Source organism: Hypanus sabinus, chromosome 1, assembly GCF_030144855.1.
Source record: "Hypanus sabinus isolate sHypSab1 chromosome 1, sHypSab1.hap1, whole genome shotgun sequence".
Lineage (NCBI taxonomy): Eukaryota > Metazoa > Chordata > Chondrichthyes > Myliobatiformes > Dasyatidae > Hypanus > Hypanus sabinus.
In genome coordinates, this window is record NC_082706.1 from 31,139,241 (window position 1) to 31,427,598 (window position 288,358).

The 288,358-nt window shown below is 41.7% G+C and overlaps 1 protein-coding gene and 3 long non-coding RNA genes across 4 annotated transcripts; 2 read left to right on the plus strand and 2 right to left on the minus strand.

Moving 5' to 3' along the window:
• Positions 1–26,384: 26,384 nt before the first annotated feature.
• LOC132392722 (uncharacterized) lies at positions 26,385–40,068 on the plus strand. The gene is made up of 4 exons (XR_009511636.1): positions 26,385–26,459; positions 37,802–37,967; positions 38,626–38,707; positions 39,630–40,068. It is a non-coding gene; the product is annotated as an uncharacterized LOC132392722 (long non-coding RNA).
• A 2,214-nt stretch (positions 40,069–42,282) lies between these two features.
• LOC132392288 (secreted frizzled-related protein 1-like) lies at positions 42,283–193,032 on the plus strand. The gene is made up of 3 exons (XM_059966114.1): positions 42,283–43,175; positions 77,000–77,077; positions 191,282–193,032. Exons 1-3 carry the CDS (start codon positions 42,647–42,649, stop codon positions 191,605–191,607), a joined length of 933 nt encoding a protein of 310 aa, XP_059822097.1. The 5' UTR covers positions 42,283–42,646; the 3' UTR covers positions 191,608–193,032.
• LOC132392298 (uncharacterized) lies at positions 78,584–98,729 on the minus strand. The gene is made up of 3 exons (XR_009511484.1): positions 98,262–98,729; positions 82,087–82,298; positions 78,584–81,600 (listed from the first exon to the last, which is right to left on the minus strand). It is a non-coding gene; the product is annotated as an uncharacterized LOC132392298 (long non-coding RNA).
• A 29,135-nt stretch (positions 193,033–222,167) lies between the features above and the next one.
• LOC132392766 (uncharacterized) lies at positions 222,168–226,887 on the minus strand. The gene is made up of 3 exons (XR_009511650.1): positions 226,773–226,887; positions 224,890–225,119; positions 222,168–222,891 (listed from the first exon to the last, which is right to left on the minus strand). It is a non-coding gene; the product is annotated as an uncharacterized LOC132392766 (long non-coding RNA).
• Between the last annotated feature and the right edge of the window lie 61,471 nt (positions 226,888–288,358).

A 288,358-nucleotide genomic window follows, 5' to 3' on the forward strand; every position in this document is an offset into this window, starting at 1 on the left:
GAACGAGGGTTCAGCACCAGCTATCAGGCTTTTGATCTCTGATGTGGTCCCTCTGCTAGCAGAGAAGGAGCCAATATGGGCTATCGCTGTGCCCAGAGGATAGGCCTCTGCGTTCGATTGGTATCTCTCTCATTCAATGATGTTGGAGGATGTAACCGAGGTTCTGCATTTATGGATTTGGACTATGAGCTACAGACTTTTTCAGTCTTATAGTTTTTATATTCTGTGTTGTTGCCCATTCTTTCTCATTTTTTTTTGTGCAGGGGAAAGCACCTGGAGACCGATATTCTCATTCTGTTTTGTATTGGGGTGGGGGATTTAGGGCGTGGTTGTTGGTCATGTTGCTGTTCTTTTTTTATATGGGGTTTGGGTTTACTATTTCTCCTTGGAAAAGTGAGATATGCCAACTAGTGGAGTGGTGCCGCAGCAACAACCTGGCACGCAACATCAGTAAGACAACATAGCTGATTATGGACTTCAGGAAGGGTAAGATGAAGGAACACAAACCAATCTTCATAGAGGGATCAGAAGTGGAGAGAGTGAGCTGCTTCAAATTCCTGGGTGTCAAAATCTCTGAGGATCTAACCTGGTCCCAACATATTGATATAGTTATAAAGAAGGCAAGACAGCAGCTATACATTATCAGGAGTTTGAAGAGATTTGGCATGTCACCAAATACATTCAAAAACTTCTATAGTTGTATCGTGGAGAGCATTCTGACAGGCTGCATCACTGTCTGGTTTGGGGAGGCTACAGCACAGGACAGAAAGAAGCTGCAGAAGATTGTAAATCTAGTCAGCTCCATCTTGGGCACCAGCCTACAAAGTATCCAGGACATCTTCAGGGAGCAGTGTCTCAGAAAGGAAGTGTCCATTATTAAGGACCTCCAGCACCCAGGGCATGTCCTTTTCTGACTGTTACCATCAGACAGGAGGTACAGAAGCCTGAAGGCACACACTCAGCGATTCAGGAACAGCTTCTTCCCTTCTGCCATCCAATTCCTAAATGGACATTGAAACTTTGGACACTACCTTGCTTTCTTTTAATATACAGTATTTCTGTTATTGTATATTTTTAATCTATTTGATGTACATATCCTGTAAGTGATTAACTTATTTATTTTTCTTAGTTTTTTTTTTTGAACTGCTAAGTTAACAAATTTCATGTCACGCACCAGCGATAATAAACCTGATTCTGATTGAACTGGCTTCCATGATTTTCTCTGTTTCATGGCTTTCTGGAGAAGAAGAATCTCAGAGTTGTATAGTGTATACATACAATAACTGAACCTTAGAACCAATGGAGCAGAGGGACTTATAAGTAAAAGTACATAGTTCATTGAAAGTGGCGTCACAAGTAGATAAGGTGGTAAAAAAGGCACTTAGCATGCAGCCTATTATCATTTATGGAATTGAATATAGCTTTGGGACATTATGTTGCAGTTGTATAAGTCATTGGTAAGGCCACACTTGGAGACTGTGTACAGTTTTGGTCACCATGTATAGAAAGATATTAAATCAGAAAGAAAGCAGAAATGATTTACCTGGATGCTGCCAAGACCAGAGGGCGTGGGTTATGAAGTAATGTTTGCCAGACTAGGGGTTTATTCATTAAAAAGCAGGGGAACGAGGGGCAACCTTAGAGGAATATTTAACAATATTTTCCTGTGGATCCAGCTGTCTAAAACTAGGGGACATATATTTCTAGTGAGAGGGAAAAGTTTTAAAAGGTACATGAGGGGCAACATATTCGTACAGTAGGTGGTGAGTATGTGGAACAAACTGCCAAAAGAAGTGGGTGAGGCAGTTACAACAGTATTGTTAAAGAAGCATGTGGATAGGCAACAGAAGGGTGGGTCTCAGAGGGATACAGGCTGAATGCAGGAAATTTGGACTGTCTGGCAGGAACGGGTCAGCATGACTCGTTGACTGAAGGGTCTGTATCTGTAAGGTATTGCTCTGTGACTTTGATTCGACGGAAATCCCTAACAGAGCCGCCTGTGTCTCACATACTCTCTCTTCTCCAAATAATTCTTTTCCTTGCAGCTGCCTCAACGTGATGGCAAAGCCATGGTCTGATATACATGGGGAAAATGAGAGTGAAAATATATACAATGGGTTCCAGTTAATTGGGGCTCATTGAGACCAGTGCATTTTGGCCAATTAAGTGGCTGCCCCAATTAGCCAAAGTTTCATGGAAATAGTTAAAAAGATATAAAAAAGACAAACCACCATTTAACTGAGTAATAAATTATGTACTGCAGTTAAATGAACTATAGAACAAATCAGAATACTACCAATACTACTACAGTACCACAAAACTGTACATTGGTGCCTAATAGTAATCAACGGATGGTTTCTCATAAACTTCATACAATGCTTTCAATGTCTGCATTCTCCAAATCTTCATTTTCATTGTAACATTCAAGATAATTATAGAAACCTTCAATTTTTTTTATAGATTCTAACTTGTTGAAGAATAGAAATCATTTCATTTTCACTCTTGGCCGTTTCTAGAACCTCCAGGCTTAAATGCTTGAAACCACAGTGAGCAAAACGGTTCTGAATTGTCCAACCGCTTATTTCTCACCAACCATCAGATTCAGATTCAGATTCAGTTTATTGTCATTTAGAAACCACAAATGCAAGGCAATCAAAAAATGAGACAATGTTCCTCCAGAATGATATCACAAAAGCATATGACAAAACAGACTACACCAGAAAATCCACATACGTTTGGCAATCCCTAATCCAGTCAGAAATCACAGACAGAAATCACTGTTTTTTGAGCACAAGCACATACAATTGATGTAATTTTAAAACTGTTCGCTCTATGCATGGTGCTGTATCTAACGGCCACACAAGTATCTGTAGCTGACGCTAGTTAAAAACTGTTTTACAACAAACTTTTGCCCCAGTTAAATGGCAAAATGTCCCAAATAAGCAACTGCTCAGGTTAGCCGATGGTCCAATTAATCAGACTCCATTGTATTTTATCGTTGTCCTCAGCAAAAAAACTATGGTGAAAATTTTACCATGGTTTATGCCATTAATTTAAAGCTCTTTTCACAGTCTTATCAATGGAATATCAATACTTAAACGGTATTGTCAATGAAATTTGGCACAAGTTGCAATTACATCTTCTTGGAAACTGACCAAACAGGCCTTTGGCTGCCTATTCCTAGTAGTTATTTACTTACAATATCAAATGACAAGTTATCACTCAATACTCGCACATTATCGTAATTAAATCTGAGAATTTGAGTCTGGAAGAAACGGATGTGTACAGTTATCATTCTCCACTCTATACTGATGATGACTGAATCATTTTTTGTTGTTTCATTTTACATTTCGCTTTTGAATTATGCAGCTGTACTCCTATTTGATCTGAAGTGAATCTGGCTTTCTACATCAAAGTTCTAATTGCAGATCCAGAGTTTTATTACACTCAAGTTATACAAACAATGTACTCCAGAAACAAGTAATTTTCATTATCAGTTCTATGTGTAAAGAGGTTAATCCATAGTTTGAAATGACATCAAGACACTTATCCTGGGAACATATTTACACAAGAGATAACTGGTGTTAAACTTAGTTCCTCAAGTGTACCTAATGCTATTTGCTAAGTGATTGTTTAATGATTCTCTTTATTCCAAAAATAAGTACAGATTACAGGAGGAAGAGGATCTGATAAGCAATTGGCAGTGTCTCTTAGGGGTATTTAGAGTGCAATTGCAGTTATTTATCTTACAAATAGATCCCGTACTTCAGTTTGGACATCACTGGTAAATGGAACTGGTGAGGAGCGAAGCACAAGCATTAGCCTCAGTGTTATTAATGTTTCTTCGTAAGTAGTCCTTCAGGATTAAGGATGACTTGCGTTCTGATTTTGAAGGTTGCAAGGTGGCTAATGAGACAATGCAGCAACGGTAAATTCTTTCACAAATAAGACATGTTTCCAATGGGGTAGGTGAATATTTGTGAGGTGCTTTTTTCCTTCCTTTGCTGCAGATTTTCTATATGGTCCCAGTGCCTGTTCTTAGACATCTTCACACGATCCTAAATGTTCCTTCTCTACTATGAGCAGTCATGGGCCAAAGATTCCCAAGACTTACTGAGGATGATGCAACTTTTCGAGAATGTTTGGCTACTGGATATCCTTGAACCTTTCCTTGTGTTTGCCTGGTATTCAGAATCATGTTTATTATTACCGGCCTGTGTTGTGAAATTTGTCCCTACCCATGATGCTGTTCAGAGCTGTGTCTGCTTTGGTACCCTTGAATGACACGGCCTTCCCAGCATCACTCAATGAGTGTAACCCGGATCCCTATTGCCAGAGAAGTTAGCCTGGGTGAAGGCACTAATGTTGGTATGCTGATCCTTCCAGTGAAAATTCACTGCAAAATTTATCTCAGTGTTCTTGGTTCATTGATGAGTGGATACTGATGGAATTCATGGATGTGGCAAAATAGGGATACCTAGCGTCTTACAGCATAAAAACAGGCCCTTTGGCCTAATTGATCCACGCTGACCAAGATGCTTATCTAAGCAAGTACAATTTACCCGGGTCTGGCCTGTATCCCTCTAAACTTTTCCAAATGCAGTTTGAATATTGTTAATACACCTGCCTCAACCATTTTCACTGGCAGTTCATTCCATATATGGACCACCTCTGGGTGAAAAAGTTACCCCTCAAGTTTCTACTAAATATCTGTCCTCTTACCCTAAATCTACACACTCTTGTTCTTGCTTCCCCATCTCTGGGAAAATAGTGCACAGTCACCTCTTCTATGTCCAATATGATTTAGTAGGGCTCTATTATATCACACCTCATTCTCCTCTGCTCTAATGAAGAAGATCTAAACGGCTCAACTACTCTACCTGACTCAGTCCTTTAAGTACTAGCAACAGCCTCCTAAATATTCTGTGTACTCTTTTCTGTTTAATGCCATCTTTCCTTTAGCAAGGTAATTGAAACTGAACACAAGATTCCAAATGTGGCATCACCAGCATCTTGTACAACCGCAACATAACACCATATAATCAATATCCTGACTGATAAGCAACATTGTGCCAAATGCCTTCTTTACCACACGACTTTGAGGGAACCATGTACTTGTACTTCTATTTCCCCCTGTTCTTCATCACTTCCCAGAGCCCTATCATTCACTGTGAAAATCCTGCTAAATTTGTTTTTTTTCAACACTTCCCACTTCCATTTACCATCCACTTACCCAGCTGATCAACACCAATCTGCAATTCCTTATAATCATCCTCACTGTCAATGGTGCCAACTATTCTAGAGTCACTTACTAATCATGCCTTGTATACTTTCATCCAAGTCATTGATATAGATGACAAACAGCATTGGGCCTAGCACTCACCTCTGAGTCACAACATCTGTTATGAGACTGGGACTGGCAAGAGAGCAGGAAAATGAATGAGGTGCAGTATCCACCGTTCAACCAAACATGCTGAATCATTCCTCATCCCCCTTTCTCTCTATCACCATATCTCTTTGCCTGCCCATCTGGTTTTCCTCACCCCTTTTCTTTCTTCCATGGTCTTCTGTCCTCTCCTATCAGACTCCCTTTTCTCCATCCCTGTATCTCTTTCACCAATCAACTTCCCAGCTCTTTACTTCATCACTCCCCCTCTCAGTTTCATCTATCATCTTGTGTTTCTTTCTTCCCTCCCCCAACTTTGAAATAGAACATGGAATATGGAACATAGAAAACCTACTGCACAATACAGGCCCTTCAGTCCAGAAAGCTGTACCAAACATGTCCTTACTGTAGAAATTACCTAGGGTTACCCATAGCCCTCTATTGCTCTGACTTCTATGTACCTGTCCAGGAGTCTCTTAAAAGATCCTATCGTATCCGCCTCCACCACCATTGCCGGCAGCCCATTCCACGCACTCACCACGCTCTGCATAAAAAACTTACTCCTGATATCTCCTCTGTACTTACTGCCATGCACCTTACAACTGTGCCCTCTTGTGCTAGCTATTTCAGCCTTGGGAAAAAGCCTCTGACTACCCACACAATCAATGCCTCTCATCATCTTATACACCTTTATCAGGTCACCTCTCATCCTCCGTCGCTCCAAGGATAAAAGGCTGAGTTCACTCAACCTATTCTCATAGGCATGCTCCCAAAGCCAGACAACATCCTTGTAAATCTCCTCTGCACACTTTCTATGGTTTCCACATCCTTTCTGTAGTGAGGCGACCAGAACTGAGCACAGTACTTCCAGTGGGTACTGAACAGGGTCCTAAATAGCTGCAACATTAACTCTCAGCTCCTAAACTCAATCCCACAATTGATGCAGGCCAATGCACTGTATGCTTTCTTAACCACAGAGTCAACCTGCACAGCAGCTTTGAGTGTCCTATGGACTATGGACCCAAGATCCCTCTGATCCTCCATACTGCCAAGAGTCTTACCATTAGTACTATGTTCTGCCATCATATTTGACCTACCAAAATTAACCACCTCACTCTTATCTGGGCTGAACTCCATCTGCCACTTCTCAGCCCAGTTTTGCATCCTATCAATGTACTGACAGCCCTCTACACTATCCACAACATCTCCAACCTTTGTGTCATCAGCAAATTTACTAACCCATCCCTCCACGTCTTCATCCAAGTCATCTAAAAAAATCACGAAGAGTGGGATCCCAGAACAGATCCCTGAGGCACACCACTGGTGACCGACCTCCATGCAGAATATGACCCGTCTACAACCACTCTTTGCCTCTGTGGGGCAAGCCATTTCTGGAACCACAAAGCAATATCCCTTTGGATCCCATGCCTCCTTACTTTCTCAATAAGCCTTTCAAGGAATGTCTTGTCAAACGCCTTGCTGAAATCGATATGCACTATATTTACTACTCTACCTTTGTCAATGTGTTTAGTCACATCCTCAAAAAATTCAATCAGGCTCATAAAGCACGACCTGCCTTTGACAAAGGCATGCTGGCTATTCCTAATCATATTAAGCCTCTCCAAATGTTCATAAATACTGCCTCTCAGCGTCTTCTTCATCAACTTACCAACCACTGAAGTAAGACTCACTGGTCTATAATTTCCTGGGCTATCTCTACTCCCTTTCTTGAATAATGGAACAACATCCACAACCCTCCAGTCCTCCAGAACCTCTCCTGTCTCCATTTAAGATGCAATGATCAATGCCAGAGGCTCAGTAATCTCCTCCCTTGCCTCCCACAGTAGCCTGGGGTACATCTCATCCAGTCCCGGTGACTTATCCAACTTGATGCTTTCCAAAAGCTCCAGCACACCCTCTTTCTTAATATTTACATGCTCAAGCTTTTCAGTCTGCTGCGTCAGCCGTAAGATCCTTTCTCATAGTGAATACTGAAACAAAGTATTTATTAAGTACCTCTGCTATCTCCTCTGTTTCCATACACACTTTTCCATTGTCACACTTGATTGCTCCTATTCTCTCACATCTTATCCTCTTGCTCTTCTCAAACTTAAATACTTAAGTATGTGAAATCTACTCCTCATCTTTTTTTCTCAAGTCCTACCAAAGGGTCTTGGTCTGAAACGTTGACTGTACATTTTCATAGTTGCTGCCTGGTCTGCTGAGTTCCACCAGCATTTTTTGTGTTCTGTTTGAATCGTTTTCTTCATGAGTTCACCACCGTTGCCAAAGCCATTCTCCAGGCAATTCACTCCATATGATTTTGCAAGAAGGTTGAGAGCACTGGATATAGAACTGGACCATTAAGATGTTCCCCAGGCTGCTGTGAGAGGCAAAAGAAAAGTTTGCCGTGCCCTTGACAGAGATATTGAAATCTTTGCTGGCCACAGGTGATAGGTCAGATGACCAGAAGACTGCAAATTTTGTACCTCTATTGAAGGAGTGATAAACCAGGTTGTTATAAGCATATGAGATGAAACTGAGTTCCCTTGACATCAACATAGAACTTGACTGAGTGTGTCCTCAAGCAACCTGATGTCAATAAGCCACAAAGGGAAACTACTCCAATGGCTGGAGTCATACATTGCACAACGGGTGATGGTTGTGGATGTGGGTGGAAATCACTGCAGGAGTTCTTTAAAACAGTGTCCTAGACCAAATCATTTTCAGCTACTTCACTAATGATCTACACTTAATGATGAGGTTAGGACTGGGCTGTTTGTTGGTAGTTGCACAGTGTTCAGTTCTGTTCTCAACTCCTCAGCAGATAAATGGAGCATATGAGCCTGTAGCAAAACCTAGACAACATTGTGAGTCTAAATCCTGGAACTTCCTCCCATACCTTCCCCAGAGGAATGGCAGTGATTCAAGAAGGTGACATATCACCATCACCTTAATGGTAATAAATAATGAGCAATAAATACCGAGGGTGGCAGAGTGCAGATACGTCTCTACAAAAGGATTGTAAGGCGTTCTTTCCTCCACTAGCCTGCAGGTCTCCCTTGGGCAAGGTGTAGCACCTACTCGTGCATATCGCATGTCCTGGTTATCCAACAACTGACCCCAGGCAGACATTCTCTGAAGAGTATTGATATTGACTGGGGTCACCTTTCTTGTAAAGCCAAGAAGAAGGCGATGGCAAATCAATTCTGCTGAAAAATTTTCCGATAACAATCGTGGTCATGATCAACTACATCAGATGACGCAGCACATAATGATGATGGTGATGAATAAATACTGACTTTCCTAGCAATGTTCAGATCCCAAATACAAGTTACACAATGATTTATCAGGTTGTTGCAAAATGACTGTGGTTTTGCTCTGAAAATCCAAAAAATTACTCTTGGATTTGGCAAGTGACAGTATGTGTTGTTCCTTTAGAAGCACAGTAATACATTCTGAAAGTTGCATCTCAACACATCAGCAACCTGACCACACAAACCAGGGTCTGATTATCTGATATGTGGCAACGGGAAGGAAAGAGAGGCAGGCATCTTAATGTTAGTTGCTTGTCTTCAGGAACAGACATAGTAATGGGAATGTGGACAGAATTTTTTTTTTTCAGTAGAGCTAAGCTGCATAAGAATACATGTTGCATTTGCAAGGCTAGTAGCAATTTAGCTCAAATGATCCACATTCTCATCTGCTGATGTATGGTCACATGGTGATGACACAATGATGCTACGTTTTAAAAGTCTCCTAGGATGGGTAGCTTGACTAAACCCGCTCTGTATAGCTGTTCATATGAATATTGGTCACAAACAAGAGTATGCTGAGCTGATTTCTCTGGGATCGCGGTAACTTGCCCTTGGCATAACAGGAAAAATAGAAAATCCTAAAATCCCAAATATCTGGCTGTGCTATTCAAACATAAAAGGGACAAACTACTTCCACTGTTAGAAAGGCCATTGACCTGATACACTAACTCTGGTATCTGTCTTCACAGACCCTGCTGACCTGATGAGTATTTACAACATGCATCATTTTTAATTAACGGTTCAGTGACCAGGGGAAAGAAATTTATACAAAGTGGCAGAAGCACAAGAAGGACAGAAGAGGAGATTTTCCTTGGCAAGTTGATACATTGGTTTATCATTGTCACATCTATTAAGGGACAATGAAAAACACTGTTTTGCACACCATCCAGAGAGATCGTTTCATCACATCAGTGCAAGGGAAAATGACAGCAGAATGCAGAATAAATTGTTACAGTGCACAAAAACGATAAGGTGAAGGTAGATTGTGAAGTACAGAGTCTAACAAATTGTCCTTGGGGATCATTTAATATTGGTATAACAGTGGGATAGAAGCTGTCCTTCAGCCTGGAGGTAGTTGCTTACGTACCTTTGTTTCTCATGCCCAAAGGCAGGTAGGAAGAGAGAGAGTGTCTGCAGAGGACGGGGCCTTTGATTATGTTAGCTGCTTTACCAATGCAGCAAAAAGTGTCGACAGAGTCCATGTTCTTGAGTGACTTAGAATCCATTGCTTAATAAACACTGGAAGTAGCTTCAAAGATAACACTTAGCATGAATTTCTCTCTGCATTTGGAATGGAAAAAGTTTGCAGGTCTGACGTGGAAAAACCAGGGAGAGCGATCCAAATTGTTCTTTCAAAGAGCTGGCAGGAGAATGATGGGCCAAAGTGCCAAAGGGCTATAGTAAATAGGAAACAGACTTTCACAACCACGGAAAGAGTGTTGATCTCGCTTGTTACTGATTCCATGCTTCATAACTTTGGTGCCATAACGTCACGATGACAGGAACTAGCACAGGCACATCCAGAATAAACTCGCAGTGTTTTTTATGATGTCATTCCAAACCCATTTTCAGTAATGATTAGACAATCTATTCTACAGTCTACTCACAGACTCCTTAATTAGTGCAACAAGCCTGTGAATAGGGTTGGCCCGGTGCTCTGTGCTCTGAAGAGGATAATAAATGATGCCATTTTCTGTGTTAATGTGGCCAGACAAGCCTGGCAAAGCAATCCGAAAGAAAAACATGTGCAGACTTGCTGAAAGGGCTCAGCGTTGACTGACAGACAATCGAAGTGACAAATTGTTTAATTGTCTTTTACCAGTAGGGCAGTATTAGCCAATTATGGCGAGAAGTGAAATGAAAGGTCAGAGGTCAGAAGACGTGTCTGACCCGCTAACTCACACTCCCCCTCTAACATCTCCCCACCCCCCAGTCCCCTCATGTTTGCTGAGAACACAGGAGAATGAGGCATAGCTGACATTCCCTAACAACCCTCTATTCACCGGAGACCTCCCCCTACTCCCTCACCCCCCCCCCCCCAACATAAGCTCCAGGGATGGAACCTTGGAACAATCACTCACCTTCTGCAGATTTGTGTGTGCAGTCTGGTCACCACATTACAGGAAGGATGTGATTGTGTTGGAGAGAGTGCAGAGGAGATTCACTCAGATGTTGTCTGCATTGGAGGACATTCATTACAGAACACAGGACATGAAAAGACCTATCAACCCACTATGTCTGTGCTTTGTTCATGCACTTGCCTGTTCATGCCTGTTCTTGCATTTGCCTAAATGCTTCTTAAATGTTGAAATCATACCTGCTTCCACCATTTTCCCTGGCAGCAGGTTCCAGGCACCGAACACTCTCTGTGTTAAAACTCCCCTCCTCTTACCTTAAAGCTAAGCCCTCTAGTTTTTGGTATTTCCACACTGGGGAAAAGACCTGTGTTATCTACCCTATACAATGTCAAAGTCAAAGTACTTTTATTGTTATCAAAGACTATAAATTATATAACCTTGAAATTTGCTTGCTCACAGGAAGCCACAAAGCAAGAAACCCAAAAGAGCCCAATTAAAGAAAGAAAAGAATAAAAATAAAAGACCAATACCCAACATGCAAAAAAAAAGAAAGACAAAAATCATGCAAACAATTTAAGCGAACAACAATATGAAAAATGGAGTCCTTAGATCCGAATCACAGAGCAGCCTAGAGTAGGCCCAAAGCCTCACTTAGCAGTTCATCATATTAGCAGGCACAGAGTGAAAATAGCCAGGGCAGTCTTCATAGCCTCGGTGTCTTGGAGAGAGAGGAATGACCATTGTGGAGACTGAGTGAAATTGCCTCCTGCCTTGGATCCCAACACTCTGCCTTTTCAGTCTATCTGGGCCAGCACTTCAATTAACCAAACAACAAAACAATGACATCTTTACTATCCATGCCGCTCATAACTTTATCTACATCTATCGGGTAGACCCTCAGCCACTGACTCTCCAGAGGAAACAATCCAAGTTTGTCCAACCTCTCTTTATAGCTGAAGTTATATGAAGAGATCAGATAGGCTGGCTTTGATGCCCTAAACAAAAAGAGGCTGAGTGGTGACCTGATGGATGATTAAGAGTGACATAAATAGAGTAAAAAGCCAAAATCTTTTTCCACGGTTAGTGAATCAAAAATGAAAGGGGATAGGTTGAAGGTGAGAGGACAAAGTTTCAAAGGGGACCTGAAGAGTAAGTAAGGATTATGGTTCTAATGTGGTCAATTGGTCATAACAGATTTCATCACCAATCTTTATGCTCATGAGCAAAGGGAGAACCACCATCAATTATTAAGGGCAGCACTGTGACATAGCCTGCAGTGCTGCTGCTGCTGCCTCACAGGTTCAGCGAGTAGTGTTTGATCCTGACCTGTGTGGAGTATGGACGCTCTCCCTGTGTGGTTACCCTGGGAGCTCAGGTTTCCTCCCACATCAAAAAGGTTCATTGCTGCCGTAAGTTGCCTCCAATGTGTAGGTGTGTGGTAGAATCCGGGAGTTGGAGAAGGAGAATAAAAGCAGATTAACGTAGGGGCATTGCACTTTATGGTTAGCCTGGACCTGATAGACTGAAGAGTTAGTTTCAATGTAACGTGAAGCGATTAGAACAATCACTGAACACCAAAGTGTTCATGCTAGCTCTTTAACCACTATCCCATTAACCCCACACCCATTCTCTTTCCCGTCTGTTCCCACAATTGGTGACTCTGCAGCCTGAACTCTTGGATTAGGATTAAGGATCGGTCATCTAGGACTGAGAGGAGAAGAAATTTTTTCACTCCAAGGGAATTTTCCATCTCAAGGGACCTACTTGTTGAGTATTTTCAAAGCTATGACAAATGGATTTTTTTGGAAGCTATGAGGTTATAGGGACTGAGAGTAATGAGTCATAATCTTACAAAAAGGTGAATGGAGCAGCCCAAGAGGCTTATTCCTTCTTTTAATGTTCTTACACAATGTTACTGACATCCCGTATTCATAGAACAGACAGACAGACATACTTTATAGATCCTGAGGGAAATTGGGAATCCCATTTTGAGTGTTATTAATGAGTCTGGGCCCACCATCCTTTCAACCACTCTGTTGTGCTGTATGTGAGCTTCGCAGGATGTCTATCATTTGCAAAGTGTGAGGCTGAACTCTGGGTCCTGGACAAGCAGAGCTATACCAGTCCTACCCATGTTCCACTGTCACATCCAGAAATGGTCTACACTGGAAATTGCGCTAAAAAAAATCAGCTGGAATTGAGCCAAATTTGCCAACAAAACACACAAAGAACTCTGCAGCTTGGCTATTGGATTAGTAAGAGGTAAAATGGACTAAAAAAATATTAAATACAATATGTTGCTTCTTCTGTCTCCAGAATACTGGCTGATGGAAGCCAAACAGGGATTTTGAGGAATTACCCAGTTTAACTATCACCATGTATCTAAACAGGATTTGGAAAGATCGCACAATGGCTGTAAACACTCCCTGAAATTACTGGGACCACAGTGTATTCCTGCTTCTCCATAGTATGGGATAAAGTGGGTGTAAACAATCTAAAATGGAAGATTATAAAATGAAAAGTCGTGTTAAGTTTGTGATGGAGCATTACTCTGACCTGGAGGACAGTAGCTTCGACATATAATTAAACCATATGAGAGTCTAATTGGGGATGGTTACCTTATTGAAACAGAATGGTTCTGAGAAAGATTAACAGGAATGACTGCTGGCAGAATGTTTCAGTGTGGGGTTGCTGAAAGAGTCTGTTTTTGTGCTGTATAACTCTATAGCTCGCTGGTGACACAACAGTAGTTGGCCAGCATGCGGCGAGGAAATGGACTGGCAATTGGACTGGTCTCAACATGGATAATTCTAAAGAGATGATTGTAGACTTCAGGAAGGTGCAGGCTGACATTCTGCATATCAACAGCTCCTCAGTGGAGAGAGTCAGATTTCTTGGAGTGCACATTATGAATCATCAACATCACCTCTTTAGTCAAGCAAGCTCAGCAATGACTCCACTTACTGAGGAGATTGAGGTGAGTGAGGCACCACCTCCTCATTCTTACCACATTTATGTTGAAGCACCACTGAGGGTGTCCTAACCAGCTGTATCACCATTTGGTACAGGAGTTGTATGGCATCTGACCACAAGAACCTTCAAACAGATTGTGAGGTCTGTCGAGAGAATCATTGGGATCTTTCTTCACCCCCAACCCATCCAGGCCAAACACCAGAAGCATGATTTTTCAGACCCCTTAGCATTGTCAAGGACCCCTTCCGTTTCTGCACAATCTCTTTGACCTCACACTGTCAGTCAGCAGGTATTAAAAAAGCAACGGTTAGACTGGGTAACAGATTATACCTCCAGGCTATGAGGCTTCTGAACCACCCAGCACACACTATTTATGACAGCGCCAGTAGCATTATACTCTTATATATAGCTATATGTCAACTTGTACATCTACAGAACATTTTTTTATTATCTGTTAACATTATTGTGTCAGTATTATTTTATGTGCTGCATGTGATATATGTACTGTGTTTTGCACCTTGGTCCCAGAGGAAGGTTGTTTTAGTTAGCTGTGTACTTATGTACAGTTGAATGACAATAAACTTGAACTTGGACTATAACTGCATGACTATTAATACAGGCTGTATTTTCAAAATAAAGTTCCATAAAACTGTTCGGCACAAACAGGCCCTTCATCCCAAAATATCCATTTGAGCTTATCTATACTAATCCTATTGCCTATGTTAGCCATATCTTTCTACGCCTTGTCTGCATTTAAGTGCCTCTCAAATATCTCTTAAATGTATCTGATTCCATCACACCCACTTACTCTGTCTTCCGAGTATCAACCACATTTCCCCTTATGTCCCCTTAAAAGCTCCATCCTCTTACCTTAAATCTATGCCTTCTTGGTTTTGGTGTCACTTTCCCTGTTGCCTTCCATATTCGCTATCCTCCAGAATTCTGGCACCTCACCTGTGGAAAATGAGGATGCAAACATCTTTGCCAGGCCTGGCTACCTTCTTCCATGATTCTCAAAGCAGTCTGGGATTGATCTCATCGGGCCTGTTGATTTATCAACTCATATGCATTCTAAGGCATCGAAGACTCTTTCTTAATACTGACTGTATTACTCTTTCTTAATACAGGGAGTGACCGCCCTGAAGTCACTCTTTGCCTTTTCCTGATGATTCTCTCAGCAGAACTCACAACCTGTTGAAGGGTCCTTTTCCTTCTCTAGATAAAAAGCGCTAAAAGGCTTTCATTTATGACTGTACCTATTTTGTCTGGCTCCACACTTAGGTTACTCCTTTGGTATTTCATGGAACACATTCTTTCCCTGGTTACCCTCTTTCTCCTGATATAGAATGTCTTGGGAATCATCTTTAATTTTACTTGCCAAAGATACTTCATGACAGATTTTTGCTGAAATTCTCTCTGACACATTCTGTATTCTTCAAGAAACACCCTTAACCAGAGTTGCCTATACTTGGCATAAGCTTTCCTTTTTTTGGCAGAACAGACCTTCAATATATTTTGTCATCCAAACCTCCCTGATCTTGTCCTCTTTGCCTTTTACCTTCACCAGAACATGCTGTCCCTGAACTCTTACAATAATTATAAGGTCTCCCACTTACCAGCAGTTATTTTTGTCTTCAAGCAGCTGCTCCAAATTTACTTTCACTAGTTCTCTCTTATGCTATTGAAATAAGTCTTCACCCATTTCAAGACCTTAACTTGTGGACTAACCTTATCCATTTCCATAACGAACTTGAAATTTACAGAACTATGGCTACGATTTTCAAAATGTTCACCCACCAAAACTTCCACCAATTTAATTCTTTAAGATAAGGTTAGGTTATGGGCCATCTCTGTGAAAACCCCACATTTTGTCTGACAAGCTTTCTTGGATACATTTAACAAATTCCACCCTTCTCTTTCCCACCTAAAATCCATTTGCAGGAGCTCGTTTCTCTTTTGACCTTTGCCAATAATACCTTTCTCGCCCTTCAGAAAGTTCTGTACCTGATCGAAGACATCACTACTACTTAAGATAGGAATCAGGAGAAGTGGCTTCTCTGATGCTCACAGATCTGTGGAATTCTATCCTCAGAGAGCTATGGTGACATGCTCATTGAATATTCAAGCTAGATATCGATGGACATTTGAATTGCAAAGAAGGATGAAAGGGAGAATATCAGTGGTGTTGAGGACCAGAGTGGATCAGTTATGATCTTGTTGAACAGTGTGCAAGATGGAGATACAGACCTCATTCAGACCATTTATTTTCAATTAAGACTCCATCTTACCCCTCACACAAACTCTTCTCCCTCCTGCCATCTGGGAAAAGGCACCAAAGCATTCGGGCTCTCACGACCAGACTATGTAACAGTTTCTTCCCCCAAGCTATCAGACTCCTCAATACCCAGAGCCTGGACTGACACCAACTTACTGCCCTATTGTCTTGTTTATTATTTATTGTAATGCCTGCACTGTTTTGTCCACTTTATGCAGTCCTGGGTATGTCTGTGGTCGAGTGTACTTTTTTTTCTGTGTTTTTTTTTTACATAGTTCAGTCTAGTTTTTGTACTGTTTCATGTAACACCATGGTCCTGAAAAACGTTGTCTTGTTTTTACTGTGTACTGTACTAGCAGTTAAGGTCAAAATGACAATAAAAAGTGATTTGACTTAAATATTCCCTCTCTCCTCCACCAGTCTTGATTCAAGTTCACCTTAATCACTTAGACAAGCAAAGGCAACAAGAACATAGCAACACCTCACCTCGTCGGTTTCCCCCAGTGCTGAGCTCAGTGGTTTACTCAGAGTGAGCTTTGTGTGCACTACAATGACCTTTCTAGTATTCTTTCAAGCACAATCTTTGTACGTTTTATATAAAATCCAGTTTTTCTCATGAATCTTGTCCGTATGATGTTACGCGATTGTGATGTTGCTGTAAGTTTTTCATTGCTCTCTGCATACGTGTATGACTAGAAGCTTGACTTTGACATAGATGAATGAAAACGAGCCAGCTTGTTTCGCAACACAGCAATGAAGTTTTCACAAACCCGTTGTTACATTTGAGAGATGAATTGAGTTACATCAGTCATCACATGGAAGGAAAGGTAGAGGAGGGCATGCAAGGGTTAGGGCGCCCCCTCCATTATAAGCACCAGTTTGATCCAATTACAAACGAGAAAATTTGCAGATGCTGGAAATCCAAACCGTGCTCACAAAACGCTGGAAGAATTCAGCAGGCCAGGCAGCATCTATGGAAAAGAGTACAGCTGATGTTTTGGGATATCAGAGTCCTGATGAAGGGTCTCGGCTCAAAACGTCAACTGTACACTTTTCTGTGGATGCTGCCCGGCCTGCTGAGTTCCTCCAGCACTCTGTGTATGTAGCTTGATTCAATTGACAGGTTGGATTTCCAAGTTTCTGGTTCAGCCTATAAAATCATATCCTGTCACTGATTCTCGCTTGCCCTCTGCGCCTGACAGTTTAATTCATATTTTATATGAAATATTAATCAATGGCAGCACCCGAAAGTACTGGGAACCTATAATTGCCCCTGGAACAAGGCAAATTAATCTCATGAGGCACAATAGGACCAGACTGGGTAAGGACAGCAGATAATTTCCTTCACTAAATCAAACAAATATGTTTCATAAAAATGCAGTAGTTTCCTGCTTATGATTGCTGAGATTAGTTTAACATCCATGAGTTATAAAATAACTTGATTTTAAATTTCCTGGAAATTTCATCTGATTCAACTTCTGAGAAGTTCAAAACTGAGTTTCTGTCCAAAACTCAAGCATTCATCACAAAGGACCCTAATCATGGGCAAGTTCTCCTCTTATGACTACCATCAGGTACAGGAGCCTGAAGGTCCACACTCAGCATTTGAGGGGCATCTTCTTCCTGTCTGCTATCAGATTTCTGACTGGTCAATGAACGCTACCTCATAATTCCTCTTCTGCTCTAATTATTTTTTTCAACTTATACTAATTTTTTTGTTTTGCATGACAGCCCTGTTGCAAAACGATAAGTTTTATGACACATGTCAATGATAATAAAACTGTCTGATTCTGATCCCAATGGAACGTTGATTGTATTGATCAACAGTGTACTGTAAATGAGAGGCACGAAATAGGAATATGTTTCTCTGTCAATGTCAACTTCTGTCGTTGATGCTAAAATTGTGTTTATTAAAATCAGACTCTGTTAAAAATGGAGGTACTTATGATGGCCTTCATTAATGAGAACAGCTTCTGATTCCTGTTAACCATTTTGTTAAAGCTGAATCAGCAGCAGTGATATTTCATGGAGCACATTTTTAAAAAAAGGATCACTGCTTATTACTGCTAACTAAAGGCGCTCACTGGTGTGGACATGAGTGACATGGGACCAAATTAGCTTTTGCAGATTAGGCTCATAGATAGATTTTCCCATCAATGAACACTTTGTTGCAAAGTCTACAGAACAGTCCTGGAGAACAAGGGAGAGGAAGGTTAGTTACAGCACCTAGAGAATCAAGGGGCTGTAAAAAAATCCAACACGTTCATTTAGTCCCACTTTCTCTGTAAGTGCTCGTAAAAATACGTTGCATATGAGGTAAGGGTTTGTTGGATAATCAAGAATCCTTCAAAGAGCTGTTGACAAGAGGTTTAGGGAAATAGCATGCTTTGAGAATTCACCTGTCGAGTGATTAGTGGGACTTCTTGGGTGTCTTTCTGTTTAGTGTGTGTGTCTGTCTGTCTGTCAGTGAATGAGTGAGGTAGAGATGAGGAGAGAGATAGGTAGATGAGACAGTTTGGTGTGTGAAAGCTATGTGAGTGATCCTGGAAATGCATTTGTTCATATTTTATTTATTCAGTTACAATGTGGACCAGGCCCTTCCATCCCAATGAGCCACTTGCTCCAGCAACCCACCAATTTAACCGTAAGCTAATCACAGGACAATTTACAATATTCAATTAATCTACAAACTGGTACGTCTTTTGAATGTGGGAAGAAACCGGAGCACTTGGGGGAAACTCAGGCATATCACAGCGAGGACATACAAACTCCTTATAGACCGCTTCAGAATTGAATTCCAAATTCAACGCCCCAAGCTGCAATAGTGTCATGTGAACCGTAACGTTACCATGGAGCCCACAATGGAAAATTCCCAATTGCAATATGTAGCAAAGAAAATAAATGATTTACAATAGCCAGACCCCTGAGTTAAAATGAGAGAAAAGAATGTCAGTTTTCAAACAAAGTTTTACAACCACTCTCATTTGTCTTTCCTATTTAGCTGTTGTGCATTCATTTATTCTCTGAACTGAGCTCTCACACAATGCCCAGTAGAGTGTATTCTACTAATCACACATCGTGCAGGAATGCATTCATAACCTATTAGAAAGAAAGGAATCCAGACAAATTTCAGCTTGCCTCAGTGGCAAGGACAATTCTACATATTATCAGCTGCCAAAACCCTAACCCATCTAAAACCAATAATACAATATCTGAACTAACATTGGAACTATTCCACAGTCTGGAAGAGAAATACAATCTTTATAATACAACTAGAAAGGTTCTTCAAATATGGTTCTGCTATAATGTCACAATTGGTCTTATTCCTGTAGTGGATTTATAATCATTATTCGCGCTATTTGTTTATATGAGCAATTACACTATATTGGTATGATTTCTATCTATGCGAAGATTGGGCCTAATGCATCACCACCCAGCACTCAGATCTACCGTGATGAGAGGCTTGGTCATGGCTAGAATTAACTTTTACCTTATCAAGGACCCAGTCCTGCTGTAATTTGCCTACTGCAAAACAGGTCTACAGGAGAAAGAAACTCATTGCTTCTCCACTTGACCTGGACTATCTGGGCAACAGCGATACCTACATTAGGCTGCTGTTTATTGATCATAGCTCAGAATTCAACACCATTATCCCCTCAGTGCTAATCCATGAGCTTCGAAACCTGACCTCTGTACTGGATCCCCGACTCGGAAATAACATCTGCTCATTACTGACAACACATTGCTCTCTTATCTCGACACTCCTAATTGCATGGCTAGGCAGAGCTCAAGTGCCAATCATAAATTTACCAATGGCAGAATTGTTGTTGCTAGAATATCAGATGGTGATGAGGGGGTGTACAGGCATGAGATAGTTCGGCTGGTTGAGTGGTGTCGCAACAGCCTTGTACTCAACATCAGTAAAATCAAGGAACTGATTGTGGACTTCAAGAAGGGGAAGTCAAGAGAACACACACCAGTCTTCATTGAAGGATCTGTAGTGGAAACGGTAGGTAGCTTCGAGTTCCTGGGTATCAATATTTCGGAGAATCTATCCTAGGCCCAATATGATGATGCATTCATGAGGGAAGCACACCAGCGATTCTACTTCATTAAGAGCTTGAGGAGATTTGGTGTGTCTTCAAAGACTCCAGTGAATTTCTACAGAGCTCTCTTTCTGGTTGCATCACCCTCAGTACAGAAGCACAATGCAGAGGATTGGGAAAAGCTGCTGAGGGTTGTAAACTCAGCCAATTCCATCATGAGCACAATCGTCCCCATCATCAAGGACTTCTTCTAATGACGGTAGTTCACGAAGGTGATATCTATCATTAAGGACCCTCACCATCATGTACATGCCCTCTTTTCATTCCAACCATCTGGGAGGGGGTACAGAAGCCTAAGAACACATACTCAATGTTTTGGGAACAGCTTCATCCCTTCTGCCATCAGATTTCTGGATGGTCCATGAACCCATGAATATTATCTACTATTTAGCTTTCCTTTTGCACTATTCATTTATTTTAAATATATATATTGTAACCAATAGAATTTTTTGATTCTTTATTATGCTGTAACACTGTCTTCTGTACACTTGAACAGAAAGGTGCATCAGTTCACATGGGCAGAATACATAAACTGTAAAGACAGACTGAATCTATGGCAGACCATGCACAGAATTATACTGGGCAGTCTATTGCAAGGGGATGCAGGATTGCAGGTTAACTTGCCCAACAACAACAAAGCAAGCCCTATGTCTGTGAATCAAAGGCCTAATGCCTACAATCTGCAGTCCAGTCCAGGGATTGTTGTACGATTGTTGAACGTATGTTATATTCCACCTATGTTCTTATAACCCCTCTGATTATGTTAGTGTATATGTTCTGCTCAGGCGCAGTGATGTATAAATACTGTGCATACGTATTTAGTCCTTACCTGGAACTATGTTGTCTCAGTATTGTTCAGGATTGCAAAAATGGTTCCTACTTCTGGTAGATGACATACGCTACCCATGGTTGGTACTATATATACTCTGACCATGTTCAGAACTGTTCAGACCTGTTGAGGCAGTAAGCAAATTGCAGTAGACCCAGGTTCTCGCTCAGGCAGTAGTTAATTCTAGCATGACCAACCCCTCAAAGTATATCATCATATAACATAAAAGTGCTTCTGGGCAATAGACATTGAGGAATCTCACCCTTTTCTTCTTGGGTGTCAGTATGATTAATGCCCTATCGAGGCAGGTGAAAACCTTTGATTGCAGTAGTAAGACATAGAAGATGTCCTTGAACAGTCCAAAATGAGACCAGGAATGACCCTTCGTTCCTTCAAATGTGTTTTGCAGAGTCTCACAGTTTCAATCAGTGGTATTCAGCTGTGACCACTTCAATGTAAAGTTTATACCTTCTCCCTTTGAGCCTGGGTGCTCCAGTTTCCTTTCATCTCATAGTAGATCATGTTGGTTGGTGGGTTAGCTGGTGACTCCAATTTACTGCTAGGTGTAGGTGATTGAGAGAACTGGAGGTGGTAATGAGCATATGTGAAAAAACTTTATTGGAAATTAAGTGGGGGAGTGGAATTTGATGTGATAGCCAGAATGTACTCAATGGCTCAATAGAGTCATAAAGAAACAATAAGATATGAAATGGACCGATTAAAATGAATACTGACAACTCACTGTATAGAGTGGTACATAAATACAAGACAGTCTCTAGTACTGAGTTTTCAGAGAGGAACATTTCAAGTAAATTCTTTGGTCTGGGTTAGTTATCGGTAATGTGATGATCCAGCTATTTAAACCAAAGGAATATCCCTTTGAGTATGATACAATTAGTTTAATCTCACACACTAAATTTGAATCACAGAAGGCTGGTCAACAGCTGTAGCAGGGCGTGAATGCTATCACATCTTACAAAACAACACCCCACAACCCCTGACAACCAGTCTCTAATGCCAAAGTGAGAGCATCAATCAGGAGGGTGAATGCACAGAAAGCGTCAGACCCAGGTGGCAAATCTGACTGACTAATGAGGACCTGTGCTAATCACCTGGCTGGAACGTTTATGAAAATCTTCAACCTCTCACTTCGGCAGTCTGAGATACGCAACTACCACCATTGCCGAAGCAGAACATTTTAGCCTGACTCACTGAATATCAGACAGTAACACTTACTGTAGATCCAATGTATTGACGTAGTTTATGAGGTTATCAACTCCTACCTGAGGAGTGACCTGGATCAGTTCCAAATTGCCTATCGTCACAATAGATAGCAGTAGATGACATTTCATTGGCCCTTCACTCACCTCTGGAACACCTGGTCAATGAAAGATGCTCTTCATTAACCACAGCTCAGCATTCAACACTATCACCCCCAAAGCCAAGACCTAGGCTTTGATAACTCTCTGCATAACTGGATCCTTGCTTTCCTCACTTACAGACCACAGTCAATCTGGAATGGTAATAACCTCTCATCCACAATCACCATCAGCACTGGTGCACTACAGGTGTGCTTAGCTCCCTGCTCTACTTGAGTTATACCTATAATCACTTGGCTAAGTACAGCTCCAATGGCGTAATTAAGTTTACTGGTGACACCACTGTTGTTGGCCGAATCAAAGGTGGTGACCAATTAAAATATAGGAGGAAGATTGAAAATTTATGAGCCAGTCTTCATTGGTGGATCGAAGTGGAGAAGGTCAGTTGCTTTAAATTTCATGGCATATGTATCAGAGGACCTGTCCTGAGAAGCATACGTACAAGGAGGAACTTTGTTGGCTAGAGGGTGGTGAACTTGCCACAGTTGTTGTGGAGGCCAAAGTCACTGTGTATGTATAAAGTGGAGGTTGATAGGTTCTTGATTAGTAAGAACATAAAATATTACAGGGAGAAGACAGGAGAAAGGAGTTGAGACGGATAATAAATCAAATCAAACAGAATGAAATGGTGGAGCACACTCATTGGGCTTAATGTTCTAATTCTGCTCCTGTACCTTATGGTCTTATGTTATGTTAAGAAGGCACAACAACACCTCTACTTTCTTCAAAGTTTGTGCAGACAAGTCAGCTAAAACTTTGACAGACTTCTATAGACACACAGTGGAGAGTATCCTAACTGGTTGCATCACAACCTGACATGGAAACACCCATGCCAAGGAATGGAAATGTCCTCAGAAAGTGGTGGATCACAGCAAAATACCTCCCCATCATTAAGCATATTTACATGGAGCACTGCCACAAGAAAGTAACATCCATCATCAAAGACCTCACCATCCAGGGAACGCTCTCTTCTCGGTACGATCACCAGGCAGGAGGTACGAGAAGATTAGGTCGTACACTACAAGATGCAAGGAACAGTTATTACCCTACCACCATCAGCCTCCTGAAACTCTATGGATATCTTCACTAACCACAACTCTGAACTGATTCTACAGACTCACTTTCAAGAACTATACAACTCGCGTTCTCAGTATTATTTTTTTATTGCACAATTTGTCTTCCTTTGCAAATTGATTGTTTATCAGAATTTGTGTATAATTTTTCACTATTTTCCTATACATGCCTACAATAAAACAAATCTCAGGGTAGCATATGGTAACATACATGTACTTCAATAATAAATTTACTTCAACTTTGACTCTGAATATACACCAGGGTGCAATGAAATTCTTTGTATTTATAAGACTTGCAGATAAACAGTATGCATAACAAAAATAAAAATAATAATAAATGCAACCAGCAATGCAAAACAGCAGAATGTGTGAAGATTGTAATACAATCTAAAGTAGTGTAAAAAATACTGAAGCGACTCTAGTGGATTAACTGAGACAGGTAGAGTTAAGATTTTGAGAATGTGGTGGCACTGTTGGAAAGTAGGCATGAGCAATGTGGTCAGTTCAGAAGTCTGATAGCAGTGGGGAAGAAGCAGTTCTTTAAATGTGGACATCTGGGCTTTCTACCTCTGGAAGGCAGAAGAGAGAAACAGCAATAGCCAGAGAAGCAAGGTACTATGAAGATGGACTGGGTGGAAGGAAGTGATGCACCTGCGATGGACTAGGCAGTGTGTGCCACTCCTTGTGGGTTCATTTGGTCAAGAGTCAAGCAGCTGTCACACCAGGAAGAAATACAACCCATCAGAAAACTTCCTACCGCACCCCTGTAGAAATTTGAGTGAATCCTCGTGGATTTTCTCAGATACCTAGGAAAGTGAATATTCCAATGCGCTTTCGTGATCACAACATCAGGGTACACAGTTCTAAGAGGAACTATATGTAATGTGTTGCCACTCTCTAACACCATTCATTTATTGTCTGCCTCAGAATGGTATCCAATCAAATGCACCTTGGTTTCATTTTCAGCGAGCGTGATAAAAGATCGAAATGTGAATATCAAAAAATTCACCGGATAAGATCAAAGTGAATTTGTTATGTTCTTTGCTCAAGTAAAGGTACTAAATTGGTACTAATATTATGCTTACATTAAGTGAGTTTTTCAGCCAACTCACATTTGAAGATTTTTCTCATATTTCAGCTATTTTAAAAAGAGAATTTCCATTCAAAATGTATAACACTGTAAGGTTACATTTCCATCACAGAGTTTCACAAAGTTAGAGGAATGATTTGGTGTGATTTTCTTTGTGTTAGAAACTTGTTGAAGTTATGTTTGAGTAAATTTTTGTTTGCCCTTGTACTACCTCAATGCACTGTACAGATGGCATGAAAACAAAGTTTTCACTGTATATTGATATGTGTAACAACAATAAACCAATTTACCAACTTACCAAGGGTAGGTAAGGGGGTGGGAGAAAAATCAATGGTGTTTCAACCCATTTTCATTACTGCTGTCTAAGATGGGCTTCCAAGAGGTGGGAATAATGAAGAGGTTAGAGAACGAGAATGGTGATTCAGCCAACAAGTGTGTTCTGGTTTTTGGCGGTCATGGATAATTTTCATTTTCCACTCCATCTGTGAGCAAGCCATTTCATTGAACTGCTGCGGCTTGTGTGCTGAAGGTACACATACAATACTGGTTGAAGGGTATTTTGACTTATTGGTGCTTAAGGGAAAATGATTTATTTTCAGGACAGAAAATAGTATCTCTTGGTGAGAAGCCTACAGATGAAGTTTCCATCATTGCCAGTGTCCTCCCAGACAGTGGAGATTGCATCTTTGTGAGGTGCCATCAAGGAGGTTTTTGCATTTCTGTAGATGCTGCACACTACAACCACATTGTGCCTGTAGTGGAGGATGTAAATGTTTATCATGGAAGAATGGGGTACCCACTAAGGTAGGCTAATAATCCTGGATGGTGCCAGGTTTCTTGAGTGTGGTTTGAACTGTTTTCAGCGTGAATATTGAAAAATATGTTCCATCATACTCATGATTGGCACCTTGAAGGTGGTGGAAGGGACTTGTGAATAAGAAGGTGAGTCACTCACTGGAGACAATCTCTGAGCAGTTCTTCTATTTATCCAGTTGAGTTTATGATCAATCCTGACCTGAAGATGTTGATAGTGGAGGGGTTAGTGACAGTATACAACATACCCATTGAATGGGTATGTTGCTGGAGTCTCCCCTGTTGGAGGTGATCACAGCCAGGTATATGTGGAGCACAAATGTTACTTGCTACTTTCCTGCCCACACCTGCCAATTGCCTGCTGATGCAAGGAAAAATTTGCCAACGATTGTGATGAAAATATTGTCAACTGGCAAGGTGGTATCAGACAACCAGACAGCGATAGTTTCCGAGATGCTCATTAATATCACTTATTATCACATGTTGCCTTGATGTCAGTCTCACTGTTTCTTGAACTTACAGCTATAATGCCTCCAATTATATTAGGATTTGAGTGACCTTGGCCTAATGTAAGCTGAGCATAGATCAGTGTTTTCTCCCGCTTATTTTTCCTGATCCACTTCTTGGAAAGTAGTGATGGAATTCAGGGGGTAGAGATGCCCATACATTTCAACCACACAGGTCTCATTCTCCGCATCCCAATTCAGTATCCGCATCTTGAATAAAAATCGGGCCATTTGTCTTTTCTGAAAGGAACAATTCATAAAAGCACACTATACTGTGATTCCATGACAAGCATGTGATAATATGCCTTTTGCATGTCAGTGATGCAGAAAATATCCAGAAAATGAACTCTTTCATAATGTTGTTGCTTTTAAATGGCTGAAAGGTGGCAGAATGTCAATGATTATGTAAGTTTCACGTAAAACTTATCGTGATTTGGCTAAAATACAGTGTCAACTCGCTGATGAATGAGGGAAGGGGGATGGCTAATGGGAGAGGAACTAATATGATTTCTCCTGCTTTTTTCTGCAGGGGATTTACAGATAATTTTACTTTTTATTCAGGTTTTACCAGCATTCCAGCTGCATTTAAGCAACTTGGCTGTTGGATGCAGCCAGTGTTCGAACAGAACAGGAGGTATGTTGTCCTATCCTGTAACCATCCCTCATATTATTTTCTATTTTTATATTATGTGGAAGTCCATTTGTCCCATTAATTCTCTGCTACCTCTCAGAATAGACCCCCCATGCTCCTGAGGGTTAATATACAGCAAAACTAATCAAATCAAATTTAATTATCACTCAAACCATACTTAGATACAGCCGAAAGAGACAGTGTTCCTCTGAGGCCAAGGTGCAAATTTAAAATTGCAAGGAAACATTCAAAAAAAGCAAGTAACATAATTCAAAATATCGAGCAAAGAAACATATTCACTTGGACAAAAAGCCAATTAACCTCCAACCAGGATATTCTTGAAAAGTGGGAGGAAAGCAGAGTGTCATCCACATGGTCAATGAGAAGACATACAGTCTTCACACAGTCAGAATTAGAACCTGAATCATTAGAGCTGGAAGCCAGCAGCATTACCTGCAGCACCGGTGTGCAACTGCATCAGATGCTCCTCAACATATAAAAAAAACACAAAACTGCAGATGCTGTAAGTCTGAAAAAGAACACAAAATGAGCACCTCACATCCACCATAACAGCCAGGAATTCCTGGTGGCCAGCTGTTTTAATTCCATTTCCCATTCCCACACCGACATGTATAGTCTGTGGCCTCTGCTACTGCCACATTGAGGCTAGATGCAGATTAAAGGAACAACACCTCCAATTCCATTTTGGTAGTCTCCAATCTGACAGCGTCATAATTAATTTCTCTATCTTTTGGTAACCACTCATCTTTACCTCCTCCATTTGTTTTTTCCTTGTCTCTCTGACCCCTTCGTCACTTTCTTTCCCCTCCCCTGTCTTCACAATCTGCCCATCACCCTCCCCTTCACTTCATTCCATAGTCTGCTATCATTTCCTATCAGATTCCTCCTTCCTGATTCTGCCTTTGCCTCTTCCACCTGTCACTTCCCAACTTCGCACATCGTTCTCATTTCCCTTCCCTCCTCCATTTTGCCCTTCATCTGGATTCACCTCTTCTGCACCAGCTTATTTTCCTCTTCGTCCTCCTGTCTGCCCTCTTTGTTTCCAGTCCTGATGAAAAGTCTCATTCAGAAATGTTAACTATCCCTCCATAGACTCTGCTGGACCTTCTGAATTTCTTTTGAATTTTGTTGCACAAAGTGCTGGAAGTGTTCATCAAGTCATTGTCCAACAATTTATTAATATTGTATGGATTGAACTGTAGGGTGTGAAGAGTGAATTGAATTGAAATGACTTTATAATTTTCTAGTTTTATATACATGAGGAGTAAAAATCTTTAAACTATGTCTCCATCTAAATGTGCAATGTGCAATTTATAGTAATTTATAATAAATGGTATGTACAACAGGGCAGTCAATATAGCATAGAAATACAATTGTATTAGCATGAATTAATCAGTCTGATGACCTGGTGGAAGAAGCTGTCCTGGAGCCTGTTGGTCCTGGCTTTTATGCTGTGGTACCATTTCCCAGATGGTAGAAGCTGGAACAGATTGTGGTTGGGGTGACTCAGGTCCCTAATGATCTTTTGAACTCTTTTTACACACCTGTCTTTGTAAATGTCCTGAACAGTGGGAAGTTCACATCTACAGATGCGTCGGGCTGTCTGTACCACTCTCTGCAGAGTCCTGCGATTGAGGGAAGTACAGTTCCCATACCAGGCAATGAGGCAGCCAGTCAGGATGCTCTCAATTGTGCCCCTATAGAAAGTTCGTAGGATTTGGGGAGGCTAACCCCTATTGACATCAACAGATCTGTGGTTGAGAAGGTGAACAGTTTTAAGTTCCTCGGCATCTACATCACCGAGGACCTCGCGTGGTCTGTGCATACTAGCTGTGTTGTGCCTTTTACAGCTAGTATGCACAGACCACGTGAGGTCCTCGGTGATGTGGATGCCGAGGAACTTAAAACTGTTCACCTTCTCATCCCCTGATCCATTGATGTCAATAGGGGTTAGCCTCTCCATTCTTCCTGTAGTCCACAACCAGCTCCTTTGTTTTTACAACATTGAGGGAGAAGTTGTTTTCTTGACACCACTGTATAGGCTGCTTCATTATTTTTGAGATAAGGCCTATCAGCAAATTTATTTAGCTTTGACAGGGCAGTTCTAGGTACAGATAAAACCTCTTCAGCCAATTACTTTTGTGTGAGCACATTGGATACGAGATACTGAGGAAGCCTCCTCATCCTATTCATTAGGAATTATCCACCACCACTCAGCAAGCCTTTACAAGAAGAGCAATCTGAGGTAGTGATTCTGTTGAGGAGTTTAATACTGAGAACTGTAAGGTATTGTATTTTAGGAAGGCAAATAAGGGTAGAACTTTCATTGGGAATGATAGGCCCCTGGATTGTGCTATAGAACAGAGGCATCTAGGATTTTAAGTTCTGATGAAGGGTTTCAGTCTGAAACATCAACTGTTTACTCTTTTCCATGGATGCTGCTTGGCCTGCTGAGTTCCACCAGCATTTTTCGTGAGTTGCTTGGATTTCCGGCATCTGCATATTTTTTCTTGTTTAGGATTACAAGTACAAGGTCCTCTGAAAGTGCTTTCATAGTGGATGGAGCGCTGAAGAAAAGGCTTTTGGTATGCTAGCCTTCATCATTCAGGGCATTGAATATAGAATGTTCCAGTTCTACAAAATGTTGATGAGACAACTTTTGCCCAGTTTTGGTCACCCTGTATAGGAACAATGCCATTGAGCTGGAAAGAGTGGAGATGAGATTTTTGGAGATGTTGCCAAGACTCGAGGGACCAAGTTATGGAGAGAGTTTGAGCAGGTGGGAACTTTTTTATTGGAGGAGATCTAATAGAAGTGTATTAAATTATATGGGTCACAGTTAGGTCGAATGTGCACATTCTCTTTCCCAGGATTGGGGAACAAAAACTATAGCACATAGGTTTAAAGTATGAGGGAAGAGATTTAATAGGAACATGAGAGGCAACACTTTGACCCAGAGATTTTTTAGTATATGGAAGGAGCTGTCAGAGGAAATGGTTGAGGCAGGCACATTAACAACATTTAAAACATACTTGGATAGGTAACTGGAAAGGGAAGATTTAAAGGGACATGGGCCTTTAAACAGTTCAGGTTTAGAATGGAATCTTGGTTGGTATGGGCTAATTGAGCTGAACAACCTGTTTCCATGCCACATGACTCTATACACAATGTTTGAATGTAACAGTTCAGTCTATTTTAGCCTCGTCAGTTCCTTCCTCCCAGTCCCTTTAAACCTTCACAATGCATTGCTTCAGGGAGGCTAACACTATTGCCAAGGATGCCTGCCACCCTGGACATTCCCTTTTCTCCCTTCTTTTACCTTCTGGGAGAAGATGCTGTAACTTGGAAATCTAGACTTCCAGACTTAAGAACAGCATCTTAAAGTCTGTCATCACTGCTGGCAGACTCCACAACTAATCACCTCTTTCACCTCCACTTTCTAATGGTGTGATTGCATTCTACCCCTTAATTCTACCACTCTCAGATAGTCTGTTGTTGTTGCTTTAGCATTACATTTACATTGCATCAGTCTGCACTACCATCTTTGCACCATTCAGCTGTATTTATGCTTGCAATTTTATTGATTCTTGACTTTATTATTACCATTATACTCTTGTTATTTGGTGAGCAAGACAATTCCTTGCAATTTAGGATACATTAGAATAAACAAATCTAAATCCGTCTCTGAATTCTACAAAGGGTTTGCATTCTGTGAGGAAGCATATCCCATTTTTGTACCTCCAAAGCAGGACGATGCCCATACAGTTTCAATCCTCTGCTTTTCATAAGCGCAAGCACATCTTAAGGCTTATATAAAACCTCTTTGCTTCTGTCATAATGGGAAGTAGATGAGTCACATCGCTCTGCTCGAACATGCCACCCGCACTTTTCTAAAGAGTCTCCTGATATCTACAGATCTCCTGATGGCATCATTCTGAAGTCAGTCTACACAATGCTGCCTCTCTCTGCTGCTTTTACAAAACCTTCACTGTTTCAGACTGAGTCAGAATTACCAATATTAATTTTCAGTGTGATAATGCTGATTGACTTGTGGAAGTGTTGATGTGAGTTGTGATTATAGGATCATGCTTAATTTTATTCACTGGATTCCAAGGACAGAGCTTTTTATTCTTTACTTATATTACTTTATTTATTTTGACATAATAATATCTGAGGCAAGGAGTCAAAAGTAGAAACTTTACTCTGCAGCAGACATTTGGCTTATTTGCTTCTCATAGCTCTTTGAAAGAGATCTCCAATTAATTCCACTCCCTTGCTCTTAATGCCATTTGTGCTGCAAATATTTGCTTTCCAAATTACTCTGACTCAAACTTCACCTCTCTTTCAGCCATTTACCTTTACTGCTGTTTTAAAAGATCCCCTTATCTTCCTCTTTGGTTCCGTGTTTGTTATCCTAAATCTCCTCTGGATTCCAATCTTCTTGTGAATAGAAATAAACTACTCTTATTTCCATTTGCAAAATCCTTCATAATTCTGAATCTCTTAATTATCTCAATCCAGTCTTTTCTGCCTTCAGGAGAACAATCTGACTTTCTCCAGTTCCCAATCCCTGGGATCAGTTAGGTAATAAAAACAAAACACTGGAAGCAGAGGAAAGGGAAACAGAGTTTACATTTCACAGCAGAGATCCTTTGTGGTTTCTGCTGTGTTTCTCTTTTACAGAGGCTGCCAGACCTGCTAAGTTTTTCCAGTCATTTTCGTTTTTGCCTCAACTTTCAAGTATCTGACACGTGGCAGCCAGGATTCTCACAATGCTCCAGCTGATGCCTAACTGCTGACTTATAAAGGTTATCATAACTTCCTTCTGTGCTCTCTGTTTCAGGTCATAGATCAACGGGACATAGACGCATACTTATAGCCTTCTCAACTTGCTCTGCCAGCTACATGTAAGAAATCTCCAAGATTCTCCTTTAGAAACATAGAAACATAGAAAACCTACAGCGCAATACAGGCCCTTCGGCCCACAAAGCTGTGCCGAATATGTCCTTACCTTAGAACTACCTAGGCTTACCCAGAGCTCTCGATTTTTCTAAGCCCCTATCGTTTCCGCTTCCACCATCATGGCCGGCAGCCCATTCCATGCACTCACCACTCTCTGCGTAAAAAACTTACCCCCGAGATCTCCTCTGGACCTGCTTCCAAGCACCTTAAAACTATGCCCTCTCGTGATAGCCATTTCAGCCCTGAGAAAAAGTCTCTGACTATCCACACGATCAATGCCTCTCATCATCTTATACACCTCTATCAGGTCACCTTTCATCTTCCATCCCTTCAAGGAGAAAAGGCCAAGTTCACTCAACCTATTCTCATAAGGCATGCTCTCCAATCCAGGCAACATAATTGTAAATCTCCTCTGCACCCTTTCTATGGTTTCCTATTGAGCACGGTACTCCAAGTGGGGTCTGACAAGGGTCCTAAACAGCTGCAACATTATCTTTCAGCTCCCCATGCAAATATCCCCTGAAAATTTGCCAAATTTCTTCCACACGTTTCCTTGAGAACATCTGCTTCCAAGTTCCTGCCTGGTAGCCTCACATTTCCCCTTACTCCGATTAAATGTTTCCCTAACTAGTCTGTTCCTATGCCTCTCCAATGCCATGCTAAAGGAGATAGAATTGTGATCACTATCTCCAAAGTGCTCTCCCACTGACAGACCTGACACCTGAGAGGTAAATTACCATCTGCATTTCTTTCCTGCATCCACAGAATCGCCTGTCTGACACTCTAACTATAGAGTCCCCTATTACTGCTGCCATCCTCATCCTTTACTTACCCTTCTGAGCTACAGGGCCAGACTCTGTGCCAGAGGCGCTACCACTGTTGCTTCCCCCCGGTAGGCTGTCTCCCTCAACAGTACTCAAACAAGCATATTTATTCTTCAGGGGATGGCCACTGGGGTCCCTAGCACTTGCTTCCTGCCCTTCCCTCTCCTGACTGTTACCACTTATTTGTCTCCCCAAGCCCCGGAGTGACTATCTGCCTATTGCTCCCCTCTATCACCTCCCCACGCTCCCTGACCAGACGAAGGTCATCGAGCTGCATCTCCAGTTCCCTAACGCGGTCCCTAAGGATCTGCAGCTCGATGAACCTGGTGCAGATGTGGCCATCCGGGAGGCTGGGATTCTCACTGGCCAGCCTCCACACGCCTGAGTAATCGTGCCCCATTCAAACCGCTGGAGAAATAATTGTCACCTTTTCAATTCTGCTTCCTTTTAAACTCTTCCCGCTGTTCTCTCTGGCCGATCTCTATGTGCTTGTGCAGTCATGCCCCGTTCAAACTGCTGAAGAAATAGCCCTTTCTTACACTGCTTTACCCTCCAGTTCATTTACCACTCCATGTCCCAAGACAATTAGTAACTTTGCAATGATCAACCAATCACACCAGCCAAACATACATCAAAGAAGTTTGTGTTATCTGTCATCTCACATTTAACATTTTTTCTGCTCACTTTATTCAAAATTAGAAGTCTATCTTCCCTACCAGCTCCATAACACAGCTGTACTTCTGTCACAGGATAGTTGGTAGAGCAGTGAAGACCATTAGCAGATGTACAGATTCTCCTGAACTTTTGCCCCTGCAAAGTTGTGCTATCATTCCTTACAGGGGGAGAATGGGTGGAATCTGTACTGTCAGGTGGACAATTGGCTTTGCTTGTAGAACAATGGCAGCAAGTTCCTTCAGTTTCCTGGATGTGCAGATTCTTCAATAGCTGGATTCATATACCGAAGTTCTGTATGTAGGAGAGGGAACAAGAATTCGGAAAATCAATTAAAATTTAAGCATATTTGATTTTCTAGTATCACTAATATTCTATTGCATATAATTGATATTTATCTTTCAAACATTCACCTTTGCTATTGAATTTCAATTTATGCAGCATTGTAAACAACTCTCCAATCCTTATGTGAAATTTCTTTTCACAAATCAGCAAAAAACAACAGCAATTTCATCTCCTCTGTATATACTGTCCCTGTTTTTCCTTTCATGAATTAAATAAGAATGGTTAATTATGAGCTGCCCTTTAAAAACCTGTAACAAATGGCCCTGATTAACACAAGTTTTTCGAAGTGATTCATAACAGCATCCCATATAATCAACTCCAGTCATTTAATATGTTGATTAAAGAAAACCTGTCTTCTTTCACCTTAAGGGTTAGTGAAGATAGCTATTTTAAATTCTTGAATCAAGTGTTCACTTTCCTAACTGCATTCCATCATACTTTGAATTCTCACTTTAGTGTTAATTTACATATGTTCTCAATAACTCCACAATTTTTAGATTTTTAATGTTTGCTGGCAGTTTGTCTGCTTGGCAGTCATGGAGTTTTGTTTTTGGAAGAAAATAACTTCACAGAAGAAACCTCTAGACTTGAAATCCCACAGTAATGAATGCAGTCTCTGCCATTTTACTGTTGACCAAGGCTTAACTATTCCCAACAGGGAGGCAAGGACAATCATCAGAAATACCCTTGTCTACTCACAAGCTCTTAAGACCAAGCAATTTGCTCATTCAATTAATCACAGGAAAGGCATAATGGGGGAGAACAGGGATTATGAACAAAGCAGAGGGAATTTACCTCCATAGGTTAAGAACACTCAGTAGCTGGTTCCTGGTAAACAACTTTAACTATGGACAATGCAGTTATACTGACAGTACACTGCAGCTAAAATCACTCATGACAACTTATCATCAACTTTTATACAAGTAGTTTTCTGTTGTACTTTGTCATTTTTATGTAAGTCTGAGTTCACACATTTCGTAAACTTGCTTCCATTACTTTTAATGACTGTTTGTTGAACTAGGCAGGATACTGTCAAGGAAATACTGTGCGTGATTAATTCTTGAGTTTGAGACGGCTGAAATTCCTCCCAACATGCTGGATCCATCAAGACTTAGACGATGGAACCACACATCTGAAAAGAGGTCACAAAGAGCCTCTGTCTCTGCTGGTTTCTTGTAGGATCCACCCAAATGGACTCATTCCTCTGTTTACTTCTCAAAAGCCAGCAAAGTATGTTGTTTTTATTCCATATCCACACTTCTTTGAAAAAGAGCACATTTTCTAGGCTATTAGGAAACCTGGGTTTCTACAACTTCCTTTCGAAAGTTGCAAGTTGTCATGGAAAGATTTAAATTTCCAGAGATAAACATCACCTATAGCTTGTCCTGGCCCAATCAGATTGATTCCATGGACAAGAAAGCACTGCATTGTATCTACTTCTTATGAGGGGTAAATAAATTTGGCATGTCCTGATGACCATTACCAATTTTTACAGATACACCTTTGAAAGCATCTGATCTTAGATTCATCAGAGGTGACCTGACAACTACTCTGACTAAGACCACAAGAGACTGCAGAGAGCTGTGGACATAGCTCAATCCATCATGAAAGGCAGCTTCCCCTCCCTGGATCGTGTTTGCATTCTTGCTATCTTGGAAAAGCAGCCAACATCATCCAATCCAGGACTTCCTCTCCATTGGTCCTTTCCAAATCGATTTGTCATGGGAGGCCTGGCTCCGAGTGCAAGTTCTGGACAATTTAAGTGCTAGCCCAAATAGTCTGGGGGCTCCTCTCTCCACAATGCTACAGCTGTAAGACTGCCCCAGGCTGCTGTGCTTTGTGACAGTGAACTTTGTAGCAACTTGCTCCATGAATATGATGAAATGAACACTTTGGGCCAACTCTGAGGATTTGGAACTAAGGACACAGTTTGGTTCGGAATGCTGTTGTCGTTGCTCACTTTTATTGTTTACATGATGTCAACCCCCAACCACTGGGCGTTGGTCTTATTTCTTCTATAATTGGGTTCTTTTGGGTTCCCTGCTTTGCTCAGCCTGTAAAACAAATCTCAAAGTTGTATGTTATCCATTTTTTGATAATAAATGCAATTTGAATATTGAATATTTGAATCCTTAGAACTCTTGATCTCATAATCTATCTTGTCATGATCCTTGCTTTTATTGTCTACCAGCACTGCCCATTCTCTGTATAACTGTAACACTCCTTTTTCATTCGCTTTGTGCTTTTCCCCTGTACTACCTCAATGTGCAAGTTTTGAAATGATCTGTACGAGCGGCATGCAAAACTACATTTTTTTTCACAAACTCAGTACATGTCAGAATCTGAATCAGATTTAATATCCATGACATACACTTGTCAAAATATTTGAGTGTAAAATATGCATAGCAACCTTTGGTTAATGCACCTAGCAATACGTTACTGCCTTATAAGGGAAAAGAAGATCCCAGATTAATCAAGTCAGTCCTTAGTGAGAGAAGCAGTAAAGGGGCACATCTGTGAGACCGTGAAGCAGAGAAAACACAGGGTTAAAATCACACCTGGGCCACTTAGTGGAGAAGTGAGGCAAACAACCTTTGTGTATGCTGTGGAAGAATATTCTCTCTCCCAAACAGAAGAAAGAAAATGCCAGCCCAGGTAATCTGAAACGAAGGTATTTTTGTTCAGTGAGGTCATTAAATGATACAGAGGCAGGGCAGGTGGATGGATTTTGGAATTAGATCAATGAATGGGAATAAGCCTAGGGATTGAATGACATTATCCTATTCCTCTGCTCATATTTTTCAGTCACACTAGGTTCTATTTACAGTTCCCTGTCAGAACACCTACTGTAGATGTTAGGCTCAGATAGACTTAACTTGGCATACTTGAGAAAATAGTATTGAGGTAAAATATAGAACAACAAGTTGTCTGAGGTAAAATAAATAAGAATAACTTGCACTTATTTGGGACAGTTCACCTAGTACAATGTTTTGAGATACCCGGCAGGTGCAATTTTAAAACAAATGTTGACATTGACCCAAATATGAAGGAATTAGCTCAGATTAGTTCAGTTGATGAACTGGAAATTAATGATGAGAGAGAAGCAGAGGGCTTCAGGGAATGAATGCCGGAGCTTACAGCCTTGCCATCTGGCATCATGGCCACTGGTAATGGAGTGAATATAATTGAGGATGCACAGAAGGCCAGCATCGGAGGCAGGCAATGACCTTGAATGCAGGCAGACTAGAAGAAAATTGCAGATATAGGACAGAGCAAAGTCATGGAGTGAATCATATCCATCCCTTCACTTATAGCAATGCGGTCATCAACTTTGATATAGAAATTTTCCAATCACACCTTCATTGGCAGGCCTGCCGAGTATCTCAAAGCATTGCACTAGGTGAGAGACTAAATGCAGTCCTCCATTACATCTGCTTAAATTCATAAATTAAATTGGTTTATTATTGTCACATGTACAGAGAGAAACTTTGTTTCACATGTCCTCCATACAGATTATTTCATTACAATACTATATTGAGGTAGAGAAGGATATTGAGGGCACACATGATGGGCCAAGTAGCCTAATTTTGTTCTCATGTCTTATGGCCTAAGACAATAACACAATCCTGAATAAAATGTTACAGTTATAGAGAATAAGGTACTATCAATAATGAGGTAGATTGTGAGGTCAGGAGTCCGAGGCAAATGAGGAAGCTCATGCAAAGGAAGTTCAATAGTCTTATAACAGCAGAATGCAAGCTGCCCTTGTGGTATGTGCTCGTAGGCTCTTGTCCAAAGAACAGACAACGTACAGGCTGGGTGAGGACTGCGATTATGTTAGCTGCTTTACAGAGGCAGGAAGACATCCAGACTGAGGCCATGGATGCGAGGCCATTTTCCATGATGTGGTAAACTGTGTCCACAGCTTTCTGTAGTTACTTGCAGTCACAGGCGGAGGAGTTTCCTTACCAAACTTGATGCATCCAAGTAGGATGGTTTCTATCGTGCATTGATAAAGATTGTAAGGGTCAAATGGAGACATGCCAATTTTTTTTTTACCCTGCCTCGGAAGAAAAGGCTTTGGTGAGCTTTGCTGGCCATGATGCCACCTGGCTGGAGTACTACAGACTATTAATGATGTTCATTCCTAGGAACTTAAAGCTTTCTGCTCTCTCAGCCTCAACACCATTGATGTAAACAGGAGTATGTGCACCAGCCCTTTCCTGAAGTTAACAGCCAGCTCTTTGCTGAGGGAGAAATTAAGACTAATTCTTGCTATTTGTGGACAATCCCTTAATAAATAACTAGGTATCAATTTCCCCTTTTTTAAAAAAATAGTGAAAGACACTTCCCACATAATCCTGAAAATTTCAGAGTGATTACCTTGAGTTTAGCTCACATTGAATATTTATGGGGTATTTCTTAATTTTATGCAATTTAGGTTGCACTTCATGGCTCTACAGAAGAAAAAACACTTTACCTCTTATCTTTTTGACTAAACAATGGAATTATCTGTTTCAGGCGCACGGTTGATCGACGGCACAACTGTCCTAACTCTGCCAACCAATAGTTGTGTGAACGTTTAACAAGAAAGAGCTTGCATTTAACAACAGTGGTGATTTCCATCCAACCTTAAAAGGAATGCAGCAGATAAGAACTTTATGAATAACAGAGTCAGATCATCAAGGTATATAAAATATTAAATGAGTCAGAAGGGATATCTTTCAAAGCTAGGGAGAAACCTTACATTAAAATGGTAAAAAAACTAATTCAAAACTGATACTGTACATTAATGAAGAATTTCTGCACTCCAAGCATAACAAAAGTTTGGAAAGATGAAAAAAAAACAAATACCTTGAAATAGCATTTAGTCCCAGGAACCTCACAAATACTCAATAGGATAGGAATATTCCAGGTAATTATACTAGATCAAATGTTCTCAACCTTGTTTTCTATTCTGCTCTGGACTTTTCCAGTGATGACTTGGAATTGTGCAACAAATCCCAATGGATGCTGCCATAATCCCTTCAGTAGGTTCAAGATTTTAGAAGAGCGCTACAGGAAAATCTACTCCTAAAGCATAGCAGTACTTAGAGACAGATCAGCACCACCTTCTCTGGTTGAAGCGAGACCTGGACAATAAGTGCTGGCCTAACCAGAGACACAGCTTTTGCAAATGACTTTTGAACTTATGGAACATACATGAACCAAAGCAGCTTATGCTAGCTCTCTAGTCATACGTTGATAATCTTCATGGTGTCCATTACCTAGAAGCATATCATGCAGCAGAGGTGAGTCAGACAATTGGCACTGATTTTTCTCCTTCTGTCTATTGTCTGTTCTAGACCAACCCATTGACGCAGGAGAGAAAACAGGACTTAACGTGAGGAAAATGCGCAAAGTGCTGGAGGAACTCAGCAAGTCAGGGTGCATCTATGGAGGGGAATAAACGATTGACGTTTCAGGCCAAAATCTGTCAGAACTGGAAAGAAAAGTGGGGAGGGCAGTATAAGAAGGTGGTGGGAGGGGGGAGTGACTTTTCCAAATTCCAAGGCAATCTGTTGGGTTCAAAGATGACTTCCACTGCAGCTCTGGGGTGGATAATAAATTCTGTACAGATTCCACAGACTCAGCAACAGATGGGGTCTGGGACTGGGTAATAGGGCTGTTTTCTAGGCTGTTTGGCAGTGCTCAGCTTTGCTTTTACTGCTTATGCTTGGCACCCGTAATCTTCCATTGTGGAACCATGAAGGTATTTAATGTCTTCCTGAATGCTCCTACATTTGAATGGCCATAGACTAAGGGTTGTTATAAGATGTTTGTTCACAGTGATCACTGTTCAGTAAACCATGCACTTTGTATCTGGATCAAGGGTTTGATCTTTGAAAACTCTTCTCTATAGCCAACCTAAAGCTATGCTGGATGTGGTGGGGAATTTCAGAATCAATACCTGCCTTTGCAGACAGGTGGTAGCCATGGTGCAGAATGGGGAACTTTGAACTGTAACAGGCCCTTTTCCCACAACGTTTTGTTGAAATAATTAAGTTCATGACACCTGATCCCTTCTGCCTGCACATGGTACATATCCATCCATTCTATCTGAGAGCCTCTTAAAAGCTTGTATATTGTGTCTGCCTCCACCACCCACCCTAGCAGCACATTCCATGCACCTACTGCTCTTTGTGTAAAAAACTTGTCCTGCACTTCTCCCTCAAAATTTCCCGTTACTTTAAATGAATGCCCTCTAGTTTTAGACATATTGACCCTGGAAAAAAAAGGATACTGACTGTCTACTCATTTTATCTCTATCATAATTTTATAATGTGATCTTGTTTTGTTTGTGTTACAGAAGTTGTTGGAGCCTGGGACGTGCAGCTTGGAACGCAATCGAATGATCCAGTGCTCTGCTGTGTCCGGAGAGCTGCCCCGTAGAGAAGATCTCAGACAGAGATTTGAAAAGGGCTGAGAACACAAGCTGACTCATGGAAGAGACTGGGAAAGGGGTGCTGGGTGGTGCTACTGTCACCGTTCTTTTCTGTGAGTGGGGCAGTGGGGGATTGTTATTGTCAGCTTTTTTTCTGCGGGGAAGGGGTTGGGGAATTTGATGCAGTTGTCGCTGCTTTTCTCTTCAGGGGAGGAGGCAGGGGATTTTGGGGTTTGAAAATTTTCTTTCTTTTTCTTTTTCATGCTGGGGTGGGGGTAAAGTTGATCTCTTTTCTTTCAGCATCACCATAGTCTTTCTGTATTTCATGGCTTTCTGGAGAAGACAAATATCAGAGTTGTATTGTACATGTATTCTTTGACAATAAAATTAACCTTTGAACCTTTGAATCTTTTAAATCCTTGCTCTAAGGGTTCCCTGAAGTTCTTTCCTCTCCTTTCCCTGATTCCAAGTTTATTCCTTTAAGTGCCAACCTGTCTTCACTTTCTCTGCCTTATCAAAGGCCCATTAGGGTCTATATGTAACTGTGTGTATCTATTTCTAAAATATAATTAGCTGGAGAACAAGTCATATTGTCTGATGACCTGTTGTCCTCGGAATCATGGATAACATTCATTAGGCTGAGTGAGTGTACAAATGCTTGTGAAGCAAAATTCTGAACATGTAGTTTCTTCAGCAGTGGGGTCTCGTTGATGCTAGGGATGGAAATACCTGTCACTCCCATTTTGGTCTCACAATCTACTTCATTATGACAAGCTGGAGGAACTCATCAGGTCAGACAGCATCCGTGGAAACGAGACCTTTCATCGGTCCCGGCCCAAAACGTTGACTGCTCGTTTCCACAGATGCTGCCCGACCTGCTGAGTTCCTTCATCCTATTGTACATGTTGCTTTGACCCCAGCATCTGCAGTGTATTTTGTGTTTACTTCATTACGATGTTGTAGGTTATTGTTTACCTGCTCAGCACTTCCTCTGTCGCTATTATAGTTTATTCTGCATTCTGTTATTGTTTAATCTCTTTTTGCCGTAATTCACTGTGTATTGACTTGATCGGAATGAACAGTATGCTGTACCTCGGTACATGTGACAAGAATAAACCAATTCCAGTCCTGTCACCACCACGCTCAGCATCAAGTCGATGGCCATCAAATTGGTAGACAATGAAATCTGGCCCAGTTAGAGATGTGGCACCACACCAAGATGTTAGCAGCCTGCTCCACTCAGTCACTGGTGTCAATGCCTCCATCTCCATGGCAACCATGACCATGTCTTTCTCCCTTCATTTTTGGCCACCTGGTGAGCCTCAGCCCACATTCCTGAAAGAGTAGAATAACTAATGGTAAGCTGTTTAATGGCTAAGATCTTGCGCACTCTGAGATGAAGCAATTGATTTCTCCATGATCTAATCATCCACCTCCTTCTAGAACCAGGCACATTTACACAGCCTCAGCAAAGAAGGAGGGGCACAAAGGTGAGGAATGTTGCCATTCATCGGAATCCTGGCAGTGGTTCGATTTAATTGTGACTATTCTTTCAACCATTTAAGATCTGAATGTGGTAGATAGTGTTTCATTCAAAACAGTGAACACATGCATTTCAAACTCTAAATCACCATTAGCAGAATGTTATTAAAAAAGTCCAAAGTCCATTAGCCTTGTACTGAGAGATTGGTTAGACTATCTATACCTTCATGCACATCCTTTATCAAGACAGTTGCGAAGGTGAAGTAAAGAGGGATTTATTTTTTCTAATTGCCTTCCTGGAATAAATATAAATCCTGGTGTGTGTGTGTGTGTGTGTGTGTGTGTGTGTGTGTGTGTGTGTGTGTGTGTGTGTGTGTGTGTGTGTGTGTGTGTGTGTGTGTATGTATGTGTGTGTGTGTGTGTGTGTGTGTGTGTGTGTGTGTGTGTGTGTGTGTGTATGTGTGTGTGTGTGTGTGTGTGTGTGTGTGCTCGCGCACGCGCGCACTCATGAACAGTGAAAGTTATGTTGAGGTTTTGCCAGCAATAAACTTATATGCTGATTCCTTATCCCTCTCTCCCAATTTCCCTGAGAGGGGTGGGCATAACAATTGCAGTTTGAAAGGATCTCACGTAAGGCCCAATAGTCTGGGGGTGGGCTGTTTCTCTTTTGTTAAATTTATGAAATTGATCTAAAGCTGACAAGTAGGTCATTGGGCAAACACAAACAGGTCTTCAGGCAAGTTAAACTAAAATTCACTGAAACAATGCTACACATTTAAGAATCACTGCTGACACACAAGAGCTTCCAGAAAGCACTTGGGTTGTGATATATATATGTTTTTACCACAATTGTTCCACACTAGCTCACTTTTCTTTTGAAGGATGAACTGAAAGCTTGGGAGCTGGGGTCGTGGACAAGAGGGGAGTGGGTGGTGAATAGTGGTGGGGTGGGGGAGGTGGGGTGCCTGTCATTTCACCTACAAAAAGCTGATTGGTAAATAAAAGCTGTAATTGACACTTCCAGAGGAGTGTAATAGGGGACGGCCACGGGCTGATTGGTTGGTCTGTGAGGCTCATAGTCTGTGCTGAAGACAGAAAGCTGCACATTGAAAGCAGTACAAGCCTGTGGCTAGAAGCTGGATGCTGACATCAGTGGAGCAAGCTTTATAAATCAGCATTCCTTATGCACATTTCAAGCACTGAAGACTGAAAGGTGAATTAAAAGTGGAAGAAAGTGCCTGGCTGGCCTGGATAATGAAAAAGCAGAGACAGGTACTGATATCTTCAAGGCTTTCCTGTTTCTAAAGCAGACGTATTAAAATCAAACAATCACTGCTGCTTTCTGTTAAAGACTGTTGCTCACAGATCAGAGATAAAGTCCAGCAGTAGTGCAAAGCAAGGAAAAGTAATATTGACACCTACGCACAGGGTTCTGCCAGTAACAAAGAAGCCAAAGGAAAATGGGCGAGAGAGGGATTTCAGGCAAAACTTGCTGGAACTTTTGCACTGTGCTTCTTACACTGAGCATGGGACTCTTTGCCTTCTGTGCTGCGATGGAGGAGGAAGAATCCAGTTGGCAAGCCGACAGCCGCGTTTACATCAAGCCACCACACTGTGTGGACATTCCTTTTGCCCTGAGACTCTGCAACAACGTAGGCTATCACAAGATGAGTTTGCCCAACCTGCTGGACCATGAGACCATGGAAGAGGTGCAGCAGCAGGCCAGCAGCTGGGTGCCACTGCTCAACAAGAACTGCCACCCCAACACACAGCTCTTCCTGTGCTCGCTCTACGCACCCATCTGCCTGGACAGACCCATCTACCCGTGCCGCTCACTCTGCACAGCAGTCCGAGATGCCTGCACACCTGTCATGGAATTCTTTGGCTTTCCGTGGCCTGATATGCTAAAGTGCGACAAGTTCCCCCTTGACAATGACTTGTGCATCGTCTTCCCAAATCCTAATTCCACCCTCTCCACAAGCTCGCAAGGTAACACTTGATCTTTTCACTGTCATCTATCTGAGGTCCCAGATGTTAGAGCAAAAATGCTTGCTCTTCACAAAATTACTTGCTTAAATCCGGTAAGGGAAGGGGTAACTTTTAAGTGGAAACACAGAAACGACAGATGGTAGAGATGCCGCCTTACAACACCAGTGACTCAGATTCAACCCTGACTTCTGGTGCTGTCTCTGTGCAGTTTGCATGTTCTTCCTTCCACCGCGTGAGTTTCCTCTGAATGCTCAGGCTTTCTGCCATGTCCCAGAGATGTGAGGGTTGGTACTTTGATTGGCGACTGCAAATTGCTCCCATTGTGGAGGTGAGTGGTAGAACTTGAGGGAAGTTGATGGGATGCAGGGAGAGTGAAAAGTGGGATGAATGCGGGATTAGAGTAAATGAGCGGAAAATGGTCAGTGTAGACTCAGTGGGCCCAAGGTTCTGCTCCCATGCTGAATCTCTATATGACTGCATGACTCTCTGATCTCTAAAGTTTCATCTGTTCCTGGTGAAGTTTGTTTAAGAAAGAACTCAGGGTGAACTTTTCTTTGCCAAGTTTTCAAGTAGCTGCTTACCAATTTTAAATTGTGGATCTAAAGTTTGCTTACAAGTACAAAAGGATATCCTGGAAGCTGTAAACCCAGGACAGACTCGCAGTCTGGTGTATGCTCCTAATTCTCTTCTCCTTCCTTAAATTCAGATGTTTTGAAACTGTGCTAATGTACGATAAATTTCAGACACTAAACAAAGTGTGAGGGAAGCTCAGCTGGAAAATTTTCCCTGCTTTTACCGAGATCAAAAGGGTTAGAGAGAGGGCTGGGGCGAGTGGTTGCCCAGATACCAGTTCTGCCCTGAAATGGTTAACAGCTTTTCTGTAACACACACACACACACACACACACAGATTATTTTTTTCTCTCTTTTCAGCCTGGTACTTTTCAAAATGTCCATTCTATTTTGCCTGTTTCATTCAAAAAATTTGCTTCAGACATCTGGCTTGTCAGGGAGGGTACATCTCTGTCAGCGAAAATCAATGTGAGGTGTTAAGCTATTACTTTTGATGGGATGTGGAAAAGTTATAATGAGAACAGAGCTGTCAAATACTGGCCCCGCATGGTTTATCCAGCCTTAGAGCTCTAAAAGAAAACATTAACCCTAGGTTTTCTTTAATAGTTTGTGCTACAAAACCTCCTCTCTCCCAACTTCCAAGTATTGCATACTTCAGCTGTGAGATGGAAATCAAGCATTGTTTTCTGGGACGTTACCAGCTCCTCCACACCTCCCCCTCCCTTCTTTCTTGACAAAACCCTAAGGAAACAAAGATGTTCGATTCCATATTGTTCTTATTCGGATTCAGAGTAACTTGTATACCTGACAGAACCTGATGAGCCCAGGCTTCAGAACGAAAGCCTGCGAACAGATGTCACACATGTTGGTCAGGAGAAAATCTGGCCACTTTCCCTGTTTGCCCTTTTTTTTCCCCCTTGGTTGCTTAATAGAAGCCACAGTCTTCAAAGTGAGACAATCCATGATACAGATGTTGCTGTCAATGCAGATTCCTCAGTGTTGCACTTCGCAGCTTTCAGTGCTAATCCCATATTTCATCAGAGGTGCTTTAAAGGTGTTATTATAATGGTATTTCAACCTAACCCAAGCAAATTAAAATTAAAAGTAATGAACTACAATTGTAGGTACTGTATTTGCAGGAATGTCAAGATAGCAATGTCATCAAAGTTTTCATATTCTGAAGCTTTTGATTACATTACTAGTGTAGGACCTCTCCATATTATTCTGCTCATTCTCTGTGAATTGCATGGCTTTTATTTCTATGTTAGAGTTATGCTTGTTCTTAATTGGCAGCTGTCCATCACAGTTTTATCAAAGCAGGATTATATTCCCACTGCTTCCTATGCAGCATCATTACTGAAGCTTTTTATTGGCCTGTCACTTGTAGTCGTTTCCCTGGAAACGTGGCACACATTAAGTAGTTCTGAAAGGAATTACATTGAGTGGATTTTATGAACTCCTTGAGACACAATGACCGAAGGTGCGATTTTCAGTTGGACTGATAGTTGGGGCACATCAGTGGGAAGGGAGAAAAACAGGCAAAGTTCTTGATCTTGACAGCAGTCACCGCTTACTGAGGAAGGAACATATCATCCTCTACACCATCTCCAGTGCCCCTCCCTCCCCAAAATCTCTGAGCACCCAAAAAGTTTAATCATGTGGTGATTTGCCAGAAAGCATCAAATTCATAGTCTCATAACAGTCCAAAGGTTTTGTTGCAGAAAGTAGAAAACTGTCAAAAGAGAAATAAACTTGAAATTATATGCAATAATGAATTTTTAATTGAAATTCATAACAACAGAAATGGCTCTGGAATTTTTGGTTGTCAGCTCAGTCCCCCTACTGGGTTGTGAAATAGTTAAACTGTTTAATATTTTTCCATTTTGTTCTAGCAATCATAAGACCCTGTTATGTCTTAAAGGGGAAATTGTTGTTTATTTTTGGTTAGCTAATATAACGAAGAGGCTGGGGTAATTTATTGGGCATTTGCAAAATACACAAATAAATGCTTGTTATTTTTGGCTTCTGAACACATACTGTCGAATAAGCACAGTTTTGTAGTTAGTATTCAATTACAAATTCAGCACCAGCTTTGTCACTAGCCCTCTCCTAAGGGCACAACCTCGTAAAGATATAGGTCCCTGGATGCTAATCATATTTTATCTGGCCAACTACCTTTAACATAAAAACTCTGAAAATAAGGAAGTCAGTTTTTCTGCCCCCCCCCCCCCATTTTCTACATCTCTCGCCATCTAAATGACCTTAAATCCAACACCTGAACACATTGGAAATATCTCATTACATGTGGCTTTAATTGATGACATTGCTAGCAGAGTTGTGAGTTGTTAAAGTTGTCATCAACTCACGACATAAACTTGCAGGTTAGCTGGTATACTGAAGAAACTATATCCGTCTCATTATCTGTTAGTGTTACAGCCCAAAGACTCGCTTTTCAAGTGGCATTGTTTAAAACTGTGAACGACTCTTTCGCTTCAGCAGCAAAACAGTGGAAAAGCTGCACTTCATCATGTGAATTAATGCCAGTCTAAACATTGCATTTAAATTTAACTAACAGGAAATCTTCTCATTTCAACAGAGGAGATTGTCTCTGGAGGTGATATGTATCATAAGTAAAGTGTCCCGACTAAGTATGCAATGGTGCAAACATACATGCAATGGGAAGAATGCTGTATGTCTTTATCAGACTGGACAGCCTGATTTCTGTAATGGTCTGTGTATATCATGTATATCTTGACCAGATTTGGAATACTGATAAATAATTATTAACAGATTCACATTTGTGTGTGTGTGAATGGTTGTAAATTAAACTATTTATTGCCATGTGCTTGGTGGAGTGAAAGAAGAGGATTGTTGGACAGAGGTTCTACTTTGGGCAAAGTCAGTCAGAAAATGTCTCCATATCTGAGCAATGCTCTGACAAGTGGATTTTCACAATTTTCCACGCTAATCATATCCAAGTTACCAAATGCAAAATATGCCATGGCCATGCAATTGGGCAGCATTTTATCAAATCATTTTTTTAAACATTTTGCACAGAAATATTTCTGTTACAGCTGAAGAGTTAACTAAGGCAAATTTGATTTCAGTGGCTGAAAATAGGTGTATAACAATAACTATTTTGAATTGAAGTGTCAATGCACTAACAGTATGCAACCAAATTTATATGAGTAACATTTACTTAAAAAAAACAGATTAATTGGAAAGAATTAGGAATTTTTCAAAGGCAAACTTTGCTGAAGACCTTCTAAAGATATTTTTGAGTGTCCTTGGATCTATAAATCCAGCCTTTGTTTATATAGCTTTCTCAATCTTTCAAAACAGAGCAATTACAGAGGAAATTCCTGGTGGCATTTTGCTCACCCCAGGTTGTTTTCGAGGGATAGATCTGCTTCTGGTAGCATGTTTGAGAAAATGGTGCAGAAGATTGCAGGAAGTCAAGGTGGGCTGAACCAAATTCAGGCTTGTAATTTTTCAGTCTTTTCTACTGGTTCTGGGTGACTTACAACAAATTTATCCCAGAGGCAGATCATATTGAATGGTGGGTCAGGTTCAAGAGGCTGAGTGGCTTACTCTTGTCCTTTTGCACTGTGTTTTGGTTAACCAGCAACAAAGATCAGTAAACCTAGCACCACATCAGGGAAGTAAATATAAAATGTATGCTGGTTATGCATGCTGGAAGAAATGAGGAGAATCTTTACATTTGTTCTTATTATTTATATATTTATTCTACAAAACTCATATATGTTGTGGCAGATTATAATTGCACAGGCCCTGGTACATTAATCTATCTCATGCCGGGGCAGTCCAATTAGACCATAAGAATTAATTTAGTATCAAAGTCACACACACACACCCCTTACCCCCCCCCACCCCTCTTACTGGCACAGATACACAAGGCACCACAGTAGCCAAGCTCATACAACTCAGGGTGTTGGAGTTCAGAGTTCAATTCTGACATCATCTGTGATGAGTCTGTCTGTCCACCCCATGGAATGTGTGGGTTTTCTCCAGCTCCTCTGGTTGAAAGATAGGATTATTGGTCATTGCAAACTGTCCTGTGTTAAATCGGGAGTATTGGGGTTTGCAGAGCGGTGTACCTCGTTGGGCTGGAAAGGCCTATTCCGTGCTCTGTCTCGAAGAAATAAATGAAATAAATGTTCACCCATTTTCACCTGGTCAGGAATAGTGTAGATTACATTTGAAATCCTCCCTGTGTATCCTAGGAGCATTGAGAGCAATGGTACTTTTTTACTGGTTTAAATTATTTAACTTAGCATAGACCAGTGATAAAACTTTGAACTACCCTGATCTGTGCAGTGCAGTTTCACACAGAACAGTTTCCATCTGAGTACTGAAGTGCAATTGATTTTCTGTCTGCAGTTGTTACAGAATAAACTTGTTTATATGGTGTAAGATCTGTTCCAGGGTATTATATTGGGTCAATGGGCTTAATGCCAGAGCAATGAATTCCACAAGCAGGCAGCGAACTCTACACCAGGGCAGTGAATTCTGTGTCTGGCTGGAGAGTGGGTTCAACTTGTAGCGAGATCCCCGCAAAGACAGTGAACTCATGTTGAGCTTTGAGTACCGTGTGAAAGCTAGGGATATGTGCCAGCAGAGTGAGCTCCTACAACAATCCCTGGTGAAAATTTACTGGGAAAGAAAAGGCAACGGACCCCAGTTTTACTGTTTCTTCATCACACTGACATTAGCCAACCTGCTCCTGATGCCAGCTGCCCTTTCCCTAACATGGGTCAGCTCTGATCCCAGTGCATACAGCCCCAGCTTGTCCAGCTTCCTGAACAAAATGAATTACAAACAATGGGGCACCCACCTCATTCAAAGCCAGTTATGGTCCTGCTCAAGTCCCGATCAATTGAGAATGTGTTCAACTGCCATGTAAAACTTTGTTAAAGTTTCCACTGGAGGGAGCCACAGAAATCCGTTTATTACTTCCTGGATGTTTATATGCAGAGATCAAAGGATTCAAAGTACATTTATTATCAAAGTATGTTTGCAGTATACAACCCTGAGACTCATCTTCTCCACAGACAGCCATAAAACCATGGAACCTGTCCAAAGAAAAGCATCAAACCCCTGCACAAAAAAAAGACAAATTGCACAAACAGCAGAAAGTGCGTCAACCCCTACACGTGCAGCAAAAGAACACAAATCCCGCAAATACAACAAGAAAGAAAGACGAAAGCACAGAAATCAAAATTCAAATCTAAAAACCCACATTCCATTCAGCTCAGAGTTCATTAGTGTAATTCACAAACCAGGGACACAGAACTTTGGTAACATCCTCTAACATCAGCGAGGGACAGAGAGAGACCATTCAAACACAGGGGTCTTCCCTTAGAATCAGTGAGTGAGAGAGAGCGAGACTGTCAAGTGCAGACACCTTCCTCTGACAGCAGCGAGCGAGTGGCTGGTAGTCAGCACTGAACACTCTTGCCTTGATGTTTCAATCTTCCTCAAAGCTTTAACTGGCGATATCAGTGAGAAGTGGAGTAAATCATGAGCTCACGCCGCATCTCTAAGCTTATTGACCTCCCAGAACCTTGTCAGAGACAGCAAAGCTCCAGATCGCTAAATCAGCCCAAAAGCACAGCATTAAACTGTAGGTTGCAGGCTCCAGCAGTTCTAGGACCACGTTTAGAAGAAAACGAAATGAAAGAAACAGTCCCCTTGTACAATCTGGAGAAAGTAGTCTCTTGTAGCATTGTTCAGTGGCACCATCTTAGTGTTGTAAGATGCTTGCTTCATTTTCCTTCAGAGATAAGAAGAACTTATTGCATTTACTGGCCTTTGAGCTTTGATACAACACACCAGCTGAAGCATGCATGTGTATGTGCCAACATGCAGGCAGACACACATGTAGACAAAATTTTCTCCTAGTACAGACATACATGATCACACACCCATATAAACACACATGCACATTTGTGTATCATGTGGACTTCTACACACATATAGAGTCACAGAATCATAGATTAATACAGCAAGTAAACAGGCCCTTTGGTTCAACCTTCATGCTAACCACAGTGCCCAGCATTTGCCTGCATTTGGCCCATATCTCGCTAAATCCATCTGACCCGTGTCTTTATCCAAATGTCTTTTGAATGTTGTTATGGTACTTGCCTCAAACATTTATTGTACTTTGCCTCAAACGTGATTGAAAAATGTGCAAATATACCACACATTCTCAGATACAATTAACAGAGATATTTATATTTAAACAGAAGACAAACACCCACATTCACAGTCAAACAAGCGCATGTACACAAACACATCTTCAATGCTTAATTTCCCTGGCATTCAAAGCTCTAAAGGAAATATTTGCTTGTTTTTGTTTTGTAATTTCTAAACGATCTATAAAATGGGTGGGAAGGGTCATTATATTTTTTTAATTAAGAAAGCAGAGCTTTACAGCAGTGTTACAGTGGTATTAGGGCTCGCTCTGTTTTTAATCACAGCACAGCGACTAACTGCTCTGTTTGTCAACTAACCTGCTTTGAGGTGCACTAAACAATCTCATTGCTCAGCGATAGACTGTAGCTTGGAATAAAACAGCTGTTGAAACGTGAAAGCCTGTAATAGAAGGAGCAACGATATAAAAATACAAAAGAATTTCTGATTGGAAGATTTTAAAAAAGATGTTGATTCGATTGTATTTGCACTGCAGTATTTTCAGCTTGTAGTCAGGGAAACTTTGGGAAAGGGACCATGCTTGATGAATAGATCGGCTACCATGTTCTACTGGCCAGCAGAAATTTGATGTCCCTCCACCAAAAGGTTGCAAACACTGAGGACAAGTGGAATTGACCAGACAAAATAGGTTGATTAATGCTTAAAGCCAAAAATATTGGGATATGTTGCAAAGGAAGGAAAATTACAGAGCAGCAGTGATTGAACTGCTGGCCTCCTCCGGTCCTGCTATTGCCGTATCTAGATGACCTTGGGAGTGACGGAGAGGTATACAAGGAAGAATGATGTAAGCTCTTCCATTGAGGATTAGGCAGACATTAGAATCTAGAAGAACCACAAAGATCAATTGCACTGAAATCTATCACTGTGATAACTAGTCTCTTTTCTAAAAGCATGTTGGACAATCACTAGTTGTGCAAGACACCGGTGAGGTCACATTTGGCTTTCACTTCTGATCACCCTGTTATAGAAACGATGCTTTTAAGCTGGAATTATTGCAGAGCAGATTTACAAGGATGTTCCGGGGACTTAACGGACAGGGATTGGACAGATTGGAATACCTTTGGATGGAATGTTGGATAATGAGGGATGATCTTATAGAGAACTCAAGGTGCATAGCCTTTTTCCCCCAGAGTTGAGGAATCAACAAATAGAGGACGCAGATTTAAGTTGCAGGAGAAATCTGTGGGGTGTTTTTTCTCAACCAGATAGTGAACGCTCTGGCAGTAAAAGTGGTTGAGACAGGTAAATAAACATAATTGAAAAGGGGTTTGGATAGGTACATGGATAGGAAATGCTTAGAGGGATATGGGCTGAAAGTAGACAAAATGGAGTAGATTAGAGAAGAATATTGGTAGGCATGAATGGAGCAGTTGAGCAGAAGGGCCTATTACTTTGTTGTAAGAGTCTATGACCAAACTTATTTCTTATGTTCTTTAATGGAGGGAGTATCACAGTGGCATGTTGGCACGTAGCCAAGTGGTTAAGGTATTCGTCTAGTGATCTGCAGGTCGCTAGTTCGAGCCTTGGCTGAGGCTGCGTGTGTGTCCTTGAACAAGGCACTTAACCACACATTGCTCTGCGATGACACCGGTGTCAAGCTCTATGGGTCCTAATTCCCGTCCCTTGGACAGCATCAGTGACGTGAAGAGGGGAGACTTGCAGCTTGGGCAACTGCTGGTCTTCCATACAACCTTGCCCAGGCTCGCGCCCTGGAAACTTTCCAAGGCGCAAATCCATGGTCTAACGAGACTAACAGAGGCCTATGTACATCACGGTGGCAGAGGCTTCATATACTGTCCATTTCCTAATTACCCTTGAGAAGGTGATAGTAAGACATGTTCTTGAACAGCTGCCATCCTTTGGGTGAAGGTGTTCCCACAGTGGTTTTGTGGATGGAGTTCCAAGGCTTGGACACAATTACAATGAAGGACTCCCTCTATATTTCTGAGTCGCTAAGTTGTGTGACTGGGAGGGGAAGGTGCAGGCAGCAGTGTTCTCCTCCCATTGATGCCCTTGCCGCTCCAGATGGATGAGATCGCAGCTTTGGAAGATGCCGTCAGATTACTCTTGGGGACTAATTTCATTGTAGGCAGCATTGCTTGCAACCACAGTATACCAGTGCTGCAGGGAATAACACTGAGAGCAGTGGATAGGCTGCTTCTTCCTGAATGTCACTGTGAGTATCCTCCCTCCTAGGGAGCACAAAAAGAGGAAGTGGTGAGAGTGCTGTAGATGGGAAGAGATTGAGAAAGGGACCTTGGAGGGATATCAGTTTGTTGAAGGAATGTTGGAGATGTTGTTGCTTTTCTCGACCACACAAGCTACAGCATTTTCAGAATTCCTTTCAAAAGGCATCAGTTGAACCAACCAGTCCTTAGGTGGCACTGACAGTCCATGGTGGAAGTCTTCGATTGCCCCTGTCTCTTGAACTGCCTGTGCTGAAGAGTCGGCACTGAAGCCACCAGGACAGAGACTTGGAAAGCTGGATGCCTTTGCCCCAATGCAATTTTCCACGTTACTTTTGCCCAATATCGATGAAATTTTAAATCAACTTTAAAATAATTTAGTTCATCTGCTATCACCTTCTGCTGATGGAAACAATGTTAGCCCTGGAAGACAACTGATTTGAATAGTCGTTGCAATTATATTCTAAAGACATCTTCAGTGGCAAATACACAGAGAGGCATTTTCTACTCTTATCCTGTTTCCAATGCTCCTCTTAATCTTCATGAAACCAGCCTGAGATTCTCTGCTAAACTTTATGCCTTGCCTTATGGTTCCTGGGAGACAACACAATAAGTTGAGTTTCAGCTTATATTTGGCAGTTTTCCACAAACTCCTGAGAAGGCCAATTAGAACAGGTTAGTGCCCACTGATATGCCAAGTCAAGACCATGTACTTAGTGTTGGAATTGGCTGGTGCAAAAGCAGCTTATAAATGAAAAAACTGCACCTCCACTGGCATCAGATCAAGTCAAGGGATGCTGACATTTGACGTCTAAATGTAAATGCTTTCAGAGACACAAGAGAATGCAGATGTTGGAATCTGGAGTAAAAAAAATAATAAAACAGTTAGAGGAACTCAATGAATCAGTCAAAATGGACTGATTGACATTTTGTGGCAAAGCTCATTGCCTGGGTGACCTGTTTAAATCAGATGCTAAATTTTAAGAAGAAATCAATGAATTTATAAAGTAGTGATGATTGCACTGCTATTGTATTAAATGTGGTACACACTTTTAAGTTCATTAGTTTCATCAATAGTCTAATTGTACCAATGATTTCTCGTCCCTCCTCCCACCACCCCCACCATAAACGCTGTCAGGAATTCGCTGCCAGGAAGTGTGGTTATTGTAGACTCAAAAGGATAAATAACTTTGCTGAAAGATTGGAAGAGTTGAAATCTTTCAATAACTCACTCAAACATCCATGCAGTGGGAGAAATAGTTTCCTTCCATATTCAGTTCCAGGACTTAAGTGGATAATGTCCTTAAATGCAGCAGCGATCATTTTCATGCATATTTGAAACACTCCATCTTGGCAACAGAACATTTTCTGACACAGAAGATCATTTCCTCAGTGGCAGGCTCAGCAAGGCTTACTGGAGCAAAGAGATCTTGCCATGAATGTTCTGTAGGGAGGACAGAATCAGAACCTGGTTTAGTATCACTGACATTCGGCAGTGATATATCATGAAATTTGTTGCTTTGTGACAGCAGTACGGTATATTAAAAATAAAAATCTTTAAATACAAAAACACATTAAAATGCCCAATGTCATTATTAAGTGCTATGTCGTATGACGTAAGCGAACATGGTCTCATGACCATGATTATTCTTGGCACATTTTTCTCCAAAAGCTGTTTGCCAATGTCTTCTGCTGGGTAGTGTCTTTACAAGATGGGTGACCCCGGCCAATATCAATACTCTTCAGAGATTGCCTGCCTGGCGCCAGTGGTCACATAACCAGGATTGTGATATGCACCAGCTGCTCATACAACCATCCCATAGCTTCCATGTGACCCTGATCGGGGCAGATAAACAGGTGCTACCCTTTGCCCAAGGGTGACCTGCAGGTTAACAGAAGGAAGGAGTGCCTTACACCTCCTTTGGTAGAGACATAGCTCCATCCATCTACCCAATACTATAAATTGTAAGGAGAAATATATTTTAAAAAATAATAAAATAAGATTTGTAAAAAGAGAGCAAAAATAGTGAGGTAGTGTTAATGTATTGGCTTATTGCCCATTTAGAAATCTGATGGTGGAGGGGAGAAACTGTTTCTAAAACAATGAGTATGTGTCTTCAGGCTCCTGTATATTCTCCCTGATTGTAGCAATGAGAAGAGAGCATGTTCTGGGTGACGGGGATCTTTAGGGATAGATGCCACCTTCTTGAAGCATCACCTTTTGAAGATGTCCTCAGTGCTGGGGAGGGTGGTGCACATGACAGAGCTGGATGAGTTTTCAACTTTACGTAGCTCTTTCTAATCCTGTGCAGTGGCCCTTCCATAGCAGACAATCATGCAACCAGATAGAACATTTTCCACGGTACATCTGTAGAAATTTTTGGCGTCTTTGTAGGCATACTAAATCTCTTCAAACTCACAATGAAATATAGCCGCTGGCGTTCTTTCTTTGTAATTACATCAATACATTTGAGTTTGAATTTCGTCATCTCCTTGCATGCCTTCTATCCGTGCTGGTTGAGAGTCAAGCTAGCAACTTGGCCTCATAAAAGACAGTCATATGCTACAGAAAAGGCAAAATTGCTGTTCAATGCGCCACAAGACGTGAAAAGGAACAACACAACACATCAGTATGTTGGACCCAGGATAGATCTTCAGAGATGTTGACATCCAGTAACTTAAAACTGCACACCTTTTGCATTGCCTGACCCCTCAGTGAGGACTGTTGTATGTTCCCTTGACTTCCCTTCCACAATAAATTCCTTGCTCTTACTGACACTGAGTGCAAGGTTGTTTTTAAGACACCACTCAACAGGTCTGTGACTCTATTCTACTTTGGAGGAAATAAGTGAAGCCAAATTAGAAGCACTTCAGGGCATGACCATTCAGACAGGAATCAGAAAAGATGTTCAAAGTGGGAAACCATTGTCGGAAGAAGCAAGTGGGTCTTCCGGAGGACACAGGTAGAGGAGGATCGGATGTCCCTGATGAAAATTAGATGTAGACACAAAAGAAATGGAAATTGTTAAAAGAAACTTAAGAGGACATCAGAAGTATTGTGGATATACAGTAGCTGGGATGAAGACTTTTAAGGAGTCGCTTATCCCCTGAATATACATTCTTCTGCCTGGCCTGCAGCCTCACTTGCATGTAGTTCTGTCCACTGGAAGCAATCAATGCAGTGAAAGTTTGTAATAAGTATCACCTTTCCTTCCTTTCTAGTATGTCCCTACAAGCTTCAGTGCTAGTCATAACTTTCCAGTAACAAATGCAACAAAGTCTTGCGGATGATGCAATGAGGTATACTTTTGGGATTATGACTATAATGAGCAGGATAAGCAAGCAAAAGAAGGACAGATCTTTGAATACCATCACAGACTCTTATCAAAAGGCGGAGAGAGTGCCAACGGTGCTTTTAAAGGAACACTCCTCTCCTACAAAGAATTAAATCAGAACATAGGTCTTTGCACATATTCACCTTAAATAATTTTTATAGCAACTATGTTGCAGCCGTTCATAATTTCTTGTGAATATCACCCAGCATTATAGCACATCCTATGTCATAAACTACCACTTTCATGGAAATAAACTCACAATGAAATTATAAGTTAGTATGTAAGATAGCTGATAGCAGAGGAGTCACATTATGCCAGCTGCACGATCTCTCATTTCAGATAATGATTATAAATTACTCTGGCTGCAAGCTTGTGGTTAGTGATGACATGTGAACAATTAAGTTGGATTAAAACCTGGTAAAAATGCATAGTTTTTAGATTTACTCTTTTTGCTTTGTCAACAGATGAAAAAAAGTTTGCATTTATGTGGTATCATTCATAACTCTGGAATGTGCCAAAGCATTTGACAGACAGTGAAAACATGATTTAGGAAAATTTCTTCTTGTTATCTACAGCTGCTTCATAAGGAACATTTTCCATGGTAACACAATACAGGTTTTTGGGTGAATCTGGATGAGGCATTTTAAGTACACCTGCCAAACTGCAAACAAATTAACTAACTAATCCAAGTGAGGCAAATGCAGATATTTACTGAACATTACATACAACAACTTTACTACACAGTTGGTGATAGGGAGAGAGAGTCAGAGAGTCAAACAGTACAGAAATAGGCCCTTCAGTCCATCGTCCATGACAACCAAGTTACTCCATTTGGTCCATATCCCTCTTGGCTTTTTCTATCCACGTACCTGTCCAAGTATCTTTAACATTGTAACTGCAGCCACATCTACTGTTTCATCTAGTAACTCTTCACATATGCTATCCATACTTTTCATGAAAAAGTTGCCCCACCGGTGTCTTAAAATCTTTCCTTTACACCCTAAAGGGTAGATCCATCAGGCAGATGGAGCTCGTCAGCTTGGGAAGGCCGTCCATCTAAGAGAGAAGAGGGAAAACTCTGATTTCAAACCTCCGCTGCCTTGCAGCCATAACCACTCAGGAGAAAGGCTTTGGGAGTAAACCCTGAGGTCAAATCTGGAGCTGGAGTCCTTAAGGCAGTCTGACGTTGCCTTCAACCTCATTTTGGCAACTCCTGTGACGACACTGGTGCCAAGCTGTATCAGCCCTTGCCCTTTCATTGGACAACATCAGTGGCGTGGAGAGGGGAGGCTTGCTGCATGGGCAACTGCCGGTCTTCCATACAACCCTGCCCAGGCCTGCGCCCTGGAGAGGACACTCCTGAAGCAAGACTTTCCAGGAGCAGATCCATGGTCTCGCGAGACTAACAGATACCACACACCATAAATCTATATCCTCTAGTTTTAGATTCAGTTACTCATGGAAAAGACTGTAACCAACCACCTTATCTATGTCCCTCATTTTTTTAAATACTCAGTAAGGTCATATCTCAGCCTCCTAAGCTCCAGATAAAATAAGACCCAGTCTATCTAACCTCTCCTTATACCTCAAACCTTCAAGTCCCGGTAACAATTTTGTGTAACTTTTCCTCGCCTTTTCCAGCTTGAAGACATATTTCCTATAGGAAGGCAACCAGAACTGCAAACAACATTCCAAGTGTGGTCTCACCAATGGCACGTATGATTATGTCCCTCCTCCTGTATGCAATGTTCTGTCTGATGAAGGCAAGCTGCCAAACATCTTCTTTCCTACCATGGCTATCTGTGTTGCACTTTCAGGGAACCATGTGCCTGTGTGCCTAGGTCAGCTGAAGAATATTCTGTGAGCACTTAGCCTATCAGTTCCCCTCAAAATGTCAAACAGAAGAAATTCTGCAGATGCTGGAAATCCATATTAAAGACCTGATCAATGGCCTTGGCCCAAAACATTGACACTTTATTCCACTCCATAGATGCTGCCAGATCTGATGAGTTCCTCCAGCATTTTGTATGTGTTGTCTCTGAGAATCTTGTATGTTTGATGAAAGTTACCTTTCATCCAAGAAATCAACTGGTGAATTTTCTCCAGTCCAAGTATACCCTTCTTAAAGAAGGCCACAACTGAAAATAGAATCCTGAATGTGGCACTGAACAGTTGTAACAAGATCTGCATTTGCCCAAGTTGTATACTGCACCGTCTGTCCAATATTCCTTTTGCCTTCCTGCTTACATGTACCAACGTGCAAAGTTGTAATGGCTCTTGTACAGCTGCATTCTGTAGTTTCTTTCCTTTAAAAAATCTGATGTTTTTATTCTTTCTGCCAAATTAGATAACCCCAGGCTTCCTCATATTAGAGTCTAACTGCCAAGTGGAACTTCATTAGTTGCAGATTAACAATCTTAAAATGACCCATTCATCCAAAAGTCCTTTTCTGTTGGCTTGTCAGCTTTCTACCCAAAAAAATACATTACGTCCAATGCCATGAACTTTTATCTGGATCGATAATGTGTTGTATCAACCACATTTTGATAGTTCAAGCACATAATCTGGTTCTCAGTTCTCCATCCAATGAAATCAAATGCAACATCCCTTTGATAGAAACATATTTACACTTCTTGATTTGTTTCATATCTTGTAATTGCTACTCCTTTACTAAAATTGGATTCCATCCTTTCGCTAATGCTAAATGCTTGATAAACTGACCAATAGTTTCCTGCATTTGACCTGACTCCCTCCTGAAAGGGAGTGTTTAATCCCTTCAGAGGCAACCGGAATCAGTACTGATATCTGTGATCTTTTGACGATCATGACTGCGGCATCTGCTTTCTGAGGCACCATGGTGGTGTAATGGTTAGCGTGATTACAGCTCGGGGCGATCGGAGTTTGGAGTTTATTTCTGGTGCCATCTGTGACAAGTTTCTACATTATTCCTGTGATCGTGTGGGTTTCCTTTAGGCACTCCATTTTCCTCCCGCGATGCAAAGAAGTCCCAGTTAGTAGGTTAAATGGTCATTGCAAATTGTCCTGTGATTAGATTAGGGTTAAGTAAGTGGGTTGTTGGGTGGTACGGTTCATTGGGCCTATTGCAAGCTTTATCGCAAAATAAATAAATAAATAAACAAATCTCTCCGTCTATTTCTTGTGGGACCTTAACTTGCAGGCTGTCAATTCAGGAGATGTCTGCTTTCAGTCCCATTTGTTTAACCTGTACCTTTCCTTGAATCATAATGATTTCTGCTTCTCTTTCCTTTAAACCCTGGATTACTGCTTACATATCATAGGAATGCTCTGAGTATCTTCTGCTGTGAAGTCAGATAGACTGCTCTCTGCTGTCCCCTCATTTCTCATTATTAACAACCCGATCTCATTCTCCAAAAAACTAACCTTCATTGTTAAAAATATTTTGATAGACTCTCTTCCTTCATTTGAAAATAAAAGGAGCACATCAAAATTTCCAAAGCATGCAGGAATAATGAGTAGTCAACACTGAAATGGAGTAAGCAGGCCAGCAGATGCATGCAAATTGCTCAGCAACAGTAACAAATTGTGAGCTAAAAGAAATATCATTATATTTATGTTCCATCTTTCACGCACCCTCAGCCACCCAGAGATGAATTATAGTTGAGTGCAGTCACAGAGTAGATGGGATGGACTTTCAGCTTGGAGTAAGATTACATTGTCAAGTTCCCTGATGACATGATAGTGGTGGGACTCATCAACAACAATGAGGAGACGGCATATAGAGAAGAGGTGGAAGAAATTGATGCCTGGTGTCAGGCAAATAACCTCTTTCTCAATGTCAATATGACAAATGAGATGGTTATTGACTTCAGGGGAACTTGCACAACACACACCCCTCTTTCAATCAGCAGATGAAACTGCGAGCAGTTTCAAACTCTTGGGAATTCAGATCCCACAAATCCTCTCATGCTCCCAGAATACATATACAGTACACAATCCAGAAAGCTTATCAATGCCTTTACTTTCTGAGGGGCCCAAAGAAGCACATCTATGCTCACATCATTTTACAAACGCGCAGTAGAGAACATTCTAACAAACTGTGTCACTGCTTGGCACGGATACTACACGGTGGTGGGCAGGAAGGCTCGACAGTGGGTAGTCAAATCTGCCCAATACATCACTGGCACCAGCTGTCCTGCTATCAAGGACATATATAGAGAAGGGTGCCAGCAAAGGGACAATAACATCATGAAGGATACCATTGACACTGTTCATGGTCTATTTGTCTCATTCCCATCTGGGAGGAGGCAATACAGCATTCACACCAGGGCCACCAGATCAAAGCAGTTACTTTGCCCAAGCAGTAAGATTGACTAACACCTCAACCCACAACCCCACCCCTCCATAACCCCAACATCCGCTACCCCACCCCTCCGTGACCCCAACCACCAATACTTTATCATTTCCTGTGTGTGCTGGAAATCACATTAAAGAATGTTGAATCTTGAACAAGCTGGAGTTCAGGTGGCACGGCTCTGAAGGTCTGGAGGAGGTCCGCTGTGTAAATCTCACTCCAGAGATTTGGCTGATACCCCACTGACATAATGAGAGAGGTGAGATCTCAAACAAGGGTTGCACAGCATGTAACAGGTATCTGCTAGATCCTATATTTGCTCTGTGGGACATTACTACATAAAATTTATAGATGTATATTTGCATGATGCATTTGTTCAGATCAGTGGTTATCTATTTGTGATAAAAAAAAACAGGCTCAGACCCCATATTCCTAACTGCTGTATCCCAGATAGTTGTAGCTGTTAAATATGATTACATTTAAGATTCATAGATTTCTTGGGAGCTAAGGATTAGACTAGACTACATAGGATGTCCATGGTATTACCAAATAGAAGAGAGACTAACTGACATCTACTCCTCACCAGAGGTGAAAAATCACTCAGCTTATTAGGGGGTGTGCAAACTGCATGCTGTGTTGGGATATACAGTAGTGTGCAAAAGTCTTAGGCACATATATAAAGCTAGGGTGCCTAAGACATTTGCACAGTACTCTATTTGTCAACATGAAGCAGAAAGTGAGTTTGTAAATCTGGGGGGAGCAAAGGAGGTTGGCAATGGTGAGGGTAGAGCACTGTGGGAGGTGTGTGGGATAAGTGGCAGTGAAGGAGTGGCATGGGTGAGGGGTGGCATGGGTACAGACTCACCTAGCCTGAGACTCCAGGCAAGGCCACTTGATTCCAAACAATTGGTTTACTGATCATTACAGAATGCCCATCTGGTGCTTCCCACTCCCTCCCCCTCCCTTTCCCTTTTCCCAACAATGATTCCCCTTTCCCTGCCCCCTTCCCACTCTCAGTCCACAAAAGACACCCAGGTTTATCGTCACTCACATATGCTATGAAATGTGTTCATATTTCTTTTTCAGCAACAGTACAGTACAATATATAAAATTACTACAGTACTGTTCCAAAGTCTTAGGAACTGTAGCTATATATACATGCCTGAGATTTATGAACAGTACTGTATATCATGCAGAGGATGGCATGATATGAGGGTGGTTTAGGCATATGGTAGAAGTGGTAAGGTTGATGTAATTAAGCTACGATCTGTAAAAGGGAAAACTGCTCCATTGCTCATTCATAACATTTCCAATTATCACTAGAAATCTCTGCATGAGCTTCCCGTAAACATCTGGTGGGGGTTTGTTGGGCCAATACATTTGTCATGATTCTTCCCATCGGGAAGAGGCTGAATATTTCCCGACCTTATGGTGGAAATGTGTGTTTCAGATTCTCTCTGATGTATCCTGCTAATTCCCAGTGCTATGGTGTTTCGTTGAGAGCAACAGTCATTTTTTTACCATCACTGTGAAGGAATAACAGGGGGCAAGAACATTCATCAATTTGCTGATACAGGTTACAGTGTAAAGTGTTGTTGCTCTATCCACTCTCATCTCAGGACTAGTACACAGTAGCTGCAGAATCTGCCACGAACATGCCTAGGCCACTCTGACAGTGCCTTCCAAGCTCATGGTCTCTACCACCAAGAAGCCAAGATGTTCATGTAGAGAGAATATTATGGATTCTCCTCCAAAACACCACCCCACCCAGTGGTAGATATATATCACCATGGCTTTGAAGGCCCTGCACCTATGTCCTGCTGCTCCCTCTCCAGCAGCAGTCAGAGGGCACCTTCACCATACAGAATGTAAGAGTTCAAGAAGGCAGTTCACCATGATCTTCTCAAGAACTGTCAGGGATGGGCAATAAATGCTGGACTTGCTAGCTATGTCCAGGTTTTGAGAAATAACTACATATATGCAGTATAAAAAAAATAACACTGCAGTTCCCCCAACCTGCATGCCGTGACTCATTTTGCAATTCTGGATATTTTTCTTCTATGAAACAAAATGATGGATCAGGCAACATAAGGAATTTAACTTCCACTCCCAGGATACTCCCAGAATTCTATTCTGCCCAGCAATACTGTAAGACCTCCCTGAATTATTTGATTCATAAAGGAAATCCAGATTTGATAAAATAGTCTCCAGCCCATTTAGGCTAGTCTACCAGGAAGTGATTTAATTCAAAGATTTCCCTTTTCTAAGTGCTTGTTTTGGTGGTCTGTCTCCTGGTTTAGGTTTGCCTTTGAATTGGATTAGAGCAGAAATCATTGGGTGGCTGATTACAAACAGGTGCAAGTATCCTCTGGTGGATCTGGGAAAGTGTGGGAAAGCATCCAAGAACATTCACTGAACTGGGAATAAGGGGCATCAGCCTATCCAATTCCTCTTAAGAATCAACAAGCTTCTAATCTAAGTTTGCCACAGGAAAGCTGCAGCTAGTGATGCATTAACATCATGCATCTCTTTCATAAGCTGTTTCTGATGGTATTGTTGTTTTCTTGAACCCTTAATATGACCTCTTCAATTGTTGACTCCTCAGCGTTTCTTTTTGCACTACCTCAGTTTGCTCTACAATAAGTTCCACTAATGCACTGCTTTTTCACTCATAGGACATCACTGCCTGTAAGGAATTTGTACGTTCTCCCCGTACATGGGCGTCCTGCGGGTAGCTAGTTTCCTCTCACAGTCCAAAGATGTACTGGGTGGTTAGTTGGTTGGTTAATTAGTTGGTGGTGAATTTGTTGCCACACTTAGCTGTGGAGGCCAGGTCGTTGGGTCTATTTAAGGCAGAGATTGATAGGCTCTTGATTGGACACAGCATCAAAGGTTACAGGGAGAAGGCTGGGAACTGGGGTTGAGGATGAGATAGAAAAAATGATCAGCCATGATTGAATGGCGGAGCAGACTCGATGGGCCAGATGGCCTAATTCTGCTCCTATGTCTTATGGTCTTATGGTCATAATTGGTCATTGTAAATTGTCCCATGAGCAGGCTAAGATTAAATTGGGGGATTGATGGACAGTGCAGCTTGAAGGGCCTGAAGAGCCTGTTCTGTGTTGTATCTCAATAAAAAGAATAAATATATAAACAAACAAATAAATATATAAATATATTGCTGTATGCTGTATACTTTGCGAGCTTCTCATGGGTAAAGAATTTCAATGCACCCTTGTGTACATGACTATGTTCTAAACTGCAATCTGAAATCTAAAATCCTGCTAAAAACAATGTTAAATAAAAACATTTTGTATGAAATGCTCACTAAAGGCTAGAGGCCTCCAGATTCAGTCCCTCCTCTCTGCTGAGTTCGTCAAGGGCCACATTGTTCCTATTTGGTCTGTCGTTGAGGGGATAGGAAGTAACTGCAGATGGTGACTTTGTCAAGAATCTTCCTTCTTTGTAGCTGCAAGAGGGGTGACATGCCTTCGAAAGAGAGACCCAATCTTCACTTCTGATGACAAGGACAGTCATAGGAAGTTAAAGATCTCCTGTCCTCCCCACCCCCCCCCCCCCCCCATGGATACAATAAATGAACTGTGCATTACCAGAAGCCGTCCGATATCTACTTCTGATGCATCTTGTTGCTTTCATGCCTATGAAATTGAAGAGATTTGCATGATACCTGCAAATGACTATCCCCACTATCCCTAGTGGGGGGAGGACACAGTTACGATTTTTGGTGGGAAGAGTTAAGCAACCGCATGGATTAACATGGAATTCACTACAATGCTATGTCTCAATAATTCCAAGAAATATCAACTGAAAGTCTCGTAGTTTTAAAAAAAAATTTGTTTAAAATCCTCTTCATTTTATGCGATTTAAAAAGGATCCTCATTCTGGGAGAAGTTTTCCAAAGCTGCTTGTAAAAGCAAGTGAAGCGAAAGGCGATATAAAAGCTGCTTGCCTTTTCCATCATTTGACAAAGGCATTGAAATCTCCCTGAGGGTAGAGTAGGGGAAAAATGCTGAAGCAGATTTTACTTTCTTCACTGTGAAATTAAGCATGACAAGTAAAACAAACAGCAGTGGGCAGCGAGAGGCTAGGGTCCACTGTATCAGCGTGTGACGTAAATAGCTCTGAGCAGTGTCTGTCAGGGAAACTGCAATCCAACACACCAGCACAATCAATCTTTCACTACTCACCAGCTGATGGAATCCTTACTACGCTTTGCATGAAACACCTGTGTATACAACTTGCTTTATTCTCCCAAACTTTGTTTTACTGCGGCACCATTTACTTAGCATGGGATGCAGGATTCTGCAGTTGGTGCTGTAAAGCAATGTAATCAAGAATCCTGCCCCGAGCTTATCAACCTGCGGAAATTCTCCTCTGCTTAACGGTTACTCTTGAAAGCAAAATGCAGCTCAAGCTGGAAATCGCAAATAAAAGAGAGAAAGGGGCAAAATCACAGCATGTCAGGCAGTATCTGGAGAGAGGATAAGTAAGATTAGTGTGCGGCATGATGCACTTTGCAGCTGCAGAGATCTGGGTGCAATTGTGACCTTAGCAATCCATGACTGCAGGCATACATCCGTTTCCTCTCACATCTCAAAGGTGTACGGATTGGTAGGTTAATTGGCCACTGTAAATTGCTTGTATTGTGTAGGTGAGTGGTTGAATCTGGGAGAGATAATGATAATATAGAGAAAATTTAAAAGAAGAGACTAATGTAGGATTGGCATTAATGTTGGTTGATGATCAATAGAAATCATTGGACTGAAGAGCCTGTTTCCAGAATGTAAATCTCATATGATCCTCTAATTCTATGGATGATTGTGCAGTTCATGCCTTTCATCATGGGCCTGAATATGTCAAAGCTCTTCTCATTGATTTTCTAGTTTCATCTCTGTAAATTTGGTCATCTGATAATCTTTTGCCCATACGCTAACTCACACTTTCCCTTCTGTCTATCACGCTTGTCCACTCTCTCCCATGGTAAGCCCTGCTGAAAAGCACCTTCATTTCAAGGTTATTATTCTTGATTTCAAACCCATCTGTGGCATAGCATCTTTTAAAGTCTGAAGCCTCCTCCAGCCCTGCGGCCCATCCAAGTGCCCGCATTGCTCCAATAATGGCCTCTGTTCATTCATCCTGCAGCTACGGAAAATCTCTCTGCCTTCCAAACTCTCTTTCCCCTTCATAAATTCATTGAAATGGACCAACTTGCCCTATCTTACTTAGTAGTTCAGTGTCATGGTTTGCTTGATAATACGCCTTGGTGATGTTCTACTATTACAGAAGTGCCACTTGTTGCCATTTTCCCAGTGTATAGAAGCTGCTCTTCGGTAGAGAGAACTCATACCTTTAAATTCGGAAGCTGAAGGGTCAATAGAATCCAGCGAGAGTGTGCTAGATTGCTGGAGATGCGAGGAACATCGAAGCCCAATTTTTCGTCACTTCTTTCATTGTTCATGGGTTTTGTTTACCCCTGATCATGCATGCTTGCTCCTGGCTTTTTGCTTCCGTTTAATTGTGAAAGAAGGCAATTAAAACCAGGCATGAAATATCGTGTGGAGTTTATCCATTCTCCCTGTGACTGTCAGGTTTTCCCCATGTGCTTAAGTTTCCTCCCACATCTTGAACACGTGCATTGGGAAGCTAATCGGCCACTGTAAATTGCTTAGTTATGTAGATGTGTGGTTGAATCTGGGCAGTAGTTTATGGGAATTTGAAACAAATAAAAGGGTTAGGGTACTAAGTATATATGGTAAAAAAGTATTTGATGATCAATTAAACTCAGTAGGTCAAGGGACTGTCTAGAAACATGGAAAATAGGTGCAGGAGTAGGCCATTTGGCCCTTCAAGCCTGCACCGCCATTCACTATGATCATGGCTGATCATCCAACTCAGAACCCTGTACCTGCTTTCTCTCCATATCCCCTGATCCCTTTAGCCACAAGGGCCATACTGTGGCGACCCATTTCCTGGCACATCCGAACCGACTCACAATTAGATAGCCTACGGGGGTTTGCGAGCACAGAGCTTTGAAGCCTCTGCGCCATGGGGGGCAGGTTGAGGGAGGCTTAAAAGTGAGGCTGAAGATTTCAAATAAAGTTTTTTCCTTCGACTGCAGTTACCGACTCCGTGTCGTAATTTTAGCGCTGCGTGTAGCACACCGCTACAATTGGAGACCCCGACGGTCCAAACGATTTTTGGACCAGAAATGACCGACGCCGCCTCTGTTCATGCGGTTTCGTTGAAACTGCCGGGTTTCTGGACACAGCGCCCGAACCTATGGTTCCAGCAAGCCGAAGCCCAATTCCACGTTCGCCAGATCACCTCAGAAGACACCCGCTACTACTACGTGGTGAGCTCCCTCGACCAGGACACAGCGGCCCAGGTCGCGGAGTTCGTACAGTCGCCCCCAGTGGACGGCAAGTACACGGAATTCAAAGCCCTGCTCCTCCGGACTTTCGGACTCTCACGGCGCGAGCGGGCTGCCCGTTTACTGCACCTGGATGGCTTGGGCGACAGACCTCCATCGGCTTTAATGAATGAGATGTTGTCTCTGGCCGACGGACACACATGCCTCATGTTTGAGCAGGCATTCCTGGAGCAGCTGCCCGAGGACATACGCCTGCTGCTGTCCGACGCGGATTTCAGTGACCCCCGGAAGGTGGCAGCCCGGGTGGACTTGCTGTGGAACGCCAAAAAGGTGAGCGGGGCGTCCATCGCACAGATCTCCCAGCCGCGCTCCCAGCAGCAAACCAGTCCAGGCCCAGCCGCAGAGCCCGCCAACCCCCGGCCCAATGAACACTGGTGCTTCTACCACCAGCGGTGGGGCGCAGAAGCCCACCGTTGTCGCCCGCCCTGCAAGTTCCCGGGAAACACCAGGGCCAGCCGCCGCTGATGGCTACGGCGGCTGGCCATCGGGATAGCCTCCTGTACGTGTGGAATAGAAGGTCGGGACGCCGGTTTTTGGTCGATACTGGGGCTGAGATCAGCGTTTTACCTCCGACGAGTTACGACACCCGCAGCAGGGCACCGGGTCCCCCCCTGAGGGCCGTGAATGGCAGCACAGTAAGGACCTATGGCACCCGTCAGGTGCAGCTACAGTTCGGCTCCAGCCAGTTCACGTGGGACTTCACACTGGCCGCTGTAGCCCAACCGCTTCTGGGTGCGGATTTTTTGCGGGCTCACAGCCTACTGGTCGACCTGCCCAGGAAGAGACTGGTACACGCCGAGACCTTTCAGACGTTCTCCCTGGGTGCAGTCCAGTTGCCAGCCCCTCACCTCGGCTCCATCACGCTGTCCGACAACGACTTCACCAGAGTCCTGGCGGATTTCCCATCGGTTCTGGCACCGCAGTTCACAGCGGCCATGCCCAGGCACGGCGTACAGCACCACATCCCGACCCAGGGACCACCCCTCCACGCCCGCGCTCGGCGGCTTCCCCCGGACAAGCTCCAACTGGCGAAGGAGGAGTTCCAGAGGATGGAGGAATTGGGGATCATCCGGCGGTCCGACAGCCCATGGGCCTCCCCCCTGCACATAGTGCCCAAAGCGACGGGGGGGGGGGCTGGAGACCGTGCGGCGACTACCGCAGGCTGAACGAGGCTACCACACCGGACCGCTACCCTGTGCCGCACATTCAGGACTTTGCAGCAAACCTGCACGGCGCACGGATCTTCTCCAAGGTAGACCTCGTCCGAGGGTACCATCAATTCCCGATGCACACTGACGACGTCCCCAAAACGGCTCTCATCACCCCGTTTGGCCTTTTCGAGTTCCTCCGCATGCCGTTCGGCCTGAAGAATGCCGCACAGACGTTCCAGCGGTTAATGGACGCGGTGGGACGGGACCTGGACTTAGCGTTCATCTATTTGGATGACATCCTCATAGCCAGCAGCAGTCATCTTTTTTTTTTATTATTACAAAATCCTTTATTACAAATTTCGGTGCTATACAATATATACAAAACAGTGGCAAACACAATTACTGAACTACAAATAGACAATAGATATTACACCAGAATGTTGCCATCCCTATCCACGATGGCATTTACACCCCGCGGAGCCCAACGGTCTCGAAACTCCTCCAAGGCCGCTGTGGACTGCGCGTGTTCCTTTTCAATAGTTACCCGGGCACGAACATACCCCCTAAACATTGCCAGGCAGTCTGCCCAGGGAGATCATCTGTCCCACCTCCGTCAACTCTGCACCCGACTGAGTGAGTACGGTCTTACAATCAACCCCGCCAAATGCCAGTTTGGACTCGATACCATTGACTTCCTGGGCCACAGGATTACTAAAGACGGGGCAACCCCTCTGCCCGCTAAGGTAGATGCGGTCCGCCTCTTTCCCCGACCCACCACGATCAAAGGCCTTCAGGAATTCGTAGGTATGGTCAATTTCTACCGCCGCTTCCTCCCTTCAGCTGCCCGGATCATGCGCCCCCTGTTCGCCCTGATGTCGGGTCCGAGCAAGGACAATACCTGGGACGAGGAGTCCGCCGCCGCTTTCGTTCAAACGAAGGAAGCTTTGGCGAACGCCGCAATGCTAGTACATCCCAGAATGGACGCCCCTACCGCCCTCACAGTGGACGCATCAAACACGGCAGTCGGTGGGGTGCTGGAGCAACTCATCGCAGGTCGCTGGCAACCCCTGGCGTTTTTCAGCAAACGCCTGCGACCACTCGAGCTCAAGTACAGTGCTTTCGACCGGGAACTGTTGGCGCTCTACCTGGCAATCCGGCATTTCAGGTACTTCCTAGAAGGTCGGCCCTTCACCGCGTTCACGAACCACAAACCGCTTACCTTTGCGTTTACGAAAGCATCCGACCCCTGGTCGTCCCGCCAGCAACGCCACCTGTCCTACATCTCTGAATACACGACGGATGTCCGGCACGTCTAGGGTAAGGACAATGTCGTGGCGGATGCGCTCTCTCGCTCTACCGTTCATGCCCTTTCCCAAGGGGTAGACTTTGAGGCACTGGCAGAGGCGCAGCAGGCGGATGAGGAGATTCCAAGTTACAGAACCGCAGTCTCCGGTTTGCAGCTCCAGGACCTCCCCGTGGGCCCGGGTGAGAGGACCCTACTCTGCGATGTCGCCACCGGCCAGCCCCGTCCCGTCGTCCCGACAGCCTGGCGGCGCTGCATTTTCGACTCCATTCATAACTTGGCGCATCCCTCCATCCGGACAACTGTCCGGATGGTTTCTACCAGGTTCGTTTGGCACGGGCTCCGCAAACAGGTCAGTGAATGGGCCAAAACGTGCATGCACTGCCAATCGGCCAAGGTGCAGCGGCACACCAAAGCCCCACCCCAGCAGTTCCATCCCACCCACCGGCGTTTCGACCACATTCATGTGGATATCGTGGGCCCCCTGACAGTGTCGCACGGAGCACGGCACCTCCTGACTATCGTGAACCGGTTCACAAGATGGCCAGAGGCGGTCCCGCTCACCGACACCACCTCCGAATCTTGCGCCCGAGCCCTGTTCGCCACCTGGATATCTCGCTTTGGTGTACCAGCCCACATTACCTCCGACAGAGGCACCCAGTTCACCTCCAGCCTGTGGTCAGCTATGGCCAGCCTTTTGGGAACGCAGCTGCACCACGCCACTGCCTACCACCCACAGTCGAACGGGCTAGTGGAGCGTTTCCACCGTCACCTGAAGTCGGCCCTCATGGCCCGCCTGCGAGGAGCCAACTGGGCGGACGAGCTTCCCTGGGTCCTACTCGGCATCCGCACAGCGCCCAAGGACGACCTGCACGCCTCGTTGGCCGAGTTGGTATACGGCGCGCCCCTGTTCGTCCCCGGGGAGTTCCTACCAGCCCCAAGGGGGTAAGAGGAAGATCCCGCAGCAGTCCTGGGCAGACTACGCGAGAAGCTCGGTAACCTGGCCCCCATACCCACTTCACAGCACGGGCGGCGCCCGACCTGCGTACTCAAAGACCTACAGAACTGTAAGTTTGTGTTTGTACGAAGGGGCGGGCATCGGCCACCGCTGCAGCGGCCATACGAGGGGCCGTTTATGGTGCTCCGGAACAACGGGTCCACGTTCGTGCTGGACGTTGGGGGGAAAGCGGAGGTTTTCACGGTGGACCGCCTCAAACCGGCCCATGTGGACCTGGCGCAACCGGCCGAGTTTCCGGCACCTCGGCGCAGAGGCCGACCTCCCAAGCAGGTTCTGGCCCAGACTGTGGACATTGGGGGTGTATCGCCAGTTCTGGGGGGGGGTTATGTGGCGACCCATTTCCTAGCGTATCCGAACCGACTCACAATTAGATAGCTTACGGGGATTTGCGAGCACAGAGCTTTGGAGCCTCTGCGCCATGGGGGGCAGGTTGAGGGAGGCTTAAAAGTGAGGCTGAAGATTTCGAATAAAGTTTTTTCCTTCGACTGCAGTTACTGACTCCGTGTCGTAATTTTAGCGCTGCGTGTAGCACACCGCTACAATACCTAACTTCCTCTTAAATATAGCCATTGAACTGGCCTCAACTGTTTCCTGTGGCAGAGAATTCCACAGATTCACCACTCTCTGTGTGAAGAAATTTTTCCTCATCTCAGTCATAAAAGGCTTCTCCTTTATCCTTAAACTGTGACCCCTCGTTCTGGACTTCCCCAACATCGGAAACAATCTTCCTGCATCTAGCCTGTCCAATCCCTTAAGAATTTTATACGTTTCAATAAGATCCCCCCTCAATCTTCTAAATTCCAGTGAGTATAAGCCTAGTAGATCCAGTCTTTCTTCATATGAAAGTCCTACCATCCCAGGAATCAATCTGGTGACCCTTCTCTGTACTCCCTCTATGGCAAGAATGTCTTTCCTCAGATTAGGGGACCAAAACTGCACACAATACTCTAGGTGCGGTCTCACCAAGGCCTTGTACAACTGCAGTAGAACCTCCTTGTTCCTGTATTCAAATCCTTTTGCTATGAATGCCAACATACCATTTGGCTTTTTCACCGCCTGCTGTACCTGCATGCCCACCTTCAATGACTGGTGTACAATGACACCCAGGTCTCATTGCATCTCCCCTTTTCCTAATCGGCCACCATTCAGATAATAATCTGTTTCCCTGTTCTTGCAACCAAAGTGGATAACCTCACATTTATCCACATTAAATTGCATCTGCCATGAATTTGCCCACTCACTTAACCTATCCAAGTCACCCTGCATCCTCTTAACATCCTCCTAACAGCTAACACCGCCGCCCAGCTTTGTGTCATCCGCAAACTTGGAGATGCTGCATTTAATTCCCTCGTCTAAATCATTAATATATATTGTAAACAACTGGGGTACCCCACTAGTCACTGCCTGCCATTCTGAAAAGGTCCCATTTACTCCCGCTCTTTGCTTCCTGTCTGCCAACCAATCCTCTATCCACATCGATACCATACCCCCAATACCGTGTGCTTTAAGTTTGCACACTAATCTCCTGTGTGGGACCTTGTCAAAAGCCTTTTGAAAATCTAAATATACCCCATCCACTGGCTCTCCCCTATCCACTCTACTAGTTACATCTTCAAAAAATTCTATTAAGATTCGTCAGACATGATTTTCCTTTCACAAATCCATGCTGACTTTGTCCGATGATTTCACCTCTTTCCAAATGTGCTGTTATCACTTCTTTGATAACGGACTCTAGCATTTTCCCCACCACCGATGTCAGACTAGCCGGTCTATAATTCCCCGGTTTCTCTCTCCCTCCTTTTTTAAAAAGTGGGGTTACATTAGCCACCTTCCAATCCTCAGGAACTAATCCAGAATCTAAGGAGTTTTGAAAAATTATCAAAAAATCCACTATAGTGCATCCACTATTTCTTGGGCTACTTCCTTAAGCACTCTGGGATGCAGACCATCTGGCCCTGGGTATTTATCTGCCTTTAATCCCTTCAATTTACCTAACACCACCTCCCTACTAACATATATTTCCCTCATTTCCTCCATCTCACTAGACCCTCGGTCCCTTACTATTTCCGGAAGATTATTTATGTCCTCCTTAGTGAAGACAGAACCAAAGTAGTTATTCAATTGGTCTGCCATGTCTTTGTTCCCTATGATCAATTCACCTGTTTCTGACTATAAAGGACCTACATTTGTCTTGACCAATCTTTTTCTTTTCACGTATCTATAAAAGCTTTTACAGTCAGTTTTTATGTTCCCTGCCAGCTTTCTCTCATAATCTTTTTTCCCTTTCCTAATTAAGCCCTTTATCCTCCTCTGCTGGTCTCTGAATTTCTCCCAGTCCTCAGGTGTGCCGCTTTTTTTTTGCTAATTTATATGTTTCTTCTTTGGAATTGATACTATCCCTAATTTCCCTTGTCAGCCACGGGTGCACTACCTTCCCTGGTTTATTCTTTTGCAAAACTGGGATGAACAATTGTTGTAGTTCATCCATGCGATCTTTAAATGCTTGTCATTGCACATCCACCATCAACCCTTTAAGTATCATTTGCCAGTCTATCTTAGCTAATTCACGTCTCATACCTTCAAAGTTACCCTTCTTTAAGTTCAGAACCTTTGTTTCTGAATTAACTATGTCACTCTCCATCTTAATGAAGAATTCCACCATATTATGGTCACTCTCACCCAAGGGGCCTCGCACGACAAGGTTGCTAACTAACCCTTCCTCATTGCTCAATACCCAATCGAGAATGACCTGCTCTCTAGTTGGTTCCTTGACTTGTTGGTTCAGAAAATCATCCCACATACATTCCAAGAAATCCTCTTCCTCAGCACCCTTACCGATTTGGTTCACCCAATCTATATGTAGATTGAAGTCACACATTATCACTACTGTTCCTTTATTGCACACATTTCTAATTTCCTGTTTAATGCCATCCCCAACCTCACTACTACTGTTAGGTGGCCTGTACACAACTCCCACCAGCGTTTTCTGCCCCTTAATGTTATGCAGCTCTACCCATATTGATTCCACATCCTCCAGGCTGATGTCCTTCCTTTCTATTGCGTTAATCTCCTCTCCAACCAGCAATGCTACCCCATCTCCTTTTCTTTCCTGTCTATCCCTCCTGAATATTGAATATCCCTGGATGTTGAGCTCCCATCCTTGGTCACCCTGGAGCCATGTCTCTGTGATCCCAACTATATCATATTCATTAATAACTATCTGCACATTCAATTCATCTACCTTGTTACAAATGCTCCTCGCATTGACACACAAAGCCTTCAGGCTTGTTTTTACAACACTCTTAACCCTTATACAATCATGTTGAAAAGTGGCTCTTTTTGCTTTTTGCCCTGGATTTGCCTGCCTGCCACTTTTACTTTTCACCTTACTACTTGTTGCTTCTACCCTCATTTTACACCCCTCTGTCACTCTGCACTTGTTCCCATCCCCCTGCCACATTAGTTTAAAGCCTCCTGAACAGCAGTAGCAAATGCTCCCCCAAGGACATTGGTTCCAGTCCAGCCCAGGTGCAGACCGTCCTGTTTATACCGGTCCCACCTCCCCCAGAACTGGTTCCAATGCCCCGGAAATTTGAATCCCTCCCCCTTGCACCATTTTTCAAGCCACGTATTCATCTGAAATATCCTCCTATTTCTACTCTGACTAGCACATGGCACTGGTAGTAATCCAGAGATTATTACCTTTGTAGTCCTACTTTTTAGTTTATCTTCTAACTCCCTAAATTCACCTTGTAGGACCTCAGCCCGATTTTTACCTATATCGTTGGTACCTATGTGCACCACGACCACTGGCTGTTCACCCTCCCTTTCCAGAATGTCCTGCAGCCACTCAGAGACATCCTTGACCCTTGCACCAGGGAGGCAACATACCAGCCTGAAGTCTCATTTGCGGCAGCAGAAACGGCTATCTATTCCCCTTACAATCGAATCCCCTGTCACTATAGCTCTCTCACTCCTTTTCCTTCCCTCCTGTGCCGCAGAGCCACCCATGGTGCAATGAACTCAGCTGCTGCTGCCTTCCCCTGATGAGACATCTCCCCCAGCAGTATCCAAAACAGTATATCGGTTTAGGAGGGAGATGACCTCAGGGGACTCCTGCACTACCTGCCTACTGCTACGCTGTCTAGTGGCCACCCCTTCCCTTTCTGCCTGTGTAGCCTTTACCTGCGGTGTGGCCAACTCACTGAACATGCTATTCACGACTTTCTCAGCATTGCGGATGCTCCAGTATGAATCCAGGCGCTCAATGCGGTCTGCCAGAAGCTGCAGTTGGACACACTTCCTGCATACATAGTCGTCAGGGACACTGGAAATGTCCCTGATTTCCCACATGCTGCAGGATGAACAAACCACGGGGCCGATCTCAGCTGCCATGACCTACCCAATACTTGCCTCAACTTTTGAAACTTTCTCCTTTGAAAGGAACTTACCCGGCCTTACCTCACATGGAGTGAAGATCATCCTCAGCCTCTTCTCGTCAAAGCCTCTTGAGTGAAAGCCTCAAATCTCCACTCCTTCACTGGCCACTTTCCACAGGCCGCTCCGTTTGAGGTAACCCTCTATTTATTTGTTTGAGCTTTTCAAACTGCTTGGTCACCTGATCCCGATTCTCCAATCAGCTGCTTTCTGCTGAGTCTGAGCTATTCAAATCTTGATTGTCTAATCAACGGCTTTCTGCTGAGCTATTCAAATCTTGATTGACTTGATTGCACAGTCCAACTGCCAGAATCTCTCGAGTCAAAGTCTCAAATCTCCACTCCTTCATTCCACTCCTTCATTGGCCCACTCACTCACTGGCCACTTTCCGTCTCCGTGCTTACCTCTGTGTGATCCTAATGTCATCATTACCATTCCTACTGATAGCAGTAACTGTGCTAATAACGTTGAACTCCAGGACCCAGGCATGGTAATGAGGCATTGACTAGGTCCTATCAGCCTCTAGACAGCATGAGCATCAATCACCTCTCCCTGAACAGGACTTAATTGCATATAACGAATCCTTGCGTTATCACCCAGTGAATTCCTTACTAATGCAACCCATGGATGACAGCCACCTGCATGAAGTAGCAATGATGTGTGATCACCACGGCATCAATTCCAGGTGGTAGTCTGCCCACTGAAACCATTGGTGTTTGCAAGAACAGGTAATTACATTTAGAAGGGAAAGCTCACTCAGAAAGAAAAAGTACCCTTAAGATGCACGAACCGTCAAAATCATTTTAAAGCATCTTTGAATCTCTGAACATTTTGAATTATTTTCTTTCAAGCACATGTTAAACCCTGAGATTGATTTTTTTTTAGGAACATATTCACCACAAGATGTAATGGAAACTGCATGGGATCACGCTAACTGGCTGCATAATTTGCGTGAGAGAGCCGAAGCATTACCACTGAGGTCACCCAGCTTTGGTGCACTCTTGCAGGAGGGTAATATTTTAATTAAAACACTGGTTTCTTCAGAGAAACTCGTCTCATTTCATGGTATCAAGGGAAACATGACAAACAAGTCTATAAGAGCAGTAATAAATGGCACGCATTACCTCAAGTCACATCGATCAATGTCACTTAATCTGCCTCGTAATCCAGCTCGAGTCTGACTCTAATTAGGCAGCACTGAAATGTTTCTGTGTAAATAGGTACTTGATGGTTGGCATGATTCTGATTGACTGAAGGTCCTGTTTCAGCAAAGCATGACTCAAAATTCATCTATTAATGCCAATGGTACTCCCACGGTGCTGCAGTTTTGATCCGCCAGTCATGAAAAATTTGGAATGAAATATATATTCCTGATCTGGAGAGCATGTGGCCTGGAGAGCATGGGTCGTCACAGATGAGTGCATTCTTCAATCTCTTCTACCTCTTCTCTTCCAGTGATGGGACAGTTTTGTTAAAGAGGCCTGGGTGAGTTGGAGCAGTCCAGCTTGTATTTGGTGTAGGTGACCTTCACTTCATGTTGGTAGAGAAATAGTGAGTGCTTAGACAAGTTGGTTAGTAGGTTAATTGCCCAGCATGTAGGTGAGTGACAGAATCCAGCAGATATTGATGAAAGTATGAGAATAGGCTACAAGAAAAACAAAAGATTGTCCTGTGACCTGACAGACATTTAATGGGATAAGATTGTTCTGTGAGATAAAGAACTACAGAGATTTCTTGATATCACATGAAGAGGTCTGTGGTATCAGAGAACACAGGAAGATGCAGAAGTGGACCCTCCATTCTGTGCTTTTGTTAAATTACATCACCCTTCAAATCCTGTGACCTGACCTCTGGATCTGCCAATCAGTGAACCTAAATTCAAGCTCCTTTCTTCCCCATTCACTACCTAATCCCAAATAAAATCACAAACATTCTGATATCATGTCATTTCCTCCGCCCCCACTGCCTCACCTCCATTCTTCAGTCTCTGTTTATTAAATATGGAACTTCAGGAAATATGGTAACTAATTTGCTCAACTTTCCCCTACTGTTTGGGTGATAGATGTTGGCCAGAAAAATGGGAATAACTCCTTCCATCTTCGTTTAAAGAATTCATGGGAAGTATTAATTGAGCAAGCTTTGGTTCAATGTCTGGACCTGGTAAAACCACATCCTGTGACACAATAAACCCTCAGATGTTCCTTCACCAAAGTTGTGATAAAGTCTTTAGAGTGGTTCTTGCTTCCACGGCATTGAGTCTCAGACCACTGATCAGTGATTACGAGCATAATCTAATGATCAATGGAAATTTTGTTAAGAATGAAGTGGTCAAACAGTCTCTGGCATGTTCTTGAGCATACATCAGCAAGGCCCAATAATGCATATGGCTACTAGAGCACAGGATCAAGGCAGATTCATCTACAAGAGTAACTGAACATTTTGGAGCTTGAGGTGAAATAGGTGTGGTTAGACTTTTGTCCAAGTGACCACTCAATGTAAGTATCGATGTTCTTATGGACTCTAAATATTTGATGTTGTTTTCATTCTGAACCTTGGGAATGTTACTGTATCTTGAAATAGAATCTTAAACAACTATAACCCTCACTCTTAGAACTTTCTCTCTCAACTTTTTTTTAACATTTAACTGTTTCACCAGCTGTAAAGAACTTATCACAACTTCAGTGAGCCATATATTGTACCTAAGTTCTGGTTATTGCTAGTGCTATTGAGCCAATTATCAGTGCAGCTTTTTACCTTCTCTGTATGTACTAGTCACGAGTTTTGTCTGTTTTTACCCCCGGCAGCATCGGAGGTGTGTCCACCGTGCGACAACGAGATGAACACAGATATTATCCTGGATCACCTCTGCGCAAGTGAATTCGGTAAGGAACGTCTGTCATTCCGATTGTTTCACTACGATTGTTTTTAGTTCCATTGACTTTATTCAAGGATACTTGTACTGTGCTGCTGTGGGGAGAAGGCCTTCATAATGATTTCTGTCTTGTCGTTGTCGGGATGGGGTTGGGCTGTGAAGAGTGGTGGTGGGATAGTTAGCTGAATTTCAATCTCCTCCACTCTGCCTTCACATCCGATTCAACAGACACTTTTGACGGTTAAGGGGAAGAAATTCCTCTCCATTTCTTTGGAATATCAGTGAACTTGCAGTCCAGAGTTCTCTGATGTAGCACCAGTGCCTGGTCAGAAGTACTGTCCCTTCTTATAGCTACCACTTGTAGCCTTCACCATGAGACCCTGCTTGACAAACTCCCACCTAGAATTACATGACAAATAATTCAGGATTTTGACCCAGCTGCATTTTATTTCTGCTTAATGGTGTTAATGGGTTATACATTCCTGTCAGAATCCAGAAGGTACATAAAGGATGTGTTGAGGAACTCAAATAACTATTCAACAAATTCAGCGATGGACATCTGGAGCACACTATCAGAGGGGGTAGTGCGATCCGAAACAATTATTAGGTTCAAGGCAGACAAATCAGCATGGCATAGAATGTGAGCAAATGGGATTAATGTAGATGGTATGTCAAATTGTCAGGTCAATGACGAGTTTTTGTTGCACCGCAGATCACAGTCTTTATTGGAGCATAGCTAACCCATGCCTGGTGGGTGGAGTGTGCTGATGCAATGGAAGTGGATGGGGAGGGGGGTGGGGAAGAGTTTTTGTTTTGCTGCTGCTCGTGCGTGGGATAAGGAAGTGGTGGGGGTTTGGGGTTCTAACGTTTTGTCACTTATTCTTTGCTGCTCTCTTCTGTTTTGGTGGATGTCTGCGAGGAAAAGGAATTCCAGGGTGTATGTTGTATACATTTCTCTGATGTTAAATGGAACTACTGAAGGAGTAGTTGGCAATTTGGTAAATTGGCTCATGTCACATGTACTGAATTGAATTGAAATGAATTGACTTTATTACTTACATCCTTCATATACACGAGAAGTAAAAATCTTTGCGCTATGTCTCCATCTAAATGAGCAATGTGCAATTTATAGTAATTTGTAATAAATAGCTTGTACAACAGGACAGTCAATATAGCATAGACTCTCCTCTTTTGGTTTCTCTGTCAGGATGGACTGCCCAGTCCTTTTTTTTCTGTTTGGAATAGTGGGGTTTATTTTTTTCTCTTTTGTTCTATATAAAAATTTCTAATAGTCCTTCCTTTCTTCATAAATTGATAACAGGAGAATTATACATTCTATATCAAATTTATACTTTGTAGATTAACAGTATGTGTGATTCTGATATTGTTTAATTTACATTCTGCATGTACTGTTATTGACATACATACCAGAGATATTCTCCTCTTGTTTGTATTCACACTTTTTTTTAATCAATAAAAACATTGAAAAAAGAAAAGAAAGAATATAGCATAGAAATACAGTAGTCTCAGCATGAATTAATCAGTCTGATAACCTGGTGGAAGGAGCTGCCCTGGAGCTTGTTGGTCCTGGCTTTCATGCTGTGATACCCTTTCCTGGATGGTAGCAGCTGGAACAGTTTGTGGTTCGGGTGACCTGGGTCCCCACTGATCCTTCTGGCCCTTTCTCTGAAAATGTCCTGAATAGTGGGAAGTTCACATCTACAGATGTGCTGGCCTGACCACACCACTCTCTGCAGAGCCCTGCGATTGAGGGAGGTACAGTTCCCATACCAGGCAGTGATACAACCTGTCAAGATGCTCTCATTTGTTCCCCCGTAGAAATTTCTTAGAATTTGGGGGCCCATACCAAATTTGTTCAACCGTATGAGGTGAAAGAGGCGCTGTTGTGCCTTTGTCACCACACAGCCAGTAGGTACAGACCACGTGAGATCATCAGTGATGTGGATGCCGAGGAACTTAAAGCTGTTCACCTTCTCAACCCCAGATCCATTAATGTCAATAGGGGTTAGCCCGTCTCCATTCCTCCCGTAGTCCACAACCAGCTTCTTTGTTTTTGCGACATTGAGGGAGAGGATGTTTTCTTGACTCTACTGTGTCAGAGTGATGACTTCTTTTCTGTAGGCTGCCTCATTATTATTTGGGATTAGGACAATTAGTGTAGTGTCAGCAAATTTAATTAGCGGATTGGAGCTGTGGATGGTGACACAGTCATGGGTATACAGAGAGTAAAGGAGAGTGGTTATTAAACAGCCCTGAAGAGTTCCTGTGTTGAGGGTCAGAGATGCAGAGTTGAGGGAGCCCACTCTTACCCCTGCCAGTGATCTGACAGGAAGTCCAGTGAAAGTCTTTGTTTTGCATACTATCAACACAAGTTATTTCATCTCATTAGTGCATTGAGGTTGTACAAAAAGAAAAACAATAACAGAGTACAGAGTATAATATTATAATTACAGAGAAAGTGCAGTGCAGGTGGACAAGTAAGTTCAAGACCATAATGAGATAGGTTGTAACATCAGAGTCCATTTTATTGTAGAGAAGATCTTCTTAATAATCCTATAACAAGCTGATAGAAGCTGTCCTTCTGCCTGTGCTTTCAGATTCTTGTAAGTTCTGGCCAACAGGAGGGCAGAGAGGCAAAAATGTCTGATGTGAGATGGTCTTTGATTATGTTAGCTGAGGCAGGGGGAAGTATAAACTGAAGCTATGTAAGCGAAGTCAGTTTTTGTGATGTGCAGAGCTGTGTCCATAACTTGTCATCTGTCATGTTCCTAGACGACATGGGCTGAGATGGGGAAAAGGGTCAGCAGGGACCTGGTGAACTGAATGGCCTCTATGACCCAATTAATTTATAACTCTAGAGGGAAATTCTCTTTTAGGTGTTGGATATCCCAAAGAAATGATCACAGAGCATGAAATATAGAAACTTACCTCACTACACTTCACAAAAACATTCCAAGGCATTTCACATAAAGCTAATTAATTTACTGTTCTGATAACAGCAAGCAACCTGCTGGAGGAATTCAGCAGCGCTCTGGGGGAAAGTACTCGGCGACGTTTCAGGTCAAAACTTTTCTTCAGTCTTGGCCTCGATTCAAAATTCTGACGGTTCTGCCCCTCCTACAGATGCTGCTCAACGTGTTGAGTTTCTCCAGCAATCTGCTTGTTTCTCTGGCTGCTTTGCTCAGTCTCACGTGTCTCCCTACTATTCTGATAATGTTTTTTGGGATATTTTCGGTGGCCATTTTACACATTTGCTTTGAAAGGAGATGGAGAGAAGAAATATGATTGGGTTCCTGGAGAACTTTCCTGTAGAGCACCATTGTATTTTTACCAGCCTCCTGAACTATTTAAGCAAATTGATGTTTATGTAGCAATTTCAATGTAGCAAAAATTTCCCTGTGAGTATTATCAGGCAAAATCTGATACTATCACATAAAATGATAATAGGGCAGATGAGCAGGAGCTTAATCACAGAGAGAGGTGGAAGGTAGGTTCATAGAGGTTGGCATGGTGGATACTGGGAGTCGGGTTGCTCTGCTTGAAACATCTAGAACTGCAGAGCATATCTTTAGGATAAAGCACAAGGAAAAAGAAGAAACTGCTGAATGAACTCAATGGACTGAGTAGCATCGTTTGGAGAAAAGAAACGGTCAAAATTCTGGGTCACAAACCTTTGTGTTCTTCCAGCAGTCTGCATTTTGCTCCAGCTTCTATCATCAGCTTTCTCTTCTATCTTCACCTCAGAATAAAGGCTGGACATCACAAGGAGTGATGATGGGAAGTTCCCTTTTGCAATGGTCTGTGCATCCTTGGAAATCCCCACCCAAAGGACTTAGGTTGTTGAATGTTTTCGCACACGAGTTTGAGGTAAATTTTAGACATGCAAAGGCTGTTCAAGCCAGGCAGGAAAGAGACTTGAATTAGTTAAATAATAGCACTGCCTGAGGGGCTGAATAACCTGCTCTTTTTCCAATTTCTTCTGAGGAAGTAGAGAGGTTTAGAGAAGAAATTCCAGAGCTTAAGGCCCTGGAAATTGACAACAAATACGAACAATGTGGGGATGAATGGACAAGGGCATTTGATTAATGTTTCTGACAATGCTGCATTCCCTAAGGGCAGGTCTGAACATAAGTGAAGAAAGCAATTAGTGAGTAAGTGGTGCGTTAACTTACACTGGGAGAGAGCACTATAGTCAGAGGAGAAAGTTTTGCCTGATAAATATTTGAAATCACAAATAAAACTAAAATTGCTGGAAATACTCAGCAGGTCATGCCACATCTGAGGGAAGAAAAAAAAAGTTAACATTTCTGATTGATGATAATTTACATTTATGAAGTCACATTGTCCAGATATTTAGTTTACTCACCTAATGAAGTGTAATCTTAACTAAAAGGGGTGAAAAAAGCTTTCGCCAGTGTGATTCTTGGGATTCCAGACTTGTCTGAGATAATCAGACAGGAAAGGGACACAGGAATAGTCATGATCTTGTTGAATGGTAACAGAAGCTGCCATCTGAGAAATATTTGAGAAAAGAGAAATGTGAAATTCATGAGAAAGAGACATGGTCTTATTGAAATCATAAACCACGTGCTTGCTGACAATTTCTCATCTCTACCTCAATTGGTACCTTATGGACCAAAATTAAACTTGGTGTAGGAATAATGAGTCCATTCCGTTCAATTGTGAAGCATGCTTGTGAGGGATTAGGGTAAATGTTTGTCAGTTCACAATTTCTTGAGTTATTGAGTTGCATTAATTGTTCCTCTGTGTTTTTAAAATGTTGTTAAATATTTTAAGATAATCATTAACTTATTAACTTGCTTCCCAGTAGTTATTGAATATTGATAGCTCTTCCAGGTTCGGCAGCGTGTTAATATTAAAAGAATGCTCTCACCAAATGTTACATTAGTACATAGAGTGTTACATTAGCAGCTGAAATGGAAGCAGGAGCTCTCTTTGCCATTTCACCATTCAGTAAGATCATTTCTGATTCCCCACCTTAGTGACATATTCCTGCACAAGCACCACACGTCCAGATGCCCCATGTATCCATCAATCTCTGAATATTTTCAGCATAAGAGGCTTCATCCCCTCTTGGACAGAATTTTGCAAAGATTCTCCACGCCCTGCATGATGCATTTTCTTCTCATCTGAGATTGGAATGGCCAAAAAAGTGAGCTGAAGGAGTTTCTCAGCAGGTCAGACAGCATCTGTGAAAGAAAGTGGGCAGTCAGAGTTTTGGGTCCATTTCCCAACACAGAAGCTGCCTTCTTAGCTGAGGTACTCCAGCATCCCATCTTTATCTCCAGATTACAACAGTTGTAGTCTCTTTTGTCTCGCTGTTTCTAGTCACTGCAGCCAAAGGAACATCAAACCCAGAATCAACTCTGTAAGTTTCAATCAGATCTCTTCTAATTCTTCTGAACCTAAGGTCTCGTCTGCATAATGCATTCTCATCCTCTATCCTGGCATAAATCTGTATACAGTCCCTCAAGCATTTGCAGATCCTTCCTTCAGTAAGGAGACTAAATGCATGCATGATATTCAGTTGTATCCTCTTTTATGTCACCTTTCTGAAAGTTTTTAAGATGTATTGATAAGGGTCCAACAAAATAGGATACCTTTACTCTTACATTTCATTACTCCTGCCATGAAGATGAGTGCACTAATTGTCTTCCTAACTGTTTGCTGTTCCTACACATTAAACTCCACAATCAATGGATGAAGTTAATACTCAACTTCTCCAGCTGCAGGATCTTCTGAACACTAAACCGCATCAATCTTTTACCATTCAAAAATATTCCACTTTCTGCTGAAGTGGATTGCCCCACATTCTTCACCATGTATTCCTTCTGCCAAATCTTTCCCTTTACACTGAGCCGGTTCTTAACTTCTCTGTATCCTTTTCACATCACACAGTGCCCCCAGCTCTGTATTATTAGTAAATCTAGACACTTGTGGTCTCCTCATTCAGGTTATCAATACTGATTTGATCTGTTGGGGCCCCAGCACTGAAATCTGTGGCAGCCACTAGTCAGATCATCCAAATCCAGTTTATTTCTACGTTCTGTTTTCTGCCTGTAACCAATCCACAAGGAATGTCAGTATTTTTACCCCAATTCCACGTTCTCCAATTTCATTGATTATCCTTATGCATGGCTCTTCATTAAAAGCTTTAAGAAAGTCTAGAAATATCACATGCACTCTTTTATTTATTTCACCATCCACAATTCTGAAATATTTGTCCAAGATGATTTTCTATTCATGAAGAGATGCAGACTGTCCTTTTATCATTGATTCTAACATTGTTTCAGCTGTATTTCCTTGCTAAAGAGTCACAGAATCATATGGCACAGAAACAGGTCCTGTTCATTGGTAACAGTTGAGGAACAATCAATATTAATCCAACTTACTGGCCCATAACCATTTTGTCGTCACTCCCAGCTATCACTGGCACCCCAATCCCCAACATCAAAATAAGAATCAGTTTTAATATTACCAGCATGTGTTGAGAAATATATTAACTTTACAAAAGCAGTACAATGATAAATATTATAAACTAATATAGAGAAAAATGAGTTACATTAAATAGTTAACTTAAAATAAGTAGTGCAAAAAAACTCAGAAATAAAAACATAGTGAAGTAGTGTTCATGGGTTCAATGTCCATTTAGAAATCAGATGGTAGAAGGGATGAAGATATTCCTGAATCACTGGGTGTGTGCCTTCAGGCTTGTGTACCTCCTGACAGTAACAGATTGAAGAGGGCAAATCCTGGGTGGTGGGGGTCCTTAACGTTGGATGTCACGTTCTTGAGGCACAGCTCCTTGAAGATGTCTTGGTTATTGTAAAGGCGAGTATCTATGATGGAGCTGACTAATATTTCAAGTTTCTGCAACTTACTTCCATCTTGTGCTGTAGCCCTCCCGACCCCCCAGCATACCAGATGGTGATGCAGCTAGTCAGAATGCTCTCCACAGTACATCTGTAGAAGTTTTTGAATGCTTTAGTTAACAAACCAAATCTCCTCAAACTCTTAATGAAATATAGGTACTATCTTGCCTTTTTTATAGCTACATCAATATGTTGCATCCAGGTTAGCTCCTCAGAGATATTGACACCCAGGAACTTGAAAACTGCTCTACTTCTGATCCCTTTATGAGGATTGGTTTGTGTTCCCTCATATTATCCTTCCTGAAGTCCACAATCAGTTCTTTGGTCTTGCTGACATTAAGTGCAAGGGTGTTGCTGTGACACCACTCAACTAAGATGTCATTCCTCCATTCTGTACAGAGCCTTCCATTCCATATAATCTTACCTTTTAGGATGGAGACAACACTTCCAAGAAGGTCAACACGTACAAACAAGCTGGACGAACTCAGCAGGTCGGGCAGCATCCACTGAAAGGAGCAGTCGACATTTCGGACCGAGACCTTTCGTCAGGACTTGGCCCGAAACGTTGACTGCTCCTTTCAAAGGATGCTGCCCGACCTGCTGAATTCATTCAGCTTGTTCGTACGTGTTGTTTTGACCACAGCATCTGCAGTGTACTTTGTGTTTACTTCCAAGAAGGTGAATACTCGCAGATACAGCAATGGTACTTAAAAACCCACCACCAAGGTGGATGTTGATTATGAGCCTCTCTGATGACAGCAAGTTCTGGCCAAATGAAGTTCATTCAGAGGTTCCCAACTTTTATGCCATGGACCAATACCATTAAGCAAGAGGTTCCCAGGGTGGAAAACCCCTTCATTGAAGCTTGACAGAACAGAAGTTGAGAGGAATTTCCCCTAGCCGCAGAGCTAGAATTGAGAATGGTAGACTTTTATGTGATGAGGAATAGCGGACTTTTCTGAACAGTGAGGCAGGAATGTTCTTTCATTTTTCCAGCATCCTGTAGAGATGTCTATATATCTGTGCAATGTGCCTGGGGAGCATTTATTTTTGCATGGCAGGAAGCATTATGTATTCTGTAAATATCAAGTGAAAGAACAAAAAGAAAAAAAGAACAAATAACACACAGAGATTGAGCCAACAAAAGTATTAACCATTATTTGTGATGGACATGAACTCAATCCAAGTGCAAAATTTTATTTTTGAGGGAAGTGGAGAGACAGTGAAGAGAAATTTATTTCTCTGAAATACACTGACGGACCAGCCTTTCAAATCTGAGTTGATAGTAAGGAAGATTCCCCAGAGGCAACATGATTCTGATGTTGCAGTGAAACTTTCTTGGCTGTGGAATTGCTATTGGAACATTTGCAAATTTGTACGAAGACTGCAGCACAGTGGACTTCATTGGGTGATAATTATACATCATTCCTCAATATAGTTTGTGTTGAAGCAACTGAATGGATGCTGTCCATTTTACGCTGTTATCCAGAGCCAGTGAAAATACTATCTTTCATCAGTCTTACTGTTTTAATTTAGTTGCAAATGACAATTGTGACATTAAAAGAAACCAAAAATACCAAATCATGAAGACTTTTCACAATTGGAAGCATTGGTATTCGGCTAAAACTATCCGCTCACTTTTAAACACCTCTTTATGTAGAACCATTGTATGATGGAGACAATGAGCTAACTTGTTAATATTTTGCTATGTTTTGCACATATCCTGTTGGATTCTCCAATCATGGTTTTTCAACCTATGTTACCAAGGCTAACAATGCAAACTTTAATATTGGCCTGATCGAAAAAGAATTTCTTTATTTTTAATTTAAACGTCTCAACAAAATTAATGGGCTGTCAAGAGATTACCAAATACCATTTCTGACATTTAAATGGACATTTAGCAGAGCTGAATGACTATGTTTATTTACAGCTATCAGATCTGTAACTTCAATTAAAATGCTTCAGCAGAAATAACATCTGTCCGACCATAAACCACTTCTGTTTGACGGCTCTCAAAGACTGAAGCTTATTAAAGTGTGATTTTAGCAGCTTGAGTGCAGAGTGTGTCAGGCATTTTGCCATTTATTTTGGCCCTGTTTTACTTTATTCATTGACTGTCAGGGAGTCTGCAGACCCTATCCATTAAACCCACACAATGTTTGCAAATCTTCACTGTCTCTGGAGTTCTACAGTTGTGATTTTCCTTTGAAAAATTCCGTCAATCTTAAAACGTCATGTCCCTTGAAGGTTGAATAACTATATAAATTTGACTGAAGACTTTGACCAGGTGAAGATAAATTGAAAGCCTGAATTCTGATTTTTACTCGTCTCTGCTTTCCCCATACTGTCTCTGAAAAAGATGGACTTCTTACTGAGATCAGGAAAACATATCCTAACTCTAGAATGCTACCTAAGAAGCTATTAATCACATAAGCTAAGAAGGTGACAGCATAGGCTTACATAATGGTTTTAGATGCTCCACAAGGATTTGCAGGGAAATAATGAAAGGAAACACAGTGGGCCATGGGGGATGGAAGAACAGAAGGTCAGAAAAGAGTTCATCAAAGAGAGTTTAGATACAGGTTGGTGGAGAGCTCCAGGGAGTAAGATCAAGATTACAGACATTTTGGAGCAGGTCATGAGGAAGGTGTATCAGAAGGCCAGTTAACATTTATTGGAATATTTGAAGGGAGGGAGATACCCATTGAGGAAAAGATTATCACTATGAAGAGACTTGACACACTTCTTTGTAACATTATGGTAGCATGATGGCATAGTGGTTAGCACAAAACTTTACAATACCAGCAACCCTGGTTTAATTCCCACCGCTGTCTGTAAGAGGTTTGTACATTCTCCCCGTGACCATGTGGGTTTCCTCTGGGTGCTCCAGTTTCCTCCCACAGTCCAAAGACGTACCAGTCAATAGGCTAATTGGTCATTGTAAGTTTTCCCATGGTTAGGCTAGGGTTAAATCAGAGGTTGTTGGGTGGAGCAGCTCAAAGTGCCGATTCCGCTCTGTAACTAAATTAAATGCTTCTTCCATTGCCCATACAAAAGACTCAGCTGACAGCCAATGTGCTGTTTGCAGTTTGAATGAGAAGGTATGTATGGTTAGGACATGTTGTTTCAAAACCTGGCTGTTTGATGAATAGTGCAGGTATGCTATTCAACAGGCCACTTACATAGAGAATGGAGACCGCTGGTGCACAGAAAGGATTCACAGTTGACAGTGCCCATCACCAGCAATCCCTTTGGTGATTGTGAGGATGAAGAACCTAATCCAGCAGGCTACCTCACGTAGCCCATGGTCAGAATGGGCCTAAAGTGAGAGCATTTGGAAAACCCCACTGTAGGTCTCCTCCCTTGAGGGCACCTATGGAGAGACCCCATTCAATCGGCCAGCCAGATGGCATTGAGTGTCCACTGCTATGTGGCACATCAGAGCTGTAAATTTCTGCTTTACAATCCACTAATTTCTAAATCACAACGTGGGAAACAAATTTAGACCAGGAAAGTTTAGGATGCCTGTAACATGGAAGACCATTCTGGGCTGGGAGTTGTTTCCAAATGGTGCAATAACAACAATATCTAGAAGGTAGAAGATAGAAAGAGCATAGGAACAGGCGCTTAGGCCCACATTGTGGTGCTGAACTGATCACATGACTAATATAATGTCCATTGAGTCTAATCCCATCTGTCAACATGGTATCTGTATCCTGCAAAATCATGTGTTTATTTAAGAGCTTCTGGAATGCCTCTATCATATTTGCCTTCATCGTGACCTCTGGCAGGACATTCCAAGCAGTCACCACAAAGAATTTTACCCCGCACATGTACTTTCAACTTACTTCTTCTCTCCTTAAATGCATGTCCTGTGTTAGCAGACATTTCAAACACAGGAAAAAGATACCGGCTATATACTCTACCTATGCCTCTCATAATTTTAAACTCCGCCACTTCAGAGAAATCAATCCAAGTTTGTCCAATGTCTCCTAATAATGCATACCTCTAATTCAGGCAACATCCTGATAAATCTCTTCTGCACCCTCTCCAAAGCTTCCACATCCTTTCTGTAATGGGGCAACAAGAACTGAATTAAATATTCCAGATGCAGCCTAACTGGGGATTCGTAATGCTGCCACAAAAGTTCTTGACTCTTGAACTCAATGAATGAGGGCAAGCATGCCATATACCTTCTCAGGGAGCTATGGGCATAGACCTCAAGATCCCTCTGTACACCAATACTATTAAGTGTCTTTCCAGTAACAATGTACTGGCCTTTTGCAAAGATGTTTAAAATGGAAGGTACATGGATAGTAAGGGTGTTAGAGGAATATGGATTATATGAAGACAAGTGGGGCGAGCTTAGATGGGCATCTACATTGGCATGGATGAGTTGGGATGAAAGACCTGTTTCCATGCTTTGTTATTCATACTAGACCTAGCATCAGCCCCATATTCCTGGAATGGAATCCAGCTTCAGTTCATACTGTGGTTTCGAGTGCAAAAGTAAAGTGATTCACTTCAGGGACGAGTTGTCTTTTGCAAGTTCACCGTGATTTCTGAAGTTGGTTTGTATCAAGTAACCAGCTGAGAGCAGATTGTAGCTGGGCTGCTACACCACCTCCCACCCCTACTCACCTCAGGTAGGCTTCATCCACAGTGAAGGGACATTGCCTACAGGAGGCAAGTGAAGCCGAGGCAAGATAGGCAGATATGAACAACCTTTGGAGCTCTTAACACCACATTTTGTTTCTTGCCATGGGGCTTGGGAAAGGGTTAAATCAGAAGTGGTTTCTGGAGTTGAAGGAAGTAATGCAACCCGAACAAGTGGGCGCACTTTTGATGAATTAGTCTGGATCAGTCCCTCAGCATTCAGCTCCTGACCACAGAAACTGTTTCAGACAGAACATGGTTGAACACTGCTCCTTCTGTTCATCTGGGTTTCAGAAAGAAAATCAGAAAAATTCAGCATGAAAACCACAGAAAGTTTTACTTAGACACTTCACATAACAGTTAAAGAACTCACTCTTATCCTTCACATCAGCATCAGCCTATATTTAGCTTGGAACAAGTGGCTCTCGACATAGTAATGGATCAGGCATCTCCTCTCTCCCCTTTACTCAAGCCTCGGGTTGTCACTTACCATTGATGGACATTTCTGTGCCATCTTCTTCCCTTGGCACACACAGGTAGTCAAGCCACCGTCACAGACAACGGTGACTGGTGCTGTCTCGCCTTGCCAAGGGGCCCTCAGTGGGTCACTTCACAGCCAGTGATCCCATCCCTTCAGATATGGTTATTTAACATGACAAAGACTGGGGAACTGACACAGAAACTCCCTTCTCCCTGCAGTTGTCTACTTTTCCACGGAACATTGCTCAAACGCACCAGTATAACTCTTGGCAAACTTTGATATTAAGAAGTATAAATCCAGCTATATAGTGTTCATTTTGTTCTGCTTGAGATGAAAATAAAAGGAAAGCAGGTGTTCAGAATTATGTGAGGTGGCAGGATTACAGGCATGAAGTCCAATCAAACATCATTTCAGGAATTCAAGCTGTATGCAAACAGTTAAAAAAGCAGCAGGAGCCATTTAACATGGCAGCTTCTGTGCATCATCAGTAATTTATCCACAACCAGTGTAAAGACGTCTTTGCAGTGCTGCACACTAAGGGATTGCACTTAAAAGGCTTTATAATCCACAAGACTTTCTTCTCCAACCCTCTTCATCTCCCTTTCTCGGAACATCCTTTCTTCTTTTCTCCCAACCTCTCTTTCCCTATTGTATTTCTATTTATCTCAACTATTCCTAGTTTTCCCTAGGTCCGCAGTCTTCTGAGGGTAAAAAACCCAAGCTCCCTGGTATACGTATGTGCTTATGTCAGTAGCTTCTCTCTTTGCTGAAGAGCTTTCGAATTCACCTATGAAAGAGAATGAGAACATTTGGCTCATTAAATCTAAATTGGCTCTCCATTCCCATTTATTTCCCACTAACCTGTTCACTCGCGCTCCTTTGTTCAAATCACAAACAAGAGAAAGTCTGCAGATACTGGAAATCCAAGCAACACACACAAAAAGCTGGAGGAACTCAGCAGGCCAGGCAGCATCTATGCAAAAAGGTACAGTTGATGTTTTGGGCTGAAACCCTTTGGGTACTTTCTTCCATAGATGCTGCCTGGCCTGCTAAGTTCCTCCAGCATTTCGTGCATGCATGTTCCTTTGTCCTTTAGTTACAACCACTTAGCAACATGAAAGGGTAGATAACAGGTGTCAGTTAACCTACCAGAACATCTTTAGCATGTGGGAGCACCAGCAAAAACCCAAAGAGTTGCAGAGAAAATATAACATCTCCAACAAGGGCCATAATTGAAACTGGGTTCCAGGACCTGTGAGACAGCAGAATACCTGCTGCTCCATTCAGCTGCTGCCATAATTAATTTTCCCCACCCACCTCCAATGATGACATTGATGCTTTTCACAATATTCCAGTGATGTTCTGTACTTGGTTTGAAGCTGGCAAACTTTCCTTGTGCTTCGTGCTAATGAACCCAATCACTCCCTTCAAGATCCTCCCTTTCATGAGCCCAGGAATGTGGTCTACGATATTAAGGAAATCATTCATTGTGACTTCACTGTCTTCATTCATTGACTGTCTCGCAGGATGGAGGAAGAGTTGTTCTCAGGATCTTTAGAGCTAGGCAATAAATACTGGGGCATTCAGGGTTCCCTGTACACCCTGAATATTTTTTTTTAAAGTGGTGAATGATGAGACATTTAAAAAAATCAGGCAAAGCAAGACAATCTCTTAGTGCTTAAGTAGGGTTCTGAGGTGATTGGTGGGACAGGACTTGCTTGGTGGAATAGAGTTAGGTAGTTTGTGCTGTGGTACTGTCCTTGCAACTATCTGAGATCAACCAGACCTCAAAATTAGGAAATTACAGTGGAACCAGATTTCCTCAATACATGTTGGTGGCTCTGCCATTTAAGGTCAAGTCAATTTTAAAGCATCATTAACGCTAACTGTGCCACAATCAGAACAAAATACTTCAGAGCAATTCTAACAATATTACAATCATATTCCTTTTCCTTCCCCTCTGATGGTGACACTTGGATGAATTTGAGTCAGACTTTGCAAAAGGTTGTAACTCTGTCTACTTGTTTAGGTGCAAAAATTTAATTTGTATTTGATAAAATTGGGCAAAGTTCCAATTAATTTTCATTTTGCCTAATTATTGTAAGGCATGTGGAAATTTTACCAACCACACATTCACCATCCTAAGCCTTTGAAATATATTGTCACCTGTACTACATCCTAGAAGTCCCTACTAATTAGGCAATGTAATTTAGCAGCAACTTCTTGTTAGCATTACGGAGAGTAAATAAATGCTGGGGACCCCAGTGTTGCCCACCTCCTATAAAAGAAGATGAAAATAGGCAAGAAATGAGGCCCAAATAAACTGGGTAAAAAAGTCAGTCCCTTCATACTTCAAACCCAATTAAGAGTTAACAGTCACACTGCAGATATGATTTGGATAGGGACCAGCTAAACTTGTCAACCATCCTCACAGATGCTAATGAAATATTTTTACAAATGAATCGCTTTACAGGTTTTCAAAAAAAAAGAAATTCTCCACTTCAAGATTTCAGTCTGCTGCTCAGTATGTTTTGAATAGTTGGTTGATAATGCCAGTAACTTTGGTAATTTAGCACCACTCCAGTCTGAAAAAGTGAAACATTGTGCAGTGAGAATGAAGGTGGCATTTGTGTGTATTTTAAAAGCGCACTCAGTTAGACCTGGGCAAGAACATAATAAAACCACTTTTGTTCCTACCACAGTCTCACTCGTGATGAGTGTTCCTGTCAGCTAGTTTATTACATGTCTAACTCTCTTTCTGTCAAACAGACCAGGAGCCTAAACATGCTGCCTTGCTCAGACCTTACCACAATGCCATTTCACCTTTTCAATTTACTGCTTGGTGCTGCCTCAGCATTTTGAAAGACACTGATTCCCTCCACCTCGAGAGAGAAAACAATTGCTGCAAATATCTTGTCCCAAGCTTAACTGCAGAATGCCACCTGGGTCCCATAGGTAGAGGGAGTAACAAATTAAATGCCCTGACAGTGAAAAATTAAAACAAAAAGAGTTGTGAAATATTTTCTGCAGTATTGGGAAAATGGTGCATTCAAGCAACACTATCAGAATAGAAGGACGTCCCTTTGGAACAGAGATGCTGCAGTATTGGAAAAATTATGCTTTTAAAGAGGACAGCCTCAGAATAGAAGGGTGTTCCTTTAGGAACAAAGGTGAAGAGGAACTTCTTTAGCCAGAAGGCACTGAATATGTGGAATTTATTGCCACAGATGCCTGTGGAAGCCCCAAGTCATTGGGTATATTTAGAATGGAGGTTGATTGGTTATTGGTTAGGAAGGGTGTCAAATGTTACAGTGAGAAGGGAGGAGAATGGGCTTGAGAGGGAAATTATGCTCCAATGCCAGACCATACTCAATGAGCTGAATGGTCTAATTCTGCTCCTATGACTTATAGTCTAAAAGCTTTAGCTCAAGACTAGATTGGGAAATGGGATCTACTGTAAATGACTTAATACACATGAATAGAATAGCAAATGAAAAGTGCCCTCATACTGACCATCTTTGAAGTGTTATCATAATTTAACTGACTGCACATTCTGCTTTCTTATCCCTCCCACTTTGTTATCTTCCTCCAGCATCTGACGAAGAAGAAAAACTTTGTTTTGAATATGGGAACTGGGAAAGAGAGAAAAGAAATTAGCTTCCAGAAGCAAAGGTGTTGGGGTGGGATGGATTGAATGGAAGGAATATCTCGGACAAATTAAAATCCAATGGTAATGCAATAGTTAGAGAAGCACCTAGAATCAGATGATACATGAGTGACTCTGCAGCTGCTGGAAATAAATAAAAACACAAAATGCTGGCAGAACTCAGCAGGCCAGACAGCATCTATGGGAGGAGGTAGTGACGACGTTTCGGGCCGAAACCCTTCATCAGGAGTGAAGTAACATGGGATGGTCGGGGGGGATAAGAAGTGGGGGGAGGGATGGAGTAGAGAGCTGGGAAGTGATAGGCTGAAGGGAAATGGGCTGGGGGGAGATTACAGTGAGGGGGGAAAGATAGAGAAAGAGAACCAGACTAAAATTATAGATAGGGATGGCATAAGGGGGGGGGGGGATCAGGGGTATCAACGGAGGTCTGTGAGTTGAATGTTCATGCCAGCAGGTAGGAGGCTACCTAGGCAGGAGATAAGGTGTTGCTCCATCGACCTGCATGTGGCCTCATCTTGACGGTAGAGGAGGCCATGGACAGACATGTCGGAGTGGAAGTGGTCTGTGGAATTGAAGCGTGTAGCCACAGGGAGATCCCGCCACTACTGGAGGACTGAGCGCTGGTGTTCGGCGAAACAGTCTCCCAGTCTGCGGCGGGTCTCCCCAATGTATAAATGGGCACATCAGGAGCACCGGATACAGTATATCACCCCAGTTGACTGCCAGGTGAAGGGGTGCCTTACCTGAAAGGACGATCTGGGGCCTAGGATGGTGCTGAGGGAAGAAGTGTGGGGATCCCCTTGTGGTCACACACTTCAATTCCACAGACCACTCCCACTCCAATATGTCTGTCCATGGCCTCCTCTACCGTCAAGATGAGGTCACACCCAGGTTGATGGAGCAATACCTTATCTCCCGCCTAGGTAGCTTCCTACCTGCCGGCATGAACAGCCAACTCACTGACCTCCGTTGATACCCCTGCCCCCCGCCCTTACCCCATCCCTATCTATAATTTTAGTCTGGTTCTCTTTCTCTTTCTCCCCCCTCACTATAATCTCCCGCCAGCCCTACCTTTCTTTCTCTTTTATTTCCCATAATTCTTCACCTTCCCCCTACCCCATTTCCCTTCAGCCTATCACTTCCCAGCTCTCTACTCCATCCCTCCCCCCACTCCTTATACCCCCTCGACCATCCCATGTTACTTCACTCCTGACGAAGAGTTTCAGCCCGAAACGTCGTCACTACCTCCTCCCATAGATGCTGTCTGGCCTGCTGAGTTCTGCCAGCATTTTGTTTTTTTAGTTAGAATCAGATGATATTTCTTTATCTACAGGCAGAAATAACAGCTCTGCTATAGACAGAAAGAGAGAATTACTCAAAATTGTAAAATTTGATATTGTGTTTTCCAGATTTTACAGTTTTATTTGATTCCCAGGGCGATACATAAATAAAATGAGTATAACAGAAAAAAAACTGCTGGACGAACTCATCTTGCTGGGTTTAAAAAACTCCTTGTTTTAACCCAGCAAGATGAGTTCTTCCAGCAGTTTTTTTTTGTGATATAGTCAGGCATCTGAACTGTTTTGTCTTTACTTTTAAGTAATTCCGTTCTGTTGGTGCAGAAGTGTTTTATAGCTGCTAAAGTGTATTCATAAACATAATGCAGCCAGCTTGCTTCCACGAAGTTGCCACTGGAACCAATGAATGATAATAATATGATATCCAAACCTCTTTGGAAGTATTCAATAATGATCAGTATTAGTCAGGTAGGCACCAGTCACCTGGACTTCCTCAAAATAATGTAATGGGTTCTTTTGTATTCACCTGAGAGAAATATCTCTTCCAAAAGCCATTTGTCTCTTAGGTACTGGAAGTAATGTCTCAATGCCTCTGTTGGTCAGGGTCGACCAGGGATATTGTGTACTAGGTATGCAAGCCAGGACAGCACAACATGGACTGTTGTTGCCCATGGAGCAAGCTCCCTTTTTCCATGCATCTGATGAACCCAAAGGAACAGCAGAAACCGATACAGTTTGGCACCAGCAGTGTCACAGGAGCTGCCAGTCAACATTGAACTCAACGTAGGACTGCTTTAGGGACTCTAGATCCAACATTTTCCCTTGGGGTTTAAACCCGAAGCCTTCCCCATGAGTGGGTATAGCCGCAAGGCAGCGGAGGTTTGAGATCGGAGATTCCTTCTCCTACGTGAGCTGCCAGTCGCAGGTGATGAGCCCTATCTGCTCAATGCAACTGGTTTTAAAACACCAGTAACCTGCCCTTGCCCCTTCTCCTGTCAACAGAAATGATTCTGCCAGGCTTAGTAGCTAAGCCATGCCTGAAAGATAAGAGCTGTACTTGGTTGACAGAGACTATTTGAGTTGTGTGCCATTAGAAGCATTTAATAGGTTGTGTGTGCTTATCCCCATTACCACTCCCAGCTATAACAGCCTTAAGGAACCAATGTAGCCAGCTCATTTTTGTGCACTCAGTCAGTCCTATGGTCCTTTTTCATTTATGCTAACCATCAAGGCCGTGGATACTGAGGCAGAAGTGGTGTTGCCCAAGAGCATATAAGGTAGAAAAAGAACAACTTCAGCTGCCATGCATGCTAAACGTTGTTTTCATATCTTCTTCATTCCTGGCCACTTACATACATTTCTGTGATTTTATCACTATTACCCCTACCTGACCACATATTCTAATATTTTCCCCCTATTATCTTTCTCACTGGAGTATGTCCTTCAGTAGTAGTCACTCCTTCTTCTGTGGTTCACTGATCAGGGCAGCTTGACTTCCTCTACACTTCTCTTCTGAGGAGGGCAGCGTTTCTGTTAAGCTAAGCCCAGGTGGGAGAAAATGACAAAGCTCGTCACCTTTTGCTTGTCTTCGTCCAAACCATATTAACAAGAGAAGAGATACGACAAGCAGCGAAGAATGTATTGTTTGTATCTTGTTCAACGGACCACTGCCAAACATTTGACTGATCATAATGCTACTTTGCTTTTTGAACAGCAGAAAATTCTCCTTTGGAAAAGATCTGTAAATTGAAGTGTGGGAGGGTTCAAAGCAGAAAGTGTAACCAACAAAAGCATTTCTCCCCCAGTATATAATCAGTAATCTTTGATGGCATAAAAAAATACACAAACTTGTCAGTAGATGAATTGCCTACATTGATGTATTTATCTTCACCCTTCTCCGACTTACAGCATCCCAGGGGACTGACTTTACAAAGACTTGCCATTCTTCTTCGTGATTGACTGCTTGGGAAACATACGACTGGTTCCACATATTTATGGAGCTGATGGCTTGACATCTGAATGTATTTGTTTCAGCTGAAATAACCCTGGGATTGTTTCTGCTTTATTTTGGGGCTGAGGGTGAACTCATTTAGAGCTATATTTATTTTTGCATGAAAACAGATATGTTTATGCTGGCTTCATTATTACTGACTTATGGAGCTTGTCTGACTTTGGTTACAAGCCAGAATTCACTTAATGCAAATAGAGGCTGGTGTCAGTTGCCACAGATAAAGTATAGATTGGTGTAAAAATGAAATATGGATACTAAACATTTGTATGGCAACCTCTGCACATACAGAACTAATGGATTAGATGCAGCCAATAAAATACTTCAGGAGTGTTATCACTGTTGGAAGACAGGAAATGAGATAGCCAAGTTGTGCACAACTAGATCCCAGATAAACAATGGGATGTTAATGGGGAGAGAATCGGTCATACCTGTGCCAAAATACCTGGGAAACTCCCTTTCTCTGCTTCAGAAGGCTGTAGTGAGATAACTTACCTTTACCTACAAGGGGCCTCCACAAGACCACACCTCTAACTTCCAGCAGTCCCTCAGTGTCGGCACCAGAAGTGTTAGCTTACAACGTGTGTTCAACGGAATGGAATTGGAGCCAAAAACTCTCAAACCAACCCCTTTGACATAATAATGTATTTTTCACACAGAGGACAGGACTCAAAGCTGTCCCGAAGAAATTTGCTCCATGCGCCTGCGTCCATGTGTGCTCCATCAGCAACCTCTTTCCCTGTCTCAGCTGAGCTGTTACTGAAAGCCCTGAGTCTGCCTTTTGTTTAACTTCTAGGTCTGATCTTCTCTCATTCAACCCCTCAAAAGTCACGAGGCCACATCTATAAATGGAATGAGCAGTCGACTTTTGGAGTTGAGACCCTTCATCTGGACTGGTCCCAGCCCAAGATGGAGACTGTTTATTTCCCACTACGGATGCTGGTCAACCCATTGTTGTCCTATGGCATGTTGTGTGTTGCTCCATGTTCCAGTGTCTGCAGTCCCTCACACCATGCCCAGTTCCCCATCAACCTCACGCATGCACTGATTCCCAACCAAATAGAAGCCTGATTTAACAATCCTTGTCTTTGCTTCCAAATTCTATAATGGTTCGTGCCTTCCCGTTTTTCAGTCCTAGAATGCTGTGAGATACATATCTCTTGTCCAATCAGTTCACAGTAAATTTATATCAAAACATGACTATGTCACTATATACTACCCTGAGATTCACTTCCTTGCAGGCATTCGCAGTAGAACAAAGAAATACAATAGAATCAGTGAAAAACTACAGACAAAAACTGAGAAGCAACCAGTGTGTAAAAGAAGACAAGCAGCGCAAATATAAAAAATAATATATATGTAATAAATAAACAACTCCGAGAACATTAGTTGTTGAATCCATAGTCTTGATGATGGATGTTGCTTTCTTGTGGCAGTGCTCCATGCGCAGGGAGGAGTTCTGCCCTTCAGACCATCTCCATGATTTCTGCCTATCCCTTTAGCTGCATAGACTCTAAGCTGGGGAGTTTCCTTGCTAAATCTGTCCTCCTCTTCCTTGAAAACTGTCTGATTAGCCAAACTTTCGTCATTGGCTTTAGTCATGAGGTTTGATTTTCGAGATTGTTTACCTTCCTCTAAAAAATTGTACAAATATAAGTGGTGTGAAATTCTTCTTCACAGTGCTGTTGTTTAACAGCTACTAGAGCCTTATTTGGTTTTACAGTGCCACAGAGATTGGAGATGCTGCCTCACAGTGCAGATCCAAATCCAATTCTGACCTTGGATGCTGTCTGGGTGGAATTTATACGTCCCCCACATCACCATGTGGGTTTCTGGTGGGTGCTCCATTTTCCTCCTACATGGCGGTTTCAAAGGTTCATTTATTATCGAAGCATAGAACTCTGGAATTCTTCTTCTCCAGATAGCCACAAAACCAAGGAAAAAAAAAGAACTGCAATATGATCATCAGCCCACAAACCTTCCCCCAACAAAAATACGAACAACACTCAGAACATGACCAGCAGCACCCAAATCCCTCTCCCCCACAATAAAATATAGGAGAAAGATCAGGCGAAAAGCACGGAATATAAAATATTCCAGAAGACTGGGGGGAAACTCTACAGTCCATAGTCCAAGTGCATATCCATATCCATAATCAAAATGCACAAACCTGGGTGACATTCTCAAGGCACAGTGACAGGCAACAGGCTTTCCTCTCTGTCGGCAGAGTGAGTCCACCAGCGATCAAAAGGCAGCCACCCCTCTCTGGCAGCAGAGCAAGCTTCCTGTGTTGTGCAGATTGCAGGGTTGATTGCCCGTCATGTATAGGTGAGTGGTAGAACCCGGGGGAAGTTGATGAGAATATGAAAAAAAATGTAGGATTAGTGTAAATAGGTGCTTAATGGTGCCATATTTTTCAGACACAGTGATCTTGTTTCTGTTATTCTACAACTGCATGAATGTGGTAGAATTTTCAGCTATTTTAACTGGGATGTAAATAATTAACTGAAGGCAGGATGAACTAATCACCAAGCATAATTTTGCCACACAATCATTAAAATGAACTCAAACCACAAGAACACTGTGACTTAAATAAATGCTGAAACAGATTCCACTACCCTGAAATTACAGTTATAAAAAGTGCAGTTTTATTAAGGAAAAAATCTTTCATCCAAACTGAGTGGAGAGGGACCGTAGGAATGGTGTCCTTTTCATTGCTATGCATGATGTTCAATAGACAGCGGTGGTGCTAATGCTGTGAGCTAGTGAAACCATGTCTTCAGCTAACCAGCAGGGAGTATCATCATCAAGGCATACACCATACTTCCATGGATTTTTTTAAGATCAACTCTTCTTCTGAGTAGGGAAGGAATTTATGTTTTTTTTCTGAGCCTGAGGTAAGTAGAACACTCCAGCAAGAACAGAATTGGGAGTAAAATAATGTGAATGAAGATTGCTTGATGCACCCATTATTAATCATAACACCTCATCCCCTCCATGTACCATGTTCCTCCTGGGGCATAGGTACACAAGGCATCTCATCCACGTCAGCACTTGAGTTCAGCAGCAGAGATGGGTGCCATACACACAAAATGCTGGAGGAATTCAGTAGGTCAGGTAGCATCTAAAGGGGGCAATGAAGAGTCGAGGTTTTGGGCTGAGATCCTACACCAGCACTGGGAAGGAAGGGGCAAGAAGCCAGAATAAGATGGGGGTGGGGGAGGGGGATGGAGTGAGAAGCTGAGAGATGATAGGCAGAAAGCTACGCCATGTGGAACAAGACTGCAGCAGAGACAAGCTCCAAGGAGCTTGGTAGTGAGACTGGGTGAGCATATGTTCAAAGAGCTGGAGGACAGCAGAAATCACAGAGGGGGAGCAGTGAGAGAAAGTCACACTGAACTCCTGTTGAAGAGAAGATTTGAAATTTTTCCGGGTACGCAGAGCAAACAAGGAACTTCTTCACTTTCCCTCATGCAACCTATACAAAATGCTTTTCTTTTACTTTATGGATATGACATAACATAGTCATACAGCAGGGAAATAGGCCCTTTATTCCCATGGTTGCTCATGCTAACCCAACTACTTGCATTTTTCCTGCAATAATCCTATGCATATTCTTAGACACCCATCAAAATCCTTCCCATCCAATCCTCCTGCCAGTTACCTACTGGCCAATGAACCCACATGTATTTGGCATGTGGGAGAAAGCAAAGCACCCTGAGTAAACCCATGCAGTCAGAGGAGGAATGTACAAACTCCACACAGACTGCAAATAAGATTTGATATTTCTGAACAGATTTCAGATTCTTGAGGTCAGGGTCGAACCCTGGTTTCTGGTACCGTGAGGCAGAGGTACTGCTAAGCCAACACCTTGTTAGATGGATGTTTGTCAGATTACATCTCAGTCCTGCAATGAAGAATTGATTTCTTTGAATAAATTTCAAGATAAATTCCTTTTACAAACTGCCATTCGAGAGTTGGGGTTTTTAATACTGGTATTTTAAAATGGGAATTTGATATTTATGGCTGGTACTCTCTCTGACTTTGAAACTCTCCAGTCTCTGCAAGGGTGGTGGAAGCAGCATTTTGAGCATCTTGAGGACAGAATTCATGATAAATCAATGGGTGAAAGGTTACCAAAAAGAAAACTTAAAGATCCATTCAGAACAGCCATGACATTAGTAAATAATGGAGCAGACTTCAAGATCCAAGTGGCTTTCTCTTCCTACTAATTCATATGTTCAGATGTAGTTCTGAGATGATTGCTGGCTTTAGCACCAGCTGCTATTGTTTTGATTAACATTATAAAAAGTATTTTCATATTATTTATGTGGGGACTGCAAGCAAAGCCAAGACATATTAATCATCTGCTATTGTTTCTGAAACATTTCAGAGGGGAATCACTAGTAAACCACATTGCTGTGTTACACAGATCAAGGAAGAACAGCAGATATTCTTCCCTGAAGAACATTAGTGACCCAGATGCATTTTAATAAGAACCACGCTCGTGTTTCTTGGTTGTAGTGGGATTCCTGCTCACATCTTCAGATCAGTCATCTACACATTATGATAATCTTCCTGTAACAACTTTGAAGCAACTGTGCTCATGGTGGCTCTGCACTCCTGCAGGCCAAAACCTCAAAACTTAAATGGAATTAGAATGGCTGAGTTTTCCTAAGCTGTTCATTTTTGTGAGTGTTCTCCATTTGATAGGAACTCCTTGTCCTGGTCAATGCAAATTTGGGCCAGGGATTTATATTGAGTGAGATGGTCGGTGAGAATTTGTTAGAGGTCCAATCAGGATATTTAATTAGTGCTTCTACTGAGTGTTCCCATATCGTCAATTTTTAAAAAATTGGATAGATATATGGACAGGAAAGAAGTGGAGGGTTATTGGCTTAGTGCAAATAGGTGGGACTAGGTGTGAGTAAGCGTTCGGCATGGACTAGAAGGGCCAAGATGGTCTGTTGCTGTGCTGTAATTGTTATATGGTGGTCACTGATCCACAGCCACTACTCATCCTCCCTCACCTGCCCCCTCCAATTAAGACCCTAAGCAACAAATTTGGAAGTTGTTTTTTTTTTAAAGTGTCTTCACATGTTACGTTCTTGATGGGTTGGCAGGAACAGGGTCACTGCTAAAACCTAAGGACTGATACCAGGGTGGGTGGATCCGTACTGAGGTGCAGTATGTCCAGTAACATAGCGTACGGTCATCATTGTTATTCAATGGACTCAGCTGAAGGGCTGACAGCAGTGGTGCATAAAGACGGTACAGAGGCACTGCTGGTAGGGCCATTTGCTGGAAGGTTACAGCTCCAGAGATCCCAGGATCAATCCCTCCTCAGGTGAGGTCTGTGCGGAGTTTGCACATGAGTTTCCTCTGGGCATTCCAGTTCCCTCCCACATCCCAACGTCATGTTTGTCAGTAAGTTAACAGTCCTGCTGAAGGGTTTTGGCCCAAAACGTCGACTGTGCTTTTCTCCATAGAGGCTGCTGAGTTCCTCCAGCATTTTGTGTGCGTTCTCGGATTTCCAGCATCTGCAGATTTTCTCTTGTTAGCCAATAGGTTCACTGGTTTCTACAAATTTTCTCTAGGGTGTAAATGAAAGATAGAATCTACATGCCAGTTCAAAAGAATGCAGAGACTGGAATTACTGTAAAATCATATAAATGGGTACATACTCAATGAGACAATGGTTCTGTTTCTAAGCTGTATTTCTCTATGACTCTATAAAAGCACCAATTTAGCATTAAACCTGTACCATGATCTTGGTGAAAGAGGAAGACCTTGGGGAGCATCTTCAAGCAGGAGAAAAGATGAGAAATTTAGGGAGAGTTCTGCAGAGACACTCAACACTACTACAAGTTCAGGCACCTGCACTAGCAAACAGGAACCGGGGCGTGGAAGGGATTGAAAAAGAGGGAGCACTGATTCCAAAAATTCTAGCTGTCTACGTCACACAGATATTCTGCTGACCTGTTAGCGGGGAATATCATAGAATTACTAGCCCTTCTGATCCATGACAGGAAAGCAAACCATTCAGTCCCTTTCACACACAAAATGCTGGAGGAATTCAGGAAGCAGTATCTATGGAAAAAAGTTAACAGTCCACATTTTGTGCCGAGATCCTTCCCCAGTCCTGATGCAGGGTCTCGGTCCAAAACGTCAACTGTTTACTCTTCTCCATAGATGCGACTTCCTCCAGCATTTTGTGTGTATTGCTTTGCATTCCCAGCAAATGCAGATTTTGTCATGTTTGTCCCTTTCTCTTGCTCTTTTCTCTGAGCACTGTGTGTTTTCCATCTCAAGAGCCTTTCTTTCTGAAAGCCCTGTTTGGTTTCATTTCCTTGCACCCTTACTAGCAGTAAGCCTTGAATATAAAGTATCTTCATTTTCTTCCTGTGACATTTTGCCATCACTTTGTATATCTTCATCTGTGTTTAGGAACATGTTACCTCTATTCATCCCTGCTCATCTTCTACATCTTTAATTTAAATTCACAAATCACACTTCAACATAATCTTATTTCATACTGAGGAGATGAGAGAATGGGAATTAAATATCTTTCTATGGTACTCTTCAGAAATTACAAGTGCTGGACTCAATGGGAAACAATAAACAAAAATATTCTTTCGGATGGCCCAGTGCCTTGGCCAGTATAGCAATTGCCTCATACTCCAAAGATACGGATTTATTCTGGACCTTGGGTGCATTCTGTATAAGGAGTTTGCATGTTCTTCCTGTGACTGCATGAGTTTCAGCTTAGTGCTCCAGTCTCATCCTCCATTCCAAAACTGTAGCAGTCGGGAGGTTAAATGTTCGTGGTGCATAGATGAATGGTTGAGAATGTTGGTATAATTATATGGGTTAAGGTAAGGTAAGTATATAAATAGGTATGTCTAGAAGGAGGTACAGAAGCCTAAGGAACACGCTCAGTGATTCATGGATAGTTTCTTCCCCTCTACCATATGATTCCTAAATGGACATTCAACCTGTGAACACTACCTCACTACATTTTTTATCTCTGCTTTGTTTTTGCACTACTTATTTTAAGTTAACCATTTAATAGACACAAATATACTTTAATTCATGTTTTCGCTATATTTATTTATCATGGCTTTCATTGCACTGCTGCCGTAACGATAATGAATTTCACGACATATGCCAGTGATATTAAACCTGACTCCAATTAGACTCAATGGGCCAAAGTGTCTGTTTCCATGCTGTATCTTCCTGTGACCCTGATATCATTTTAGTAATTCCTACTGAAATTAGTAACTGAGTCCTGGAGAAGATTCTCAGCTCAAAACATCAAATATTTTTACACTTTTCCATAGATGCCGCCTGTCTGACTGAGTTCCTCCAGCATTTTGTGTGTGTTACTGTGTAAATAAAATTGGACTTCATGTCCCAGGCATGACAATGAGAATTTGGCCCAGTCCTATCAGCCACTAAACAGCAGAAGCGTTGGTCCCTCTCCCAAACAGGACTTACTTGCATTATCACCCAGTAAACATGATATAACCAAAGAACAGGAGCTACCTGCATGAAGTATTGGTGACATGTGTGATCTCCATGGCACTGTGCCTGGGAGGGAGTCTGTCAACAAAACCAATGCTGGAGCCATGTTTGCAGCAACAAGTGATTACATTGGAAAGGAAAAGATTGTTCGAAAGGAAAGTAGATATTTTTAACATGCATGCAAGAGACCAAAATCAAACTTTAATGGATGCTACAGTCTCTCTGAACATTTTGAATTATTTCCCTTCAAGTTCATGTAAAACTGTGAGATTGAGTTTGAAAGGAACAAATTCACCTCAAGTTGGAACGGGAAGTGAGTGGCATCATACCAGCCATCACTAATATGTTGCACCTGATATTCAGCACTGCTTCAATGAACAGAATGGAAAGTTGTGATTAACAGCCAGTCTAGTACACCGTGTGACTGCCAGAGGCATATTTTCAGACGATATTGTTCACATGAAAGCTGCTCCAGATGAACAGATTGCAATCAAAGTGAATGCATGATATAAACTGGGTGCAGAATTATGTGGAACCCTGAATTTCTATGAAACGTTTGTGAAGATAGCTTGTAGATCAGTATAGTACACACTGTGGTTTTGATGTTCATGTTCATCTCGTAAGCATCTCGGAGGAACTATTCAAGGCCAAACATTTTGATGTAATCATGAAGAGGACACACCAGGGTGCACGACTTTATGTGGAGATTCTGCAGATGTACCACGGGGAGCATTCTGAGTGGCTGCATCATTGCCTGATCTGGAGGCTCCAATGCAAAGGATCAAAAGTTACAGACACATCACAGCACAACCTTCCCCACCGTCAAGGACATGTTCAAAAAGTGGTGCCTCAGGATATCAGCGTCCGTCATTAAGGACACTCACTATCCAGGACACTCCCTCTTCTCATCACTACATCAGGGAGGAGGTACCCACTCCCACAGCTTCTTCCCCTCTGTGGCTCAGGAACTCAAGAGTGCTAACTCACTATTCCTTTTTTTCACTACTTGTTTTTTTTATAACTTATAGTCATTTTTTAGTCTTGCACTGTACCGCTGCCACAAAATAACAAATTTCATGACACATGTCAGTGATAATCAGTCTGGTCCTTGTTCTGATTTTCGGTAGCCTGAATGAAGGGACATTTAAAATGGAAGACACTCTCACTTGTAAATCTTGGCCATGGGCATTACAGGGCAAAGGTCTGCTTATATCTTCATCTGATGTCGTTCTGCTTACTGTTACTGAATCCGCATGGGATAGCAGGAGGAATCTCAGTGTTACCACTGAGATCACCCAGCTTGAGTGGATGCTTCCAGGAGGGAAATATCTTAAATACAAGGCAGCCTGCTTTGGATAAATGCATCTCCTGTCACTGTATCAAGGAAGAACAGGACAAGCAAGCCCATAAAAGCAGCAACAAATAGCAGACATTATGCCACCTCAGACAGGTCAGTGGCATTTAATCTTCCTCCTCACCCATCTCAAGTCTGGCTCCAATTAGGCAGCACTTTGAAAGTTTCTGCTCAGTTATGGGTACTCCATGCTCCATAGATAACGGCCACAGTAACTGTCCAGGAGATGCACAGTACCAGATACACAGTATATAAAGCCTGCCTTCTACTCTATAATTATAAAGCCCCTCGATTTTTCCCTATGTGAGTTTTACCATTCCTAATGTCCTTGCCAGTGATCTATATGGTATTATTCATCTCCCATTTGAAACAAATATCTATTTTGTGATTGCTCACCCAGAATTATTCCTCAATTAAGTGAGGCAGAAGTCTCAATTCTATTGCTGTCTGAGTGCTCCCCAGAAAGGGCAGTGTTCTCTTTAGTTCCTGCACAGAAATACCTTAGCCGAGAAGCTTGTTACAAGTGAAGCACATTTCTTTGCATCATGATTACTGAACTTTGCAAGGCAGTTAATCTGAAACTTGTTGTTGTTGTGGAATCTATCATGATATGCAAGAATATAACTAAGTCCTGAAGCAAGGCTTCAACCCAAAACATTGACAATTCCTTTCATCTGACAGAAGCTGCCAGACTTGCTGAGTTCCTCCACCAGACTGTACATTGCTCCAGATTCCAGCATTTGCAGTCTCTGACATTTCCAGAAACTAACAAGGGAGGTCATAGAAAAATGCTTTTCTGAAGTGCATTGGAATTCTGGAATTTGGTTGGTACTATCAACTCCTTCAATTATATTGGATTTATAGACATACGTATAAACAAATACAACATGGAAAAAGATTGTTCCTGATGACCACCAACTACCATTTATGCTAATCCTACATGAAACACATTTTTTTACTCTCCCTCAATTCGCATCAACTGCTCGGGGACTCTGCCCCTCACCTCCATATTCAGGGTAGTTTCCAAGCCCCCACCCTTGCCAGACATTCCCTTTTCTCCCCCCTTCCATTGGGCAGGAGACACAAAAGCCTAAAAGTACATCCTGAGAGGCTGAAAATCAAATTCCATCCCACAGCTACCAGACTCTTAACCAAACATTTTGTATGATAAGATGGTCTCTTGGCCTCACAATCTGCCTCGTAATGCACTTTATCATTGACCCCTAGAGCATTCTTCAGTAGCTTACACATTTTATTCTGCATTGTTATTTGTTTGCCTTATTCTAGCTCAATACTCAATGATTTGATCTGCATATAGAGCATGTGAGACAAGCTTTTCACTGTATCTTGACATGTGACAAAAATAAGCAAGTCCATGAATCCTTCAGCTGTGGAAAGATTGCAGAACACTGAGAGAAAACCTAGCACAAGAGGTCAAAATTGAACCCAATTTTTGGCACCATGGGAAAGCAATTTTACAAGCTCCACCACTATTAAACATTATCGGATAATAATATATATCATTGCATTTCAGCCTAATAGTCTGATATGCCACTTTCCAATGTCAGTTGCATTGAAGGGAAATTAAATGAAGCAGGGTAGTGGATATTATTGACTTTTATGATTTAAGCCTAATGGTATGTGGTTACAAGGTCTGTAATAATAGCATGACAGTTTTAATAGATAACAAAAACATCCATTGTTTGAAAAATTCTTTATTAATATTTGGATGCAGAAATGCTGCCAGCTGGACATGTCAGAGAGTCCCAGATCTGTCAGTCAGTAGTGGTGTGTTACCGAGGAATAACAGTCAGATAGAATGACAGCATACAATAGACAAGTCTGAAATTTATTAGAAGGAGTTAATGTTTGCCTTTCAGTGCTGGGTCTTCATTCCCCTAGCTTATCCTGGTCAACAAAACTACAAGCCTAAATGTTTTCTCCACCATTCTAAGCAGAAATTTAACAGGGTTTTCGTTAGAGATGCTATTGATAATAGGACAGAGGGAGAGCAGATGCTGAGTTATTTTTGCTCTAGGACTACTGTGACCTTTTGACCACTCCCATCGCAGTCATTTGAGCTTTGCTCAACAACATGCTTCAACAAATGCTTCAGAGTCAGTTAATCCATTCCTGTTGCATGACGTTTAAGTTACTAGGGTCGTACAAGGATCTGTGGATTATTGATCCAGAGATATGCGTTTGAGTCCCACCACTCTTCACATTATATGGGCCCCACATCATGCACTGAAGGCTAGTGGTACAAGACGACAAATTAGGGACACTTAGAAGACTCTTCAATGGAAACATAGAAAAAAAATGTGGAAGGGAGGAGTTAGGTTGAACTTGGAGGGTGTTAAAATACCGGCACAACATTGTGTTCTGAAAGGTTTACATTGTACTTTATGTGTTTTATGTTCACAAGAGTTGGCATAATTAAAAAGAATCAGAATTAAAAAGTAAGTGTCAACAGTGGTGCCATGAAAGCCACTTGAATCACGAACATCCTTCAAGAAGAAGATCTGCCATCCTTTCCCTGATTAGCCAATCCATGACTCATCCCGACCAACACATTGACTTTTTACTGCTTCCCCAGGAGCAATAAAGCATGGACAATTGTCACTAGTATTGCCAGTGGTGCTCGTTTATGAAAAGAAAACAAGCACAACATTTTCTCAGTCACAATCAAAACAGTAAGTTGAATGTTAAGTGGTCATACGGTACTGTCAGGTTACAATTCCTGTATTTTTTGATTAAGATCTAAATCTTTCTGACCAAGTCGAAGAAGGAGTGTCAATGCCTCTTGATGAAAATCTAAAACGAGGGCAGATAGGCCTTGAACTGAGACTGTGCTGACCCAAAAGTTTGGAGAGGAAACAAGTGCATGGATTACTTTATTTCACACGGTGCACTGAGAAAATTGATGAAATGGCAAAAGAATGTTTGAAACATTTCATACTCTATTAACCCAATGCCACTAATGGCATTGTAAGGGCGTCATTACTTTTGTTTGGCTCAGAAACAGCTGACAGAATGAAGACGCCTCATTGTTTGCAGTTCAATAAGACATAATGAAATTTGCACTGCATTGGTATGGCAAAATCAGCAGGCATGTAAATCAAGGGCAGAATGCAGAATCATGCTAGAATGGACCTTTATCATAACAAGAAAAGTTTTGTATGTTAAATAGGGTTGGGTCACTAAAATAATGAAAGCAGTTCATGGAACAGAACCAGGCCTGCAACAAAATGTGGGGTAGCTATGTGTGGCGGATAAATATATACCCTGTTTTCCTATTGGAAAGAAGTTCCACAATGCTGGATCTTTGCAATCCCATCTGGAGAAGGGGGGGGGGCGGTTCCCCACCAGCTGTACTACTCCCTTAGTGGGCCGAATGGTCTGGTTTTGCTCCTGTGTTTTACCCTCTCACACATGTCCCCTGCAATGCCTAAAATGCATTCAGCACTATCACATTAAAAGCCACTAGCTGGCTCTAGAAGCCTAGAATTAGATACATCCCACTACTGATTGTACATCTCTTATCCTAATCATGTTAGATTTAAATACATTTTGCAATTAAGCCTTTAGTCTGAGCATTCATTAGATTCATATTCTGAGTTTGCCATTTATCTGTGTAGCAGTAAAAACCATTGGGTTTAATCCTGACCTCAGTTGTTTTGTGGTTTTCTGTGTAGAACTTGCACATTTTCCCTGTGAGTGTATGGGTTTCCCTCCGGTGCTCCAGCCCAAATACAGTCTGTTAGGCAAACTGGTCTTTGTAAATTGATCCTAGTGTTCTGTTATCTGTATAGTGATGACAAAAATTTGGGGAGAATAAAAAAATGAATTAATTTAGGATTGTTTAGGTATTAGTATTGATATCAGTTTATCGATGTAACTTGTACCAAGATACAATAAAAAGCTACTGATCGTGTGCCATCCAGCCAAATACCGTAAGAACACAGGATGCATAATGTATTGTTATTGCTGCACAGAAAGTGGGTGCAGGTAGACAAATAAACTGCAAGGGCTGTGACCAGATAGATTGGGAGGTCAAGAGTTCATCTTTTAGTGTAGGCAGTCTGTTGAAAGGTTTGATAAAGGGAACTAGGAGACGTCCTTGAGTCTGATGGTATGTACAAGTTAAACAGGTAATTGATGGTAGAGCCCTGATGGGCTGAATGGTCTATGCTATGCTACATCTGTCATTGATTATAACATGATGTCTAATTGATATCATTTAGGAATTAGACAACAAAACAAAAAAACAGTTCTTTGCCTGTATACACACCATGGGCTGTACACGACCAGAGATAACATTAGATTGCTTATACAAACTAGATTCAGAACATCAGGATCTGTCGAGGAATTTTTCTCCAATATTTGATGACGGCCCAGGGAATGGTGAGCCATAATGCTTGATATTGCTAGAGGATTCAGCTTAGGAGTTTGAACATGCCAGCAAAAGTAGTTCATCTTGGCCATTGGTAAACTTGTGCATTTAGAGTTAAATCTTCTCATTCAAAAAACATGAAGAGTTTTGACAGCATGATTAAAAATGGATTATTTGCCCTGGTAGCAATGGAAGACACCAGCTTAAGGTAATTTTCAAGAGAACCTGGCAAGACATGAAGAGAATACTTTTAAATGCATTGAGTTATGATGATCTGCAGCACACTGCTTGAAAGAACAGTAGAACCATGTTCAGTAAAAACTTTTAAAAGTGAATTGGATACATATTTAAAGGGGGATGATTTGCAGGGCTGTGCTGAAGCAGCAGTGGACGAGGTTGGATTTCAAAGACTTGGCACAGGCAGCAGGGGCTATGTTGTAGCATTCTGTAATTCTGTGAATGGAAATATTGCCCGCAGAGCGAGGCAACAGAAATGTCTAATCAAATCAATGCACACTGACAGACTGCATGTGGAAAGTGCCATGAATAGGGATAATGTCCTATTATACCGACAAGAACGTGAAGTACAAAGCTAGCTGGATTAATATAAGATGATGGTTTGGCTACGTTGGGGTACACCACTATAATTTTGGCTACATTTTACATACTTCTCATCTTTACATTTGATGACTTCAGTCAATTCCTTGCTGACTGATCTGCTGCTGGGCAGTGCACAGATTTTATTCAGTGAGACTGGGCTGAGGTTCATCCATCTTAGTTTTGTGTCCTTATAGGAAAAAGAAACAACAGAGTGGAATTTTACTGTGGTGAACATACACTCAATGGCCACTTTATTAGGTACACCTGCAGACTGCTCATTGATGCAAATATCCAAACAGTCGATCATATAGCAGCAGTTCAATGCAGACATGGTCAAGGGGACACTTGTTCTGACCAAACATCAGAACAGGGAAGAAATGTGACATAGACCATGGAATGATTGTTGACGCCAGACGGGGTGTTTTGAGATCTCAGAAACTGCTGAATTTCTGAGATTTTCACACACAACAGTCCCCAGAGCTCACAGAGAATCGTGCAAAAAAAAATCCAGTGACCAGCAGGTCTGTAGTCAAAATTGCCTTGTTAATGAGGGATATCAAAAGAGAATGGCCAGACTGGTTCATGCTGACAGGAAGGTGACAATAATCCAAATAACCATGTGTTACAACTGTGGTGTGCAGATGAGCATCCCTGAACTCACGATGTTTCAAACCTTAAGGTGGATGGGCTACAGCAGCAGAAGATCAGGAATATACTCAGTGGCAACTTTATTAGATACAGGAGGTACCTAATAAAATGGCCACTGAGTGTATATCACTGCTTGCTTCCCCTTCGCATCCATTGTCAAAGGTGATTGATGTAACCTTCCATGGAAATATGTAGGAGAGATTCAAGTGTCAGCTTCCACTTTCTTGGTAGGATAGCACTAACAAAGTAAAGTATTCCAAGGAGACTTTCAGGTAAAACTTATTTCTTCATGAGGTAACATTAGCCCGCTGCCTGGAAATGCTAGCAGGTTTGTGACTCCCATGCACAGGAACAATCATGGAATTCTGAAACTTTCAAGATTTTGATGCAGTTATGTGGCTAGTTGTGCTCTAGTTCTGAGTTCCCCGTGGAGTCCAGCCAGAGATTACCCAGGAATAGGCTCACTCAACCTGCACCTATTGATTTCTGAAAGGAATTTTGCAAAGAATTAATGCATGTTTGATATTGTTTAATTATCTGAGCATATTTAAATGTTCTAAATAGGTATTGAATGTGGTTCAACTAGCATAGTGTTTCAATTTTATTGCACATTTTCCAAGTGACTAATGAAGTTTTAATAGTTCATGGATGGATTTGAACAGTTCTAAATGTAAGAAAGATTCAGAGTTTTGAAAGCTACTTTGGCAGTTTTGTGGGCAGGGATTATTGTATTTCTTGCTGGGATGCATGAGTGGATGGCTCTGACATTGAGTGACACCTTGGTACTAAGTACTTTGCAGCAGGTTCTCAGTGTGGGTGGAGAAATGTATATTTTTTTATATGGCATTATAATGTGGAACAGACCCAACGAACTGCACTACCCAGTAACCCACCTATTTACCACTAATCTGATCACAGGACAATTTATAATGGCCACTTGATCTACTAATCATTACAGCTTTGGACTGTGGGAGGAAACTGAGCACCTGAGAGGATGACCATGACAGGAATTAAACCTGCAGTTTTCAAATAGCATTGCATCAAACACTGTCAGATGCCTCATCCATTAGACCATCTTTTTCACAAAGCTATAGATATAGACACTCTCAAAATGCTGGTAGAACACAGCAGGCCAGGCAGCATCTATAGGGAGAAGCACTGTCGACCTTTTGGGCCGAGAACCTTCATCAGGACTGACACTGTATAGATACTGTAAGTAAACAAGCTATTCAGCCCATTGAGTCTGGGCTGACCATCAACCACTCATTTACAGTAATCCTATGATCATCCAATATAGACCCCTCTATTCACAACAACTCCTGCCAGATTTGATCATTCACTCAGTTCTATGTACAATTAATCTTCCAGCCTGCATATCTTTTCAAGTCAAGTCAACTTTTATTGTAATTTTGACCATTACTGCTGGTACAGTGCATAGTAAAAATGAGACAATGTTTTTCAGGACCATGGTGTTACATGACACAGTACAAAAAACTAGACTGAACTACGTAATAAAAAAAAACAGAGAAAGCTTCACTAGACTACAGACCTACACTGGACTGCATACAGTGCACAAAAACAGTGCAGGCATTGCAATAAATAATAAACAGGACAGTAGGGCAAAGTGTCAGTCCAGGCTTTGGGTATTGAGGACTCTGATAGCTTGGGGGAAAGAAACTGTTACATAGTCTGGTTGTGAGAGCCCGAATGCTTCGGAGCCTTTTCCCAGATGGCAGGAGGGAGAAGAGATTGTATGAGGGGTGCATGGGGTCCTTCATAATACTGTTTCCTTTGTGGATGCAGTGTGTAGTGTAAATGTCCATGATGGCAGGAAGAGAGACCCCGATGATTTTCTCAGCTGACCTCACTATCCGCTGCAGGGTCTTGCGATCCAAGATGGTGTAATTTCCGAACCAGGCAGTGATGCAGTTATTCAGGATGGTCTCACTACAACCCCTGTAGAATGTGATGAGGTTGGTGGGTGGGAGATGGACTTCCCTCAGCCTTCGCAAAAAGTAGGGACGCTGCAGGGCTTTCTTTGCTATGGAGCTGGTGCTGAGGGACCAGGTGAGATTCTCCGTCAGGTGAACACCAAGAAATTTGGTGCTGTTTACGATCTCTACCGAGGAGCCGTCGATGTTCAGCGGGGAGTGGTTGCTCCGTGCCCTCCTGAAGTCAACAACCATCTCTTTTGTACATGATAGTAAATTTGAGCATACAGGGGATGAACTCTTGATGTCTCATTATGGCCTCACATCTTATTGCCTGCATGCACTGAACTTCCCCTGTATCTATTACTTCATATTCTGCATTCTGTTCTTGTTTTCCCTTTTTCTACCTCAGTGTATCGATGTGATGAGATGACATCAATGCGCTGCTGGAATCTACATAGAAAACAAAGCTTTGCACTGGACCTCAGTAATTGTGACAATAATAGACTTGTCTCCAATGACCAAGCCCACACAGTGAGAAATCATTCAATCTTCACACTGGCAACACCCAAGGTCCAGATTGAACTGGTGTAGTGAGGTGGCTGGGCGGGTGAGGGAGGCGCGGTGTCTAATAGCTGCACACCATTGCCAATATGAATCCAAAGCCAATAGGTGTTACTCTCCATATTAATTATAACTCCTTGCAGCTGATCAAAAGGTTTTAGGAAGCATCTTAAAAGAGAGGTAGGATTTAGGATGGGCACTTCTGGGATTGTGACGCTGGGGATCGGTGACATACCTGCTAATAACAAAGTGAAGATATTCCAGGATGTCCAGGAGGCCAGAAATGTTGTTGGCATTTGTTATTGTGGGGACGGAGGAAAGAGTCCCAGTACCAGGACCAGTACAAAGTACCAGGAGGATCAGAGCCATTGGAAAATTAAGACACAAACTTTAAATGATAATTGAAAGGTGATGAATTTTGGAATATCAAATCAGCATAGGACTTATTATTAGGATACTAGGAATGTAATAGAACAGAGGAACCTGGGGATACAAGCATTAATTCACATCACAGGTAGAAAGGGTGGTGAAAAAGATGTTTAACACACTGTCCTTCATCAGTCAGGGCACTGAGTACTACCTTGGGTCATTGTGTTGCAGTTGTATAAGTCTCTGCTGAGGCTGCTCTTGGACTCCTGTGTATAGTTTCGGCCGTCCTGTTATAGGAAAGATGTGGTTAAATGGGAAAGTATGCAGAAAAGCTTTATGAGTCTGTTGCCAGGATGAGAGGGCCAGGGTTACAGGGAGAGATTGGCCAGGCTCGGTCTTTACACTTCGCAATGTAGGAGAATGATGGCCAAACATATAGAAATACTTGAAATTATGGAAGGCATAGATAATGTAGATCATAAGCCTTTTCTCCAGGGTAGAGGAGTTCAAAGCTAGAGGCTTTAGATTGAGAGTGAGGGGGCAGATTTAAAAAGGGGCAATTTTTTCATAAAAAGGATGATAAGTATATGAAATGAGCGGCCAGAGGAGGTGGTTGATGCAGGTACAATAGAATCATTTAAACAGTACTGGAAGAGCAGGGCTTAGAGAGTTATGAGCCAGAAGCACAAAACTGGGACCAGTTGGGTGGGCATGGTGTTCGGCAGGGACTGGCTCAACTGAATGGCCTGGTTCCATACTATATTGCCCGATGACTTTATAACTGAGAAGGTGAAAGCCAAATAGACAGAGTTTCATTGTGTCAGTTTTCTGAAGTTTTGAAACAAAATGACAAAAGTCAGGCAGGATAAGTGATAAAAGGAAGTGGTACCATTAGATCTCTGCCCTTCATCAAAACTGGGAAAGAGAGAGAGATGCAGTAGGAAGGAAGGAACTGCAGTTCTGGTGAAGTGTCACTGACCAGAAGCATTGACTGTTTCTCTTTACACAGATGCCGTCTGAACTGCTGGATGTTTTCGTCCCCCAGCATTTTCTGGGTTTTATTTCAGATTTCCATCATCTGCAGTTGCCTTTGATTTTCAGTTTGGAGTTTTCTGCCCTAGGCAGAGTTTCCTTAATCAAATGGAATGTTTGGTTTTGTCTTTTCCCTCACTAAACTACATTTTAACAGGAGGCCAACTGTAGCTGGAGAGTAAATGAGCCTTTGATATGTGCAGGTACAGATTTTTATTAATAACATACTGGCTATCTGCCCTTGCTACTGAAGCATGTTTGACTGTATGCTGATACAGCTGGATTAGAAACTTGTTGTGCCAATAGATACAAACATTTAGGCTTAGTTACTGGTTCCCTGAAGCACAGTTTTCCAGACCTCAGTGGGATTTTCATCTTTTTAATTCTTAAGGATTTGCCGCATTGAAGGTGGAAAGTAATGGTCAAGTTGATTAAATAGCTCCAGTGCCTGCAGCATGTTTCCGTGGCCTGGCTTCTAGATCTACTGCAGACCTTCCAGAATGGGGCTGCAGTCCATGGAGAGGAAGCCAAGCTTATGACCGGGCACGATGGCTTCAGTAGCATTTCCTCAGCTTTACACAGCCAAGAAAATTTTCTCTGGCTTTTATCTCTGTGATCCAATTTAATGCAATTTTTGACTTCCTGTACATTAAACAGTCTTCATCAGGAACAGATTTTTCAAAACAAAGATAAGATGAGGGGCCTATGCTTGTGGTCATCCAGATTTTTTTTTTGGAGCAACACTGGTGGCTGCCTTGCAGAACAGCTGGATAAAAGATGGTTTAAACTAAATCAACGTTGTTTAGTTTTGGGGGCATGGAGTTTTGCTGCAAGATTAGCATTGTGACATTGTTTGCATCTATGATGAAATCCTGCAATTTCTAACATTACCATTGCTCAACAGCTTGGGTAAAACATCACACACATAATGACTGCATTAATTGCTAAAGTTTAATACAAAATTAACCTAACTTTGTAGATGGGTACAGAACAAATTTTATTCTGTCCATTGGAAAAAGAACAGCTTGATCTTCACTTCTTTCAATGTTTACCTCCTCAGTCAAAATCCTTTCAAATTTAGAATGCCCACTTAATCTCCTCTCGCCCTGCTCTGTATATTGTCCTTTTCTGTCCTCTCTGATAGTCATGATGGATGTTCAAGCTGAGATTCAACCGTTTTAAACTTTACTGAGCTCAGTTTTCCGATTATGCAGGAACACCTCACAATGTTGAGACTGGATGCAGTTTTCATTCTGTTAATTAATTTAATGAGTACAACAGGTTATTAAGAAGGAAAACAGGACATTGTCCTTCATTGCTAGAGGGATTGAATTCAAAACAAGGGGGTCATGCTGGAACTATACAGGGTACTGGTGAGGCCGCACCTGGAGTACTGTGTGCAGTTCTGGTCTCTGTACTTAAGGATATACTGGCTTTGGAGGCAGTGCAGAGGAGGTTCACCAGGTTTATTCCAGGGAAGAAGGGGTTAAACTATGAGGCGATTGAGTCACCTGGGACTATACTCTCTGGAGTTCAGAAGAATGAGAGGGGATCTTATAGAATCATACAGAATTTTGAAAGGGATATATAAGATAGAAGTTGGAAACTTGTTTCCATTGGTAGGTGAGACTAGAACTAGGGGGCATTGCCTCAAGATTCAGGGGAGAAGATTTAGGATGAAGATGAGGAGAAACTTTTTCCCAGCGTGTGGTGAATCTGTGGAATTCTCTGCCTAGGGAAGCAGTTAAGGCTTCTTCACTAAATATACTTTAGAAACAGTTAGATAGGATTTTACATAATAAGGGAATTAAGGGTTATGCAGAAAAGGCAGGTAGATGGAGCTGAGTTTAAGGATAGATCAGCCATGATCTTATTGAATGGTGGGGCAGGCTTGATGGGCTGGATGGCCTACTTTTGCTCTTATTTCTTATGCCTTATGTTCTTATGGCATCCATCAATCACTCTCTCTAAAAATATCTCCAGAAACAAGCAGCTTTTAGAGCTTACACCAAATGATTAATGCCTTGTCATCTAAATAACCTATGCATTGTACCCACTTTTCCCATTATAAATATATTTAGTGCAAGACTGCATGTGTACATTAGCATCAAAGAAGTTTGTGAAAGAAGTTATTTTGTACACCAGTTTTTCCCAATTTCACAAATATTTATATAATTTGTATTTCATAATTTTATATTACCAGGAAGATAAGAGTATTTGGGAAAAAAATCTACAGGAATGACAGAATAAAAAAAGAGATTAATTGGGTAAGTGTGTGAGGTATAATTTTTCGATAAGGATGAGCTGGTCTTGCTTAGGACACATTGGATAAAGCTTAAGGAACTATATTTTTAAACCTCAGCTGATCTCACTCAAGTCAACATTTGGGATGAATTTAGGAACAGAAGCCCCAGTCTAGGTCGTGGAAATAAAGAAAACCAACCGAAATTCTCTTTCTTTAATTGCTCTCTGGTGAGCACTCCTGGCATTCCCACTCCCCTCCTGGAACACGTGCACATTTCAGCACTTCTAACACTCTGTTGAACTGTAGTGGATTCAAATTCCTCTCAGAAACGTGTAGGTTCTGAGGGAGTACTGCATTGCCATTATACGGTCTGTAGGATAAGCCAGCTGCCCCCTCAAGGTGCTGTTCAAGATACTACAGTATTCATAAAAGAACAAATATAATGGCTGATATGCATCTTTTTGCCTGATTCCAGAGATGGGCATAGAATACAGATATATACAAATAAACTGCCTCATTTCTCTCTATTACATCTATTAGAGTACCTTATCAGTTAAATATGTTTCCAATGCTCTGAGCATGAGCTGTATAAACGCAGTCTGTTTCTTTGTGTGTAACTTCAACAGGAGATGTTAGCAGCATTGAGTTCAGGGAGCAGGTCAGGAGAGAGAAACAGACATATTTGGTCAAAGGCCCTTAACCAGCACGTTATGGCAGAGTCTTCCAACTGAGGTAGAGGTTGGACAAATTTGGCTTGTTTTCTCTGGAATGTCAGTGACTGAGGTGAATTTATAAAATTATGCAAAGCATAGATAGCAGCAGAGAGTCTGAATTTTTTTTCTCCCTCGGATAGAAATGCAATGTACCAGAGGACATGTATTTAAGGTGAAAGGAAAAGAGTTTAAAGGAGATTCATGAGGAATTTTTTTCTTATATATACACACAGAGCATAAGAGTTTTTAACATGCTGCCAGGGTAAGTGGTGGAAGCGGAGTTGATAGTGGAATTTTGGAGAGTGTTAGGGAAATAAATATGCAGGGGATGGAGTGATATGCATCATATACAGGCAGAAGAGGTTTAGCTTAATGTAACATTCTATTCAGTGCAGAGGCGAAGTACCTGACCCTGTGCTGTACTGTTCTGTGTCCTGTGTTTAAGATGGAATGCAAGCCCCAGCTCTCTCAACATACACTGCCTCACCTGCTGAGGTCTCCTATTGTTTTCTGGGTTCACTTCAGGTTTCCAGCACTTGCAGTTTTAAAAGTTTCAGCTTTTATCGTTCATCTTTGGGATGTGGGTGTTTTAGCAAGGCTGTCTGATGCACCGTCAATAACTCTCTGAGACGTGAGGCGAGATATCGGCTTTTATTGACTGGAAGAAAGAACAAGCAGCAATTGACCACCATGCTACATCCTGGAGACTGAGAGGCAGGGCTCAGGCCCCAGTCGCCTTTATACCGGGGTCTGTGAGAGGAACCACGGTCAGTGGGAGGAGCCACAGGAGCAGTCAGTGGGGGGGGGGGGGGCATGTCCAGACAGGTATATGTAGTTCACCACACCGACATTTACTGCTGATTCTATTTGCCATTGAGGAGATGGTGATGAGCCTCTCTCTCGAAATACTGACATTCCTCAGGTGAACGTGCTCCCCCAGAGCTGCTGGGATGAATTCCAGGCTTTCTTTCAATTGTTATTCATTTAAGGATTGTGGGCTCCACAAGCTGAGCCAGCACTTAATTACTTGTCCCTCGATGTCCTTGAGAAGGTGGTGATGAACTGTCTTCTTGAACGGTCGCAGCCCTTGAGGTCCGAGTCTGTCCACAATGCTGTTAGGCGGGGGTTCCAGCAACAGCGAAGAAGTGGTTCCACATTTCCAAATCAGGATGGTGTGTGGCTAACTTCCACATGATGTGGTTTGCTTGCTGTTAGCTGACAGAGGCTGCTGGTATTGAAGGCACTGACTAAGGAGCTCTTGGTGTGTTGCTGCTGTGCATCGTGCAGATGAGACAGACTGCTGCTACTGTGTGTCGGTGGTGAAGGGCATGAATTGTAGGGAATGGGATGTCAATCAAATGAGCTGCCACGTCCATAAGACACAGGTGCAGAATTATGCCAATTGGCGCATCGAGTCTGCTCCATTATTCAATCGTGGCTGATTTATTTTTTTTTCTCAACTCTTTTCTCCTGTGTTCTCCCCTGAACCTTTGACAATCTTACTAATTAAGAATCTACTAAACTCCTTGTTAAATATACCCAATTTTTTGGCCTTCACAGCTAAATGAATCCCATTGGTTCACCACCTGAAGAAATTCCTTTTCATCTCTGATCTAAAATAATGTCCTTCTATTCTGACTTTCAATTCTCTGGTCCATGACTCTCCCACCATTAAAACATTCTCTCTATGGCTATTCTATCTGCGCCTTTTAATGTTCCGTAGATTTCAATGAGATCTTCCATCATTCTTCTGAACTCCAGTGAGCGCAGGCCCAGAGACATGAAAAGGTCCTCATGCATTAACCCTTTCATTTCCAGGATCATTCACATAAACCTCCTCTAAACCCCCTCCAATACCAACACAACCTCACAATATTCCAGGTGCAGTCTGACCAATATCTTATAAAGCCTCAGCAATGCATCCTTGCTTTTATATTCTAGTCCTTTCGAAATAAACACTAATGTTGCATTTGTCTTCCCTGCCACTGATTCAACCTGCAAGTTAACTTGTACAAGGACTCCCAAGTCCCCTCACACCTCTATTTTTGAATTTTCTCCCCTTTTAGAAAAGAGTTTATACATTTATTCTTTCTACCAAAATGCATAACCATAAACTTCCTGTATGATGTCGATCTTCTTGAGTGTTGCTGAACCTGCATTCATCCAGGAAAGTGGAGAATATTTCATCACACTCCTAAACTGAGCCTGGCAGATGGTGGGCAGGCTATGGGAAGTTAGGAGTTGAGTTGCACCAATTGTCTCTGACTTGATCTTGTACTCACTTTGGGTAGTTGTCCAGTCCACGTCAGTTTCAAATTCAAAAATAATGAAGGGCTGGCGATGTACCCCTACATCTGTGTGCTGGAGTGCAATTCACAGAGGAGGTGTTCTCATGTGTCTATTGTCCTCGTTCTTGACAACAGGTTTGGTAGATGCTGCCAGAGTAACCTAGTTGGGAAAATGCAGTATAATTTCTAGAGAGTACCCACTGCAAGCACAATATGTCTAGGATAGTCAATAGGGTGTTAATCAAGTGGGCTGGTTTGCCCTAGATGGTGTTGAGTTCCATGACAGCTGCAGGTATTGTATTTTCTGGGAAAGCCACAAGCATTCTGTTATGAAACTTCCAGAGAGGCTTTGAGTTGTCTGAAAGTGAGGCAGTGAGCTGGAAGCCCAGAATGATCCTGTTACCTTTGTGTTTCTGTGGTTGGTCACAACAAAGTATTGTTGAGTGCTAATCCTCAGAATGGTGATGGTTTTGTCAAAAAGGATCTGGTGCTTTCCTAGTGTACTTGACAAATAAACTCTTCAACTTCCAGCCGGGTACAGGTATTGATTATAACCAACGTTTCGACGACAAACTGCCATCTTCATCAGGGATAATGCCTGGGCATGTCTAGACCAGTGGGATTTATATCAGAATGGACAGACTGTGGTGGTATAAATACTGGACATAGCCAGGCATCAGCCCTGATGAAAATAGAAAAGTTTGTCTTCAAAACACCAATTATAATTGAAACTTCTACCTGGCTGGAGCCCGAGAAGAGTTTATTCAGCAAGGTGTTGTTAGCTCCATTGAATTGAATTGCCTTTATTATTTACATCCTTCATATGCATGAGGAGTAAAGTTCTTTATGCTACGTACAATGTACAATTTATAGTAATTTAAAAATATCATGTACAGCAGGATAGTCAATATAACAAAGTAATACAGTTGCGTCAGCATGGATTAATCAGTCTGATGGCCTGGTGGAAGAAGCTGTCCCGGAGCCTGTTGGTCCTGGCTTTTATGCTGTGATACCGTTTCCCAGATGGTAGCAGCTGGAACAGTTTGTGGTTGGTGTGATTCGCATCCCTGATGGCCCTTGGAGCCCTTTTCACACGCCTGTCTTTGTAAATATCCTGAATAGTGGAAGTTCACATCTAAAGATTGAATGCCCAGTACACACACATTGAATGTCCAAGGCTCTCTTCCTGAGGGATGGCCATTGCCTGAGCCTGTAATGGTACAGTTGTTGCTTCCTGTTACCAACAGAGGACTAAGTGTTCTCTCAGTCTTGCCACATGCAGGCGCAGAGGGGCACTTCATTTTCTGAGTGGTTGTGACTGTGATTAGACACTTCCTGTTGCCAGCAGACCTGTCTAAGTTTGCAGAAAAATAGCACTAACTGCAGTACCTTGTAAAGGGATAGAGCAGACAAGGAAAAAGCATAAACACAAGAAAATTTGCAGGTGCTGGAAATCCAAACCAGCGTACACAAAATGGAGGAAATCAGCAGATCAGACAGCATCCATGGAATTTAATAAATGGCCAATGTTTCGGGCTGAAATCCTTCTTCAGGATGGGAAAAAAAGGGAATATGCCAGAATGAAAAGGTGAGGGGGAGGGGAAGCAGAGTAGACAGACAGATAGACATACTTTATCGATCCGGAGGGAAATTTGGTTTCGTTACAGTTGCACCAACCAAGAATAGAGTAGAAATATAGCAAAATAAAGCCAGAAATAATTAAATGATAATAAGTAAGTTATGCCAAGTGGAAGTAAGTCCAGGACCAGCCTATTGGCTCAGAGTGTAGATACTCCGAGGGAGGAGTTGTAAAGTTTGATGGCCACAGGTAGGAATGACTTCCTATGATGCTCAGTGTTGCATCTCAGTGAAGGTGAAGCCTGTGATGGGAAAGGTAATGGGCTGGAGAGGAAGTAATCCCATTGGAAAGGAGAGTGGACTGTAGGGAAAGGAGAAGGGGGAGGGCCACCAGTGGGAGTTGATAGGCATTCGAGAAGAGCTAAGAGGCCAGAGTGGGGAATAGAAGGGGAGGGAGGGAAGAATTTTTTTTACCGGAAGGAGAAATCAATATTTATGCCACTTGGAGGCTAACCAGATGGAACATAAGATGTTGCCTCTCCACCCTGAGGGGAAAAACATGATCACTTTCTGTCAAACAGTCTGTGAGAGTCGAGGTTTACCATTTGCGTAACATATGGGCAAGAACATGTAACGAAAGCATTCAATATTCTAGACATTGAAGACGACATTGGCACCAGAATAGGTGGTGTCACTTACAGGCTGCCTCCAGCATACCCTCGGGTGTATTGGTTATTTAACAAATGATGCATTTCACTGCATGTTCCAATGCACACGTGACAAATAGACTTGAAGCTTGAAACTTGATGAGCATGTCTGACTGAAGATTGCAATGACAATAACATGCCCAACATAGACTGATGCCAGAGGAATAAGAGAATTTGGTTGCAAAGTTACCTGCTCCAGTCCAAAATAAAATTGGCCTGATGATGATTCCTTAAAAAGTGCTTCATTTTTCTCAGAGGGGACAAAGTCAAGCGAAATAAAATTGTTTTGGTAAATGGATGGAGGTAATTATTTCTGTGTATTGACATCATGGTCCACATAAAGGGCAGTTGTGATTTAATCAGCAGAGAGACAGAGGCTTTTCTTTTGCTTCATACCATGTCCTTGACATGGAAAAATAAGCACAGTACTCAAGTACAGAGAGGTCGAACACTGCTCCCCTATCCTGTCAGCAGAAGAAAAAGAGACAGACTCAGTGAAGTGGGTACGCAGTCTTTAGTCAGTGCTACCAGGACTGTTGAGGTATTCCTGCACAACAAACAGAAACGTGATACTTATACTGTGTTAAAACACATTTCTGAAAGGAAAGTGTGTCTGGAAATGAATAACATGCACAAAAAGTGACCAGGGTTAGAGCCAGTGTAGCCAAATACAAGGCGAAACATTGAACAAAGGTAAAATCTGCAGAATATTTTTACAGGTTATAATTAATGGGTTGAAAATTCTGCATGGTTAAGTGACCGGGCAGCCTTGTATCAGCTTAATCATGCCCACTGTTGCAGCATTGCCTCTGCGGTACCACCTGCATCTTCCCCAAATTACTTGCATCTGAAAATTGCACTCTTTTTACAGGAATATCCTACTCATCTAATTACCTTTGTCTCCTTTACCGGTGAGGTACTGACTTGTTTGCTTGGTCAATGATATGAAGAATGGACAATGGATTCCAACACTGTCTATGTACTTTGCTGAACATCCAGCTCACTGCAGCATGCATTTTGCATCAATGTCCTTCTTAGCCAGCAAAAATGATGGTTAAGACTACTTTTAAATACAAACTATTTCTGAGGTCACATCGAGCACCCTGCACCTCATGTTTATTTAATTTTTGCAACTCCTGGACCTGTAATTAGAGACCAAGGGAGGTGGTGACTGGTGATTAATAGCTTGCCAGATTTTAATTTTGAATTGTGAAAGGACTAATTAACATCCCTGTAGGCATCGCCACTGGGTTCAACCTGTCGACGACCGAGTTCAGCTCAGTCACACCTTGGCAGAGGTCTCTGGGCAGTAATCAGGAGGGGAATCCTGGAGACATGTTCCTTTCTTTGACCCAGTGAGATTGAGATTAATTAAAGCTGCTGAGCCTGCTGGGACCAGCTACCACGTCACATGCCGTACTGTAGTGGCTCCAGCCCTCCAGCAAGATGTTCATCAGCAGGAGAAGGAGCCTCACTACGCTGAGCAGCCAGGATATAGGCAATACACAAGATGACTGAAAGCTTGCCTTAACCATGCCTCTTGTACAGGCATGCCAAGGAGATCTGCTTTCCACTGGAGAATAAAGAATATGCATACATACTTAACAAAAATCACAAATGAATGGAACTCAGGAAACACTCAATTATCCAGATAAAGATAAGAACAAGGGCAAACTATAAGAATTAGGAGCTGAAGACATCTGGCCCTTGGAGCCTGCTCTGCTGTTTATTAACGCCTTATCTGATCTGCAGAGAGTCTGCAGAAGGACTTGGGCATATAAGGAGAAGGAACAAAGAAGTGGCAGATGGAATACACTGTAGGGAAGTGTATGATTATGCACTTTGGTAGAAGAAAAAGGTGTCGACTATTTTCTAAACTGGGAACAAATTCCAAAATCTGGAGCGCAGGAATCCCTAAAATTTAATTTACTGGCCAAGTCAGTAGTAAGGAAAGTAAACACTATGTTAGCATTTGTTTTGAGAGGAATAGAATATAAAAGCAAGTATGTAATGCTGAGGCTTTTAAAGTCATTGGTCAGACTGCAATTGGAGTATTGCGACCAGTTTTGGCCACATGTAAAAAAGAATGTGCTTGCATTGGAGAGGGTCTGGAGGAGATCCATGGGGATGATCCCGGGAATGAAAGTGTTAATGCAATAAGGAGTGTTTGATGGCTCTGGGTCTGTACTCACTGGAGTTTACAAGAATGAGGAAGGATATTGAAACCTATTGAATATTGAAAGGCTCAGATAGAGTGGACATGGAGAATGTGTTTCCTATAGGTAGGGAGTCTGGAACCAGAGGCCACAATGCCAGAATATAAGGATGTCCATTTAGAACAAATGAAGAGGAACTTCTTTAGCCAGAAGATGGTGGATCTCTGGAATTCATTGCCACAGATGATTGTGGAGATCAAATGATTGGGTATATTTAAAGAGGAGGTTTAAAGTTTTTGATTAGTAAGGATGTTAAAGGATAAGGGAAGATGGCAGGAGAACGAGGATGAGAAGGATGGGATATTAGCCTTGATGCAATGGTGGAGCAGACTCAGTGAGTCAAATGAACTAATTCTACACCTATATCTTATGGTCTTTTAGGAGAGAGTTAGGCCATTTGGCTTATCGAGTCTGCTCCACCATTTCATCATGGCTGGTCCAATTTTCCTCTCAAGCCCACTTTCTTGGCTTCTCCCCACATCTTTTCATGCCCTGACTCATCAAGAATCTATCAACCAATTATGGTCTTATCTTCTTCCACAGGTCCATTTTCCTACATCGTCCTTGAAACTTTAGATAACCCAAAATCAGTCACGATAATCCTAATAAACCAAAGTCAGTCATGCTCTGTTGTGAATGAACTGAGTAACTGAGACTTCACAGTCTGCCAGGACAAGGAATTCCAAAGTACCATCCCTTCACTTTTATCTCATTTAAGTCCTAAGTGACCCACCCCTTGTTCAGAGATTCTGAGCCTTGGTGTCAGACTCCCCAGACAAGTTTCACATCCTTCCTGCATTCAGCTTATAAAGCCCAACGTGTACTCTGTAAGCTTAATTAATATCAGCTGTCCATCTTCCTCTAACTGTGACTCATTCTCCTCTCATAGAGCAAACCTGTCATACCAGGAACCAGACTCATGCATCCTTGTTGTATTCCTTCTATGGTAACTAAATCGTATTCTTAGGTCTGCAGATTATAATAGCACACAATACTCTAGCTGTGGCCTCTCCAAGGTCCAACATAACTGCAGCAAGATACCTTCTTGTAATAAAGGCCCACAAATAATTTAACCTTTCATTAATTTGGGTATACAGTTATCCAGGTCCTTTTGAACATCAGCATTCCCGTCTTTCACCATTTAAAATTTACCGTGATTTCCTGTTTTGTCCTCCAAAGTGGATGACCTCTCATTTTTGCATGTTAAGAATCAGGGCATGAAAGGATGGGGGCAGAAGGCAGTAGAGTGGACTTGAGAGGAAAACGGGACCAGCCATGATGAAATGGTGGAGCAGACTTGATGGGCCAAATGGCCTAATTCTGCTCCAAAAAGACCATAAGACATGGGTGCAGAATTAGTTCACTTGAGTCACTGAGGCTGCTCCACCATTCCATCAAGGCTGATATACTATCCTTCTCATTCCCATTCTCCTGTCATCTTCCCTTACCTTTTAACATCTTTACTAATCAAAAACCTTAAAACCTCCTCTCCAAATATACCCATTGACTCAGTCTCCACAGCCACCTGCAGCAATGAATTCCAGAGATTCACCACTGGCTAAAGAAGTTCCTCCTCATTTGTTCTAAAGGGATGTCCTTGTACTTGTTGCTGTGGCCTCTGGTTCTGTACTCCCTCCTATAGGAAACACATTCTCCATGTCCACTCTATCCAAGTAGAACTTGAGTCAAATATTAGCTTCCAGACATCCCATGTAGGCTTTCTAGAGAATGTTGCCTGTAACCAACAGTTTGCCCCCATCCAAGGTCAGTTCCAAGTCAAGATGAAGCAATTAAATCACTCAAAAATTTCCCAGTCGTGATGATGAGAACGGAGAGTTTGGTCTGACTGGGGTGCACCATGTAGGTGACAAGGAACTATGAGAAGATAATGGCCAGAAACCAGAGAAAAACAACAATCAACCACAGTTTGACAGCTTCAATACACTGAAAGGCACCCTGCACCACAAGCAAGGTCAATTCAAGTATTAATTCTGTTTCCCTTTCAAAAGTCTTTACAGCCAAACAGCAGTAAAATCCAGATCCTAACCCCTCACTGGGTAAATAATGTTTCCCCATAGATTAGTTTAGCTTCTTTTGTCAACCAAAGTTCAGAGTTCAAAGTATGCTTATTATCAATGTATGTATGCTGTATACAATTTTGAGATTTGTCTGCTTGCAGGCAGCCACAAAACAAAGAAATGCAATAGAACCCATTTTAAAAACAGACAAAGACCGTCCAAAGTGTGGGGGAAAAAACAGAACAAAGATTCAAAGATTCAAAATTGAAAGTACATTGATTATCAAAGTGTGTGTGCAGAATACGACACTGAGATTCGTACTCCAGCAGGCAGCCACGAAACAAATACACACTATGGAACCCATTCAAGAAAACATTAAACACCCAAAGTGTGAAATGAAAGAACAAATTGTGGAAACAGCAAAAAACGAGCACACCAGACAGAGAAAATCACACATCAAACCAGGAGTCCAGTAGTGTTCAGTTTAATTCACTTTCGCGCCACACCACTATCCAACGTAGGCTGCAAGGACATTCTTTGCCGCATCAATCACCCTGATCAAGTCGCTCAAAAACATCAAAAAAGAGAGGAACCAGAATCCAGGAATATGTTCAACGTGAACCTTAAATCCCCCAAAGCAGTCCACAGCCTTGCTGATCAATCCTGGCAACATGAATCCCAAGACTCCCGCACTTTCCTGCAACAGCAGCTCGCGAGAGGGAGAAGAAGTCAAACGCAGGCAGGTGGTGCTGAGCACCTGTCGTCCTCCACTCTCATCCTCGGTGACTTCAACCTTGCTCTACGCCTCAATCGGAGGGAAGCAAAGGCGTCAATCATGGGTTCACACCCTTGATGCCTCAATCAGAAGGAGTCAATCATGGGTTCGTGCCCTGTCTCAAGGCTTCCTGGCCTTCAGGCCACATACTCCACACCAAACCTCATCAAACTCCCTCGGGGACAGCAAAGCACGAGATCAATCAGCCCCAAAGTACTCCATCACAATGTAAATCCCAGGTTCCAATCACACACAGCTTAGTAGTAGAATCATATTTGAAAGAAGTAGAAGTTAAATAAGTAGTTTCAAGAACAATCGCACAAACAATAAAAAAACGCACTGAATATTAATCGCGGAGTCCCCGTCTTTAGTCCAGAGCCACAAAGCTACTTCAACACTAAGCCGAGTGCTGATGGTGGCATCTGCAGAATCAGTTCAGTGCTGAAAAGACTTGATCAAATTGTGTAACTAGTAAAAAATCTAACAAAAATAAATGGAGCATGAACTGCAGTGTCCCCAATAGTGAGTCCACAGCTGCGGAACCCGTTCAGCACCAAAGTGAGTGAAGTCAGTTCAGAAGTCAAATAACTGCAGGGCAACAACTGCTCCCAAACTTGGCAGCATGGTGTGACGGTAGTAGCAAAAAGAGAGGGAGATTTTCCCCTCTCATCTTCAACGATTTTAACCTTGCTCAACTTTGTAAATCTACACAGAGTAATGCTGCAGACTATGGGCTTGATTTCCTCCGTCAGGTGTCGACATAACGTGCACCCCAGCAATAGCCACACTCTTGAGAATCCAGTTTGCAGAATCCCTCAGGAGAATGCAAAAAGGCCATCTAATCAGCTCAAAAGTACATCTTTAAAGGGGAAATTCCAGGCTGCACTCAATCGTAGTTCAGAGGGAGTATATCAAGAAGAAAAGTATCTTGTAGTTTATGAGGTGTCTGGAGCATGTTGCCATTAGACGTTGGTGTCATCTTTACTCTATGCTCTTGGTTATTGTCTCCAGCCTGTTGAGGAAGCCTTCTCTTCATCTACTCTTGAGTAGACTTGTCCTGATTTTAATTACCCCTATCAGATCATCTCCGTCCAAAGGAAAACTAAAGGAGCCAAAGTCCTTCAACCTTGAAATATGTGTAATAAAAATTTTCACCACAAAGGGGGAAGAATTGCCCACCACAGTAAAATCTGGAGAAGTCATTTTTTTTTAATTATGAAAACATGTATAAGGGTACATATAGAAGAGAAGATTCCATCTCCTTCTGTGGGTGTCAGGTTCTGTAAAATATAGTTGTAAGATAGGCACCATGACCTAAAATGCAATAGAAAGTGTAGAGTAATCTCAAAACTGCGATAAAGATGTGGAAAGAAGAAACTAAGAAATGAACAGGAGCAGGTTAAGTCAGTCTTCAATTGGATAGCAATTGAACTGTGGCCTAACCTTAATTTGATACTTTTCCACCAAAAGCTCTGCCTAACAGAAACTTTCACCTGGTCTTACTGTAGACTTAGATTGAACTGCTTGTTTGAGAGAGAGGGGGAGAAAAACAGAGAGAAAAAAAGAGGGAACTAGACATATAGACAAAGAGAAATAGATTCAGATTGGCATCTTCAGTTAGATCAATATCCTATACATAAGTTTGATCTGTGCAGCAAACCCTCATAATTTAACCCTTTCAATCCCATTATCATTTCTGCTCATTGCAACAGTGTTGAAAGTAAGATCATTTCATTTCTCAATCAAAAGAAATTCAAAGATCAATTTTTCAGCAGCAACACAGAGTAGAAATGAAGTTTTTTTTTAATCCAGGCAAAGTTTATAGAAACAATTCAATTTGTAAACACTCTAGGCATTTTTCAAGTAACAACATACATTGCTAACACACTAACATCTTGTATTTCCATTGTGCCTTTGATGTAGTAAAATGTCCCAAGGCGCTTCATAGCATCATAAGTTGGAACTGAGCCGATGAGATGGACTTTTTGGAACAGAAAAATAGGCAGAGGGGTTTGCGGAACCGGGAAGTGGAGATTATGGTGAAGGAGAACTCCTGTGCTTAGGTACAAGACAGTAATAAGGACGACAGTTATGGTGTTATGTGCAAGAGCCCATAATGAGAGGACTACAAATACTGCAGATGATTGTGGTGTTGAAGCAGGTCACAGAGACACAAAGGGCTTTGAAAGCAAGGACGAGAATTTTAAAACCGAGGCATGACTTGGAACTGGCCTAAATCAGGGTGATAGATAAGCAGTATTTGATGTTAATTAAGAGCTGGGCTGCACATTTTGGGTGACCTCAATCTCATGGGCACCAGCATTCCTCCTTCAATCAGCACCAACAAAGCAACAGATCATCAATCACTCTTCTCCTGTATATTAGCACTGGCACAGAATAGCTTGTTCCTTTATCTGCATAATGGCAGTAACTGACCCTGGACTGATTATATAGCATATTTCAGATATTGAAACGTCGGAAAGTAAGCACAGGATCTGGCCTCATACTTGGCTGATCCGAATAATTATTTGCCTTCATAACTGTTACTGACCCTATGAGCAGAAGAAATGAGAACAGCATTAAACTAGTCAGCCCCTTCAACCTACTATGGTGTTCAACAAGGTAGTGGACGATCTGTCTCAGCACTGTTTTGCTCTCCTAATCCCCCTACCACTTGATTAATCTGATATCTAGAAATCTCTTTTGAATGCATTCTGTGACTGAACCTCCACAGCCTCCTTGGGGGCAGAATTTCAAAGATTCGCCACCCTCTGAAGGAAGAAATTCCTGCTCATTTCACTCTGAAATCATCTTCTTATTTTGGGACTGCAGGCTCTTTCGGCAAGGGAAACATCCTCACCTATTACAGCACTGAAAGAAACCATGCAGTCCGCTGGCTCCATGCTGACTCCCATCAGTCCCATTCCTCTTCCCTTCTCTGCGGCTTATTCTCATTCACTTGCTTATCACATTTTACATTTACCCGGGCAGACCTCCTAAGGATGTTGCCTGTTTAATGAGATACATGTGTTATTATCTGGAGATTCCTTGCCTGTTAGTAGCTCCAAACACTCCATGCATTTGCAAATCTGCATCGCACTCCACGACTGAAGTTTGATTCCTTTAATATGAAAATAATTTGGTATGCAGAGCAGTATATGCAGTCAATGCTATCTCCCAGCTAGACTTTCCAGGCAAGCACCAGTTAAATTGTATACCCTCATCCTCCCCCTCAGCTCTGCTCATGTTGTCATTCCCAGCCTTACTAGGGATATTAGAGCTCTATACTCAGGGACAGCTGGCAATATAAGAAAGAGTATGACTTTTACAACTGTTTTAATATATATTGTTCTCTCCAATCTGCCAATCCTAACAGGCCTTGGTTCATTTCAGAGGATGCCTCAGTACAGAAATGGGTGTTGTATCCTCAACCACTAATGAGTTGTTTTACTTAAGGTGACCAATAAAAATTAAAAGCAAATCTCAAATATATCCCTAACTCATACACTTTAGTGCTTAACAGGGACAGGTAACCAATAGCAAGAGAGCTGGGCTTCTAAATGTTAGATAGGTTTAACCCTGTCCAGACAGGTTTCTGAGATGTCGGGCAATGCTGGAGAAGTAAGAACAGAATCGGGGGGGGGGGGAAGTTAAATGCCTGTTCATTGCTGTGTGGAACAGGAATTGTGAGACAGCTTCTCTGCAGTCCTGCCCAGTCACTGGGTCTTACCCACCAATGTCTCCCCTCCCAAGTCATCCTCATCCACTTTCAAATCTACCTTGAAGCTTACAGAATTATAATCATTATCCCTCAGATGCTCCTCAGTGACATTTCCACCACTTACCTAGCCCCATTGCCCAAGATTTGGCCCAGTACAGTCCTGTGCCACCCATTTTAATTCCATTTCCCACTCCCATTCCAACACGTCAGTCCATGGCTTCCTCTTATGTCGCGACGAGGCCACACTCAAGTTGGACGAGCAACATCTGATATTCCATCTGGGAAGCCACCTACTTGATGGCACGAACATCAATTTCTCTAACTTCTGGTAATGTAACCCCACCTCCCTCTCCTTTACCATTTTCCGTTTCCATTTCACCCTCTTACCTTACCTGCTAATCACCTGCCTCTGGTGCTCCTCCCCCTTTACTTTCTTCCATGGCCTTCTGTCCTCTCCTATTCAATTCCCTCTTCTACAGCCCTGTACCTTTTTCACCTTCCCAACTCTTCAATTCACTCCTCCGCACCTCCCGGTTTCACCTATCACCTTGTGGTTCTTTCACCCCCCCCCCCCCCAAATTTCTTACTCTAACTTCTCATCTTTTTTTCCAGTCCTGGTGAAGAGTCTCAGACTGGTTGTTGACTGTACTCTTTTCCACAGATGCTGCCTGGCCTGCTGAGTTCTTCCAGCATTTTGTGTGTGTTGCTTTAGATTTCCAGCATTTGTAGGTTTTCTCCCGTTTGTAATAATTCGGCACATACTAGACAGGCTGAAAGCCCATTTCTGTGCTGTAGTATTCTATGACTCCATGACTCTAAGACTTCATTCTGGGCTGTTTCAATTTAGTTTAAAAGTCCTGGTACAAATATTTATTTCAAGATCAAACACCAGTGGTATGATGACAAGCTCAGGGAAAATGTGCCACAATTGCACTTTCTATCCCGCAACCTTCCTCCTATTGTTCAAATCACCTTTTCAGAGACCACAACTGTTTATATCTGGTCTCCTCTGTGAGCAGTAATTTTCACTGGAAAGAGGGAATTGATGCAAATACTACTCAGTGTGTAAAATTTGCTGAATTTTATTCTTCATTATCACCTCCAAAGCCAATGCGTATTACCACAAGATGAAACAGGATTACTAGTTTTAGTAATCTGTTTCAAAATAGAAAGTGATTACTAGAACTATCAGAAATATATGAACATTATTTTGAATTTTGGAATATGCTTCTACCTTTCTTCTAATGAAAAACAAAAAAAAATTGCTTATCTTCCTAAGATGAAGCAGTCAAGCAAAATTTCTTCATTTTGGGGAAAAAAATTAACTTGTGAGCCACAACAATAATGAAGAAAGTAAGTACCTTCATTGACAATTTAAGTATTGAGATCACTCAGCATAATTTTGCAAACCCACTGCCTGTTAAAGGTGGCACATTGGCACAACAGGTAGAGCTTCTTCCTTACACCGCTAATGGCCCAGGTTTGATCCTGACATCAGCTGCTGTGACTATGAGGGTTTTCCTAGGTTTTCCAGTTCTCTCTCACATCCCAAAGTGTTCAGGTCGGTAGGGTAATTAGTAAACAATATGGCTCTGGTGTACGTAGGTGATAAGAGAATCCAGAGAAAGTTAATTGAAATGTGAAAGGGAATGGGTTACCAGGAAAATAACCGAGGGAATGGATTGGTAGGATTATTCTGAATGCTGGACCAAATGGCCTTATCCCAAGGAAACATGAGGTTATTCAAGTGCAAGAATGGTCTCAGGTTCCACACACTCTTCACCAATGCAGGGAACATAGACGGCAAAGAAAGTGGAGAATGACAGCCCAGTGCTGCATTTCAATGAAGGTTCAAAGACTTGATGTTAAGACATCAGCTTACGGCAATCAGGGGGAACGCTCTTTCAGCGCAGGAACTGACAGCAAAATAACCTGAGCATTGTTGCGTGTCTTCAGAGGAGTCTCCTGGGGACAATTACTTAATCGTACTAAATAATGATATTGTAAGGAAGAACACTGGTGAATGGATATTACTGTAAAGGGATACTGCAGCATCAAGTGAAGGTGAGACTTGCAAGGCAAGTGAGTTTTTTTATATGCTGAAGTTTTAAAATATTTATTAGCATTCATTACATATTGCAAAAATTGCATTGTATCTCGTTAATATTACAACATCAGTTAGTCCCTATTTGCATGAAATAAGTGATGCAATGCTCTGAAGATTAGTTCTTGGAATATTCTTGTTCTTCTGTGGAATGTAAACAATTTATCCTGTTGCTTCCAAACTGAGGAACCAGCTGAGTGTGTTCACTGTCAGAACACAGCAAACACTTCAGCTCATCTTTTTTCAGAGCTATCTCCTCTAATCAGCAGAAATGGCTGAAAAAGCAATGGGTTGGTCTTCTGATGCATTCCATCCTGACCTCGGGCGTTTTCTGTGTAGCGCTTGCGTGTTCTCACTCTTTCTGTGCATGCAGGAGTTCACTCTGGATTTATCCTGCTTCCCAAAGGTGTGCAGGTTGATAGGTTAACTGGCCACTGTAAATTGCCTCCCAGCATGTGAGTGAGTGGGAAATCCTGCAGGAAGGTGAGGAAATTGGATTGTGTAGATGAATCACTGGTGTGGACTCAGTGGGCTGAATGAGCTGGTTATCTGTGCTGTATCTCTCTATTACTGTTATTATAATTATTAGTGGTGAAAGGACATTCAGCATGCTGGCCTTCATCAGCCAGGACATGTCTGGGAGCTCAGACAATATATTGCAGTTGTATATGTTATTGGAGAGGTCACAACTGGAGGACTATGTACAGTTTTGTTCACTCTGGTAATAGGAAAGATGTGGTTAAACTGGAAAGAGAGTAGAAAAGATTTATGAGGATGTTGCTTGTGACCAGCAGGCCTGAGTTCGAGGGAGAGATAAACTTACTCCTTGGAGAAAGCAGAATGAAGGCAACCTTATGGAGATGTTTAGAATTATGAGAGAAATAGATAAGGGAGATGGTAAGATTTTTTCCCCAGGGAAGGGAGTTCTAACACTATGTGCTAATATGAGATGGGAGGGGAAAGTTTTAGAAAAGACCTGAGGAACAACTCTTTCACAGAGGTTGGTGAGTATATGGAACAAATTGTCAGAGGAGGTGGTCAAGACAGGTACAATATCTTTTAAGTAGTACATGGAGGGGTGGGTCTTAGAGCAAAACAAAGCAGAAAATTGGGACTAGATGATTTGGCATAGATAAGTTGGGTTGAGGGTCAGTGTCAATGCTGTAACTCTGCACTGTGTAGAGAGAAGCAGAGAAATATCTAATGAAGTCTCATTGACCTGAAACGTTAACTCTTCTTCATTCTCCTTAGCTGCTGCCTGACCTGCTGAGTGTTTCCGATTTCCAGCTAGTGAAGTATTTTGAGTTCCACTTCCTAAAAACAGCAATGGCTGGATAATATGGGCTCTTTTTCCACCGACGACTGAGAAGCTCGGCCGGCAGCTATGAAAATTGAAAAAAAAAAGAACAAGAAGGGGTTGAAGGATTAGGTAGAAAATATTGTCCAAGAGAAGATACATACTTTCCTGTGATTGTTCAGGATTGCAAGGAAGATTTATTCTTTATATTTCAGAATTCCTTCTGACATAACAGGACCACTCAATCTATTATATCTATGCCAGTCCTCAGCAATCCCATTTCCAGACTATTTCAATATAACTTACTCTGTTGCAGGCCTCCACACCCCTAATTCTATTACCCACATATATATGAGGGGTCATTAATCCACCAGCACATACATCCTTGGAACGTGGAAGGAAACCAGGTCAGCTGAAGGAACTCCAGGGCAGTCACGGGGAGAACGTGCACACTCCACATAGACAGCACCAGTGATCAGGATGCTAAAAAGAAAGGCAAATTCAATGTCAGCACTCATTTCTAGAGGACTAGCCAGGAGGTAATGTTGAAGCTTTATAAGTTATTGGTCAGATGGGATTTGGTGTACTGTGAGCAGTTTTGGACTCCTTATCTAAGAAGGGATGTACCATCATTGGAGGGGATCCACAGTTATGATCCCAGGAATGAAAGGGTTAATACACGAGTAGCAATTGATGCCTCTGGGCCTATACTCACTGGAGTTTTGGAGAATAAGGGGGGGGATCTCACTGAAATCTACCAAATATATAAAGGTATGGATTGAGTGGATGTGGAGAGAATGTTTCCAGTAGTGGGAGAGTCTAGGACCAGAAGCTACAGCCCCAGAATAGAATGATGTTGCTTTAGAACAGAGATGAGGAATTTCTTTAGCCAGAGGGTAGTGAGTCTGTGGAATTCATTGCCACAGACAGCTACAGAAGCCAAGTTATTCAGTATATTTAAAGCATGGATGGGTAGGTTCTTGATTAGTAAGGGCATCAAAGGATTCTGAGGGGAAGGCTTGAGAATGGGGTTGAGTGCCCTGATGGAATGGCAGAGCAGACTCAAGGTGACATGGTCTAATTCTGCTCCTGTGTCTTATCGAACCCAGGTTCCAGGAGAGCTGCTCCTACATACCGTACCACTGTGGTCTGAGTGGTTTATGGTCGATACAGAGACAATCTGTGTGTATACTACACTAGCTTTATCAAAAGCAATGGAAAAGGAGGCAGCTGACATGCATTATAAGATAAATTATAGCATCAGAAATATGATTAGTGCTTATAGGTGCAGAGCTACTTTCAAGGGATTTTGATCTGTAACAATGTGCATGATTGCTTTACATGATTGTGTGAAGTTATCTGTCAGCTTGCATTTATCAGCAATTTCAACAATTTTTCTCTTTTCCCTTTGTTTTAATGTAACGAATGAGGAGTGACGAGCAAACCTAGGCAGCATGAGCTTGATGGAGGAACAAAGCAATGTGTGTGGGACTGAATGAGGAGCAGAGGTATCAGCTACTAACCTGCACCAGTATTTCATTTCAACTGTGCATGCAAATTCAGCTCCTCTGGCTTATCACTCACAACAGCTGGAACAGGACCAGGAAGAAAGGGCAAATATTTAGTTTATCCAGCTGTGGAGCATGTGAAGCTTCAACAACAGTCTCAACAATGATTTTGCAATCTCATTTTACACACGTCTTGGTACATAGAAATATGTGATGGTCTCCATGCATAACTCTGTCCTGGCAGCTTGATACTGACTGATGCTGATCTCTTCTGACCCAAGTCCCAGTGTCTACACTCACACACCAAGGGACTGAATTTAACGGGTTGAAGTAGTGTAGATTTAAACACAATGCCAGGATGAGTATGAGCAATATTCTGTACACAGTCAATTAAAGAAACTTACAGCTGACAAGTCAGGACTTTTGCTTCTGTTAAGATAGATGTACACTGGACACATTGTAGTGAGTTTACGCAGACAACTTAAATAGCTGTGTACGTGTGTGGTCCTGCAAAGTTTGGCCATGTGGCATCATGTTTGAGGAATTCATTATGCATTCTTAATGTGGCAACCCAATCTAAATATTCATCTTTTGAATTCCCTAACACTAATTCCTTAAATACCATTTTGAAACAATTCTCTATAGTACTGTACCATGCCTAAAATAAAACCAAGTACAAAACATGATAAAAATAAATGATTTATAGCATTATGAGAAGCTTAGATAGGGAGAACAGCAGTCCTGCAAAAGCTTCTTGGCCCAAAACATCAAATGCACTCTTTTCCATTGCCGCTGCCTGGCCCATTGAGTTCCTCTAGCATTTTGTGCATTTCCTGTCATAATGGGGGCAGTGGGAGCGGACCCAAATGCAAGACAGACACTGAAGTACTGGGAACAGGACTAGGAATGAGAAGGAAGCAAGGAACATGGGGAAGAAAGGACACTGGACATGACACCAGCCCCGGACAAGACAAGAACTTGGCTAGGACCTGATTAGAATAGAGAACCAGGACATGGAACTGGGTACTAGGCACCTGGGCTTGGACTCCAAGCCAGAGACTGGACAAGGACCCAGAACCTGGGTCTTGACTCAGGCTCGGACTCCAGAACCCAGCAAGGAAAAGATGTGGCAACAGGACGAGGAGAGGCACAGGGCTGGATGTGAGACTCCTGGATAAGGGAATCCCAGCACCAGGCTGGGCAAGGTACTCCTGTGCTGGGTGAGGTACTTGGACATGACAAGGAAACAGACCCTACAGAGAGACAGGGACATGGAACACCAAGCTAGGACCCCTCCTTGGGTACAGGACATAGGGCCAGGACTTAGTACACAGAACACCAAACACAACAAGACAGTTCCCAACACTACATAGCAGCAAAACAGCCAGACCTACCTAGCCAAGGCACAGACATGAAGAGGCAGTTCCCAACACTAGGTAGCAGCAAAACAGCTGGACCTACCTAGCAAAGGTGTGGACATGGGCAGACAGTTCCAAATAGGGCAAGGGTCCAGGCAGGGAGGTGAAAGGAAGGGATACAGACAGGAGGGTTTAGACAGGAACAATCCAGCAGCCAGAGGCTCAATCCTGAAGTTCTTTATGAAGCCAGCCCAAACAAGAATCAGGTGCCTCAATAGAAATTGGGGAAACCCGGTAAACCTGGAATAAGGAATATGGACCAGGCTGTGAACCAGAATGTGGATTTCGCGGACTGGACCATGATATTTCCAGCATCTACAGATTTTCTTGTGTAGGGTAGACAGCCAGTATCTTTTTCTCAGGGTGAAAATGTCTGAGACTAGAGGACATACATTTAAGGTGGGGGAGGTGAAGTTCGGAGGAATTGAGCAGGGCACATTTTTTACACAGAGAATGGTACTTACTGCTCGTTACACCATTTAGGGCAGCAGTAGAGATCCTCCATCTCTGTCTGTACATAAGGATTCTTCATTGCTGCTTCCATAACAATTGTCTTTTGACCAGTCAGGGTTATTAACCTGGAGGACTGGTGGACCACTCTTAGTTTGGCCTCCACCCTTTGACCTGTTTGGCTTGGGTGATCCTACCAAGAGCCAAAGTACAAGCCCTGATTCCGGCCAGCATAACTCTGTTGGTCATTGAGGCACACAAGCCTCCAAACCCTACAACAAAGTTGTGGTCCTCCTGGAAGGCAGAGAACAGAGGGAGCCTGGAATGTACTGCCACAGGTTGTGGTAGAGGCGGAGATGAGAGAGGTATTCAAGAAGCTCAAGAGGCTCTTAGATAAGTACATGAATACGCAAGGTATGTTAAGACATTTCAGCTGTATCAGAATCAGGTTTATTTTCACTAGCATGTGAGGTGAAATTTGTTAACTTAGCAGCAGCAGTTCAATGCAATACATAATCTAGCAGAGAAAGAAAAAAATAATAAATAAAATAAAACCTAATAATAATTAAGCAAGTAAATCAATTACATATATTGAATACCAACTTTCTATTCATTAGACAAATTACCAGCTCTTATAGTTAGAGATCGCTGGGTGGATTGGGTATTGTACTACACCACGAAGCTGTTCAGCTTTACCATATGCACCAAGCCACATTGTACATGTAATACAGTTGGAAAACATCTTGCCTTCATCACAGAGATGAATCATGTCGCACATTGCTCTACCCTTTGAGGATTTTCTTCTTCCAAGGAGATAGTTGCAGATTTAATTTTTTACTTCATGGCTCAGTTGTAGTTTTAAAAAGACTGCATGCACTGCCAATGTAGGCAGAACAGAAATGACTTATTCTCTTGTCAGTCATGCTTGCAGTTCACACTGATATAGGTGATTAACAGTGATTGTACTTTTTTTTGTTGACAATTTGTGTATAACAGTATCTACAGATTTTCTGGAGAAATTATCCCGTGTTGACTGAGAAAGGTTGCTGCAATTTCTGTTTCCTCTCATCTTTCCCCTGAATAAATTGATTTAGATATACAATAGACTGTTACCTTTATGTCATCATCTATGCCTCTCCTTCAATGTATTTTCTGACACAGTATTGACAAGCCAAGTAAATTTTTTTATAAAGTAACTTGTAGAAGTTGAAATAGAAGGGCAGAGATTATTTTTCTACAAGTAAGAGCTAAAGGACTAGAATTAATTGCTCAGGTATTGTAGAACTACAGGAGACTATAGATGCTGGACGTTTCCAACATCACTTGTAAGGAATTTGTCCTTCCTGTGGAATGCTTGGGTTTTCTTCAGATGCTCCAGTCTCCTCCCACAATCCAAAGACACATCAGTCAGTAAGTTAATTGGTAATTGTAAATTGTCCTGTGATTAGGCTAGGGTTAAATCAGGGGTTACTGGGCAGTGTGGCTTGAATGGCCAGAAGGGCCTATTTCTGCCCTGTATCCCAATAAATAAATAAACAGACATATAAAATCTGCTGGAGAAACTCACTGGGTTGTGCAGTATTTGTGGAGAGAAAGGAATTTAAGTAGGTTGTTGGTTGGGCGAAGTTTTTTGCTTGGAGATTCACTTGTCTAGAGGAAAGAGTATCATCTGAAGAATTCCTAATGATGAAGGCTAATAGGATATACTAACTGAGATGATGCAGAATGGATTTCTTCCAGAGATCTCACCATCTATCTCCTATTGAACTAGATGGTGAGATCTCCATCTGCAATCTCCTATTGCAGATGGAGCTTGTCAGAGACTGTGAAGGATCCTGGCTATTTTGATTTGGAAGATTGAGAAGAAGTGATGGGTTTTGTGGGGTAGAGATTGAAAAGTGATGGGGTTTCCTAATGGAACTGTCTGTGCTGAGTTAGGTAGCTTAAAAAAAGAAATCAGTTTGTGTTGTTTCTCTTTTCACAATGGGAAATTTAAGAGTGTTGGTCTCATAGAACTGATAACAAACCAATAATACCAATTGCAAGACCTTGAACGCAAGATATTTATAGCACCAGACATTGTGGAGATGCAACTAAGCAAAGGCCTGGAGGTGATTTTGAACCTAAATACCGTAAAATGTGGTCACCATCCAAGGAAGGAGGAATACTTCAAGGGGAAAAGAGATGAAATAAGAAGAGAACACATCAAAAGTTAAAAAGAGATTGAGTTAAAAATTGGAATAGACACAAACTTCTGGATTTCTTCCCATTTCCTTGCATAAAAATTTGGAGCTGAAGAGGTTTCCAAATTGCTCACTAAAACTGGAGTGGCAGACAAGCGTAAGGAAGAGCTAACACCAGGAAGAGTTCTTTATACAGTCAATGGGTGGGATCTGGAATGCACAGCCAAGGATTGTAGTGAAGACCAATTCAATGGTGGAGTTCAAAAGAATCTCTGAAAGGAAAAAACTTGATACACAATGGGGAAAGGGAGAAGGAGTAGGACTAGTTGGACTCCTTTGTATATTTGCTGAAATATCCAAGCCGTGCCTGTAGTGCCAAGTTTTTGGGAGCAAGGAGCAGATCCTCAATGGATAATTCTGTGGGTTGGAAAGTTTAAAAAACAAGAGGCTGTCAATCACTGCAGATTGCATGTGGACTGCATTCCTTACTGAGAAGAAAGGAAACTTGATGTTTCCAGAATCTGGAATGTTGTAACTTGCTGGTTCAAAAGACAACGGTCTGAAAGAGGTAGTGATCACACATTTGTGGTGAGGTAGCATAGAGAAAGAGTGAGACACAGCCTCTGGAGTGATAGCTCCATTTTTCAACAACAATAGCCAAAGCTTATGATTAGCCATAAAAATGCAAAACTTAAGTCACAACTTAAGTTGCCCCTCCAAACTGTTGGGGACTTAATTTCTTAGCATTTGTATCAAACAAATTTATCTTTCCATTTATAAATTTTAGACAAATAATAAAAAAAAACTTTAATTCAATTTTGAATCCCAATTTATTCAGTTAATATCATCCAAAGTTACTTTTTATAACTTAAAAGCTCAAAATTCAAAGTAAATTTATTATCAAAGAATATACAGTATATGTCACCATATTCAACTCTGAGATTTGTTTTCCTGCAGACATACTCAGTAAATTCAAGAACCATATAGAATCAATGAAAAGCCACACACAGCAGGGCAGACAAACAACCAATGTGCAAAAGACAGCAAACCCTGCAAATAAAAATGAGAAATAAATTAAGCAATAAATATCAAGAAAGTGAGATGAAGAGTCCTTGAGGGTGAGGCCATAGGTTGTGGGAACAGTTTAGTGATGGTTCAAGTAAAGTTGACTGAAGTTATCCCTATCCGCCCAAAAGCCTAATGGTTAAGGGACTTTCAGGGATTTCAAGTTTTCACGTAAACTTCAATGGAATGTGAATAAGCATAAAAATAATCCTTTGTAATTATATTTAAATTCCATCAAGGCTAATTTTTGTATAGAGAATGTACACAGGTGTAACTTGTTTTCTTTATCACCCCAAGCATTTGGAAAATAGGCCAGTATACTGGATTTTACAGTATCTCCAATAATTGTCCTGCAGTCTCTGAAGTGACACAGATGCAAAGTGAGATCTTTTCAGAGTAGCTGAAAGGTAATTCTAGGTTCCACTTGAGATGAAAGGATCAATAAAGACCTTTAATAGAACAGCTTGCTGTCACAGAGAGGAAACAATTGCAAGAAGTTATGATTATCTCCTTTCAGTCATGTTTTAGAAGTCAGGCTGCATAAGTGTTTGGCAAATTACTCCCTACCTTGTTCGCTTTGTGGACACACTTCCGTTGGTCTGCTTCAGTGAATTCTGATCATTTGACTATTGGCAGTGTATTATTGACACAGATGCAAGTTCCTGCACCTGCCATTACTCAGAGAGGTTGATGCCTTTGATCAGAGTGAGAGCAGAGACGTTTCCCTCTAGGCCTTACAATCTGTGTGACAAATTCCTCCAATGTGCTCAGTGACCTTGCAAAAGCAAATGCTCTCAGACAATGCGACCAAAAAAGGTATCAAGGTGGTCTCAGTGCCCAGGACTAAAAGTGGGCAGGGTTGGGGTGTGTGTGTGTGTTAGAAAATGAAATATGGCCACAGAACCAAACCTAAGCATTCCTAACTGCTTATGGGACTGGATGAAAAGCAATGAGGTGATGAATGGTACAACATCATGGGCTGAAGAGTCCATATTGTGCTATAGTATCCTATATTCAATTTTAGTTAAATCCAAATTTATTGTATATTTCTCATTGCCCTAAAGGGTTGAGTCAAGGTTAACCAGATCTGATTTTCTGACAATCCCGTAGTTTCAGAATCAGAATCGGGTTTATTATCACTGATATATGTCATGGAAAATGTTGTTTTGTGCAGCAGCACAGCGTAAGACATAAAAATTACTCTTAAGTTGCAAAAAAAAGTGCAAAATAAAAGGTGCAAAAGAGGAATATCGAGGTAGTGCTTATAGGTTCTTGGACCGTCCAGAAACCTGCTGGCGGAGGGGAAGAAACTGTTCCTGAAACACTGAGTGTAGATCATCTGCCTCCTGCACCTTCCCCCTGCTGGTAGTAATGCGAAGAAGGCATATCCTACAGACAATGGTGATGGTCCACAGTGATGGATGCTGCATTTTTGAGGAACCACCATTTGAAGGTGTCTTTAGTGGTAGGGAGGGTTCTGCCCTTGATAGAGCTGACTGAGTCTACAACCCTCTGCAGACACTGTCAATCGTGTACCTAGGAGAATGGAGACTCAGTCACTGTGCTCTCCACTGTACATCTGTGGAAATTTGCTAAAGTCCTTGGTGACATACACATGTTTTCAATCTCCTAATGAAGTACAGGTGTGCTTTCTTCATGATTGCATCATGCTCATTTTACTGAGGCTAAGTTTTTATTCTAAGTGCAACCAGATAGGTTTTACAATAGTCTAGTGTTTTCATTGTTAGCATTGCTGAGCTCAGATTTTTAAGATCCAGATTAATTCCTTTTATTTTCAGTTAAACTTATCCATTTGCATGATGTGATTGAAACTCACCTCCGTATCCAGATATCTGGATACAAAACCGTTAACTCAACTCTTCTGCTGATGATTATTTCTGCCAGTTACAGTAGGTTCTGCATTTATTACAGGGCTGCTCCATCAGTCAGAATATTCAACTGTGATTATACATGAATTTGGTGTCACAAATGACTGCCAACTTCTAAACATCCAAACTCAAGGCTTCAACATAATCTTTGGGCAATTTAAATCAATTTTGTTGCACAGCGCTGCATGCCTTCGGGGAGAGGAGAAGAACAAAACTGCAAAACAGTATACTGCTAACTGCCAAAATAATATAGAGTATTGAAAGTTCTTGTAAAAAATCATGATGCTTGCAATCTAAAATGGTTGCACATCACATTGACATGGCCATATCTCAAAGGGTCATAACTCCTCAGTAATTCTGCCAGTTTACAGTACTTTTATGTACTTACACATATACTGCAGTCTGTATGGTCTTGACTATTTTTCATGTCACTGGTTGTCCTCTGCTGCTATATTATTTTACTGACATGTTATGAACAAAACATGACTTAGAAATTTTAGCACAGGATGAAATTTCATCAAACGATGGATTTGTGGAAACTTATCCTGAGCTTACAAGGCACTTCATTTGCTTTAACTAAGCATTAGTTAGGTAGCGTCAGGCCACAGGCAACCATTGCCTCCCTGGTAGGTCCAACCTTGCATGTACTTATTCCTGGTAACATCTTTGGAAATCGGTCTGATTCTTTGGATTTGATTCCCAGTCAGATAAGCAGCTTGTAGGATAGACAGGAGGGCGTGAATTGTAAGGGGTGCGAAGCTTGGGTTTGCTAAGTTTCTGTTCTGGAACACAAGGGACTGAAGGAGAATGAATCTTCTTTGGAAGAGAGAATTGTAATATCCAGTCTTTGACTGTCAAGGTAGTCCCATCCAACAGCGTTGACTCTTCAGTGATGGCTGTAGGAGGGTGTGATATTGGAGACAGGTTACATGAGTAAATGGGAGTCAAGTCCTGGAAAATTATTAGCAGTCCACCCCAATTCTCTGTTAACCCCAGAGATTGGTCTGTTAGCACCAGATTTGTGAAATAATTAATTTCTGGTTCTTACCCAACCTTAAGTCATCTGTTTGTTGGGGATTAAAAAATGAAAATTCTCCAAAAATTAGTTGATACTTTTCATGATGTGTTAGTGAACTGAGAGCACCATACCATGAAACCCTCAGCCCTCATTAGATACACTATCATTTTAGACCTGGAAGGTTGCTCTTTTTTTCCAGAGTTCATATTTAAAAGTATTCCAGATTACCAAGCGGATCAAAGTCACCGAGTGTATCGAAGCTTAAGCTCATGTTTTAGGAGAATAGGTTGAGCAAGCTAGGACTTTTCTCTCTGGAGTGAAGATGAATGAGAAGGGTAACTTGATAGAGGCGTACAAGATGATTGGAGACATAGTTTGAATGAATAGCTAGAGACTTTTTCCCAATGTGGAAATGGCTAATATGAGGATATGGATTTTAAGGTGATTGGAGGAAGGTATAGGGAGCATGTCAGAGTAAGTTTTTTATTCTGAGAGTAGTGAATGTGTGGAATACCCTGCTGGGGGTGGTGGTACAGGTAGATGCGCTAGGGGCATTTAAGAAGCTCTTAGGTCGTTTCATGAATGACAGTAAAATGGAGGGCTATGTAGAAGGGAAAGGTTGAAATAGTTTTTGAGTAAGTTAAAAAGTCAGCAAACCATGGTGGGAAAAAAAGGTTTGTACTCTAATATAATGTTCCACGTTGATACAGTTTGTAACTATGGTCTGAGTCCAAACCTTACCCACTCAACCAATGTTTGCTTTCCCACCCAGTTGAAGATTTGGATATACCGATAATCCAAGACCTGTATAAGTAGTTGTAAAATGAAGTTGAGAGCTTCATCTTCCTGAATGGTGGATCAGCCCTGAGGTGACAATTGGTTTCCACCTGCTGCCATATCTCTTCTCATCATACAAAATGACTGAGTTCAACTTCAGCATAACGTGAACTTGGCTTCTTGTTTCCCTGAAAGCTCGGGGAAGCTGGAAGCCTGCAGTAAGAGCAGAGTTTGGTGGAGTTATCCAGGAACATCTGTGGAGAGAAATATGCAGTTTAACATTTGAGATGATAATAGAACACAGTGAGGTCTTCTTCTGTTAATCAGGTTCATCTTTACCGACACGACAAAATGGTCATCTCACCTCTTATCAAACTGATTCACTGCCTTTAATGTCCCAGGAACCTGGATCCAAAGTCCCACTACTTTTCCATAATCTAGTATATATCATTTTATAAATGTCTAGAGTTGTAGAGAACAGAAACTGGCTCTTTGGCCCACAACCTGCATACTAACCTTTTCTTCCATCTACACTAATTCCATTTTCCTACATCACGCACAAAATGCTGGAGGAACTCGGTAGGCCCAAAATGTCGACTGTACTTTTTTCCATCGATGCTGCCTGGCCTGTTGAGTTCCTCCAGCATTTAGTGTGTGTTGCTTGGATTTCCAGTATCTGCAGATTTTCCCTTGGTCCAGTTTAAGATTGTATTTCTCTATGCATAAAAACAGGGTCCTATCCTGGGCTTTTCTGTTTTTCCTGATGTATGGACTCCAGGTTGTCAATCCCATCCTGAAAGCTTTTTTCCTCTTTGAACGGTCATGGCTCAGGGATTCCCAGGAATTTATGGGGATGATGCACTCTTCTCAAGAAGACATTGAACTAACCTTGAATCGCTTCCTTTCCCCATGTACAAAATTCAGAATATAATGGTTCAGTGGGTCCAAAAGTGATTGCAGATGCTGGAATCTGGGGCAATCTGCTGGAGGAACTCAGCACATCAGGTAACATCTGTGTGGGGTTGGGGTGAGGGTGAAGGATTGTCAATATTTTGTGTCAAATACCTGCATTAGGACTGAGGGCAGAGAGGGATGATGACTGGTTAGAAAGGAGAGGGGGATGTGGTGAGAAAGGGGCTGGAAGGGGATCGGTGGACTGAGGAGGGGTGAAAGATGATGGGCAGGTTGCAATAGGTGGGGAAGGGAGGAATGATATTGGGTGATAGTGAAAGGTGGACAATAGATTGAGGCAGACAAAGAGAAGAAAAAAGTGAAAGGCAGGTGGACTGAAGTGGAGAAAGGGGGCATGAAGTTTAGAGCCAGCCACTGGAAGGTGATAAGCAAGAGCATAAAGGGCCACCAGAGCTGGAATCGGTGAAATCAGTGAAATATCAATGGATGATTGATCTCAAGCTGATGTCTGTATAGCATAACCAGCTTAGGGACGCAATGTGATGGATATTCATCAGGAAAGGGGCACTGCTGATGCCTTGCTTATCCTTCCAGTCAATTTGGAGGCTATTATAGAGACAACTTTGGTGGTATCTTTCCAGTGCCTTAATCAGATTCCAGCTATGTGATTTTTGATAAGTCAGCTCAATTATGATGCTTAATCTTGATCTTATACCCCTTCTACATGATGACATTTATTTGGCAAATCATTGGAGATATGGCTTTATCTCTTGTTGACTTGGGCCTGCTTAGAAACCACACCAGTCTCCCATAGCAACCAAGTAATGATTGATCTAAGTTAAGAAGGCTCCACCAGCAGTCATGCTGCATGGCAAAGATTCCGGCAATTGTGAAAGAGGGCTTAAATGTTTGACTATATTTGTTTTATCTTCCTTTTATTGAGTTAGGTCAGAGCTTTATTTGCAAAATGACAAACAGATGTGTAATTCTGCTGTTTAAATATATAGAGGAGACGGCTACTCAAAGGGAGATTATATAAAATTTCTTCTGCTTGCAAAATGGCTGCAACAATTGACTGTGCACAGGATAATGTATGGTTGGCAGAGACTAAAGACAATGAGCTCATTCAGGAGTTCTGCTGAGGTAGCAATCTAAGATACGATTTTAACTCTGCCAAGTGAAAGCAGGCTCCTTCACCTTGGTGCTGGCTGGTACGGAAATGCTAAACCAGACTGTAATAGATATGCAGAATTAGGAAGGAATCTGTTTTCTCAGTCAACATAACAATTGCCATGTGATGGAGTGGGGTTTCACATACTCAGGCGTATTTGATTTCCAAACCAGAAGCCCTTAGAAAGCAGAGACACAAAAGACTGCAGATGCTAGAAACTGGAGCAAAACAATAGAGTGCTGGGGGAGCTCAGCAGGTCAAGAAACATCTGTGGAGGTCGAGGAATAATAATCCCTTTGCCTCCACAGATGCTGCCTGACCCATTGAGTTCTTTACAGCAGTTTATTCTCATTAGCCTTCACACAGCATTGAAGACTTGAATTTGTCAATCAAAGCAGGAGAAAGTAATTTTCCTGCAATTCCCCTTCACCAGCAATTATGAAGCTGCTTTCGTAATTGAGTGACCAGGGAGGAGAAAGCATTTGAGAACAGCCATTCCATCCATTCAGCCCTGAGCAGAACAAATCAGGATCCAAAAATGAGCAGATTTCAGGAAGTTAGATCCTTAGCCTGTTTCCTGAAATAAAGCAGCTGTCAAATCCGGGCTATGCCCAAAACCAGATCACCACTTACTGTTGCCCACACTGCAACAGGATATGTGCAGCTTCTACAGACATCTGAGGACCCACCATAGACAAGTCCTTAGGAGAACATCATACTCAACTCGAGTGATTGCACACCCACTACTGCTACGCCCATTTAAAAAGTTGGAATGGTGCACTACAGAGCTGCAGCTAGTCAAGATGCTGCCTCACCATGCTAGCAATGCAGGTTCAATCCCGACCTCAGGCGTTGCACGCTCTCCCTGTGACCATTTGGGTTTCTGCCATGTCCTTCCATATTCCAAAGGTGTGTGGGTTGGTAGATTAGTTGGCTGCTGTAAATTATACCAAGAGCATGACAGAGAATCTGGAAAGAGATGATGGGAATGTGGGAGAATAAAGTGGGATTAGTGTAAATGAGAGGCTGACATTCAGCACAAAGTGAGTAGGCACTGTTTTTTGCACTGTTTCTTCCTTGACTCTGTATCTCAATGGACAGGAGCAAGAGCAAAGTGCCTATGAGTTCATTTAGCCAACTTACAAGGTGTTTCAATTTTTTCTTACCTTTTAAAATTGTTGATTTTTTAAAAATAGTCTTTCATCAAGTTTTGGAATTGGAATTCTGGTGCTTGATGGGTTTGACACATGTCTAAGCCTGCCTGCTTCTGTTTTATTGGTAGAGCAATTCATCTAACAGTGCCATCTCTCTGCTGGCAGCAAGTCCAGACCCTGTGACTGTTGCAAAGAATGCTCAAACATAGAAAGAATTTCTCTTAAAGCTTTCTATTCTATAAATTGAATTTCTGATTCATTGATTCCATGTAAATTTCCTTTCTGCTTGAGCGTTGGGGATGTACAAATCATGGCTGGTTTAAATAGGGTAAATAGAGGGGAAAGATAAGTTTACTAAAGATTAGCTTTATTTGTTACATGTACATCGGAACGTACAGTGAAATGCGTTGCTTTGCTTTACACAGTCCAGGGATGTGCTGTGGCAGCCCACAAACGTCACCATGTTTCCAGCACCAGTATAGCAAGCCCAACCTGTATGTCTTTTGGAATTCGGAGGGAAAGCAAAGTCCCCAGTGGAAAGTCACAGTCATGGGGAAAACGTACAAACTCCTTACACACAGCAGCAGGAACTGAGCACCGATCTTCTGTACAGTTGTACGTAAAGCACAAAGCTAACCACTATGCTAATGCATTAAGAAGCTGATATAATTGGCAGATCAATCAATAACAAGGAAACATAAGTTTATAATTTCAGCAAGGTATATGGGCTGGAAGGGGAGTTATTATGCAGAGAGTGGACATGTTTGGAGATCACCACCTGTGTATAAGGTTCGACGTGTGTCGGTCAGAAATTCAAAATGGTATTGGATTCCACTTGCGGGAGAATTACTTGCAGAGCTCTGGTGGAGAAAGCAGAGTTATGGTGGGATTGTTCTGCTGGGATCCTGCTTACTGGTAGAGTAATCCATCAGTCATATTCCCCTGCTTCCCATTCTCCCTTCAGTGCAGATCCAAGTCTGCTCCAAGAGTACTGTTTGAGTCTGTTTCCACCACCAAACTTGCTGAGAGTGAAACCCATATCCTAACCTCTCTCCAATCAGGAGATGTTCATCTTCCTCTAAACTTTGTTCCCCTCAATCCATGAACCTTCATCCGGGAGCAGCTTCCTCTGACCCATCAGGCTCAAACTCTACCCATTGTAATCTTGCTCACCTCTATCAAGACTCTCAAAGTTCAAAGTTCAGAGTAAACTTATTATCAAGTACTTATAAGTCACCATATGCTGCCCTGGGATTCTATTTCTTGTGGGCATTCACAGAAGATGCAAAAAAGCACAATAGAGCCAATGCAAAAGACAAAGACAGATAAACAACCTAAGTGCAAAGACAGTAAACTGTGCAAATAAAAAGAAGAAAAAATTTAAATAAGCAATAATTAAATAGTTGTAGAGTCTTTAAAGCTGAATCCATAGATTGTAGAATTAGTTCATTGTTGGGGTGAATGAAGTAATCCGCTATGTTTAAAGAGTCTTATGCTTGAGGGGTAATACTGTTCCTGAACCTGGTTCAGGAACTTGCGGGACTTGAGGCTCCTGTACCTCCTTCCTTCATTGCCATCTGGCCACAACGGTTCAATGATTCTTAAAGGTTCATCATTCACACAGGCCAAGGTCAGGGAAATCTATCCTTCAGCATCGTATCAAGAAGGAGCAAAGTTATCTGAACAGTTGCATTCTGTTTTGCTTTCGATCCACCAGTTTGCATTTGCTAATAAGATAAGGCAAGTTGTAACTCATACCAGACAATAATACGACTCATTCAGCACAGTCAATGTGCAACTGATTAATTAATATGATGAAAATAAGCTTCCTCTTGTTGGAGGCTTGTTTTGATTTACAACAGGCCAATCAGTTCTGGCTGCAACAATGCTTCATTGGTAAGAAATCTGATCTTTGTTTAAGCTGCTCCCCAGAGTTTAAACGCAAGAGGATTTTGACAACGTGCCACACTATTTTATTTTAACTGTGTGCTGAGAGATTATTTTTTGTTCTAGGATCAGTCCTTGACTAGTTGAAACATGCACAATTTGTTTTTAATTCTGTTATAGTGAAATGAAATGTTAGATTGATAAAAGCTGTGCCTAGAGCTAACCTCTTTATCTAAGTTTATCAAAAAGCAAGAAGTTGAACCTTGCACTGGGGATTAATTCCCTCAATGGCATTTGCACACAATAAGTAATCCACTATTGATCTTTTAATTGTGTTTCCAAAAGCAGATGTCTGCTCTCTTTGGCATCACCAGAATATGAAGCACCATCTAATTACTCAACTATCTCGCTCTGAGATTGGGCACATATCTGAAAAAGCAAGATTAAAGAAAAATTCAAAGGCTTTGCAAAATTAAAATGCATGAGGAAAAACTGAAACACTGTTTGAAATCAACTTAAGTGACCTGAATGTTTTATTTGGGAAAAAGACTTAATCCCCTCACAATTTTTCTCAGCTGCTATGAAGTTAAACCAGTGAAGCTAAGGTTGTCTTCCTTGGAGCAAGAAAGTCTGAAGGGAATATTGATGGAGATAAAGAAGATTGTGATGGGTTTGGATTGGGTAGATAAAGGAAAATCACTAGAAATTGCTGTCTGTAAGGCTGGTGAAAACAGAGTCATTCCATGCTCTCGGAAAGAAATTGGGTCAGCACTGAAAGAGAATATCTTGCAGAGCTTCAGAGATGCAGGGGAATGGAACTAATAGGATTACATTATAAGGAGCCAGCATAGAAGCAATGGGGTGAATGACTGCCCTTTATTCTGTAGCAATTCAGTTATCCCATGTCTTACCAGAAGAAATTTCAAGGTTCAGTTGCAAATTAGCAGCCAAATGGCAATGGCAAAGTTAGTAGAGTGGTTTTGGGGACTTTTGGCAATATATAGCCATGTATCATCACAAGTCACAAATTTCATTTCTGGGGAGCTGGACTTAAGGGAGGATGTTCTAATTATCAAGGTGAGCACAGAGCAGGAACTGAGTTCATTCTGTAATCTCAGAAGATTGCCTTCTAGCTTGTCTTTCACCAAGACATGCCCTTGAACAGAATATGTCGGATACAGCCCAGTCCATCACAAGAAATTGAGGACATCCACAAGGAGCATTGCCACAATAAAGTAGCATCATTCATCAAGGACACCCACCATCCAAGCCATGCTCTCTTCTTGCTGTTGCCACCAGGCATGAGCAATAGAAGCCATAAGGTCCAAACCAACAAGTTTGGGAATAGAAATGACCCTTCAACCATCAGGCTCCAGAACCAGTGCGGATAACTTCCCTGAAGTCCATGCTGGACTGATTCCACGACCCACAGTCTCACTTTCAAAGACTCTACAATGCATGTTCTCAATATTATTTATTAACTTCTTATTTTGAAAAGTTTATCATTTTTTATCAATGTTTTCATTGATCCTGTTGTATTTCTTTGCTCTACTGTGTATGGTCTGCCTGCAAGAAAATTTTATTCATTATAATTGAGCTACACCACCCAGCAACCCCCCAAAACCCTGATTTAACCCTAATCTATTTGTGGGACAATTTACAATGACCAACTAACCTACCCAGTGAGTCTTTGGACTGTGGGAGGAAATCTGGAAGACCTAGAGAAAACCCATGCATCCTAGGGTGATGACATTCTGAAATTCCTGACAGAGGACACCAGGATTGAATTTCGAACTCCAAAGCCCCAAGCTGTAGTAGCATCACCCTAACTGCTACACTATCATTGCACCCCAAATGAATCTCAGGCTAGTCTACGGTGACATATATGCTCTTTGAATTTTTACTTTTAATTTTAAACTCTGAACCATGGCCAGGTAGTTGTACACAGAACAATTGCTGGTCCTGTTCTCCACAAATGGTTTAATATCATCTCTGCAGCCCAGAGTAATGAATGCACTGGTGGTCAAAATGCCAGCACACCTGACCTCCTGCTCTGAATGCCAAGGGGTAACCCTGGAATAGACCCAGGTGAAGGGCCAAGTAAACTTCACATTTGAATCTTCATCCTTATACCAACAATGTCTAACGTCTTAGCCCTAAGCCCAATCATTTGAATGGGATTGTTGACCTTCATTAAGAATTTAAGTTTAGTGAAGTTTACCTATCTCCATCTTCCAGGCAGAAATCGGAATACTCTTCAAATCTCAATCCCTTGTTGTACAGAATTCAGAATCTAAATATTCAAATCACGACAACAGTGCTTTTCTCAGGCCTGAGTTTTGTTCTATTTTCTTCAAGAGGTAATTTTTAACATCTTCCCTTCTGCCCACCCTGCCACCTGATTCCACAAACATTCCAGGATATATTAGAACACGAACCAGAATAATCACTGTCTTATATGATGTGAAATTGGAAATTTGTTGTTTAGCAACAGCCGTACAGTGCAGTGATATTAAAATTACTACAAATTACAAAATAAATTAAAAAAGTGCAAAAAAAAAGGAATATTGGGATAATATTAGTGAGCCGCTTGACCTCACCACAAGTGGTGTCACTTTTGCCTCAACCACTTCACGCAAGGTTGGCAGATGGAAAGTTACAGCAGAGGCTAATGCTAATTTGATCCACATTCTGCCTGAAGTCAATTATAGGTCCTTAACGCTTCAACCATCTGTCACCTTCATTCACTCCACAGTGTTCTGACTGAGGGCATTCCTTGGCAGTTAAGAAGCCCAAGGACATGCAGAGCAAAGTAGCTAGGCACATAATCCACTACCCGAAGCATGACCTCTGTTTGTACCATCAACTAGTAGCATGTGCAACATTACATCCTCTACCACCAACTTACCCAGGGCAATATGCACATGGGAGCATTATCGCTTTCAAGTTCCTCTGCAACTTGCTTGTCACCCAGACAGGAACAAGCCCTCTGGCCCAATGAGCCCTTCAGGCCCAAATTACACCCATGTGACCAATTAACCTACTAACTTATTTGTCTTTGGGATGTGAGAGAAACCATAGCACTCGGAGATGGGGAGATGGGGATGGGGCTGAATTGAACCTGGGTCGCTGGCTCTGATAAACATTACGTTGCTGTGCTGCCCATATAAGGTTTATTTTGTCATTGGGCCTAAATCTTGGAACTCCCTGCTAATATGATTGGAAATTCCTTCACCAGGATGGCAGTGGAAGTTCAAGAATGCAGCTCACCACTACCTTCGCAATGGCAAATAGGAATGAACAGTAAATAGTTTGTCAGCAACACACACCTCTCATGAGCAAATGTGACAAAAAAAAGCCTCAGAGTACTTCCAAATAATCTAGGAAGTACTCGGCAGGTCAGGCAGCATCCGTGGAAAGAGAAACCGATTTACAGTCACAGATCAAAGACACTTCGGCAGTCAAATCGTTTACCTAAAATGTTAGCACTCTTTCCACAGATGCTGCCTGACACACTGAATGTTTTCACCATCTTTTCTCTTTTTATTTAAATTTCCGATTTCCGGCATCTACAGTAATTTTCATTTTCCTGGCTATTCAGAATGGTCTTATGATCAAAGCTTGAATTTTCTATGTCTGCTACAGCTTTGACCAGCTGTGCTTCTACAAATATATTTTATCAGAATTATTATTATTACTGATCTCAGTCATTCAGGTCAAAGTCAGAATATTCCCCACATTTCAGTCCCTTATTTTACAGAGTTCAAAAGGATAATTCTTCTTCGTTTCTCTGCCATGCTCTCATGGATCCAGTGGGGATTTGATAGTCTGTTTGATGAGTGCAGCGATCTTCCGAAAGGCAAACACAATGATGAAATGTGTAATGAATACGATATGTTTATCACTGCTGCTTGCAGCCATAGTGATGGTTTGCTTGTTTTACACAGGTGAACTAGACCTTATTTATCAGCAACACAAAAACTCAGCCTTCCCTTCCTACATTCTGATCAGGCGCTGCTGTGTCAACTGGGGACTGAGTTAGGGAACTTCAACGCACGACTTCCATGGTCAGGCTGTAGCCTTGCTCATTAGATAGACAGGAGAGTAGGAATTTTCTCCCTGATGTAGAAAGCAAATGTGTAAGAGCCCTTTTAATGCAGAAGTCCAATAATCTAGTATTCTGTTCTATAAAAAGCCTGATGGTTCAGTGTTTGGCTTACCTATATGTCTGCAGTGGACAAAATGGGTCTATACTGAGACTGCTTGGTGTGTGGCCAAGGCTGGGCTCGAGGTGCAGAACATCACAGGTCAGAAATGTGGGTCGGTTTGTAGCTGGAGCCAAGGGCTTGAGCTATTCTATATCTCCTGCTCCCTTTAATTTGACTGGGTTTGTCAGAGATTTTATTACACTCGTGTAGAAAAAGTGAAACGAATGTACTTGGTTACTAATACAATCAACATTCAAAAGTGCAGAAGATCTATTAGTTCAGCACCACCAAAATCCCAAGGGTGCTGGATTATCTGAAGACCAAATCACCAGAAGGATGCTTAGATTACCGAGCATGTTTTATGAGGATAGTCTGCGCCAGCTGGGCTTTTCTCTTTGATTTTGTAGAGGTGCACGAGATGATAAGAGGCACAGATCAAGTAGAGAGCCAGAAACTGTTACCCAGCGTGGAAATGGCGAACATTAAAGTTTTGGAAGGAAAGACTTGGGGGGGGGGGGGGGGGGGTGGTATGTTAGAGTGTAGGTTTGTGGATCTAGTTGATTTTGTTTTCAGGGGTGGTGGCAGAGGCAGACACATTTGGGACCTTTAAGAGTCTCTTAGATAGGCCATAAGACCATAAGGCATAGGAGAAGAATTAGGCCATTCAGCCCATTGAGTCTGCTCCACCATTCCATCATGGCTGATCCCAGAGCCCACTCAACCCCACACACCTGCTTTCTTGCCATATCCTTTGAGGTTCTGACCGATCAGGAAACTATCAACGTCTGCCTTACATATACCCACAGAAGACAGCAGAGCATTTCACAGAGTTGCTTCTCTCTGGCTAAAAAATAATCCTCCTAATCTCTGTTCTAAAAGGTTGCTCCTTAATTTTGATGCTGTGCCCTCTAGTGCTAGATAACCTCACCACAGGAAACATCCTCCTTACATCTACCCTATCTTGTCCTTTCAACATTTGATAGGTTTCAATGAGATTCCCCCACATTCTTCTAAATTCCAGTGAGTACAGGCCCAAAGCTGCCAAACACTCTTCATAAGATAACACCTTTATTCCCAGAAGCACCCTTGTGAATGTCCTCCAATTACAATGCATCTTTTCTGAGATATGGAGCCCAAGACTGTTGACAATATTCCAAGTGTGGCTGATTAGTGTCTTATAAAGCCTCAACAGCCTTTATATTTTAATAATCTTAATTGAAATAAATGCCAACATTGTATCTGCCTTCATTACCGCAGACTCAGCCTGTAAATTAACATTCTGGCATAAGACCCTCTGCATCTCTGATGTTTGAACCTTCTCCCCATTTAGATAATAGTCCACACTATTGTTCCTTTTACCAAAATGCATTATCATACCTTTCCCAACACTGTATTCCATCTACCTCTTTTTTGCCCATTCTTCCAATTTGCCTAAGCCCTGTTGCAGTTGCATTGCTTCCTCAGCACTACCTACCCCCTCCACCTATCTTCGTATCATCCACAAATGTTGCCACAAATCCATCAATTCCATTATCCAAATCATTGACAAACTATGTGAAAAGTAGCAGTCCCAATACTGACCCCTGAGGGACACCACTAGTCACTGGCAGCCAACCAAAAGAGACCCCCTTTATTCCTACTCTCTGCTTCCTGCTTGTCAGCTATTCCCCTATCCATGCCAGTATATTTCCTGTAACACCATAGGATTTATCTTGTTAAGCAGCCTCATGTGTGGCACCTTATCAAATGCCTTCTGAAAATCCAAGTAAATTACATGCACTGCCTCTCCTTCGTCCACCCTGCTTGTTACTTCCTCAAAGAACTCTAACGGATTTGTCAGACAAAATTTCCCTTTACAGAAACCATGCTGATTTTAACTTATTTTATCATTAGTCTCTAAGTAGCTCGAAACCTCATTTGTTATAATAGACTCCAACACTTTCCCACCACCGTGGTTAGTCTAACTGGCCTATGATTTCCTTTCTTTTGCCTTCCTCCCTTTTTGAAGCATGGAGTGACATTTGCAATCTTCTAGTCCTCCGGATCCATGCCAGAATCAAGTGATTCTTGAAGAATCATGACCAACGCATCCATTATCTCTTCAGCACCTCTCTCAGGACTGTGGGACGTAGTCCATCTGGTTCAGGTGCCTTACCTTTGAGTTTGCGTGTCACTTTTTGTTTCGTAATAGCAATGGCACTCATTCCTGCTACCTGATGCTCACAGACATCTGACAAAAAACTAGTGTCTTCCACTGTAGAGATTGATGCAAAGTACCTATTAAGTTCATCTGCCGTTTCTTTGTCCAACTATTACTACCGCACCAGCATCATGTTTCAGTGGTCCAATATCAACTCTCACCTCCCTTTTACTCCTTATATAACTGAAAAAACTTTTAGAGTCCTGCTTTGTATTATTGGCTAGTTTGCCCTTTTCCCTTCTTATACCCTTTTTACTTGCCTCTTGATGAATTTTAAAAACTTCCCAATCATCCAACTTTCCACTCACTTTTGCTATGTTATATGCCCTTTTCTTGGTTTTGATGCAGTTGTTAACTTCTGTTGCCAGACTAGCTCTGGCATTTGAGAACAACTTCTTCAGTGGGACATATCTATCCTGTGCCTTGTGAACTATTCCCAGAAACTTCAGCCATCTCTGCTGTGCCGTCAACCCCACCAATATCCTTCTCCAATCCACCTGGGCAAGCTCCTCTCTTATCCCTCTGTAATTCCCTTTATTCCATTTCAATACTGGTACATGTGACTCATGCTTCTCTCTCTAAAACTGCAGTATGAATTTAATTATATCATGATCACAGGGTTATTACACAATATCCCATCTAAGATAGCCTTTCCCTGAGTAGGCTAAAGGGTTTTTCTTACCCTTACAGTTTCTGAGCTCCACCCACAAAGATTTGACATTCTCTGATCCTATATCACCTCTTTCTAAAGATGTAATTCCATCTCTTACCAACAGAGCCACACCATCACCTATACCTTCCTACCTGTCCTTTCAATAGTACAAAGTATATCCTTTGATGTTAAGCTAACAACTATGGTCTTCTTTTAGCCATGACTCAGTGATGCCCACAATGTCATACTGACCAATCTCTAATTGTGCCACAAATTCATCCACCTTATTCCAAATGCTACACACATTTAAATACAGCACCTTCACTCCTGCATTCTTTGCCCTTTTGAATTTTGCCTCTGTGGAACAATTTAACTCTTTGCTCTGCCTGCATTTAGACAATAGACAATAGACAATAGGTGCAGAAGTAGACCATTCGGCCCTTCGAGCCTGCACCGCCATTTTGAGATCATGGCCGATCAATTACTGTCAATACCCCGTTCCTGCCTTGTCCCCATATCCCTTGATTCCCTTATCTATAAGATACCTATCTAGCTCCTTCTTGAAAGCATCCAGAGAATTGGCCTCCACTGCCTTCCGAGGCAGTGCATTCCAGACCCCCACAACTCTCTGGGAGAAGTTTTTCCTTAATTCTGTCCTAAATGACCTACCCCTTATTCTCAAACCATGCCCTCTGGTACTGGACTCTCCCAGCATCTGGAACATATTTCCTGCCTCTATCTTGTCCAATCCCTTAATAATCTTATATGTTTCAATCAGATCCCCTCTCAATCTCCTTAATTCCAGCGTGTACAAGCCCAGTCTCTCTAACCTCGCTATGTAAGACAGTCCAGACGTCCCAGGAATTAACCTCGTGAATCTACGCTGCTCTTCCTCTACAGTCAGGATGTCCTTCCTTAACCCTGGAGACCAAAACTGTACACAATACTCCAGGTGTGGTCTCACCAGGGCTCTGTACAAATGCAAGAGGATTTCCTTATTCTTGTACTCAATTCCCTTTGTAATAAAGGCCAACATTCCATTAGCCTTCTTCACTGCCTGCTGCACTTGCTCATTCACCTTCAGTGACTGATGAAAAAGGACTCCGAGATCTCTTTGTATTTTTCCTTTACCCAACTCTACACCGTTCAGATAATAATCTGCCTTCCTGTTCTTACTCCCAAAGTGGATAACCTCACAGTTATTCACATTAAATGCCATCTGCCAAGTATCTGCCCACTCACCCAGCCTATTCAAGTCACCCTGAATTCTCCCAATATCCTCATCACATGTCACACTGCCACCCAGCTTAGTATCATCAGCAAATTTGCTGATGTTATATTTTATGCCTTCATCCAAATCGTTAACGCAAATGGTAAACAGCTGTGGTCCCAATACCGAGCCCTGCGGCACCCCACTAGTCACCACCTGCCATTCCGAGAAACACCCATTCACCGCTATCCTTTGCTTTCTATCTGCCAACCAGTTTTCTATCCATGTCAATGCCTTCCCCCCAATGCCCTAAGCTTTGATTTTACCCACCAATCTTCTATGTGAGACCTTATCAAATGCCTTCTGAAAATCGAGGTACACTACATCCACTGGATCTCCCCCATCTAACTTCTTGGTTACATCCTCAAAAAACTCCAACAGATTAGTCAAGCATGATTTACCCTTGGTAAATCCATGCTGGCTCAGCCCAATCCTATCACTGCTATCTAGATATGCCACTATTTCATCCTTAATAATGTACTCTAGCATCTTTTTCACCACCGATGTCAGGCTGACAGGTCGATAGTTCTCTGTTTTCTCCCTCCCTCCTTTTTTAAAAAGTGGTATAACATTAGCCATTCTCCAATCCTCAGGAACTGATCCTGAATCTAAGGAACATTGGAAAATGATTACCAATGCATCCGCAATTTCCAGGGCCACCTCCTTTAGTACCCTGGGGTGCAGACCATCTGGACCTGGGGATCTGTCAGCCTTCAGTCCCATCAGTCTTCTCATCACTGTTTCCTTCCGAATGTCAATCTGTTTCATTTCCTCTGTTACCCTATGTCCTTGGCCCATCCATACATCTGGGAGATTGCTTGTGTCTTCCTTAGTGAAAACAGATCTAAAGTACTCATTAAATTCTTCTGCCATTTCTCTGTTTCCCATAATAATTTCACCCAATTCATTCTTCAAGGGCCCAACATTGTTCTTAACTATCTTCTTTCTCTTCACATACCTAAAAAAAACTTTTGCTATCTTCCTTTATATTCCTGGCTAGCTTGCATTCGTACCTCATTTTTTTCTCCCCGTATTGTCTTTTTAGTTAAGTTCTGTTGTTCCTCAAAAACTTCCCAATCACCTGTCCTCCCACTCACCTTAGCTCTATCATATTTCCTTTTTTTTTAATGTTATGCAATCTCTGACTTCCTTTGTCAACCAGTGTGGCCCCTTTCCCCCCTTTGAATCCTTCCTTCTCTGGGAACTGATTTTGCACCTTGTGCATTATTCCCAAGAATATTGTACCCAGTCATTGGTTTGTCCTTCCTTACATTTATGTTACACCCAACATCTAATTGTAAACCTGCTGGCTCATCCTCAGCTCTATATTCCAGTTTCCTATCCCCCTGCCATATTAGATTAAACCGCTCTAGTTGGGAGTGTCCGCAAGAATATTGGTTCCCCTTGCTCCCCTCAGATTCAAGTGCAACCTGTCCCTTTTGTACAGGTCACACCTGCCCCAGAAGAGGTCCCAATTACCCAGCAATCTGAATCTCCGCCCCCTGCTCCAACTCTTCAGCCACGCATTTACCTGCCACCTCATTCTATTCCTATCCTTACTATTGTGTGGCATGGGCAGCATTCCTGAGAATACTACCATTGAGGTCCTGCTTCTCAGCTTCCTTCCTAACTCCCTGTATTTTTTTTCAGGACCCCCTCCCTTTTACTACCTATGTCATTGGTACCAATATTTACCATGACTTCTGGCTGCTCACCCTCCCTTTTCAAGATATTGTGGGCCTGGCCCCACCCCACCACAACAGTACTGAAAATGGGGTACTTATTGTTGAGGGGGACAGCCAGAGGGGAGCTCGCCCCTATCTGATTTTCTCCCTTCCCTCTCCTGACAGTCACCCATTCACCTGTCTCTTGTAGTCTTCGGGTGACTACCTCCCCGTAGCTCCGGTCCATCACCTCTTCACTTTCCCTAACAAAAGCTGAAGGTCATTGATGGGCACATGGAAGAAAGAAAAATGGAGGCCTATGTGGGATGGAAGGGTTAGATTGATCTTGGAGAATGTTAAAAGGTTGGCACAACATCATGAGCCGAAGGTCCTGGATTGTGTTGTACAGTTCTGTGATCTATAGTCTAACTGTAAACTGAATTATTTTGTAATAAGAAATCGCATCCACTCTAAATGCCCAAATACTGAAAAAGGACAAAAACAGATCACTGCTTGCCAGATCCGGACTGACTACTAGACCAAGCAGTTCTGCCTCACCTCTGTTATCAGCATTCAGTATATCTCGATAATGATCAAGAACTCATTCAGGAAAATATATCTAAGAGGTGGTGGGGTGTGGGGCAGTGGGATGGGATACAGTCAATCTCGAACCGATGAGACAATGTTGACATGAACCCTGCACTCACACTAAGAAACAGACTTGGGTCCCTCTGTAGAGTCGTGGAATCCACTGAAAACTTTCCAGAAGAAGGGTTAAGGCCCCTTTAGTTAACACAAGAAATTAAATCGGAATTGGCCATTTGGCCCCTCACACCTGCTTCACCATCCAATGAGGTTATGGTACTTGCTTGCTTTAACCTGATATGATGGGAAAAGAGAGAGCCCGTGCAGAAAGCGATGTGACAGAAAGAAAGTTACCAACTCAAATGGCATAGATTATTTAAACTTGTAATGTTAACAAAATGATTGTATTGGTAACTTTAAACCCTCCTTCTATCCACTTTATCGATTAATCTCTATTATGAATGAACTCACTGACGATATGACCAGAAGACATCAGAGCAGAATTGAATCTTCTGTCATTCAATCATGGCTGTGTATTCTCAACTCCTTTCTTCTGCCTTCTCCCGGAAACTTTCAACCCCCTCACCATTTAAGAACCGATCAGTCTCTTCCTTAACTGACCCAGTGACTTGGCCTTCAGAGCTGTCGCTGGCAATGAATACTGCAGATTCACCACTGTCTGGCTGAAGAAATCCCTCTGCATCTCAGTTCTACAGGGAGTTCCCTTTACTCTGAGGCTGTGCCTTGAGATCCCTGTCTCTCTGACTAATGGAAACACCCTTTCCAAGCCCATTCAATCCAGATCTTTCAGTTACGTCCACAGAAATAATAACTTCTATTTCACTACAGTACAGTGCTGAATATTTTTATTGGTCTATCTTTGAAGTCATCAGTTAGCCTTGTCTCTGATCACATTTAGCTATGCATGCTATGGTCTCTATAGTGACCAACAAATAAAAAATTTGCAAAATTGCTCCATTGTAATAATTAGAAGAAAACCAGAAATAATTTATTTTTTCCATTCAAGCTGGAAGTACTTCAGAAGCAATTTTAGAAGTCATCTCTTTATAACACATCTCTATACAGACTGTAGCTTCTGTGATTTATACCTGAAGCTGCGCTGGGATGTGGTTTCACAGCTGCAATTTTCCACATGGCAAGTTTCTCGTCCAAATTTTTCTCTCAGAAGCGAGAGATTGCATTGCTATTGGCTCTTCCACCTCAAAGCAGCAATTAGCTTAAGCTTGACAATGTCATACACCATTTTATTTTTAAATGCCTGTAAGGAACACCTCAGCCTTGAAATTACATTCTGGGAGTAATAATCCATAAATGCTTAACTTGTTGACCGTTCTCCTTAATGGGGACTTAAGATTGAGATTGTCTTCATTCATGTTCAGGGGCAAATCACCCATTGACATGTTTAGTCCATCACACAGAGCATCATGTATGGCTGTACCTATTAACAACTTTATAATTATTATTAACCTTTAACTTCTGTTTGCATCTTTTGTGATAAAGATGCATTTATTTAGCAGCTCTCACCATTCCCAGAACAATGTAACTAGATACGGTTACGTTTACGGATCTCACAAACTACCTGGGTCATAGGGGTGCTGCATAGATGAGTGCTACACCAGGTGCCTCCATCTCTCATGGCTGCTGAGTGTGACAAAGCTCTCTCCGGTCCACTTTGCAATCTTATCTGTCCATTCCTTCCTCTGTCTGCCCCTTTTTCTTTCCCCTGCTCCGTTATCCAAAGAGAGGTCTCTGAGAGTCCGTTTGATCTTATTATGTAGCCATACAATCTCAGTTTCCTTTTCTTTACTGTGGATAGTAGATCTTCATTGCATCTCATGTGCTGGGTGATGTTTCTTTATACCTCAACATTTGAAACATAGTCTTTATAGGAGATGTTGAGGAGCCTTCTCATTTCTACTGCCTGGATCACCTTTTGCAGTTCTAAGTCCATGACTCACATGCATACAAATAGATGGAGAGCATGCATGAATTTCAACTTGGATCTGAGAGCGATGTTATTATCTCTCCAGTTTGGTTTTAGTTTACCCAGTGTTGCTGTTGTTTGGGCTGTTCGTGCAAAGACTTCAAGCTTTGATCTTTTTTGGTCGATGATGACACCAAGATACTCGAACCATTTGACAGTCTCTAGCTCTTGACCACTGTGATTTTTGTTGTGATTGGCTCCTCCCTGTTTCTCATCAGCTTGGTTTTCTCTGTGCTGATCTCCATGCCATATATATGCCATGTAGATATATCATCTAGACGGTTCACAAGGCAGGCCAATTCATTCTCACCTCCTCCCAGCCCATCAGCGTCATCGGTGAACCTGAGGTTGATTATGATCTGTCCCCCAAGGCTGACTCTGCCTATATGGTCTTCCAGGGCATTTGTCATTATTTGCCCTGGAAAATGTTAAGCAGTATGGGTGAAAGGAGACAGCCTTGTTGGTCTCCAACTGATGTGTAGAACCACTCTCCAGTGCCATGAACAAGTATCACCTGCTAACTTTGGTGTAGAGCAGCTTGAATCACCTTCTGGCACATGTTGTAATCTTCACTGTGGCCTAGAGTGCATCATTCCATGTCCTATCGAATACCTTCTTGAACACGTGGAAGATGCAAGAAATACATCCTACATCAACAAGGCATCTTCTATCTCTGTACACTGTCTCTCAATCACTGATTCTTCCTTGGACTTGATCATGTTTTTCCTGATCTTGCTGCTGATACCTCTGTATGCTACAGCTCCTGGTGTTTTGTTCGTAGTTTTCTTTAGGTCTCTGCTAGTGTCACACATTTACAGGATCTTCTCCATTCCCAAGGTTGGGTTTTCCGGCTGTTTTCCAAGTATCTCATTGGCTCTTTCTGTCATCACTTCATTGAACATAGCTGTCAATGCTTCAACATCTTCAGCAAGCAATAGAAGTGGTGGAAATTTTCCACCAACTGTACTGTTGAAGGATTCAGCAATGGAGGGGTCCTTCAGTCTGTCCAAGCTGAATTTCATTCTGATGTTCTTGCGCTTCCTGGTTTTCTTTAGACTGATTCTGAAGTTCCTTATCACCAGGTCATGGTCACTTCCAATATCATCACTTAGGAATGTCCTTGCTGTGGCTTTCCTGATCCCAGACCGAAACCGGTTCTGAACCATTATGTAATCGACCTGGCTACGATATATTCCATTGGGCGCATGCCAGGTCCAGCGCCGTGATGGCCTGTGCTCTCCAAGAGTGTTCACCAGCACCATGTTGTTGAGGCTGGCAAATTTAAGTAGGTGTAATCTTCGCTCATTGGTTACAGATTTACAGGAGGGGTCATAGAGTTCCTTCTAGTCTTTTGGTGCATCTGCACCCACCTTGGCATTCCAGTCCCCTGGATGATTAAAATGTCCTTTTTGTCCACCTCTAAACCCTTGTGTTGAGCGTAGAGTTCCTCTACATGGTCATCTTCATGGCCAGTTGTGGGTGTGTAGGCCTGCATTTCTGTGACGTTGAAAGGTGCTGCTCTAAGGCGGATGGAAATAAGCTGAATACTGGATGGCACCGGAGTACTGAGTTCTTGATGCTCTTGTTGACAACAAATCCTACACCATTGGCATGTTTTTCACCTGACTTCACAGAGTCTTATTTACCAGGTATACCTATCTAACTCATTTGTGAGCTCCAGCAGTTTCCCAATTTGGTTATGTGTTCTCATGCTCCATGTGGCTAATGAGATACGGTCTCTCCCACAGGTTTTCTGTGGTGAGGTTTACCAAAAAAACACATTAAAGTGTATGCAAAAGGTGCTGGTGCATTTACATATGAACATAAAAATAAGCAGAAGGAAAAGCCTGTAATTCAGTAAAGCTATCGACGATGCGATTGAAACCTCAATCCATTACTCCTGCTACCCTGTAACCTTTCACCTCCTTGACCGCCATATATCTTTGAGGATGGGAGGCTCACAACCATGTGAGAGAGAAAAAAAATCAATCTTTAGCTCACTGGTGTCTTAAATGGATTAAATGCTATTTTTCAAAAGTTTGTACAAAGTAGGTTGACTATATAAACTGTTTGGTAAGAGATACTAGCCAGCACTTGAACTCTTTGGTTCTTTGATTCCGATTCTGTGCGGGTATCCCATGTTCTCGTAAAGGCACTACTAACATGGCTGCACTCCTCCAATGTGTTAGACGCCTCTGGAGTGAGTCCCGGAGCTGAGAGCGCTACCAAAGCAAACCTCACTTACATCCTCTGTTTATCCTGAGTGAAATAATCACTTATATTGTTATTACATGAATCAGGATGCAAGGGATTAAGACACTAGCTCCTAAAACTGAGAGGCACTTTGCAACTGCATTTCTGCAATGGAGCCAATTAATAAAAATAAATTAATATGACATTTCCATCAGGCTCTAAATTGATGATGCTTAATGTTGACAATTTCTATCAAATAAGAGGCATCTATGTGTTGAGGTTGGTGCACTTAATAGAGACAAAGCAGTCTACGCAATTTACCATGGACATTTTTCACTTCCATCTGAAAGTAACTTGGAATTGTGTGCTGACACAAGATGGAAACCAGGCTAACACATAACTCAGATGTGTATCTTTGGAAATAAGTGCATGTGACGCCTCAGAGTACAATTCTGATTGATTGAAAGCAGAATCTTTTTTTTATATTCACTAACTAGGCACCAAACCCGTAAATGCACAACCATTTTTCATTTGTATGTTTATGTCACTGTTTTCCTTTTGCACTCCGGAGTCTGTTTTACATCTTTAAAACGATTTCTAAGTTAACTAAAAACAACAATTTACCAAACAGATGGAAAAACAAAATGTAATTTAAAACCAGTTTATAACACGCAGCACTCTAATACCTGTCACCTTGTTAAAGTTAGTTCTTTTATGGATGACGATCATTCAGTGTGCTTTCTTATAAGGATTTTACTATTCCTGTTGTGGGGATAGACAACATGTTGGAAATTATTTTCCATCAATTTTCTTCCATTTTGTAGGAAACACAAAAGAGTCCTGTTTTCTGAGCAATTGCCAAGGCTGTGCAGCTGTTGTACATTTGAAGATATATTAACTGAGTCCCCACACATATTCTCTCTTTGCTGCATTTTTGGAGTTCGGACTCAGGAATACATTTAGTCTGTGACCGTATTGATTTAGTACTAGTGTAAGAAAGTGCTGAACCTTTTTGTGCAAATTCTGCTGTTTGATGAAGATCTTTTTAAACTGTCTTCAAAAAAGTTGTCTGATCTTTGCCAGTTAACTTTAAGATATGTTGTGATAGTGTATTCTTCAATTAATAGAATCAGAACTATTCGCAATGCCAGACAGCATTTAAGAAATGCTGACCCCGTTTATTCTGTATTCATAATTACTCAAGCATGTACCTCCTGGTGTTTGCACACTGCACTTTCTTCACTTGAATGGAGAGGTCCAACTGAACTGTGCCTCTGTGCTTGGTAACTCCTCTGTAAAGAAAAGCCAGTCACAAGACTAGACTTCATTTGGCCGATCCTGACGTTTTGCTCGGAGTATCCTGATGGCCTTTTGAAGCTCACATGATGAAACAAAATATCTTAAAGCAGTTTTGTTTAATTTTTCTTATAATTGGATTTGATTAAAACAACTAAAATCCTATGTGAAGTGAAACATGGTAAATGTAAATATCTGTCTTGTTGCAACCTCCTGGTGACTCCACTCTTACTTATTGGCATAAATCTGAGGGGCCAGGTGTGAAGTGTGCCTTCAGATGCGAAGTGACTAGCGCAGTGGTTAGCCAAACACTATTACACCATTAATGACACGGGTCCACTTCCAACATTGTCTGTAAGGATTTTCTATGTTTCCAGGTGACTGAGAAGGTTTCCTCTACATTCTGAAGATGTACGGGTTAGTACATTAATTCATCATTGGGTGTCATTGAGTGACGTGGGTTCATTAGGCCAGAAGGGCTGTATCTCTAAATAAAATAAAATCAATCCCCTCAGCTGAGCTCACCTGTGCCCTTCCCTGACTTTGCTTTTGCATACTCCTGATCACTTACTGCTCAAAAAAAGAAAAATTGAGATCATGATGATAACAAGTGCTTGCGTTATGGCTTTCTCCCTCCTCATCTGCCTTGTCTTCTGACATCGCCGCCTGTGGAGGTCATGTGGTGAAGCTCCTGAAAGGACGCTTGACTCAGGCTGGTTCCCTGCAATGCTCTTGGTAGAAGAGGATGCAACTTAGGAGGCACTTAGTCAGGGAAATGAACAGGCAGGGAATCGGGGGGTACAGATTCTGTGGATGGATTCCCTTTATGATTGGGGCAGACTTGGTGGGACAAAGGGCCTGTTCTGTGCTGTGCCATTCTACGTTCCATGGCCTATCTTCAATGAAATACTACAGTCAGAATCTTGCAGCACCTGTCGGGAATTGTACGGGTCCTGCTTTAGTGCACAAGTCTGAATCATAACCACCATATTTTTGATCATTTTCAAGAATGTGTACACAGAATTCAACTATGCATTTCCATTAATCACATACCCATTACAACTAAAGTTGGAAGAATCATTTATGCATGATTATTTAAAGCAGGGCACATATGTATTGTTTCACTTTGACTGAAGAAACATATTCATATGTTGTTCAGCCTCAATTATCCTTGGTCTAATTAAACTTCCGAGAAATTAATTACACCTGAATGGGATTGTGTCATTTTGAATATATGTTGTGATGCAAGAAGTAAGTTTAAGACTGTGAGTGTTGATTTTTTCAATGTTCTAGGACTAATATATTGTGTTTTTATAGAACAATTACTGGAGCAGTGAAAAAGTGACTAAAGCAACACAATTTGTACTTTTCTTAGAATTTTCACATCTGCAGGATACCCAAGAACATTCTGTGAGTTCAGTTGGCATTAATTTTGGCAATCAATATGCCCGAATCAAAGTGCCACAAACAAAAAGTAAACAACAGTTTTCATCAGGTTTTCAAAAAGTCATGGAGGAACCATTCAGCCCATTGAGACCATGCCAATTTCTAATCACACAAAACAACACACAAAGTGCTGAGGGATCTCAGCCCATCATGTAACATCCATGGAGAGAAATAGTCAAAGTTTTCTGTCGAGCCTTCAGTTAGACTGAAACATTGACTGTTTATTCACTTCCATAGATGCCGCCTGACCTGCTGGACTCCCCCAGTGTTCTGTGCGTTTCTCCAGATTCCAGAATCTCATGAATTTCTATTTTGCTACTCCACTGCAAAGTCTCTCCAAGTGATGTCACGTTTGAAAATGTTCCTCATCTTGATGACGGCAGTTTCTGTGACACCCGTTCTCATTGTTACCCCTCTGTGATCGCTGTTGCTCTCCTGCTCTTTAACCACGCTTTACATGTTTTGTAACGCCAAAACAAAACTAATTGAAAGGAAAACAAGGAAGCCAGGAATGTGGGTATACCTTAATTTTTTACTTTAGGCAAGGCGCGCAAGTATATGACGTAGTGGCTTGATGACGTATGCCATTTACATACCTTGATATATAATCCGTACTGAATTACTTGAACAAGCAAATGATACTTAATCAAAGAATATTACTCAATTATTACTGAAATATTAAATACACAACAACACTCACAGCCATACTTGTAACCACAGCCATCAGTACTTCATAGTACTTGCCTCCACTTCCATACCTACCAACATACCTCCCAGCTCCATTTCCTGAGTCCAGATGAAGGGTCTTAACCGGAAACATCCTTTTCCTTCCTTCCTTTTCCTTCCTCAAGTGCTGCCTGCCTGTTGAAATCCTCCAGCATTTTGTGTGTTACGTCTAATATTGCAATATTGTCATTTCTGTTCCTCCACTATGCCCCCAATTGCCTGTCAATGAAAGTTGTTTCAATCCACGGAAGAACTCCTTGACCTTCTTCAAGCATGTCTTTTGGCCCTTCAAATTTGTTCAGTATGATCATGGTTAATTCCTAATCCAATTCTATATTCCTGTTCCTTTCATATCCTCAGTACCTTTTATGCACTGAACATTGAACACTGTCTATCTTCTCCTATAATATATTCAGCAGCTGGCTTCTGTGCCTTCTTTGTTCGAGGATTCCACAGGTTCTGGGCGAAGGCATTTCTCTTCAGCTTATCCTAAATGTGTCCTACCCTGACTCCTGAGATTACAATTTTTGGTTCAAGACCCTCCCCCTGCCCACAGGTGAAAGAATTTACCCACATCAGTCTATCCAACCTTTGCAGAATGTTTCAAAGAAATCTCCTCCCATTCTACTGAAAGCAGGCCTAATTCCTTCTTAGTGCCAGTTTTACAATCTTGAAAGCAGCACAGTATTAGAGTCTCAGTGACTAGAATTCAGTCCTGATCTCAGGTGAATGGTGTGAGGAGTGTGTTGGAAAAAGAGAGAGAGATTCCGCTTCTACCTCTTCCAACGATTCTGAGTGAGGCACAGAGAGATCTGTATTTACTGACAATTACCTTTATTGTTCAAACTAATAAATATGTGAATTCATACACTAAGTACCTTGTGTGCACACCTGCTAAGTATCCCTGACTCTCCTGGATAGTCAAAGAATAGCAAAGGTATTACCCGGGCGGAGGAACTTCCGCTGGCCAGGCGCTCCGTGTTCCTCGTGGTCCTGATTCACTCTCCACATGCTTCACGCAGGGTTCTTCTCGCTTGTATCTGCGATGGATATTCTTCAAAGTTACCGCCCCTGGCACACACAAAGCATCCACTTTTATATCCATTGCTTATCAATACAAATGTCGCATTCCCGTGTCATTGGCCACAGGTCATGTGTCTGGCCTTTAACACCTGGTCATTGGCTCTGGTCCAAGCCAGCATCCGTCTATTGTCCTCTTCCCATCAAGGGACAGTTGCTGACTCATGGCTCTTTGTTCTCAGTCAGCAATGAGCTTGAATCGCCTCAGGCATTCACAATCCTGCATGTTATAGCCAACCAAAGAACACCTCACAAACAACTCCTTATTTGGAAATGACCTCCAGTCCAGCAGACCACCTGAAGAGTCTTTGTGCCTTCTTCAAAACACTAATCAAGTCCAGCATGTCAAGCTCACAAAATGGAGAATCGAGTGTCTTCACAAAATGGCAGCCTCCATCCCCCAAGCACACGACAAGAACAAAGACTGCTTCCACTGTCCTTGATTCATTTGAATTCACTGATTTGAAGATTGTCATTCTTTCTGGCCAACAAGTGTACACATCCATTCTATGGCTGCATGCATTTTTTTTCCTAGGTGATCTGGCTTCCTCCAACATTCCAAAGTTGCACAAGTTGGCAGGTTAATTGGTGGCTGCAAATGATTCCCAGTGTGCAAGTAAGTAATAGAATCTGGGGTGAGTTTGGTGGCATAAATAGATGGTTGATGATCAGCATAGACTCGATGAGTCCACTGCTTTTGTGCCGCACCTCCCTGTGACTGAATGAGTCATTGTGGCTCGTTCTCTCTGTGGCAGGTATATGATTTCTTAGTATGGAAACCAAACCTGCACACAATACATACATAAATTAAAGGCAGCATAATGGTTAGTGTGACGCTATTACAGCTCGGGGAGCTCAGAGTTCAGAGTTTACTTCCTGCGCCATCTATTTGTATGTTCTCTGTATGACGGCGTGGATTTCCTTCGATGCCTCAGTCTCCTCCAAGGATGTACTAGTTAGCAGGTTAATAGCTCATTGTAAATTTTTCAGTTACTAGGCTAATGGTAAATAGGTAGGTTGTTGGCCTGGTCAATCAATGCTGTATTTCTTAATAAACAGGTAAATAGGTTATCACTCAGTATTCTTATCCGATATCCTGTATGGATTGAATAGAACAGCACTGCACAGTATTGAATATTAGCACTGCACTTTGCTAGAATGAGATACATACCCACAATCTTAGAATGAACAGTACCAGTACTTAGCTATTCTTAATACTCCCCTATAAAACTCTGAAGCCAACATCATTCTTCAGAATATTAAAAGAAAAAAAATGCAAGAAGACTGTCCCAGGCTATTAATTGCACTGCATGCGTTTCATATCCGATCACTCCCATAAAATATTCTGTGTGTTCCATTTTATAAAGCCCTACTTATGAAATACTTTCCTTGTCAGCCCATGGGCCACCCATCTGCACAAGGATCACTGAATGAAAGTTACACATTAGGATTCAAAAGATACATGTCCGGCAACTGTGATGCCTCAACAGCAGACTCAGTCTATGTAGCAAGTTAGTGGGCAAAGAAGTTAGTCGTTGAAATTGAGATAGCAAATACTATCACAATGAGAGTGACTACAACAGAAGAAGTGACATGAAAGATGGAAAGAAGATTTATTGCATTCAAGGTTTCTCGAAGGCAAGTTTACAATATACAAGCCATCCCCTGGTTCAACACCAATTTACAGGCAATACTATATTCAGTTGAGCTCCTATGATATTATTAAATTCAAAAGTTTAACATACTCTATATTCATTTCTACAAGCAATAGAAATAATTTTCTTTCCTTTCCATCAACCTTAAGTGTTTTGATGCCCTTGACTGCAAAACTGTGCTGCTATGATTGCCATATTAAAACATTTTGTGTATTTTGTGACTGATGGCCAAAATTGACTTATGGACATCTGTAAAAATGGAACATGTTCATTACCCAGAGACAGCCAACAAAAAAGCAACAGGGTTCTAAAACCTTTAAATGTTGTGGAGTTAAAATAATCTTGTCTGCTTTCCAAGCATAACAATCGCCTTACTTTTAAAGCACCCCAAGTCCCATTATGTTTAAATCAATCCAATCTTCATCTTAACATCATACATCGGGTGAAGGAAATTGCTAGTGCCACTAACGGGGAAAGCAGAAAAATATATGAAGGAGCATAAGGATATATTGCAGGGGAAGATGACATATTAGTGAAGTGAAGCTTATGCGGAGCACAGATATTGGCAGAGATGGAATGCTCTGTAATGCAAGTTCTGAAGGCAAGTGTGTTGGAAATCTGAAATAAGACAGAAAATGACAGAAAACTCAGCAGATCCAGCAGCATGTGTTGGATCTTAAAACTTCCAAGTGATGTGCTACGATGGGATTAGGTTTCATCTTGTGTTATGGTTGATTCCACTGAGCATTTCCATTTGGCTTCATAAAGCAAAGTTGTTGAATGAGCCCAAATTGTCTGAATCAAAGTACATTTCATAAAGAAAGCTGCAGTAGATGGAGTGGGATGAAGCACTTTAATGTTCTTGTTTCCTTTATCCTCTTTACCACTCATTTTTCTGGAGAGCTGCTTTTTGAGTTTTACTGCATCAATCAAATACCAATCACATCTGTCAGGGGCAGAGGCTTCTGAGACACTTCGGGGGCAACACCTGAAACCTCACAGTTTTCTCCTTCCAGATGCTGATCTGTTGCAGTCGGGAGAGCCTTATTCTGTACCGTCAATCACATCGCTGAATAAATAAACAGGGTCCCCAGCGCTTCTCTCTTCTGTTGGATGTTGTTTTGTTTGAATGTCTGTTCCTTGTATTTATTTAGTTCCTCTGACCCAAAGGCCATGTGTGAATCTCCTTAACTTGTTGGTGGTGGATGTAAAGATCTAAGCATCATTGAGTTTACCACATACCAGTAATATTAGGCAGGGGAGGGATGCTTAGAAACAGCAGGAGCTTCATCTCGTTTCCTTTATCTAACCCAATGATGTCCACATTTCTTTATCACGGAGTTAACGGGGATTTACTTATTCAAAGTGATCTGGGAATTCAATACAATGAAACCAATTCCACCGTCTGGAGTAATTCCTTAAAAATCTTTTCCTTGAAGATGTAGTTTAAAACACAGCAATATCAGGCGAGAAGTCCCAGTGAAGTGCAATTAGTTTGTCTGACAGAAAGATTTAATTAACATTTTGTACAACAGTGAATGCTCGGTAGTTTACCACGCTTTACAGTACCAGTGACCTGAGTTCAATTCCCACCGTTGCCTTTAAGGAGTTTGTATGTTCTCCCCGTGACAGCGTGGGTTTTCTCCCATTACTCTGGTTTCCTCCCACAGTCCAAAGACATACCAGTTGGTAGTTTAATTGTAAATTATCCCATGATTAGGCTGGGGTTAAATCAAGGGTTGCTGGGCACTGCAGTTTGAAGGGCTAGAAGGGGCCTAATCCATACTGTCTCTCAATAAATAAATATATTTATTATTCTTCTTCACTTTTCAAATGGCTTGCAGTCACAGAGACCACAGTGGCTCTCTGGCATGATTAGTGAATTGGTGAAAATTCCTATACGCAAACTGTTCTCACTGATAGCATTAGGAGGCTGCAGGTCAACAAAATAGATGCTTATAACATTATGAGAGGTATAGATCAATAAAGTCTTTTTGCCAGAGCGGAAATGTCTGATGCTAAAAACACACAGTAGACTTATGTTGAGGGGAGGAAAGTTTAAAAGGGGTGTGCAGGACAACTATATTTTTAAACAGGTAAATAGTAGGTGCTAGTTAAGTGCTGAAAGCAGATACAACAGCAATGTTCAAAAGGCATTTAGAAGGTACATGAATGAAGAAAGAAAATGAAGGGAAATTGGCATGCACAGGCAGATGGAATTAGTTTAAATTGGCATCATGGTTGGCAAAGCTTTCATGGGCTGAAGGGCCAGTTCTTATGCTATACAGTTCTAAGTTCTGTATTCTAGGATCTGGATATATTAACTTTTATTACAGTTAAGATTTTCATGAGATTCCAAACTACCCGACCGCTGTGCTGCATGTCCACTATCAGGAGAACTTTGGGCCAACTCTGGCTTGCTCCGGGGTTTGGATCAGAGGACTCCGCTTTGGTTAGGAATGCTGTTGTTTGCATGATTTTGGTGTTTTTCTTCTCTTACGTATCAAGTGTTGTTCTTCCATTGTGCAGACTGTTTTCTAAACAGGGAGAAAATCCAAAAATCTGAGATGCAAAGGAGCTTGGGAGTCCTTGTGCAGAACACCCTAAAGGTTAACTTGCAGGTTGAGGCTGTGGTGAGGAAGGCAAATGCAATGTCAGCTTTCATTTCAAGAGGTCTTCAATACAAGAGCAGAGATATGATACTGAGGCTTTATAAGGCACTGGTGAGGCCTCAACTTGAGTATTGTGTACAGTTTTGGGCTCCTTCTCTAAGAAAAGACATGCTGGCATTGGGGAGAGTCTAGAGGGGTTCACAAGGATGAATCCGGGAATGAAAGTTTTCTCATACGAGGAACTTTTGATGGCTCTGGATCTGTACTTGCTGGAATTTAGGACGGGGGTGGGGGGGGTGTTCTCATTGAAATCTTTTCAATGTTGAAAGGCCTAGACAAAGCTGATGTGGAAAGGATGGGGGAGTCTAGGACAAGAGGGCACAGCCTCAGAATAGAGCAGCATTCATTGAAACAGAGATGAGGAGAAATTTTTTGAGCCAGAGGGTGGTGAATTTGTGGAATTTGTTACCACAGGCAGTTGTGGAGGCCACGTTGTTGGGTAAGGCAGAGATTGATAGATTCTGGACTGGACATGCAATCAAAGGTTACGGAGGGAAGGCCGGGGAATGGATTGAGGAGGGGAGAAAACGATCAGCCATGATTGAATAGCTGAGCAGACTAGATGGGCCAAATATCAGAATTCTGCTCCAATGTCTTACCGTTTATTTTTATTTTTATTATGGTCTATTTTTATTTTTTATTTTTTTTTAAATTGAGTTCTTTCATGTTTCTTGCTTTGTGGCTGCCTCTGAGCAAGCAAGTCAAGGTTGCATAATTTATACTTTTTTTGATAATAAATGAATCTTGAATTTTGAAACTCGATAATAAATTTACTTTGAACTTTGAGACTTAAAGTTCTATTTTTTAGATATTTAAATTTTTATCTCGTTCTTCACCCACTTTCATCATACGTATGCGATCAAAATTTGATTTCAGTCTCTGTGAAACACTTCATAATTTAGTTAAAAATTGTGCTTATGGCTTCCCAGTTTGTTGCCCATGGGGATTCTAAAGTGTGATTGGCTACCAGTCATCCTGATGACCTCACAGTCGCTGGGGTATGAAGATCCTGATGAACCAAAATTTGAGAGCAGTGGGCATTTCACAGGAAATTCTGCAAAACATCTTACAAGGTTAGAGAAAAATGCTATTTTCTCATTGTTGATTCCAAGTGTTGTGGTACCTTGCTTCTCATTGGAAGTAAAGTAACTCAATATTCGTAATTAATTCCCAGTTCCGAAGGTAACACTTCTACTTGAGACACTGAAAATTAAGGAATGTGATTGTGCTCGCAAAACAATTTGCGAAACTACTTTACCTTTGGATCTGCGCAAGAGTTCTGTGTTACACACACAAGCTGCATGTTACATCAGTGTTGCTCAATTGCAAACAAATGATGTTGCCAAATAGCTGTAAAATAATTGGCACTGCAAAAAACGCTTTGTTTCCTTTCCTCTCTTGAATTCAGTAAACCCTCAATGTAAACACAAATTCTTCTTCTACAGATATATTTTAAACTACTTGGAGATTTTGAAATTTGTGTTGAGGAGTACAGCTGTGTTTTATTATAAAAGGCAGACAAGAGACATTGTAAGTGGTTGCAGACAGAGGGTCAAGAGGTTTTTACGTTCCTGCACAGCAAATGTTAGCACATGCTTACATGAACATAGGTGGTATAGAGTGCACATCAAAACAGGCCTTTAGAATGCAGAGTGCAGACAAGTACAATGCACACCAGTGCCTAAACCGCTCTGCCTCTCCTGTATGAAACTTTTGTCTTTTGACTAACTGTTGCTCATTGTTGAAATAGTGCCTTCTCTGGCTTACCGCCAATATACTTTAGTCTGAATGTACATCTGCAAAATGCCTGGGGTATTTTAATATATTAAAGTTGCTACATAAATACAAGTCAGTGTTGTTATTTTCCTGTGCAAGGGTGAAATTGCTTTGTATCGGAAATTGCAGTATCCTTTGGGCAGTGTTCTGCCAAGTCAACAATCCACATGATGAAACAATAATCTCTGGGCACTTGGGCTGTCATACATGATCAACGTAATAAAATACACAGATCTTCCATCATCAAGTTGGGTGGCATGTGTTCCAGTGTTCAGTCATTTCTGTGGATATGAAGTAAATGCAAGGAGCATTGGCCCAGGATGGAAAAACCTACACAAAAGCATTCATGATCAGGAGTGCTGTTCGAAGCACAGTTTGGATCATCGCACATGCTTCCACAGCAAAAAGTTTCACATCAATGTTGTTGGCCCCAAAGTGCAGTTATTGGGGTTCAAATGATTACATAAATTCCTTGTCCCCTTTGATATAAAATTCATGTATACTTCAGTGTAACACTACTCTGCTTCCCCATTACAAATATGTTTGTAGAAGTAGATGAGGGGAGACAGGGTGAAGTTCAAATGGACCATAAGTGCCAGTATGGACTAATTGGGCAGAATGGCCTATTCATATTTCAAGTGAGATTGGGAACCTGATGTCAGTCTAAACACTCTGGTTGGGGCTTGGTTCAGTGCCTTGGGCTTACACTGTTCACATCGCCTGTTCTTCACAGGCATAGAGAAGGTGGTGGCGGATCACCTTCCTGTACAGTTGTGGCCCTTCCAGTGAAGGTGTTCTCACAATGCTTTGGGGTCCAGGATTTAGACCAGCAATAAATTTCGAAGCTGCAACTTGGCAGAGACCTGTGGTGGTAGGTGCATTCATCCATCAGCAATCTTAGTGGTGTAGGATGTAGGTATATAAAGTACCATCAGTGTAGCTCAAGTGAGTGCACTACATTTCTAGAAAGCACACTCCACAGCCACAGATGGAAGGGGAGGATGTTTAGGATGGTGATTTAGGCTGCTTTGTATGGAACTTCTTGAGTGGCGCTCTTTTGAAAGATATCAGTTCAGTTCAGTTTCAGTTCATTGTCATTTAGAATGCAATGCAGTTAAAAAGTGAGACAACGTTCTCCAGAATGATATCACAAAAGCACACGGCAAAACAGACTACACCGGAACATCCACATAACGTTTGGTAATCCCCAAATCCAGAGTCCGGAGAGGCTGCTGCATATTAATATCATGCTACCATCTTAGCGCGTTCCCCGGCTTGTGTTGGATAGTGGTGGATCTAATTGCCCTTTCCCAGCAGTTGCTGCCTTGTAGGGGAAATACACTTACAGAACACAGCATAATTGTGGCAAGTTATTTTAAGAGGTGGAACAGTTAAGGTTTATAAAGATGTTCCAGGACACAGGGAATTTGGTTATATGGCAAGGTTGAGCCTTGGAGTGCAGGAGGGTGAAAGGTAACCTTACAGAGGTGCGCATAATTGTGAGGAGCACACATAGTGTGAATGTACATAGTCTATGTTCAGGGTTAGGAATCAAGAACTAGAGGGCGTAGATTAAGTTGAGGGGGGAAATATTCAACAGAAACATGAGGGCAAAATTTTTAACCAGACTGTGGTCCATACATGGAATGAGCCACCAGAGGAAGTGGTTAAGGCATATATATATACTCCATTATAAAGGGATTTGGATGGCCCTATGGATAGTGAAGGTTTGGAGAGATATGGGTAGATGGGATTAGCTCAGATGGTCACTTGATCAGCATGGAACGGCGGGACGAAAGGGGCTGTTAAACTATATGAATCTATATACCATTCTATTAGTATGAGAAAATGCATGCAGAATTTTATCTGAATTGTATTGACATTTGTAAACACTCCAAAGGCTACTGAATCCTGCAGAAGAGTGATGAGTTTGCCACTTAGTTTGCAAGATGCTCTTTGCCCAGCCTGAAGTAATAGCCGGTAATCAAAGATTATTTTCATCGTCATGCATTTCAGTAAAACTTCAGAACTCAGGTTTGACTGGAATTATGACTGAGACCGGAAAGAAAATGGCTGGGTTTATCAAATCAGTTCACTTCTGGACTGAATTTATCTCAAGGGTATGCCACTCCACTGCTAAGTAAGCTCATTCATGTAGTGAGAAAAATTAATGGTTACAATGGATCCCCTATATTTCTCAAAAGCAGGGAGTTAGGAATGAATGTGAACTAGGATTTCAGTTCAGATGGAGAGCCGCAATAGAGGAGGCAGTTGGAACACATGCGTGTGAAGACTGGGTGGTGAGTTCTGCGTGGGGTCAGCTGCGGGTGATTTGATAACTAGCTATGCTACATGCTGACCACAGAATGAGCTACTTGTAGACAGCAATTTGTGTGCACAGCACCATGACATTTTCCAGATGTGATTGGATTGGGCTGACCACACAATAATAGCACATGGTCAACCCAGACCAATCAGCAACAAGCGCATCCCCAAGCCCAATCTCTACAGAACAGCAGATGCATAATAATATGTTCTTATGACAGCAGGAGCATCCGAACTGTCCAATGATTTAAAGTACATTTAGTATCAAAGTATGTATGCAGGATACCACCCTGAGATTTTAGTTAGCCGTCAAGTCCCGTTAAGATCTTTCCCCTCTCACCCAAAACCCATGCCCCCTACCCTAGGGAAAAGGCTGTTGGCATCCACCTTAGTTATGCCACTCATCATTTTAAACAGTACTATAAGTCCATCGTTTGCAAGTTCTACAAGTTTGTCTTCTAAGTAGTCTACAATGTGCTGCACTCTCTCATTCTGTTTAGTCCCTATATAGCTTTTCTTGATGATGTGCATTGCACTGGCCCAAAAGACACCAGAAAGCTGAAAGTTGGTGTTATTTTTAAATGCTGAAAGTTTCTGAGCCGGTGGACTTTAGCGAGCCATTGGTATCCTTGTACTCAATTTACTGAAAGTTAACACCAATGTACAGCAAGCAATTGGGAGTGGAATTATTCATTAGCCTTTATTGCAAGAGGATTTGAGGGCAGTAGATGCCTTGTTCCAGCTTTATTGGGCCCTGGTGAGACTACATCTGGAGTATTGTGCATGGCCTGGTCTGGCTAACAAGGAAAAAGTATACTTGCAACGTAAAGCATGCAATGAAGTTTAACTCCAGGGATAGGAAGTTTTTTGGGTAAGGAGAAGTTAAGCAGCCTGACCCTATACTCTCTTAGTTTTAGGAAACTGAGAGGGGTCTTACCAAAATGTTCAAAACTCAAATGGGATTCAGCACAGTAGATGCGGAGTTGACGCTTCCCCCTGGCCAGCGTCAGGGTCACATACAGCCACTCGGGATGGAGATGAAATGAAGTTTCTTCAAGCAGAGATTGGTGAATATTTGGAATTCTGGGCCCAAGAGAGTTGCAGATATTCTGTCATTCAAGAGCAGATTGTTTAATACCGAAGGAATTGGGGAATTGGGATTTGAGCAGCAAAGTAGTACTGAGGTTAAAGAGCAGATCTGAACTTGTAAGTAGGGTGGACATGGTGGCCTGAATGGTCTACACCTGTCTTTGCTTCTTTTGTTGCATTCTGGAAGCACTACTACACTATTGTATAGTCAAATGTTACACTGGTCAATGTCTGCATCTCATTCATTTCTTTAGTTGTTCTTTCATCAGATGCCTCCAGAGACATTGCAAGTACATTTTGCTTTGCAATTAAGAAGCAAAGAAAGCCCAGAAAGAGAAAAAATATATAATAATGAGACTTTGTAGTGGCTTTCCAGTATCTGCCAAACATAATTTTGTTTCTTTTCTCTAGTGTGCAGTCTGAAAAGTGTGTTGTACAAAAACCAACTGTAGATTTGATTTGCCACTGTAACGTCATGTATTTTAAGAGTTAGACCTGACAGCAGATGCCCTTGACTTAATTAAGTTACATTTAGAACATTTAATCAGTCAATCCTGAAGAGAACATGCTTAATGAGGAGGGAAAGGACAGGTTGTCATTGATGTAGTGCCTTTCCTAATGCTGAGATGTCCCAAAGAGCTTCACAGCCAATGAAGAATTTTTGATGTGTGTTCAAGTTTTATTATGTTGGAAACATATCAGCCAATTTATCAATATCTCCAAACAGCATTTAATTAAATCTTCAAAAGTTCTATAAAAATGTTTTCCTAGGTATAAAATTAAAAGCCACATCTGATTACAACCAATCGACATTGAACACAAGGTCTTCCAGGTTATTCTGTGGCTGATCTGATGGGAAGGCATTTGCAGAAAACTGGAACAAAAGACATGCTATGCTTCATGCATGTCATCACTGATGAAGAAAGAGGAAACATGTAGTAAATCGTACTGACCTGGAGGAACTACTAAGCTGTTCTGTCAGAGTGGAGCAAATTCTACCAAAGAGCACCAGCCTGTCTGAACATCTAGGCATCCCATCTGATCATATTTCCACCCTGTATTGAACCTGACCACCGAGCCAGGTCCTCTCAGGATCATGGACTGCATTGAAGAGTTAGCATGGACTATATACTCACAGTTTTGAAGAAAAAATTGAAGAAAGCAACCCCAATATTTCAGGGGAACATTACACCCTGTGGACATGAATAAAGTTTGCAATAACCTACATAGTTGGCAACTGCAGTTGTGCAGAGTTACCTCGGTGGTACAAGCTATCAGGCTTTTGTATCTTCTGCTCAATGGAAGAAGGGAAGAGAGCGTGCTCACAATGGGTATAGTTTTTGATTATGCTGGCTGGTTTACTGATGCAGTGCTACTAGCAGCCTGCAGCTCCATTAATGTGGGTACTGCTGCCATTCTTCCTGCTGTGGTTAATATTCAGAGGGTCTTTGTACTCAAGATGTCAAAGACCAACATTCATGCAGCAAGAATTTAAAAATTTATTACAAGAGGGTATGATTACAGGTGTAAGGAGGTCTTATTCTGCAATTGTATGTGGCTGTTCCTTTTAGTCTTCACCTCCAAGCTTGGGTGGAAACTCAGAAGGACATCCCTTTGGAACAGAAAGTAAGATAAATTTCTTGAGCCAGCACGTGGTGAATGTGTGGAATTCATTATTGCAGTCAGTTGTCGAGGCCAAGTAATTGGTTATAGGTAAACAGAGATTGGTAGCTTCCTGATTAGTAGTGGCTTCAAAGGCTATGTGGAGAATGCAGGAGAATGGGGTTGAGAGGGGAAATGAACCAGTCACACTGCAATGGTCAAGCAGACTCAATGGGCTGAACGGCCAATTTCTGCTCCGATGTCGTAAGGTCTTATGGTCTCCTTACCAAAGAATGGATGCACTGTCACAGAAGGCTGGTAGGCAAAGGACTGATTCCAGAGATGGTTGAAGTCCTAGAGTTTGGAAAAAAGTTCAGAGGAGGCCTCTCTAAAACTTGCAAAGTTGTTAAGGAGCTTGATGAATTGAGTGAAAGGCAAAGGTTTCCCAATGCTAAGGCATTCAATTACTTATTTATTGAGATACAGCAGGAGGAGCAGGAGGGCCTTTCTGGACCCTCAAGCTGTACCATCCAGCAATCCCAGTCTAATATCAATTAATCTACCAGCTGATACATCTTTGGACTGTGGGAGGAAACCGTAGCCCAAACATTCATGGGGAGAACGTGCACTTTACAGGCAGCAACAGGAGTTGAAACTGGGTCTCTGGTACTGTAAAGTGTTCTGCTAACCACTGTGCTACCGTGTCACCCCATCTATGACCAGGGAACACAGGCTGAAAATAAGAAATTGATTATTTAGGACTGAGATGAGTAGAAATCACTTACTTCAGTTAATAGTGAATCTTTGGAATTCCTTATCCTGGTGGGCTTGGAAGCTCAGTCATGGAGCTCATTTAAATTTAAGATTTCTGGGCATTAAGAGAATCAAGGACTATGGGGACAGTGCTGGAAAAAGGTGCTGAAAATTAGTAGTGATAGAGTAGACTTAAAGGAACAATTGCTTCTTATGCTACTGTTCCTACCGTGTGAAATTTGTTTGTCTTCTTCTTCAATGGACTAATTGTTACTGCAAAGAGAAAGAGATGGCAAGGATAATAATTGTAAGGCCACACAACATGGTGTAAAGTGCTCAGCCCATCCATTCCCCCTTCTTCCACTTTTTCCTATCAAACATTTATCAAATATCGTTTTGCTGCTGTGTCACAGCCCCAGAAAGTCAGCTTAGATCCCGATTTCATCTGGCACTGGTGCTGAGTTTGCAAATTTTCCCTGTTGCCACAAGGTCTTGCTCCTATTATTTCCCTTGTTACATGTTTGGGGCAAAATGGGCAGATGGGAGTTGAAGGACATGTGAGTGAGAAAGGCTACAGAGAAGTAAGCAGAGGAATGGGACTGCTGTAGATATACTGAGAGCCGGTGCCATCACTGATAATAAAATTAAATTAGTAACTGGACCCTGAACACACACACTCTTATGACTAGGCCACACTTTATTTTACTTACACACATGGAGAACACCATGGCCCCTGTCACCACACTGTTCTGAAAATAAAAATGCCATGTTTATATAGAATTGTCTTAACAATTATGGACATTGACCACATGGGTAGATTGTGTATGTTTACGTATGTAAGCTATCCTTACTTGCAAGATCAATCACGTTAGAGGTGTTAAAAGTCAATAGAAACTACAAAGTGACAGCCGATGTTACTTTGAAGTTAGTAAAGGAACTAGCCCTTAGCTGTTGGATGTGTTTCGCATCTTTCTATACATTTTTATCTCATCTGCCTCCGTATCCCCCTCCCCCACTGTGTAAAGGGAAACTATGTACTTCAAAGATATTTCCAGAAAGAGTCTCACTTCAGGGGCTCCACTCACAGAGTTTGAATTTACACAGTCACAGTCATCCTCGCCTACCTTGTCTATAGTAAGCAAGGGTAGATCCAGCAGTCTCACATCAAAGATCTCCCTTGTCTCGGTTGACTATACACTGCCACAGTCATCCTTGGCTAGATATTGTTTTTAACCCTTGCCTTACCACAGCTCCCACACCAGCATAAACTCAAAAGGTCAAATGGCATCCGTAGACTTATGGAGCCATAAAAGAGAGAAGCAGGTCTTCTGGCTTAATATGTCCGTGCCATGTGCTCTTAATATGTCCTGTTCTTGTGCTGAAGCGTTCTATCACTTTGTGTCAGCCACCAGCTACCAGTGTATCCATCTTTTGCAAACCCTTTAGTAGTTGCATAGACACCTGAAGGGTAGACTATCTGTTGGATGGAAGCGACCAACAAATCTGATAGAGGCAGTTGCCAAGTTTTTAAGCTCACCAGTGGGAGGTGGTCCTTTAGCACTGCTGGCCCAACACCTTGAGGGAGTCTTGATCATAAGCGGGCCAATACCCCCGAAGACAGGTAACAGAACAACTGATGATCCCACTAGTGATAGCACAGGACAGTTAACATCTTAGTCCAAGTGTATTTTTAATTCAATTCAGCCACCAGCTACCTACCTTTATTATTCCCACTTGCCAGCTCTTGCAACATTGCCTCATGTATCGTTGGTTTCAAGCTCACCATTAATTACAGAGATGTAAAGTTAATGAATGCAATCATTGTTTTGTTTAATTCCATGTCTTCCATTCCACACAATAGCAGCCTTATTTCAGACCTTACCTTACCTTATTACTGAAATTGGTATTGGTTTATCACGATCACATGTACTGAGATACAGTGATAATCTTGCCTTGCATTCACTTCAAACAGATCACCCAGTACTTTGAGGTAAAACAACATAAAACAATAACAGAATGTGGAATAAGGTAGAACAGCCATGGAAAAAGTTCAGTGCAGGTAAACAGTAAAATCATAATGATATGAGTCCATCTTATTGTCCAAGTCACAAGAAAATAGGAGAAATATGAGTAACTTTCGACCATGCTTTCTGCCAGTGAATTGCAGGCTAAAGCAACACAATAAAAAAAAAACTATAGTCTTCTCACATCATTTTTTTTTGCCAAAATCTTCATTCTAGCCTTCACGTCATGGAAGGCAGTGCCCCTAACCTCAGCCAAGCAAAGCACTTCATGCCTCTGAGTAACCTGTCCTGACATTCAGAGGGACAATAAATCAGCCATTATAGACTGGCAGAATAGACATAAGACCATAAGATTTAAGAGCAGAAGTAGGCCATTCAGCCCATTGAGTCTGCTCCACCATTCAATCATGGGCTGATCCACTTCATCCAGTCATCCCCACTCCCCTGCTTTCTCCCCATACCCTTTGATGCCCTGGCTAATCAAGAGCCTATCTATCTCTGCCTTAAATACACCCAATGACTTGGCCTCCACAGCCGCTCGTGACAACAAATTCCACAGATTTACCACCCTCTGACTAAAGTACGTAATTTCTCTGCATCTCAGTTCTAAAAGGACGTCCTTCAATCCTGAAGTTGTGCCCTCTTGTCTTAGAATCCCCTTCCATGGGAAATAACTTTACCATATCTAATCTGTTCAGGCCTTTTAACATTTGGAATGATTCTATGAGATCCAGGGAATACAGCCCAAGAGCTGCCAGCAGTTCCTCGCACAGCAACCCTTTCATTCCTGGAATCATTCTCATGAATCTTCTCTGAATTCTCTCCAATGTCAGTATGTCCTTTCTAAAATAAGGAGCTCAAAATTGCACACAGTACTCCAAGTGTGGTCTCAAAAGTGCCTTATGGAGCCTCAACATGATGAGCTGGATGTCCCAATTCTCTTCCTATGTCGTATGGTCACCCTCTTAGTCCCAATATACCCAGTCATTACTGACATCCATGGTCTGCTCCTGTTCAATCTCCTGCAACCTCTCAAAAGCCTTGGCTTCTTTCAAAAGCGTGATATCATGAACTGAACTGCAGCTGGCTACCTCATTGGCTGGTGGTGGCAATGGTATAGTCTTCTTCCTTGCCATTCATCAGACAATTATACCAAGTCCTAATTTTAGTGAGTTCCACTCCTCTTGCACAATATAAAGACAGTGTTGATATCATTTTTGATGGTCAAGTGATGGGGAGGAGGAAGCTTTGGCCATCACGTGGTACACTAAATGGGATTAATTCTGGGGTGGGAGTTGAGAAGAATGTGGTAAGAACAGAAAAAATGGAATCAATGTAGAAGGAGTGTAAAAGGATGGTTGATGTTCAGCATCGACTCAGTAGACTGAAGGGCCTGTTTCATGGATGTACCTCTTTAAGACATAACTCAGCACTTTAGGACCTAACCCCTCTGCTTCCCTTTTTTAACAGTGCCCAGCAAAAAAAAACTTATAAATCTAAAGTTTTTGGATTTATTTTAGCAGTGCTATAATGCAAATAACCTCAGTATTCCTCAAAAACTGTCCTGAAGCAAACCTTTTAGAAATAAGCTACTAATTTTTATAAGCCTGAAAATCTGGTTTTATGGAATTGTGTTCCTGGTAGGGAGTCTTCTTTGCCAACAACAGCACACTCTATACACTGAAAAACCTTCCTTCCTTTTGTGCGTTTAAGTTTTTCCAGATATGGACTCCCTGCACGAGAGTCTCTCTCCCAGGAGGACGATTTCACAAAATCAGCTGCAGATAACGACACCACTTAATTAGTGCACAGTAGTAATTGAAATCCACTAACATGTAACAACTGCACTGAGGTTTTGGTTGTGTGGGGTGGAACACAAGGAATTGAACAAAAAACAACAGGATCAATTAAGGAGGGTCTGTCCTGCATTTGCAACCCACCTTCTCATGCTCTAATGGCTCTACTGTGCTGCAAACCATTAATTACTTCCATACAAGGGCTGGTACTCTGTGGGCAGCGACAGTCTTCCTACTGTCAGGCCCCAAGGTTAGCAACCCTATTTGTTTGATTGAAGGAAGCTAAGAGCACAAGTTCTTGGGCCTAGAATCCGGAACCTTGAACAATTGTTGCAGAAACTTGAGTTCAAATCCTAACACTGCCACTGATGAATTTAAACTCAGTTAGTCATTCACACTAGGAATATAAACTTTACTTTACACATAGGATCAGCATTCAATTCCTCCACCTACTCAGTTCAATAATTAACAGGTTAACATGCCAATAATAGGAGAAAGCAAAGGAATAATATGGAACCAACATGTATGAAATTTAAACCCACTCTAGCCATTATTTTTGCATGGCATCATGAATGAAATTATTTGTACTGAGAGGAAATATGGTCCCTCAGGACAACAGTGTGAAAGTGATCAGCTTATGATCAAGAAATTTGGGTCACTGTTCATTTTAGTGTCTCACACGGGAAAGGGCATTTAAGCCATAGTGAAATGAGCTAACCACTGTTATTGAGTTCTTACCTCTAAATCCAAATATTAGACTTGGAGTTTTGTGATGTATAGAATCATGATGGATCTAGATAGGATGAATGCACAGACTTTAGTCCCAAAGGAAGGGAACTAAAAGCCAGAGGGGATAGGTCTAAGGTGAGAGGTGAAAGATTTGGAAGTGACCTGAGGGGCAAATTCACATCGAGCATGGTGCACATATGGAGTGACACACTGCAGGAAGTGGTTGAGGCAGGTACAATAACAGTATTTAAAAGATCAAGTAAGATGTTTGGAAGAGCTTAGAGGGGTATGGACCAAATGCGGGCAAATGGGATTTGCTCGGTGGGCACCATATGAGTTGGGTTTCTATGATTCTAAGTCCTTTGAGCATCTCTGCAAGGGTTTCACAATCAGACATCCACCAAGAAATATCAATCCTCAATGCAGGGGAAATTAGTCTATATTATGTGTTGACAAGCTCAATTTCTCTTTCGTAGTACAGCACCAGATGGGACCATAAGAAGGTCTTTCCTAGTGCCCCTCCATTGATACCATCACTCTCCCTCCACCCACTGCTCATTCTCAGACCCAGATGGTCCAAGATGTTATCCCATGACTGATCAAAATGCCCATTTCCACAAACTTGGCCCCACTCCCATTCTCACCCTCACCCACACCCCACTGCCACCAGCTATCATCAGAGCATTGCAAGCAGAAGGGCAAGGTAGGTTCAGTTGTACAAGAGATAGAACGTAGTACACTAGAGAACAGAACAGGCCCTTCAGCCCACAATGTTGTACCATCCTTTAAGATCAATCTAACCCTTTCCTCAGATTCCTATTATCCATGTGCCTGTCTCAAAGTTTCTTAACTGTCTCTACCACCACCTCCAGCAGGCCGTATCACATGCACACAACTCACTGTGTTTAAACTTACCTCTGACATTCCCCTACACCTTCCTCCAGTTATCTTAAATTATGCCCACTGTTAACAGTTTCCATCCTGGGAAAAGTCTCTGGCTGTCCACTTGATCTATGCCTCATATCATCTTGTTCTTCTCTATCAGGTCACATCTCATTCTTCTTCACTCCAAAGAGAAATGCCCTCACTCATTCAACCTATCCTCCAGGACATGCTCTCCAATCTAGGCAGAATTCTGGTAAATCTCCTCTGCACCCTCCCTAAAGCTTTTACATTCTTTCTGTAATGAGATAAGCCGAACTGAACACATTATTCCAAGTCAGTTTAACAAAAGTTACAAAGAGTTACATTACCTTGTGACTCTGGAACTCAATCCCCCAATGAATGATGGCCAGCACACCATACGCCACACCCTTTCAATTTGCATTGTAACATTGAGGAATCTATGGATCTATCTCAAGATCCCTCTGTCTCCACACTGCTAGGAATCCTGCCATTAACGCTGTATTCTGCCTTCAAATTCAACTTTCCAAAGTGAATCACTTCACACTTTTCTGGGTTGAACTCCAGCAATACAACAAACAAGTTTGGAATTAGTTTTCATTGTCTAGCAGGAGATGCTGCTTCATTGCTCTAGCAACCAAGATTTTATCCTGAACCCAACTGCAGTCTTGGATTTTATAGTTTCTCCTGTGACCAGAAGAGTTTCCAATGGTGTTCATGTCCTCCCACTTCTTGATGACATGTAAAGGTAAATTACCCCCTAGTGTAAGGAAATTGGGACAAGAATCAAAGGGAAGCTGATAGGTGAAAGATGGATAAGGTGTAATACACCAGGGAAATATGGGATTTATGGGATTACTCTCTCGGGAGTTGGCATGGGTTCAGTGGGCCAATTGGCCTCCTTGTCTTTAACAAATTGAAGTCAGCACATCATCTATTACATTCACTGCAGCTTCCAGAAAAGCTTGTAATGGTGGCATTGATTGAAAAATATCACTAAGAACAAATCTTTCCACTTGTCCTAACATTAGTGGGATCCTGTCTGAGCACACTCCACCTGAAAAGTAGTGCATCACACCCTCAGTACACTGCCGTGACTCTTTGATGGTGCTTGTACCAGTCTTTCTTGTGGCACTCCAAAACTACACTTTACCCTTCTCCTTCAGAAATGTTACAATATTATAATGTGCTGGTATATAAGTATCATTAATTTGGTTTGTTAATAATTAGAAAACTTAAATAGGGAACACAGAGACCAGAACAACCAAAACTATACTTGAATACTCCATAAAATTCAGGAAGTAGGAAATATATTAATGGAAAGAACCCCTACTGCCATTTTGGCACAAGTGGTAAGGAATCAAAATGTTATCCAGCAATGTAACTATAAGCTTTCCAATACTTTGAAGACAAAGTATATTTTGCAAAGAGATTGTTGAGCTCACTGCTATTGATTGTTGTAATGGCATTGCTCATTGGAAACTACAAGAATCCTCAATTCTTAACGTTGTCCAATGTTTCCATCTCCTTAAATGTCACATTGAGGTTTACTGCCCACGTCATAGCTTAAGCCTGATGTTGATCATTGGGTGTTTGTTATACAGGATCATGGAGACATACAGCTTAAAGGCAAGACCTTCAGACAGCTTGGTCCACACTGACCATCAGTGACACACACAAAATGCTGGAGGGACTTTCTCCTGCCCATCAAAGACCTAATTCTACATGAATCCCACCTTCTATTCTTCCAATATTGCTATCAACTCCCCACCCAGATTCTACCACTCGCTTCTACACTGTGGGCAATTTACAGTGGCCAATTGACTTACCAATCTGCATGCAATTGGAATGTGCGAGGAAACCACAACACCCAGGGGAACCCATGTGGTCACAGGGAGAAGATGGAAACCCTTCATGGACTGCATCGGAGTTCAGGATTAACCTGGGTCTTCCAGTGCTCCACTAGCAATGCCATTGAGTCTATTGTTATCTCTTTACATGGCCTCATCTTCCTAGATCCCCCTAGCATTATAACACTCACACTCCTCGGGCATAACCTTCCACCGCCAATTCTAATTGCTCCTCCATTGCAGTTATGCCTTGAAGCACAACATGTGTCCCTCTAATTTTTTTATATAGCTGTGTGGACCAACTGAGAAGGAAATTTTTATAAAGGCTGAAAACTGTGCAGAGTTTATTTTTTTTAATATACATTGTATGAATATTGACTAGACAGAATCAGCATTCAGCAGGGCAGGCAATTTATTAACAATGAGCTATTGACTTCCATTCTGTGTATATTCTTACAATTTCTAACCTGAAACATTAAAAATGTAAATACATTGAAGACCTAAAATGCTTCAAAGTAAAGACTGTGGTACATTAATTACTTAGAAAATTTATGAATTATATTCATTAACGTGATTAATTACAGGGCACTTCACAATTATGTTAGCATAGATTTCATAATCATTTTAGCATAATTTCCAAATTATATCATGTTTTATAAAATAAAATTCCAGCTGCATGGAAGCAAAGGCTACGTGCATGGGAGCGTTTCAGCTACCGTGTGGCCACACACTCGTGCAGCTTAAAGGGAACAGTATCCAGGCAGCAAATCCCAAATTCTGCTTTCCCATCTCTGAATTAGAATTGGAGTAAGGCTCGTTATCACAATTGCATATGAAGTGAAGTTGTTATTTTGCAGCAGCAGTACAGTGTAAAGGCATAAAATCACAATAAACTACAAAATAAATAGAGTGCAAAACAAGGAATTATAGGTTGTGTTCATGGACTTATGTCTAAGTGTGTCTAAGCTCCTATACCTCCTCCCTGATAGTCGTAACAAGAAGAAGGCATTTTTTCTAATATAAAACCTTCTAACTTGGCTTGGAATTAAATTTTAATTAATATGATCCCATGTATGCCAATCTGTTATTGTTACAGCAGACATGTATCTGGTCCCTGTCACATATGGTATGGAACAAAAATCCAGCCTCAGTTTTAAGCGCATTGTGCAGGAAGACATCTATTTATCCAACTTGTTTGTCTTATTTACTTAATAGAAACCATTTTCCATGTGGTTTTGTAGACTGTGGTTTTATTCTATTCTTAATTAAAACCTTTCAATCCATCTTCTTTATTCCCAGTTTCTGCATTTCATAATCGCGGTGTCATTATCAGCAGATGATGAAGATCAAAAACTGCAGATGACAAAAATCTAAAATGAAAACAGAATTCAACAATTTTTTCTTCTGTTTGCATGAGTACTCACCATTTGTGTTGAAGTTTATGTATCCGTAATACTCAGTTTTTCTCTCTCCAGAGTCCGACTGACCAGCCTTCTCCTTTCACTTTCAATTTCCAGCAACATTTTGACCAACTTTTTTCACCTTTCAAGTGGCCCTTTGTTTTCTGCACTTACTCACTATGTCTTCCTTTTCTTTCTTTATGTCTCCATCTTTATGTCTTTTTCTCTGACTCCTTCCTCTCTCTCACTCCTTCCTTTCATTTTCCCAGTCTCCTTATCTCTCTTGTCTCTGCTGCCTCACTTTCGCTATCTCACTCTCTCTCCCTTCTTTCTTTCTCTCTCCCTGTCTTTATACACCCTTTCTTTATCTTTTTCTGTCTGACTCTCTCTCTCCCTCTCTCTCTCCCTCCCCCCCCCCCTCTCTGTAACTGCTCTCATCAATCTATCAACCAACTGGCTCTTTAACAAGCAGAATAACCATAGGCACTTCTCTCCTCAGAGATATTTCCATTGTTCTATCTATTTCTACCCATCACAGCACCTTGCAGCAATTTAAAGCTATCTTGCTTTCCCATTTTCCCAATTTTGACCTGAAACACTAACATTACAGGATAGCAACTGTATGCTGCAGTACGTCTGGAGTTTCCAAGAAATGAATTTTAGAGACCGAGTACAATGCACTGACACTACTATCAGGCCTGATTGGAGGTGTCGAAGATGGATGAAGATAAAGCTCTTTGTAGACTTTGCTTTTAAATTTCTTCAAAACCGGCCTGAGTCCATCCTCTTAAAATAAATTATTTTGAAACTCTAGCTGAATAGAATAATTAGCCTAAGATCCAAAGTGTCTCTATTATAGTTAATAGCCAAACTGGAATCTCACAAGAAGTCCTCAGAAACTGATTAAATATTCAATTAATTCATCAGAGTGTGGCTACTAGAGCAGTGGAGACAGTGCAGATGAGAATCACAAAGACTTTGCCAGTCCTGGAGACTTTTACATAAATGGGATGTGATTTGGTGTTGCTTTCTGTGAATCAGTGGAGGCTGAGGCAAGATTAAACAATGGGATACAAAAAGGAAGGACATATTTTCCTTAGCAGAGAGGTCAATAACTCAGTGGTGGAGGCTTGGGAAATTGGGAAGAAGGAGTAAAGAGAAATCAAGGAAGAGGTTTTCTACCAATGTTGAACTGATTGCCCAAAAGAGCAAAGGAGGCAAAAATGTTCAGCGCATTTATATGGACAGGTCCTTCTTAGCTTAGGAAGTCCTGATTTACGTATAAAGCCCATGCAAATGACCCTGTATTTGGAAGACCAGAGGGATGGGTTTACTGGTCTTTGGGAGGCTGCAGATATCTTCGTCGTGCAAGAGCTAAGATCGCAGCCGCAGTTTTGACTTGTGGTTTGTTCCAGTTGCAGTAACAGAAAAGAACCATATCCTAGGGAGGATCTCTAACAACTGACGTGCCATACCTGTAAACTACAGTCCAATATGGAAAAGCTGGAATAACCTATTTTCCCGGCGTGGACAGGATGTTCCAAATAGCCACCTATGATTTATATTCCCATTGTATGTGAATTGAGAAGACACTTTGAGGTGAACTCTATCGAATCCTCCATTGAAAGATCAATAAAAAAATCTTCACCATTTCTATTCTATTCTTTTACCAATCCTTCTCTCCTTCTACCCCAGTTAATAATTGTACTATACAGATGTTATTCGACTCACTCTCTCCCAGAAAGACTGCTTGTAGCTAATAATTGTGACGCTCTTTTACAGCTCTTAAAATGAAAATCAAGGAAGTTAAGAAGGAGAACGGTGATCGAAAGATCATACCGCAGAAGAAGAAAAAGCCTCTGAAGCTGGGGCCACTGAAGAAAAAAGACCTGAAGAAGCTTATCTTGTACATTAAGAATGGCGCAGACTGCCCTTGCCACCAGCTGGATAACCTGAACAGTAACTTCCTCATCATGGGCCGCAAGGTGAACAAACAGAACCTCCTGACGGTTATTCATAGGTGGGATAAAAAGAGTAAGGAGGTGAGAAAAGCTGTGAAGAAAATGAAGACTCATGTGTGTCCCACATTCCAAGGGGTCTTCAAATGATTATCTGCCTGTTCTTTAAATCAAACATCTGAACTTGCACATGCTTTCATTAAAAAAACAAATTAAACTTCTTTTTCCTCAATAAAATAGGATGTTTTTTTCTTTGAACTATGATTCTTCCCTCCTCTTTTTAGATTTGCTGTGTATAATAAACATGATTCTTTGTATGTTTCTTTCTGTTGATAAGTATGATAGCATAGACTAATACGCCAGCAAGGAGGGGCAAGCTGAGACGAAAAGGTACCATGATGAATTCTGAGGCTTTTAACCAAGTTTGAGGCTGTCCAAAAAAAATAGGGGGAGGGTGTCAGAACTAACATCTGCCAGAAGAACAGTTGGAAAAAATAGATAATGTTTGGAATATCACAAGAGCTGTTGCAGTTTCTCCCCCATCAACATATCACCACCCAGTTCTTTGGGCAACCCCCTGAGAATCACAAAAAGCAAACAAGAACAGGCTTGGAAACTTTATTGAGTTATACAGTCCGGCCTGGACCGTGAGCAGTCAGCCAAGATTACAGTGTGCTGCAATCCCCCCTGGAGATGTCAGACTTGCTCAGGGACTCTGGGTATGCACAGGGTAGTCAGGAAAACCACTTGGCACCTTGCCAAAATTCCAAACTGCAAATGCTCACTGTTGCCGTTTGGACTTAATAACTAATCATCACTTTCTTCCTCTGCACAATGGCAAAATATTTTTAAAGTTAAAATATTCGTCAAAATTCATGTGCTGTGGAAGTTGGAAAGCATCCAAAGACTCCTGTGTTCATTTATTATGGCTGACAGCTTTGAACCTCTTGAATGTTCACCTAGTATTTACGAGTAATTTGGGGAATGAATCCTGTGTAATGAACAAACTAAGAACCTTAGGAGAAGCTTCAGTTAGAAATTACTTTTGTTAATGTAGCTTTGAAGACACAACAATAAGCAAAACATTTTGACATTGAGCTTCACTGCTGTTGGTGCTTCTCAAGAAATCTTTTACATACTGAAAATGAAGCCTTGTAAATTTTAATTAGCTATCAGCAGCTTCTTTTTTTGTGTTTTGTTTCTGTTTTTTTTTGCTTTATAATCATTTATTTTCTTCCAGATTTATGTTTTCTCAGCAAAGCAATGGTATGCAGTGTTTCAATATCACACTGAATTCTTTTAATTTTGGTTCAATTTGTTATTAGCTCATTTACTCAAAGTTATAAGAATTAAGGTCATAGACACATAGCTAAATATGTACATGCGTTGCATTCTTGATCTAAGTGCACTGTGAATGTATATCAATCTGCCATGAAAAGGAATCTGGATAACTATTGCTTTCAACTGGTCTTATGTCACACAGTTTTGGATAATTGTTCAGTTAAAGAGCTGCTTCATTTGTAGTTCCTTGTAAGTAGACCTGCTTTTTAAAAATAAATTGGTTTGAAAATAGAATTTTGTTTCCTAATCTTTGCTGCTTGTGAGGATGCACCTTGGTTCTTACAAACTATTCCACATACCCAACAGTCCCTAACTTTCAGTTATCTAGCTCCTTGGTCTCATAGGCAGAACCAACAAAAAATTGGTAGGTATTTATTTAGATCACTTTGAGAATGGCTTCTGATATTTTGTTGTAGCATAAATTGAACAGTGCAACAGGTAGTGCCATTGACTCAGGTCTCGTGCGATGAGGGTTCAGTCTTGACCTTGAATTCCATTTTGACTGTGTTGGATTCCACCCCCCCCCCCCCCCCGTAAACAGATTAAACAGTTTGCTGTACTCCTATAGGTGAGGGTAGCCAGCAGCTTCATACTCTGTTGAGATAGGGACGTCCGTGCTCTAGCATGTAATATCTGCTCTGGCAAACTGGGCAGATGAGATCTACAATGAGATTCAATGAACAGGAAAGCGGTACTGCAATGCTCCATGGAGAGCGAACAGCATGACAAGGCGCAGAAGATGTCATGGTCATCCTCTGCAACCAAGGAAGACCCCAGTTTGCGACATTTGTTCGTAACACTGGGCCTGGACATCAAGAGAGTGGAACTGCCCCAGTGCAACAGCTCTTCCACTTTAAGAACTTTCCCACACAGGTTCCCTGTCATCGTCGGGCACAATGGACAACCATCAATATTACTCCTAGTGTATGTGAGTAGGGGGAGAAAAAATAGCAGAGAAAAGGTTACTGGACAATAAGTGAGAGCTGGCATGGACCTGGTGGGCCAAATATCCTCTTTCTGTGTCAAAAAGAAATAGGAGACAGGGGAAGGGTAGGGGTCGCCAAATGACGTTAGGCTCTTTGTTGACATGAGGGGCAATCCAGTAAAGAGGAATCAAGTACAAGGGAGTGAAAACTCACACATCAATGTAATGGGTCAGTTGGTATCTTACAGAAAGATTTGGTGCTAAGGTATAACTTGGAAAGTACACATGTACTTAACCACAGCTGAATAAAAAGGAGATTCCATGCATCAATAGGCCTACATTTTGAGCTCATGTCCATGTGCCAATCACTACAAGCTTACAAGACCAGGAGAGAACTTTCAAGGAGAAAGCAGGGATTATCTTTATAAAATACCACTTCAGGGAGAAAGTTACAAACAGAGAGTTTATCATTCCATTAAGAAAAGAGGAAAGCAAAATTCAAAGATGAAACCAAGTAATTTTACAACTGCAGCCTCACGACTGAAAGCCAGTCTTCATACAGATGGAAGCAGTTGCTGTATCGAGTGATATTGAACTAAAGTGGATCCATATTTTAAAGCCCAACTAGTTTTCCAGGTAATTCTATAATAATTAATGGCATATGTATTGAACAAAAATGTTAAGAGTTGTTTAATCCTCTGTCTGACATTTGAAGGAAAGGACATATTCATTTTAGTCTGTTCAATTCAACACAGCTGAGGAGGAAACAAAAATACGTGCAACATAAAATAGGAGATAAGAGCGACGCTGGCTGCACCCCAACACAGGTGGGCAGTTTTATACTCATCTCACCTGTGCCCAAAGAGGAAATTCACTTCAGAATTGTTTGTACAGAGTTGCATTGCCAGGCTCTGATGAGCTGCAAAAAAGATAGGGAAATTAGCTGCACATTTACACCAATCCATTGGCAAGCACTGGGTAAAATTCCTTGCACACTCTGTTTTCCACAGATGCTGCCTCAACTGCTAAGTATTTCCAGCTTTCTATGTTTTTATCTTAGATTTTCAGCATCTGCCGATATTTTATGATTCTTACTGGATAATATTTGACAGCATCGCCGTCACAGTTATTATATGCTGTGTTGTATGACGTGGGCGACCATAATTGTTCTTGGTACATTCTACAGAAGTGGTTTGCCATCGCCTTCTTCTGGGCAGTGTCGTTATGAAATGGCTGTCCCCAGAAGTTAACAATACCCTTCAGGGATTGTCCACCAGGCGATGGTGGTTGTGTAACCATGACTTGTGACATGCACCAGCTGGTCATACAACCATCCACCACCTGCTCCCATGGCTTTATATGACTGATCGGGGGTGGGAGGGGGCAGGGGCTAAGCAGGTGCCATACCTTGCCCAAGGCTGACCCGCAGGCTAGTGGAGGAAAGGAGCACATTGCACCTCCTTTGGTAGAGACTTAACTCCATCCCACCACTGAACTTCACACTGTATCTCTCTTTAAAGAAAATAAACCTGCTTTTAGGCTGAAAGTATCAGGCTCAATGTATGAATATCTTCAACAATCCATGCACTGTGACTGTGCTGATGCAATATTATGCAGCACTTTTCCCTGAAATTGGAATCACAAGTAGAGAGGATGGTGAAAAGTGCTTATGCCGCACTGACCTTCATCAGTCAAGGCAGTGAGTATGGAAGTTGGCATGTTCTGCTGCAGTTATATTAGTCATTGCTGCGGCCGCACTTGGTTATTATTATTAGTTTTGGTCAGCCTCCTGTAAGAAAGAGGTCATTAAACTAGAAAGAGTGCAGAAAGGATTTATAAGGATATTGCCAGCTTTTGAGGGATTGGGGTATAGGAGAGAGTGTAGACAGGCTAGGACTTTATTCCTCAGAGTGCAGAAAACTGAGGAATGATTTTATAACCATTGGGGTATAGATAAGGTGAACACAACATTTTCCCCAGTTTTGCAAGATCAGATAGAAGAAAGTATAGGTTTAAGAAATGTAATAGGAACCTGAAGGGCAACATTTTCACACTAGAGGTGCAAATGTAGGAAAAGCATTCAGAGAAGTGAAATAACATTTTAAAAAAAACATTTGGATGGGTACGTCTATAGGAAATTGATAAGAACATGAGCTAAACAGGGATAGCTTAAATAGGCATCTTGGTTGGAATGGACCAGTTGGACTGAAGGGCCAGCGTTCATGCTGTCCAACTCTATTACTCCATCTACAGTAAGGATCATTGAGAACATCATATGGCTTAGTCATGATAATATAATAATGGCACAGAAAGAGGCCATTTAAGCCATCATCTATACCAGCACTTCACAGAGGAATTTATTCATTCTCAGTCCTCAGCTCTTCCTAACTGGAATTGATTTCCTTCACTACTTCCATCAATCCATTTTGAAAGGCCCATTGACTCTTTAGCTTTCCAAGCAGAGTGTCCAGATCAATGCAACTCTCTGCAGGGAAAGCTGTTTCCTCACAGCATCAACATATCTTTCACTCTTTCCATATCCCAACAAAGTATGTCAAAGCACAGCTGCTGGATAGACCCACTGCTTCAGTTAGCATCCATGGAGGGAAAGGGACAGTTGACATTTCTGGTCAAGTCTCTCAACCATGAATTCACCTGAAAGGTCTCAACCCAAAATGTCAACTGTACATTTCCCTCTCGATGCTGAAGGACTCATTGAGTTCCTCCAGTCGTTGTTTTTGTTGCTCCAGATTACATTATCTGCAGACCCTGTGAGATGGTAGCCTAAGTGGTTGTGATCATCAGCTATGATCTTAATGAATGGTAAAGCAAGCTTGAAGGGCCAGATAGCCCATGTCTTCTCCAAATTCTTACATCAGTATGTTCTGATAGTTCTACTCATAGCTCCAGAAGCCAAGGTTCCAATGTGACCACAGATGTTACATTCTGGAGGTAATGTATTCTCTCTGTGATCACCTGGGTTTCCCCAGATGCTCTAATTCCTTACCACGTACCGGGTTGGTAGGATAATTAGCCTCTGTATATGCCATTGGTTTCAGTGGGTGACAGGAGAGTCAGGATATCTGAGGGCATGTGAGAGAGAATATGTTACAGAGAAACAAATGGGGAGATGAGTAATGGAAATGCTACAAGAATGCTGGCTCCCTTGATTGAATGGTCTTTTCTCTCAGAAGAAAAGTTGAGAAATTCATTATTCTGAACTTCATATTTGGCAGAATGTATCACATTCACAGACCCTGAAAACTCCAGGGAATAAAATTTAAGATCAGACTTTCAGTTCTTCATGCTCTTTTGGTTCAGCTCGAGATCCGCTCCAGTTAACTGACCCTGCTCATCTCACGAGTAGCTCTGACTATAATGTATTCTGCATTGCAAAAGACAATAATCATGACAACAAGGTAGGTATATATGCTCAGCAAAAAGCAGTGGGGAAAATTTGCCACCAAAGTCAGAGTGATATCCAACACTGCAATTAATGGTTGAATCAAGAAATGCATTGCAGGGTGTGTTTGCAAGGTCAAGTCAACACCAGGTAGCAGTACCTATCCAGGATTACAATGAACCAAGCTGGAAGTGTTCAGAATTGGTACAGCGTAACATGAAAGCTGCAACCTTCAGTGATTCTAGCAAGGTAGAATAACCTAGCAACTCAAGATAAGGCAGGTGTTTTAGACATAGCCACATATCCACCATCAACGTTTCTACTCAGCCCTGAGATGCTGCAAAAGAACCATAATGTTCTGTGTAAGAGCACTGCATCAGCAGATAACTGGCTCAGTGGAGCACACAATCAAACTAGAATATAACACACACTTATTTGAAGAGCTAGAAAGTTTAAGTATCTTTAAAGATCTTTAAATATTCTCGTGGCATGGAAACATTGTGCTGGAGTTGGACTGCATAGCCTGAATCTTGATGTGCTGACAGACGTCCATTGTAGTGGATATTCGGTGGATTTGGGTCAGGCCCAGCTCTGAACTATCCCGATCAGAATGATTTTCTGAGCAGAACCCTGTGCCTTTTTGCTCTTGATCGGTAGCAAGGCATGAGTTTTTCAGCTAATGTTTACAGATTGTTTATGGACAGGGCATGAAAAAAAAAGTTATGAATTTTCATGTTCGGGTCACCTTTGGATTGACCAGGATTTGGTTATTGGTCGAGGATGGACTGGGATCAGATTGGATTTTGCCAGTTCTGTTGAAGGGTCTCGGATCAGAAACACTGGCCTGCTGTGTGTTTCCAGTATTTTCTGTTAGTTTTATAAACTCTGCAGCTGGCCAATAGGGAACCCGTCTCCTCTCCCTGCAAAGACAACCCAATATTCCAGCTATATTTTTGCTTCCCTTCTCCTCTCCCTCTCTCTTTCAAGTCCTGATGAAGGGTCTTGGCCCAATAGGTTGACTGTTTACTCTTTTTCATAAATGCTGCCTAGCCTGATGAGTTCCTCCAACATTTTGTGTGTGTTGCTTGCATTTCAAGTATTTGTAGATTTTCTCTTGTTTGTCTCTCCCTTTCAATGCTGGACAAAGAAACAGCCCACAAGCACCCTCCTGAATCTCGTGAACCATAGTTGGGAATAAGCAAAGGAAGGTAAGTGACAGATACTCTATCAGCTGTTATAATCAGAGGACCTAGCTACAAAAGACACAATCACAGCATAGTAGAGACTAAGAAACCAAAAACATTTGGGCAATTAATGCTTCAGGTTGACACTTCATCTGCTCTGGATGGTCAACATTTCAAGAAGGGCCTTTTCATGTGCAACTTCCCTCTCCGAATGCTGCCTGACCCGTTGAGTTTGTCTAATAATTAGCATCATAGAGTCATACATCACAAACTGGTCAACTGGTCCATGCAGTTTAAAATGCCTTTCCAAGCTAGTCCCATTTGGCCCATATTGGTTTAGGAGATTCTGGACCAAACTCAGTTTTTGAGGCAAGACCCTTCATGAAAGGTTGACTATCCAGACCACATAAAAGGTCTCAGCCTGAAACATCAACTGCCCATATCCCTCATCAGATGCTGTTTGCCCTGCTGGGTTCTTCCAGCAGTTTGTTTTTCACTCCAGACATTATCTTCTGTATATATCTTCTGCAGTCTCTTGCATCTTCACACTGGGACCCTTTAATTGGAGTTGCAATGATCTTGACCTTCAACCGTTCTCTCCACAATTGGCACTGAAAATTTGGATCATCACTGACACAGCAATTAAAACTCAGCGGCATATTGTTGAAGATTTTATTGAGAATTTTTTTTAAGTTAAAACTGCAGCAGGCACACTTCAAATATAAATGCTGACTGCCAGCATACTGTGGTTATTTAAAGTGTCAGACAGCACAGCAGGTTTGCATTAGCAGTGGGGGGGGGGGGGGTGATCAAAATCTGCAAGAAAATTCTTCCAACTGCACAATGTGATATTGAACACAATCGCACTTTTCCTCTAAAGCAAGCATTGACAAAAAATGTGAATTCCCTGTTGCCTACCAATTTTCTAAGCTGTTTTTCTGAGCAAATTAACTGCATTGGACCATCACCAACATTCTCATCTACCCTGATACAATTATGATATCTCCAAGTTAATGATTGTACACAGAGCAGAAATGAATCTAATAACGGAATAATTGACTATTTCCAGAATTTTCTGTTTTGCTTTCAGATTTCCAGCATCTGCACTTCCCACATGATCAGAGGTTTCCATGCATTCTGGGGAGATGATGTAAATTTTACATTTAACCTAATTGTAGTCACATGCAGCCAATGGTTCTGTGTGGAACTTGTTGCTTGCTCTTCTGATTTCCAGACCTACAGATTGAAACATGGAAAGTCACTGATAACTGAGAGATCAGATAACTAAATTCTGAAGCAAGCCTGATGGAATTTACAAAAAGTGACAGACTATACCCCATGGATGTGGCAGTGGGTTAATGTGTTTTATTGGCTGGGTGGAAAGGTGATGCAACTGGCATATATGCAGTCCTGACCTTGTTTGCTCTCTGTGCGAATTTACACTTTCTCCCTGTCACCATGACAGTTTCTCTGGGTGGTATTCTCCTATATTCCTCCAAGAAGAATGGGCTAGTGGGTTAAACGGCTACTGCAAATTGCAAACACAAGGGATTCTGCAGATGCAGTGTCTTGGCCTGAAAAATCAACTGTTTAACTCTGCTCCATAGCTGCTGCCAGATTTCCTGAGGTCCTACACTACTTTGCGTTTGTTGCGATTGTAAATTGCGTCTAGTGTGTTTGTGAGTGATGGAATCTAGGAGAAATAGAGCTGAATGTGGGAACATTAACGTAGAGTGAGTGTACAGTTCATCCCCGGGTAATGAACAAGTTCCTTTTCTCCAGGCGTCCATCAGTTGATTTTGTTCATAATGAAGACAGTCACTCACTCTGGTGACCATGCCTCCATGACATTGTAATAAATGGCATCAAAAGCACAGAAAACTGTCAAGAAAGTAGAGGGAGAGAGAAGAACTAGTTTTGCTGTCCATATGAATTTAATAATAAACTCTAGAGATTCCACACATGCTGGAAATCTTGAGCAACACACACAATATACTGGAGAAACTCTGAAAGTCAGGCAGCCTCTATGGAGGGGAATATGCAGTTGGCGTGTCTAGCTGAGACCCATGATCTGGTCTTGGAAAGAAGAGGACAGAAGCCATAATAAGAAAGTAGGGAGAGGGAAAGAAGTACAAGCTGGCAGATGATAGGTGAGACTGGGTTAGAGTGAAGGTAGTGTGTGGGGGAGGGACGGATGAGATGAGAAGCTGATAGGTGATAGGAGGAAGAAGGAATCTAATTGGAGAGGACAGTGGACTGTAGAAAAAAATAAATGAAGAGAGAAACCAGAAGGAAGTGAAGGATTGGTGAGAAGAGAAAAGAAGGGGTGAGAGGGGAACCAGAATGGGGAATAGAAAAAAAGAGAGGGAGGACAAATTACCAGAAGATAGGACAATCGACACTCAATCCATTAGGCTAGAGGCTCCTATAATAATGTTATGGGAGCTTGCTCATATGCAGTGGTGAACATAAGCTGAGTGTTTGTAACCAGGGGAACAGCCTGCAATCAGATGTTTGACTGTGATTGGCTGAAAGGCATACCTTCTTTCTGTACAACTTGAAGAATTGGCTACTGTCAATTTGTACAACTTTGTGTAAGTAAGTAGCAAAAAGGGAGCTAATAGGCACAGAAAAGAGAATAAGCTGGAAGAATGCAGGGAAATATGGAGAGGAATGGCAACAATAGGATAGCCCAGCTGGTAGCCTGTATGGGCAAAGTTAACCAAAAGAAGAAAATAAGCAAACTCATATCCAGGGATCAGTTGTCCAGATCTCAGGGTAGTATTGCAGTGAAATATTTCCAAAACTGATAGTTACAAGCTAGAAGGAGGTGCAAGTAACTCATAACCTCGCTGGGCTCTCTGAAAACACACAACGCACAAGGTGTGACATAAAAGCTTGCACTACACAACTTATGGGAGGAAATCTCTAGGTTAAATGAAGGGAATGCAAACCATCCCAAGAGCATCCTGTGCTGAAGAGCATTGGCCCCTGTGCTCCATGGTAGGGAGTGTTAAAGAATCTATTCATTTCAAGAGTTTGTTGCCCCTGAGTACACAGATGAGACTGGATAAGTATCTCACTTATTTTACTTCATCAGAATGTGTTAATTAATTTCAATCGTGTTCTTAGTTTTTTTTACATTTCTAGTAGTATTATTTTACTTATGTAAATTTACTCAGACATCTTTTTCTAAAGAGTCTTATTATCAAAAACTTGAAAAGATTTTCAGAAGAATTTGATGGGACAAGCTGGCCGAAAGGTCATCAAGAAAGTTGAGGTGATGGGGTTTGAAGATCTAACATCTGAAGCCATCTACACCACTCTGCGGAAGTAGAGTTAGCTTGACTGGTCCTTCCTTTCCAAACAGGTTGTTGTGGATGTACAGGCAAGTACTCGAGGAGTGAATTTGAATGTTAGATCAAATCCCAAACATTCCAACACTGTGGTAATAGAAGTTGAATCATGCAAGGTGGTTAGCAAATGTAAAGCCAAAGGCACCGTATCGAAATGGCAACTGAGAATTGGGTCATTTATTGCCAAATCTCCCTCACTGGCACATGGAGTACCTTGTAGTTAGATAACCAGTGATTAGACCAGGATAGGCTGGATTTCTGACCTGTTAACAATGGAGAGGAACATAACTGTCCCAACTGGTCGAAGGTTATCCTCAAAGGGAATGAAACCTTCCAGTCACACAAGTCTAGGATCAAAGAGCAGAAGATCATTCAGCTCACTGAATCCATTCCAGCTTGGTAGAGGAGTACTGTCAGACCAGTTTAACCATTAATGATGAGAAATAGTCCCTAAATTCATTGAAACTCATTGAGGGAGGACAATGCGTGGTCGTCAGCTGCCCATGTTTGAACAGACTTCAAGTGACCCAAAATCATGTTCACCTCCTCTGGTGTTCATGTTTATAGACTGTTGAATGTTGTCAGAAAGGTTTGCATCTGTTGAAAATGGTAATTACACAAAGGACAAATCTCTCAATCTAGGTAAGTCCTTAGCTGTCGTGAAATGGAGTATTTAGAGCCTTTGATGACAATAGATAGTTCTATAATAATTTATTCTTATTGCTCTTGCAGTGAAACTTCAATAAAATTCATTGGCAATGTAAACCATTATAGATGATTATTGGGGACAACAAAATTCCATCCCCAAAGGGCATTCATGAAGCACAGATATTTTTTAACAAACCAAAGACAGCACAACAACCATGATGGATGTGTAATTTGTTATTTCAAATTGATTCGCTTAATTTAAGCTTTGTAGCCCTGAGGTGAGGTCTGTGCATGTCGGCAGATCATAAGTTTCGGCGGAGGCAAAAACGAGCTGCGATGATGGAATGTGATAGGAGAGGAGGGTGAAGCATGGAGTACAACAGAGTAGGTGAGGTGGCCAGTTAGGGAATGGGACAGTGGGAGGAGGATCTGGGTGTTGGGCAGAGGGAGAGGGTGGAGGAGGGGAAAGAATGGGAAAGCAGCCTGGTGATGGAAGGCTCAGGGAGGGAGTGGAGTTCAAATAAAGTGGGAAAACCAGAGGGAAAGAGAAGGGATGGAGGGGATTAGATTACCTGAAATTGGAGAATTCAGTGTCCATGCCCTCGGCTTACAGACTGCCCAGTGGGGATTTGAGATGCTGGTCCTTTAGGTTCTAACCTAACCTCGTCCAGAAAATGGAGGTGGCCAATGACAGATAAGTCAGTGTGGGAATGGGAAGATCATTAAAATGGATACCAACCAAGACATCAAGGAGGCTATGATTGACAGGGTGGAGTTACACAGCAAGGTGGCTGTGTAAGCCGCTTCTGGTCTCATGGATTTAGAAGATCCCAGGAGAGAAGAATCCCTCCATGCGACTGGATCCTAGACATCGTCATCAGGAGACCCCCGTCAATGTAGACAGGAAATAACAACTCCACCTTGCTGACAATCAGCACAGGCGCACCTCCAGAATGCATTCTTAGCCCACAGTTCTACAGTCCCCACATTCATAACTGTAAGTACAAAATAAAACTAAAGTTTAAAGGTCAAAAATTGCAAAGTAAATTTATTATCAAAGTACATATATGTCACCATATACAACCCCGAGATTCATTTATTTGCAGGGATTCACAGTAAGTAGAAATAAACAATAGAATCAAGAAAAACTGCACAAATAAAGATGGACAAACAACCAACATGCATAAGACAACAAACTGTGCAAATACAAAAAGAAAAAGCCAAAAAACATAGTAATTATAAGTAAGTTAGCAATAAATATGAGACAAAGAGTTCTTGAATATGAGTCCATGGGATGTGGCAACAGTTCAGTGTTGAGGTGAGTGAAGTATAGTGATATTATACTCTCTGGTTCAAGATCCCATTGCTTCAGAAGTAATAGCTGATCCTGAACCTAGTGGTCCTGAGGTTGTTATATCTCCTTCCTGATGGCATTAGCAGGAAGAGAGCATGGCCTGGGTGGTGGAAGAACCTTGATGGTGCATTCTGCTTTTCTGCAACATGGTTCCTTGTAGATGAGCTTCATAGCAGGAAGGGCTTTACGTGTGATGGACTTGGCTATATCTGCTACTTTTTGTAGGTTTTTCTGTTCAAGGGCATCGATGTTTCCATACCAGGTCATGATGCAGTCAGTATTTGCTCAACTGCGCATCTATAGTGGTTTGTTTTACCTCCTCCAGCCATATTACAGGTGCCCAACACCTTGCTCCCAGTCTACACATAAACATACTGGACTGAATTATCACAGTCCCATTGATGCAGTTAATGGGAATGTCAAAGCAGCATTGACTCCCTTGGGGTCTAACGCCTTTTGTGTTGCTTTTGATAATATAGGGTGAGAGACAAATATATGATAGACACTTCTGTTTTTAATGAAATTTTCATCAGCAAAACATCTTTTATGCCACAGATTGCTCCATACTAAGTCTGCATGGCAGATTTCTCACATTTTAGTAATTATTAAACATAAAGAGCTCATTAAACATGGTGATTTTAGTTGGAATTATTCACTGGAAAGAATTTTCTTACCTTTAGTTCATGAACTGTGGTAACTAGCTTGATCAATTTTGTTATGCAACCCGAAAGCAAAAAAAAATAAATGCTGGTAACTGCAGATTTGAGAAGTCTTAAAATAACTGTTCTGAACTGAGTGAACACTGGTCACAATATGAACTGGTGAGACATGCATTCCGTTCCTTAAGTAAAATCAATGGGAAATGATGAATGATATTAAATAAATGCATTGTGCTCTATTCACCAGCTGAGGCTGTTCCAAAGTCATCATTGTAAACAGGGAGGAAGGTCTTTCTGTGCACAACAAGCTCTCACAGACGGTACTACAACAATGATAAGATGATCTAGTTTAAGTATTGGATGAGGGACATATGGTATATTGACTTGGGCACTAGGAAGAAATGCCCTGTTCTTCTTCAAACTCATGACTCTTGGATCTTCTGCTTCCACTGGAGAGGACAGAATGTGTCTTGGCTGAGTATTTTTTCAAAGGAAACCAATTCCGACATCACAGCACTCCACCATTCCATCACAAAAGTATCAGCCTGAATTAAATGCTGCAGTATCTGAGTGGAGCCTTCAACCTACACCTTATGACTTGGTGAGATTGTTTCCGACAGGGCATGTGTGATACTAATTGTACAAGTTTGCATTTCCCTGTGATGACACAGGTTGGGGTGACCATTCAGTATTCACAGAAAAACTTACAATTTGTATAAGACAATTGAGAAGCAACACACACTCCACATAATGAATAAGAGCAGTCAACATATTAATAAAGAATAAAGCCAATGCAGCCTATCAAGGAAAATGTGTATCTATGGACCTCTCAAGTTCAACTGAATTATATTCTAAGATATAAAGTTTTCTAGCTCAACTTTTCAACTGTCAAGTTGGAGTTCTAGTGGGTCTTATGATGACAGACACCTGAAATGGATCTAGTTCCTGGACAGGATCCCAAAATGCCTTCTACCCAATGGAAGTGAGAGCAGAAATCCTCAACCTGGCTCTTCTGTTTCTAGATTAGTCCCATCCTCTTATGCAGTTCTGGAGTTTTGGAACAGGAAAGGTGTGAAATACGAGCTACCAATGCCACCATTAGGTGTCACTGGTAGGCTACCTGCCCCGTGATTTGGTCCTATTAAGACTTTAGTTGTGAATATTCTGCTGAGGGTAATTTGCTGCATATCACCATTGTTATACAGTATTACATGCTTATGGCAGCAGAAGGAATAAACTTTTGTCTTTGCACCTTGACTCCATAGTAACGCTGTCTGGTCTGGCTGTATTCATGAGTATTCATGTGTGGTTAAATGACAATTACACTTGAATTAAATTAAAATGACTGAGGAAATTCGTGACATTAAATTTCACATAGACATTACCCATGTCAGGATCTAACTGAAGTCACTGGAGCTGTGAGACAAGACCCCCTTGTTGCCTCCAAAAGATTTTCTAAAAATACTTAAAAAAGGAAACAAATATCAAAATTGTTATGGAAGAAGATAACTTTATTAGCCAAAAGCAATTAAAAATGATCAAATTGTATTTTTCCACATGCACCATAGAGAGCATCCTATCTGATGGATCAACTCTTGGGAAGGCAAATGCTCTGCCCATGACCGCAAGATTCTTCAGATTTATGAACACAGTCCAGTACATCACGTAAACTAGTCTCACCCCCATTGACTCTGTCTACACTTCTTGATGTCTTGGAAAGACAGCCAAAGTAATCAAAGACCTGATCCACCCCGTGTGTTTTTACTTTCCTTACCATCCCCTGCAAGCAGCCAGAAGATACAAAACTTGAAAATGCATAAAACATGTCTCAAGGACGGTTTCAATTCCACTGTTATCCAACTCTACAGCAAACTTCTTATACACTAAATATGGACTCTTACTCTCTCAATCTACCTCAACATGGCCTTTGAACTTCATTTGTCCATCTGCAGTGCACTTACTCCATAATTGTATTCTGATTTCTTTCTGTATCTTTGGTACTCCTACATTTTACTCATGTATGGAATGATCCAACAACAGGGTAAGCAAATAAAAGCTTTCACAGTATCTTGGTACATGTGACAATAATAAAACTACTGGTATGGAAACACTCATGACCCTAACCGGTAAATCCTACCAAGAGCAGTTGATACAGCCCACTCCATCGTGGATAAAACCCTCCCTGCCAATGAGAATATCTACATGGAACATTATAGCAGGAAATCAACATCCATCGTCCGGGACGCCCACCACCCAAGTCATGCTTCCTTCTCACTGCTGCCATTGGAAAGAAGGTACAGAAGCCTCGGGACTCACACCACCAGGTTCAGGAACAGTCACTACCCCTCAACCATCAAGCTCTTGAACCAAAGGGGATAACAGTAGCACGACATTGATAAGCAGCAGCCTCTCCGGACTCTGGACTGGGGATTACCAAATGTTATGTGTTTTTTCTTGTGTAGTCTGTTTTGTGCTTTTTGGTGATATCATTCCGGAGAACGTTGTCTCATTTTTTAACTGCATTGTATTTGTGGTTTATAAATGACAATAAACTGAATCTGAATCCGAATCTGAACTTCACTTGCCCCATCGTTGAAATGTTCCCACAACCTATGGATTGCCTTTCAAGGATTCTGCATCTCATGTTCTCAATATTTATTATTTAATTACTATCATTATTTCTTTCTCTTTATATTTGAATTGTTCATTGTCTTTTGCACACTGGTTGAATGCCCAAGTTGGTGCACTGGTTGGTGGTTCTATTATAGTTATTATTCTACTATGAATTCCTAAAATGAATCTCAGTGTTGAATATGGTGATGTATGTGTGCTTTGATAATAAATTTACTTTGAATTTTGAACTTTTAGCCAATTACCTTAGCCCTCACAAAACCAGATGCATTTGACATTAATGAAACACCGTTGTGTAGCCTGGAGTATGTTGTTCAGGCAAATCCCCCATTTAAGTGCTGTGGAGTTACTGCAGTTTTGACTGCCTATGCTGTAAGATGTAAGATATCAGCAAGTATTGGGCTTACACTTATGCAGACGTTTGAAATGAACTTACAAACAATTATGTAGGAGGACAGGTAAAGTGCGGGCATTAGTCTGCAAAATCTTTCAGAATAATGTCAAATCAGGATCCTATGCATCTCCAGCCAGGAACTTTTTCACACTTCCATCGATATTCACCAAGGAGAAGGATGTGAAGTCAGGAGAGTTCAGGAGAACTCTGGACCATGTCAGAAAGGAAGAAGAGTTAGAAATATTGTTGAAAACTCTTGCGGGTAAATCAAACCTAGGTGCAAAAGGAAACATGGGGAGAGATTGCTAGAGCTCTGGTGGAGATTTTTATATTTTTGATAATCATGAGTGAGGTATCAGGGAAAGGAGAATAGCTAATACTGTTCCTTTCTTCATAAAGGATGGTAGAAGTAAGGCCAGAAATGATGGGCCAGTGAGTCTTACATCAGTGAGAGGGAAGCTGTTGGAGAAGATTCTAGGGATCAGGGACTGATTAAAAGGAGTCAGCATGGTTTTGTGCTAGGGTGATCATGTATCACAAGTTGGATCAAGGTTTTTGAAGAAGGGCCTTGGAATATTTATGAAGGCAGAGTGGTAGGTGTGGTATACGAGGGCTTTCATAATGTTTTTGAAAAGATTCCACATGGTGGGCTAGTCCAGGGGGTTAAGGCACAAGAGATCCAAGGTAGCAGGTAAACTGGATCCATGAGGATAGAGGGAAGAGGGACGGATATTCGTCTGGCTGGAAGGTAGGAACAAATGGTGCCGGGACTGGTGTTGGGACTTTGTTGTGTGTAGTATACAAGTGAAGTGAATGAAAATGCAGGTCAGGTGGTCTGATTAGTAAGATTGTAGAATACACTTTCTTTAAGGTTGTCATAGCTGGGGATGGTAGTGGGGACAGGTTCCCACTACCTGTTAAATGCTTCCAATGCATGCATCTCAAATGGCCTCTGCCAACAAAGTCCAGCTCCTGGCCTTCACATGTGGCTTAGCTATGAAGACCTGCAAAGCCGTTTCTACTAACAGGAAGGAGGCAAGAACGCCTTAAAACTAGCCGCTTTTAGCTGATGGGGCTCATCAGCCATGGTTGGCAGCTCATCTCAGAGGAGGATAAATCTGATCTCAAACCTCTGCTGCCTTGCGGCTCTACCCATGGGGAAGGTTTCGGGAATAAACCCTGAAGAAAAATCTGGAGCTGGAGTTTGTACAGTAGTCCTGCACTGAGTTCAATGCTAACACTGACTGGCAACTCTTCCGATGCTGCTGGTGCCAAACTTTATCGGTCTCTGCTGTTTCTTTGTATTCATCAGCTGCACAGAGGGAGGGACCTTGCTGCATGGGCAACAGCCTGTTCTCCATATTGTACTGCCCTGGCTCGTATATCACATAGGCAGCTAGGCCACAATATTCATGGTCGATCCCGACCAATGGAGGTCGTCAGATAACATGAAAATTGGTGGAGTCATAGATAGCAAATAAGACCATAAGATATAGGAGCAGATTAGGCCATTTGGCCCATCAAATCTGCTCTGCCATTTTATCATGGCTGATCCAATTCTCCTCTCAGCCCCAGTCTCCTGCCTTCCTGTATCCCTTCATGCCTTGACTAATCAAGAACCTAAAGATAATCTGAGAACACAGATTAATGAGAAAGTGGGATGGACCAGTGGCAGATGGAATTTAATCTGGACAAGTGTGAGGAAATGCACTTTGTGAAGTCCAATGTTAGTAACACACATAGAGTAAACAGCAGGGATCTTTGGAGCATTCATGTGGAGGGAGAGATTGGGGTGCAAGTCTAAAGTTTGCTGGAAGTGGAAAACCAAATGGAAAGGCATTTTGCATCCTTGCTTTCATTGGATTAGGCATTGAGGATAGGAGTTGACATATTGAAGCTGTACAACGCATTAGTTATGCCACTCTTGGAGTTTTTTGTACAGTTCTAGTCACTGCATTATAGCAAGAATGTTGTAGCAATAATGAGAAGAGAACTGTCTGTATGCCACCTGGAATGGAGCCACATTAAGAGTAGACTGGCTGGGTTTATACTCCCTGGGATACAAGAGGCTGAGGGGTAACTTAATAGAGTTTTACAAAATTGTGAGAAACACGGACAGGATAACTAGTGGGAATCTTATTTTCCAGGGCTGGGGAGTTTAGAAGGGGAGGACACAGGTTTTAGATGAGAAGGGAGAAATTTAAAAGAGATCTGAGGGGTACATTTTTTAACAAAGGTGGGCAGGGGGGTTGGTTATCTGGAAAAAGCTGCCAGAAGACTTAGTAGTGAGAGGATACAATTACATTAAAAAGTATTTGGATAGGTACTTAGAGAGAAAGGTGTGGAGAGATATGTGCTTAATTCAGATAGGTCTTATGGTTGGCTTGGAAGAGATGGGCTGATAGGGCCTATTTCTGTGCTGTACCATTCTATGCAGAGTTACTCTGACAGTGAAAGAAAAGTTATATTTCATTCTTTCCTTTTCAATTACTGGACCCCCTCTAGGTACTCTGACAGTCATAAACTCCCAGAATTTCTGTTTCCGATTTCAGATTTTGTTGCTTTTCTCAATAACCCAGGCAGGTGTCATATCATAAACACAAGAGATTTAGCAGGTGCTGGAAATCCACAGTAACATGCACAAAATGCTGGACGAACTCAGCAGGCCAGGCACCATCTATGCAGAGAAATAAGCATTCAAAGTTCCATGCCGAGACCATTCATCAGGACTCATGAAAGGATTTGGCCCAAAACATTGACTGCTTATTCGTCCCCATAGATGCTGTCTGACCTGCTGAGTTTCTCCTGCATTTTTACGCGTATTAGTGAATTTTCCTGACTGTTCAAGCCAGCAGTTACCCTATCTTTTTCTGTACAAATCACTCTTTTATGTATTGCATGACTTAAGTTTTCCACACTTCTATGTGTTTTTATTTTGCGTGGCTGTTTCTTCTTTTGCTCGCTATTTTGATTCATGTGCTGTGTATGTTTTGCACCTTGGCCTGAAAAGAACACTGTTTCGTTTGACTGTATTCATGTATGGTTGAATGATAATTAAATTTGAATCTGAATTTGATTTGAACAACAGAGCCTCTGCTTCACCATTCCAGAGAGCCAGGCTTGATCCTGACCTCAGGTGCTGACTGTCTGTAGTTTGCACATTCTCCCTATGACCATGAGGGTTTCGTCCAGGAAATCTGGTTTCCTCCTGCATCGCAAAGACATGAGGTTGGTTAAGTGGTCACTTGCTTGGTTAATTAATCATTGAACAGATGGTTCCATTACTCCTGTTCCTGCGAGTGGTGTAGGGATCAGAAAAAAATGATTAATTTTGTTCGGACAAAATTTTCTGCACAAAGGCCCTTTTCAGGTTACTCACCTCCCACATGCACATTCTTTGTGACCTCCCTCAGCTCTAGAATCCTAACTGTGTTCTTTTCATCCCCCCTCCATACTTCTTTTATTCCCCCCCCCCACACACTTCTTTTATCCCATCTTAAAGGATGGCACTAGTTACCCAAATCCTAATCTCTGGAATTCTTTTCCCTGAATCTCTTTGTTCTCCATTTCTGTCACCCCCCTTTCAAGCTTTGTCAAATACAACTCTTCGATTTAGCATTTAGAAAAAATGCTCTCGTGGGTTCTGCTTAACTAGTGCAATCCTTGATTTCATAATTTCATGAGCAGTGTAGCAGATACCACCAGTTATTGTAGGGAGGAGCGCGCTATAAAACTGTCTTGGAATTCTCTGTCTATGTGCATATAAGGAAAGATTGTACCATCGCAGAGTAGAAAACAAGATTCCGTTTTGCTCCTATTGGCTCCACAGAATATCAATAATGACGTAATTAATATTAATTCTGCCCCCCCCCATTTTGAGATGGGTTAGTGTTGGCACCGCACTATAATCAATGGGTAATACAGTGGTGCAGCTAGTAGAGGGGCTACCTCTCAGTGCTGGAACCATTGCTTCAACCCTGACCTCTGCTACCATCTGTGTCATGTGAGCACACTCTCCCTGTGGCCACTTGACATTCCCATGGCTGTGCTAGCTTTATTGAGCAGTAATTAACCCATGCTTATACGGATATTGAATGGTCCTCTACTACAATAAAATGGACTCCTGACCTCATAATCTACCTTGTCATGACCTTGCATCTTATTGTCTACCTGCTTTCACTATAACTGAAACACTTTATTCAACTTTATTACTTCTCCTCTGCACACCAGCATATTTTAGTTTATCCCCTCTTCTTTTTGTAGTATCCGTGCCTCCAATTTACCCCCATTCGCCTAGGGTGAACCGCTGTCACCCAGCTAACAGTGCAATATTTCGGTGTAAATATGGTGTAATGCCCCCCCCACCAGTACACGCTCGCAACACAAATACCAGACAATACACCAAAGACAAGTAAATAATTGCAACTTTATAGTTATTTCTTAGTGATGGGTTAGTAGAAACAGATAACCTAAAGGCACCAAATCAGTAAGTTTATCAGTTTGTGCACATAATATTTTAATATGTTGGAGCTCACACCTCCGGATCCATCCATAACGAACTTCCGAGCCTTCAGCCACTGTCCGAACCACCAACTTACAGTATCAGCTGCCCTGGAACCGCTGTCCACACCTCACACATCCGTCCTCCTCGCTCGTCTCCCATAAAAGACTGCGAACTCCCGCTCAGCTCACAGATACAAGATAGCGTAACAATTTCTCCATGGTTAGTTTCCCCCTTATCTACAGTTATAACCTAAACATTCCAGGTACAGAAACCTATTACAGCATTAAGTAACATTACAGAGAAGCCATTTTGTTAGCCTGAACAGTTCACACCACAGTCATTGGTACTGAGAGCCCTACATTTTCTCGTTCTGATGAAGGACCTCAGCCTGAAACATCAACTGTTTATTCTTTTCCACAGATGCTGTCTGACCTGTTGGGTTCCTCCAGCATTTCGTGTCTGTTGCCCTTGATTTCCAGCATCTGCAGACTCTCTGCATTTTGTTTCTGGTTTCCATCATACTACCCCAATGCACTGCTGTAATGAAACAATCTGTATGGAAAGCATGCAAGACAAGTTTTTCACTGTACCTCAGTGTATGTGACAATAATAAATCAATTTACTAGGTGGTAGGTACATTAAGCACAGTAAATTGCTTTTAATGTGTAGTTAAGTGGCAGAATCTGTGTGGGAGTTGACAGGAATGTGACACAATATAAAGTGGGATTAATTCAAGGCTGGAACAAATGGGTGATTGATGGTCACTGCAGACTAAGTGAGTTGAAGGATCGGTGACTGGTTTTCATACTCTATCTCTCTCTGACTTTACGGGATGATCACCTCATGGTTAACATTGTCTGAAAATGCCTAAAATCAAGAAAGTCAAAAAGATCTTCACAGATCCAGTGCTATAATGTAATGGTTGGACAAATTTGGGCTATTTTCGCTGGAACAATGGAGGCTGAGGGAAGATCGGATAGAAGATTATGACAAGCCTAGATAGAGAAGACAGACAGCATCGTTTATCTCACCAGGGTCGAAGTGTCTAATACAAGAGGGTGTGCATTTAAGGTGTGAGGAAATAATTTCAAAAGGAGATGTGAGGGCCAAGCTTTTTGAATCTGAGCGGTGGATGCCTGGAATGCATTGCTTGGGGTTGTGGTAGAGGCAGATACATTAGGGACATTTAGACAGGCACGTGAATGTGAGGAAATGGAAGGATATGGACATCTATAGGCAGGAGGGATAAGTTGGCCATTTGAGGATTAATTTATTTGGTTCTGCGTAACATTGTGGGCCTAAGGGACCGCTCCTGGGGTGTACTGTTCTATGTTCTATCTCCAGAAGAGCAAGTTTAGTCAGTCACTCCAAAGCTCAGTCTGTTCCTATTTGCTCACATCTTGCTCACATTAAGGATATTGGCATCGCTGGTAGTGTTCCTTACTTCTATTTAGCTGGCCAGCAGCAGTGGAGTGAGGTATGGAAGGTGCATTTAGGGTAACTTCAGCAAAAAGTGCAATGTATTTTATAGATGGAACCACTGTGTGCTGCTGGTAGAGAGAATAAATACTTAGGGCAATGGATGTGGTGCCAATCAACTGGCTGTTTTGTCCTGAATGGTGCCAAGTTTCTGAATATTTGCTGGAGTTTCACACATCTAGGAAATTGGCAAGTATTCCATGCCGTGTGCCTCTTAGGGAATGGAAAGAGTTTGAGGTATCAAGTTCAAAGTACATTTATTATCAAAATATGTACACTATATACAACCTTGAGTTTCATCTTCTTACAGGCAGCCACAGACTGTGGTGGAGGCCAGGTCTGTGGATATATTTAAAGTGAAAGCTGATAGTTTCCTGATCGGTCAGGGCATCAAAGGATAAGGCGAGAAGGGAAGTGTATGGGGGTGAGTGGGATCCGGGATCAGCCATGATGGAGTGGCAGAGCAGACTTGATGGGCTGAATGGCCTAATTCTGCTCCTATGTCATAAACAAATAAAATGCAATAGAACCCATTTTTTAAAAAACCCATACACCAAAGGCCATCAACCAACCAACGTGTGAAAAAAAAGAACAATTCATGCAAACAATAAAAACTAACCAAAAATAACACTCAGAACATGAACAGCAAATTCCAAGAGAGTGAGCAGACAGTCACAGGGCCAGCTCAGCTCTGCAGCCATTCCAGGAGCCCAATGGCCGTGGTCCACAGCTATGGGGACAGTTCAGCGCTGAGACGAGTGAATCTGGTCCAAGAGCCCAATGACTACAGCCACAGACACTGAGCTGGTTCAGTACTGAGGTGAGTGCAGATGGCTGCAGACCTCAGCCTCAGAGTCAACTCAACACAGAGAGGAATAAACCTCATGGAGCAGCGAGCTGAAAATTCCCGACACCCCAACATTTTCGACCTAGCCAATCATTCCAATCGGTTAAACATCAGCTCCTTCCTCACCCTCGGGCCCAGGCCCTGAGTCCACTCTAGCAATGGCTACTTGCACCCCTGAAACACCTTAATCCGCTGAATCCCCGAGGACACCGCAAAAAAGCCAGGTCGTACAGATAGTTCAGAAGCACAGCACTTGAATGTTGATTGCAGTGATCGTAGTCCAGAAAAAGTGTAATTTATAGAATCGTCAGTAGATTGGCTTGTGGTCGGTAAAGCATCACTGAGTCTCGCCAGTGCCATCTTCTCCACACGGCCCAAGGGATGAGTCATTTATCACAGGGTACTCAACCTCTTACAATCCTGTCACCAAGGTACATGACAAATCCATCTGAGTTTCTGGTCAGTGGTGATACCCAGGATATATTCAGGACAACAGGAAATATTCAGTGCCAGGTAATATTACTTGTGTTCAGGAAGATGAGGGGCAGTATTACACACCATCTAAGAGCTTACTCCTGCATCTTATCGACATCCTCATTCAGGTGTGGCTGCTTTATCTGCTGAGGGATTGTGAATGGAATTGGACATTGTGCAATCTTTAGTGAACATCCTCCCTCCTGAATCTCTGCTAGTCATCAGCAGGAGAAGATGATGGAGCCACAAACAACCAAAAATTAATTCCCAGCTGACAGTTTTGTCATCAGTAGTTTATCAATCCAACTGTAAAGATTGATCCAGATCACCGTGGTACCAGCCTACCGGTTGGTCTTGCCCGTGGCTCCCATTTTATCTCCAGATGGGAAGGGCTGGTGAGATAACCCATGCATCCTATGATTCAAAGTGAGCTGTGAACATCATTTAGGTCTCATACATCTCATTCTGAGCTTCCATTTTGGAATAGCCTACGTAGCTCACCAGCTCGTAGAATTGTAGCATCTTACAGTATGGAAATTGTCTCTTGTTCTCCATCGTCCATGCCAAACAAGATTCCCCTCTAGGCTAGTCCCATTTACCCGTGTTTCGCCTATATCCCTCTAAGGCTTTCCTATCCACGTAACTGTCCAAGTACCTGTTAATGTACCTGCCTCAGCCTCTCCCTCTACCTGCTCATATACTGAGTACTCTCTAGGTGAAAAAATTGTCCCTCAAATTAAACCAATGCCATCTAGTGCCCAACCCTGGTAAAAAGACTATGTTCATGGTCACCATCTATGTCTCTTGCTGTTATACACCTGTATAACATCATCTTTAATTCCTTGCCTGCTCAACCTCTCCAGACCTCAGAGTCTCAGCTTGTGGCAATATCCATGTAAATTTTCTCTGACCTCTTTACAGCCTACTGGCATCTCTCCCACAGCAGCATGATCAACACTGAACACAATATTCCAAATGCGGCCTCACCAACGTCCCACACGAGAAAAGGCACTTCCAGCTGATGACTGGAAATTTTTTTAAACCATTATAGCAATTTTAAATAAAAGAAACTTAGGAAGCCTGAAAGAATTAAAAACTATTATAATGTTAGAAATAACTTAAACAAATGCTAAGCAATATAAAATAAAGCAATTACCTAAATTGACCTTTCCACACAAGGTCATGACCCCATTCCTTGAGAAGACTTATTCAAAGCTTGATCCTTTCTGGTTTCTTAGTCCAATCTCTATTGTGCCACTGGGCTTCATGGTGAGTCTGCGACAGTATGGACAGTCAGATATACACAGGGAGGTCGGAGACCGATGGAGCGACAGCAGCTGTCTAGTGATTCCTTGTAGATCAGGCAGCTATCAGTCAGCACTATCCAACTATTAACGAGGCATTGTGAAATCAGCACATGCTTCAATATTGAAATGAGATATGATTCATGTTTATGATTAAAAGCTCACAGGAGGTCACGGCAGAACCATCGCTGTAAATATAATTCATGTGTGTCATGAAGACAATGCAGTTTGCCAATTAAATACAAAAGGACAGGATGGTTTCCTGGAGGCAAGAATAATCCAAGCTGTAAACTATTAATGTCAATCCTGTTTATGTTTGATTATAGTGCAACATTCAAAGTAATTGAAGCAAATTGGGAAAATGTCAAAGAGAAGGATGATTCTTCAGTCTTCCACCAGCACATTTATGTATCCAAAGGAAATAAGTAAAATGTTCAGATCACCTTTAGAATTCTTGAATATTGGAGCATTTTTTAAGCCTGGAGATGTTAAGTTGTGGAACTGGTTTGAGATAGAATGAAGCGTAGGCCATTCCGCTCCTCATATCTCTGCTGCTATTCAGTAAGATCCTTGGCATTTCCTTCCTGTACTAACGATTAATTCCCTCATATCCAAAACAACCCTTTGAGATTCTGTCTTGTCTCCATGGCCCTCTTGGATTGAGACTTCCAAGCAATCATTTGCCCTTTGGATGATAAATGTACTTCTCATCTTAATTCGGAATAACCACCCCCTTATCCAGAGGCTGTGACCTGTGATTCTAACACCTCAGGAAGGGGAAACATCATCCCTATGTCTGCCTTTCCAGTTCAATATGTATGAAATTTAGTGTCAGCTGCTTGGCTAAGCACTAGTGCTTTCACTGGGAATTTCACCAATCTTCCTTCAGTGCGCTCATAACTACATGTATTTTCTGGTCTTTATTCCCTTGATAAATACATCATCATGTTTCCATGAACTGCGGAGGTGGTGGGGGTGGGGGGGGGGTAGGGGGCAGTAACTGGTTCCTGGATAAAAGAAGTACTTTTCCATTGTGATGTTTTGAGAAAGATTTTGCAAGACTTAACCCAAAAACATCTTGTTCATTCTGAAAGAGAATGCCTACACACTTGCAATCATTTATGGGATTTGCTGACAAGAATTATATTTAAACAGCACAAGACTAAAAAAGAGACCAGAGTGACGAAGGTCACTATGAAGACTAAATATCAAATGTAGAATATATTTCCTACACAGTTTGCAATTGGTGTGTTTCAAGGTGAGTCTGATCCAAGCAAACATTGACTATTGAAAAGCACAAATCACTTTCAGTAATTGCCTTGTAACCAGAGATGCCTTTCATGCCAGGGCTTGAGCAGTAATTGGCTGCATCTCAATAGGTAGAAGCTTCACTCAACTGCCCGAGGCACACTGCCGAAACCAGAGGTCAAACTGGAAACTTCAGAGCATCTCTGAGGGAATGCAGCACTGCCAGAGGAGCTGTTTCTTGACTGTTTAAAGCAAAACCACATTTTTGATCAGCTCTGTTTTTCATTTACCTACTGTGCACTTTGAGCAATTTCTGTTTTCATTCAGTTTTCTTCCTACTGAAGTCCCACTCCTCTATTCCAAGAACAACGGGGATGGGGGTGTACCTTATTGCCCAATAATAATTGCCGATCCAATACCCAGGAAGAAGATTATCATTTAATTTAATGGATCTTACTGTTTGCAAATTTCTTGCCACATTTCCTAACTGAAATGTGACTGTTAGGAAGTTTATATGCAGTAAGAGACACTGAATTGAATGATAATCTTCAGGGTATTCCAAATCGCTTTATAGCCAATTTAAATGAAACGTGACTGTTAAATTGGCTATAAAACAATTTAGGATGTCTTAAAGTTATGAAAAGTGCTATATAAATTCAGTGCTGTCTTCATTCAACAGAAGAGTAATCACTGATAAAGTTTCAAAAGCAAACTACTGTATTGGCTCTCTTCCTGTTTACCCTGTATAACTCGGACTTTAGATACAACACCGAGTCATGTCATCTGCAGAAACTCTCTGATGACTCAGCAATAGCTGGATGCATAAAGGGAGAACGGGATGATGAATACAAGACCCTGCTGGAGGACTTTGTCAAATGGTGCAGGCTGAATCATCTGCAGCTCGACATCAGTAAGACAAAGGAGATGGTGATGGACTTTAGCAAGACTAAGCCTGCACTGTTCCCTGTTACTATTGATGAATAGGATGGAGAGAGGACCAACAAGTACCTGGGCTTGCACCTGGATGACAGACTTGAGTGGAGCACCAATGCAGAGACTGGGTAGAACAAGGGCCAGAGTCGCCTCTACTTCCTGAAGAAACTGAGGCCCTTTGGAGCATGCAAGCCTCTCCATCACATATTCTACCAATCTTCTATGCAGTGGTGTGCTGGGGCAATGGTGTCAACACGGATGATGCCAACAGGCTCAATAAACTGATTAGAAGGTCTGGCTCTGTATGGGAGTCAAACTGGACACACTGGAAGTTGTGGTAGAACAAAGGACCCTATGGAAAATCTTGGCAATCTGGACAATGTTTATCACCATCTGCATGCCACCTTGGCTGAAAATAGAGGAGCACTTTTAATAACAGACAGACAGCAGCGCTGCTCCAAAGAGGTAATTCTTACCCTTGGCCATAGGCACTATAACGAGTCAACCTATAGCTGGGGAAGTGATGACCCCTCTTGTTAGACTGCTTGAGGTAACTTTTTTTTTATTCTTTCTACTTCTCTTCTAATATTGATATCTGAGCACTTGTAATGCTGCTGTGACACTGTAATTTCCTTTGGAATCAATAAAGTATTTATCTATATCTGAAGCTCAAAATCCTCATTAAATCAGGGAGTAACACACACCAAATGCTGGAGGAACTCAGCAGGCCAGGCAGATTCTATGGAAAAGGTCACAGTCGACGTTTCTGGCCAAGACTCTTTTTCAGGTCTGAAGGAAAAAAAGAGATGAGGAGTCATAGCTACAAGGTGGAGGGAGGGGAGGGAGAAACACAAGGTGATAGGTGAAACCGGGAGGGGGAGGGGTGAAATAAAGAGCTGGGAAGCTGATTGATGAAAGAGATATAGGGCTGGAGAAGGGGAATCTAATAGGAGAGGACAAAGACCATGGAAGAAAGAAAAGGGGGAAGAGCACCAGAGGTAAGGAGAAAAGTCAGGGAGCATCTGTGGACAGGGTTTGATGACCTTTCTTCAGTATAGGTTTGTCAATTTGTAAAATATTGATGCAATACTTAGGAAAAGGAAAAGGCATTTTCCCCCTCAAGCACCCTCTACTGATCAATAAGATTGTGACTGATCCAACTTCCCTCGTCCACCTCAAAGGTCCAAAGTATGCTTATTATCAAATACATACATATCACCATATATGACACTAAGATTTGTTATCTTGCAGGCACGCACAGTAAATCTGAGGACACAACAGAATCAGTGAAAGACCACACCCAATAGGACAGACAAATAATCGTTGTGCAAAAGACTATAGACTGTGTAAATATGAAAGAGAAAAGAAAAACAAATAACAATAAATATTGAGAACATGAGATGAAGAGTCCTTGAAAGTGAGTCCATTGGTTGAGGGAACAGTTCAATGATGGGGGTGAGAGACATTGAGTGAAGTAATCCCCTCTGGTTCAAGAATTTGAAGGTTGAGGGGAAATAATTGTTCCTGAACATAAGTGGTGTGGGTTCTAAGGCTCCTGTACCTTCTTCCTGATGGCAGCAGCAAGATGTCATGGATTGTGCAGGTCCTTGATGACGGGTGCTGCTTTGCTACCACAAACAAGAGAAAATCTGCAGATGATGGAAATCCAAGCAACGCACAAAAATGCTGGAGGAACTCAGAAGGCCAGGCAGCATCAATGGAAAATAATGACAGTAAATGTTCTGGGCTGAGACCCTTCAGCAGGACTGGAGGGAAAAGCTGAGGAGTAGATTTAAAAGGTGGGAATATCTGAAGATTTTCTTATGTTTGTGTTTCCAGCATCTGCAGATATTCTCTTGTTTGTGCCTCACCCAACCTTATAAATCTACTTGTCATCTTTTTTTCCCTTCAGTGTTGCCAAAGGCTCTTGCCTGAAACGTCAACTGTACTCTTTTCCATAGATGCTGCCTGCCTTACTGCATTCCTCCAGCACTTTGTGCGTATTGCTGCTTTCCTACAACAGCAGTCCATGTAGATGTGCTCAATTGCGGAAGGTCTTTACCCATGATGGACTGGGCCATATCCAATAATTTCTGTAGAAATTTCAGTTCAAGGACATTGGTGTTTCCATACCAGGCAGCGATGCAACCAATTAAACCCTCCACCACACACCTATAGAAGTTTGTCAAAGTTTTAGATACCATGACAAATCTTTGCAAACTTCTAAGGAGGCAGAAGCACTGCCAAGTTTTCTTCATAATTGCACTTACCTGTTGGTCCCTGGACAGATCCTCTGAAATAATAACACCAAGGAATTTAAAGTTGCACACCCTCTCTTCCTTTAAACTCCTGATAAGGGCTGGCTCATGGACCTCTGATTTCCTCCTCTCGAAGTCAAGTAATTTCTCCTCCTGAAGTCAATAATCAGCTCCTCGGTCTTGCTGACATTAAGTGTGGTTGTAGAACCACTTAGCCAGATTTTCAATCTCCTTCCTATATGCTGATTCATCACCACCTTTGATTCACACAGCAACAACGCTGTTGACGTAGCAGCTGTGATTCATCTCACATTCATAAGTATAAAGTGAATAGAGCAGGGCACACAGCCTTGTGGTGGGCCCGTGCTGATGCAGATTATAGAATAAGAACCAGCATCCATTAACCTCAGTTATCAGCTTTCTGGAACTCTCCTCACAAGCCCGTAGGCATTTCATTTTGCAGCTTTCTGTATTCTTTCGCATTTAAACGATAATTAGTTTCATCAGATCAAGCTGCCCACATATCAGATCACATTATTTTTTAGAATGATTACAACACAAATATACTGTATCTGTCTTTCTGAGTCTATCAATTATCATATTACTTTGTCATTGCTAAAAGACCCATTTTCATCTTCTCTTGCCACCAGGGGCGGAGGAAAATCAGGAGAAGTACTGATTTCTTTTCCCCATTTCATCCTTACGAGCAAAATTAGAGTGAGCTACCAGGTGCCTGTCTCCCAGTTGTTATTGGAATTGTTATTGATATAGATTTTTGAGACAAATCTCCTCTTGTTTATACTTTTTATATACTTTTTTTTATTTAACTAATAAAAAGATTGATAAAGAAAAGAAAGGATTCCAGTCAATACTTGGGCAATGGGTATACATGGGGAAACACTGGGAGTGGGAGTGTTTGCTAACCAGAAGCAGTCACGTTCCTGACCCGATGAGGAAGATAGTTAAAGACCAATGTTCCAGAGTAATGGAACTCACTGAAGGTTGCTTAGAAACCTGATTAAATTTGATGAAAAGCAGATCAAAATTGATGCTCTATATCAAATCTGAAAGGTAAAGAAAGCATTTCACTGTGGTAGGTGAAATGATCCACAACAAGAGCTAACCGGTTAACAAAATTGGCTCCAAGTCAGCCAAGTGTTGGCTCCAGCCTCAGATATGCAGTCATGTCATGTCTAATCAACAAAGGTATTCTTTAGGATTTTCTGCCAGTATCGCCTATGTTCCCTGCCCCCATTCCAGATCTTGGTTTAATGTTTCATCTAAAAGGTAGCACCACCTTCAACATTGCACTTACAGAATCATAGCAAGCATAAACACAAAAAGGCTACTGTTGTGTTATGTCTGTGCTGGTTTCTAATTGAGCCAGCCAGCCTAATCTCACCCAACACTCGATCTGTATTCCTCCAGGTCACAGCTTTTCATTTGCAGATCCATGTGGTGTAGGTTACTCTCTCTAATTTCCCCCGTCCAAACCCCTCCATATCTTTTGTCTGTGTCCTTGCTCCATTCATAACAGGCAGGAATTATCAATAGCCAACCATTTTAATTCAACTCCCCATTCCAATTCTGACATCTCAGTCCATGGACTCCTCCGATGCCATGATGAGGCCACTCTCAGGTTGGAGAGTTCATATTCAGACTGTGCAGCCTCCAGTCTGATGGAATGAACTCTGAGTTCTCTAATTCTTCTCCTTACAGTTCAATCCAGTCTTCCTGAAAAATTTCCACTCACCTATAATAGGGGCAATTTACAGTGGGCATCTTATCTAGTAACCTGCGTGATTCTCTTAGAAATTGGTAGCTCCAGGAGAAACCCTCAGGGTGACATCACGAATGGGCAAATTCCAAAGAGACAGAACCAGGGGTCACTGCGATGGTGGAGCAGATTTAGGGGGCCAGATGTGCCATGAGAGAATAGGAAGATGATTCTTTCTCTCTAATTTTCTGACATCCCACTTATCATCGTTGCAACCTTGGCATCTTCTTGAGCTACTGATCAGCCAGTTGCCGAGCAAACTGGTCAAATATTGGAACAGTAAGCGGTGCCCTTGATACAGTACAACATCTACTTGGTATAAAATCACTCCTCTAGAAAACACCAGGTCTACTTCTTCTTCTTGAACAGTCTGTTGATGTTGAGGGTCACTTGCTTCCACTCCAGACTGTGCTGGGTGATGAGACAGTCATGAAACCTCTAGAGTGTATGGTGGACACCTGTTGTTAGAAAAGGGGGCTCTCCATCACTCACTTACTGGACTTCTGAATGCTCCCAAAGAGACACAAGGTTTTCAATCCCAACCCAGTTGCACCTTACTGATTCTGATTGCTCATATGGCAAAGTTGCCCAGGAGGCAATTGCTCAGTAGTTCAATTGTTCCAATAGTTTCATTTAATATCAGAGAATGTATACAATATACAGTATACCTGGAATTCTTGTTCTTCAAAGACATCCATTAAAACAGGAGAGTTCCCTAAAAAATGGACAACAGGAGAAACATTAGAGCCCTAAAGCCCTCCTGCTCCCCCCACAAGCAAGCAGCAGCAAAGCAATGACCCTCCCTCTGCCCCCAATTTAGATCAGCACCCTCCGCTGCAAAGCCCTCAAGACCATGATATGCAGAACAACAAAAACTAATCATTCACCTGGCGATTTCACATACCAAAGCCTCGCTCTCTCCCTAGCAAAGAGACAGAGAAGTTTCACTCAGTGAGAGGGAAGACATAAACAAAACAACTCACCGATTTATGGTGTTAAAGTCTGCTGTGTCACTTTTTCTCTAGAGTTCTCCAACGCAAGAGTTGGCAACAAACTGTCCCTCATCATCGAGAGAAAGAGACAGAGAAATTCACTGTATAGAGCCCTCTGACAGCCAATCCACTGTTCACGCTATTCCGTTTTCTCCCACAAAACTTCAGAGAGAGGCACCCACATAGAATCAGCTCATTGCCTGGGCCACAAGCTTCAGAACCTCGAAGGCACCTGTCTTGTAAGCTGCATGCTTAGAACATCAAAAAAATAACAGCCAGCAAGCCAGGAGGAGGTCCCATTGCAGCAAAGAACCAAAGTTTGAGGTTAGTTCTAGGTCAGGGTCTTGGACAGAACCCAATCCACCTTGAAAAGGGAAAAGAGAAACATTAAAGGTAGAAATTGTATCTGCAGATGAGTTCGGAGAAATTGCTGTCTAGTGATGGTGAGAATTATGTTTTTTGGAGGAGGCTATGAAGTGGGCCTCTATCCTATTGAGTCTATGCTGAACATTAAGTACCCACCTTTACACAAAGCCTACCAACAAACCATTTTATTTTCCCCACTCTTCCCAAAATTCTACTGTTGCCCCAGCCTTCCAATAATTACAAAGCAGGGAGCAGAGTGTCTGTTTTAGGGATTGATGTCAGGCACACTGAGAACATGACCATAGGACATTGGAGCAGAATTAGGCCACTCAGCCCATTGAGTCTGCTCCACCATTCCACCATGACTGGTTTATTGTCCCTCTCAACTCCATTCTTGTCTTCTCCCCGTAACCTTTGATGCTCTGACTAATCAAGAATCTATCAACCTCCACTTAAAATATACCCACAGCAGAATGCATTTATTTATCTATTTATCTATCTATTTATTTATTTGTTTGCTTGTTTATCTGGCTATTTATTTATCTATTTATTTATTTATTTATTTATCTACTTATCTAGCTATTTATTTATTTATTTGCTTGCTTGTTTGCTTATTTATTTATTTATTTATTGATACAGCACAGAGCAGCCCTTTCTAGCTTAACAAGCCAGCCACCCTGAAACCTATGTTTTTAACTATAGCCTAATCACAGGAAAATGTACAATGACTAATTAAGCTACTGACCAGTACATCTTTGGACTGTGGGAGAAAACCAGACCAGCCGGAGGAAGTCCAGCCAGTCACGGAGAGAACCTACAAACTCCTTACAGACTGCTAAACCTGCACAGTCATGTACCTCCCAGTCTCCACTCAGCTAAAATGGGTCACCTGCTACTCACCACCTGCAGCCTATTTAAACCCAGCTCTCACTCACAACCCTTGTTCACTCATTGACCAGCCAGCCTCAACCAGTTGCTCCTAGATTTTAGTTAAATTTTTGTCTTTTTCTATTACATATCCATTCTCTATTGTTTGGTGACCCCCCCACTGAAGCTTCTTAAGTTGCAGTTTGTTGTTAAAGTTATTGCTTACTGCTAAGTTGTCTCCACAGCTCTGAATTTAGGTCAGGCCTCTTCTACATCTCGTGACAGGATGGCTGAAACAACAACTGACCTGAATTTTCTGCAATGCGAGTTCTAGTGGCCCACCATTATTACAGATGTCTGTCAGTTTGTTGCTGCCTCCCTCAAATTGTCTAATCCAATTACTTCAACCAGTGGCCCTCTGGGCTCTTGCAGTCCCTGCCGGTCCCTCGGCGCCTGTCAGCCAATGTTGCCAAAGTGGATTTACTCACACCTTCAGATGGGTCCACACTGAGCATGATAGTTTGGACCAGTTCTCCAAGATGGCCCACTTCATTTCTCTCCCCAGACTTCTGTCAGCTGCTGGCATGGCGCACCTGGCTCTCCAACATGTAGTTTGCTTCCATGGCTTCTCCCAGTACCTTGGGTTGGATTGGAGCCCACAATTCATCTCCTGCATCTTGGAAGCCTTCTGCTCCGTCTTCCACACCTTAGCTACCATCTACAGACCAATCAACAGTCAGAAAGAGCCAATTAGCAAGTGAAGAAGTCCTGCAATGCTTTGCGACCATGACCCCTTCCACATGGTAGAAGTATCTTCTCTGGGCTCTTCTCCCACAATCTTCACACTTCCACTGCCATGGGTATTATGGCTACCAACCCCGTTGATCCCCACAGAAGAGACAAAAGTGGAGGTCCCATCACCAGAGCCCTGTTTTGCAGATGCCAGAATGCCTGGAAGAGGATATGGAGGGCGATCCTAGCTGCTAATAGAGCTCGCTGCTGCCAGGCTAACAATCATGGGCGCCCAACCAGACCACACTGGCCTGGGGACCATGTCTGGCTTTCCTCTTGAGATCTGCCCAGCAAGCTCTCACCCTGGTTCATCGGTACCTTTAAGATTACCCATTGCATCAACCCAGTCACCTGCCATCTCTAGCTGCCTCCATCCCCTAGGGTCTGGCCTCAAGCTTTTTATCCAAGGACCACTCAAACCACCTGAGAATGCACCTGCAGAACCTGAAACGTTCACTGAAGAGTTCCACCAAAGCCATCCAGATGATCCTGAGTTATCGGGTGCCATAATGTGGTTCCTGCCAGTTCTGCACAGGAACTGCCACGTTTCCAACTTATGATCTGCAGCCTATTTAAACCCTGCTCCTACCACTGCCTTGTTCACTCATCAAACTAGCCAGGCTCAACCAGTTGCTCCTAGCTTTCAGTTACCTTGATGCTTTGTCACGTTAGATATCCATTCTCTATTGCTTTGTGGCCCCTTGTGGTTCATTATCCTGCAGTCTATTATTGAAATGATCACTCACTACTAAATCATCTCTGCTGTTCAGCGTTTGGGTCAAGCCTCCTCTATATTCCCTGACACTGACAGTGCTGGAAATAAACTCTGAACTCTAACACCCCAATTTGTAATGGTGTCTCACTGACCACTGCACTACTGTAGCACCCAATTCCCCAATTCCATAGACTCACCTCACTTTGGCTAAGGAAATTCCTCCTCATCTCTGTCCAAACGGACATCTCTCTATTCTGAGGCTGTGCACTGTTGGAACTGGCAACTGAGTTGTTTATCCTACAAGTGGGGATTAGAAGCCCCCCCCCCCTCACTAGCAAGGAATCTAAATGAACCTGCAAAGCAAATATGTGAGCAGCAGAGAACAGACGGGGTCCAATAACAAAAGGGTTTCTTTGGCATTTGAGCAACAGATCCTTGATTTTAGTGACACTTTCCTTAATGGCTGGAATTTCGCATCAACAGGGTCATTTTGCTGGGAGTGATGATGCTGTGGGACAATCAGGAACTGTAACCCACTTCTGAACTTCCAACTTGGCCTCCAGAGAACAGAAATAAATGACTATAAAACTGTCTGAAGCCATATGATTGGATGGGATAATCATTACCATCTTTAACCTTATGTTCTTATGAAACCTTTCTATCTCTGAAAGAAAATGATGTTTCAAGGATCATCTGTCCTTATTACAAGGCAACAGTGAATAATTGTATAATTGATGTTTAAGCTACATGCTAATGATTTAATGCAAGTTTCAGTCATCAGATATATTTGGCCTGAAGACCTTTGAGATCATATTTAGTTATTGCAAATGGATATAATCATTTGTCATTTAAATTTGCTCCTACCTTCTCTCCCCACCTCCTGGTGTCCATTCCATTCAGGTCACAGGCCAGCCAGTATTAAGTTGCCAAGAATAATACATGGCTTTGTTTGTCTGGGCTGAAGAATGCAGTAGAAAATCTAGTGCGTTGGTGTTGCAACGCTGCTGCTTAGTAGCACAGGGGTCATATATGCCTCAGGAGAGAATCAAAGCAGGGATCACGGAAACCATGGCAACGTAGAGGTTAGCGTGATGCTATTACAGCTTGTGGCATTCCAGAGTTCAGAGTTCAATTCCGGCACTGTTCTGGAGAAGTCTCCGCATGTTCCGGCGTTGTTTTGTAAGGAATCTCTGCGTGGGTGTTCTCCAGGTGCCGCAATTTCCTCCCACAGTCCAAAGGTGTACCGAGTAGGTTAATTAGTCATTGTAAATTGTCCCATGATTGGGGTTGCAGGGACGCCGGGGTGCAATGGCTCGGAGGGTGGAAGGACCTACTTCATGCTGTATCACTTCATAAGTAAAATAAAAATCAGAGGTTAATTTTAGAAAATTCCAGAATGTTTAACACAAATTTACTATTATTTCACAAAAGTTGAAGTCTGGCATGTTACTGAAAACAGATATTTTTCATTTAGCACAAGAGGAAATATTACTTACCCAATTTTCTTGCATCCAAAGTATGTATACCAAAATTTTGTAAGGAAACGTAGAAAACCTACAGCACAATACAGGCCCTTTGGCCTACAAGGTTGTGCTGAATATGTTCCTACCCTATAGCCCTCTGTTTTTCTAAGCTCCATGTATCTATACAGAAGTCTCTTAAAAAACCCTATTGTATCCACCTCCACCCCCTTTGCCGGCAGTCCATTCCACGCATTCACCACTCTCTGAGTAAAAAAAACTTATCCCTGACATCTCCTCTGTACCTACTCCCCAGCACCTTAAACCCTGTGTCCTCTTGTGACAACCATATCAGCCCTGGGATAAAGCCTCTGACTATCCACATGATCAATGCCTCTCATGTAATGCTATCACATAAGGAATAGTATTCACTCCAGGGTAACACAACTTGGAAACCATCAGGCCTACTTGTCCATGCTGACCACGGAGCCCGCCAAGCAAACTGCATTTGCCTGAGTTTGGTGCCTATATCTCTAAACCTTTTTTTTATCTATCTATTTATCCAATGTCTTTTGATTGTTGTGATTGTATCTGTTTCATCCACTTTCTCTCTCAGTTAGTTCCAGATGTTGACTGAGGGCAGCTTTTTCAAGTGCACCAGCAAAACAGCTGTAATTTCTTCTCTTTAATGTCTCTTTTTCCCTTTTCAAGGTGGATGGGACTCTGTCAGAGTCCATGATCTGCGGCTACACTCAAACTGCAGTTCTTTCCCGTGGCGATTCCCGCACCCAGAGCACACCAACTGGCCATTTTTCTATATCCCAAAGATGAGACCTGGAAGACACATGCCTTCAGGGGAGGCCCTGAGGACGGCACATTCAATGCTGGTGTCACCGACTGAGGCATCATAGGAAAATGGAGCATTGTGAACAGCGGGTCATCTGTTGGAGGCCTCTGTCCTCTGACAATCTTTCTCTCCCTTTCTCACGATGCTGGGGGAGAATTTGCTGCTGATTCACGAGTCAGAGAAACTCAGAATAAAAGCAATGTGACAGACAGTAACATCGTTTCTGTGACTGCTTTGTTTGTCTCCCCCGTCGCTGTGGTGACACCTCTCTGTCCCTTCTTAGTGAGAGAGAGAGCCTTTGGCAAATCAAAAGAACAATAACCTTTGTAGGACTGCAGATCATGGTATCTGTCTGAGGTCTTGTTGTTACTTGCTGGGTGGGTGCTGGTAACTGACGCTTCCTGCTGAAACAAATGAGAGAGGAGGAGGTGGGAAGGTGAGGTGCTTTGGTGCTGCCTGTCCTTGGGAGGGGTGAAAGGGGGTTTGGGGTTCAAACATTTTTCTCTCATACATTCTTTGGGGTTCTCTTCTGTTTTTGTGGATGTATGCAAAGAATAACAATTTCAAGTTGTATACTGTATACATTCTCTCATATTAAATAGAATCATTGATCTACCATCTTCCAATTGAGGAGGTTGCCGCTCAGTTCCTTCTGAATCTTTCACCCCTTACGGTAGACCTCCACCCTCCAGTTGTACAAAAACAAAATGCCTTAAACCTACCTACGTATCTTGGGGTCTTAACATTTATTTATCATGTGCCATGTCATATGATTGTTCTTGGCAAATTTTTCTACAGAAGTGGTTTGCCATTGCCTTTTTCTGGGCAGTGACTTTACAAGATGGGTGACCCCAGCCATTATCAATACTCTTCAGATGTCTGCCTGGCATCAGTGGTCACGTAACCAGGACTTGAGATGTGGACCAGCTGCTCATATGACCATTCATTACCTGTTCCCATGGCTTCACAGGACTCTGATCGTGTGGCTAAGCAGGTGCTACACCTTGCACAAGGGTGAACTTTAGGCTAGCAGTGTGAAGGAGCAACTTACACCTCATTTTGTAGAGATGAATCTCCACCCTGCCACCCAATTGAATCATGACTTTATGAACCTTGATAAGGTCATGCTTCATTCTCTTATGTTCTGCGGAATGAAGTCCTAACCTGTCCAAACTCCCCACATGACTGATGCCTTTGAATCCTGGCAGAATTCTCTGCACTCTAACCAGTTTAATAATGCCTTCACTATAACAGAGTAACCACAACTAGACACAATTCTCCAAGTGAAATCTCAACAATACCTTGTACGACTGCAAGGTAATGTCTCAACACCTGTATTTGGTACCCTTGCTGATGGAATTAGACTGATGTGAAACCAAATGTCTTCTTTACCACTCTGGCTACCTGTGATGTTGCAATCAGCAAACTATTTATTTGTACTCCTAGATTTCTCTGCTCCACGAGATGCACTGCAAAGCAGCCATAATTTCTTCTCTTTAATGTATCTTTTTTTTCCTTTTCAAGGTGGATGGGACTCTGTGATCTCCAGATGCACTCAAACTGCGGTTTATTGCGGTGGTCCCACTCCCAGAGTGAATCAATTTCATGCATTTTCTACCATAGCTTGACTGAGCTAGTTTGCTGGTGGTACTGCCTTAAAGAAAAGCCTGCAGATAACCCAATTATAATCAGTGCATATTTTATAGATGTTTAAATCCACAATTATGACTAGTTGCTGGCTGCCGCCTTGTGATAATCATCTTTCTAAAATCTGGACTATTTATACTATTTAATAATATCCTGTAATATTTTTGAGGGAAGAATACCTCAGGATAAAATGTTTGGCACCAAATGTTTCCTCTAAACCCCTGGAGGTACATACTGAATTTACTTGCATCGAGGAGTAAATGTGATGCTTATCCATTAGATTCTGCTGTAGTTTTATTGGGGAAGTTTTCACAGTTGTGCACACAGTGGCTTGATAGATCTGAACCTAAACATCCAAAGTTTCATTTATTATCAAAGTACACAACTTTGAAATCCTTCTTCAGGTAGACATGAAACAAAGAAAGAAAAGAAAGGCAGCACCAACATCCTCCCCCAAGTCTCCCCTCCCCACACAAGAAATCTAACAGGCGCATTGACCCCCAAATCTCCCTACCTGCACAAATTAAGCAAGAAAGATTGGCCAAAACACAGAATATAAAGAAGTATAAGGCTGAGAAAGGTCTATAATCCAAGTCTACAACCAAACGCAGAAAACCTGGGTTCTCCCCCTCCTGTAGCAGAACAATCAAAAAGACAGGCAGCTGGTGCTCAGCCTCCACATTTGCCTCAAAGCTTCAATCTCCCAAATTGATGCTATAATTTCATAGAAGAAGAACTCATGGGAAAAAAACATCTCTGGGTCGTTCTCTATCACTCTGGAACTGCAACTTAGTGGGAGTCAACCCTCACTTGAATTCCACATCAGGTACAAATGGAATGATCAATGTAAGTGATAGGACTTCGTAAAATCATGTGTTTGCCAATTAAAAGACAGTTTCAATTATGATTAAACTGTCCTAAACAAAAATATTGCTTTATTGTGACTTTGTGAACTTGCACCTTATTATCTACCTGCACTGCACTTTTCCCATACTATAAAACTTTATCCTGCACTCTGTTATTGTTTTACCTTACATGACCTCAGTGCAAGGTAGGAATATGTGGTCAGAATGCAAAGGAAGTTTTCACTGTACCTCAGTACATGTGACAATAATAAACAAATTTACCAATTAACGTGCACCCTCGTTATATTCCATCAGAATCACTTAGCATGCAAATTAATAGACAGAAAGAGAACTGACTGGCAAGGCAAGGCTGCTGGAAGGGCTGGACATTGAAGGTTGAGTGTTGACTGGTGAAGTGAAGGACAAGGAGTTCTACTGTTTTATGCTGGGAAGGAGGGAACAAGTTGCAAGAAAGAGAAATGTGCATGCTTACGAGGAATTCTCTTTTTTGGATGATAAAAACATCTACAAAAAGGTAGCATGGCCAGATAAACTTGGAATAGAATGAAGATGCCATGGCAGTGGGAAGGAGAAAATGACTTTGAACAAGTTGTGGTAGCCTGTCGGCTTATTGCTACGTTATCCCCCTCAACCTTCAGGCTCCTGAACAAATAGGGATAACTACACTGCTTCTGTTTCTGATGTTCCTACAACCGATGTTTAAGGATTCTTTATCTTGTTATTTCATGCTCTCATTATTTATTGTGATTTATTTACATTTGCAGTTGCAACCGTTTGTTGTTCATTGTTCCTGTTCACAATTATATAGATTTGCTAAGTATGTGCACAGGAAAAAGAACCTCAGGGTTGTGTGTGGTGATGTGTATGTACTCCGATAATAGATTGTGCAGTCTGGAAATAAAAGTAAAGGGTTAGAGATGAATTGTATGAAACTGAGAGAAGGGTGGAAATTGGCAGCAAAGAGATAGATCTTCCAGTGGAAGTGAAAAGCAGGAAGCAACACCCATCCAGACCTTAGTGTGTCCAATAAGGAAGATGACTAGAGGGGTACGCAACTCTCCCTGAAATGGGAGCCATTACACCAGATCATTTATTATTTGAGTAAGTCAGTGAGGTCAAAGTCACGTAAATGAAAGGTCAGGGAGAGGACAATGGTGATGAAGATACATTCAAGGACGAAAGTTCTTACTGAAGTTGATTATTTAGAATGATTGAGCATTTATTGTTAAGTTGAAATGTCTAACAAAAAGAAACTGAAACTGCTAAAGTGACAAAGAGACTTGGATCAGGTGGCACCAAATACAAGAGATTCTGCAGTTGCTGAGAATTCAGAGCAACACATACTGAATGCTGGAGGAATTCAGCAGGTCAGGCTGTAACAGCGGAAAGAAATACACAGTTGGACTTTTGGGCCAAGACCCTTTACCAGTCCTGATGAAGGGTCTTAGCCCAAAACATCTTTTTATTCCTTTCCATGGATGTTGTATGACCTGCTGAGATCCTCCAGCACTTTATATGTGCTGCTTAAGTGGGATTAGACATGATAAAGGTGAAAAGTGTTGAGAGAGTCAGAAATAACTCCTTTAGGGCAAGAATAGATAGAAATATTGTGAGGTTATGCTTGTAGATCTAGGTAGGAAGTAAATACTTGTAGTAGTTTGCGGAATGATAGGAGAACTGGCTAGATTCAAGTTAGAGTGAAATCAATGGGCTGAATGGCACCTCTATGTCATGGAATAGAGGAGGCAGAACAGGCGGGTTCTATTACTGTGTTTAAAAGATATTTAGGCAGATTCAGGGATAGGAAAGGCTTAGAAGGATATGTGTCAAATGGAAGCAAATGGGAATAGCTGAGGAATGCGGTTTTGACAGCTGGGATGAGTCGGGTTGAAGGACCTGTTTCCATGTAGTATAATAGCATGACTGCATGAATATGGGAAACAAAGGCTTAATGTTAGCATCATGGCTAGAAGGTAATGTTAGATAGTTGCTGTCCAGCCTCAGCATGGTAGAAATTGGTTGGCCAAGCAACAACTGTGTCATTGGATGAATGGAAGGAGCTGAGTGGAGAAAGTACAAGATGAGTAGTGTTGTGGGAAGGTTACTTTTAGGAACTAGGTGAACACCTTAAGTGCATTGGATTAGAGGCCAGGCGAATAGTCCAAATGGATCATGGCCCTCTTGTAGAAGAATCTGGAACACAGGATCATTGTTTCAAAAAAGCCCCCCCCCCCCTCACTTCCCTTTAAGACAGAGGTAAGTCAATTCACTTTTGCTTAGAGGGTTGTGATTTTTCAAATATTTTTCTTTTTTAGATAGATGCTTGAAGAGCAAGTGGGTAAAATGTTAGCTGGGAATTAGAGTTGAGGTTACATTCAGATCTTATTAGATGACAGAGCAAAGCTGTATTCCACAGCTATTCCCATTTGCATCCATTTGACACATATCCCTCCAAGCCTTTCCTATCCCTGAATCTTCCTAAATATCTTTTAAGCAGGCTTGAAGGGCCTAGTAGTCTACTGAATTACAGAATGATGCAGTACAATTGGGCCTGTCAAAAACCTGTCCAGATAGTTCAACTTGTACTTTCTCTGAATAATCCTTACAGATATTTCCATCTTGGTATTTCTCCAATTCACATTCAAAAGTTATTTCTCCCACTGCCCTCTCAAGCAACACATTCCAAATTATTTCATATTTCTGTGTGAAAGACTATCACTTCATCTGAACCCTGCGTCTTTTGCCAATTATCTTAAATTTCTTTCCTCTGGTTACAGACCTTTCTTTCACAGGAAACACTTTCTACTAAAGTCTATCAAAAACAGCATTTTGAATGCCAAAAAAAATCATCTTTAGTTTCTGCAGCTCATAGGAAAACAATCCGAACTCTCTTTGCCTTTGCACACAACCAAGATTTAATTTCCTAGTACCATCTTGGTAATCACCTCTGTTCCCTCTTGATAATTGCAGTATTATTCCATGCGATTGGCTCATCTTTCCATCTGGTTTTTGTACAATAACCTCCTGGAGAGGCATTGCATGAAAACAGGACCTTTATCCCATTGAGCCAGCACTAATCATCAACGAACCATTAGGAAGGAACAATGGTACTTTAAAAAGGTGGAAGCTATACACCTTCTGAAGAAGGGTCTTCAATTTGAAACATTATCTCATTTTCTCTTCCCAGAGATGCAGGCCAGGTGTCTCCTATAGTCTCTATTTCTCTTTTAGGTATAAGCTGACATTCCCTAGACAATATCTCTGTTTATCAATTAACTGACTTTAGGTAGATAATTTCAAAGTTTGCAGAGCTTACAAGTTTTACAAGCATAGGAAGCAGTGAGGACAATAGTATCAAAATTCAGGAGCACCCAGAATAAATTAGGGCTAACGTTTCAGTTAGAATAAAAACGGGCTAATGTAGGATCATTGTAGGGCAGTTGGCATAAAATCATTGGTTCGAAAGGACTGATTTGACTCTATGACTCCACTAATGAAATGTGCTTCCTTGTGTTCACTATGCATACAATGCCATTGCATTTAAATTTTATTCAATTATTTAATATTCACTAAATAGCTGTAGGAGTCCAAACACAAAGTCAATCACACTAGCCTCATCGTCAGCCTCCAGTAATTCACAAATTTCCTTTAACATAGCCGTGCTGTTTCATATTTATCGATCCTTATTTTTCCAAGATACAATTAGCATCATCAAACCTATTCAGGTCAATTTTATTGTCATGTGAACAAGTACAGTGAGGTACAAGTTCACTAAACAATATGTTTGCAGCAGCATCACAGATACATGGGTAAAGTCAACTGTCCCAGGTTACTACATCTGATATATCTTCACTGAGGACACTAGTTTTTTTGGCTGCAGCCTTACCACTTTCTTGAAACAGGATGTAACATTTACAATTTTCTGGCAGCTCTCCCATACTCAAAGAGCATTGAATCTGAGACTTCTCAGTTCATATTTCCTTTGTATCTGAGCTGGGATCCATCTAGCTTAAACATTCCCAACCTTTCAATTTATACTCTTTATCATAAACTAATCATTTAACCATTAGCTTTCTTTTTAGCTGCACCTGTAAATCTGTAGGTTCCTGGAGTTGTCATGAAATAGAAATTGTGGTTTAACTGATGTGCCATAAATGTTTAGATGTAAATGAATAATTATTATAGCATTGCATCCTCTTGCTTGATGCAATCCAGTGCTGAGAGGGATTGCAATCTAACCAACAGTTAATAATTAAATGACGAGTCGTTAGCTTCTGTAGTAGTCCACAAGGTTCAAAGCCTGAACTAATTATTCACTTTATTATTCTATATACTGTCAAGGAGTCTCTGTGCAGTTGGACCCCTGGATCCCTGTTGGAATCATCACTGAAATATTCAAACTGCTTCACATGGTGGTAAAAATGATAATGGACAGCAGGCACAGACAATCTCATTGCAAAATGTGCACTACTGTGGGCACTGTTTTCTATTTTGAAAAAAATACTGTTTTTTTTTAAACAGAATGCTGTTTAAATGGCCCTTAACTTGGTACAATTAGTGGCTTTCAAAAGTTCACTCATTTGAGCATAGAACTGTACAGCCCAGAAACAGGCTGTCGGTTATGAAGTGTCAACCATGATACCCATCCAAACTAATCCCACCTGCATTCATGTGGTCCATGTCCCTCCATCCTTGCCTGTTCAGGTCCCTATTTAAAATGTTACTGTGGAGTTTGCTTCCATCACTTCTCCTGACAGAGGGTTCCAGTCACCTGCTGCTCACTGTGCAAAAAAAACTTGCCTCATAAATATTCTTTAAATATTACCCCTCTCACCTTAATACTATGTCCTCTAGTACTTGACATTTACACACAGGGTAAAAGGCATTGACCTTGAGAAAGCTTTTCAACATGATATGCACTATAAATCCTGGGATATGAGGATAATGTATCTCCAGCCTATGGGGAGTAAATTTCTTACTGGGTTAGATACCGAGAGGTTGTTTTCACTTTGGAGATATTAAATTGATGGCTGATTGTCTGAGGGTGAGGAATGAACTAAACTGAGGAGGGATGTGTTACAAAAGGATATAAGTTGTAAGCTGTCAGGCACTTTGAGTGTGCTCCACCATTCACTAAGACAACTGCGGATCCCCTACTTCATAGCTGTTTCCCCGCATAATCCCCAAGTACCAACTTTGTGTGGTTTATGAACCTTGCAATCTTAGCTCAGATTGAGCAGATGCACAACATGACATCACAGAAACCAGTCTCCTCTCTTCGTACTCTGTCTACATTTGTTACAGTCTCCCTAAAGCAGCCAACATATCAAGGATATCATTAACCCACCCTGGACATTCTCTCTCCTCCCCTCTCCAATTAGGTACAAGGTACAAAAGCCTGAAAGCACGAACTACCAGACTCAAGGACATCTCCTACCCTGCTGTAATAAACTATTGAAAAGTTCCCTAGTACTAACTCGTCATGTCTTTGTACTTCAGATGTCCTTGCGCTGCATTCTCCCTGTCACTGAAACACTTTAAACTGTATCACAAAGAAGAGAAAAGCTGAAGATGCTGGTAATCCAAGCAACACACACAAAATACTCAGCAGGCCAGCCCACATCTCTGGAGAAGAATAAAGAGTCGACATTTCGGGCCAGGTCCTTTCATCAGAACATTTTGCGTTATTCTGCATTATGTTTTCCCTTGTATTACCTTTGCATTGTTAAACATAGCAAAGGCTTTTATATTTTCCCCTTTGTACCACCTCAATGCATTGATGTGATAAAATGATTTCTCTGGATGGCATGCAAAACAAAGTGTGTCAATTTACCCCATTACATGTGACATTAATAAGCCAATTCCAATTCAAATTCCAACCATGATTTATGTCATGGATTCATCTATGTGGCTTGTCCCTGCTCCTGTATTACCACATATTGGGATGGCCTGGCCATATTGTAGGTGTCCTGCAACAAACAGCGTGATAGTTAGCAGGCATTCTGTATCTGAAACCATTGATACCAAAATGATAAATACACCTTGGGCATCTTCTCCTTCTCTGTGAACTAAAGGGTCCTTGTTCTGATACTTTAATGGAAATAGTGGAGAGCATTCCTTCGGTACCACAGTGGTGTAACACCTTGGATCTTAGCAATGGAATAGAGAACACAGAACCACCAGTTTCAATGCTCTGAATATGCTGAACAATGAACTGGATTCAGCAATGGGAAGGTGTAAACCTTTTTTGAGATAGCAAGCAAAGGGGCAGAAGCACTGTTAGTGCTTCAGTGAGTTTAAGGTTCGGACAAATTCGAACATTAATATCGATAGGTCAGCTGCTGAAGGCAGTTCTCCTCATGGATGTGGCTTCACTTCTTTAATCCACGTAAAAATTCTGATGCAGCTGTAATTCTGTTTTTAATGAAAGGGATGCAATAATAAAACAGGGACCAATATATTTTAATAACTTTCATAGTACCAAATGAATAAGTCACAAGGTCCAGCAGAGATGGAATTTAAAATCAGAATATTATGGCTGTAAGGTGGCTGCTACACAAAGCGATATTTTCCTTCCAATCCCCAGTTGGAGATTATTTTGGTGTTATCTTTCACTATCTAAAATACTTGCTTAAACAAAATACTCTGCTTGCAGATAAGTATCATAGGAGCTGCCAGAAAATTTCCAGACCTCTAGGATGTTTTTTCTCTCAATAATTGTCTTGCATGGTTAGAATTTGCCTTTCTGTTTTTCTTGTAAATCCTTTCCTACACATTTTCCAATGTAAACTACAAGCGGTAACCAGTTATGAAGCCACACAGCATTATAGACTATTCCATATGTCTCAGTCTTCAAGAAATATCCAATTTGTCCCATTCCACACTCTTGTTCCTCAGCTTTGGAATTCTTTTCTCCTCATGTATTCTTTCCATTTCCCTTTTCCATCCCACTGCTGAATAATCTCTGTTCACTGCCCCTGTCATCAGTATATTCCAGGTCACAGCAACTCGCTTCATAGAAAAACATTCTCCCCGTCTCTCCTCTTGTTCCTTTCCTTATTATTTAAAATCCCTCCCCCTTATGACCCAGCATCTTCAAATATCATTTTTTACTTAGCTGCCTTACCAAAAACCATTGTTAGTTCAAGCCCCTCTATTAAACCACAGTCTACGTTTCCATAATGCATATCCTCCACGATCAAGAAAGCTGCTTTCTGAAGAGAGCTTGTCTATGCAAAGCAATACTCATGACCTTCAGCAGAGAGCATCATTGTGTGATACAGTGCCTGCACTGTGCTGGCGGACATGAGGTTATACAGCTGGTGGTTAAAATTGTGCAGCACATCACCAGCGCCAGCTCACCCACCAACAAGGACATATGTAGTAAAGGATGATAAAAGAAGGCCAGAAATGTCATGAGGTTCCAAAAATTTTACAAATGGTTAATTCCTCCTCTATTTGTGCTAAACATGCTTTAATACAATTTAAAATTGTACATAGAGCTTATATGTCTAAAGATAAGCTTGCCCGATTTTATTCGCATATTAATCCTCAATGTGACAGATGTCACTTAGAAGTGGCTTCATTGACTCACATGTTTTGGACATGTCCCACTTTACATAACTATTGGAAGGACATTTTTGATGTCATTTCCTCAGTATGGAATATCGATTTACAACCCCATTTTATTACTGCAATTTTCGGTATACCAAATGAAGATGGCAATCAGCTTTCCCCTTCAATCAGACGAATGATTGCCTTTGTAACATTAATTGCCAGAAGGTCTATATTACAAAACTGGAAAGAAGTAAATCCTCCTACTACATTTCAGTGGTTCTCCCAAACTATTTCTTATTTGAGTTTGGAAAAAATCAGAAGCACTATCTTTGATTCTTCAATTAAATTTGAAGAAACCTGGGGACCATTTATTCGACACTTTCATATGAATTAATTTGGCCTATTTCAGATCCTTTTCTCTACTTATACTTGTTCAGGGATGGAGTTCCGGAGTTCTTTTCTTGACACCTTTATATATTTATAAAGTGCTATTATTGCCCATGTTAGTTTTAGTTTAGTATTTTTTTTCAATATATATTTTTTCTCATATATAATTTCAATTTTTTTTTTCTTCTTTTTTCGACGATTATTTTTGTTTTTTTTTCATACATATTTATATAGACTTGATTGATTTATGTACCTTTTGTTGATGGATGTTTTAATAGGATATTATTATCCTATTACTAATGTAATCTCAAGTTTATTGAATCTGTAATCTATTCATTATTATGTGCTGTTTTTTTTTATATATGAAATTTAATAAAAAGATTGGAAAAAAAAAAAAAAAAGAAATGTCATGAGGTTCCCACCCACCCTGCTTACCAACTGTTTGACTTACACCCATCAGGAAAGAGGCTACACAACATCCATGCCACTCATGTTCTGAGTGTAATAAGGCCAATCTTGAATCTTGAATCTCGATTCTTGGTTAAAGTGAAGGTTGATTGATTCTTAATTAGTAAAAGCATCTAAGGCTGTGGGGAGAAGACAGGAGAATAGGCTTGATAGGGATAATAAATCAGTCATGATGGAATGATGGAACAGACTCGATGGGCTGAATGGCCTAATTGTGCTCCTATGTCATATGGTTTTATGATCATGAATCTTGAATCTTGAATCTGATAAGCAGAATAATCCGAGCCTCTGGTTAATCTTTGCAATAAGTGCTTCTCAACCCTAGCTATGAATAAATCCCTGAACCTTTCTGAGGCCTTGACATTTTCTGCAAAGTGTGATGTATGGAATTGTGCCTGAATCTAGTAATTTAATAGAACATTTTAGTCAATATAATCTCCTGACAAATCTCACTTATTAATAAAAATTGCTTTTATATGGTTATGACTTATGTCTCACTGAAAGATATTAGAGCATTCAGCACAAAACATATTGTTCTGAAGTACAGTAGCTGCCATGGCAAAATTTGCACATAGTCAGATCTCAATATCAAGAGTCAAACTAATGGTGAGCATTTAGCTGTGTTGACGCAAGGGAAAAATGGGTGCTCTCCTCGCAGACTTTTGCCCCAAGCCATTGTCACACATGGATCCTGCAGGTAAATTCTCAGCTTAGTCCATCACCAGAATGATAGCACATTGACCATGTGGTGTTCCCTCAGGAGGCTGTTTCACATCAAGATTTCCATAACCTAGTTAAAGAATTCAAGCTTACTCATAAAAATAAACACTGTTCCCTGGGTAAAAATGGTTTTGAGACCTGCCACAACCTTTGCAATCACAACTTTGAGCTAAATAATGTAAACAACAGATCTACAGACGCAGCCATTTAAAGTATTTGACAGAAAACTATGGTATCCTAACTGGCTAACAAGTTTTTAATGAACCTTTGAACGCATTTGACCTGCATGTCCAATTTACAACACCATTCCAAATTCTGGCTAAATTATACATTCAAGCATCAAGTGATAATGAACATCAGACTGTCTGATCTGTTCTAACATGACTGAACTGTAATTGCACCAAGATAATCCAAAGAAAGTAAATAGGTCCTGTAGTTTACCTGCTACCAGATCCTACATTTTTTGTAGGGTTTGTGCCTTAGCATTCAATTGAGTGATAAGATCCATTTGTATGGACCATGAAACATTAAATAACTTGTGGTCTGGTTAAGTGCCAAGATTTCTGGTTGGATTATTTAAACATATCATGTCAGACATGCAGCAAGAGAACACTTTGTTCAAATCTTACAACCTTCTTTCTAATTTTTTTTTTGGACTGTTGCCTGCAAACCAAATGGCTAGGGCCAAGGTTTATTAAAAAAAAACAGAAGTACTTTGTTCTGTCTTTCATTGGAATTTTTTTTCCTTTCAACAAGATTTAACTGCATTTATGGATATTTTTAACTCCTGATGAATAGATTGGCAGGTTTCTGAATGGACTTGCCATGATCTAAACGTCTTTTTTTCTAGCATTGGTATACATTAGCTAGCCAGTGGAACTGACTCAGCCTAATTGGAACAGTTGAGGAGACCAGAGACAAAGAGGTCAGCGTGAAATTGCAATGGACAGTGAAAGAGACAGAAAATTGGAAGTTCAGCATCATGCTTAGGTACTGAATGGAGATGTTCTGCAAAGCAGAAACTAAATTTGGTTTGTCCTATGTAGAGGAGACTACCATTTGAGAGGAGACCAATTGTAGTGTGTGAAATTGAAAGAAAGTTCTGCCTCATCGAGAGGGAAGAAATAGCTCAGAATGCAAGAAATTGCATGTTTCCCTGTATGGGATCTATGTCTGCAGGAATGATCCTCCTATTGGTACTGATCTTATTAAATTGAACTGCACATGAATATCTCAGTAAGTAAAGGCAGTGATTAATAGGGGAATGTGGGAGCCATAATAAAAGGGATAAATTTCACATGTTTCTGAGACCTGCTTTAAAAGACTTCCAATGTATGGATTTATATCTTTTAGTGCAATGACCTCCCCTTAGCACTAATTATTGAGTGATAGCTTACACATGCACATTGGTTTCTGCAAAGCGAATATACCAGTTAACTTCTCCTCTGAGTGCGTGGCTTTCTTTATTTGATATGCAGTTGTACAGACACAACAAATTGGCGACGAGTACAAACCAGTATCACCAGTTGCACTGAAAATTACGAGACAGCAGAATTCGGAGGAAGTGAAAGAAGCAGTGAAAGGAAAGACTGAACTGAACCAGTACAGGGAAGGCAGTCGTGGATGTTAGAAAAGAGCTTGTGAGTAAAAGTGCACAGTACACAATGAGAGATGCACAGCTAGCAAAGCTAAAGTAAAAGTAATGTGATGATGACCTTGGTCGAGAGAATCGATGAACTTCATAGTGCTAATGAGGACTGGGAAAAATAAATCAAGTGGGCTGAACGTATTGTAATTCTAACAACGTGGATGAGGAAAAGAAAGTCTCTGCACTTCTTAGCTTAATGCGTGCTAAAACATAGAGTCTCTTACACAACTTAGTAGCTCCTGAAAAGCCAGCAAGCAAGATATTCAATGAAATTCTTGCAATCTTACAAAATTACTTGAGCTCAAAACTGCTAGTAATAGCTGAGAGTTTAGCTGAGAGGTTCATTTCACAAATGGAACCAGTCAAAGGATGAAAGCATTTCTGAATATATTACAGATCTGCACAAACTTTCCCAATGTTGTGACTTTAGAGATGGACTTTCTAATGCATTAAGAGACAGACTTGTGTGTGGCATGCATAGTTAAAGCACTCAAAAGAGGCTACTGTCAGAAAGAGCCCTAACCTTAGAACGGGCATTGGCCATTGCAATATTGTTAGAGACTGCAGCAAAGGATGCATCATAACTACTGAGAAAAATTAAAATGTGAAAAGCCCAAAATGCCCCTGAATGATGCAAAATGCCAAAAATATTATCAGTGAGGCAAATCCTTCATGATGCAAATTACTGTTGTTTCAAAAAACAGTTTGCAGAAACTGGCACACAAAAGGCCACAAATCAGACAAAAAGGACAACCAAAGAGATAAACCACACAGAGTGAATAGTTTCAAACACAAAACTAAACAAACACATAAAGTGACTGAATGCGAAAGTGAATCAGATAACACAGAGTCTAACAAAGGTGAGCTGTCATGCCTAGAACTGTATAGCGTTACTGAAGCAGATCACAAAATCATATGGATCACAACAGATGTGTCTGGTGGAAAACTGAAAATGGAGCTGGATCCAGGGTCAGCCTTGTCTGTAATTTCAGAGGCTGACTACAACAGACAGTTTTCTAAGCTACCTTTAGAAAAGACCTTGACAATGCTAAAGACCGACAGAGTTGGAAAAAGTATCCCGAATGGCAAACTGAAACTGAATTTTTGTATTGATTTATGTATTTATGTATTGATAAGTGGAGGGCCAGCACTTCTTGGATGTGAATAGTTGAGAAAAAGCCAACTAGACTGGCACACAATCAAAGCTCTCAATGTGTCATCAATGGCCAACTGCAGTCCAAATGGCAGCTCTAACCACAGACTGTGACTGTTGCTTAATGCTAATGAGAAGGTGTTTGAGAAGGGAATTGGTAAATTCAAAGGCATGAAGGCCAGAATTGAATGGGATGAAGCAGCAATACTAAGATTCTATAAAGTACGTCCAATGCCTTATGTACTGCGTCCTAAAATGGATGCTGAACTTCAGAGCTTGGAGGCATCTGGCATTCTCTCCAAGGCTGAATGGAGTGATTGGGCTGTGCCTGTTGCCCCAGTGACCAAGAAAGGGAAGGTTGGAGCTGTTCGTATGTGCAGTGACTTTAAGAGTGCATCAACCCTATGCTCCATTGTGTGCAGTATCCCCTGCAGTGAATAGAAGACATTTTTGCATTTTTGGTCGTCAGGGAGAGATTTTCAAAGATTAACCTGTCACAAGCCTATCTGCAAATGGAGATTGAAGCGTCAAGCAGGAAGTTCCTCACAATCAACACTCACAAGAGACTATGCCAGTATAATTGTCTCATCTTTTGCATCGGATCAGCTCCAGCAACTGGGCAAAGAGCAATGGACCAAATGTTCCACAATATCTTACCTTGATGACATCATTGAGACAGGCAAGAATGATGAAGAGCACCTCCAGAACCTTGGTAACAGGCTGAGTGACTATGGGCTGTGCGTAAAAATAGACAAATGTGAATCTTTCAAGAATGAAATCTCATATTGTGGACATGTCATTGACAAGGATGGCTTTCATAAGTCACAAGAGAAGATTGAAACTGTGCTGCTGTCACCCAAACTGGAAAATGTGTCAAATCAGGTCATACTTGGGTCTTGTAAACTACTACCATAGGTTTCTCCCAAATCTTTCAGGACTGCCATACACATCAAATGCATGGTTGCAGACAGAAGCAAAATGTGAATGGTCAGGAAGATGTGAAAAAGCATTCAAGGAGCCAAAGAGACTAATAGGGCATCAAATGAACTGCTCACTTGTTATGATCCATCTCTGTCTAGTGCGTCCCATTATGATACTTTTTGTCACATGCTTATGAAAGATGGAGTTCCACTATTACCTCTACGGATAAATGTTTACTCTAATGGCAGACCAACAGCCCCTTATGACCATTTTCATGACTGCTACCCAGTTGCAAGGTTGGGCACTTTTCCTAGGAGCCTGCTCTTTTGACGTAGAGTTCAAAGGTAGGAAACAACAGAGCAGCACTGATGGCTTGTCATGTCTTCCACTGTTGACAACTGAAGAAAAATCTTCATTCTGTAATCCAGCAGAAGTGTTTCACACAGCACTGGACAAACAAGGAATGACCCAACATTGCCTATGACATCACCATACAAGGATGGCTAGCTTATGGTAATCCTGCGTTTCCAGATTTCTCAGTTAGACAAGATCAACAGTCTATGTCTCAAAGAACCCTGATGTGTGGATCTCATGTTGTGGTTTCCTCTAAACTGCACACCAGAGTGTTAGAGAATCTGCATGAAGGACACCGGGGTACTGTCAAGATGAAGAGTCTCGCCTGGAGCTATGAGTGGTGGCCAGGAATAGACAGGCAAATTGAAAACTTGACCAAACACTGTTCAGGATGCCATAAACTTCAAAATGCACCCCCACAGGCATCATTACACCTGTGAGAGTGGCTGGCTTCACCATGGCAAAGTGTGCATATTGTCCTTGCTGGGCCATTCATGAACCCCACGTTTTAGATTGCTGTGGATGCTCATTCGAAGTGGCCTGACATCATACCAATGATCAGTCTGTTTCCACTCTGAGGACTATCTTGCCCAGAAATGGCTTACTAGAACAAACTGAGAGTGACAACAGACCACAATACACGTCAGCAGAGTTCAGACTATTCATGAAGAAAAATGGCATCAAACATTTCAATCCAGCTCCTCACCACCCAGCAACAAAGAGAGTAACTGAAGGGCTTGTCCAAACTTTCAAGAAATCCATTAAAGTGACGGACAATGAGGACATTTCTCTACAGCACAAGGTCAATAACTTATTTTTTGCGTATCGGAACCCTGTTCATGTGATAACAAATCAAACACCTGCAATGTCATTCCTGAGCAGAAATCTCAGATATTACATAGACCAACTGAAGCCAAATCCATGGAGAAAAGTTCAGAATAAACAATTAATCCAGTTGCCAAGTAAATCAGCAAGGAAATTTGAGGTTGGACAGGACGTCCTACCACATGATTACCGAGAAAGCAATTGGACACTCGATACGATTACAACAAGAACTGGACCATTGATGTACACAGTGGATGCCAGAGATCAGATATGGAGACATCATGTGAATCAGATACTGGATGGACAGTGGAAGAACACACCTGAGTTGACTGTATCCAACAAGACGGACACATTACAGCCACTGGAATTACCTCTCAGTGATGATAATGTCACTACGGCAATGTGATACCTTTGACAAGACACCTGCTAAACCTGACGACACTCCACAGGTCCAAAGGCACTATCCTGAAAGAAGAAGAGCGCCACCCAAAAGACTGATCTTTAGTGTAGTGAAGTTAGTTATGGACTGTTATTGTGAAAGTACGTTCATTTGAATATGGTTTGTTAAAGGGAAATTGAATGTTTATTTACATATAAAGTTTTATGCCACATTACTCTAATGGAGAAGAAGTGTAATGTAGGTATCTATTTACTTTAGCACAACGACTCCCCTTAGCACTAATTATTGACTGATAATTTACACATGCACATTGATTTGTTGCTCTCTCTGCGAAGTGAATATACCAGTTAACTACTCTAAGGGTGTGCCTTTACTTATTTGATGTAGTTGTACAGACACAAGACTGATAAGTCCTTTAGAATGTCCAACGGATACGCTTTGGCTCAATCACAATTTCTCGCAGCATTTTTACTTGAAAACGGTGAATTTAAGAGCTCCACCCAAACAAACGGCACACAGATAAATATTGTTGTAAATGTGTGTAAGTCTGTCAAAGGTCTATCGAGCAGTTCCCTTATAGGATCAATACTTTACACATGAAGTACAGAAGAAGGCCCCAAATGAAACTGTCACTTTTGCTGCACATTGCCCCATTTTATACAAAGCTATGATTGCATTGGAGAAGGAACAAAGGAGATTCACTAAGTTGTTGGCTGCACGGAAGGACTTAGTTAAAGTGGGGGGACATATTTTCCCCAGTGCCTTCCCTATTCTTCCATTCCTTCCTAACTCTTCCCTTCTCCTCACCTGCCTATCACCTTCCCCTGGTGGTCCTCCTCTTTCTCCCATAGTCCACTGTACTCTCCTATCAAATTCCTTCTTCTTCAGTCCTTTACCATTCACCCCTCAGCTTCTTTCTTCATCCCCCCCCCCCACCCATCTACCTTTACCCTCACTTAGCTTCACACCCTTACCCTCCTCCACCCCCTCACCTTCATACTTTGGCTTCTTCACCTTTCCTTTCCAGTCCTGAAGAAAGGTCTCAGCTTGAAATGTTAACAGTTTATTTCTCTGCATAGATGCTGCCTGACGTGCTGAGTTTTTCTAGCATTTTGTGTGTCTTATTTTGATAGACTGAGCTTGTTTTCTCTAGATCAACAGAGGCTGACCGTAGTTCTGATGGAAGTCTATAAAATTATAAGAGGTATAGATGTGTTAGATGGGGCAAATTGCCAAAGTCTTCTTTCCATGAGAGGGGATTAAAAAAAATAAGAGGGAGGAGTTTTAAAGGGGATTTGAGGGGGATTTTACAAAGATTGTGGTTGAATATGTGGAAATTACATCATGAGAAAGTGGTGGAGCACTACGTTTAAGATACATTTTAAACAGGCAGTGGAATAGACAAGTTCTAGAAGGGATTACTGTAGATGGGCAAAATGGTTGATGTGGGCACGATAGTCTGAAGGATCTATTTCGATACAGTACAACTCTATTCTCACATTATTCTCCACACATTTCCATTAACTCTCTCCTGATTTTACCATTCATCTACTCACTGGGGGCAATCTACAGCATCAAGTGAACTAGATAACCGATGCATCAATGCAACGTGGCAGAAAAGTGGAGCACTCAGTAGAAACACCATATGGTCATAGGAAGAACAAGTAATTTCGGCACAGAGAGCATCAGAGGTCAAGTACAAATGTGACAAGAAAGATACTTCAAACTTCAAAAATCAAACCATTTATAAATGGAAGTCCTCAAAAAAAGTCCTCTTCAACCTGTAGTCCAGAAGACTAAGCGAGAGCTGAAATCCCACTTGGATGTCGAATACGTGGTGATATTTCAGTCTAAGATTGATGGGAACCCTATTATTCAAGATAATCTGTGTGGGTCGAAACATTCAATTAAATCAAAAAACAGTGTATCTTTGAATTTGTTGCTTAATATACTTTTCTGTTTCTCTTTGACTCTACTCAACCTAGCAAGACCAAAGAACTGGATGTGGACTTAAGAAAGGGAAGGTCAGAAGAACACACACCAGACCTTATTAAGGGGTTAGCATTTGAAAAGAAAGGTCAGCATCTTTCATGGGCGTCAGCAAATCTGAGGATCTGCCCTGGGCCCAACATATTAACACAACCATGAAGAAGGCACACCAGTTGCTCAATTTTGTTAGGAGTTTGAGCAGATTTGGTAAGTCACCAAGGACTCATGCAAAATTGTTCAGATCTATGGTGACTACTTGCATCACTGCCCGGTACGAAAGCTCCAATGCATAGGATTTTAAGAGGCTGCAGAAGACTGTAGATTGAACCAGCTCCATTGCAGGCACAACACTCACCACCATCGAGGTCTTCTATAAGAGGTGGTGCCTCAAGAAATTGGCATCCATCATGAAGGACCCTCACTATCTGGACAATGCCCTTTCCTCTTTAATTCTGTTAGGAAAAAAGGTACAGGAGCCTAAAGGCCAACACTCAATGATTCAGGATGATCTTCTTCCCTTCCATTATCAGGTTCTTGAACTCTCCATGAACTTAAGTACACTACCTCATTATTCCTCTTTAGTTTGACTAGTTATTTATTTTGTAAATTATTTCTTTGCACTGTATTGCTGCCAGCAAATTTCATGTTATATAAAACAGAGATAATAGACCTGATACTGATTCAGATTCTGGATGGTCCAACCAGAGTTTTAGTGTTGTGCTGTCAGCTGGGCAATGAATATTGAGGGGATTATCAAATCAACAATCAGAATTGGGATTGTTGATACAGAACTCCCATTCCAGATGCTTTAACCAATGTCTCATACTCCAGACAATAAGAAGGTTGTCCTGCATGTCAATTTTTATCTTTGGTTTCATCTTTGACAAACATTAGGCTGCTTTTCCACAAACCAACCACTGTCACATCTGAAGTGTGACACCAAGTTTAACCTGCGTGCAAGATGCAAAAACAAGGGGAAATATAAACACCAATTTTCAACCCCTCTTGAGGTTGGAAGCTATGCATGAATGTGATTAAACATCTGGCAAATCACATTATACCACTTGCTACTACATTGTGCCCCATTTCCAACTGTGGCATGGACTGGTATAGGAATACAAAAGCATAAATTAAAAATAGGAGCAGGAGTAGACCATCTGGTCCTTCAATCCCACTCCACCATTTAACACAGTCATAGCTGATCTAATCCATTCCCATGATTTTCCTCTATATCTTGAAGTTTTTGGAAATATGAAATATATCCATTTCCTTTGTGAATATAATTAATTACTTGGCCTCAGCTGCCTTCAGTGGTATTGAAGTCTGCAGTTTCACCATCTTCTAAATAAAGAGATACCTCTCGATCTCAGTTCTAAAATTCTGATCCCATGGGTTTCCAGTATTGGTAAAATTGCTATCCTCAGTCTGTCTAGAATATAATGACATTCCTTCTCATTCTTCTAAATTATAGTAAATATAGGCCTAACACAGCATCTCATCATACATCTGCCCTGCAATCACAGGCATGACTGAATGGCTTCCTCATGTGCCATTAAGACTCCATGACTCTAGATGTGATTATTGACAGGTACAGAGGATGAATAACTGTGGAATAATGGACAGGGAGTTGTGAATTTCTGCCAGGTACCTCTGGTCTCAATGCCAATTGAGTTCTGTAATGTTGATTGGTTCCCATACAGTATTGTCACATTCTCTGCTTTTTGACAGTGAGAGGCACAGCTTGCATTAATTAAATAGGTCCAGCATCTAAGAAGGTGGCAGCATCCGTCATTAAAGACCTCCATCATCTGGGACATGCCCTTTACTCATTACCACCATTTGCAAGAAGGAAAAGGACCCTGACGAACCATACTTGAACCCATGAATCCATGAACCCAACCTCATTATTTATTTACTTTCTTTGTAACTTATAATAATTTTTATGTCTTGCACTGCCACAAAGCAAAAATGTTCATGCCATACAAGACAGTGATATTAAACCTGATTCTGATTGGACAATTCTCATGATTTGGACAATTTGCAATTACAAGCTGCTCCTGATTTGGAGAAAGATGTTCTAAAGGGGATTTGAGGAGTAAGATTTTCACAGAGAATAGCTTAATAGGGTCAGTGTAAATAACAAATGCTGTCATGGACATCATATGCCAACGATCCCATTTCTGTGCTGTACTCCTGACTCTATGACTCTGTTACTCTAACTTGCTAATTCTCGTCGGAGTGTACCTGGGTGTAATTCAATGGTACTGGACTGAATGATTGAAGATATGAATGAAAGTCTGGTCCTGCTTTTTGATAGAACATGAGTGAACCAATCATACATTTAATGCCAGTTCTGACAACTTTATGATCCCTCATCCTCATAATAGCCTTTAGTTTAATTTCCTGACTTGGATGTTGGAACTTGGATGTTCCTGACTTGGATAATTTAGAGATTATGTTCCTGGTATTGCTTGTCCCATTATAATACTGTTGCAGGTTCGCATGCAATCAAAGTTTGTTCACAGTCATGTAAATTCGTTGGAGGAACCATCATCACGTAACGTATACTGACAGCATCAACAACAGTGAGAGCTCTCGGCTGAAAGAGTTTAAATGCAGTTCCTTTGTTCAAAGTTCCTGTAGAGGTTATCATGAGTAGCAACCACCATATCTCCAGCACAATTTACTCACCACTCAATATCAAACTGACCCCTAGATCTGATTATCAAAATAACTGCGGATTCTGGAAATCAGAGATCATTTCAAAATAAGAGTTCAGTCATGTTTTGGTTCTGAGACCCAGTTCTGATGAAGTGTCTTCAATCAGAAACATTAAGCGGGTTTCCATCCCCACTGATGCTACCTAACCTGCTGAATTTTGCCAGGATTTTCTTCTTTTTAATTCCAATAATGACCCCAATTCTTAAAAAGAAACACCAGTTATTAAAAGATAGAATGCAAAATAAGGTCTATAGAGCTACAGCTTAATGTGTTTGGACAATCTACACATTCTGGGGTCTGGCTGATCAATTGCCAATAGACAGAGGGGACTTCAGAATTTCCTAATGGCTTATTAGCGTCCAGAAACTGAATGTCCAAACCACAACACTTCCCCACTGCAAATCTCTGAGCTCCAATCAAACCAGTATTTGTCTGTATGTTGTTGGGAATGTGCCCGGTGTGTAGTATGACGTGCACTGCTGCTGTTTTAATGAACTGCCACCCAGTCTCTAACTTACCAGCAAAATTTGTGGTCAGGGATAAAAGTCATTGGTTCACCTGCCACTTTCAATTAGCAGGCTAGCTTCACATATGTAAGCAGGTCAGTGGAATAAACAAATGAATTCAGATGCTTACAATTAACCAGATTTACCATCAATTTATCAAGGGAGGGGTATGAGATGCACTGACATATGAAAAGACCTAAGGTGTCACTAAGCTAATGCAGTTGCAGTGGTCACTGAGTTCATTTACTTTGTTAATTGTTGTTTTATTTTTTTATCTATACGGTTTTATTGCCATTTCTTAATTTACAAAGTTGCATCAATTTTGCGAAATGCAAAAATCAGCAATTGCTGAAAATTATGGAGTAAAAACTGAAAATGGTGGAAATACTCAGCAAGTGAGGCAGTATCTGTGCAGAGAGAAAAACAACATTGAACTTCCAGGCTGATGGTCTTTCATAAAGGTTTTAAATGCCCATCCTCCTGACTTCTGTCTGAAACACAGACAGAGACCATTAGAACTAGGATAGATTCTAAGCAAGTAATCCCAGCAGCCCCATGCCTGTGCCCTGTTTTCCTATACCCTGCAACTTAATCACGCTTTCCCATTGCATTTAACTCCCTTCATGATTTGCCTTGCTGTCAGACTCCATTAAAGAGTAAGTTACTGAAGTCAGTTGGGAAAATGAACGCAATGGAAATAGGGAGAGCACACAACAGTCTTCACAGAGGACTATGGAAAGGATGAGCAGCTTCTAGGTCCTTGGCATCAACAGCTCAAAGGATCAATTCTGGGTCCAACATACTGACGAAATCATAATCGTCAATGATTTAGATGAAGGCATTGAGAATAACATCAGCAAATTTGCTGATGATACTAAGCTGGGTGGTAGTGTGACATGTGATGAGGATGTTAGGAGAATTCAGGGTGACTTGAATAGGCTGGGTGAGTGGGCAGATACTTGGCAGATGACTTTTAATGTGAATAAGAGTGAGATTATCCACCTTGGGAGTAAGAACAGGAAGGCAGATTATTATCTGAATGGTGTAGAGTTAGGTAAGGGAGAAATACAAAGAGATCTAGGAGTCCTTGTTCATCAGTCACTGAAGGTGAATGAGCAAGTGCAGCAGGCAGTGAAGAAGGCTAATGGAATGTTGGCCTTTATTACAAAGGGAATTGAGGACAAGAGCAAGAAAATCCTCTTGCATTTGTACAGAGCCCTGGTGAAACAACATCTGGAGTATTGTGTACAGTTTTGGTCTCCAGGGTTAAGGAAGGACATCCTGGCTGTAGAGGAAGTGCAGCGTAGATTCACGAGGTTAATTCCTGGGATGTCTGGACTGTCTTATACAGAGAGGTTAGAGAGACTGGGCTTGTACATGCTGGAATTAAGGAGATTGAGAGGGGATCTGATTGAAACATATAAGATTATTAAGGGATTGGACAAGATAGAGGCAGGAAATATGTTCCAGATGCTGGGAGAATCCAGTACCAGAGGGCATGGTTTGAGAATAAGGGGTAGGTCATTTAGGACAGAGTTAAGGAAAAACTTCTTCTCCCAGAGAGTTGTGGGGGTGTGGAATGCACTGCCTCGGAAGGTAGTGGAGGCCAATTCTCGGGATGCTTTCAAGAAGGAGCTAGATAGGTATCTTATGGATAGGGGAATCAAGGGATATGGGGACAAGGCAGGAACCGGGTATTGATAGTAGATGATCAGCCATGAACTCAAACTGGCGGTGCAGGCTCGAAGGGCTGAATGGTCTACTTCTGCACCTATTGTCTATTGTCTATTGTCTATAAAGAAAGCATGCTAGCAGGTATACTTCATTGGGAGTTTGAGAGATTTGGTATTTCACCAAAGACTCTTGCAAATTTCTACAGATATACAATTGAGAGCATTCTGACTGTTTGCATAACCATTTAATGTGAAGACACCAGAGTCACAAGATAGTTTTATCACAAGCACAACCCTCCCAACCATCAAGAACATCTTCAGGAGCCAGTACTTCTAGAATGTGATATCCATCACTAAGGACCCCCACTTTCCAGGACACACTCTTCTCTTAGTATTACCATTCGTACTCAGTGTTTTTGCAAGAGTGGCATCCCCTCCACCATCAAATTCCTGAATGATCCATGAACCCATGAACACTACCTCATTATTCCTTTTTCGCACTTTTATTTATTTTTGTAACATGGTACATTTTAAGTTCTAGTTTAAGATGGCACTACTGAAGATGGATGACAACTTACTGGTGATTTTCAAAGCAAGAAATTCGACTGTACTCTATTAATAACACTTCTTATATAGAAAATTGTGGTAAATGATCATTGCAAACAAGGAAAAGCTGAACGAAGGCAAAGCTGATCCGAAGGTTGAGGTGTGCTGATGTGAGATAGAGATAGAGCAAGGTCCAGGCATGTTCTAGGAAAAGTTGTAGTCAAAATCAGATTTGAAGATGAAGTTGGAGCCAACAGAGTGGAGAAAAGTTGAAGCAGAGTTGTTTCAGACTCTATCCACCTGATCTGGATGCGAGGTTGAATCCATCTAAGCACTGGGCTGATATGGAAAGATTGAGTGCAGACCAGAAGCGGTGCAGAGCATATCGCTGTGATGGGGCCCATACCCTAGTATGAGGGATGACCCAGGACTTGGAAATCAGTATGAGTTGAGCCGATTCAGTTCAGCAATGTTTCATACTGATTTCCTCGGTGCTGAGGGTGAGGTCGTGTCATGTTCCGGCTGCTCTGGCTTAAGAGTCTGTGAGCTGCACAGTGTTTTTCCCTCTGTGTGATGAAAGTAACTGAGATATGGGCATGGTCTGGCTGCTCTGGGCTTCGGGTTTATGGACTCAATTTTGTTCTGAATGCTGATATTTGCACTAATGTTTTCACGATTTGTTTTTTTCTCTTTCTGTACATTGGGGGTTTGTCTGTTTTTTAAAAATTGAGTCCTTTCAGGTTTCTTGTTTTGTGGCTATTTATAAGCAGACAAATCTCAATGTTGTACAATATGTACATCCTTTGATAATAAATGTACTTTGAAATTTTAATGTTTTGCTCTGCATTGGTACCACAAACAAAATATTTCATGTTATTGGTCAATTGTAATAAACGATTGTGATTCTCTTCCAATTTTACCTTAAATGGTTTTATTACCTCTACAGACCTTCATTTTATGTTCTTAACTGAGACCTGGTTAAAGCCAATTGAATACAGCCAGTCATCTGAATTGTATTCCCCTGACTATGACAGTTTCAGCATACTAAGACCTAGTGGAGGAGATAGCAGGCTTGTCATCAGGTTCAAAATGCATTTTAGCTACAATCTACTGTCTGTCTATAATTTTTCTCGGTTTGAGGTACATACATTTAAAATTTATGGTACAGATCCTCTCCTCTGCGTTATCATTTATAGCCCTCCTAAATCCAATGGCTGCTTTCTCTCAGAATTCTCATAATTCTAATCTTCTATTATATTGAACAGGATTGTCATCGCTGGTAATTTCAACATCATGTTAATAATCTCTCAAGTGCCAACTCCATGGCAGTTGAATTCATGAGTTTACAAGACAGCCTAGATCCTACCCAGAATGTTACTAAGTCCACCCACTCAAATTGGAAATACTTAGGAATACTTAGGACTTAGGAATAACAAAAGGGTTAAATATCATTAATATTGCTCTATTCATTTTTTTCTGTACCTTTTGATACTTTTCTGGCTGTACCCAAGACAACAAAATAAATTACTTTAAAAAAAAACATTTTCTTGATATTGCAATGAAACTTAAATTCTTTGTGCTGGCTAGTTTATCTGACCAGTGTGATCTAAACTGCTCAATAAATTAAATGGTGGTTCCTTTCAGAAATATCTTGACAAATATATTAAATGCAGAAGCCTCACTTAGGGTTAAAAATAAATCACTTTATGAATCACATGGTTAAACAATTTTCTCTGCAATTTCAAGAGATCAGGCAGAGTAGATGAGAAAAAATAGAGGAAAACTGGACAAGCATTCAAACATAGTATTTTCTAGGAAAATCTAGGCTCTTTTAATGCTGCTATATGTTCTGCGAGAAAATGATTTTTTCCAAGCTTGTTACAAAGAATAGCAGTGATTCAAGAATATTGTTCTGAACTATGAAAGACTGTTGAACCCTGCCCCAACCTGTAATGTCTTAAGCCAAGAAACTGGCACAAAATGTGAGGATTTTGCAATATTTTTATCAACAATATACTGTATCTACAGATGCTGGTAACCTCTATAGCCAACCTTGTAAAAAGACAGCAACCAAGTCAAAATTTACAAGTATAACAGATTTTGGTTAATCAGGGAAGTCTCTTATATGGGACAAATCTTAAAGAATAACAGCTTATTGAGATAATAGCAATATGCTGCTTAATTGGGACAGGAGACTATTGCCAAACAGTTTCCAACTAGGGGCATTCACATGCACTTGTGCAGCCATTTGACACTACACCATGCTTAGAGTGAGCAGCTTTTAAATAGCATCAATTGCGTGTGCTTGTGTGGAAAAAGCAGTGACTTTTCTCACTGGTAGCTCATGAGAAATAAGAAGTAAAACTGTGGTTTCAATCACTCAGGCTTGGAGATGCCCGAAACAGCTGAGCTTGTAAATGAAACAATTTCACTACCTTAGCAAGTTAGTAACTAAGAACAATTTGAAGGTATTGACACTTACCTTGAATGTTGCAATGCAAATGAAGATTTGGAGAATGCAATTAGCAAAAGCATCATAGGAAAGCAGTCCACTAGTTGCACTAGGTGTCTGCACTCATTTTATTCTTTTACAGTCAATCGAAAGAACACAGCCGAGTACACTGTATGAATTCCTCTGTCAATAACTGTTAGGAACTAATACACAGTTTAATAGTACTGTAGCAGTACTAATACAATTTGTTATGTATTTCAATTAAATGCACAATTTCTTACTCAGTTTGTCTTTCTAATATCTTTTTAACTATTTCCATGAACCTTAAGCTAACTGAGTTAGCTGCTTAATTGGGACAAAATATATTGATCCCAATGTGTCCCAGCTAAACAGAGTCTTTCTGAATATTTCTGATTCAGAATTCTATCAGACTGTAACAAAACGTAAAACATCTACTTGCTGAATAAACTTTTCTTGAGCCTCCAGCTGGGTGCAGGTATCAATTTTAACTGATGTTTCAATGATAACTAATCTTTTTCAGTGATCTTTTGCTAGATTGGATTACTGCAATGCACTTTTTACTGGCATTCCAAATTAACCTATTGACAAACATCCTCCCATTCAGGATGCCATTGCTAGACTTTTCCACAAAACCACGATGAGGGAATGTATCACTCCTGTACTAGCTGCTCTGTATTGGCTTGTCATTGAGCAGGACTCCCTAAAGGTTAACTTGCAGAGTGGTAAGGAAGGCAAATGCAATGTTAGCATTCATTTCAAGAGGGATGAAAGGCCTAGATAGAGTGGAGGTGAAAATAGAAATAGGCCTTTTGGCCCATTCTGTCCATACTAACAATTAGTTACTTACCAACACTAATCCCATTAGATCCCCAAGCCATGGTAGTTCAAGTGCCTGTCTAGTTATTTCTCAGACATTATGAGCATCTCTGCCTCTCCCATCCTCCCAGTCAGAGTGATCTGCAATCCAACTATAGTGATGTGCCTTTTGAACATCACTAACATTAGTGCTTCCAATACCAGCCTTGGCGGTCTGTTCCAGGCTCCTACCACTCTTGGCATAAAATCTTTGCCCCTGCAGGTACTCTTTACACTTCCCATCCTCTCACATTAAAGAAATGCCATTTAATATTTGACAATTCTATCCTGAGAAAATGATTCTAACTGTCTCAACTTTATCGGCTTCTCATAATTTTAGTAACTTTATCATGCCTCCCCTCAGTCCCTGACACCCCAGAGAAAACAATCCAAGTTTATCCACCCTTTCATTACAGATAAAGCCGTCTTATTGAAGTAACATCCTGGCAAAACATTTCCACACCTGCCCAATGATTCCATGTTTTTCCTGTAATGCAATGATCAGAACTGTATATAATACTCAAAGTGTGGTCTAACCAAAGTTTTATACAAATGTATCATGGTGTCCTGACTCTTATACCCTATGACCTGAGTGATGAAGACAAGAATGTCATTACTCAGGTAACGATAATTCTTTGTTTTATCTTATCTGGAAAAAAAATTGAATTTGCAGCTTTAAATATTACACTTAAAGGAACAGATTAATAGATGCTGTCAACGAGAAAATGCCACATTCCTACTGATTCTAGGGTATCTCTCCCTAGCAGATCTCCATCTGGAGCAGGAATGTCAAAGATGGTGGCTTCTAGAGAGCATGACTTATTCTGGTCAAAAGCCAATTCCATCATGCTGATTGGTTCATTTCTGTGGTGTTCTTTTCCCATTGGTTGGTTTAAGCACCACGGAGCCCGTTTCCAGTTCTGGACACCTTAGGGGTATAAAAGTTAGCACGTGCAGAGAGTTCACTCTCTTTCTTCCCTGCCACCGACAGGGCCAGACTTCAGGCTGATTTTGCGATGAGTCCTGAAGGACCACTGAGAAAGAGCATGGCGGACATGGATAGGCCCCATGCAGTTTGCTTTGTTACGTATCCGTTTTTAGCATGCTTTCTTCTTGGGTTTTATATATCGAGGAGGTTTAGCAGAGTATCTATTCATTTAAAGGGTAACTGAATGTACAGTGTAGTGGTTTTGAGTAGCTTGGACGAATACGTGTTTAGCTAGATGCACAATTTACTGTTCATTTCTCAACTAAGTACTGAATGTGCCCATTTTAAACCTGTGTCTCCTGTTTTACACATTGGATGCTCAAACCTGCTCTCCCACGTTACAGATGAGATTCAAGAACAGTGAACACATACGTTGGGTTCACACAGAAGCCCTGTGTAAGTGACAGAAGAATCGAACTTGTTCCATCAGTCACCTCCTGCCCAATCAGTAAAGGAGTCTGCAGTTCCCTATTTGACATCATGAGTCCTAGAAACATAGAGACACAGAAACCCTACAGCACAATACAGGGCCTTCAGCCCACAAAGTTGTGCCGAACATGTCCCTCACATAGAAATTACTAGGGTTACCTGTAGCCCTCTATTTTCCTAAGCTTCATGTACCTATCCAAAAGTCTCTCAAAAGGCCCTATTGTATCCACCTCCACCACCGTTGCTGGCAGCCCATTCCACACACTCACCACTCTCTGCGTAAGAAACTGACCCCTGACATCTCCTCTGTACCTGCTCCCAAGCACCTTAAACCTGTGCCCTCTTGTGGCAGCCATTTCAGCCCTGGGAAAAAGCCTCTGACTATCCACATGATCAATGCCCTTCATCATCTTATACACTTCTATCAGGTCACCGCTTATCCTCCATTGCTCCAAGGTGAAAAGGCCAGTTCACTCAACTCGTTTTCATAAGGCGTATTCCCCAATCCATGCAACATCCTTGTAAATCTCCTCTGCACCCTTTCTATGGTTTCCACATCCTTCTTGTAGTGAGGCGACCAGAAATGAGCACAGTACTCTAAGTAGGGTCTGACCAGGGTCCTATATAGCTGCAAAATTAGCTCTCGGCTCCTAAGTTCAATTCTGCGATTGATGAAGGTCATTACACAGTATGCCTTCTTAACCACAGAGTCAACCTGCGCAGCTACTTTGAGTGTCCTATGGATTTGGACCCCAAGATCCCTCTGATCCTCCACCCTGCCAAGAGTCTTAGCCTGGGGAAGTCGAGGACCGATGTCTGCGAGTCTGTGAGCCGGTGAGTCTACTGGAGGATGGAGGCCCTGAGGCGGGCTGTCCTGGGGTTGGAGGTCTTTCTGTTTACATGAGGGGTGGGCGAACCAGTCAGAGGGAGGGAGGAAAGTTGCTTTGCTGTGTTTGTGTTGTTTTTGCTGTTGACTGTGTTGCTCTGCTGAACATTACAAGCATGCTACGTTGGCACCAGAATGTGTGGAGGAACTTGCAGCCTACCCTCATCCTCAGGTATGCTGGTTGTTAACGTAAATGGAGCACTTCACTGTGTGTTTCAATGCGCAGAACAGGTAGTAACTAAAAGAATTTGAAATCTGAAATCATTGGATTCAGTCACTGCTTATATAAAATGCAGTAAGACAAAGATTTTTGGATTGCAAGAGAATCAAGAAATTAGTGTTAGAAAGTGGTGAAAAGGTAAAATACTAGCCATGATATCATGAAAAAGCATAACAGACCTGAGAGGCCATTCTATTTCTTTATGTTCCTTTTTCATTGATGTGATGTGCAATATTCTGGTTATTAAAGTACCATGGGCCCTTTCTCACTGTGTCAGAGATTCTGAATACATGCAGGTTTTCACATTGGGCTTATGTCTCATTTTCTTTATATATCTGTGTAGACAGGGATGTGTGACAAGACAGCAGCAGTGACTGGAGTCTGGGCCGTCAAGTAGTCATACATTGCAAGGTCTCACTGGCTTTGATTAGTGTGGGCCTGATGTGATGCATCCCAGGGTACTGAAAGAAATGGTGGAAATTACAGTAGACAAGTTGTGATAATTTAACAAAATTCTCTAGACTCTTGTCTGCAGGTCCCAGCAGACTGGAAAGTCATGCACTTTTTAAAAAAAGGATATAGGCAAAAGACACATAACTATCAGCCAATATAGCTTAACGCCTGCAGTCATGAAAATGCTTAATGCTATCATTAAGGAAGAAGTATCAAGACATTTGGAAAGAAGTGGTTCCAACAGGCAGACACTGCATGGATTCATGCAGGGCAACTTCTGGCTCAGAACCATACTAGAGTTGAGGATATAATAAGCACAGTGGATAGAGGGGAACAGAGGATGTTGTATACTTCAATTTCCAGAAGGTGTTTGATAAGTTGTCACATAAGAGACACCCATAAGGTAAGGATAGGTTAATTAATACAAGGCATGGATGTTTCTCTGGTTGGCAGTCACTGGTGGGTGGAGTACCTCAAGGGATGGTGCTGGGCCCTCAAATGGTCATGATATATATTTTTCAGATTTGAGGAGGAGACTGATTGAAGCATATCTAAGTTTGCTGATGCTGCTAAATTGAGTGCAAAAAAAATCGTGCAGAGGATGCAGAGAGATAGTTGAAGTCTGTGGGCAAGGCTCTGGCCGTTGGAATTCAATGTTGGCATATGTGTGGCCATCCACTTTGGAAGGAAATATAGAGGATGAAATTTTTATTTAAATGGTAAATGATTGCTGCATGCTGTTGTGCAGAGGGACTTGGGAGTGATTGTGCATGAATTTGGTTTGCAGGTGCAACAGATTATCGAGAAAGTACAAACATTTGTAGATGGAAAATTGGCCTTCATTGCTGAAGAGATTGAATTTAAGAGTAGGAGGTCACGCTCCATCTGTACAGGTATTGGAGAGGCTGCTCCTTGTATACTACATGCAATCTAATCTCCTTTCTTGAGGAAAAACGTATCAGCTTTGGAGGCAGTGCAGAGGAGGTTCACCAGATCAGCAGTTAGCCTATCAGGAGAGATGGTGTCATTTGGTTCTCTCCTTGCTGGAATTCAGAAGAATGAAAGGGGAATTTATAGAAACATTTAAAATTATGAAAGGGAAAAATAAGACAGAGGTCAGAAAGATGTTTCCACTGATAAGTGAGACTAGAACTAGTGGACATAGCCTGGAGATTTGGAATAATAGACTTAGGACAGAGATGAGAAGAAACTGCTTTTTCCAAAGAGTAGTAATTCTGTGCCCAGGGAAGCAGTAGAGGTTATCTCACTAAATATATTTAAGACACAGTTAGATAGACTGGTGCATAGCAGGGAAATTAAAGGTTATGAAGGAAGAAGCAGGTAGGTGGAGCTGAGCCTACGACAAGAGCAGCAGTGATGTTATTGAATGGTGAAGTAGGCTCAATGGGCCAGATAGCAGACTCTTCCTCTTAGTTCTTACGTTCTTATGTTCACATATATGCTGGTTACAGCCATATCGAATAATGTCACCAAAGTCGGAGACGATGGAGCCATACACTTATATTCTGTCATTTTTATTTTCGATCATACAGGTGATTTCAGTTGCACTCAGGAAATGTGTGATTGAAAGAGAAACTGGAATCTGGGGACATGTATAGAAATTAGGTAGCATAGAAAATATACTGCATGCATCTGCTTCTTAAACAAAACCATGTATAAAATGCATCTTGTGCATGTATTGACGAGCTTTCCCCCAGCACTAGTGTCATTTCTCCACCCAACCTTAATGGAAAATGGCATCATTAACATGCCCCTGACCACAGCACGAGAAAAGTGGTTGGATGTCCAGCTGAAGAAAGGCTTTTCTCCTAGGATGTGGAAAATATCAAACGATCTAGATATCTAATGAAAGAATGAACGCAATGGAAGAATGTCCATAATTTACTTGCAGATGTTCATCAAAACTCAGAGGATGATTTACAAACATTACATTGCAAAGGCATTTGGTTGCATCCATGTGTTCCCATGGGATGAATATTGTGACTTCAACTAATAGGTTGAAACTAAGAGCCATAGTGGGAGCAAGAGAAGAGGTTTAATAAGCTGAATTTACATTCCAAGTGAACAAAGAGGCGTTGCCCTCAACTGAGCTGCTTTGGAAATGGTTCTGGAGCCATTTTGAACATAGATAGAGGGAAGTTGTAATCTGTAGGCACAGGTTCAGGACAGCACAATAATACAAGAGGTGGCCAGGAATCATTTTTCATGGGTTCTCACCTTTCTCCCAAACATCCAGATACTGATGTACCTGCACGTTGCTTCACGTACTGACTGAACACAGACCATGCAACATGGCACTGTTGAGCACAGTATAGGTCCCTCAGGCCACAATATTGGTCCAACTTAGTCCACAATCAGTCTAACCTTTGATCGCACTCCAATTTTTCTTTCATCCGTGTGCCTATTGAAGAGTCTCTAAATTACCCTATTGTCTCAGCCTTTACTACCTTCCTTGGCAGTGCATTCCAGGCACCAGCTACTCCCTGTGAAAAATACTATCTACATGTAACTCACGTCCTCTTGCACTTACCACTGCAACCTTGGGAAAGAACGTGTCCACTCTATCTAAGATTCTCATAATGCTGTAGACCTCTGTCAGATTGCCTCTTCTTCTCCTTTGCTCCAAGAAGAAAAGCCTTAGTCCACTCAATCTTTCCATAAGACTAACTTGGCAATTTGCAGGTCATAGTCTTCACATAAACAGACCCACTTCATGAGAAGGATGGTTACTTTATCCTCTTAACGGACTCAATACTAATCCTATTTGGAGTCTTACTATACAGGTGTCACCAGTTCAAACCATCCTCCTGGAGTGCAAATTGGCAGAATGACTGAAAGAGCCAAAGGCTTCTTTTTATTCAAAAATAAAGTTTATTTATAAAAGATAACTACAAGAAATGCAAAAACGGTGCATGGCCTACTTTACTTTCAGAATACTGTCTAGTCTATACATTTAGAGCACTATTGGTAAGTGCCATGGCAATGGTGGCACATTCTTTATACAGTATATTATTGCCACTCATGAGGCCTCCTTGAGTGATACATGCAGTAATTCAAGTATTTGGAAGGCTTTTTACAGAGGGCATAGCCCCTCAGTGTCTAGTGGCAGGAGGACCTCAACTTGTAGTCCTTCCCCAGAAAACCTTTACATTGATACACCGAGCTTCAGTGCAACCCTCAGCATATACTCCTACAGCCCAGAATGTGCCAGGCATTGGTGTTCCCTTATGGACATCTCACTGTACTTGAAGATCAGCAAGCGTTGGGCAGATCAAAGTGTGTCTTTCACCAAGTTGATGAAGAACCAACAACTGATGCTTGTCTCAGTCTGCGTCCCTGGGGAAAGCCCCTCAGCTGCAGAATCCTCTGAAGACACAGTGCTATAGTACTGGTTAACCATAAAACTGCAATGCTTGGCCCATGACTCAATTAATATAGAGCTGGGAGCTGACTTCTCTACCACAGTCTGGAAGATGAAAGTTTGCTTGATAAGAGGAGGCTGATTAGAAGAAAAGAAAAAAAAAAGTTCATTAGTTTAAAACTGCGCCTACTTTAATAATATATAAGAAAATTAAAAGTCATTATTCATCTTAAGTTACAGTGAACTGTGATATGTGCATGAAAGGGAGGTGACATTTAATGTTTAATCTATGATTTGAATTATAGCTCAGTAGCTCCACCAAATGACATAATTAGTACTTAAAACAAAGATAATAAACGATAGTCAAGCACCAGCAGATCTCCACAGCCTCTGGCTATATTGATGCCCATTAAAGTCCTAACTAACCAACCAGAACGAATATAAAATCATCATTACTCTGTTAAATTGATGTAAAATGTGAAACGTCATTTATTCTGTCTGCTTGTACTTCCTGTTACCAAATATCCCAATTTGAATGTGGAATTTTTAAACTAACACTTGGAGTTATTTTAAAGGCAAACACGAGGAAATTTGCAGATGCTGGAAAACAAACAACACACACAAAATGCTGGTGGAACACATCAGGTCAGGCGGCATCTACAGGGAGAAGTACAGCTGATGTTTTGGGCTGAGACCCTTCGTCAGGACTAACTGAAAGGAAAGATAGTAAGAAATTTGAAAGTAGGAGGGGGAGGGGAAAATGCGAAATGATAGGAGAAGACCAGAGGGGGTGGGATGAAGCTGAGAGCCAGAAGGGTGATCGGCAAAAGGGATACAGACCTAAAGAAGGGAAATGATCATGGGAAGGGAGGCCTAGGGAGAAAGAAAGGGGGAGGGGAGCACCAGAGGGAGATGGAGAGCAGGCAGAGTGATGGGCAGAAAGAGAGAGAAAAAAGGAGGAGGCAAAAGAAGCTAATTATATCAGGGATGGGGTAAGAAGGGGAGGAGGGGCATTAACAGAAGTCAGAGAAGTCAATGTTCATGCCATCAGGTTGGAGTCTACCCAGTCGGTATATAAGCTGTTGTTCCTCCAACCTGAGTGTAGCTTCATCTTGACAGTAGAGGAGGTGCAGAAGACCAGAGCGGGGTGTCCATGAAGAGGAGGAGGGTTGAAGGGAGAAGGAGGGAGAAGGGCTCATCGGTGGAGGTAGGTGCGTCCCTGCCAAAGAAGTAAGCTCGGAGACGGAGCTGGCGGAAGAAGAGTTCAGCATCATGGCGTACGCGGAACTCGTTGAGGTGTGGGGGAAGGGGGACAAAGGTGAGGCCCTTACTGAGGACAGAGCACTCTGCCTCAGAGAGTTGAAGGTCGGAGGGAATGGTAAAGACCCGGCACGGATGAGAGATGAGATCGGGGGAGGGAGGGAGGCTGGTGGTGTCGGTGGAGAGTGGAGGGTTGGGCTGAAAGGAAGATGGAGCCTCTGAGGGCCCAGGAGCTGACGATGGGATCTGAGGGAGAGGGGATTGCAGTAAAGATGAAGCCACACTCAAGTTGGAGGAACAACACCTTATATACCGGCTGGGTAGCCTCCAACCTGATGGCATGAACATTGACTTCTCTAACTTCCGTTAATGCCCCTCCTCCCCTTCTTACCACATCCCTGATATATTTACTTTTTTTTCCCCCTCCTCCTTTTTTTCTCTCTCTCTGCCCATCACTCTGCCTGTTCTCCATCTCCCTCTGGTGATCCTCTCCCCCTTTCTTTCTCCCTAGGCCTCCCGTCCCGTGATCCTTTCCCTTCTCCAGCTCTGTATCCCTTTTGCCAATCATCTTTCTGGCTCTCAGCTTCATCCCACCCCCTCTGGTCTTCTTCTATCATTTCTCATTTCCCCCTCCCCCTCCTACTTTCAAATCTCTTACTATCTTTCCTTTCAGTTAGTCCTGACAATGGGTCTCGGCCCAAAATGTCGACAGCGCTTCTTATAGATGCTGCCTGGCCTGCTGCGTTCCATCAGCATTTTGTGTGTGTTACTTGGAGTTATTCTTTGCCCATTATTCCATCTGAGGCCAAGTTAACATCAATATAGCCATTGCTTCCCAATTCAATCCACATTTTCCAGCTACATTTCTGCATGTGTCACTGTCTGTTACAGTCAGCACTTGCTTTTCTTAACCTGCTATCGCCTCCCCAAGGTTATCTGAAATTCTTTAACAGGCATAGCTGCCATCTGAGAGTTTCGTGCTTGCTGAGTCCGGATTGATGTGTGAGCAAGCGGTATGTATGTAGGGAAACACTTGAACCTGAAGGGTGATTGATTACTAACAGCAATGCTTTTGATACTTGATTCGCATTGGCATTCCTGGCCAAATAAGTGCTTTTCCTTCATGTAATAGAGCTATAGAAAGATAGGAATTAGGCCTTTCGGCTGCTTGAGACCTTGCCAAACATCAGCCCCCTGTTTACACTAATCCCATACTATTCACATTTTGTTCTCTCCACATCTCAGACTCCACCACTCATTACATACTAGAGGCAATTAACCTACTAACCACTATATTCTTGGGATGTGAGAGGAACCAACAGCAGCCGATGAAAGCTTACTGGGTTTCCGCTTATTGATAAAGAGACCGTGCAAACTCTGCACAGACAGCAGCTGAGGTCAAGATTAAACACGGATATCAGGTTCTACAGTGGAGGTTACCTCAGTAAATATATTTAAGACAAGGCTGGATAGATCTTGGCATTGTAGGGGAATTAAGGGTCATGGGGAAAAGGCAGGTAGGTGGATATGTCCATGGTCAGACATGATCTTACTGAATGGCGGAGCAGGCTCGACAGGCCAGATGGCCTACTCCTGTTTCTATTTCTTATGTTCTTATGTAAAAGCTGTGCCACTGCACCATCCCACTGTGATCAGTGTGTAATCAGGAATCTGATTCAATGGTTCACCATAAATGCAGTGAAGTATGGACAGGCCCTGTACTGATGCATCAGGGAGGAACTCGGAATCTCAATGGAAGATTTTCCAAGATACTTCACCTGTAATGTAACAGCATTCACTCTAAAAATGTCTCTGTACTCAAAAAGAACATCAGCTTTAATGGGCAACTTATACACAACAAATCAAACTGCTTGGTCCTTAGCACATTGTTGGAAGGATCCATATTTTGGATGAGAAATAGGTGGAAGGTGAAACAGTGGAAAAATTCCAAAGGGTAACAGGGAAACCTTTATCCCCTGCAGAGTGGGGTCACTCTTGGACCTTCCCTAATAAAAGCTCCACTGTCCCCAATAAAAAATAAAGACTGCCCATCATATCACTGAGCCACCTTTTCCAGCCTGTCATCCCGACTCCTCCACACTCTCAGAGAAACAGATTTCAAAGCTCAGTATAGGCTTTCACAAACCATGGATCAACTCAGCATTTTCCAAACCAGTGAATGGTGCATTCAAACTATGGAAACTAACTATCATCAGAAATCTGCACCAGATCCAGATTTTCCAACAGCGCTCTCTGCAGTGAGCACATTTAACATGTGTTGAAGAGAACAACCCAGTTGGTGTTCACCTTACAACCTGGGATTTTGGATCCAGACTAATAAAATGTATAACTTTCACATTTTCTTCCAGTTAAATATTAAGAACTGAAGTGAGCCACATAACCTGAAGTCTTGTCTACTATTCTATCAAATGCACTACACGGCTGTGAAGCCCAAGACATTGGGTATATTTAAAGCAGAGGATGATAAGTTCTTTATTAGTAAGGGCATCAAAGTTTACAGGGAGAAGGCAGGAGAATGGGGTTCAGAGGGATAATAAATCAGCCAAGATGAAATGGTGGAGCAGGGTCAAATGACTGAATGGCCTAATTCTGCTCCAATGTCTTATGGACTTATTAGACTGAACACCCCTTTCCAAAATATTCTGCTGATTGAAAACTCATTTGAGATTCAAGTGTCCTTGCTTAAGCAGTTTTGTGAATGATCATTCTGTGTGGCACACCAGAGTACTGCTTAGCTTGGGGTAAGATATGGCTTAACTTGGGATAGTCAACATTTGTTAACCATTCAAAAGAAGAAGAAAAAAAGCTGAAGTGTTTCCAATTGCTCCAAGATTTACAGGCTCTTATAAGAGCGTGTAAGGGTTAATTATAAACCTGTGTCACTGAGGAGTTGATAGAGGAATGTGATACAAGTCCATAACAAGAAGATCACCCCCCGGAATCAGCATAATGTGCAAGTTAATAAAGTACCGTGAGATTCTGTTCCAGTCATCGTTATTGAAGGAGACTGTTCACCCATTAAGGCCACACCAGCTGTTCCAGAGAGTACAAGTTAGATCTATTCATAAAGCCCTGTAATATTACAACATGAAAATGGGCCCTTCAGTCCATCTCATCCAAGCCAGCCAAGCTGCCTCTAAGTTGGTTTGACTTGACTGCATGTGGCCCAAATATCCCTATATCTTATTTATCCATGTACATGCCCAAGTATTTTAAATGTTATCATTCCTCCACTGTTTTTCCCATATCCTGGAACTCTTAAAGGTTTTAATTACACTTTGGATTGCACTTTGAATGATAAAGGAATCTCTTTGTAATGGTCAAAGGTTGAGCCATTTCTGATGCTCCAGTAAGTAAAATGTGATTAGTAGACTTTAGTAATTATTTGCCTGGAACTGCACCATCCACCAAACATGCATTGTATAATGGTTTGAATGCAACGTACTCTCACTTTGAAATTTATTTCTGTTGTCTTCAAAGAAATTAATATCAGGAGGAAATGTGAGAACTGATGCCATTACACAGAGTGTTACCAACAGGGGAAGATATTCCAGGAAAACGTGTTGACTGTTTTGAAACTAACCTGGAACAAACCCTCAGCAAGGGGCGACCCAGACAACCTGTGATATCTGTAGGAAGCAGAGCTGATGATTGAACAAACAAATCTCAACTGCGTGTTCACTTTGTTGTTCTACCCTTTTCACTAAGAGAGAACGACTCATTCCCAAAGATTCTGCTAGACCAAATCTCATCCTAGGTTCAAGTATTCATGTGAACTGCAGTCTTTCTGTTTAACACAAACCAGAGTACTGCTTCCAAGATAAGCAACAGTTGCTAACCATTCGAAAGAAAATGAAGGCCGAAGAATTCAGTTCCAAGAGGATAATGAGGATTAAGTAACTCACAAAGCATTAGATTACAATAAAGATAAAATTCCCTTGTTTATTCAATTGTATAGTTAAGTTTTAGGTTTTATTTTCAAAGTTCATTGTTAATTATAGCATTTGCCAGCCTGAAATACCAAAATCTATAAAGTGTTGGCAGAAACAATTCCCGTGAAAGTTTGTTTCTCTTAATGTATTAAAGCATCACAAACCTAAAGAGAAACCAAAAAGGCCCAGTGCCAAATGTGAACTTGCTGAAGAGTCATTTCTCAACAGAGGATTGTGCTGTAGGACTCCTGCCAATATTTTTCATCTCACTGAAGAGTGAACTATCTGTCCATTGCTCTGAGGCAGAGGTTGGAGAGGAGCAAAACTGGTGTTCCTCATAATCCACAGCATCAGCTGATCTCTTTATATCTGTTACTCTGTGCAGAAAATTAGAATTGTAGGCTGAAATCTGGGATGCATTTGAAAGTTGTGGGTGGCACCAGTTCAGATTATGGAAACTACCTGAAAAGCAAGATCTGTAACTTAAATTAATAACAGTGAGTGAAAGTATGGAGCAGCTACCTCTGTCAAAACACACCACACAAAAAAGGGGTATGAGAAAGATTTTCAAACTGCAGAAGTTTGGGAGACAACAGTTCTGCAATAGTATGTCTCTAACTTCAAAGCTCCGTGTCGTTCTTGACTTCAAACCATATATATTCCTTTCTTAGAAATTATCTTGTTCAACAGCTGCAATGAGAAACTTAGAAGGAAAACTTTGTCTTACCTGCAGCTGGATTAAGAATCCAGGATGGAATCCACAGCTCATAGATCCAGAGATCTCTGTTTTAAATGGCAAACTTGCATTGCCTAGGATTTATATGTGGTTGCATTCTATCTGATTGCTGTAAGGTGCTTAATGTGTTGGCAAGTAGAAAAAAGGGTTTCCTGTTACGGAGTTACACAGCACAGATACAGGCCCTTCAGCCCAATCATCCATGCTGGCCAAGGTGCCTTCCCGGCAAGTACCATTTGCCTGTGTGTGAACCATAATCTGCTAAACTCATTCTAGCTGACAACCTGCCTTTTGTATGTTGCTGTTGTACCTACCTCTTCCATTTCCTCTGGCAACTCACTCCACATACCCACCAGACTGTGTGAAAAATCTGCCTCTCATTTAAATCTTTCCCCCTATATCTTTAGTCCTTGACTCTCTAGTTTTAGACTCCCCTAACTTGGGTAAAAACGATTATGACAATCCATATAATCTACACCCCTCACAAATTTATATACCTTATAAGGTCAGCCCTCAGCGTCTTAAGCTCCAGGGAAATCAATCCCAGTCTATCCAGTCTCTCTTTATAACTCAAACCCTCCAGTGTTGGCAAAATACTAGTAAATCTTTTCTGCACACTCTTCAGTTTAAATTGGTTTATTATTGTCACATATACTGACGTACAGTGAAAAGCTTGTCTTGCAAATCATCCATACGGATCAATTAATTACAGCGGTGCATTGAGGCAGCAGAAGGTAAAACCTTAACAGGACGCAGAATAACTTTTCATTTCAAGTAGCCAGTAAGTTCCAAGGTCACAAAAAGGTAGACTGTGGGCCGAGAGTCCATCTTATCGTACTATGGAACAGTTCAATAGTCTTATAACAGTGAGATAAAAGCTGTCCGTGAAGCTGGTGATGTGCTTGCAGGTTTTTGCTTCTTCTGCCTGATTGGCGGGGGTGGTGGGGTTGGGAGAAGACAGAAGGTCTAGGGTGGGTGACAGCTTTACCAAGGGTACAAGAGGTGTAGATGGAGTCCACGGAGGGGAGGCGAGTCCAATATGTATGGCAACCAGAACACACACAATACTCCAAGTGTGGACTCACCAACGTCTTCTACATAGGAAAGCCTGGACATTCACTGTGCTGTCTGACAACATGCAGCACAAATGTGGACACCCCCTCCAGGAAATGTAATAACTTACATATGGGTTACCTTTGTAGAAACCAGCCTTTGCATGAACACTTAACACAATCTTTAGGCTGAGGCTTTTTAAGTTAACTAGCTTACTCCTTAGTACAGATTGCCCTGGAAACTCTCAATACTGACCAACTTTCCCACCACATAGGGCACCTCCCAGCCATTCCTGATGACCAGAAATCCAATTCCACACCAGCCCTTGATTCTCACTCACCTGAATCTGTACCCCACCAACCTCATTGCTCCAACTTTCCAACTCCCACATCTTCAACTGATGGGCAAAGTGAGAGAGAGGCAAGCAAGCTTGTTAAACATGTATGGCTGCTTACTGCATGCAATTCCTCTGGTATTGCACATGACCGAATTTTGTAGCAATAAAACCCTCACATAATGCATGCAGTACATCAGCAGCTTAACATACCATTCTTGGCTCCTTTAGGTAGCATTAACACAAGACTTCCTTCAACTGACATATGATTGTACCAGTAGAACAGTAAAACAACGTTGAACGAGACTTCTAACTCATTTCTAAGAAGGTGAGTTGGAGGGTGGAAAGGGAAGTAATTGGACAGGGGAAGGTAGTGGAAAGGATGGAAAGCACTGGTAAATTATTGAATCCTTGTGGCTCTCCCAACATCTAGAAATGATTGTATCTTTTCTATGGTTAACCAGGAGAGTCCCTACTTGATCTTTCTATTGGAAACAGATTTTTGGAGACTGCGATGTTTATACTTGGAAAAAATAGTAACACGTTTTAAATCTATTAAAATCAAAAAGCTGCGTATAATTTTTACAAATGCGCAAAGCAAATATTTGGCACTGCAGACTTTTCTGTACAACCTCTGGAGCAACTTGTACCAGAAACAAAGTCTGCTCTTTGAGCCTCCCTAATAATCCCTTTTGAAAATTGATGGATTTGTGAACAAGTCCTAATAATGCATTACAAAATAGTCAGTGCAAGATTATACCCATTATTTGCTGATACTGTAGGGACCAGAACTGGGGAAGACAACAAACATGATTCATTGATTTCAGCCCAAAACTATTCACATCTATCCTTCTGTTTATTATCTAGCAAGATATCTGACTCTTTAATTACCCTCAAACCATTTTTGGAACAAGTTTGATCTGTTTTCTAGCAGTGAATCCAATCAAAGCTAGGTAAAAATTTCACTTACAACATCCAATTTACTAGCAATGCAATGGTAAAATAGCTTCATCACCTCAAATTTAATGCAATTTCAAAAAAATTACTTTCTGCTTGGAACCCTCCGTTGGTCGGGGTCAGCCATACATGTTGTGTTTTAGTCGTTTATGTGATATGCAAGCCAGGGCAGTATGATTATAAAGAGCAAGCTGTTGCCCATGTAGCATGCTCCCTCTCACCATGCACCTGATAGAAATGAATGGCAGAGACCGATACAGTTTGGCACCAGCAGCGTTGCTGGAATCACCAGTGTTGAACTCAATGTAGGATTAGAGGCTGCAGCTATGGAATTTCCTTCAGGGTTTATTCTGAAATCAGTGAAGTTTTAAGATTGGAGTTTTCCTTCTCATAAATGAGCAATAGAAACTGTTCCACCAGGCATCATAGGTAAGACACATGAAGGCCTTGAACTACTTCTAGATGTCAGAGGCTATTTGAGATGCACTGCATTGAGAATATTTATTAGTTAGTAGGAGCATCTCCCCACTACCCCACACCCAGCTATAACAACCTTAAGGAACCTATCTTTTGCTTAATCCAGATTAATCTTACAGACCAAGAAAAAAAGACATGAATTGTTGCCTCACTTTTCCTGTCAGGTTTCACGTGCATTAACATAGATCAGTAACATGTAGATCTTGAAATGAATGGCTTCAAATTCTAAAGTTACAAACATTGTTTCAAGTCATCTTGATAGTAAAAACCAATTTTGACTATGCAATGGAGATATTAGAGCCTGAGATAAGTTTTCTCATGGGCATACTCAATAACTCCAAGAAACATATTAGAATCAATGAAAGATCACCGCCAACAGGATGGGCAAACAACCAATTTGCAAAAGACATCAAACTGTGCAAATCCAAAAGAAAAAAAAGAAATAAGTAAGTAATAAATATGAGATGAGATGAAGATTCCTTCAAAGTTCAAAGTAAGTTTATTATCAAAAAACCATATCCAACTCTGAGATTCATTTTCTTGCAGGCATACACAAAAAATAAATCCATAATAGAATAATAACCAGAATAAGATCAATGAAAGACCGCACCAAATTGTGCATTCAATCTGGGTGAAAAAGACAATAAACTTCAAAAATACTAAAAGAAAGAAATAATAATAATAAAAAAAATCAATAACTATAGAGACCATAAGATGAAGAATCCTTGGAAGTGAGTCCATAAGCCCTGGGATCATTTCAATGATGGGACAAGTGAAATTGAGAGAAGTTATCCCCTCTGACTCAGGAGCCTGATAGTTGATGAGTAATAATTGTTCCTGAACTTAGTGGTGTGAATCCTGAGGCTCCTTTACCTTCTTCCTGATGACAGTAGAGAGAAGAGAGCATGTCATTTGTGGTGGGGGGTCCCTGATGATTGATCCTCCTTTCCTGAGACCATGCTTCATGTAGACATGTTCAATGGTGGGGTGGGCTTTACCTATGATGGACTAATTTTTATAGGATTTCTTGTTCAAGGGCATTAGTGTTTCCATACCAGACTTTGACGCAGCCAGTCAATATACTCTCTACTGCACATCTTTAGAAGTTGGTTATAGTTTTAGATATCATGTTAAATCTTTGCAGTCTCCTAAATAAGTTTGGTGGTGCCATACTTTCTTCGTAATTGCACTTACATGCTGAATCCAGGACTTGTCCTCCAAAATAATAACACCAAGGAATTTAATGTGCTGACCCTCTCCACCTCTGATCCCCCACTGAGGAATGGCTCATAGATCCCTGGCTTGCTCCTCATGAAATCAATAATCAACTCCTTGGTCTCATTGACATTGAGTAAAATGTTATTATGTACCACTCAGCCAGATTTTTATTTTCCCTCCTAGATGCTGACTCATCACTATATTTGATTCGGCTTACAACACTGGTGTTGTCAGCAAACACAAATAGGGCATTGGACCTGTGCTTAGCCTCACAGTCATAAGTATAAAGTGAGTAGAGCAGTGGGTTATGAACACAAACTTGTGGTGCATTTGTGCTGATGGCAATCAAGAGTGAGATATTGTTAACAATAAGAACTTACTGGTGTCTGCAGGTGAGGAAATCGAGGATCTAATTGCACAAGAAAGTGTTGAGTCTAAGGTCTTGAAATTTACTGATCAGTTTTGAGGAAACGATGATATAGAATGCAAAGCTGTAGTTGATAAAGAACATCCCAAGGTATGCATCTTTGCTGTCCAGATGTTCCAGGGTTGAGGAAAAAGCCAATGAGATGGCATCTGCCGCAGACTTGTTGCTCCATTAGGCAAATTGGAACTATGTTCTTCATAGGCACCAACATAATTAAAGCTTACTTGAAGTATGTGGGTACCTCAGGCTGCAAACATGAGAGGTTAAAGATCTCAGTGAACACTCCAGCTGGTAGATGAACACAGGTCTTTTGTACTTGGCCAGAAACCCAATCTGGGCCGAATGCTTTTCATGGGTTTACCGTCCTGAAGTCTGCTCACACATCAGGTTCAGAGACTGAAATCACAGGAAAATCGGAGGCTGTGAGATTTGCTGATGGTTCCCTCATGTTTTGACAGTCAAAGTGAGCACAGAAAGCACTGAGTTCATCTGAAAGCAAAGCTCTGCTGTCTCCCGTGTCATTTGATTTAACTTTGCAAGAGGTGGTTTTGTAACTTTCTTGGTCACCAAACTTGAATATCTCTGACCTGGACCTCAGGAGATTGTGGATCTCATAGTCCATCCAGTGCTTCAGGTTGGCATGATTTTGTAGGGAACCACTTGTCTACAGCTGTTTTAAAAAATCCATAACACCATGGTGTACTCATTCAGATTCACAAATGAGTCCTTAAACACGGCTCAGTCTACTGACTCAAAGCAATCCTGTCGCCACTCTTTGCCTTCCACAACCACTTCTTTTTTGGCCTAATTTATGCCTCTGCCTGTATTCTTTAGCTTCTGTCTGTATTCAGGTAGGAAAAGGACAGCCAAGTGATCGCATTTACCAAAATGCTGTCTGAGCATGGAACAGTAGGCATTCCTTATCTTAGAATTATAGTGGTCTAGTGTGTTGGAACCTTTGGTGCTCAAGGTTATATGCTAATGCTAATTGGGCAGGCTTTTCTTCAAACAAGGCTGGTTGAAGTCCCTGATTATGATTTGACATGCGCTGGGATGGACTGTTTCTTGTTTGGGATGGCATCATGCAGTATCTCAAGCACTTGATCATAGCTGGTCACTAGTGATATGTAAACTGCAGACAGGATTATGGAGGAGGGCTTTTTAGGTAAAAAGAATGGACACCTAGGTGATCAAGGTCAGGTGAACATGAGTTCAACAAAAGCGCTACATCAGAGCACCACAGGGAGTTTACACAATACAGTGTAACACACACCTCCTCCTTTTGCCTTTTCCGAGTCAGCAGTTTGGTCCATCTGTGAATCAAGAAGCCTTCGGGTTTGATCGCTGTATCAGGGAATGAGCCACATTTCAAACAAACAGAGAACACAACAATCTCTCATTTCCCGCCAATACAGCTATCTTGCCCTCGGGTTGTCAATTTTGCTCTCCAGTGACAGCACATTTGCTAACAAGATCCTTAAAAGTTGATTGGAAGGGACCACTAGTCCGGACGACTCTAAAGCAGCAATGACAGGAATTTTTGAGAGTAATTCAATTCATCAGTTCATCCCAAAGAAGGAAAAGCATTCGAAAGGAAGGATGAGGCAAATGTAGCTGACAAGGGAAGTCAAACACAGTATAAAAGCAAAAAAGAGAAAATACAATACAGCAAGAGTTATTGGAAAGCTGGAAGATTGGGAAGCTAATAAAAATTAACAGAAGGCAAGATAAAAAGCAATAAGGAAACAAAAGATGAAATATAAAGGTAAGGCAGCCAATAATATAAAATAGGCTTTTTTTCTGATCTATCAAGAGCGGATATCGGGCTACTGGAATATGATGCTGGGGAGATAGTAATGGTAACAAACTGAGTAAGTATTTTTAAATCAGCAGTAACATGCTAGATATTTATAAGCCTACAGACTCTCACAGCTACCTGGACTATTCCTCTTCCCACCCTGTCTCTTGCAAAAAGGCTATCCCCTTCTCACAATTCCTCCATCTCTGCCGCATCTGCTCTCAGGATGAGGCTTTTCTTTCCAGGATGAAGGAGATGTCTTCCTTTTTTAAACAAAGGGGCTTCCCTTCGTCCACCATCAACTTTGCTCTCAAACGCATCTCTTCCATTTCTCACACATCTGCCCTCACCCCATCCACCCACCACCCCACTCGGGATAGGGTTCCCGTTGTCCTTACCTGCCACCCCACCAGCCTTCAGGTCCAATATATAATTCTCCATAACTTCCGCCACCTCCAACGGGATCCCACTACCAAACACATTTTTCCCTCCCCTCCTTTCTGCTTTTCGCAGGGATCGCTCCCTATGCGACTCCCTTGTCCACTCATCCCCCCCCCCCCCATCCCTTCCCACCGATCTCCCTCCTGGCACTTATCCTTGTAAACGGAACAAGTGCTACACCTGCCCTTACACTTCCTCCCTCACCACCACTCAGGGCCCCAGACAATCCTTCCAGGTGAGGCGACACTTCACCTGTGAGTCGGCTGGTGTGGTATACTGCATCCGGTGCTCCTGGTGAGGCCTTTTATATGTTGGTGAGACCCGACGCAGACTGGGAGACTGTTTCATGGAACACCTGCACTCAGTCCACCAGAAAAAGCAGGATCTCCCAGTGGCCACACGTTTTAATTCCACGTCCCATTCCCATTCTGATATGTCTATCCATTGCCTCCTCTATTGTCAAAATGAATCCAAACTCAGGTTGGAGGAACAACACCTTATATACCGGCTGGGTAGCCTCCAACCTGATGGCATGAACATTGACTTCTCTAACTTCCGTTAATGCCCCTCCTCCCCTTCTTACCCCATCCCTGACATATTTAGTTGTTTGCCTGTTCTCCATCTCCCTCTGGTGCTCCCCCACCCCCACCTCCTTTCTTTCTCCTGAGGCCTCCCATCCCATGATCCTTTCCCTTCTCCAGCTCTGTATCACTTTCGCCAATCACCTTTCCGGCTCTTAGCTTCATCCCACCCCCTCCGGTCTTCTCCTATCATTTCGCATTTCCCCCTCCCCCTCCTACTTTCAAATCTCTTACTATCTTTCCTATCGGTTAGTCCTGACGAAGGGTCTCGGCCCGAAACGTCGACAGCGCTTCTCCCTATAGATGCTGCCTAGCCTGCTGTGCTCTACCAGCATTTTGTGTGTGTTGTTGTTTGAATTTCCAGCATCTGCAGATTTCCTTGTGTTTGCAGATATTTGCGTGTTTGAGTGTAGTTGCTATTATTAAGGAACGCTGAAAAGCTGAAAGGTAGGTAACTCACCTGGACAATAATCCACTGTAACCAGCATACTGAAAGGGATAGCTGAATAGATTGTGGAGGCATTAGTAGTTATCATTCCAGAATTACTAGATTCTAGGCTGTTTCCAGATGACTGGAAAAATCCCAAATGTCACTGCACTCTTTCAGATGGAAAGGAGGCAAAAGATAGGAAATCATAGGCCAGTTAGCCTAACTTCAGTGGTTGGGAAGATTTTGGAGTTTCATTATTTTGGATGAGGTTTCGGGATAGATACTTGGAGGCACACAATGAAATAGACCAAAGTCAACATGGATTCCTTATGAGGGACATCTTGCCTGACAAATCTTTTGAAATTCTTTTAAGAAATAACAGACAGGATAGACCTAGTCAGTTGATATTGTTTACTTGGCTTTCCAGAAGGGCGTTGACAAGTTGTTGCACATGAGGAGGCTTAACAAGATAACAGCCCATGGTGGCACAGGAAATATACTAGCATGGACACCACTTTTCACATTATATGTTAATGATCTGGTTGAAAGAATTCATGGGTTTCTGGCCAGGTTAGCAAATGATAGAAAGATCGGTGAAGGAGCAGATAACGTTGAAGAAGCAGGGAGTCTGCAGAAGCATTGAACAAATTAGGAGAATGGGCAATGAAATGGCAGAAAGGATACAGTTTGGGGAAGTGTAGGGCCATGCACTTTGTAGAAGCAATATAGGCATAGACTTTTTTTCCAAGCAGGGCGTTAATTCAGAAAAGCGATTTGGAAGTCCTTGTGCTGGATTTCCTAAAGGTTAATTTTGAGTCAGTAGTAAGGGAGGAAGATGCAATGTTATCATTCATTTTGAGAGGACTAGAATATAAAGCAAATATTGCAATACTGAGCCTTCAAAAGTCATTGGTCAGCCCAGATTTGGTGCATTGTAAGCAGTTTTGGGCTCTGTATCTAAGAAATGACATGCTAGCATTGGAGGGGATCCAGAGGTTTACACGAGGGATCCCAGAAAGGCAAGGATTAATACATTAGGAGTGTTTCATGGCTCTGGGCCTGTACATATTGGCGATCAGAAGAATGAAGATGGATCACATTGAAAGATACCAAATTTTGAAGGCCCAGATAAAGTGGATGGAGTAGATATTTCCAATAGTGGGAAAATCTAGGACAAGAGGGAACAGCCTAAGAATAGAAGATACCCCTTTACAGCAGAGAAGAAGAATTTTTTCAACCAGATGGTGGTAAATCTGTGGAATTCATTACCACAGATGGCTATGGAGTCCAAATTATTGGGTACATTTAAGACAGAGGTTATCAGTGTTGTGTCTGTGCACAACATCATATCTTTTAAATAAAAGCACACACATGGGAGATGGTTTTAACCGGTGTATTCCCATTGCAGCAAGAGAGAGCGAGCAATGCATATGCGTAGATAGCAGTGCATGTGCAGACTACAGATCAATACATAGTGCTGAGATAGTTCACAGAGCAGAGACAGTCTTTGCTGAGGTTGTTGCCTTCATCAGTACAACATCCAGCCACTTTGAAGGAGTATCCACAGCAACCAGAAACATGGAGTCCATGAATGGACCAGCAAAGTCAATATGTACTCTTTGACATGGTGACAACAGCCATTCCCACAGGTGTAATGGTGCCTGTGAAGGTGTATTTTGAACTTTTTGATATCCCGAACAGCTTTTGGCCAAGTTATCAATCTCTTCATCTATTCCTGGCAAGCACAAGTAGCTCCAGGTGAAACTCTTCATCTTAACTGTACCCAGGTGTCCTTCATGCAGATTTCTAAAACTCTGATGTGCCATTTAGAGGGAATGACAACATGAGATCCACACATCAACCTTCCTTGACATAGTGGCAGTTGGTCTTGTCTCACTGAGAACTCTGGAAACAGGGTTTCCATAAGCTGGCCATCTTTGCATGGTGTCTTTTGACAATGTCGGGTCATTTCTTGTTTCCCTTGGTATTTCAGAATTTGTTTCCGGCAACTGGTCCACCAATGTGGTGTGGAACTCTTCTGCTGAGTTACAGTATGAATTTTTCTTCTTCAGTTGCCAGTTGTGAAAGACGTGACAAGCCATCAGCTTTGCTGTGTTGTTTGGGACCCTTGCACTCTATGTAGTAAGAGTGTGCTCCTTAGGAATAGTTCCCAATGTAGCAGAAATTAATGGAATACCCTTCCAGGGATTGAAAATGGACACAAGGAGCTGGTGATCTGTCACTAGCATAAACTTTTGTCAGTAGAGGAAGCGGTGGAACTTCTTTATTCCCCATTCTAGACTAAGGGCCTCTCAGATGATTTGTACATAGTTACATTCTGTGCTCGGCAGTGATTTTGGAGCAAATGCAATCGGCCATTCAGATTCACCTTTCATAATGTGTGACAAAACGGCTCCAATGCCACAGGGGGTGAGCAGTTCATTAGAGATGTTATTAGTCTCTTTGTTTCCTTGAATTCTTTCTGACCCATCCCACTTTGGTCCTGTCTGTAACAGTGCATTCAATGGATGCAGTACTCTGGCAATGTTTGGCAGAAACCAGTTTACAAGGCTCAAGTATGATGTGAGTTGTGACACATTTTCTGGTTTGGGAGCCTGCAGCTTCAATCTTCTCTTGTGACTTACGAAAACCATGTTTGTAAATGACCTGTCCACAATATGAGATTTCATATTTGAAAAACTCACATTTACCTCTCTTTGCACGCAGACCATACTCACTCAACCTGGTAAGTACTTTACCAAGGATCTACAGGTGCTCTTCATCACTTTTGCCAGTCACAACGATGTCATCAAGGTTACACTGTGTTCCTGGGATATCTTGGTCAACTGCTCTTTGCCAAATTGCTTAAGCAGATGTGGAGTCGAAGACAAGATGATTGCACTGGAACAGTACTTTGTGAATGTTGATTATGAGGAACTTCCTGTTTGACTGTTCAAACTCCATTTGCAGATAGGCTTATGACAAGTCAATCTTTGAAAACCTCTCCCCACCTATTGGAGGTGCAAAAATGTCTTCTATTCATGGCAAGGATACTGCACATTATGCAGCACCAGGTTGATGCTCACCTTAAAATCCCCACATATGCGCATAGCTCCAGCCTTCCCTTTCTTGATCATCAGGACAATGGGCATAACCAATCACTCCACTCAACCTTGGAGAGAATTCGAGATGCCTCCAAGCTCTGCAGTTCAGCATCCTCTTTAGGACATAGTGTGTAAGGCACTGGACTCGGTTTATGGAATCTTGGTGTCACTGTTTCATCCAGTTCAATTCTGGCCTTCATGCCTTTGAGTTTACCATTCCCCTTCTCAAACACCTTCTCATTAGCATTAAGCATCTCTGTCAGTCTCTGGTTATTGCTGCCATTTGGGCTGCCATTGCCTGTTGATGTCACACTCAGAGCTTTGATTGAGTGCCAGTCTTTGCCTTTGGGAGACACTTTTTCACCTGTGTAAGTCTTTAGCATCACTGACATAATCTCTAAGGGTATCTTAGAAAACAGTCTGTTGTAGGCAGCCTATGGAAGTACTTTAAAGTCACAGTAAGCTTCTTGCTTAGGAAGGGCATCAAAGGTTACAGGGAGAAGACATTAGAATGGTGTTGAGAGGGAGAATAAATCAGCGCTGATCGGATGGCAGGGCAGACTCAATAGGCCGATCAGCCTAATTCTGCTTTATGTCTTATGGATTCACTATGCAGCAGAGCTTTTTATGCTGATGTGACAGTGTTTGTTTACAGACTGAACAAGTAACATAAGGTTGTATTATCTCAATCTTATGAATTATTTTCATAGTTGAGGCCAAAGAAATCAGTCATTCATATCGGTTTTTATTGTAAACAAAAGAGATTCTGTGGATGCTGGAAGTTCTGAGTAACACACAAAGAATGCTGGAGGAACTCAGTAAATCAGACTTGCCGAGTTCCTCCAGCATTTTGTGTGTGTTGCTCAGTTGATTTTTTTTTGTAAACTGGCCATAATACTCTTCTGAATTTTAAAATATTTTCATCAGACCAATCTTATAAGGGAAGCCAGTGCTGAGGACTAATCAGACATATCAGTGCTGTTGATGAAGTTGTGCAGTGAATGCATAGACACGTTGCTGTGTCTATCAATGTCTCTAGCATCTACCAATACTGGGAATAGCAGCATGCATTTCTAAGGACTTTCTGAGTCTGGAACATGTCCTCTTCTCATTACTACCATTTGAGAGGAGATACAAGAGTCTGAAAATCTACACTCAATTCAGAAACACTTCCTATCAGAGTTCAGAATGTTTCACGAACACCACATCGTTACTAATTTCTTGTGCAATATCTATTTTTGTAATTTATAGTAATTTCATGCCTTGCACTATACTGTTGCCACAAAACAACAAATTTCACACCATCTAAGTAGTGATAACTCATCTGATTCCAAATCTTATTCTGTTACAAGTGCTGAGAATACTACCATACACACCATTGGGTGGAATAATGGCTCAGCATGTAGGTCTCCAGCAGACTGTGATTTGACCCTGTTGGACCTAGAGATAAGATTGTCCAGAAGGTCCTACAGAAGTCAAAAACAAGGCACCAATCTTGCGGTTACTGCCATTTTATTAGATTCTCATAAGAAATAGAACAGTAGAGCAAACTGTAACTGGAACCAACTCACTCTACTCAAAGTAAGGAGAAAAAAGAACTTTCCTTGTGGTCCATTTGTATACTGAAAAATAGCTCAAGTGGATAGATAAGGGGATGCTCTGATAAGAACAACTAATGACACAACAAGGGCAGTTTGATTTATGCTGCTGTGAGCATGAGGCTTTAGACAAAGAGACTAAAAGAAATACCGAAACAGCTATACTCCAAAAGACTGGAAATTGCCTGAACATTTACAAACAGGTGATAACGCAAACATATAAGGAAACAAAGAAATGACGATTTAGACCCCGATCCAACAAACCTGATCATCAGGAGTGTTCATGTGGTCTTTGTACATTCTCTCTGTGACCCTGGGTTCCTCTTTCCCAAAGTCATGGTGCATGGAAGGTTAACAGTTTATTGCAAATTACCCTTCATGCAGGTGGGTGATTGGAGAGCTGGCATGGAGTTGATGGGCAAGTGAGAAAGAATAAGATGCTGATAATAGGTAGGGAAAGTAGAATTGATCGGAGTCCACTCAGAACTAGCATGGATTCAGGAACTCAGCAAGTTAAGCAGTAGCTGAGGTTGGGGATTGGGAGGGGAAAGGAAAAGAACTGTTGGCATTTCAGGTCGAAGCCCTGCACACTTTAGATATAAGCAAATATACTTCATTAGAAGTTTGAGGAGATTTGCTATGTCGCTGACAACACTAGCAAATTTCTACAGATGTACCGTGGAGAGCATTCTGAGTGGCTGTATCACACCTGGTGTGGAGGCTCCTATGCACAGGATCAAAAACAGCTGCAGATAGTTGTAGGCTGAGCCAGCTCCATCATGGGCACTTGCCCCACCACCATCAAGGACATCTACAGAAGGCAGTGTTCAAGTAGGTGCGATCCATCATAGGGGACCCTCACCGTCCATTCTTCTTCTTTCTGCCATCAGGGAGGAGGCGCAAAAGCCTGAATGAATATGGACGGTCGAAAGTTTAGGGACAGCTTCAGATTTCGGAAAGGGCCTCGAATCCATGAACAGCACCACACTAATTTGCTCTCTTTTTCCACATTTTAAAATATATTTCTGATTGTCACAGAGCATATTTTTGTGCATTACACGGTACTGCTGCTGCTAAACAACAATCTTTACGGCCTAGGTCGGTGATAATAAATCTGATTCTGCTTCAGATCAGGACCATTTTTCTGATTCCTTTTCCCCACACAGATGCTCCTCAACCAGCTGAGATCCTCCAGCAGATTGTTTGCTGCTTAGATCCCAGCATTTGCAGCCACTTGTGTCTCCATGACTGAATCAGGTTTTAATGTTCACCTGATATTTTTCCTGCTAAATCTATGACATTAGCCCCGATTATTTTCACCAATAACAAATAGATAGACCCTTCCTGCCACTGAGCTCAAACAAGCTGCTCTAATGTACCTTAATATCCCAGAGAGTCATTATCATACCTGATGCCTCTTTCATCTTGTTCTAATCCTTCCATCTAATTCATCTGAGAATAGATGAATAATGCTGTAGAAATGACTGCTGGCAAAGCAAACAAGCTTTAGCAGTTAATCTGCCCATTGCACAGAAAATGTCAAGGCAAATGGATTTAATAAAATGAATTTCAACGACCTAGCATTGAAGTGAAGAATTCCTGACAAGCTCTACCACTTTATGTCACTTTACTTCATCAGAAGCCATTCTAATTGTACTCTCATTATATTTTTACCTGAAATATATGAACTAGGTACAACAAGTCTCAGTAACGGTTGCCATGAAATTACTGGCCTGCTGTTAAAAACCTTTCTGGCTCACATATGTTCAGTGGCTACCTTATTAGGTGCCGCAGGCATGTGATAAAGTGGTTACTGAGTGTATGTTCATTGCCTTCTGATGCTGGAGCCCATCCACTTCAAGGTTTGACGTGTTATGTGTTCAGAGATACTTTTCTGCACACCTGGTTGTTGTACCTGGTTATTTGAGTTACTATCGCCTTCCTGTCAGATTGAACCAGTCTCACTATTTTCCTCTCTCATTAACAAGCTACTTTCACTCATAGAACTGCCGTTCACTGGATGTTCTTTTGCTTCTCACAATGTTCTCTGTAATCTCTAGTCTAATTGTGTGTGAAAATGCCAGGAGATCAGCCGTTTCTGAGATACTCAAGCCACCCTGTCTGGCACCAACAATTAACCCATGGTCAGTCACTTAGATCACATTCCTTCCCCCATTGTGATGTTTGACCTGAGTGACAACTGAACCTCTGGATGTGTTTTATGCATTGAGTTGCTTCCACATGATTGGCTGAGTAGATACTTGCATTAATGAGCAATTGTCAGGTGTACCTAATAAAGTGGCCACTGAGTGTATATAAAAGGGAAAGGAATCTGCTGTTCTCTGCCTTCTGGTTCACACATCCACAGGGAAGAAATTCCTACCTGTCTTATTATATGACTCCAGACCCATTACAGAACAAATGAGAACAAATTACAAATGCTGAGGATCTGAATTAATAGCAGAAAATCCTGGAACCATTCAACAAATCAAGCAGCATCTGTCAAGAGAGAAGCAAAGTTAACCCTTCAGTCCTGTCCTCTCAAGTATTAACAGTATTTCCTATCTTTGTTTCCAATGTATCAATGAGGACAAATTTACCTGCCTTCTCAGTTTTAGAGCAATTAAGCACGGAAAATAAACACTGCTGTTGCCTATCAGATGCCTTCAATATTTAAGATGTACTTAAATAAACTCTTGAAACAGTGAGTTGGTTCAAATATTTATTTAAATAAAATATTGCAGGATTGTCTGATACTACCACCCTCTCAACGGTGCGTTTGAGATTCAATGTTTAAAGTACAAAGTTCAAAGTAAAATCTATTATCAGAGTGCATACATGTCACCACATACAACCCTGAGATTTGTTTTCCTGCAGGCATACTTAGAAAACTATAGAACAATAACTGAAAACAGGATCATCGAACAGCAAACTGTGCAAATGCAAATATAAATAAATATCAATAAATAATGAGCATGAAATAACAAGATAAAGAGTCCTTAAAGTGCGACCATCGGCTGTGGGAACACCAGAAATAGAATGTGTAGTTATCCCCTTTTGTTCAAGAGCCTCATGGTTGAGGGATAGTACCTGTTCTTGAAGTTGGTGACAGACAGACAGGCGGACAGACATACTTTATTGATCCCCAGGGAAATTGGGTTTCGTTACAGTTGCACCAACCAAGAATAGTGTAGAGATATATCAATATAAAACCATAAATAATTTAATAATAATAATAAGTAAATTATGACAAGTGGAAATAAGTCCAGGACCAGCCTATTGGCTCAGGATATCTGACCCTCCGAGGGAGGAGTTGTAAAGTTTGATGGCCACAGGCAGGAATGACTTCCTATGACGCTCAGTGTTGCATCTCGGTGGAATGAGTCTCTGGCTGAATGTACTCCTGTGCCTAACCAGTACATTATTGAGTGGATGGGAGACATTGTCCAAGATGGCATGCAACTTGGACAGCATCCTCTTTTCAGACACCAACGTCAGAGAGTCCAGTTCCACCCCCACAACATCACTGGTCTTACGAATGAGTTTGTTGATTCTGTAGGTATCTGCTACCCTCAGCCTGCTGCCCCAGCACACAACAGCAAACATAATAGCACTGGCCACTGGTGTGAGTCCTGAGGCTCTTGTACCTTCCACCTGATGGCAGCAGCAAGAAAAGAGCATGGCCTGGGATGTGAGGATCTTTGATGATGGATACTGCTTTTAAATTTCAGCACTTCATGTAGATATGTTCAATAGGAGGGTGGGTTTTACCTGTCATGTACTTAGCCAAATCCACCACCTTGTGTTGGATTCTCCACTTAAAGCATTTGTGTTCCCATATCAAGCTGTAATGCAGCCAGTCAGCACACTTTCCACCACACGTCTATAGAAGTTTGCAACCTCACATCTGGTGAAATAAACCTTCCTCGAATTCCCTCTTAAATTTCCCTCCCATTACAACTATGCAAAGCGAATTAAATGAATTCCAACAATTCAATATGTTTGAATTGCTGGAATTTAAGCCATTTCAGAAAAAATATATATTTTAAGGTGAAAAGTGAAGCAACTTCTCAGACTTAGAGAAGTTTGACATAAGAATGCAATTAGCTTTCTGTTGCTACAGGAGGTGGCTTCCTGAGATTGGCATCTGGATGTATTATCATTGCAGTGAAGTTATCAGTATAGAGGCAGCCGTCAAATGTTTAACCTACATCGCATCTGATCCAGAACTGCTTGCTGTCGAGACGGAATCCACTACCCACTAAATGTACAGACATTCAGACATCAAAACTAAAACTTCCATTATTAGATTACTGCTTTTTAAGGCAATCCATTGGGATGAAGACTGTCTTTCTTCCATTCCAGTCTATGGTACTTGAGGTGGGCAGTCAGCTTATTTCACAGATGGGGCAGGAGGTGGTTGATGGGATGGATGGATGGACTGAATGTTTGCCATCCATTCAGGACATCATTATCCTCCAGGTATCATCAAACCAATTTCTCAATACCATCCTGAATGCTCCCTATGCATGTTATCATGGGCCAGATATAGCCCAGTGTCAGTGGAGATGTTACAATTTTTCAAGGAGGCTTTGAGCTCCTCTCTGAGATTTATCTTTGTAATCCCTTCTGATGACAAAAGGAACGAGTGTCTCTTTTAGCAGTCTGACTTTGGGTATATAGAATACACAGCCTGCTCAGTGGAACTAGGACAACTGGACCTCAGTACTGGAAAAAGAACATTGATAATAGCTCGTTCTTTCCAGGGACAGTTTTGGCAGAAGCGAACATTGGTAGTCTTGTTCTAGGCCATTGGGGTTCCTGCCGCACAAAGTCCAAGTCTCAGAGACACTTAGGAAGGTAAAGATTCCTCCTGATCAGCAGGCCATGAGTCAGGCCCACTGAATCTTGTGAAAGTTGACCAGCGGTCATGCTGGTGCATTGAAGGCGATGGTGAATATTGTCCATGATGCTTCCCTTCTCCGTGAGTTGACTCCTGTGATGAGAGAAGTGGTGTATGTTTTTCAGAGGCCTTCAGTGAACACTTTATTGTCAGAGGGTAGTGTTATACAGTAGCAGAGGGGTGATAGAAGATCAGCATAATAGGAGCATTGCCATAGAACCAGCTTGCTAGTATTTGATGCTCTCACTGTATAGGAACAATAATTCCAATAACTTTATACAGGAAACCTGGATTTTGCAGGGTCTGCATTTCTAGAAAATAGCCCATATCATGATTTTCAGTAGCATGAATCGGCATCATTTGCACATCCATCAAGATGTGAGCTGGAAAAAAAAACACTATTTACTTCTTTTTATCCCCAGTGATTTGTACCCTCTGCAAAGATGAATTTCCATTACCTGAATTGCTGTAACACACAAAAAATTCTGGAGGAACTCAGCAGGTCAGGCAGTTTCTTTGGCAAAGAATGAAAGATGTAGGTTCTTGGCCCAAATCACCATTCCTGACCTGATGCTGCCTGACCTGCTGAGTTCCTCCAGCATTTTAAGTGTGTTACTTTGGATTTCCAACATTTGCAGAATCTCTTGTGTTTATGAACTGGAGTAACATGGCACTCACTTGTACTTAAAAAATTGCAAGGATACACCAAAACTCTAGACTCGCTTATTACTCTGGATGAGCTGCTCAAAGCAGTCAAAGCTACAAATAAGGGCCGTACGCCAGGTATGGATGGCATACCTGTGGAAATTTACCTAGCACTTTGGGATATTCTTGGACCAGTATGGTTCGAAACATTAAATTATGCTATTGGAAATGGTGCTTTCCATAGAGTTTTAAACACAACCCTGATCACAGTAATTCCTAAGCCCAGTAAGGACCCCTTGGAGTATGCCAATCACTGTCCAATCTCCTTGATAAATGCTGACCTCAAGATAATTTCCAAAGTCTGAGCTAGTAGACTCGAGACAGTGGTTAGGAAAATGATTAGCACAGATCAAATGGGCTTTATCAAGGAGCGTCTCGCATCTGATAATATTCACTGGCTCTTACACATACTGAGTGCAACACATAAAATCCCACCTGCCTGTGGCCTGTTATTGAATGGCCATATCTTTGGAGAGTACTAAAAGAATTTAAGTTCAGCAATAAATTTATCAATATGATTCAAACACTGTATGCTAATCCCTCAACCTGGGTATGTGTGGGAGGAGGTTTCTCAGAGATATTTGACATAGGATGGAGCACACAACAAGGGGGCCCTCTGTCTCCTTTAATTTTTACTATATCTATTGAACCACTTGCACATTTAATTAGAAACTCTCCTCAGATTTCCATTATTATAATAGGTACAACTTCACATTCAATATCACTTTACAAGGATGACACATTAGTTTATATGGCAAGTGTTCAACAAACTCTCCCCTATGTTTTAAAAACACTGAAGCAATTTGGATTTCTTTCAGGATACAAAGCTGATTTGTCAAAATCAGCACTGATGCTGATTAATACAGATAAAAGTAAGGTGTCTCTCCCTCCCCAGATTAATGTTACAAATGAGGTTCTCTACTTGCGTATTAAAGTTAATACTTCCCTATCGTCGGTGGCTAAAACAAATTATTCTTTAATTTTGAAAAAAAAAGATATTAATAGATGGAGTTATCTACCAGCATCAATCCCAGCCTGTAAAATGAACATCTTACCTCGCATTAATTTTATCAGCTCAATGATTACATTTGCGCCTCCAGTAGGATATTGGCAAAAATTGACTTCTTACTATGATGCTATGTTTGGAATGGTAAACGACCCAATATAAAGTGGTCAGCTCTACAATTCAAAAAGTTGGATGGGGAATTGGCATGTCCAAATTTTAAACTGTATCACTGGGCATTTGTTTTAAAAAGTCTTAGCTATTGGATGGATGAGGATAAAGTCATGGAAAAATATAGAACAAGAGCTAATAGCACCAGTAAGGTTTGAACACTTATGGGTATGTCTACCAAAAATGTGATTTGTATTATGGTCCAGTTTTAACCCATATGCTAGAAGTGTTTAGAGCAGCAGAAAAATTCCTAAAATTTAAAAGCGTGTGGTGCAAATCATCTCCATTATGGAACAGCAATAATTTTCTATCTGGGGGGAGCCATTCACTTGGGAGGATAAAGGTATTTCTACTCTACAAGATATTAATGGGGCAAGTACTATCCTTACCTTTCAAGAACTGGTATCTCGATATAATACTGATAAACACTCTCTTTTCTTCTTCTTTAGAGTAAGATCAGCTTGTAAGGCCTACAGGGTTCCCTAGGGGTCAGATTTAAAGGACCATCCCATTTTGTTGGATACAGAGTGCTCCAAGACAGACAATGTCATATAACTATGATAAATTAAACTCCCAGAAATATATGCCCACATCAGGAATGAAAGCCTGGGATAGGGACATATCTGAATTGGGACAAGAGTTAGACTGGGATGCGATTTGGGATAATGCTGCTGGTACTTCAAAAAACCTAAATCATCGGTGTATATACTTGAAATTTTGTCATAAAGCTTATCTAACGCTGAGAACTAGACATCAACTGGGACTGGTTCCTGACCCATATTGCTCATTTTGCCCCCATGGAACTGTAGGCTCTTTTATGGGTGTTGTATGGGAATGTCCAGAGGTTTTTGGTTTGTGGGGGAAGGTTATCAGTACTCTTACAGAACTAATGGGGGCACAATTACCAACAGACCCCACTGTACATTT

Excerpts from the sequence above, each read along its gene's own strand:
- LOC132392288 (XM_059966114.1), top strand. The coding sequence starts at position 42,647 with ATGGGCGAGAGAGGGATTTCAGGCAAAACTTGCTGGAACTTTTGCACT. Across the intron at positions 43,176-76,999 it reads CCTCTCCACAAGCTCGCAAG|CATCGGAGGTGTGTCCACCG; the intron begins GTAACACTTGAT and ends TACCCCCGGCAG. Across the intron at positions 77,078-191,281 it reads CCTCTGCGCAAGTGAATTCG|CTCTTAAAATGAAAATCAAG; the intron begins GTAAGGAACGTC and ends GCTCTTTTACAG.